Source organism: Centruroides vittatus, unplaced genomic scaffold (genome assembly GCF_030686945.1).
Source record: "Centruroides vittatus isolate TY-2023 unplaced genomic scaffold, ASM3068694v2 contig_958, whole genome shotgun sequence".
NCBI classification, from domain to species: Eukaryota; Metazoa; Arthropoda; class Arachnida; order Scorpiones; family Buthidae; genus Centruroides; species Centruroides vittatus.
In genome coordinates, this window is record NW_027122637.1 from 402,389 (window position 1) to 690,746 (window position 288,358).

At 32.0% G+C, this 288,358-nt stretch overlaps 13 protein-coding genes and 1 long non-coding RNA gene across 18 annotated transcripts in view; 9 read left to right on the forward strand and 5 right to left on the reverse strand.

Moving 5' to 3' along the window:
• Positions 1–36,384: 36,384 nt before the first annotated feature.
• Positions 36,385–88,403, forward strand: LOC136985292 (ATP-dependent DNA helicase Q1-like). 2 transcript variants are annotated; one of them, XM_067282539.1, is made up of 11 exons: positions 36,385–36,502; positions 38,604–38,774; positions 50,181–50,360; positions 58,768–59,073; positions 65,028–65,194; positions 67,687–67,768; positions 73,339–73,605; positions 79,860–79,998; positions 83,225–83,319; positions 86,506–86,772; positions 88,221–88,403. In XM_067282539.1, the coding sequence occupies exons 1-11, from the start codon at positions 36,493–36,495 to the stop codon at positions 88,376–88,378; spliced, it is 1,842 nt and encodes a 613-aa protein (XP_067138640.1). In that variant the 5' UTR covers positions 36,385–36,492; the 3' UTR covers positions 88,379–88,403. The 2 variants fall into 2 exon arrangements, with proteins under 2 accessions (XP_067138640.1, XP_067138641.1); XM_067282540.1 differs by lacking the exon at positions 58,768–59,073.
• A 5,509-nt stretch (positions 88,404–93,912) lies between these two features.
• Positions 93,913–124,031, reverse strand: LOC136985299 (probable glutamate receptor). Its single transcript, XM_067282549.1, has 10 exons — positions 124,007–124,031; positions 103,624–103,765; positions 103,486–103,529; positions 98,629–98,729; positions 97,895–97,985; positions 97,639–97,791; positions 95,481–95,625; positions 94,728–94,957; positions 94,425–94,666; positions 93,913–94,353 (listed from the first exon to the last, which is right to left on the reverse strand). Exons 2-10 carry the CDS (start codon positions 103,715–103,717, stop codon positions 94,134–94,136), a joined length of 1,320 nt encoding a protein of 439 aa, XP_067138650.1. The 5' UTR covers positions 103,718–103,765; positions 124,007–124,031; the 3' UTR covers positions 93,913–94,133.
• Positions 105,885–107,282, forward strand: LOC136985289 (uncharacterized). Its single transcript, XM_067282535.1, has 2 exons — positions 105,885–106,003; positions 106,251–107,282. The coding sequence occupies exons 1-2, from the start codon at positions 105,949–105,951 to the stop codon at positions 106,913–106,915; spliced, it is 720 nt and encodes a 239-aa protein (XP_067138636.1). The 5' UTR covers positions 105,885–105,948; the 3' UTR covers positions 106,916–107,282.
• On the forward strand, positions 113,989–115,755 carry LOC136985286 (importin subunit alpha-3-like). Its single transcript, XM_067282531.1, has one exon. It carries the CDS (start codon positions 114,254–114,256, stop codon positions 115,595–115,597), a length of 1,344 nt encoding a protein of 447 aa, XP_067138632.1. The 5' UTR covers positions 113,989–114,253; the 3' UTR covers positions 115,598–115,755.
• A 4,134-nt stretch (positions 124,032–128,165) lies between the features above and the next one.
• On the forward strand, positions 128,166–142,527 carry LOC136985303 (uncharacterized). The gene is made up of 6 exons (XM_067282553.1): positions 128,166–128,438; positions 128,936–129,130; positions 129,208–129,291; positions 129,386–129,433; positions 129,576–129,659; positions 142,326–142,527. The coding sequence occupies exons 1-6, from the start codon at positions 128,391–128,393 to the stop codon at positions 142,368–142,370; spliced, it is 504 nt and encodes a 167-aa protein (XP_067138654.1). The 5' UTR covers positions 128,166–128,390; the 3' UTR covers positions 142,371–142,527.
• A 645-nt stretch (positions 142,528–143,172) lies between these two features.
• LOC136985287 (uncharacterized) lies at positions 143,173–179,259 on the forward strand. The gene is made up of 14 exons (XM_067282533.1): positions 143,173–143,589; positions 155,928–156,119; positions 156,202–156,297; positions 157,193–157,231; positions 159,961–159,990; positions 173,189–173,224; positions 175,393–175,422; positions 178,491–178,532; positions 178,621–178,662; positions 178,741–178,785; positions 178,849–178,887; positions 178,973–179,005; positions 179,077–179,109; positions 179,206–179,259. Exons 1-14 carry the CDS (start codon positions 143,347–143,349, stop codon positions 179,257–179,259), a joined length of 954 nt encoding a protein of 317 aa, XP_067138634.1. The 5' UTR covers positions 143,173–143,346.
• LOC136985334 (nucleolin-like) lies at positions 145,607–146,580 on the reverse strand. Its single transcript, XM_067282594.1, has one exon. The coding sequence runs from the start codon at positions 146,543–146,545 to the stop codon at positions 145,625–145,627; it is 921 nt and encodes a 306-aa protein (XP_067138695.1). The 5' UTR covers positions 146,546–146,580; the 3' UTR covers positions 145,607–145,624.
• Positions 179,260–179,332: 73 nt separating the features above from the next.
• Positions 179,333–183,324, forward strand: LOC136985296 (uncharacterized). The gene is made up of 3 exons (XR_010882321.1): positions 179,333–179,371; positions 182,588–182,668; positions 182,813–183,324. It is a non-coding gene; the product is annotated as an uncharacterized lncRNA (long non-coding RNA).
• A 12,271-nt stretch (positions 183,325–195,595) lies between these two features.
• LOC136985284 (uncharacterized) lies at positions 195,596–197,096 on the reverse strand. Its single transcript, XM_067282529.1, has 4 exons — positions 196,902–197,096; positions 196,628–196,732; positions 196,235–196,567; positions 195,596–196,093 (listed from the first exon to the last, which is right to left on the reverse strand). The coding sequence occupies exons 1-4, from the start codon at positions 196,960–196,962 to the stop codon at positions 195,669–195,671; spliced, it is 924 nt and encodes a 307-aa protein (XP_067138630.1). The 5' UTR covers positions 196,963–197,096; the 3' UTR covers positions 195,596–195,668.
• Positions 197,097–200,396: 3,300 nt separating this feature from the next.
• Positions 200,397–232,447, forward strand: LOC136985302 (uncharacterized). Of its 2 annotated transcripts, none has more exons than XM_067282551.1 (6): positions 200,397–200,642; positions 224,121–224,312; positions 228,088–228,189; positions 228,255–228,323; positions 230,327–230,419; positions 230,501–232,447. In XM_067282551.1, exons 1-6 carry the CDS (start codon positions 200,604–200,606, stop codon positions 230,579–230,581), a joined length of 576 nt encoding a protein of 191 aa, XP_067138652.1. In that variant the 5' UTR covers positions 200,397–200,603; the 3' UTR covers positions 230,582–232,447. The 2 variants fall into 2 exon arrangements, with proteins under 2 accessions (XP_067138652.1, XP_067138653.1); XM_067282552.1 differs by having other exon boundaries at positions 228,088–228,186.
• Positions 232,448–238,494: 6,047 nt separating this feature from the next.
• LOC136985298 (putative phospholipase B-like 2) lies at positions 238,495–254,932 on the reverse strand. The gene is made up of 11 exons (XM_067282548.1): positions 254,736–254,932; positions 253,478–253,721; positions 250,060–250,154; positions 244,530–244,744; positions 244,370–244,464; positions 244,143–244,303; positions 243,983–244,075; positions 240,838–240,909; positions 240,622–240,774; positions 240,380–240,539; positions 238,495–238,756 (listed from the first exon to the last, which is right to left on the reverse strand). The coding sequence occupies exons 1-11, from the start codon at positions 254,903–254,905 to the stop codon at positions 238,583–238,585; spliced, it is 1,632 nt and encodes a 543-aa protein (XP_067138649.1). The 5' UTR covers positions 254,906–254,932; the 3' UTR covers positions 238,495–238,582.
• Positions 254,933–263,412: 8,480 nt separating this feature from the next.
• Positions 263,413–266,932, forward strand: LOC136985305 (uncharacterized). The gene is made up of 5 exons (XM_067282556.1): positions 263,413–263,516; positions 265,842–266,024; positions 266,161–266,250; positions 266,526–266,597; positions 266,676–266,932. Exons 1-5 carry the CDS (start codon positions 263,472–263,474, stop codon positions 266,712–266,714), a joined length of 429 nt encoding a protein of 142 aa, XP_067138657.1. The 5' UTR covers positions 263,413–263,471; the 3' UTR covers positions 266,715–266,932.
• Positions 266,933–273,091: 6,159 nt separating this feature from the next.
• Positions 273,092–280,688, reverse strand: LOC136985295 (uncharacterized). 3 transcript variants are annotated; one of them, XM_067282544.1, is made up of 7 exons: positions 280,590–280,657; positions 277,605–277,823; positions 275,881–275,958; positions 275,316–275,408; positions 275,162–275,239; positions 274,434–274,544; positions 273,092–273,283 (listed from the first exon to the last, which is right to left on the reverse strand). In XM_067282544.1, the coding sequence occupies exons 1-7, from the start codon at positions 280,644–280,646 to the stop codon at positions 273,206–273,208; spliced, it is 714 nt and encodes a 237-aa protein (XP_067138645.1). In that variant the 5' UTR covers positions 280,647–280,657; the 3' UTR covers positions 273,092–273,205. The 3 variants fall into 3 exon arrangements, with proteins under 3 accessions (XP_067138645.1, XP_067138647.1, XP_067138646.1); XM_067282546.1 differs by lacking the exon at positions 277,605–277,823 and having other exon boundaries at positions 280,590–280,688; XM_067282545.1 differs by lacking the exon at positions 275,881–275,958.
• Positions 280,689–286,610: 5,922 nt separating this feature from the next.
• The window catches only part of LOC136985307 (zinc finger BED domain-containing protein 5-like), a 1,773-nt gene continuing 25 nt past the window's right edge, over positions 286,611–288,358 (forward strand). The window contains exon 1 of the mRNA XM_067282558.1: positions 286,611–288,358. This exon is cut by the window's right edge and continues 25 nt beyond it. Coding sequence (XP_067138659.1) covers positions 286,611–288,358 — 1,748 coding nt within the window.

Consider the following 288,358-nt stretch of genomic DNA (forward strand, 5'->3'; position numbering starts at 1 on the left):
CGATACGTAGATTAAAAAAAAAACAAATATAAATTCTACGGAATTAATCGACAGAGATAAGAGTCAAGTAGAATTTAAAACAGGACATAAATCAAAACGTTGGAAAGAAATAAGTTAATTAACATTAAATAAGTTATTTACTACAGAATTTTGCAAGTAATAGCGAGAGAAATAAATGCCAATTTAAAATAAACATTTTATTAATTAGAAATAATGTATCAAATGCCGAGTTTTCTGAAAATATGCCAATTCTAATTCTAGTAAATATTAATCTTAGTCTAGAGTACATAAAGTATTCTTAAATCTTAAATAATCTGTTTTTGTAAAGATTTAGATTTTAAAAAATATATAGTAATTCTTGTCAATAAAAAATATAACGCAAATTATCCCGATCCTTATTTATATTACGTCTAATTTAAAAGGAAACTAGAAAAATATAAATTAACTAAACAATTTAGTAGAGATTTTTAGTAAGACTTAAAAACAAAATAAGATATTTATAAAAATTATAATTATATATTTATATACAATATTAAACAGACACTTTTTCCTAATAATAATAATAGAGAAACCTAAATACCGTATACTAAATTTATTTTATTTAAAAAGAAAAAAAAAACATATTTTATGTGATTAACGAGTAATATGGGTAATTTAAAAATATAACGTAATTGAAATAAATGAATATGTTGATTTATTTGAAAGTGTCTGAATAATAAACTTTCATCTTTTTCAAATAATGACTTCTGATTAAATTTATAATATAGATTGTATGAAATTATTGTTTTTTAGGTCCATATTACTACAAAATAGGCACAAACATATTACTTTTTATAACTCGAAAACATGCACGTATGCATTTTAAATTATTACATAGTGTTTTTTACATTTTCAGTATTCATTTTTCAAATTTAGTTAATCCTTTTTTTTAAATAAATAACAAACATCGTGTTATTGAGGAATTCACCGACGATTTTCTATAATTTATTTTTTTTTCGTTCATTTCCAGCTATTTTTGCAGTTTTTGATGAATTATTCATTTATTTCTTTATATCTTAAATTTGTTTTTTAAGGAGATTCAACAACCGAATGAAGATCGATCAAAATTGACAATCTAACTGATAAACTGGTCATTCAAATTCAATAATATTATTAAAATTCATTAAAAATTTAAAAATTAATTAACATTTTAAATATTTTATTGTGGTTAAGTTAGGTATTTCTTGCCGACGAACATGAAATTATTAAGCAAAGATATCGTAAGAGTAGCCTTCATTTACGAAAGATTAATAATTCACAATTGAAAAGTAAAATAAATAATTCTAAAAATATTTTAATTAAACTAAATCCAATGAAAAATGATAAATTTATCGAACTGTTTTTACTTTTCATTTTTAATATTTATTATACGAACTTTTTAAACCTTAATATATTTCTTTTCTTCGTTCATTGTATTGAATTGATTTTGTTTTTCAAATTTTTAAGCGCATTTTCTGATTGTAAACGATAAACGATGTGTGGAATTTTGTTTACGTCTGCTATTTTCTCTCATAATGGAAGTCACGTTAATTGACTTAAACCCGAAATTGTTGGATGAATTTTAATCGAAATTTTAATTATGACGGAATGCTTTATTTTTTTATGAATGTTTATTCCTTTAAGACGATTTAAAATTTATTTTTTAAAACTATAATATAATTTTAAAGCGTGTTTAAAATTATATTTTATAGCCCAAACACGGTACATTGTTTCTTACGCCATTGATACTAAGCAGTCTGCTTTTTTTCAAAATTTCACTTTAATTTGAATATTTTATTTATTTTATCCTATAACTTTTACAAATTTCGTCTAAGAAAAATGAGAATAAATTATCTTGGAAAGAAATATTAGAATTAAACAGCAAAATATATAGAGTAATCCAAAATCCGGTTAACTGTACATTGTTTTGTGTTTTAAAAATCATATAGAGTTATCGGTTAATTTGTTAAAGCGTTGTAACTTGTGTACTGAGCACAAAAATCTCGTTTAAAACAACTTTACAAATAATTCAGGAATTTAGTTTTTAGGCCTACTGTAGTTTGGACCATCCTGTAGGTTTTTTTCCAATTTTAAAAATCTTTCGAAGAAACTTTTTCCATTTTTCGCAGTAGTTTTTAGCAAACTATATGCAGTTATTTTAATAAATTTACATTTGTTTTAATTTTATAATTCATTTATTTACAATATACGATAACATGTAACTTATGTATACAATATATGCAACATACAACAATATACAACAACATGTATTACATTTATTAGGCATATACTAAAATAAAAGTAAATTGAAATTACATGTAAGAATATTTTCTAATTTTTTAAAATAAAAGAAAATTTTCAAAAAATGTTTTTAAATTTCTGTAACTTTAATTTGAAGTTTTTTCCCCCATGTCATAATTATGACGAAAGCAAAAGAAAATTTCGAACTGATTACACGTAGTCCCTATTCTACATATCATTAAGAATCTTTAAACACGATATTACATCAAAATAAAAGGTTACGAAAAGCCAGAATTAATTTTGCGCGAATGAAACTTTTTATATTTAAGTAATTATATAGCGTATTAACGAGTGTTGACTTTATTAAAGAAAACAACGATAAATGTAAAATATTCTTTGAAAATATAAACAGAATAATTTTAATACATTAAAAAAAAAAAAAAAATTAAAAAATGCTTTTATTGGTGATGTTTCTCGAGATTAGGGGGATGGTGAGGTTACCTCATTCTCACTATATATATGTCATTAAAGCGCATTTATATACACACGCATCATGATTAAATTGTAAATTTAGTTATGTTTTATGGTTTCAGAGAATGTTTGTGGTGGGATCCTTTAAAACACCATTAAAATGCAATGTCGTCAAAGTTTCAGCCTTCTATTTCGATTAGAAATGAATGAAATTTGGGTTGCAAGATTAAATGAAAGCGTTTAAAAATAGAATTTAATTTTTCATATTATTAAAATTTATTGTTTCGAGAATTTAAGTTTTCTTAAAATAATAATTTCTTATTATTTTCACTTAGTATAAAAATGAAATTAATTCTAACTGTTTACTGAGGAAAACTATTTTTCATGAACTAACCTATTTAACTGTTTTAGAATTCTAGGATAAGTATTCTATATTTTCAAATTTGATACGAAAAATTTATTTAATATGTTTAACATTAATTAAAATATAAATTAAACTCATTGTAGAAAATCTATTTCATAAAATTTAAATTGAATAACTTAATTTATTAATATGGCATAATATAATTATAGCATTATTATACCTTAAATTTAGCTAATGAACGGTAAAAAAAAGGACCTCATGGGTTATGGCCCTCGGTGAAATTGGCTGAGATTTTAATATGTTATAGTTCTTGACTAACTTATGAAAATTCTGAACGGACACGAAGTTTTTGCTAGAACCGTTTAAAGGAGAAAATTTTTTAATAAGAGGTGTAAGTTATATATACACGTCCTATTAAAACGTGGATCAGAATAAAAGTTATTTACATTCTACGGCCGTTTCAATTTCATAAAAATTAAGCCACCTCTTGCCTTCTGCTCGGGAAGAAGTCAACTTTAAAATTTCAAATAGAATCTGTATTTTTTCCCCTCTATTTTTGGGTTCTCTGTTACGAAAAACAATAAAGTTTTAAATATAACACTTTTTCAAAAATATTCATTTTAAAAGTTGTGAGCATTCGTTGTATTTTAAACAAGTATTTTTTCAGCTGTACAGAAAATAGATTATATTGTAAATAATAGAACATTTCAGCAATTAATTTTGTCATTTGATTTTTATTTATTTCAAATTATTTAAACAATCAAATATAGGAATGATATCATTTAATAAATTGTCTTTTTAATTAAAAAATATTTTTTGGTTAATGTTACCTTAGGTAGCCAAGATGGCAGCTCGTCTCTAATTCCAGCAAGGAAACAGTGGGACGCACGTTCTAACCTAACCTAACCTATTCTAATAAACTACCATAATTATTAGCAGCCAAATTATTAGAATAGGTTAGGTTAGGTTAGAACGTGCGTCCCACTGTTTCCTTGCTGGAATTAGAGACGAGCCGCCATCTTGGCTACCTAAGGTAACATTAACCTATTTTTTACTATATCCTTTAATCATTACTAATTTCTTAGATACAGATGAAGATTTGAAGTAACAAAACAAATGCTCCTTCTTTAAAGATGATTACATCGAAAACTTTGTATTCAATCAAAAAAATTCTAAATGAAAATTATTTAAGTTTTTATCTCGATTACATAATTGATTAAGTAATTATCTAAATATCGATCGTTAAAGCATTTAAATTTCATAGTTAGCTACAATAAATCTATTCTATAAATATAAGATACTCAGCTTAAAATCATCACAACACTTTATTGCGTCAGGTAAAAAAATACAAATAAAAACAAGAACGGCTGCAACGAGTATCGATGAATTGTCATGAAATTTTTGAATAAGTGAAGAATAAGAATGATCGTGAAGCGAGAGAAGTTTGGCCGAAGCGAGCGGGGTGGGAGAGACGGTTCACCTCCCGTTGGCAAAGGGAGCGAGCGAATCGAAAAGGAGTTGGGCCGAGGGTAGTTGGCCCCTCTTGAGGAGTTGAATCGTCACAACATTTTTGTTATGAATAGTTTATATCGAGTACAAGTAGACCAAGCTCGTGGGGCGAGCGAGCGAGCGAAGCGAACCACGGAATTGGAACATTTTTCTGCGAGACATTCAAAAAATCACGATGTTCGACGGATTCGAAAAATCAATTGTCTTTTTACTTTCCAGGCTCTGTTATACATAACAGACGGAAAGTATGGCGATCGGTCAAAATAAATGATCCTTCCCGAATATTTTTACATTTTTGAACTCAGGGAATCGAAACACCGAGAAATGCAAAAAATTTCGGGGTTTTTATGTATGTATGGATGTGTGTTGTGTATATGTGGGGGGGAGAGCACGATTTTGTTTACCCTTTCTGAAGCTTAACTCCTGTGTTTTTTGTCGAAAATTTATGAAATTTTACAGGGAGGTTTATTTATTAGGGGAATTGATGATATTAAGTTTTGATGGTTAAAGGTCGACGGGGTGGAGAGATAAAGGGGGTCGTGTGTCATATCTTCAGTAGAGTCGGACTTAGTGACGATTTTACTCGTTATTAGCGTTTACAATTTTTTAAAATATTTTTTATAAAGCCCATCCCTACCCTGAAAATTAAGCTTTTTGTCATCTTATAATAATTAAAAATAAAAACTTAAAATATTTTTAATTACCAAAATTTTAAGTGTTACCGGGAAAGTTAAGAAACTTGTTGCTGATATTTTGGAATCCGAAGATTGTTCTTTGTTCGATTTTGATGGAAAAAATCTGAAAGGAAAGCTTCTTTTAAGTGCTTTGAATAAAAAACTCTTATTTGAGTGTGGAGGAGCATTTCAAAACGGATCCAAACTTAGCTTACATTATGGAATTTTTACTTGAAATTGTACGACTATTTTCATCAATATAAATGTACAGACAGACGAAGGTGGAGGCCACAATGTGTTAAAATTTTTATGTATAGTCTGTACTGAGAAGTGGGAGAAGTCCCTCTAGTTAGATGATTTAAAAAAACATTTCTTTAACTGTTATTTTTTAAAAATACAATTAAAACTTTTGAAATTAACATTTAAAAATATATTTTGAATAAAATTTTATTGTTTTTTAATGAAGAATCTAAAAATAGGAAAAAAAACAAATAGAAGGATCATTCTTAAAATTCTAAAACTGCTTCTGTCCGCCGATAAGATGTTCGGGAGGTGGCTAATTTTTATGAAATTAAAACAGCGTCTAGAAAATAAATAACTTGTATTCTGATCAAGTTTTAATTGAACGCATATTTTACGAGATATTCGTTAGGGATGTTATAAATGAACCTCCCTGTTAAACACATTAAGTAATTGAATTTAATGTGTTTAAAGTTTTACGTAGAAGGAACTATTAGACCAAATTTAACCAAATTTGCTAAATACATACTGTCCCAAACCATGGGATTTCGATTTCAAAAATAGTAAGTTTAATTCCAAAATTCTCTGATAGGAAAAATTTGGCACTACTGTCACCGCAATTTGTATATTACATAAGTTTTCAAAGAAATTCAGACAACACGTAGAAGTCAAGACAAAGTGCTATGATTTTATTGCAATTTATAAGTTGTAAATGTGATTTGTAACACTCCATTTCTTACGATGCCACATAAGGTAATTTTACACACATAAAATTGTACACATCGCAGTGTTAAAGTAACCAAAAAATCAAAGTAATGATTCCACTGTACGTGCCCTCCAAAGCATGCATTCGATGAACAAGTACTGTACCTGACGGGGGAACGTTGCGGATTTGGGTGTTGTTGTCTGACATGTAAGACGGCAAAGTTAGAAACATCGGAATACTCTTTGGTATTGGTATTTGGTATCAGAATACTATTTAGTTATGGAAATACTCTTTCCATAACCAAAAATCACAAGAGGTCAAGTCGTGGTGTCCAGGCTGTTGGAAATGATGGGCATATCACTCATTCCTGAAGTGCCGACGCAGTAATCTTTGCATATTGACGCCAATATAAGGGATGTTTCGTCTTGTATAAAAATTGCGATACACATACAATTTCGTTGCCGAAGTGGAGGGATGACAGTTTGAAGCGTGTCTCCATGCCATAGAACACGGACAGAACACGTCATTGGCCCAGATGTAGTGTTTTCTTCAAAAAGAAATATGGTCCAATGACGAAGAATGATGTGAACCTGCTCCACATTGATTTCTGGTCGATGCAAACAATTTGCTGATAAACGTGAGAGTTTTCTCCACGGCAGTCGTGAGTATTCACCACTCACCATTCATGTAAAAATAGATTTCGTCAGACAATTTTGTGAAAGTAGAGCTTGTCAGGGTCACGAATCGTCGTCCGAGTTACACGAATGACACGACAAGTAATTTCCGCCGAGCATAATCATCAGGAAACAATTCGTGGCTACGAGATATCCCCAAGAGTAAAACTGCAACATTCGACTCAAAATTTTCCTCACTGTAAAGGTAGGCACGTCCGATTATCGAGATATCAGCTGCCTCGAGAATTTTCCATTTGTTGCTCTACTAAAGTAGTTGCAAATACCTCCGTTTTCTCTACTTCCATCAGTTTACGATTCCTTCCCTGTTTCGCATTCAAAGCTCCCGTTTTCTCGAGCTTGGTAATGGTCAGAGGACATTTTCGTGAGGATTTTAACGTCGGAATTCTTCGAGCGCATCCCTAACAAGACTACTTCCTTGATAAAAAGTTTAACGAGTAATGCGCAATCGGGAAGTGTTAGCCTACAAGCATCGTCGCTAATCCATATCGAACAGGCGTTTATAAACCCTAAAGTTGTTTCACAAGTTAAGAAATAGGCAAATTGCAACGAAATTAGTACCAAATTCCTCTATTGGAAAATTTTTGGGACTAAACGTTTGATTGGCCAAGTAGAAATCCCATGGTCGAGAAAGTACGAGCACCGAATTGGTCACATTTGATGCAATAGTTCTTTCTACACAGAGCTGCAAATACATCCTATTTAATTATAATTACCTTGTATATATATATAGGCTATGTTTCATTTTTGACTCTCACTGTGGGTAGTCTTTTCTCTAAGAAGGTATTTTTCCATAATCACTGCAAGTTCGGCCAGGCCCACAATAAGGGAGTCGCTCGTCCGCATTCGATCCCCAGAGCGATGGACCGATCTCGGCCATCACTTTTTATCATTAAAAAAAAATTGCTTTCAAATTTAGCAAACACTCCCTACATTTTGCATACATAATATAATATAACATAATATATAAATATATAATAACTAAAAGCTTTTTAAAGTTTAACATTTTATATTTGACGACGTTTCCTAATATCTGAAATATTAAAATCATATTATTTACATCTTTCGACAGTCTAAACAATTCTGTTTTAAAAGAACCTTTAGACCTGGTATAAATTACTTTTAAAAGGTTAAATTCATATAAAATTAAATTTATAAAACAACGGATGATTTCTAAAGATAAAATTCGATTTTACGATTATTGTCAGATTCCCAGAGAACAAATTTATTAAAAACATATTCTTTAACTAACGTCATTTTAAAGTATAATTTTTTGAGGTATTTATAAAATCTATAAATATATCTAATCACTTATTTTTCACACGATAAAAACAAACTTAAATAGAACGTAACATAACTTAAAATTGTTTTCGGTCCTACCGTTCACTTCTCGATTGCCTTATAATTGAATTGGACCTATGCTGTAACACTATAATTAGGAAAGACTACTTGAAACTAAAGCTTACTCTTAATCCAAAGTAAATGGACGATTTTCATTTTTTAATATAAATCTAGGGTCCAAGCCGGGCGATTGAGGCTGCCATTTCGAGAGATTCGGGTTCCACACCGAAGGCTAACAGATTTTCGCGGGTGTATCGACACGGATATATCGGATTCCGTATCTCGCCACCTGTTTAGCCGAACCTACGACGAGTTTGGAGAAGGCTCTCTCCACGCCACGGCGAAAACAGCCTCATGTATCGGGAGGAAAAAATAACTTAGTTAAAAAATCTACGAGTGAACGAAATTGAATTATTTGTTTTTCTATTATATATATTAATTAAGACTTAAATACGCGTATTAAAAAATAATAAATACGTAAGAAAAATATTTACAAATGCTTTTCATTAAACAAATAGAGATAAAATAAAATAATTCTTTAAAAATCTCTGTTGAAGACAAATATAAAAATGCAACTGTATAAAAAAAAAGACATTCATTCTTTCTAGAACTTACTAATCGATAATCTAAATTCTATTCTTCCATTATTTAAAATCAATATTTACAGCGAACATTTTTCAAAAGTGTTTTTAATTATTTAAAAAGAAATATAAACAAACGTAATACAATTTTTATGATGTTTTCCGAATAAATAAATTTGATAAGAAAAAGATTTTTCGACCTTGTTTCTCGGACCGTTATAAATTATTTCGACTACTCTAACGTAAATACGACTATTGTCCTGGTATTTATTAAAACTTATAAATCATTTAATGTTCTTTTTCTGTAAAATCAAGCGTATAAAAAAAGAGTTACATTAAATATTTATAGAAACTTGAAAAACGAATGTTTACTTTTGCATTAGAACATGCGTATTCGACTTAGAATCGTTCGAGTACAACATTCTATCGAAATTTTTTGTACAGCACACGTTATTCACATCGACTATTAATGATAGAAATAATATTTAGTCAATTTTCATACGGAGAAACGTTCTCTCTGGTTAAAAATTATATTTAGATTCTCATACGATTGACAATCATTTTGCTTTTAAACGAGTAATGCGTTAACAACGATAATTTTTTTTTCTTTTTATAAGTAAACGTTTATTTAACGGATGCTAAAATATACTTAATAGCTACAAATTAAATTTTAAACGTTGTTAAATACATTTATGTTAATTCTTTTATTCATTTTTTATTAAATCTTTCCGTCGTTACGAGTGCCTTTTTATCTCTAGGGATTGCAATACCGGTAATCGAGTAATGCATCGGTAAATATATACCGGTGAATTCGGCAAAAAAAATAGGTAGACACGTAATAAGTTATTGAAGCCAAATATTTATCTGTATACGCTCTCACGCATACTTTTATATTTTAAAGACAAGGCGTCAAACCTTTTTATTTACATCGTAAAAGTAGTTTACGTCATTTATTTTACATTGTTATTTTACAGTTATTTACAAGTTTTAAATTATCGTATTACCACACCGTGCAGGACAGTTTGGAAATTTGTTTTTTTAACCCCTAAGGCTTAGAGAGCAATAGCGACTTTTGTTGGTAAAATGGAATACATATTTTAATTCGAATGCTAAAAAGTTATGGCAGTTATGGCAACGAAACGTTTGCTTTTTAAAATGGGAAAAAGGGAATTTAATTGATCGTGGAGCATTAAAGATTGTTTAATTGCCGACTCACCGACGAATCGGGACCATAATTATTGCGCTAATCTTGGCATTTGGAATCAAAATTTAAAAATTACCAGCAGCGTTTTAAAAATTTACCGTTTTAACGGTAATAAAAAACGTTGGAAAATTTGCATCCCTAGTTCTGTCGAGCTTGAGAAAGAGACATGACAGTGAATATCCGGATTTGAACTCTGGGATTGGCAGTTCCAGCCTCGATGTTAATTAATTCTAAAGAAAATCATTGTTATAATATTATTCGGATTAAAAATTGTTTGTTAGTTTTGAAAATCCAAATTTACAGTTTTTGATTCTAATAATTCATTATTCGAGTTACACTAGTCGAAGATGATCGAATAAACTTCGACAGTAGGAAATAATATCAAATTAAATCTTTAAAAGCCCAAATATTTTTACATCCGCATAAAGGATTCACTGTAAACAATTTTGGGCTCTTCGAAGGTTGATCTCGTTCCGAAATCGAAATTAAATTTTTCATTTATTTTTTCATAAACCGAACATAAATAAGTTTTTAATTTATTTATTTTCAGTTTAATTTTAATTAAATTTTAATTAAACTTCAGCTTAATTTTAACTAAATTTATTTTTTGTTTAATTTTAATTAAACTGAAAATAAATTTCAGTTTAGATATTTGGAATCCGCAATAAATTAATTCGATAGTTAGATAGGCTGATACGTGCATATTTTATACTAAAAATCAATAAATATTTTTATGCAATTTCGTGGTATAAATTACAGTAGCATCGGCATAAAAAAATCAAATAGTAAAGAAAGAAAAACAAAAAGTTTTTAAATCGTGACTTAAAACGGTATTGAGAAGTTAAGTCAAATCTAATAAATATTAAATTATTTTTAAATATTTTAGAATATTATATTTTTACATAAAATTCTTTAATTCGAAACAAATTGTTGTATTGTGTAATATAATGACTATCCAATAGATCAATTTATATTGTATATACTATATAGGACTATTTCAAACTACATTAATAAATTATATTAATACAATCAACGTTTTACAATCTAGCTTACTAATTTTATAACATAACTTTATGTGAGAATAGCCCTGAATAATTTTCATGTATTTCGGACTTCATTCTGTTATTGTTTAAAATTTTAAGATTATGATGATAAACTATTCATCGGATCATTGGTTGCATTCTCACTGCCGAAGTTAAGCTTCATCGAATGTTTGCTATGAATTTCATATAATTGACCCGTAACAATTATATGAATCAGTTTTTTTCTTTTGTTTGCAATAGAAGTAAATCGATAGATTATTATTGATTTTCACACGATGCTTTTAAGAAAAAAAGAAAAAAGAAAAAAAACACACAAAAACTAATCCCCAAACAATTTCCTTCGAACCAACCGTGCCCTAGCATAACACTAGGACATAATTTGACTGTAAATGTGGATTCAGTACGGCCTATTTTATTGTAAATATGAACATTAATGTGACACGAGCGATCGTATCAATACTAAATTTTACAGCCTGAAATGAAATTTTTAAAAATAATTTTACATGCTGAAAAAGGCAGGCGTGTGGTACATCAAATCGGTAATTATCAATATAAACATGATATGGTTTATATTAAATTCTTTCATGTCTCAATATGGATTGTATCTGTTTTCGTTACAGCTAAATAATTATGAGGATCTTTATGAATTTGTATATGAAATCCTGTTTCATCATTTCCACCCATATTACCTTGAATCTACTCCGTCTAAGGACTAAGGTTTCCACCTTTTCTTATGTATCGATCCTTTTTAAAAAAAAATTTTTCATCGACTCCCTTAAATGATCGTAAAATGAACAGACCCTTAAATTATATATAATTATATATTATAACACGTTCCAAATACAAAAAAAAAAATTATTAACAATGATAGTGAAAATATTTTAGAGAATTTTTAAATGATTGTATTTACTAAATAATTAAACAATATGAAAATTTTATGTGTGTATGTACTGTATAACATGTATGTAATTTGCTCATCGACCCTATTGGGAAACACTGATCTAGGCGCTCCTTCCTTTATACAGTAGATCGTTATTTAGATGTCTTTGGACGTGCTCAAATCACTCCAGTCCATTTTTTTTTGTTTTTTGCAATATCTTTGCCAATTTTAATCGTCGCATGTTGTTCTTCATGCCCAAATTCGTTATTCGATCTCGTCTACGTTAATACTTACATTTCGTATCTCGTTTTCTTGTTGTCCATTGTTTCTTTCTATTGATATATATCATCAGGCTACTCGGATGACAATTTATTACGAGTTAGTACTTTTCCTCGAGTCTCAATGGTACGTATCGTTTCGCATTTATATGATTGATTTCATATTTACGAATAATTCAACTCCATATAACTGAATGCATTAATACACTTTAGTGTTAATATATTCAGTTATAGAATTATAGAACACTCTTATACAATATACTGCTGATTAATACTTCTATATTTTACGATAAATTTTAAGTAAATAAATGAGCGAGTAAGTTAGAGAGTGTTAAATAATTTAAACCTATGATTAATTTTAGACACAGAATTGTTAATATATATCACGTTAATGCAATCTGTCTAAAATTAATCATAGGTTTAAATGTATGCTGAGCAGCATTCGTGCGTTTTTTTTAAACCGAATACACGGGTATTAGCTATAGGCCTATATATATAGCTTATACCGAGTATTCGGTAAAGAGAAAAAAAATGCGCCATTGGAGCGCCTGTCGAAACACGAATGCTGTTCAGCATACTAAGAAATACAGGAATACAGGTAGGGGGGTTTGTCATTTTTTCGACATTATGTGGAAAAGTTTTAACTGTTGAGCATTCGTTTCTTAGGAAACTTTTTTCTATTAGGAATTGTTTTTCTTGTCGACAATGTATGTTGCGCTAGCCGTGTAACATACATCACAGACATTTTTACAAAAAATTTTAATACAGTAATTACATTTTATTTTATGCTGTTTTATTTGAATAAAGGAAAATTCACGTAGACCTAAAATGTAAGAACAGCAACCAATCTACCAAAAAAAGAAAGAAAATAGTGGTTGAACAACAATTTCCATGTTTTAAATCGAAAAACATGTCATTCATTCAAAACTACTTCGCTGAAGTGCGGTAGCTCCTCTCCAATTACTGTTAATAGTGAGGTTGAGGGCCGAAGTTTTAAACGCGAAAACGTTTAAAACTTCGGCGGACGTTTATCGCCGCTTTCCTGTAAGCCTAGAAGTTTAACAATAGCGTTTGGAAAGTCAGTGGAACCATGTTCGACATTCCAAACGCCATTGTCAAACTTCTAGGTTCACAGGAAAGCGGCGCTGAACGTCCGACGTACACGTTTTCGCGTTTAAAACTTCGGTCTCAACCTCGCTAATGTAATTTGATTTTGTAGCACAGATTATGCAAATTTCGTTACACGTACTGTACTGTACTTCCCGTCTGTGATAGCTTTGCAGATTTTTTAGTTGCAAAATGCTTTAGAAAATTACCGATTGAATGCTCTTATTAATTATAAATAACTACTCACTAGTACATTGCAAGCGACCGTAGTTAGTTAATTATGCAAATAATTTATTCTGAAGCGGTAATATTGTTATTCTAGACAGGTATTTATAATCAGTCTAGCAGAGTACAGTCAGTGTGTAACGAAATAAGATTTACGAAGGCAGAGAGATGCAGAATAGTAAAGCTCTACCTTCAGGGACGCCCCATCGATGCAGTCCCCAAAACAACTGTTCGGTCCCCAAAGAACGGCAGAAAAATTTCTCTACACTCGTTGGCTTGGATGATGTACCGAGATCTGGGAGGCCCAGGACTTGTACGACGAATGACATAGTCGCATTCATAGCAAATCCGACTAATTCCATTGGCAGTGTGGCTCCGGAAGCAAGAATTCGGTCAACCTCTGTAGCCTACGTACGATTCTCATGAAGTTCTCTTATAAAAACAAGTACCAATGTCATCAGAGCTTCTTCCTCGAGACGCGAGGATCAACTTTGTATAAGTTTTCATCGATCTCGGCAATACCGACCCTACAATTCCCAGTCGAATCTACTTCACGGATGAAGCATCGTATCCCGCGGTACTGGGCTCAGGAGAATTTGCATCACTTACGATAAAAGTACAATCAACGTATCCAGTATTAACGTTTGAGCTAGATTATTTGACCTACGAGTACTTGGGCTGTTTCTTATTGACTGTACTCTAAATTCCAAAACACACTCAGAGCTTTTAGTAGAACGTTGGACCACCGCTCGAAAATCAAGATCTTGACAATGCCATTTTCTACCAACACAATAGACCATCTGTCCTTTGGGATATTCCAGTTAAAGAATGGTTGGATGACATATTTTGACAAGATTGGTCGAAAAGGTGCATATCTATGGCCTCCCCGCGCTCCCGATTTGCTGTCATTTTATTTCTTTTATTCATAAAAGAGCATTTTCCGGACAGCAGTCGCAATGTCGCAGAATTACGATGGATAATTGATGCTTCCGCACAAATGGCAGCAGAGCATTTTATGAGGGTTGAGAAAGAATTTATAGCTCGCCTCGCATACTGTCAGAAGGTGCAGGGTGCCCATTTCGAACATTTATTGAAATAAAATGTCCTTGTAATTACTTCATTTTCATTGAATTTTATAAGAACGTTCCTTCCTCCCTTCATTTCAATAAAGTAGCATGAAATAAGTGTAATTATTTAAATTTTTCGTAAGCCCATGTTTTTTCACGCTAGCTCAATATATTTTAGGGACATCTGCCATATTTTCGACAAGAGAATTTATTTATAATAATAATAATAATAATAAAAGATTCCCAATGCATTAATGTGCAACAGTCAAAGCTTTTCCATATAATATCGAAAAATGATAGAAAAACCCATGTATTTCGTAATATGCTGTACGGCATTCTTACTTCATCAGGTGCAGTTTATTTTGTTTTGTTTTTATCGTACACCCGGTGTAGCCTATATAATTAAACTGTTAAATCATTTAAATCTCTCTATCCAGATATTCAAATGATTCGCTGAAGTAGAGAGAGAATATTTCTAAACACGTCGATTAAGTATATAAGTCCATAATTTGTTGGTATAGACCTTTCTAATACAACATTTTAAAACAAGCGTTCTTTCCGAGGAGAAGGAAGTTCACAGTTTAGTTTAAAATCACTAAACATAGTTACTACATCAGTCAAAATATCTGTAGGACGGAATTTAAAATATTATTTTCGATTTTATCCAGTGCAGAAGTCCTTTTGCTTCGTAAGCGATCCAAAACAATTTCAACTCCTCAAAAGAAGTAGGATCATCTAATATTAAACTATGTATGATTATCAGTACATACACAATACTTAATTAAAGTCCAAAAACAAATGCTCTTTCAGAATAGAACCAGAAATCACCAGACTTTCTTGACTCCCAATAAATGCAAGTTGACCGGAACCAAAATAGTCTTTTTTGTTTACAAAGAGATTTAAAGCTTTTCTTTGATTTAGAATAATTAGTAAACGATATTTTAGTTATAGTTTCTCTAAAGGACCTCTGCACAGCTAGTAAAAATTTTTTTATCTCAATTAACTGCAGTCAAGCCGTGGTTTTCAAATATCTTTAAAAAGTTATACTTAACTAACATGCCACAACGAGTCCGATCTTAACAACGCAGATATTAAAACCGAATTAAAAGATAATCTAAGGAAAAGTTTCTTGTCATTTCGTCATAAGTGGAGCTAACAACCTTCTAGCTTTAAATGTTTCCAATTGATTCTACGAGTCTTAGCAGATAATTTTTGTTTTGTTTTTAAAAAATAAACCTTAAATCGAAAAGTTATAGAAATCCGAAGACGACCAGAAACGAATTTACACAAAACCTTAGATCACGAAGTTTGTGTTTGATACAATTAAATCGAGAAACCCGCGAAGGACAGATACAAAATCAACTGGAAAATCGGTTATAAAACTACCGTTAAGAATAAATAAACCAGAAGATTTTATCGGATTTAAATGCACTTTTTTCTGTTGTCGAGAAATAAATCATTAGAAGATCGGCAATTAAAGAATTTCGCGTTAGAACTCGCACATAACGAATAACGATTCTAGTATTAGCGTCTCCTAATATTAAAAAATCGTCATCATTCACCTAATCACAAGTATTGTGTGTCTTTCGAGATTTACTAACAAGCTATCGTAATTAGGAACAGATAAGTAAGAATTGGGGATTGCATTACCGGTAATCAGTTAATAATGTGTTGGTAAATTTATCGGAAATTTGATACTTTTTACCAGTAAAATTCGGTAAAAATAGATAGAGACGTAATAAGTTTTTGAAGTCAAATATTCATTTTTGTATGCACGCAGGCTGTATTTATATGTTTATATATTAAAGACGCAAAAGAGTCAAATGTTTTTATTTGAATCGTAAAAGTCCTTATGCAAATTGCTGGCCAATCGAATTCTGCCGATAATTCTTCTAACTTCGATAAATCTTTATCAAAATGCTTCTCGAGAAAAGTAACAATAAAGTCGAAACGGTTAATAATGGGAAGACTCGTTATATAAAACATTATTTCGTCGCATAAAGTCAACGATACCAAAGATTGCCAGCATCGCCTCCCCTCGATATTTTGTTAAAATTATTAAAAGATTTGAGTGGCAAATTTTCAGATAAACTACTATTTTATATTGTCTTAAATTTTCTAGACTATCAAAATCTTGGAGTATAATATTACAGTAAATTGTATTCGTTTTGATAGTATAAAACTAATATAGTACTGCATCTCAATGCGTAACATACATAGCCTATAATATTAGTAAGCTTACACTATTAAGATATCAGAAAATGCTGTTTTGAGATAATTGCTTTCGTAGTTTTTGTGGAAACTTCAATCTTTCATTCGAGTTATCCATTGATTTTTATTATTTTTATTTTTTTGTAGTTAGGACACCTTCTACTTGAAGGCGTTCTAGTGGGCTAGTTTTTGTTTTAATCTTTCAGGTTAGTAAGTAATTTTTTAATTTTAGTTAAGCTACTAAAGTAGACAAATTTGAATAAGTTTTGATGATTTTGTGGTGGAATAATAAGACGACATAGACTGCATTTTACTGCAAATGATCAGGAGACTCGTGGTGCGCGTAACAAAATCGACCTTACGTCACTAATGTCCTCAATAAATCGAAACTGAAAAGAATTCATTCATTGTTTTTTATTCTTTTCAGTTTCGATTTATTGACAAATTTTTAACAAATTATAACCTTCAAATAATTTATTTTTAATTAATTAAGTAGAAGTAAAAACGAATTACCTAAATATCGATTCAATATTTCTGAATATTGAAGGAAGAATTTTAATTAAAAATAAATTTCAAAAGCTCTCAGACAAGATTGCTTCAAATGCAATTAAACTAAATTTAATTATATTTCGTATTAATTTTAATTGTTAAATTTATGGAATAAATACGCAATACAAATAAAAATTCAAAATTGTTTTCATTAAGAAATTTACTTTTGAAAAACAACTTTTATTTACATAAATTATTTTTAAACTAGTTTAATCACGACAGACAAAAACTCTTTTATTCAGAAAACTAAATAAATAAAAATCCTTTCTTAAGCTACACGTACTTTTTCTTTTTTATCAAACACCCGGACGACAAATTGATAAAGTTTCGTGCTTACAATTTAAGATAAACAAAAAGATTTTATGCAATTCACTACAAATAAATACGTTGCCAATGTTTATAAAGCAAAATCTAATTCGAAGTAGGAACATTTATAACAATAAATATTTCGTTTTGACCTTTTCTTTTTTCAATTTCGAAATTTCTAACAGTTCTTATCTAATTTATTAGAGGATTTATAATGAAATTTAATTTACAAGAATATTTTAAAATTAATTATTATATTTAATAAACAAATAGCACCTAATGAACAAACTTCAGTATATAAACTGTGTATTCATTCGAGATTTTGTATAGTTTGGTGGAAACTTAAACATAATTTTTTAATTAATGTGTTAAATTTCGGATCAAAATTACATTATCCTATCTTCAATTAAAAACACAATCATGCGCAAAAAATATTGATTAGATTTAAATGAAAAGAATGGCCGACGAATATTTCAGTTGCATAGAAATAACATCAATCCTAGCATAGTCTAAATTATGCTAGTAATGTATACATGTAACATGCACAGTATATAAAACAATCTGCCGTGTTTAGATTATATAAACGCATATAATGATCTATAAGATCATTATATGCGAAAACTTATATACGTATAAAGTAATTGTAAATCTTTTGTCGAATTTTCTCGATGAAGTGAAAGCCTATATATTTATTTCATTCCCGCATTTTGAATCTAAAAAGAATTATCGACGATTAAAAAATATATGGAAAAAATTACAAATTGAGAAGTTACCTCGAATAAGTCGGTATATTCAATATATTAATATTTAATGACGAATATTTTCAAGTATTTATTGTCAGAAAGAGAAAACTTCTTTGGAATACAGATAGCCTATTCGACTAAAACCATTTCATAAACGATAAACACCTTAACGTGGCCGATTTATCGAATATCTCCCGACAAACGGACCACACGATAAATTATTAAAATCGTCCTCTATACAAATCGTTGGTTCAACAATCGAAAATGTTGCGTGAACGGAACGACGTCACGCCAAACAACGTGATGCGAGTTATATCTGTTGCGTGGACAACCGTTTTGTACTTTCATATTGACGTGACTGACTTCCCTAAGGCCAAAAAGGATTTAATTAAACATTAACCATATTGTACAAAATATAACGCGAAATATTATTTTCATTAAATATTAAAATATGTGAGAAAAGTCAATTTAAGAAAACTGTTTAGGTATAACAAAAAATAGTCATAATTTATATATATTATATACCTTCCTACGTGTTATAAACAGTTTTTTAACAGGTTAACCCGATTTCACGAAGTTGGACGAAACCAAATAATTTAGAATGTGAATTATACAATCATGAATCATTTTCTACCGGACAGAAATAATAATTTATAAAGTAAAATGCGCATCGATACAAGCTGTTTTCTTAGCAATTATTTTCGTGCTAAATCTTCATTTTTCTACAGACATCGTAACAATAAATACATCTACATATTTAAATTTTTCATGGAAATGAATATACGACGACAAGCTTATAAAGTAGCATATATAATTACGATATCAAACAAAAATATCCAATGTTATTACAAAATTTAAAGACTAAGAAGAGTATTGCAAATTATACGGAGACTAAATTTTAAACCGAACGGTTTAAAACTTAATCGGTTAGCATTTTTCTGTTGAATAATAAAATGGAATCTATAAAAGAAGAAAACGAAGCTCGTTATTCTATTCGTTACGTGGGAAAGAATTACTACGAATAAGGAAAAGACTAAAGAGATTTGCAGAGATCGTCGCACGTTCAATAGGGAGAGAGATCGAATTACAGCACGTTATATAAGTAAAATCATTACTAAAAGAAAAAAAAGGTTTAGGTTTGGTTATACGGTAATAAGACATTTGGGCGATCTGCCGAGGGTGATACCTCCCGGGAGGACTTTCTATGGAAAACTGGCCCCTATTTAGGTGTTAATAACGTGAAAAAAACCCGGAAAACTTCATATTACAAGCTCGTTGGCGAGGCGCAAACCCACGACCAGTGCTCGGTTGTTTTATCTAGTTGGCCATTGGTTGGTCTTTTTTTTAACAATTTTTATATATAAATATAAAAAAACACGGATTTTATTGAATCTTTAAATATTTATTATACGTTATAGACTAAATTACTTTTTACTCTGTACTAAACACGGTCGGCCTTAAATTTAATGGACTTTCGGTAATAACGAATGCCCCTGCCCCAATTAACCCCGATAAATCCAGGGACTACCGCAAAGACTATTTATTTATTCATTTATAGATTAATTTCGTGAGAGAAAAAATTTACTTTCTTCTATTATTAATTACAGTTAACAACATTAAAATACATAATATTCGATGAAGTTCAAACAAATAATCTTAATCGCTTTTAAAATTGTTAATTATTTTCGACAATAAAGTGTTATTTATTAGGCCTAACTGATAAAACGTATTTAAACTTGAAGTCGATCATTTTAAATTATAATAAAACTTCAAGAACATGAAAAAACAAACATATATATATTAGACGGCTCAATGGCCGAAGACGGTATGGGTGTCGGTTAGCGCTTGGGATCGAAAAATCCCAGAAATTTTTCGAGAAGGTGGTCCATTCCCTATACGTCGGGCCTCACACTCCGGTCGACCCCTTGCGAACTTGGCCGTACTCGCAACGGATAAAGGCCCTCTTAGTGCCTACGGGGAAGGAAAAAAGACATACACAGTTTTCAAATTTAAAACGAGTATTTCTAGTAAATCTAGCGCCATCTATTGCCATTTTCATCAACCAAATTTTCTTTTGACACATGCCATATTCATTCATTGATATTTTAAAGACCTCGTTTAGCTAAAAAGTTTTCTTAGAAATATTTTTTATTATTTGAATTCATATAATATTTTTAAATACTATCTACTCTATTTATATAATATTTAGCTTAAAAACGTCACGAAATTTTTGTTACAAATAGTCTTTATTGGAAACAAGTGGGCGAAGCTCGTGAGATCGCTTACGGCGACCAGGACATCTCCAGTTTATTTATAATAGATTATTACGGGTTTTTATTAAATCATCGATATTCTATAAGTTTACATAAAGTTTTTCCAAGCCCGTCGTATATTCGGCAGGGCCCACGAAGGGATGGCCAGTGGTGAGAGCGGGGACTCGACGTATCCGGGACGGACCTAACTACCGAGAATATCCCGCCGGCCCATCTCGAAGTCAGGAAGAAATTTTTGGCCCGAAGTATCTGTTTTGAATTTCGACATAATTCGAACATCAAACGGATATTATACAAATAAAAATATACATTATCAGTAAACAACATACCAATCGCTTGTTTGAAGATACGATCACGATCAGCTCTGCACGTAACTCGTACGTCTATCGACAGATACCTTTAGTTATCACATGAACATCGGTGTAACGGGGTCGTTTAAGCGAATATGTGTAAATAACTTTACTTTTAATTAAAATACGTACGTTATTTTAGTTAGCGGAGTGGCTCGTTCAGGTAAACGTACTACAGGTATCCTTCGTATAACACGGTAGTTACGTTCCGAAAAAGTGCCGTGTTATGTGAATTCGTGCTACACGAAACAAAGGATTAGTGCAAAATATAGAGTTACGTTCCAGAAATTAGCAAAAGTATACTATTCTTTTTCGTTACTAAGAGAAATATGTTTATTAAAGCAATCGATAATTTATTTCTAATCAATAACAAGCAATTATTTATTGCAACATCGTCACAATGCCGGGCTGCAATTTTTAATCATATTTTTAATTTATTTAATTTAAAATATATTCTCTCCACCTTAAATTAGTAATGTAGTGTCTTGCCCCTGTAAACCATACTTTTCCCTTAACAATAGAGTCGTGCCTGTCTATTAATAACTTTTAGGAGAAAAGTTTTAAATTGAAATAACATGACTTCTGGTTTGCATCAAAAGTTCATATATAGTTAATCGGGGCCTCCTGCCTCTAAAATTTCTATAGCTAGTCTTACATTTTATCTATCTAACTCGGTTCTCTAGATTAACAAAGGAAGGACGGACGGACGGACGGACGGACGACAGTGGGAATTTATGAGTCTACGAATTTTTTCAAATTGCAGCCAAATTAATTAAAAATCACAGTTAAAACTACTATATTACGCGTTAATATTAATTTCAGTTAAACGAGGGCGTTTTCTTTTAATGTTGCTGATACTTCCATCATGATCAACAAAAAGCTCAGAAGATGACAATACTGTACTTTGTTATAAAAAAAAAGAAAAAAAAGCGAGAGGTTGGTGTATCAGCAACATTTTCATATTTTTTATTTTTATCATAAAAATACGTTATTAATCAAGCGAGTTTTTTCTAGAATTTGTGTTCGAATAGCGAATTGTTCGAGTACTGAGATACTGCCGTACAGTATTTCGTTCGTCATTTTACGAATGATTGTTTACCTACGGTTAAAAAAGTTTAATTAATAGCACTTATCTAAAAATGTTTAAATAAACTTTACTACATACGAAGATTAATCTGTAAAAACAAAAAACAGTCGGTCTTAAAGGCTAAAATCTAAAAGCAAGGACAAGGACACTCGGTTGATAAGAAAGCTAAGACAAGGAAGAAAAAATTGTACTACCAGTTTTCATTAAAGTAAACCTGACGGAAAGCACAAAACAAATTCAAAATTTCAATATTCTAAAATCCGTGGGAAAATTTAAGAAAACACGTGTGATTGCTTGAATTTAAAAAATCGAATAATAGAGTTTGCACTTAAAAATTGTCAGATTTTGTGAGATTGAGGATTTCTCAAACCATGTTAGAGCGAAACCGGAAGTCGCGTGATACGGGGATATCACCAATTTTCAAACCATGCTGTAGACGCACCGTGTTGTACAGTACGTGGGATACCTGTATTTCGATTCATACTATAGCCAATTGCAGTATAAGCAAAAGTATCAACAAAAATTTCTGGTCAGTTGAAAACAAGAAAAAGTTAACCATAATCGACGAAATATTTTATTTAATTAAGACAAAATAACTTGTCCGTTGTCGGAAAGTACAGTTTTCTTTTTGACAGTTGCGAAATATCTGCTAACAGAATCGCTGCCAGATGTTGAGAACGCGAACAGAATAATATGCGCAATACAAGCGCTAGGAAAACGATAATACACCTGTGAAGCTTCGGAAGTGGGCCTACTATTTGTGCAAATAAGAAAATTTTTTTTTGTAATTTTTGTATAGAAGCAAATAATAATAATTGTTGTTATTATAAATTAACGTTGTAAAAAGAAACCGTCAGACAAGAAAAAAAATAGTTAAACGAAAAGTGAATATTACATGTCCATAAAAGGACATGTCTGTAGAAATTTCTGAGAAAGTTATTCTTCTCAGGTTGAAACAATAGATGAATTTGAGTACTTAGATCGAACATCTTCGGTAGGAATCGAATTGTCAGTCGATGTTGACTCATCCGACGACCGGGGTTCCGATCTCGTTACAATGCGTAACGAGGGGGGGACCAATTAGAGAGCGGAGGCAAATCGACATCGACCTATCGGAATGTTCGATCTGGGACTCAAAAGAAAGTTATAAAAACCCTGAGAAAAAGGGATGTGACGTTCTCTCGGTTATTAGTTCTCTCGGTTCTTGGCTCTTAGAGCTTTGTCTCGCGATTTTACGACGGGGTTTTTTTCCCGTGATCTTCGGCAGTTGGATTACATCTCTTTTGGAAGGTCACCCACTCCCTTGGATTTGTCACCTGTAATCGGAATCGTCCCTACGTCCGGAACTTTCCCTCGAGAAGCTGAACAGTGCGCCCCGGGGCCATCATACTCCTGCGAAACATCGGAGGACTTTTCTTGTGGACTTTCGATTCCGAGAGAAGGCCCAGAAGACTCGAACGCCGCCGCTGATAAAAGTATATTGTAGTTGTAAGCACCTTTTGTTATATAAACGGGTTACGAATGAAAACCTGTCTCTTGAGAGTTTCTTTCACTCCCACACGTGGATCGTGACCGCGCGACATTCTGACTAACGCAGTCGTTCGGCAAACCTCACACTGGTGTCAGAAAGCGGGATCTTTCTGATTGTTTTTGCAACAATTGCAAACAATTTCAGTCCCACAATAATTGTTGAGGCAGCCGAGAGAAAAGTGGGAAAGAACCATGGAAACAGAGACAGGTTTTCCAGCGCCGACTCGCGACCTAGGAGGCGGCTCAATTAGCGCCCTTTCAGCCTTTAGTGGGATGATACCTACCTACTCGGGAGACGCGGGGCGCGTAACAGATTTTTTCGATACGTTAGGGGAAGTCGCAGGATTAGCAGGTTGGACCCCTAGACAATGTTTAAGCATTGCTAAGTGTAAACTGACAGGGATAGCGAGAGATTTTGCGTGGCGCGACCTCCAAATGAAGGAAGTAACGGAGTACGCAAGCTTTAAACGCTTAATGATAAGTAGATTTGACCGAGAACCATATTCTATTAGGGTACAGAAATTCCACGCGTGTACGCAACGCAAAGATGAAAGAGTTCAAGAATTCGCCGTTAGGTTACAAACGTTAGTTAGCGCGATAATTGTAGATCGAACCGGGTCAAACGAGCAAGAAAATGCCATTATCAAGCGGTGTCAGCAACAGGAATTGGACGAGAAGCTCCGCATTCAATTCTTGCACGGCTTAAATGAAAAAATGAAACGTAACGTAATGACCCATGACCCAGCTACATTTTCGGAAGCGTTAAAAATAGCGATAAGAGAGGAAACAATAGAGCAATTGACTAACAAACAGCGGAATTATATAGGAAACGTAGAGGAGTCTGCAGAGAATTCCCCACCGAAAGCCGACGAGACAAAACCCCATAAGGAAGATGCATTAGAAACGAAAATAAGTCAAATCGCTAAACAGATAGAAACGTTAGGGAAGAGATTAGACAATCGGTCCTCGATAGCGCAAACAACTAGCGCGCGAGGAGGAGAATCCAATCAAAATAGACGAATGCCTTCACCCGCGTTACGAGGGAGACAGGAAGTAGGTAATCCCAATACCTATTCGAGCTCTCAACGCCGATTCGCGCAGCCGCAGCGCTTACAACAACCGCGTTTTCCTACAAATAACCGATCGTCATTAAATTATTCTGCCCAGATTCCTTCTAGACGATACTCCGGATATAATTCATTTCCTTTTAGGCCGAATTTCGAATGGAGACCAACAAATTATCGGCGATCCACTCCAAATTGGTTAGATAGTCGAATTTATGCGTCGCCCCCACCACCCGATTGGTATGGAGGAAGATACCTTCCCTCCGCCCAATCGAGGGGAGTGGAGAGGAAACCCTAACACTCCAGAATGGCAGGTTCCTGTTATAAATAATCCGTTTTCGCCGCGATATCGGGAACAAATGCCAGTCTATCGAGAACAGTATAGACAGATAGGACCTAGGAATGATCAGAACTCTGAATATTTGCCTTTTAACCCGACGCGTTACGCGCAAGGCTGGTTCGTAAACGACCCTAATGCCGAGCGGGCCTTAGATAACGCGACCTTTCCTAAATACTTAGCGTTGCCCAGTCCGGAGGAAAGCCTTCGGCAAACAAATAATGTATCACAGGAGTTAAATAAAGATAGTGTAAGGTTTAATCGAGACGGAAGTAGAATAACTTCGGTGAAAGCAAAAGAACAGCGTCGAGATTTAGAGCAAATAGTAGATTATCCGCGCGAAGCTACTTGTTTATCGGGTGTCGGAGAATCTAAATTTATAAATGAAGATTTACCCCCTTGCACTTTAGTTTGTGAAATCGAAAATAAAAGAGCGAAATTAACAATAGACACAGGCGCGGCAGTTTCTTTGATATCAAAAGATTTCTTTTCGAACTTACGCGAGTTAAAGAAAGCTGAAACCAGAGAGGTAGAGTTACTTAGTGTCACAGGACACACAATAGAGACGCTCGGAAAATTCGATTTAGCATTTAGAATCGGGCAATTGAATTTTAGACACGATTGTTATGTAGTGGACCCCAAAATAACAGAACCTAATGACGGGATCCTAGGTAGAGACGTGATTGAGAAATACGACCTTACGATTTCGATAAAAAACGCGAAGCTTATTTTCCCTAGCGGTAACGAAGTTACATTCTGGGGATTAGCGAACCTTCATAATAATGTTAATAACCCACGTAACATGAGTAAGAATGACAGCGAGTTTGCAATGGTAGAAAGACAAAAGAACGGGAAGGATAGTCTATGTCAAGGAGATTTGAGGGATTTAACCCGAACAAACGATTTTAGAGAGGGTAGCAAAGTGAGTAAAAGAAAAAAACGAAAAGAAAACAAAAAAAATTTAGAGCGAAGAGTTGTAGAAAAGAGCAGTCAAAAGGAAAATGACCAGAGAGTGGTGGTAGCAAAGAACGACTCCACCATTCCCCCTCGGTCAGAAGTCGTTATAGAAGGGAGAGTATGTGGCAAGCACGTTAATAGCCAGATAGGTGTAGTTGAGCCATGTCCACTTGAAAGGGAGGATCTGATAGTCGCTAACGTGTTAGTGAAGGTCCCCAAAAACGGAACTGTTCCCATAAGGATAATGAATGTAAGCACGCAGCCCCTAAAGCTAAAACGAGGAAGTAAAGTAGGCGCATACTTTCAAGCGGAAGAAGAATCAAAGGAGGAGGCGAAACAAGATAGGATATCTCGGGTGGAAGAAAATCCCATGACCAGAGCTCAATTTGCTAGTTTATTTGATTTGAAGGAAGTAGGTAAGGACAAATTAACCCCTTTAATTGATTTATTATACAAATATCAGCAAGTATTTGCAAAGCACGACTTTGACTTAGGGTATTGCGATTTAATTCAACATACAATAGAAACAGGAAACAGTGCACCAATATATCGTGCTCCTTATCGCATTCCGTATGCTCAGCGGGAATTAATGGATAATCTAGTAAGCGAAATGGTGAACAGCGGGGTAGTCGAACCGTCCAGCTCCCCGTGGTCGGCACCAGCTCTTTTGGTAAAGAAACGTGATGGAAATTGGAGATTTGTGGTGGACTTTAGGCAATTAAATAAAGTAACAAAAATAGATCCTTACCCTTTGCCCCTCATCCAGGAGTCATTAAGCTTACTTGGGAAGGCAAAGTATTTTTCCACAATGGACACTTTAAGTGGGGTATTTTTTTTTGATGCTAACTCTTTCCGCCCGTGAGGCACTAAGACGGGCCTCATTAGTAGCCCATTATCGGTTCGGCTCAGGCCCACAATGGGGCGACCGGGTGGTGAGGGACGGGGCCCGACATATCCGAACGGACCACCCCCGGAAAAAATTCCTGGGATTTGTGGTGGACTTTAGGCAATTAAATAAAGTAACAAAAATAGATCCTTACCCTTTGCCCCTCATCCAGGAGTCATTAAGCTTACTTGGGAAGGCAAAGTATTTTTCCACAATGGACACTTTAAGTGGGTATTGGCAGCTACCCCTGAATCCCGACACGAAGGAAAAGACCGGATTCAGTACCACATCAGGACATTACCAATTTAACCGGATGGCTATGGGACTTTGTAATGCAGCTGCAACCTTTCAACGGCTTGCAGATCTGATATTAACGGGTCTAAAACACAAAATTTGCTTAGTCTATATGGACGATATCATGGTGTTTAGTTCTGACGTTGACTCGCATCTAGAACGCTTAGAACTCGTCTTTCAACGCCTAGCAAGTGCTGGAATAAAACTAAAGCCAAAAAAGTGCAGTTTTATGAAGCGACAGATAAAATTTTTAGGGCACGAAATCTCGGAAGAAGGGATTCGACCCGACCCCTCGAAGATCGAATGCGTGAAAAACTTCCCTCGACCAAGCAATGAGCGTGAGGTGAGGGCCTTTTTAGGATTAACGGGATACTATAGGAGGCACATTTTTCAGTATGCAAGAATATCTAAGCCTTTGTCAGACCTGCTAAAGGCAGATAACAAATTTCACTGGACCAAAGAACACGAAGAGGTGTTTGAAAGGCTTAAGGAAATTTTGGTGTCTGCTCCCCTTTTGCGATCACCAGATTTTGGTAGTCCTTTTATTTTGGCAACCGACGCATCGAACACTGCAATTGGAGCCGTATTATCGCAGGAAGACGAGCGGGGTGAACTCCCTGTAGCCTATGCTAGTCGGTTACTCAAGGAAGCCGAAAGAAACTATAGTACAACAGAAAAAGAGTGTCTAGCAGTTATATGGGCAATAAAATATTTTAGACCTTATCTCTATGGTAGAAAATTTAAAATCATAACTGACCACAGACCGCTTAGATGGCTAATCAACGTCAAAGACGAAAGTTCAAGGCTGAGTCGTTGGAATTTAGCATTACAAGAGTACCAGTTTGAGATCATACACCGTCCAGGAAAAGCACACGCTAATGCGGACGCATTAAGTCGAGTACCTATAGCTCCAATAATTGAGATGCACCCAATATATAGTAAGGCTCAGATTCGGGAACAACAATCGGAGGACCCTTTTTGTAAGGAAATCAGACGACGCCTAACAGAAAACCTATCCCCGTCGGAACAGGGTCTGAACACAGATGGTAACGAGTTTTATTTAGACGCAGATCAAACCTTATATCATAGAAAGACAAACCCGGAAAGAAACGAAACTTGGGACAGATTAGTCATCCCTAAAACTTTGGTCGAATACGTTTTGAAGTTGTTCCACGATATTCCAAGTTCGGGACACTTAGGCGCGAAGAAGCTGAGAAAAAAATTACAGACGCAGTTTTATTGGCCCGAAATGAACAAAGACATCATACATTATTGCCAGACGTGTCAGGAATGTAGTTTGCGACGACGTCCTCTACACGGACATCAAGCTCCCTTACAAACATTCCCTAAAATCACAAAGGTATTTGAGAGAACAGCTTTAGACATACAAGGTCCTTTTCCTACCTCTAATAATGGCAACAAGTATCTCTTAGTTTTTGTAGATCACTTTTCTAGATGGGCAGAAGCAGTGCCATTACCAGACGTTACTGCTAAAACCGTCGCCAAAGCGTTCGTTACACAAGTGATCTTACGACATTCAGTCCCCAAACAATTATTGACTGATAGAGGTGCAAATTTTACTTCGAAAATGATGCGAGAAGTTTGTGATCTCTTGCACATAGAAAGACTTCTCACCACTGCATACCACCCACAATGCAACGGCATGGTGGAACGCTTAAACAAAACCTTAATAGATATACTAACGCATTATGTAGATAAAGACCAGCGCAATTGGGATGAAATGGTTCCTTACGCCCTATTCGCGTACAACACCACCGTTCATTCCAGTACCAACGAGACGCCATATTATTTAGTGTACGGAAGAGACCCAATTTATCCATTTGATGTCGTAACTGAACCCAACCGACCGAGTTACGATATTAGCGAAAATTATGCAAGCGAACTGAGGGCGAGACTAGCGATAGCACACAAGCTGGCCCAAGAACATGCAGAAAAAGCCGCACTGGATAGAAATGCGTATCAACAGCGAAGGAATAAGCCCTACAAATTTTCTATAGGCGACAGAGTTTTCGTAACGGAAGTAACGGTTCCATCGGGATTAAAGCGAAAACTAGCTCCAAGATGGCAAGGACCCTATAGGATAGTAGCGGAGACAAGTCCGGTCGACTTTATCGTCCAGCATGTGCATAACGGGAAAAGGATGCACACTCACGCTAACCGGATGAAGCCCGCTTTGGCGCGTATGGAATTCGGATCTTTTGCGACGGACGAAACTAAGTCCGAAGCAAAGGCTACCGAGTCATCCGCCTCAGAACATCAGTTGCCTATATCTAGAGACCCTTGGGATGAATTTATTTTAGAATCAATTCAGCCGGACCAACTAGACACAACAGAAACGCTAGTACGCAACCAACAGACATCCACTGCACAACCTTCACATAATTATGCCCTTAGAAGTCGGGGATCTGTGCAAGAATATCCATGGGTTCTTCCGACCTCGTCAAAAATCACACTACCGATTGACGCGATGGGAACAGACGCGGAAAAAAGTAGGACTTTACCACAAAGCCAGGGTCATGAGCGCTTGCCGCCACCTACACCTATCGGACTCTTCAAAGATTGTAAATGGTAGTCTCTATCACCCAGCAAAAGAGACTATCATAAGAAAAAGAGGAGGAGTCATTGACGATTAAAATATAAATGAAAGTTTTGATTAGAGGCAAAAAAACGGGATTTTTATTTTTATGTCGCGAACCCAGAACTATTAGTTATGTCAACTTTGTAAACCTTGAACGTGAAATTTTCTGTGTACACCAGCGTTTTACGAGTTTAAAATTGTCGCGAGAGAAACACGAGCGCAAATATCTGTCATAGATTGAGTAATTTATATAATCGGAATATGAGGAAAATTTTTCCCTCCCATTTTTAAACGCGTGCAAAACAACTGTCTGTCACAACCAAAGCAACCGTCAAAAGAACCGATTCGGAAGAAAATGACGATATTCGAAAAGAGAAAGTTGAAATCATCATCAGAAAAGGTCCAAGAAACGTCGAACTTTCAACAGAATGAGTCAAAATTGAAGAAATTGTCATCTTCGAACTACATGACCTCGATTAGTGGTAATCTGCATCAACTCCGATGACAGATAACTGTCTCTTGTTCAGAAGACTGACATCTAGAAAACTGGTATGTCTGAGGAGAAAATGGGGAACACACAAACTTTCACTGTCTGTGCAGACACCCCATCATACTCATACGATTCAGAACGGAAATGGAGTAGTCCACTCCAAATGTCCAAAAAAGGAAGAAAAACCTTTTTGTTGGAAAACTTCGAGAGAAAGGAAGAAAAGCACACCTACAGATGACACGTGATCTTCGGACTCTACATGTCCACGTGCGTCGGAAGTAGCTTCTACATTTTGCATGTGACAGACCGATTGAACTAAATATCGAATCCCTGTTTGTGTTCCCAAGAACCTGAAAAGAAACGTGGACATATTCAATTTTAAAACCCCTTTTTCGGCTTTTTCAGAAATGGAAATGGAATATGGTGATTGTTATGAATTGCTCAGTCTACAAACATAAAATGTTTGCGTACCGACAAATGTAATTTAAATGTTCAAATCGAATTAAATACAACACCAAATGTTCGTAAACGTTGCACAAAAAAAAGGAAAGAAATGTAGCATAGAACTTAAATGTAAAAGTTAAAATTGTCGGAAAAATTTATAATTTGTTAAAAATTTGTTATTCGATGTAACCGTGATTGTTATTTGATCATTTGTAGAAACCTTCGGATATAGTCATGTGATGTCACGCGAAACCAAACGGGCGCGAGAAAAGCAAGCGGAGAATGAACTGACAGCGTACAACGCTCTCAGGTAAAATGTCGCTACTCCACAGCAACATTTTAAAAATGGCGGAGAGCCCTGTGAAGCTTCGGAAGTGGGCCTACTATTTGTGCAAATAAGAAAATTTTTTTTTGTAATTTTTGTATAGAAGCAAATAATAATAATTGTTGTTATTATAAATTAACGTTGTAAAAAGAAACCGTCAGACAAGAAAAAAAATAGTTAAACGAAAAGTGAATATTACATGTCCATAAAAGGACATGTCTGTAGAAATTTCTGAGAAAGTTATTCTTCTCAGGTTGAAACAATAGATGAATTTGAGTACTTAGATCGAACATCTTCGGTAGGAATCGAATTGTCAGTCGATGTTGACTCATCCGACGACCGGGGTTCCGATCTCGTTACAATGCGTAACGAGGGGGGGGACCAATTAGAGAGCGGAGGCAAATCGACATCGACCTATCGGAATGTTCGATCTGGGACTCAAAAGAAAGTTATAAAAACCCTGAGAAAAAGGGATGTGACGTTCTCTCGGTCATTAGTTCTCTCGGTTCTTGGCTCTTAGAGCTTTGTCTCGCGATTTTACGACGGGGTTTTTTTCCCGTGATCTTCGGCAGTTGGATTACATCTCTTTTGGAAGGTCACCCACTCCCTTGGATTTGTCACCTGTAATCGGAATCGTCCCTACGTCCGGAACTTTCCCTCGAGAAGCTGAACAGTGCGCCCCGGGGCCATCATACTCCTGCGAAACATCGGAGGACTTTTCTTGTGGACTTTCGATTCCGAGAGAAGGCCCAGAAGACTCGAACGCCGCCGCTGATAAAAGTATATTGTAGTTGTAAGCACCTTTTGTTATATAAACGGGTTACGAATGAAAACCTGTCTCTTGAGAGTTTCTTTCACTCCCACACGTGGATCGTGACCGCGCGACATTCTGACTAACGCAGTCGTTCGGCAAACCTCACACACCGCACATACTGACAAAATTACACGAGTTTGAGAAAGAGATAAGAAACAATATTAATTCCCGAATAACACAGATAGAAATAGACTACCCTACAGTCGAGGCGATTAAGATGTCGGCTTACCGTTCTGGGAGACTCGGATCGAATCAGGGAGAGCGACTCTGGAAATTATTTAAGTGTCTCGGATATGTCGGACCTCGTCCCTTACCACCCGGCCGAATTCTCCATGAGTCTGGAAGAAAGGCCCTTTTTAGAGGGGGGAAGTCAAAAATGAAAACAAGTAGTGTAGAAATATAAAAGTTATGAAATAGGTTTGATCCTATTTAATTTATAAAAGATTAACAACGACGAATCCACTATTAACTTTAGAGACAAATTTCAAGAAAGCTTTTCGAATAAAGACTAGGCCTACATTTGAATACTATTACTTTCTGAAAAGGTCATAGACAAAATAATTCTCGCAAAACTTCATACACCTTCTTTAGGTTTATCTGATTGGACTATATCTACTTTCTACGGTGTCGGGCAAAATATTGTTGAGCCTTTGTATAGAAAATCGTGTAATTTGAATCATGTTTTGCTTTTATTACTTTGTTAATACAAAGTGAAAAAAACATCGAAATGTATTTAATAAAAAACAATAGAAAACTTATATTTAATAAAAACACAGAAGTGCATGATCAAACCGTTAACAAAGGCTGACAGTTTACAAATGATGTCTTGAAAATTATTCAACAAACTGCTCTTTCGGTATTCGTACTAGGAGCATCATTGTCGATTGCTGTTTTTACTTTTCCGGCTGTTACATATAACAACGGAAAGTATGGCAATTAGTCAAAAATGACACCCAAGATTTTTACATTTTTGGACTAGGGCATCTTGAAACCTCGAGAAATGCAAAAATATTTGAATTTTTTTTCTATATGTATAGATGTTAGTGTGTGGGAGGGGCACAATTTTGTTCACCCTGTTTGAAGTTTAATAACTCCTGTGCTTTTTGTCGTTGAAATAAATTAATCAACATGGCAAAATACGCAACCTTTTTCTTTACCAGTCTAAATGTTATATTTCTCATTCTTGACTTAGTTGAATGTATCTGTATAGTTATATATTACCCAATATACTCGTATATCATGTACAACATTTTTATTAAACTAATTTGTTTGTGTAGGAATGTACTTACTATTTTTTTTCATACGTGCTTACCAAATACCATTGCCATCATCAAACAAGTCAATAAATGTGAATTTATATTATATATTCAGTAGATCCGTCAAATTTTAATGTTTAATTAATTTTTAAAATCGTTTCATTTTGTATTTTTAAAAACTAATCAGAATCGTCGTCATTATTACTTTCCTGGCTGTTATACAGTACAGTAGACACCCCTATAACACGGTAGATACGTTTTGTGTTATATGAATCCGTGTTGTACGAGTCACTTAAATACATGAGCCAATCACAGCCCGGCACGTGTGCAGTTTAGGGCTACGGCTATTTGAAAAGTTTTCTTCCATAAAATTAACCGATTCTAGACTAATTTGACTCAACATTTCCAAAACATGTATAATTTTTTGGGAATAATCCATTTAACTATGCTATAAACAAAAAATTGTAGGATTACTTACCGAGTATGCACCGTTCGACGACGCCATTGCTTAAGTTTGTTTTTATAGCGGAGCGGCTCATCGAACGGCGGGCGCGTGTTTCCTGATCAGCGAATTTTTCGCAGAAAAATAACTTAACTTTGGAGACATCATTAATAGTTGAATAATAAATCTTTTTTAGTAGGTCCAGTGCTGGTTTAAACTCAATGGTTTGTACAATATCTGCTATTGGTCCAGATTCGACCAATCCTGTCGCGACACGAGTCGGCGATGACGTTTCACCGTGTTATACGAGTCTCTTTTAGCGTGTTATACGAATACAATCGCAATTTTTTCGCCGTGTTATACGAATCCGTGTTATATAAACCCGTGTCATGGGGTCTACTGTATAGGCCTATAACAAAGGAAAAGAATGACGATCAGTCAAAAAATGATTTCCCAAGATTTTTATTCTTTTGGACTCGGGAAGCCTTAAAACAGAGAAGTGCAAAAGCATTCGGGGGTTTTTCTGTACGCACGGATGTTAGAATGTGTATCAATCAATTTAGTTCAACCATTTTAAAGTTTAATAACTCCTGTGTTAACCATCCGACTCCAATTCAAGATCGTCCTCCCATATAGTCTAACATTCGTACATACAGAAAAAAAACCCACAAGTTGTGCATATCTCGACATTTCGAAGTGTTCCGAGTCCAAAAATGCAAAAATTTGGAGTGAGATCATTTTTGACCGATCACTACACTTTTCCTCTCTTATATATAACAGATGGAAAAGTAAAAATTATCGAATACATATATATATATTTACTATGTCATTACTTGGAAGAGTATTTTAGCTTTGGAATAAAAAAATTTCTACGTTTTATCTTTATCAGAACTATATTTATTGAAGATTATATTCTGAAGTCACGTGATGACGTCAGAATTTTCGGGCCTACTTTGTTAACAAGTCCCCCCTGGTTTGAGTCGGAGTCGTGTAAAAATCTACCGATTCCACAGCCCTAATAAAATCTAAAATATAGCTAAATTCGAGATAACACAATCTAGATTTATTAATATACCACTTATCTAATCGACTAAATCTCAAATCTAGATTCAGATGAGAAAAATAGATTCTAAAGCGACAATCCTGCCCAACACGTGCTATAGACTTAGATGTTTTGACTTAAAATGGTGATCGATAGTACCAGTCGTTGCCATCAAGAGCATTGTATCTAAAGTCACAGCCACTCTATGTAGTATATTCTGGCTCGTTGACTTGGCTACATATAGTACAATATTTCATAGTTTGTTTCGGCCTAATAAACGCCATTAGAAATGAATAGATTCAGAGCTGTTTTGGTCCAAAATTCAAAGTAGTTTACTCGGTAAAGGACGGACAGAATTTAGTTTATTTTCGAAAATGTCAAATTAGATATACACACGGAAGAGGTACAAATTTAGAAACGTATAATTCAAAACTAATTTAAACTAGGAGATCTTCGCCACCCCCATTGAAGCGAAGCGATGGCTCGAGAACTCGTGTTAAATCAATGGAGGCCGTGAGTTAAAGCGACTATTCACTCTTCATAAGCAGTCAATTCTTATCTTTGTTCTAAAACTTCCTTACCTTACATAATAAAGGTCGACGCGGTAGGGTTATTTACAAGTGCCACTTTTAATATAGTTTAAAATAAACCTACATTTAACAAAACAAAAACCCACCAAAATAATTAATAGAACTCAATCGGAATTTTTCCCATAGACTTACAATGGGGATCCGAAATATACTATCGTTATTAATTGTTTTTTGAAAAGAATTTTTGTATAAGGTATAATACGTTAAGATATGTAGGGTCAATTTTTCCAGAAAAATAGGGAAAAAATTGGCATAAAAAAATTTGGCGAAAGCTTGGTCATATTTCGAATGTCGGGTAGCACGCGCTCGTTTGTTTACGTTTTTACAATGAAAAATTTTCTCATTGATTTGACATGAGATGACCTTTCCCCCCGAAATCTCCCATTTTAGGTCGAACTTTAACATTCGACCTCCGTCACGACCTATAATAATCAAACTGTCTGCAAGAATAACGATGATACAATTAAATGTTTTTGCAGTGTCCTAACAGAAAACTGGAAAAAATAATTTTTCTCGGCTTTCTACTCGCCTCGTATCCTTAATTTCCGAACATGCCTGGTATATAAATAAATACAGTAGAGCATCGTTTATCCGAAAACCGGTTAACCGAAAGATTTCCAGTCGGACTGTGTCGTGCTGAGTCGAACGTTTTTGACACTAGATTAACTTCTAAAGTATAATTTTTTTGTTTTTATATTTTTCAATATATTTATTTTGTTTGTACAAAATAAAGAAATAATTTTTAACGATACAATAGCCTCGATTATTATTATAAAAATTTTTGTTAGGCTTAAAATCGACGAAAATTCTACACGAAGAGACACGCAACGGAGAAAAATTTCATCATCGGATAGGTTAATATATTTTTTCGTACATAATCGGTTATCCGAACAATTCCAGTCCACCCAATTGATTCGGATAAACGACGCTCTACTGTATATACCGTATTTTAGAGACTATAAGACGCACCTTAATTTTTAAGCAGTTTTTAAAAAAATACCTATAAGATGCTACGGACTATAAGACGCACCTGAATTTTGGAGGCAATTTTTCGAAGAAAAAAGTGCGTCTTATAGTCCGTAAAATACGGTAAATAAAAACATGTTTTTATATTTACTCACTAGAGGGCATTTTTCAGAAAACCATGCTTTAGTATGGAGTCATATACGAACGAGAGCGCGAAACTATGGCATTAAATTCTGAAAGTAATTGTGATCGTTTCTGATTTTCTACAGAATATATTTGTTTATTACACGTCGGAAATGTCTTCGGGTAAGAAAAAGTATCGTTTATTTATTTTCCTTTTCGCCGATGATGATTTGACAATTTATAAATTTTGACAAAACGAAAACATAATGATTATCTTTGGTTTCTAAATAAACACTTATTATCCTCTGTCCGTACACGTGTTTTACCGAAGATAACGACAAATGCAATAAATATGTATATATAATATAATAATAATAATAATAAACATTAATAACGATGTTTTTATTTCTATATTAGTGGAATTATAAATTTATAATTTGAAGAGGATGTGTATGTAATAGGTAAAGTGATCAACTTTTCTATATTTAAAATCAGACATGTTTTTATTTCTCGACCGTGAAAATAAAGGCTCGATTCAAGCTCCAAATGAGATGGTTGGGATTTTAACAGAGCTGTAGTCCATATCTGTAGCAGCAAAAAAGTCAAAGGAACCATATTTCTCCTGCAACCCTTTGCAAGATACAACCTTCCAAAATCGGCCTACTTTCTGGGCAGGGACACAATTGGAAGTCGTGCTGTGCACTCTGCTAAGACTTGCATTTAACTGTTTAGCCCATCTGATTATGCCAGCTTTGAATAGTTCACTTGACTGTTCGTGAAGTATTTGATGTTATATAGTTTTACAGGTGAGATACTAGCGATAGCAAGCACCTCAGAGCATGGAGAATAGGCAGCAATACTGTTTCTAGGTAAAAACTGTTTTTGGTCAGTAGAAGTTAATGCATTTCTTCTTTATGTTATAGGCACTGGTTAGTGTTATGGTTCCCAGTGCCACATACAAACATGATGTCTGCAACCAAGATGGTGACTGGAACTGTTGCATTGGGTTTAGTATTTAGAGGCTAATATCTTGCAAAGGATCGCACGTAGGGGTATCTTTGACTTTTTTGCTCCTAAGATTATGGTCTACAGCTCTGTAAGGTCCCAGCAGGGTCATTCAGATCTGCAATTTTACCATTTTAGTAAATGAACATTTCTATATGTATACAGAAGTATATACTATAACATTATTGTTTGCATTAATTAATATTAAATATTGCATTAGGGGCATGGCATTCTCATTTGAAAATCCCAATAATGCTAAAATAAATGCATAAAATAATGCTAAAGATCAATATATAATTAAAACTTTCATGATGTTTTGCAGAATTCATTCAATTATTAATATAAATGTAAGCATATTTAAATATTAATTAATTTAGTCTAAAATTTCTAATGTATTTTAGACACCACTAAATAGATATTTCATTGTATTAAAATATAATAGATTATCTGTTCAGAGGTTGTACTGGTATTCTGAATAAGTATCTTGCAGTTAATGATACTTTATTAAAGGCATTAAAATTTCCTACTCTTATGATATATACAACCACAACTAATATTGTCTGTATGATGATATGTTGGATTGGAGACTTATAATGTAATCGTAGAGAAAAGGCAGGGTTTGAGAGAAAGATTGAAAAACTCCTCTTGCTTGTAGCCATTTTAGGTGGAAGAGACATAATGTTTGCTGGGGAACTGCTTGGCATTTTTTCCTTCTAAATCTTTGCAACTTTAAAATCAGTACAAAATTTGGTATGTATTTGAAATTGGAACACAAGCTCAAAAATTGGTACTATACTGATTAAGTCAGCAGGCTATATCTGGTTGCTTTTTCCATTTCTTCTTTATGTTATGAAATTTTATGTATGCAATATCATTCTTATTCCACTTAATTCACAAATAATTAAAAATAATGAGTTGTAATTAAATATACATATTTTTTTATTCATATAAACATTAGGTTGTGTGTGTGTGTTGTAAACCTGTATTAATATAATATAAATATAGTATTTGCAGATTGCTAATTATATATAAGAAAAATAATGGATTATCATCATATCAGAATAGATAGAAAGATGATCTTATAAGCCTAAGATAATGAATCTAATTTTTACTTATTCGTTAATTTTATTACTTTATTTGGATCTAATTTATTTTTATTACATAATATTTGATTACTTTATAGTTTTGAATTTTATTTATTTATGATATAAATCTTAAAAATATGTAATTATTTTAAACAGAATTTATCATAATTTGAAATTTGTTTTTAAATTTACAGATATTGAAGATGAGTTAAATGATGTTGAAGAACAACTTCAACAATTGGAACAGGAAATTCATATTTTGTTGAACAAACAACAAGAATTGCAACAAAAACGAGAAAAGTTAAAGCAGAAGTTACAGTTAAAAGCTTCAGAAGAATTATCAAAAGTTGATTGGGAACATAATGGTAGCTTCATGCACTATAGTTTTTTTATATGTTACTGATAATCTTTATAATATAAATCCTAATCCCTATTTTAAAATTTATTTATAATTACATTTTGTATTTATATGAATCAGCAGTGCCCATAGATTATAAAATATGGGAGGCACAAGCTATAAAAAATGGCATCGTATGTACCATTGTATAAAATATACAGTATATATATATATACTGTATATTATATAAAATATTAACACATTTAACACAGTTAATTAGTTACTATATGTTACTGCATATATCAAAATTATGTTAATCAAATACAATGGTATCTTGGTACTTGACTGAACAATCACAAGCCACTAGAACAAAATTTTTACTATAATTTTGTCATCAGTAAAAGAGTCTTTTGTGATAAAAATGAGTAAAGGTTTAATTTTATTTTTAAATTAGTAACTAATTTAAAAATAAAATGAAACCTTAGAACTCCCTTGGAGATTAAGAAAAGGGCAACCTGACAACAAAGAAGGGCACATGCCCGAAGTGCCCCTGATGTGAATGTTTCGATAGTTAACAGTTAATATGAAATAGCCCAAAGTGATATTTTTAATCAAAAGTACTGTACATTAATTACATTATTTACATAAGGACATTTATTTCAATCAGAACCATAAATTAAGATTTATCACTTCAGAAGAAAAGAAACTATTGATGTTAGATTCGAGTCAACTATAAAACAATATAGAAAAAAAAGTCTAGAAAAATTAAAAAATAAAACTGTATACAAATATGTTTATAGCAGGGGTGAGCAACCTTTTTAATCAACGGGCCAATTTAAATTCTAAAATTTTTTGGCGGGCCGCACATAAAGTAATACTTATTAATAATTTACAAAACTTTATTTATAATAAACATTAGAATAAAAAAATATAAAATTTAAAAAAAGTAAAGATTTCATATACAAATTTTAATGCAAAATAAAAATGAACAAGAAAAGAACAGAAAAACGAATTTACTTGAAATTTTTAATGAGAAATTTGGCACTGTTTTTTTGATACAAGCTGATCAATATCAGCCGGAATTGATGACGTAGCTACACGTACGCAGCTTTCTAATCGTGCATCACTCAGTCTTGATCGGTGGTCATTTTTGATTAATTTCATGGTTGAAAATAATTGTTCGCAAACATACGTACTTCCGAACAGAGACATCATTTGCTTTGCATTTTTCTTCAAAAGCGGAAATTTCTCAGGGCTCACATAAGATTTATAAAAATTTTTGATGTTTACTGAGAAAAATACATTTTTTAAATCGGTATTATTCTGTATGTCAATCACTTCCATTTGAAAGTCTTCGGGAACTGTATCCACATCGATATTAAATGGCGAGGAAAACATTTTCATGGAAACCGCTGTCTTCTCAGCTTTGAACATTTGGAATCGTAATTGAAATTCGTTGATTAAAATGTCTATATATTGTGCGTATTTTTGAGAAGTAGTAACGTTTTTCTAAATGTGGAAAGTGAGACACATTATTCTGCAAAAGATGCTGTTTCCACAATTTTAATTTGCGCTCAAAGCCCTGAATTTTATCATACAAATTGTGAATAAACTGTCCTTTGCCTTGAAGTTCCACATTAAGATCATTGAGATGCTGAGTCATGTCGATAAGAAACCCAAAATCGCACTTCCATTCTTTATTACCAAAATGAGGAAAGGCATATCCCTTCATATCCAAGAACAATTGTATTTCGCTTTTTAAGTTGTATACTCTTTTTAGCATTGCACTTCTACTAAGCCAACGTACCTCGGTATTAAAAACCACATTGCCATATTCAGTTTCTAAATCTATCAGGAATTCTTTAAATTCACAGTGATTGAACGCGTGCGACTGTATAAAATTGATTAGTTTAATTATTGGTACTGTGACATTTGGCAAACTCAATCTTTTCGCACACAAATTTTCCTGGTGAATTATGCAGTGGTTAACGAATATTTCCCTTCCTGCGACCTTCTTAATGTCTTGAAATAGCCTTCCCGATACTCCTACCTCCATGCTTGACATTGCTCTCGTGCTCCATCTGTCGATATACCAATAATCTTTTCTAATGAAATTGAAAAATTTTCCAACACAGACATAGTTCATCATACAGGTTTTTGCCGGTTGTGGTCCCTTGCATTGGAATTAGTGAACACAATTCTTCGGTAATATTAAATTTGGTGTCAATACCACGTAAAAATATAGCCAGTTGTGCTGTATCGCTAATATCGCAACTCTCATCAAGTGCCAAAGAACAGTATTCGAATTTTGCAATGCGTTCACGAAGCGTTGTTGCTATGTTCTCGGACAAGTCTTCAATTCTCCTTGCAATGGTGAATCTTGATAAACTAATGTTTGAAATAATATTTATTTTATCAGGAAATGCTATTTCTGCAACAGCAGTCAGACATTCTTTTATCATCTCTCCATCCACAAAGGGTTTCATTTTTTTTGCCAATATTTGACTGACAACAAAACTAGCCTTTACTGCCGTATTTGGTAAAATAGCTTGATTTTTATAAATAGCCTGTTGGTTTCCCAAGTTTTTCTCCATTTGATTAAACTTATCTATCTGGAGTTGTCCTGTTAAGTTTTTATATTGTTGTTCATGTTTTGTATCGTAATGCCTTTTTATGTTATATTCTTTTAATGTCGACACAGTCTCTGAGCATATTAAGCATGTAACTCACCGTTTTCGGAAACAACAATAGGTTACATAATAATGAGGCAAGTACCAGACCAGGACTTTATTTAAAACTAATAATTTCCACAAACCACAGACAATATCAAAATCTTGTACAGCTTTCTCATAATAAAGAAAACGTTTTATCTCCTCCTCAAGCTATAAATAATGTACAGCCAAACACAATTTCCTCGAACTTATCACTGACGTTTACCACCTTGGTCACCTGAAGCTCTCTCTCCTTTTGGTCCTGGCTGTTCCGCTTTTAATTGTTCATCCAGTGTAGCTCCGCACTGTCTAATTTACATAGGATGATGTTCCAGGATCGGGCAACGATGCAAACTAAGTTAAAAATTTTCGTTTTTTTTTGTTCTTTTGGTCATTGGTGCTTGGGAGTTTGTCCGTAACAACAAAAAAAAAGGAACCAAGAAAAAGAAAAGAACAAAATAAAAATAACGCCCCAAAACAAGAATTAATGATCGGACATTGACTCCTTTACACCCCTCCCCTCTTAAAAAAAAAAGAAATACTGGATATTTCTTTTATAGGGTTTGAAAAATATTATATACCAGTAAGGGTGCCCGTCCTGGTGCCGTAATATTGGTAATAAAGCTGTTGTTGTAGATATTTGTCGATGAGGAGGAGATTTACAGTTTCCTAACATCGATGATTGACAATAAATTGTAACCATTATCGGTGCTATTGTTTTCTTTATTCATTTCTTAGACCTCCGTTTGGCAGTCTGTCGGTAGTCTATTTTCTTTCGGGGCCGGAGTCGTCGGGGTGCTGGTGACGTCTGATCAAGAGGAACTGGTGATACGGTTGGAAATAAGTTGTATTTCTTAAGGTTTGATATATGATGTCGTCCATGTTTGGCTCCTGTAGCGGGGTCCTGTAGTTCGTAGACTAATGGCGATATCACCTTGGAAATTTCATAAGGTCCAGACCATTTCGGGGCAAATTTTGCACTAAAACGTTTGGGAGAACAAGAAATTGGATGAGTTTTTAATAATACAGGTGTACCCACCTTATATGAGAGTGGCTGCCGTCTTAGATTATACGTTCTTTCTTGTTGGCGTTGAGCCTTTCTTATGTTTCTCTGTGCTTGTTCTAGAATCTTTTGAAGTTCGTCATATTTTTCTTCTACACTTTGAGGTTGGTTAGGCAGATTTATGAGACGATCCCAAGGAAGTGTTATGTCTCTGCCGAGGTGTAATTTCGAGGGTGTAAATTTCGTAGAATCTTGTACACTGGTACGTACAGCAAGAGCTAACTTCTGGAGGTGTAGATCCCAATCCCTATGGTTTTTCTTTACGTATGCTGCGATCATTCTGCCTAAGGTTCTATTCACTCGCTCCGTGAAGTTCGACTGTGGGTGATAAGGAGTAGTTAATATGTGGTTTATAGCTAGTTTCTCACATACCTCACTCATAAGTCTTGAGATGAATTGGGGTCCGTTGTCGGATACTAGATTTTTCGGCATGCCGTATCGGCAACAAAATTCATTAACAAAACAATTTACAACAGTAGGTGCTGTAATGTCTTTTAGTGGGAATAATTCCACCCATTTGCTAAAGTAATCAACTATTACGAGCATATAGGCATTACCTCTTTTAGATCTAGGATACGGTCCTACTATGTCAATACCTACTTTCTCCCCTGGTTCTGACGTTTTCGTACTTTGCAGGAACCCTGCAGGTTTTTGTTGTATCCATTTAGTAGTTTGGCAGGTGTGGCAGCTGGATACATATCGTTTAATCTCCTTATTCATACCGGGCCAATAACATCTTTGCCCGATTTTTTTGACCGTTTTTCTCGATCCGAGGTGCCCTGCCGTCGGATGATCGTGTAATTCATTTAATACTGCTGGCCTGAGTGCCTTTGGAATTACGGGTCGCGGGCATCCTCTGTCGTTTTTCCTACGATGGTAATGTAATAAATCATCAATAATTTCATAGTGTCGTGACTTACCAATTAATTCGGATGCCATTTTTGGATCTGAGGGTAAATCCCCCTCCTGTAAGTATTTATACAACTCCTTCCATTCGGCGTCGTTTCGCTGTGCCTGGATTATTTCCTCTCTATTAGTGATACTTACGATGGTTAGTAACTTCGTAGAAAGATCCGTTTCCTTTACGTTGTCCACTTCGAGTGGTAAGCGAGATAAAGCATCCGGAAGCTGGTTATCTTTGCCACCCCTGTGTCTAATAGAAAAGTTAAATTCTTGTAGGCGTAATGCCCACCTCATTAGCCTACCTGAAAGGTTTTTCGAACTCTGTAGCCATCGCAGAGCTGCGTGATCGGTAACTACTGTGAAGTCCGTCCCATCAAGGTATTCGCGGAACTTTTCCACAGCCCACACGATGGCGAGGCATTCCAATTCAGTCGTTGTATAATTTCTCTCAGCTTTTTGAAGGGTTCGGCTTGCATAGGCTATGGGGCGGTCTTGACAGAGGACAGCTCCAAGTCCTACGGTGCTGGCATCGGTGTAGAGTACAAATGGGACGTTGGGTTCAGGTAGCTGTAAAACAGGAGCAGTTATAAGGTGCTCTTTTAATAATTGGAAGGATTTCTCACAGTCGGGACTCCAATTCCATTTGATACGTTTTCGTCGCAGACAGTACAGTGGTTCGGCTATAGTTGCATAATGTGGAATAAAGCGGCTGTACCAACTACACATACCTAAAAACGTGCTTAGCTGCTTCGTGTTGTTAGGTTGTGGAAATTGTCTGACTGCTTCCACCTTACCTTGGTCTGTGGACAACCCTTTTTCAGTTACATGGAACCCTAAGTAATGTACATCGGGTCGACAAAAATGACTTTTGGTTAGTTTGATTGTCAGGCCTGCCTCCGACAGTCGCCGCAGAACGTTCTCAAGGTGTTGAAGGTGGTCTGAAAAGGTAGACGAGTAGATAATTATGTCATCTAAATATACCTCGCAATAGCGGGACCTCATTCCATTCAGGATTTTATTCATCAGGCGTTGAAAAGTTGCCGGTGCGTTTTTTAATCCGAATGGCATTACTAAAAACTCGTAGAGTCCTTCGCTAGTAATGAAGCTTGTCTTGGCCCTATCGCCCTCTTTTACCGGTACTTGCCAGTACCCTGACGACAAATCCAGTGTAGTAATGAATTTGGCCTTTTTTAGCGACTTCAACAAATCTGAAATGATAGGTAAAGGAAATCTATCTGTTACTGTTATACTATTTAACTTACGATAATCTACACACAGTCTCCAGTCTCCCGTCTTCTTCTTCACCATCACTACAGGCGACGCCCATGGCGAATTGGAAGGTCTGATTATCCCTTCTTTTAGCATTTCTGCTATTTGCCTTTGCATTTCTTTTTGCTTTACAGGCGAATACCTATACGGTCTGCTCGAAACTGGAGGGGCATCCCCCGTCTCGATGGCATGTTCTACGTAGTTGGTGAGTCCAGGGTGGTCACTAAAAATATGTGAGAATTTATTCAAAACAGTTTTTAGTTTTGTTAACTCTTCTCCTTTCAATGGCGTCTGCAATTCCTTTAAGTTGTATTTAATCCCTACCCCTGTCTCGGGGATAGTAATTTCCATTTCTGAGTTACTAAAATCCAACACTGCCTTATATTTCTGTAGGAAGTCTCTTCCGAGCAGGCATGGAAGTAAAAGTCCGTCAATCACAACGAGTTCATGGGACAATAAGGTGCCATTTAATCGAAGGTTGGCCACAAATCTGCCCTTTGTTTTATAATACCTGCCCTTTATGGCTAATTTAATATCAGGGCCTGGGCGAAGAATTATCCCCGGAGATTTTCGAATAATTTGGCGCCATATGTCCGCACTTATTAACGAATGGTCCGCACCAGTGTCAATTCTAGCACTAGTCATTATATCGTTAATAATCAATGTTAGTCCTGGTAAGTTTGTTTTAGTTTTTAGTATTAGCCCCAGTTGAGAGGATTTTTCATACCTCGAGGACCAAGCCCCCCTTCTTGGCCTCGGTATTAGTTTAACTTCCGGGTTCCCCTCTTACCTTGGTCCTGTATAGGGTCAGACGTTTTCGGAACTGTTTGGTATCCGGCTCGCTTATTTTGGGGGCAGTTCCTTGAATAATGCCCAGTAATTCCACAAGTATAACATCGTACCGGAACTCTATGGGTCGTCTGAGGCTTTCTTTCCGCACTAAGGGGTTGAGTTAGTGCGCGTTCAGGTAAACTTTCTCTCGAATTATCGGTTCGTTCCGCAGATCGGTGACTGGTCGGCTTTCTCCGAAATTCGTACTCCTTGGCAGTTCGCACTAAGTCATTAATAGAATAACAATGTCTAATTTCTAGATACTCACGTAAATTTAAAGGCATTTGAGTCGTTATACATTGGACGATTTCTTCGTCCCTGGAGTAGGGTTTCCACGCACGGTACAGCTGAACAGTGTCCCAAATGTACTGTTCGACACCAGACATACCATCATACGATTGGCTGAATAATTTCTTTGCTAGAGCGACTTCGTCTGTAAGAGGAGAATACAATTCTTTAAGTAAATGGGAAAAGAGAGGCCAGCTATTACCTACTCTTTTCCGTCCATCGTTTCTCCACCATTTAGCTGGAGAACCCTCTAATAAGAAGGCGGCTGTATCAACCCAACGATTAGCTGAGACCTGATTAACGAAAAAATATTGTTCCATATCTTGGATAAAGTCGGCCGCCGGGTATTCAGATGTCCCGTTAAATGTTTTAGATGGCGTAGGTTGAGCATTGACAATCACCACCGAGGTATTTGGTGTCACTGGTGGGAGGGGAGTAGATGTACCTGTTGGCGGCCTATTGGGAATGCTTCCCCCCGGACTGGTTTGGCTCACTTCCCTGGGATCGGGTCGGTTCTCGGCTGGCGGCTCCGCCTGCTTAAAAGATAAGGCAGAAGCGATACTTGCCATACTTTGCGTCAGTGCAGCGACTTGCTGCGATAACGTTGTCAGCTGGTTTTGTAAAGTCCTGAACTCTTCACGAGTAATGGAATCTTCCTCAGACATTATTTTCTCGTCCATACAAAACAAATACACTAACGGTTCGATCTGAAATAAACTCAAAAAAAAAACTTGCTTATGACCCATAAGGTCCCTGTTCGGGCGCCAGTTATGTAACTCACCGTTTTCGGAAACAACAATAGGTTACATAATAATGAGGCAAGTACCAGACCAGGACTTTATTTAAAACTAATAATTTCCACAAACCACAGACAATATCAAAATCTTGTACAGCTTTCTCATAATAAAGAAAACGTTTTATCTCCTCCTCAAGCTATAAATAGTGTACAGCCAAACACAATTTCCTCGAACTTATCACTGACGTTTACCACCTTGGTCACCTGAAGCTCTCTCTCCTTTTGGTCCTGGCTGTTCCGCTTTTAATTGTTCATCCAGTGTAGCTCCGCACTGTCTAATTTACATAGGATGATGTTCCAGGATCGGGCAACGATGCAAACTAAGTTAAAAATTTTCGTTTTTTTTGTTCTTTTGGTCATTGGTGCTTGGGAGTTTGTCCGTAACAACAAAAAAAAGGAACCAAGAAAAAGAAAAGAACAAAATAAAAATAACGCCCCAAAACAAGAATTAATGATCGGACATTGACTCCTTTACAAGCATACAGCTTTATCTTTGACGAAAGTGAAAAAATAATCAAATTTCCACTTTTCTTGGAAATGCCTGTGCTCATCCGCAACCTTCCGTTTTTTTGTTTGCTTTTCTGACATGCTATTATGGATTAAAAATTTGAAAGTTAAAAAAATTTGTAGGAAAACTTAATTTTGAATAAAAAAACTCTAATATTACCTTTTTGACAATAATATTGAACTCACGCCTTTCAAGAAACACAAGAATTGCTAAAATTGCTAGTTAACAGCTTACCAGTCTGACTGATTGTGTGACAGAAGCAAACACAAACAAGCACAGACGCGGCGCGTTCGTATTGCATGTTTGAACAAGTCGCCGACAAGTGAGTAACTCGTCACAAAAAATTGTTTCAGTTTAGTATGTACTACCATTTTATTATAATTAATTTTATAACAATATATTGATGGGAGAAAGTCGATAAAATAAATTCAATTATAGAAATGCTTGGCGGGCCGCATGAACATGTTTAACGGGCCGCAAGCGGCCCGTGGGCCGCGTGTTGCTCATCCCTGGTTTATAGCTTGATTATTTATTCAAAATAATTCTTTTATAAAAAAAATTAAGATAAGAAAAATATTGAATGAAGCATAAAAATTAAACATAATACAATAATCTTTTGTTTTCTGAATATATAGCATTTTCAGTTCTAGAATGATGCATATTGTTACAATATTCTGCATATCTATTTCTTCATTTAAAATTTATTCATAAAATTTAAAATCAAGCAAAGTGACATTAAATTATTTAATTTAATGACATCTACATGTCAATGTGGATAAGGGGTGCTGAAATTCTATTTTTCTTTTCTCTGTAAACCTTTTAAGTAAGTTTGAGAACGTTAATACTTTTAACATTCAAAGGTTTTCAATGATAATGACTTTTATTTATTTAATTTATTGTTACAAATGCATTTTATATATTTTTGTTTCCTCTTTAGTGCTAATTAAACAATCAATTTAATATATTTACTATTTCATAGTATTAAAATCATAATGATGCATCTAGTTATTTTTAAAAATAACAAGTAAAGATGCATCATTGTGTAATAAGATAGTAAAAGGTTATTTTAATTGTGTAAAATATCTGTATAACATTTTAATAAGAAAAAACAAGGAAAAAATATATTGAGTATCCTGTACCTTTTAATTTTTCTGCATTTGATACATCACCAGTTCACATTTCTGTATGGTAATTATTCAAACATATTTTTGTTTGAAAATGAATTTGGAAGCTTATAAATTCAGTTTCTAATTTATGACTTAAAAATATAGTTCTAAAGTTATATAATTCTAGTAAAGTATAAAATATCACTTAGCATTATAGTGCACAAATTTTTCTTAGTCTTGTATTACAGATCTTGCAACTAATAGTAACATTTATATATATATATATATATATATATATATGTTACAGTCAAAACCTGTTTTTAGTTAGAATGCGTTTTAACTAATTGAAACTAGTTTATACTGGATGTCTTTGTTAAAACCAGTTTTGTCTAGTTAAAACTAGTTTTAACTCAAATTTATTTCTGACTAGCAGTAAATTCTAGTTTTAACTAGACGAAATGGGCTTTAACAAAGACATCCAGTATAAACTAGTTAAAATGCATCCTAACTAAAAACTGGTTTTGACTGCAACATATAGAGTGATTCTGGGTAAGATGGTAAGCGGGGGAAGATGCCTACTTTTTGATATTTTCAAACGGTGACATCAGATATTGTCATGTTTGTATGATGAATCGTTGGGCCAATATTAAGTGCGGAAAGCTGTAGTTGGCTACTGTTACCTCGTTTTCTACATCTGAGAAAAATAAAAGCAAGATAAGAATGAAGTTTTTGTTGTGAAATGTTTCTAGAATCATTTTAAAACTAAAAATTAAAATAGAATTTATTAAAAATTGTGGAATTAATGTGTGATGTAGTTAAGGTTCTAAAGTTTCCATTGTGAGCTACCGCCGATCCTGATCAGACATGCTAGAACACGTACAACGTAGGCATCTTACCCTGACAAATGGAAAAGATGCCACATTTTTCATGGGGTAACATGCTTATTTTTTGTTAATTGAATTCCAATATGCCTATTTTTAATAAATTTTTGTTCTTGTTTTATTGCAGGATATGCATAGAAATTATATAAGGACTTCTCAAAAATGTTTTTGGACTGAAAAAAGCTTTCAGCTAGCTATAGAGCACGTTAGAACGGGCAGAAACTTAACAATACTTATACTGTGCTGTTATACTTACTATGAAGTACTTTGTACTACATATGCAATAAATTAAATTTGGTTAAGATATTCGAAAATTAATTTTATGCAATTATATTTGTTATCTTACCCTAATGGCATTTGGCATCTCACCCGCATACTTGGGGTGAGATGCCTAAAATACTAGACAGTAAAAAAGTCATCATTGCAAACATAATATACAATTATTTTTCATATACTCCAAAGTTTTATTTGAAAAACATGCTCAAAAATATGATATTTTTGTTAGAGGCCTCCAAAACCCAAATTATTGCTATAATTTCCTTAATAAGCAAAATGTTAGGCATCTTCCCCGAATCACTATCCATAACTTTATTTCTTCCAAACATATTTATGTAGCTAAAATTAGTTTTTACTAATGTTAAAAGTTAAAACTAGTTTTATCTAAAATCAAAACATGTACAGCAGTAAATTATCTAGACAAAATCCATTTTGTCTAGTTAAAACTAGAATTTACTGCTAGTCAAAAATGAATTTGAGTTAAAACTAGTTTTAACTAGACAAAACTGGGTTTTAACAAAGACATCCAGTATAAACTAGTTTTAACTAGTTAAAACGCGTTTTAACTGTAACATATATATTATTATTTTACATTAATAAACCATATACCGTATTTTACAGACTATAAGACGCATTTTTTTCTTCGAAAAATTGCCTCCAAAATTAAGGTGTCTCTTATAGTCCGTAGCATCTTATAGTCCGTAGCGTCTTATAGTCCGTAAAATACGGTATCTAACTGAATCATCAAAAGATTCTGTTAGATATAAAGCCTTGAAATCATTGTTTGTTTTTCTTTTAATAGATTTTCCATGGTCTACAAAGTTGTTAGAATTGTTAAAATCTGTTTTCAAAATAAATTCACTTCGACCATATCAGTTATCCACAATGAATGCAACACTTTCTGGACAAGACTGCATCTTAATAATGCCAACTGGTGGAGGGAAGAGTTTATGTTATCAATTAACAGCACTTGTTTCTTCAGGTTAGTAAATTTTGACTATCTCTTTCCAATCTTAGGTATGTGTTTAGTCGTAGAACTGAGGAATGTACAATACCTTACAACATTTCACAGACCACAGTAAACAATTTTTTATTCTCTACATTGGAATATCCTTACGACAAATTAATCTAAATGTTCAACAGCTTAGTTTTTATTCATTTAGCAGCCCATTGTTCATTACACTTTTTTACATTAGGTCTATTTAAAATGTTGTAACTAGGAATAAATCATTGGGGCTGGGCTAGATTGTTAAATGATGGGCAAGCTAAAATGTATAGGTTCATAAATAGGTCTAATATTAGAAGGACTGATACATGAACTGCTTCAACTTTTATCATTTTAGTTTTTCTGCTTTCTTAAAGTGGAGAATTGAAATGAATGATTTTTGACAGATTATTATTAATTTAATCTGTTAAAAATAGGTTTATATTATCTGATAATGCAAGGGATGAGAAATTAGATACACAAAAAAAATGAATACTGAAACACAACACACAGAGAGCAGGTTGTAATGAAGGAATAGTATATGTGGTAAAGTCAAAAAGAAACTGGACTGTTTTTCTTCTGAGTGATAGTGTAAACTACAGTTTTTTTGTTACCAAGAACATGTCTTAAATATTTGAGTCTGCCAAGTAGGGGTTGAGTTTTCACATCAATAAGTTTGCTACATGCAGTTTGGTAACATTGTCTTAGTGTTGTGTTGTGATTCAAGAATGAACTTGAAAGTTGAACAAACATTAAATTTTGCATTAAACTTTAAAAGTTTGCTATGAAGATCCTTGAAATGCTTTGGGATGTCTATAGCAAGTAAGTCATGGGCAAGACTATATCTTTGACCCAAGAAGGCAAGACAAGTCAGGATTGTGACAAAATGCATGTTGATAATTTATTTTTTTCAAAAGGGAATGGTGTCCTGGAAATTTGTTTCTCCTAGTCAGACAGTGAATTCAGATTCTTACTGCAACATTTTGAGTTGATTCTGGAAGTTGTTTGTTACAAAAGACCAGAACTGTAGCATAGCCGACTCCTTCATGATGAAAGCTTTCACATGCAGCCTTCAAAGTACAAGCAAGTGTTTTTTGCAAAAAACAGACAGTTTTCTTCCTCTCTTTCTACTCACTGGATTTAGTCTTTTATGACTTCTTTTTGTTCTCAAATAAAATTGAAAGTCAAGAGGCAGCATTTCAATATGATCAAGAAAAACCAGCCTGAATCACAACAGGTGCTTTGGAATTTTTCAAACAGTGACTTTCAAGGAGTATTTCAGGCTTGGCAGAAGATAGAATTGCTTTATAAATGTAGGGAAGGACTACTTTGGGGGAGATGGCAGATATATTTATATTACTTGAGTATTGAAACTTTTATAGATCAAATCTGGTTTCTTTTTGATCACATTTCATATTTTTCTATTCCAGTCAGCACTATTAACTACAGTTCATGTGTTAAAAAAATAACAGTAACTAAGTTTACGTGATGAAACCAAAAGCATGTATATAAAGCATGAGGGATTACACAAAGACTCCAATTCACAGGGACTATAGGAGCTTAAGTCTTCCTCATTGACACAAAAAGCATTAAAATTTGTTCATTTGTTGTGAAACCATGTTGTACTAGATTTTCTTTAGAAGTGTTGAACACAAGATCGTGTTATTAACCAATCACATGGCTTATTTTCCACCTTTATTTAGTAGATCAACCAAATAAAGGTGGAAAAGAAGCCATGTGATTGGTTAATAACACGATTTCATGTTCAACACTTCTAAAGCATTAAAATTTATTTGTTTAAACTTCAAAATGATATTTTTAAAACATTTATGGTAGCAAATATGGTTTATTGGACCATTCATAATACAGTTGTCTTATAATTATTCAATATTTTTAATTTTTGAGTTAGTCCCCTTTGGATTCTTCTGGATCTGCTAATGCATAGCTTAGTCAGTAGTTCACATGGGCACTGCTGACTAAGCTGGGGCTATAATATTTTTAGAGGATTTAGCCACCTCTTAGCTTCCTGTAGCTATGGCACTGGCAAAACAAAGCCAGTATAGAGTGTTTTATATGCTTTTCCGTTGAAGTAATATTTGCTATTCCTTTGTTATTCCTCCTCTTTGAATCAACAACCATGTTTTTAAGAAAATCTGACACACTGGTACCAAATCAGGCTTAGACAGATGCACTGTGTTTTATATCTCCTCTGGTCAGAATCCATATTACCATCAAAAGGTGCCAAGGAATATGATACCTTTTGATGGTAATATGTTTCTCTTAGAGAAAATATAGTTGCTCAGATGAAGACAAAAAATTATTTATGATTGTTAGACTTAAGCTGTGTGTGCAACCTTGAAACATTTCTGTTCTACCTTCACAAGGTACTGTACAGTACAATTAATAAAGTCTAGCTTTTTTATATACTATTAATATATATAATGTAAGCGATACTATATTTATGTAGACTTTTTGCAACATAAGATATTTTTTATAGCTTTTTTAGAGGGTAAGTCCAAAATTTTGGATGTTTGTTGTGGAGAAATAAAGTTTTTTTGTGTGACAATTGTTTAATTTGGCTTCATTTAATTCAAAACAAATAAGCTGGAATTTAATTTATTACAAAGAAATTATTTAAAACAGTTTTTAATAAGAAAGTTTAATAATACATACCCTTTGAAAAGTTTTTATTACCTAGAAGATAGAATTCAATTTAAGACAGAAGATATAAACATAGAAAAGGATATACCAATTTATTTAGAGACAAAACAGATTAAACAAGAATGGAAGAAACTGAAGAATAATAGAGCAAGTGGTTCTGGAAAATAAAAAATGGAACAGAAAAATTATTTAGAATGACAACAAAATTATTTGAAAGGTGTCTTAATGGAGAAGACATTCCAAAAGAATGAAAAATTGGCTTTTTGACATCTATCTATAAAAAAGGAGACAGACAAAAATGTGAGAACTAAAACTTCCAGTCAAAACCTAATAACCAGTGCAAACCAATTGTATTTGCATGGCAAACGTTTTTGGACACTCCACTGTGACCTTCCTCAAGCCTTCATGTCTTCTTAAACGATTTTCGAATAATCAAACTCTTATTTCTGCTACGCACGTGCCAACCGAACAAATCGAAAAATTGAAAAAGTCAGATTCAAATCGTTCAAATATCTTCCGTAGAACTTCCAAATCAATAAAGCTTTAATCAAATAACTAATCTTATGCTAATAACCACTTCTCCACAATTCCTCCAAAAAAATGATCCTGCCATCATTTCTACATCGCTTCCCTATATTTCCAAATTTACCAATTTCATAAAACTGCTCTTCCATTTCTTTGTTAAAAACAGGTTTTGACTATTTGTAATCCGGTGTTTTTGGAGGAGTTATTAATGTGAGAACTATTGAGGAATTACAGTAACAGAACATTTAGTAGATTATATGGATGAATAATAAGAGATCTAATCGAAGAAGAATATCATACAAAAGAAAAAGAAGAGCAGAATGGATTCAGAACAGGATCATGTATGGACAATATTTTATGTATAAAACAGATGATGAAAAAAGATTAGCAACAGGACGGGAAACTCATTTGTTGTTAACGGAGGCATATGATAATGTCCCAACATCAAAACTGTGGGAGACATTAAAAGAGATAAATATTAATAACACACTTCTTAAAGCAGTTAAAGAATTATATAGAGAATCCATAATGAAAATAAAAATTGGAAAAAAATATCAGAAGGATTTATGGTATCAAAAGGACTAAGACAGAGATGTTGTATCTCACCAACTTTATTTAAAATCTACATAGAAGGAGTATTGAAAATATGGAAAAAGAAATGTAATATGGGAATAAATATTAATGGTAACCTGATGTTTACATTGCAATTCGTGGATGATCAGGTGGTAACGGCAGAAGATAAGGATGATCTGGAATAAAGGACAAGAAAAATAAAAGAAGAATATTTTAAAGGAGGTTTATATATGAACATGAGTAAAACAAAATATTTATGCACAGGAGAGGCTAAAACAGACATGAAACTGGAAGAAGGGGAAAAGATTGAGGGATGTGAGCATTACAATTATCTCGGAATACAAATTCATCAAGATGGAAGAGATGCATTAGAAATTAATACAAGATTAGCACGGTAAGGTTATACAAGATTAGCAAGGTAAGAGAGCAGTTGAAAGATTAAATGGAATATGGTGGAGTGAAGAAATAACTAGATGAAGAAGAAAAAGTATATAATTGAATTTTCTAATGACAGCTGTATAATTTGATGAACTAGTATAAGTCTCTTTAATCTGAAATAATCTTTAACAGTAGACTATCCCACAGCCTTTACAGGTTATGAACTCCTTTATTGTTTTTCTACAAATACATTTCGGGCCAGTGTTTTCTTCCTGGTCCCTCTTCAGTGCCTAAGTTCTCATTATATTTCTTCACACTTTTACGGTACTTCTGTGTTCCATTTATATTATCCTCCAAAAAACTGCCGTTGTTTCTTTTTTATGTCAGCGTATTACATTAATGACCTTTCCCTGCCGGCTTTGCCACGCCCCCTTATTTTGTAAAACGGCCAAGGTCAAAATAGGTAAATCAGGCAATATTATTTTAAAAATTCACCAAAAATTAAATTATTATTTGATTCATATGAAATAAATCACATATATTTATCAATATAGTTAGTTTTAAATACGACATTTTTCAATAAAGTTTGTTTGAAAAATTTATGAGAAAAAAAAAATAATATATGATAATTGACATTCAAACTTGAAAATTTGTTACTTTTTGTCAAAATTAACATTGTCTGGTTTCTTTATTCTTATTGTCACTGAGCCAGAATGACGTAGAATATTGTTCTGTACAATTTGATATTACATTTATGCACGTACGTTTATTCGTTGTGAAATTATCGCACATTATATCAAACATTTGTTTGAAATCTGAACTTTATTCTGCTTTCATCTAATATAATTAACTAATATACTTTATTCATTTCATATCAAACAAGACTATATATTTTTGTAATAAACATATGATTACCAATAGCAATAGATGTAACATTTGCTAATATTTTAGATTTAAAAAAAAATTAAAAATTAAAAATTAAAAAAAATATATAAAATATCAGAACTGAAGGTCATAACTTAAATATTTACGATATATTAACATATTATAGCTGAATAAACTTATTATAGCATAAATCAACTTATTATAGTAATATTATTGCATGAATATGCTAAAAATAAAATAAAAAATTATCAGAATATGAAAAATTAAGAAAAAATAACCGATAATTAAAATTTTTTAAGTCGACAAAACACCACCTGGACAAAAATATGTAGAATGAACGATAAACAAGACGATGCCGTCAAGTGCTGACATCTGTTGTCGATAAATTTTATAAAAATCGATTGTTAACAGGGTAACGATCAATCGGTACCCTGGCCGTTTTGCTAAACGAATAGGGTAACGATAGATCGGTACCCTGGCCGGGAAAGGGTTAATGACGGAGTAACCTGTAAAGGCTGTGGGATAGTCTACCGTTAAAGATTATTTCGGATTAAAGAGACTTATACTAGTTCATCAGAATATATAATGCTATTGAAAATTAATTTGAAGACACAAATTTGAAGTCTGTCCAAAATTGGGAACCACCATTTATTCACTTCATGTTTCAGAATACAAACATTTGACGACCTGACCTTTTTAGGCTGTTTGGCTGTCAAGTTTAAAAACATCCTTTTAAAATAACACATCCCCGAGTAATAAGGATGGAAAGAAAAAATGAAGATGTCTGTAAGATCCTCCAGTTCCAATTTTAACTTTGTAATTTTAATTGGATATTTTTCTGTGTTTTTTAAAGGGATGTTTTTAAACTTGACAGCCAAGCAGCCTAAAAAGAAAGGTCAGATCATCAAATGTTTGTATTCTGGAACACAAGAAGTGAATAAATAGTGGTTCTCAATTTTGGACAGACTGTGTCTTCAAATTAATTTTCATAAAATTGCCATCCCCACGAAGTTCTACAATGGGTACGTTCGTTAAGTCGAACGAGTTAAACGCGTTAGTAACGAATTGTTCGAAAAGTAGTAGTCTCGCTCAGTGCGCATGCTCTGCGGTGATGACGTATCGAATGAAACTCTAACGAAGCTTACGAAGGAAAGAGTTAGTTTACTTCGTTAAGAAAATGGCGCCCGACATATCGATGTTTCTAGATGTACTCGAGTGTTTAAATTGTGAATTAAAAGGTGAAATGATTGAAAGAACTGTCCGTCCGAAGCAACCTAAGAAAAATATTTTGGATAAGGCTGCACTAGCAACATTCATATCTTCGATTTTAGAAACAGCCATTTAATTATAACAAATCGTTCGAAAAGTCACGAAACAAGAATAATGATGACGTCATTCTTGTTTAACTCGTTTGACTTAACGAACGCACCCAATATAACGCTATTGTTAAAAGCATTCTATTATATGGAGTGAAGGCATGGAGAATGACTGGGGAAGAGAAAAGTAACAACAGTTGGAAGAAATATGGAGGAAACAACTTATTTGGTTTGGACATGTGAAAAGAATGAGTGATGAGAGACTCCCGAAAATATCAATGGAATACATTCCACAAAAAAAAAAAAAGAGAGGAAGACCCAGGAAAACTTGGTATGACAGAGTAAAGTTAGCACGTAGTGAAAACGGGATCAAACAGAAATGGTGTATGGATAGAGAGAGATAGAGAGGGTTCCTGGAAGTTGGAAGGTGACGTCAGATGCCATAAACCGAATATAGATAGATAATAATACATACTAGAAAAATTTATAAATAATGAAATGAAAACCAAAATCACTTTACAAAAACCTTAAAAATCACAAATGTAAGATTTGAAGTCACAATTTGAAATTATCTCAAACACAAATTAAATGGCTTGGAACCTAATGTGGGACCAACAAAATAAAGGGATTCTCCAATAAGTTTTTTTTTATAATGGCTAGTTGGGATTTACAAAAAGGAATATAAATACTAAAATGCATTACACCCAACATAATAGCAGGGATTTTGCACACAAAAGCTCAAGATTATCATGCTATACAAGGTTTGTTACAAGTCTCTAACTGTATTAGATGATATCATATGGTAGAAGGTATTGAATAGTTAATTATTCATTTTCTTTATTTTGTGTGCTATAATAATAATGTAAAATGGTTTTATGATTTTGAGTGACAACAGGAGATTGCTCTTGTGTATGATGTAAAGATAAAAAATTCTGCTGTGTGTTATTGTGCTGGAAAATAAACAAGTAATAAGTAAAACTCTTGCCATATTTCTTTATCTTAAATCAATAGAAGTAATGTGTTATATAGTGGTTGTCTGTAAATGAATGAATGTAAACTTTTAATAAATATTTTTATATTATTGTATATTTTATATTGATATATAGTTAAATGAAAGTAAAATATTTTATTATTGCATTGAGTAATAATAGATTTAAAATTGCAATATTATTGTATATTTTCTTAAATTTAATATTTCATTGCTTTTAGCTATTAACTATTTTTATTTATGCTCACTATTAACTGTTTTTATTGATGTATTGAGATAAGTATTTTCTAAAATATGTATGTATATCTCAATATGTAACATGGTTCAAACACGATTATTTTCTAGGAATTATCACATGCACAGACTGATTACTAGCCAATCAACAATATTTTATCCAGATGCATTTTGGAAATTACAATATTTTCTTCCTCAGTGGGCTTTCTGCTAAAGAAGTTAAACAAGGCACAAATGTTTTTTTGATACACTAGTAAATATACAATAACTACATTAAATTTCCAATCATATATCTACTAAAATTATAAAATATTTACCTCCTCAATTTTTCAATATTCCAAGCATTTTGACTACTTTCATATTATCATTTAAATCATTTATCATTAAAATATTTTATATTTAATATTTATATATTAAATATTATCATTAAAATCATCTTTTTTCCTATTTAAATAGAAAAAAAAAGATTTTAGTATGAAAGTAGTTAAAATGGTTGGAATATTGAAAAATCAGGTTTGACTGTATTTTATAATTTTAGTAGATATATAATTGTAAATTGTAAATTAAATGTAATTATTGTATATTTACTAGTGAATTAAAAAAAGTGTTTCTCTTGTTCTGCTTGTATGGAAGAAAACCCATTGAGGAAGGAAATATCGTAATTTCTGCAAAGTTGTTGATTGGCTAGTAATTATAGAGTCTGTGGATGTGATAATTTCTAGAAAATAACAGTGTTTGAACCATGTTACATATGGAGATTATAGAAGCAAAGGATAAATAATATATAAAGTTTTATAGTTTTTGTTTTGATTATTTATTTAAGAATATTTTTTATGTTTTGAAGGAATAACTTTAGTTATCTCTCCATTGGTATCATTAATGGAAGATCAGTTGATGGCACTTAAAAATCTTCAAGTAGATGCAGCACTTTTAAATTCTTCGTGTTCAAAAGAGGAAGTTAATTCTGTTCATAAGGCTATGACCGATAAATCTTCTACATTAAAATTGTTATATGTAACACCAGAAAAACTTGCTAAAAGCAAAAGATTTATGTCAAAGTTAGAAAAAATGTATGAATCAAATAGACTTTCTCGAATTGCTATTGATGAAGTTCATTGTTGTTCTCAATGGGGCAATGATTTTCGTCCAGGTATGTTATTGTTGAATTATTTTAATAATGAATACAGTGGTACTTTGTACTTTGAATGCTTCAAAGTTTGAACTGTACATACAGTAAAAAAGTGCACTCAAAGTGTAAATGCAATCTGTCTCTCACTATCACTCTTGTGTTATGCTCTTATGTTTTCAGTGCTTTTTTTTTTTTTTGCTTAATTTTTGGTGTGTTTGGTTTTATATATATATTGTGTGTTGTTTGTCAGTTTTTAACAATTCTTTCCTGCAATTTTTCTTTATTGATAGCTTTTGGACACCTTGTATATTTTGTATCCTTTAGTTCAAAATTTCCTGAACAAAACTTTTTAAACCATATTTAGCATGTTTGAAGTTTAGGAGCATCTTTCCCATATACATTATGAATTTGTTTTACTGTTTGTGTTTGTATGGAATTATATCCTTTCCAAAACTCAAAGCATAATATGTCTGATGTGCTTTTTATCTGAAGACATTTCAACTAGATTTTATTCAAATAAAATGTGAAATACAGTATAAAATTTAAAATAAGCTTCTAAACAAAGAATTCAACCTCATGTTAGTAATAATTTATGTTTCACAAATGTTATAATTAAGTAAATCATCAAACACCTGTTGCCAAGAAAATTTATTGTTTATTGTTTATTTTCCTTTATTGATTAAGGAGCTGAGTGGGATATTTAGTTATAATTAAATCACACATTAAGTAATGACAGCTGTTAAAAATAAGTGAAAACTTTCTGTTCAATCTGATATAACATTTATTAACCGTGGCGTATGGAAGCAATAAAGTCTAAGGAATGATTGAGGTGAAAAAAAGGAATTTATTGAGAAGAATAAAAGTGTTACGTGTGTGGCGGATCTGGCAGACATGTTTAAGATGCCAAAGTTGATGGTGTATGACCAGTAAATGCAATTTTCATTTTATTATACAGTATTTATGTATTTTATTTATTGTTTTCATGTTTTAATTTATTATTAGAGCATTTAACTGTTATTTTTACCTTAAATTATGTATATTTGCTGTTTTAAGTTTATTGAAATGAGTATTGTTTAGGGTCTGGGAATGGATTAATTTACTTTTCATTACTTCTAATGGGAAAAATTGATTCAGATTTTTAATCATTCACAGTTCAAATGGCTTCTTGGAATGAATTAAATTTGAAGTACAAGGCACCACTTTATATTGTTAATTTATTTATATGATTAGTTTTTAAAATAGCTAATAAGTAACCAAGTTAAGTAAATAATAAAATTTAAAACAAGTCAAATGAAAAATAATGTTTATGCAAATAACATTCATTAAAATATTTGTTTTTTGTTTCATTATATCTGTGGAGTTATTATGAGTTAGAATTAGAACAGATCTTATTTTTTTTTATTCTTTAGAAAATTTAATATATTTATTTTTCTGAATAAGATCTCCTCTATTTGCAAAACTGAAACAACACCAGTATAAGTCCTATTAATATGCTAAGTCCAACGTAGACAATGATATAATAAAAATTTATTATGTTCTGTTTATACTTTTGAATTGGAACACTTTCACATTCAAATTATTTTGCTAAATAGTCCACCCTGAGTTTTCAACCTTTCTCATGTATTGACCCTTTTTAAGAAAAATTTTATCCATCAACCTCCTTCAATATTATACTATATATACTGTATTATATTATATATAAATATATATGCCATAGCCTTTTACATAATTTTTAAAAACACCTTCCTATACTTATTTCAGAGCAAAAACTGTTAAAAATATTTTAAATATTTTTAAATAAATTTTTTATTTTTACAAAATTGTATCAATCCTTAAGGGATCAATACTGTTGGGAAATCCTGGTCTACCTGAAGCAGGTCTTTCGAGAGGGTTGAAAACATTTGTAGATTTAAGTAAACAGTTTAATAAAACCTGTTGAAATTGGAATTATTGATATTTTCCCAGTTTTAAGCTTTATTTTATCATATCATTGTTAGACAATTATAGTTCATGTATCTTAACAACAACTTTTAATATTCAGCAATAAATTAACAAAACATATTTTCAATTATTTTGAGTAGTTATTTTCAGATTTAAACCATATTCTGAAGCAATTATATTCCATATTTATATAGCAAGATATATTCTAGAACAGTGGTATTCAATCAGTGGTTGCAACCCCAAATGGGGTCGTGAAAAATTACCTTGGGGTTGCAAGGTGGATAGAAAAATTGTAAATAAATTTAATTGAATTCAAATACATCATTGACAAACTTTTTCAAGAAAAATCTTAGTTTCTAAAATGTGAAATTTTATTAAATTCTAGACAGATTACTATATTTTTAGAACAGAAACTTCAAAGAGATAGAGATTCGGATATGTCTCGGATGACATCGTGTAATGTCACTGTTTGCCAAATCACATGACTTGGCAAACAAGTGATGACAATACATATTCCATTTACACCATCAGCATGGCCCATTTGTGAGTTTAATTATTATTTTGGTGTAAAATATCGTATTTAACTTAGTATTTGTGACAAATGGACTGCTTTTAAAGTTACAAATTTTATGTCCCTCATGGATAAGTGGCTAAAAACTGGTAGCATAATTTAAAAAACAGACAGTAAAGGGACAAATGATGAGAAAAGCGCTTTGATTTTGGCTGCTTTAACTTCTGACACAGACCAAATACGTTTGGAAGCTTCTGCCTCTACAGATTTGAGACATAAAGCAGTAAAAGCAAATAAACGAGTTCGTAAGTTTGACAATGAGTTTATAAAATATGGTTTTGTATGTATTGAAGATGATGAACATAAGTACTGTCAAACGAGTCACTGAAACCAAACAAACTGAAGGTGCACCTATACACCAAACACCTGGAATCCAAAGATAAAACCATTGAATTTTTTCAGAAAAAAATAGGGCATTTGACATGTAGGCAAAATTTTATGTCTACTTTTACCAATATTAACAAAAAAGCATTGGAGGCTTCTTACCAAGTGAGCTATCTTATAGCTAAATATGGCAAACCGTACACAATTGCTGAAGAGTTAATTGTTCCAGCAACTCAGGATATAGTAGGTATTATGTTTGGCAAAAAGGAAAAGCAACAGATATATCAAATACCACTCTTTGATACAACAATTTGGAATCGGCAGAAAATGTGGAAGGCAAACTTATAAGTAGAATTCAAAAAGTAAGTTTTTCAGTCTTCAGTTGGATGAATCCACTGATTGCCAAAATGCTGCACAACTAATTTGTTTTGCAAAATATGAATACAAAAATGAAGTCGTTGAAAACTTTCTTTTTTGCAAGGAACCAAAAAGGTCTACAGGAGAAGAAATCTTTAAATTAGTAAATTCTTACATCACAGGAAACAATATTTCTTGGGAAAATTATGTGGAGGTGTGTAGTGATGGAGCTCGTGCTATGCTTGGAAAAAACAGCGGACTTCTATCTCAAATCAAAGAAGTCTCACCCAATCTAACATGGGTTCACTGTATGATTCATAGAGAAGCGATTGTATCGAAAAACATGCCACTGAACTTAAAGTCTGTCTTAGATACTGGAGTTAAAATAATAAATTTTATAAAGGTGCATTTTCTGAATTCAAGGATTTTTTCACATATATGCAGGGAAATGGGCAGTGAACATCAGCAGTTGCTTTTACATACAGAGGTGCATTGGTTTTCAAGTGGTAGGGTCCTAAGACCTAGAGACTATTTGAACTTAAAGATGAGGTGTTTGTGTTTTTAAATGACAATGATAAAGATAAAAAATTTATACACTTTTTAACTGATGAAGAATGGCTATGTAGGTTAGCTTACTTGAGTGATATTTTTCTCAAATTGAACGAGTTGAATTTAAGTCTTCAAGGTGAACAATTAAATATATTTATGGCCAATGATAAAATCAAAGTCCTTACAAAGAAAATAGACGTGTGGTGCTCATACTGCAAGAAGATTAATTTTGCAGCATTTCCTACTTTAGAAAGTTTTGTTATAGAAAACAAAGTAAAAGTTAATCAATTGGTTATTAAAGATATAACAACTCACTTGACAGATCTTAAATATCAATTTAATACTTATTTTCCGGAAGATTTTTCTGACTCTGAATGGATCCGGAATCCCTTTCAGTGTGTATTATTCAAAAATTTATCATTAAATTTAAGTGAAAAACTGAGTTATCATCTGATGGAGAATTAAAATTTGCTTTCAAAGAGCTTGAATTGAGTAATTTTTGGCTTAAAGTTCAAAATGAATATCCAGAACTGTCTGATGCAGCTCTAAAGGTATTATTACCATTTGCCACATCTTACATGTGTGAGATGGGATTTTCCCAATTTTTCTACTTAAAATCTAAATATCGAAACAATTTAGCAATAGAGCCACCTTTAAGACTCAAATTGAGCAAAATAGAGCCAGAAATATCACTACTTGTAAACAAGAAACAGGCTTATAGATCTCATTAAATATTTTCTTTTGTATTTTTTTAAACTGAATTTGTTTTAAGTTCCTATGTGTTATATGCCATATTTTAATTTTAGAAGTTATAAATGAATAATGCTGATCAATTTTTCAATCTAATATTTGGTAACTACAGAGTTGTTTTCAGTTTATTGTAATTGTTTTGACACTAATATTTGTTTTGTATGAAATAAAAAATAGAAATTAACATCTTCCTGATTTTTAATATTACCTAGTCCTAGTTTTTGAGCAATTAGAAGTAGATTATTGATTATTTTAATTTTAGGTCAGCATGTTACTTCAATGACCCGTGTGGGGTTGCACTGTTAAAATGTTTAAATACCATTGTTCTAGAACATCTCTTGCCTAGAAGCAACAACACAGCTGAATTTTATATTAGGCCTGTTACAAAGAGTTATCTAAGTCATCTAAGTCTGAAATTTAAAAATATTCATAAAACAATAGTTATGGCTACAATTCAAAATTAATTGTGTTTAAAGAAATATAAATTATAAATAACATAAGCAAAAATTAATAAAATGAGCAATTATTTAGTGTGACATTGTCACAATGCTGGGCTACAATTTTTAATCATATTTTTAATTTGTTTAAATTAAAATTATATGCTCTCCATTTCAAATTAGTAGTGTCTTGCCCCTGTACATCATACTTTTCTGTTAGCAATTGAGTCGTGCTGGTCATCTAGCTAACTCCTTTTAGGGGAAAATTTTTGAATTGAAATAATGTGACTTCTGGTTTGCATTGGAAGTTCCTATATAGTTAATTGGGGCCTCCTGCCCTTAAGGTTTCTATATCTGGTCTCAGATTTCATCTATCTAACTCCATTCTCGAGATTAAGGAAAAACGAACAGATGGACTGATGGACAGTGGGAATTTATAGGTCTACAATTTTTTCAAATTGCAGCACAATAAAGGACATTAATTTATTACACCCGATGTAATAAGGAGCAAAAGCTAAAAGCAAACTAAGTTATTTATTTACATCATAATTTCTACAAAAATTAAATTATATATAATTGATTAATGAGTTAATTCTTGTTCATTAATCAGTTACAGTTATTAAATATTTTCTTATGGAGGAATAACATTAAACAAAAATAACAGAAACATCACATTATTCAGGGATTTACTATATTCAATACCTTTTTTTCACTCTTATTGATCAATCTGTGGAAAACACTGATAACTGTTATGACAATTAATAATATTTTTAAAAGATATTAATAGATTATTGCAATTCTCAGGGAATATTTTCAAGACAATTTTATAATTGTTATTTATTTCTGTAGTTCAGTTCTGAAAAACTTTTGTTGTATTTTGTAATACTAAGAAAATATAATTGAGAAAATTATGAATCATAGTTAACTTTATTTTCATCTATTTAATATAAGATATTACTATTAATAATTCTGTGCTCAAATACTATAGAATGTAAAATTAATTATTGTTCAGTACACATTAATATGGAGTATTTTTATTTTTACAGATTATAAATTTCTTGGAATCTTGAAACGACAATTTCCAAATGTTCCAATTTTGGGATTGACAGCAACAGCAACTTCTAGAGTAATAGTAGATGTACAAAAAATATTGAATGTGGAAGGCTGTCTTGTTCTTAAGGCATCTTTCAATAGACCAAATCTAATTTATGAGGTATTATAATTTTAAAGAAATTGAAAGATAGTTATTTTCTAATGCTTTTTAGAATTATATCAAATGAAAATGAAACTTTAATTAATTTATACAAGAGTAATTAAAGTAAGATATCTGTGATGTCAAAACTCAAATGATTAAGGGAATGATAAAGGGAAAGAAAAAAGGGGGAAAAAGAAAAAATGCAACTAAACATTATATGCAATAGTTGTCTAATGTATTAATAATTTCTTTGTTCTTGTTCTTTTTTCATTTTTTGTTCAGTTTGTTGAAAAGATATTTGTAAAAGGCCAATAGTCATAATGTCTCAATAAATACTAGTAGTAATAATAAAAGCATAAAAAGCTTAACCAACAAATAAAAAATCTTTTCTTCTTTTCCAGCAGGAGTGTAGGGTACTGACAAATTTTTTTGGCCTAATTCATAAGCCAACATCAGGTCTATATCTGACATTGTTCTCTTAATTAGGTCAAAAATGTTTGTCAGTACCTTAAATGCTTACTGGAAAAGAAAAACGTTTTTATTTATTTGTTTGTTAATAAATACAAGGCTAGAAACATTACCATGTTATTTTAATTAATCAATATAATAATAATTTTATGGTAGTACTACCATAAAATATATAGACAGACTATTTTACAATTTTAGAAAATGAATTCAGAAAAACAGAATAATATAATTATTAACTTGAATTAAGTGAATTATAAATTAAACTAGCAGATAGGCCCGGCGTTGCTCAGGCAAAAGTAACGATAGCGAAGATTAAGATTATTATGTTATAGTCACAGAAGAAAAAGAGTAATTTCATCAATAAACTAAATATTTCTAAAGAAAGGTCGAATTTGAAAATCGAATATTCTAATATTGTTCGATTTTCACAACGTGTTCTGATTATATCCTTCGATTTTCATCGAATGTTCTAAAGAAGAAAAATCGAGTAAAACCGAACTAATCTGTTTAAATATGAAAATCAAATATGTTCTAACGTATTACTCTTTTTCTTTTCCTCCAGCACCCGTAAATCTTGCACGTCACTTTTTCTTGTTCTCCATTGTTACTTAACACTTCCATTGGTACTTAACACTTCCATTGTTGATGGAAGTGTTAATCCTTAATCCTGTCCCTCTCCCCGTGGGGAGGAATTTCGAAAAATCCCTTCTTAGTGTACGTTTTCGTGATGTACCGTAACTATGTACCAAATTTCAACTTTCAACTCCTAACCGTTTGGGCTCTGCACTGATTATTATTATTATTATCATCATCAACTCGTCTCGATTATATATATAGATTATATATATATCAACAAGGCTTAAATTTTTAAATTGAACAGCTGTTTAAGACAAATTTACAAATAGTAAAAGTAAAAATGAACAAAAGCTTAAAATTAATAGAAGAAATGCAAATGATACCTAACATGATACTAAATTATTGTGTTGATTTGATTAATTTGGTTGATACATTATTACTTATTGACAAATTGCCCATTGATATGATCAATGGGCAATTTGTATCAATATACGATCATAACTTAACATTTTTTTTAATGATGAGAATTTAGTTATTTTATCTGTTTCTGGATCTTTTAGTGTCTGTTTTGTGATATTAATAAATTAAAGATTTCAACTATAAATACTAATTATTCTTGAAATTTTACAAGATTTGATTGAACAGGCAAATTATCAGAAAATAAAAAAATTAATAAAATATTATTAAAATTCTTTTATATTTTCAAAATTAGAGAGATTATAGAATTGCTAGAAAAACATTAAGTAAATAAATAGTTTTTTTAGTAATTTTAAATATTTATAAAGTACATTATTTGAAACAATTACTATACAACAATTTTTTTCATGTTTTAATGCATTATCTTTAATATTTATGTAATAAAAGTAGCATTTTATAATTTAAGGGATTATGTGAAAATAAATAGTATTTTAAGTTTTTGTCTTATTTGAAATAAATATAAAAGGTTTTATTGATCCATTTTTAACAGTATTCATATTTGTTTACTGAAGATACATTCTATATGAATTAAATTAAAGCATATCCTTTTTAGGAAGAGCATCTAAAAATAACTTTGCAAACTTTGAAAAATAGAAAGTTTTTAGTTATTGTTGAAATTTCAAAATTAGTTTTTTCTATACATTTTTATTATGTCAAATAACAATAAGCTGAGATTGTTGTAGATCAGGACAAAAACATTTTTTATTACTTAATTAAAGATTTGGCTTCCTGAAGTAAGTATTTCGGTATTGGTTAAAAATACCATTTTTTATGTTCTGTACAATATCAGTTAGATGTATTATGTTCTATATCGTATGAATAGTATAGTATGAATAGTATGAATATCTATTCATTTATTGATGTAACATCAATAAATGAATAGATTTTAGTGATAATTGATATAAGATTAATGAAATACTTTTTATATATTATAAATTTACATAATATCTGCTGAATTGGTAAAAATATATATTCTTATAATTTTTTAGATTAAATACAAATCTTCTGCTAGTAAAGATGTAGTGGATGATATGGAAGTGTTAATTAAAAAGCAATTTTTTAAATCATCAGGTAATTAAATACTTTATTATTATTGTAACAATTTAAAATATAATTTGACATTATAATATCTTGTTTCAGTATATTATACTAGCTCTATGTTAACCACATTCTATTGGTAGAACATGTGTTTATATGGTAATTGTGTTTGAATCCCAATTTTTTAGAACAATTCATTAAAATTAAATAATTCAGTGATTAACTATTAAAATTATAATAATTTCTTCAATTCACTTATATTCAAGAAAATAAATTATTTCTGATGGTATGGCCTAGCTTAAAATTGACAGATTTTCTTTTTCCCATCTCATTGTTCAATATGTAGAGGTATTAAAAATTTTTGTCTTATGCAAATTAGATTACTTCATGAGATGCCTTAAGAAAACATAACACTAGAATTGATTAAGGAGTCCAGATTTTATTTAGATTTAAAGAAAGAAACGTAAGTGATAAATAGGCCTGTAATCCCTGCAGATCAGAAAACTAATTATCCAGTGGTCATAAAACTAAGTAACACTCAGTTTTAGCTATTCCAAGAATTCAGTATTGCATTTCTTAGTTCTTGAACAATTAAGAATGTTTGTGTGTTTGCATAGCTACTGAAAATTTGCTTGGTATATCTATGAAGTATTCTTGTTATAACCATGAGAAAATGTATGGAAATGTGTGTAAATTAAAATTGTTATGATGTTTTGCTTGTTACAGCTGTGTAACAAGCAAAACATCATAACAATTATATCTGTGCATTATATCTGTGTTCGTTATAACAGAGTTCAACTGTATATAAAACAAGAACCAGTTGGAGAAATCTCTTGTAAACAAAATTAATTAGAAGTAAGTTAGCTGAAAAATTCCTAAAGATGATTGAACAATACAAATTTTTCAAAGCAGAAGAATGCATTGACAGTGAAAGGCTGGACAAAATAAATGGAGAAGAAACATAAGATGTCAGAACAAATGACGAGTGCAATGATTATAGTCTACCAAAAATACTACCAAAAGCCAATACAAATATGTTCTCCTAGATATGAAAATCAAAATTTGAAACACTGCCAAAGAACACCCAATGTTGTCCTTTAAAACTCTTCAATCACAGTTTAAGAAGCACATGAAATATAGATTGGATTTAACTAGGTGGAGACTGTCAATTATACAGAGAGGATTTACATTCAATAATTTAAATTATATGCTCTCCACCTCAAATTAGTAGTGGCTTGCCCCTGTACATCATACTTTTCATTTAACAATAGAGTTGTGCCAGTCATCTAGCTAACTCCTATTAGGGAAAAATTTTTTAAATTGAAATAACATGACTTCCAGTTTGCATTGGAATATCTTATATAGTTAATCAGGATCTCATGCTCCTAAGGTTTTCATGTCCGGTCTTGTCTTTCACGTATCTCTGTTCTCATGTATCTCATGTAACTCTGTTCTCGAGATTAAGGAAAGACAGACAGACAGTGACAGTGGGAATTTCTAGGTCTACAATTTTTTCAAATTGCATCCTAACAAATGGAATGCGATTCACCATTACATATTTGACAGATTTTGCAAAGCATGCAAACAAAATGAACAGGTGTTGAAACAGTGTTTTGAAATTTCTCTTTAAAATGCTACAAAATCACATAATCTTGAACAACTTTTCAGACATTTAGAATTGCAGATTCGCATGGTCACCAAGTCCTGACCTTTAAATTTTTGTGATTTTTTACTTTGGAGACATCTAAAAGAACTGGTCTTCAAAACAGCCCCACATATCCTAGAGGAATTTGGGTAATCCATCACTCATACTAAGTCAATTAAGAAATTCTCAATTGTATATTTTGACAGCATATGCATTCAAATACACTGTCTAAAGTAAGCATGGCAGTCATGTTGTATATATAGCAAAGTAAACTTTTGAAGTTTTTGTATTTATATTATGTAGTTGTTTATAATAAAAAGAATATGTAGTTTAAATTATTAAGAATGAAAATTATGGAATTTCAAAGTAAACACCTTGTACTTACAAAAGGAAATTTTTTGAAATCAACATATAATTTTATCACTTGATTCTTAATTAATTAAGATAAAAAGTATTTACCGTATTTACTCACGTATAAGACAATCTCACATAATGGACAAGGTGTGACTCTAAAGATCAAAATAAAGAAAATTAGATTTATTAATACAATTCTAATTTTATTTCATTTAATCACAAATAAAATATTATCAAATGTACTGTACATATTAAGGCAAACAACCATGTTTTCTTGACGCTATCACCTTTTGTCTAGTCTGACTCACTCTCCGAAGCTTTGTTACAACTCTCCTCTTTTTCGCTCTCACTGCACAAAGCATCGTCCTCTGATCTGTTGAGTGAATTTGAAATGCAATATTTCTTGAATGACTGCTATCCAGTGGCGTGCCGTCATTGGAAGCGATGGAAGCGCCGATTCCACCTTCCAATGACCTTCCCTTGTATTTTCTAAAATATAAATTTTCATATTTTAACGTACTTTGAATTACTTAAAATTAATATTTTATTATAACTGCATTATGTATCTTATTAATAAATTCTATACTATATGTGAAAAAAACGATAACATTGTTATTGTATATTCGAATGTCAGTGGCAGAATGGAAGCGCTTCGGAGACAGCTTTCACGGCGAGAATAACTGAATGGTGTAAAGCAGCCAGAGGGCATTGGCGCATGCGCTTTACAGAGCACCAACCTCAGCCGGTTTAGCTGGTGGAAGCTACACACGTGTAACGCTTCCAGCGATTCTATCCCTTAGCCATTGGGTAGGGAGCTATCTGACTAAGTGAATTGTTTAAGATTTAAAAAGTAAAGAGTATTCAATGTTATTTTTATGTACGTTTCTTTGCAAAATTATATTTAATTACAGTATAATTAAAAGAAAATTATAATTATATTGACAGATTTTCAGACATAAAATCTTTAGAATTTTTATCATTTTTAAATGTTTTTCATAATATTAAAATTATTAACAATTTTTCCAAGCGTGTTTTAATTCTTTAAAGTAAGTAAATTTTATGGGAAATTTTTTGATTTATCTAAATTACGTAGTGAATCGCAATATTTATATTCGTGTCCGGACTACATTGACAAGTAACTCTTAGACATAAAACATATTATAATTAATGTCGATCCGAACAAAGACGTACTAAAAGAATTATATGATTTAATATCATTAATTTTTACGGTACCATCTACCAGTGGGTCTGTTGAGTGCAGTTTTTCGACCACGGAGCGAATTCATACATTGGCCAGAAACACTCGGTCGGAGGAAAAATTGTCGTCGCTAGCATTGCTTTCGATAGAAAAAGTGCTTTTAAATACGTTGATGGAGTTGACCACCAGTGACTTTTATGATAAAGTAATTAACGACTTTGCAGAAAAAATCGCCAAATAGAGTTAGTTTATAAAAAATTAAAAACAAAACAAGTTTTTCTATTATTGTTTGCATCATATCAATTTGTATTATGTATGTATTATTTGTATTTTAGAACTAAAATACATAAATTGTTTATTTTTGCCATTTCCAGCATTTATTTAAAACATTTATGGAAATGTCATGTACCAGACAGGTCTGACCCGTCACGAAAGACACGAAAAAACGGTTAATTTAGAGAAAAATGTATTAGTTTAAAAAAAAACATAGGTAAAAGTCGTTTGTAGTCGGACACCCATTGTTTATATCAAACTGCAGAAACCATAAATCGCGGAAGAAAGTCGTCCTATGATCGGTGGAAGATCGAATTCGTCTTCGATTTTGACTTTTTTCGCGCTCCAGGTAAGAGTCTCGTTACGTTTAGTAACGAGGGACCAACCACTCGGGAAGCATGATTGAGGGAGAACGACCAATCAAAATGGATGAAAGAAAGAACGGAGATTGATATAATCTCCGACAATCGAGGACACCCCCTGGCACTCGATTAACGTTCCGAATAACCAAAACGCCGTGTGTCAACGTGCAAAAGAAAAAAAAAAAAAAAAAAAAAACAATTTCTCGTCTATTGTGCCAACTTGTAACCCGTGCCACTTCGGAGTTAGACCGTGTCCCCGACTCCAACGAACGAAGTCTCGCCGTGCCTTACAGACTTGTCAACGCCACTGTCCCGGGGCCACCTTCGATCGACCATCGAAGAAGACATCGACGCTCAGGATGTCCGAACGGCTGATTGTCCTAAAGCAAACTATTTTGTACATAGTGTATGTTTATTTTATGTTAAAATAAACGGTTTTTGTCAGATACTTGTCGTCTTTGTCTCTACAGCCACCACCCATGTACGAATGGACCCTAGACCATTACTGACACGCAAGTAACTGATTGCCCCTGAAAGTCGGCTTCTTACAGAAACACAGCTTCCCTATCATCAAATGTCACGGCACGCCTGCTGCTATCAGCTCTTAAGGACTGCTTTTCCACACAACTGATACCCATGTAGCAAAACCAAAACAATATAATTCGCATGATCAGAAAAAGTTTATTTGTAATGATTCAAAATGTATAAATATTCGTTAAAAATACCAATTTAACAAATATGAAATAACTACATGTATAATCATTGTTAAGTGACCAGTATTTCATTAATGATTTTATAAATAATGAAGAATTATTATCAGCAGACAAATGAAATGCAACACTGTTTCTAATTGATGGATGTATGTTTAAACCAATAAACAAATGGGGATGTGTCTTAGTTTGTTTACAGTAGGTGCCAACTTACCATAAATAGACTGTAGATTGGTATTTAACAAGTCAGAAATAGCAACTGGTCATTCCTTTCCTCAAAGCTGTTTTCAGACAATCTCTTTGAAAGTGACATTTACTTTGACATTGATAGCACCCTGCTATAATGGCAGCATGAACTATACTTGGTTCACAAAAATTTTTGCAAAAATGCAAAGAATCTTTTGCTTGCACTTATAGGATGATCTAGGTTTTTGAAGCAGTGAAAAATGAATAAAACCTTGTCTTATATGTGAGTAAATACAGTATGTAAATGTTTTGCCTACTTCACAAATTTTCAGATTTAGGAGAAAATAAGAATAATTAAAACAACTTTTCAAGCACATCTTTTTCATAAAAATAATTTTAAGAGAAAGGAAGTACTGTGAAAACAAAATAAAAACAATTACAAAAGAATAGTTTTATAGCTGTTTCTTAATATCTAAGGAAACTGCAAACAATTTGTATGAAGTATTCAAAAAGCATGTGTGTAAAAAATCATTTTATTAAATTAAATAAAATGTCAAAAAATAATTGTTTCTCAATTTATAGTTTTGGTTATTTGCTTATATATATACACATATGTAAAAGCAAAAATATTGTAAAAGACTAAAATACAGATAAATTTCCAGAAAAACAGAGTTTTATTACACTATAGTTTTCAATAAGCAGTGTAATAAAACCCTGTTTTGTTTGCGATGTATTTTAAAATTTAAATTGAAGTTAAAGTTAAATTTTCAAAGTTTTTACAAAAATTGTTTTGGTTGAGACAGAGACAATCATACAAATATTATTACAGTTGATGTTTGAAATAAATACTAATAATATTATTGTGATCTCAACAGGTATTATATACTGTTTTTCTGTCAAAGATTGTGAAGAAATTGCATCTCATCTTACTAAAAGAGGTATTAAAGCTCAGCCTTATCATGCTCAGTTAGATGCCAAAACTAGAAGTAAAGTTCATCATAAATGGGTCTCAAATGAAATTCAAGTTGTTGTAGCTACTGTTGCTTTTGGTATGGGAATAGATAAACCAGATGTCCGTTTTGTTATACATCATTCAATTCCAAAATCAATGGAAAATTATTATCAAGAAAGTGGAAGAGCAGGTATTCATTTTAATATTGATATGAAACTAATTATAAAATGCTTTAACGGAGTAAATATTTTATAAGTAGTTTTTGAATTGTGCGGAGTTTTTATGGTTATTTTTAATATATTTTAATTATTTTTCTTTATTCTACATAATTTTTTTAAACATAAATTATCATCAAAAATTGAAATTATAAATTAATTTATTTTAAAGCTTTAATTATAATTAAACACAAAAGAATTTTATCCTGAATATTATTTATATATCAGCACTACACATGAAACCAATATCCACAAGAAACTGCAAAATACTACGTAAAAGCAAATGCTTTCATCCATGATGAATGGATGGCTAAAAGGCCTTTGCTGTTTGAATGCAAATGTTCTGCATTCAAACTGCGAAGGTCTTTTAGTTAGACAGTTCAAACAAGAATTACTCAGGATAGGTGATTGCCATCCATGTGGTAAAAGAAGGATGATATGAGGGAAGAGGGTTGTAAGATTAAACCTTGGAGAATGACTTCCATGCTGGGGGAAGGAGTCTATTTCTGTAATGCTTATAGCTGCATTTTTTCTTGTGGCTTTGTAAATTTCTAACTGTTCTAAATGTCTAAGCCATTCTTTATGGGAGGTGCTATGTAGGAGAGGCATGCTCGGTCAAAAGGTACTTTGGTGTTGGGGTCAGTGGCAAAGGTTGCTAATGCTGTGTTGGCAAGCCCTTTAATGATGGAGATCTGATATTCTTTGAGGTGAATGTTTAAAGGTCACTCTGTAGAACTCGTGTTCTAAGTTGCAGTTGGCTTTGTGATTTGCAACGAGGATAGTATATACAGGGTGGAGGTGCATACCTGCATGGTCTTTAGCATTGCAGAGGAAAGTGAAAACTGAAGGACTTCTGAAAGCTAAACAGAAGTTATTATTTTTTGGTTGAAAACTTTTATATCCCAGTACGAATAGCTTTAGATATTCGTACTGGGATATAAAAACGTTTTTAGTGTGTTGAGTTATTATTTCTGGCAATCTTGTACAGGGCAGCCAGTCTTTTGTCTTATGTAACAGCTTTATATGATTGTTGGCTGTGATGGCGATGAATTAGACCTTTGGTGGTTGTAAAGGTCCGCTTTTAGCAGAGCAGGTCTAAAAGCAACACGACCTTGGTAATTGGTCCCACCTGGCGTTGTGTCTATAAACGGTCGGGAAGACAAAGGGTGTAGTGTCTCCGTTTATGGGATTCATCTGTACGCGTCAATGTGTTTGCCACATGTTTGTCGGCTAGAAAAATGTAAACAAGGAATGGACGTGATGGTAAGCTGTTTCATCGGGAGGAGAGCGGACGTTTTTGAAAGCTTCCGGGGAAAGGAAGGACCCTGATTGGTCGTAAGTTGTCGTCGAGGAAATCTTTAAATAGTAAGAGTGGCGAGAGGAACGGGAAGAAGAGCGAGAGATGGATAGTACTGTAGTCTTAGACACTTGGACAGCCCGCTGAGCGCAGAGAGAGTATTCTCCTCAGGCATTGAACTCAGGGACGGGTGAGTGCTGAGACGGGATGGATGGTACTTGTTGAGCCATCTCCACCAACCGACCAAAGTTCCCCAGACTCTGATTGTCCCAATAGGACCAGCTGTTACGTGAGACACTATACCTTGTTGTATCATGTGTGTAATATTGTTAAACTTGTATATTCTGAATTGTTTTATTTGTAAATAAACTGTAAATATTTGCTGGATTGAGTGTGGAGGTGTACTTTTCTATGAACCAACGTAAGGACATTCTCAAGTCGTAAGAACCAACCCGAGATGGATTATCGTAAAGATCTTAGCGGATTATAGTAAAGATCTTCACTGTGGTGTTTGGAGAGTAGCCCAGTCTAGCATACTGAGTGATAGTTTGGAGTTTCTTATTCCTGACTTGACGAATTAGGGCATTGAAGCCAACTGTCACTAATGCTCTGGAGTTAATTGAATGCCTCAGAATCCAAGGCCCTGTATACTTTATGGTATGTGACTTCCAGTCTCTCTAGCCTTCCATCCACATTGAATCCGTCTTTTGTTCTCTATGTAACTTCTTAGTAATGTTCAGGACTCTGATAAGCACACCCTAAACATCCTAGAGCTCACTAATCTCTTATGTCACACTTTTTTTTGCTTTCAAAGGCATGACTTTACTACCTTTCAGAAAAGTCATGCTCTCAAAAGCAAAAAAGGTGCCTGAGAGGGGTATGCCTATGGGTAGCCCTCTCTCAGGCACCCTTTGTGAATTGCTCATTTGACAACTTGAGGCTTCCATTCTTCCCACCTTTGATCATCATATTCTCCTTTATGCACATTACATTGATGACATTCTTATCTTGTGGCAGCAAAACACTCGTATTCAAGATTTCATGCATAAAATCAACATCAAACCCTTTGGCCTCTACCTCCACTCGGAACAGGACAGTGAACAAGAAGTTTGCTTACTTTATCCAATGGACGAACATCAGGCTTCCCGTTAACTCCTGTTAACTTCCTGCTTCGTGTGCAGGCTTCCTGTTAACTGAAGTTTACAGGAAGCCTGCACACCATCTGAATTTTCATCCCTGTCCTTCCTCATAATCCTTTTTTTTTTTTTTTTCAAGATGGCTGGCTTCTGTTTGAACTTTGTTTTTACATCTGCATTCAAACCATGATGGTCTTTTAGTCTGACAATGACTGTTGAAAACATTCAATTTTATGTAATGTTTTGTAGTTTCTTTCTGAATATCGGTTTTGTGTGTATTGCTTATTAAAATAAAATACTTTCTTACTGAAACCAAAATGGATAAAATAAAAACTAAAACCTTTAAACTTTCCAGCAAATCGTTTTTAATATTATAAAAACGATTTGCTGGAAAGTTTAAAGGTTTTAGTTTTTATTGTATTGCTTATTTATGCATACTCAGTTTGAATAGTTGAATTTGTTTATGCAGTCACTTCAAAAAGTTTAGAATAATTTAACTCCGTCACAATTTGCACACATTTTACATATTTATTGTCATTCCCTTGAATGACAATAAATACATAAAATTAAAAAATTGTGGAAAAAACTATTGAAGGGAATATTTAGTCTTGTGTTTTAGCTATATTTTCATCTAAAAATATTAATTTCTAAATAAAATGTTAATGAGTCAGGTTTTTACTTAAATGAATAGATGATAAAAAATTTAGAATATTTGAAATTGTGTTCAAAAAGTGTTCTGGTAGAATAATGTGACAATGCACAAAGTGGTGCCCCCTATGCTTTCACACCATGGGACCAAAGGGTCAACATTGCGTCAGTGAAGACAGCAATGACTAATTCGTCAGGACTGACACCACTGTGTCTTCTAGGTAAACACAGAAACCTAAGTGGTTGCTTAATTCGTATTTTCTCCGCATGAGCGGTTGCGTTGTAGGCTACCAGATTCGGAATGGAGGCGGAAGTAGAGAACTCAGAAAGGAGTACACTCCACTATTTATTGCAAAATAAAATATCTGTTTATTATATATCAACAATTTACAGGTGGTACTGTACAACATAGGGACTTAACTAAGGGAAATTGGACATGTTGGACATAGGATAGAATACACTGTTATGCGGCTCTAAACCATGAGAGAGAGTTTACATTAACTTCATGCGAGGATAAGTACCTTTCTGACGTAGAAGTTCGGGCAACGTTAAGTTCTTTATAGTTCGTTTGTTCAGCGTTCCACACCGTTCCCTTAGGCTTTTGGTAGGATAGTTCAGTAGAATAGTTTGGTAGGTAGGTTGATTCAGCGATCGGTGGCGGGGACAAGTGGTGACACACACACAGCAACCAAGGATAGCTGGAAGTCCTCTCTTGACTCATCAACTCCTCCTTTTTATTAGGGGGTTTCTCCTGGGTTTTTTCCATAACCTTTTTTGGATGTTTTACAATAATTATCCAATAGATGAATTTCTGCCATGGGTTCCAGGTAACACACGCGAGGAAGCTGTGTCATCTCCGAAAGGAAGTGAATCTGCCAAAAAATAGGTTCCTCTCTTCTTGGTGTCTGTTTTCACACGATTTTGTAAAATTATTACATTTACAAAATTAATACATTTTTTAGAATTATACAATTAGTTTGCTTTATTTATTAATTATATAAAGTATAAAATCAGGACCATCACAATAATATAAGATAATTGAATAAATATTGTCCGATTATAAGTAATACTGCTTGTAATTTACTGCAATTATGTAAATTGTATCACATCACAAGTAGTGTTGTATAAATTACAATCTAGCATTTGTCACAAAAGCAGGGTAAACACCATGCGCAATAAACTACAATTAAGCCTGAATCAGAGAGACAAAATTATTGATTTTCGTGAAGAAAATATTAAGCAACAAGAAATAGTGAGGAAAGTAAAGTGCAAAAAAATAATTCAAACATTTAATTAAACTGGAAGTTCAAATGTTGATAAACACTCTGGGCATCCAAAATTTACTTCAGAGACAAGAGAAGTCAGCACTTAGAAAAATTGCAAAACAAAACAGACATGCAAGCTTGCATGTCTGTTTTGTTTTACAGATGTCACAAGAATTGAAATCTGTGATGGGAAAACCAATTTCAAGAACAATGGTTTACAATTATTTGAAGATGGTTTATAAAGCAGCCAAACCAGAACAGAAACTCATCTGAGAAAAACCGATTAACCTGCATCAAAAAATATGAGTTTTACACCCAACCAATGGCAGTCATTTTTAGTGGTAAAAGTATATTTTGCATTTTTTTTTTAAATTATGGAGGAAGTTCGACTCTTGAAATGTGAAACCAACAATCCACATAGTTTACAATAAGTCATTAAATTTTCCACTAAAGTTATGGTGTGGGATTCATTTGACTATAATGGACTTGCAAAATTGTGATTTCTTAATGAGACCGTAAATGGTGATTTTTAGAATATTTCTTCATCCTAATATTGGAAGATTATTTTCAAGTTAATGTAATTTTTCAACATGATGGAGTTAAAGGTCAAACATACAAAAAAACCAAATAATGGTTTACATCTAAAAAATAAAGCTCTTGGATTGGCTTGGAAACTCACTAGACTGTCCTCAGTTTAAAATATTTGGTTCATTTGTAAAAACTGACTGCAAGGATCTAACCTAACCAATAAACAACATTTAAAAGAAAAACTTATAAAAATTTAGTCTGAAATTAGTCTTGAACAATGTCAAACACTTATTGGTAGTATGCTAAAAAGAATAAAATATTTTATACTTTTTGTATGTAATTTCAAGTATTCTAGATTTTTTGAACATCATTTTCTTAAGTAAAAAATTATAATTCTTTAACAGTTTATTTAGAAATTCATATTTTTAGATTAAAATATAGCTAAAAGATGTGGTTAAATATCCCCTTATTTAGTTTTTTATGACTTTTTATTTCACCTAGTTATTGTCATTTTTTAGGGTTGGCACATTATGATAGTTCCAAAAGTTTAGAATAATTTAACTCTGACTCTATATCTATATTTATTTGTATAATTGGGAAAATTATATTTATAATATAAAGAAATATAATATCCTTATTATTGCATTTTTATTGATATTTTATTACATTTATTGTCTCTATTTATTCTATAAAAATCAAAATTAAGCTAGCAACACATTGGAAGGTGTTTGTACAGTTAACCCCCATTAATAAAGTCAAAGGAACTTAAAATATTGGTACTTTGTATTATCCTCTTTTGTCTATACAAATCTACTTTTCCATTAATGTAGACTTTGCATAAACTAATAATGTAATAATGGTTTTTGATTGTATATAGAATTTTTTGTATGTAGAAAAATGTCAACACAGATTTCACAAAGATATAAGTATCAATTTGTTTGTGTTATCTTGAAACATCAACAAATCTTACCTTCAAAATTAATTTTAAGTATAATTAATCTTGGATAAGTATAATTTTCCTGTATAATTATCTTTACATTGATATTAAATTAATTATTCTGTCATTACAATTATTGCATATTTCTAGCTGACAGTTGTTATCATCTGGTTTAATCAATAGTTAATAGATATCAGTTACATTCTCTATGCTGTAAAAAATGAATGGCACTTCACAAGTTACAAAATATTGGTATTTGAAATAATTTGTAGCAACTTCTCTGCACAATCTTTTAGGAAAATTGCTACATTTTATATATGATTATATATTAATTAATTATTGAATAATAATTTATTAAATATAGTGGTAAATTATAACAGATAATTTTATTAAGTTTGTATAATATTATATTCATTAGGAAGAGATGATTCATCAGCAAGTTGTATCTTATTTTATGGGTTCTCTGATATTTTTCGACAAAGTACAATGGTTTTTACAGAGCAGACTGGATTAGAAAATCTTTATGCAATGGTTGCTTATTGTTTAGATCTAAAAAGGTATGAATATTTAAAATATAAAAAAATAATAAATAATATGAGTTTATAATACATAAAAAAAATCTATTAACAATAATTTATTCATGTATGAAAGTGTTTTCTGTTTAATATACACCCACAACTGCCGCAAATGATCAGGCTTAATTTGGATATAATGATTATAAATTAGAAATGAATTTGGCACTAGAATGTGGCATTAGGCGACATCTCGTATTAGAATTAATAATTATAATATTTAATTAATTTATTTAGATTAAACTGGAAGAAAAGAATCGGCCCAAAGCAGGACTTGAACCTGCAACTCCTGCTTACCATGTAGATGTATTGCCAGTTATGCTACCCGGACCTTCGGTCCAATCTCCTCTTCCAGTACATTTTGACACTTTTCTCCGTTTGGACTTTGGGCATCAGTGTCGAGTTTTTGCTTATGCTGACGATGTTTTTCTCATTTTTCCGGCCAGATCCAGGCGCATGATTGAGACTATCGCCAATGACATTCTTATAAAAGTAAATGAGTGGGGAGTTAACAACAAACTAATCTTTAACACTGCCAAAACGAAGGGTATTGTTTTTTCAGCCCTTAGATCAACGAGTTTATACCGGCGGGTTCCCTGTGTTCGCTTTGGAAACACCTCGATTAAGATAGTGGATCATCTTGCTTTTCTTGGAGTGGTCTTCGATAACAAGCTCACATGGAAACAGCACATTGCGTATATTACTAAGCGGACAAATCTTATCTTCAACAATCTTCTTCGTGTCGCCAGAAACAGTTGGGGACTGGGATACGAGGCTGTCAATGCAATTTATGACTGTGTTTTCGTTCCTATTATCTGCTATGCTTCGGCTGTCTGGGGCGAGGCGGCCTTTCATTCACACAACCACCGCCGACTCAGATCAGCTCAGCGCCTTGCGCTCTTGCGCTTGACACGGTGTTACTGTACAGTCTTCAATGTCGCCTTACCTATTCTTGCCGGAAAGCCACCTATCCTTCAACAAATCCAATACTGCACGGGAAGGTTTCTTCTCTCCCGTGGTAAGTGCATCAACATTTCAGATACCACATTTGATGCGTCCTGCTATGAGACAAACAGTTCTTTTGCGGACTTGCCCCATCCTGCTCTCAGAAGAGGCCTTGGATCCCGGGACTGTTCGACTACAATTGAAGTCTATACTGACGGGTCTAAGACCAATCAGGGTACCGCTTGTGCATTTGTGGTTTATGTATGTAACAATGAAATTCACCATGACATCTTCCTCTTACACCCAGAGTGCTCAGTGTTCCAAGCTGAAGTGTTTGCTGTTTACAAAGCCATCGAATTCTGTAACACAAAGTTTAATAATTGTAATATCTCTATTTTTTCGGATAGCAAGGCTACTGTCCAAGTTCTAACCAATAAGGATACCACTCATCCCATTGCAAGAGAGACTTTGTCTTCTGCCAACCAGTCTAGTAACAAATTTTACATCAAATGGATTAAAGGGCACTGTGGCACTCTGGGCAACGAACGTGCAGACATGCTTGCTCGTACAACAACCATGCTCACGGACATTATTCCGGCATACAATCAACTCCCGGTTTCAAGACTAAAAGAACTCCTGTGGCATCAGACTGTTGCCAGATGGCAAGAAGAATGGGAGCGAACTCTGGAATCGCATATCACTCGACAATTCTTCCCAGACGTCGAAAGACGGCTCAAGTGGAAGTGGCTTCACCCTGAACACCGCAGTTCTCAACTGCTTACAGAGCACGGAAAATTTAACGTCTACCTGTATAGGTTTCGGCATAGTGACACTGACTGTTGCCCTATCTGTGGGGTGCGTGACGGGGTTAAACATTATCTGTTATCGTGCCCGATATTGGAAGATATAAGACGCGAACTCAAGATCTACATAGAAGAAGACAACCTGAGTTGGCCATGTAAGCCAGAACACCTTGTGTCAAGCAAAAAGTACTATTTTCTTTTTCAAAGAATGGTTAAACTTTACTTCATCAGAACATTAATACACTAATTGTTGTTTTACTGTTTTAGCTTTATTGTATCGCCAAAGACCTTTCATGATCTTCTACTAGCCTACTATGTTCTTTTGTGTTGGTTGCTGCACAAATCTGCGCTGTGCCCTCATTCTGGCCTACGTTTTACGGGACATTTCATCTGTTTTATCTGAGCTCAGGAGCTCCTATATACTTACTGTGAGTAAGTTGCTGCATAAGATCTGTTCAGTGTTTGTCACCTGGTCCTCTGTTTATACGCGGATTCTGTTTAGGCTGTTTTACGGTCATTATAATTGTCAAAAACATTGACTCATTTACTGACATGTTTTTTTTAGTTGATGTATATTTTCGCATTTTTGTTTTTTATTTCATTATCATTCACATTGTCGCTTCTTTTGCTCAAAATGTAACACTAATGTATTCCATGTATTTCTACCCCGACTGTGCCTAGCGGTGTCGGGAGAAATAAAGTTTATTTTGTCTGTCTGTCTGTCTGTCTTCCAGTACATATAAATTTAAGATATAACCATCGACAGTTATTATGGTGCTAACTGGGGATGCAATCACACCCTTGGCCAGAAACCTCCACTCAAGGCACTCAGTCGGCCATCACAACCCTGGCAAGGTATAGATATACAAATATACGCACCAATCAAAACCCGATATTAAGATGTGGTATATTATATTGGTGTGTATATTGGTATATGTACCTTGCTTAGGTTGCGATGGCTGACTGAGTGCGTTGAGTGGAGGTTTCTGGCCAAGGCACGATTGCGTCCCCAGTCGGCACCGTAATAACTGTCGATGGTTATATCTTAAACTTATATGTATACTGGAAGAGGAGATTGGACCGAAGTCCGGGTACCGTAACTGGCAACACATCTGCACAGTAAGCAGGAGTTGCGGATTCGAGTCCTGCTCCGGGCCAATTCTTTTCTTCCAGTTAATTCTAAATTATTTAAAATTATAATTATTAAATTTAGCAAGAGATGGCACCTAATGCCTAACTCCAGTACCAAATTATTTTATAAATTATTATTATTATTATTATTATTATTATTATTATTATTATAGCTGTTTCTAGCCTGATAATTCAGCTTTGGTTGGTATATTGCTTTAATAATATAATAGCTTTAATATATAGTATTTCAGAAAATTTTATCATTAGCCTATAGTTAGATCAAACCTCGATTTTTCTTTAGTTAATTAAATTTGTTACTTATTTTATTAAAGGTGTAGAAGAGCAATTATTGCAGAGCATTTTGGAGAGAGATGGAATAATTTAGATTGTAATAAAATGTGTGATCATTGCAGATCAACAAATACAGGTATTTTTAAATGATTCTAAAAGAAGTAGAATTTAAAATTTTATTAGTTTTGCATATTTGGCAAAATCTGAATTTTAAATTTTTATACAGGGTGAGTCAAGGCCTATGTGACAAACTCTGTGGCACAATAGGTCTCGCAGAGACAATCATTTCGTGCACTTTGAAGCATAGTTTTGGAGCTACACAACCACTTTCAAAAGCATATGGTGCATGGTGAATGAGATGCCATAAATTTGTAACAAGTCTTGATTTCATTCTTTGGAGACATGTGAGTAATGTCATATATGCCACTCTGGTTGACACCATGGAGAAATTGATTGTGTGAATAAGGTGCATCCCAAAAATATAAAGGCACTAATAAATTTCTGTATGAATCCATTCATACTGAAAACTTTGCAAAAATAATTTATTTTTGGCTTGGTTGAACTTTCACAAATGCACATTTAAAAAACAATAATTATTTATTGAGATAGAAAAGAATAACCAATAATTTTAATCAGTTTGACTGTCCAAAAAATATATAGGCATATAGCAAAATTAACTGAAATAATTATAGGTGTATCCCTTGTACAACACAACATTTTTCAACATGACTCTAACATGGTTCAAGAATTTGGGAAATTCTCTCTATAAAATTTCACAATTTTTAAGCACAAATTCCATTATTTGATATTTTTTTATTCAAGTGTATGTTGTGTCAAATTTGCCCTTGGATTTTAGAATATTCAAATTTTCAATTTATTTTATGCCTTTCTTCAGGTTTACTTTAATAAAACTGACAGTACAGTTTTCTTCTTGTCTTAACTTTCCTATCAACCATGTATCAATGTTGTTGCTTTCAGATTTTAGACTTTAAGACCCACTGTGTTTTGTTTTTATAGATTAATCTTTGTATTTAGTAAAGTTTATTTAAACATTTTTTGGTAAGTGTTGTTAAACTTTTTTAACCATAAGTAAATAATCATTCATAAAAATGACAAACAAAATACAGTGGTATCTTGGTACTTGAACTGCTCCCAACTCAAGCAATTCGGTATTCAAACACAAATTTTGGAAAAAAATAAATCACTTGCTATTTAACTGAACAAATCCAACTTGCTTGAACAAATTTTTGATTAATAAAATGTTTTTATTTTTATTTTATCATCCATAAAAAACTTTTTATGATAAAAGGTTTAAAAAATTAAAAAGTTGCAGATATTTCTGATTAAGATCAACAAAACAGCTGAGATGATGATAATATTTTGTAAAAGGAAAATGCCCCTCATTTAACTAAAATTAATATTAATGCATAATACAGTATTTTTAATTGTGATTGTTAGTTAATTATTGATTGGAAATAAATTATTGAATGCTTTAATAAACATATTTTTCTTTGTAATAAAAAAGAATAATATACTTTTGTTAACTTTTGGAACCTAACTCTATGTTTTGCACTAATTCTTTGTTTCTTATAGCATGGATTTGCATAATATGGCACTTTTTCGGAACATAACTACCATGTTATATGAGGGATACCTGTGATGACATGCTAATAAATTATAATTAACAATAACATAATAACCAATGAAGCTGCTTTTGATTAAAATAACTTTGTAAATGTGGTCTGGCATTAGTTGTATGAGTTTTTGGAGGACAAATGTGCTTATTGATTGGAAATAAATTATTGAATGCTTTAATAAACATTCTTCCCAGTGAGGATTTATGACTTGTTTTAGTTACTCCACACTATTATATTGCTGCTCATTTGCATATACAGCTCTAGCCAAAATTCCCCAAAGATTGGATTAAGATCAGGAGATACAGCTGGCCAATCAATAATACACATTCCATTAGCTAAAAACCAGTCATATGTCCTGTTGAAAGAACCATCAATTTCAACAATAGGGTCTGCAAAAGGCAAGAGATTGCTTGCCAACATGTTTTGATAATCATTTGCTTCTGTATGCCCTTGTAAAAAAAAGCAAGTGGAGTCTTTCCTTGCCAACTAAAAACACACCATAATTCCTCCCTTCTCAAATCATGCCATTAATGGTTCCAATAATATTTTTTCTTGTCACTCCAGATGATTTGCTTCTACATGTCCATCCAGCTCATTTTTTCCCTTGGCTCAGAGTAAACATTTCTCCTTGTCAGTGTGTTTTAGTGATGGGGAAGTTTTCTTGACTTATATATAAGTTGCCAACAAAACATTTGGCTGTTGCTGTTACTTCCGAATTGATGTTTTGTTGCTGGAAATCTGGTAAACAATGGCTTGTTTTACTTTATTTATAAGCTTTGAAAGGTTTCCTGTTGATTTCTTTTGACCATATTGATCTCCAAGTTTAATAAAGTTGTCGAATACAATGGATGACTGATTTAATTTTTTAGCAATTGCTCTTTCAGAGTAATTTTCATCTCTAAGAGCAAGAATTTCATCATTCACTAAGTCCTTTAAGAGTTTGCCTTGGCCCATTGCTAAATTAGTGATTGTAACCAAATAGACATTTCTGGTAGTTTCTGCAGGATTATTTTTGACTACTTCTATCTTAATATCTATCTGCCTTTATATTTTTGGGACAGTGAACTTTAAGCTATTTGTTTAAAATTGTTTTTTGTTTTAATTAATAAATTATTATTATTTTTTAAATATATATTTTTAAGGTTTAAATAAACTAAAAATAAATAGGATATGGAAAATTTTTCTGTATGAATGATTGACTTTATATGGAAATCTATTAGTGCTTTTATATTTATGGGACACATCTTATATGCTGCTTTTGTCCTAACTTGATAAACACCTTTTATGTTTGATTATGTCTGACAGTAACTGTTATAATGGTGTCGTAAAATGTACCAAGGATCAAGATGGGCACTTCAAATACCTTCTGTAGACTGTGTGCAAGTGCACTTGCAACAATAAGTGTATATTTCATGTTGTTATTTTTCTTTCATTATTGTATTATCTTGTAGCTTTTTATATGACATGTCAGGGAACATGAGTTGCCACTCACAAAATGTTTTTCTCTGTGATCTGTCATGCCACAGAGTTTATATATGTTTTTAGAATTTAACAAACATCAATATCAATAGAAATTGATATTAATGTTTTATTATAAAAATAGTTAATATTTATATTTCATTTCTTACTTTCATTTTATAGGCTTATATAGGAATAAATGTTTTATTAAAATTTTGTAATTTTAGGTCAGGAAAAAGATATCACAAAATATTGTTTCTCGTTATATAAAATTATTGATCATGCTAAAGCTCAAGATGAGAAATTGACAGCTTTAAAACTAATAGATGCATGGTGTGGAAAAGGCCCTTCTAAACTACGACCTTCAAATGTACAGTCGGTTACACTGTCTCGTGACATCTGCGAACGGGTTGTAATATATTTACTTTTAGAAGGTTATTTGAAGGAAGACTTTCATTTCACACCGTATTCTACAATAAGTTATATTAATAAAGGTATATAAATTTATATACAAACTCTAAATATAATATATATAATAGTTTAATTTTCACATAATGAATTATTAAACTAAATTTTTGTTTTTAATATTCAAAACAACACAGTCATAATGATTGAAATGAAATAATTTTAAGTTTTTTCTTTCCTGGCTGTTATGTGTACATAACAGCCAGGAAAGTATTGAAATTGTGAAAAATTTGACTCTTTCAGGCCACAACCTCGCTATTAGCTTTGTAAAAGTTACTTTTTACTATGCAAAACAGTTAAAATGTGATATTAAAATAATTAAAACTTAAAAAAAATAAAATTTTATATTGAAAACCTAACTTTATGATTGAAATGTCAGTTGACATTATCATGCTACCTGCACAATTGCAGTAATGATTGTCAAACATGTTTTGACAATCATTACTGAAGGTTCTTAAATCTGTTATAAAAAAGTCTTGGAAATGTAAACATTTAGTGTCAAAGGAAAAATTGATGTAATGAAGTTAAACAGAAAAGAAAAGAAAAGAATTAAATGTAGATGATTTCTTGGTAAAATAAACATTTGAAGAACTGGAGTGAGTGAAATCTTGGACAAAGAATAGAAATTGAGACATTAAAAGAGTGTCCCTTAAAATTGAGGAATTAGTTATAGATGCCATCGCATAATGCGAGCGATAAAAATAGATGACAATTTTGGATTTTTTTTACATCTTAAGTTTTACATAGTCTATAAAAGTTACTATTTTATTGCAAGAATAAAATGTTGAAAATTTTCTTGTTTTCTTCCCAATGACAGATGCCAAATGCTTATAAATGCTTATAAATTCCAAATGCTTATAAATGGGACATTTAAAAATTTTTCACAGTTGTCTTTTGTTGAGAAATCTCGTACACTACTATTTGCTTTCCTTCATGGCATAAACTTGGTATACCATGAAGGAAAGTAAGTAGCAGAATCATATTTATTATACACATACAGTATATTAGGAGGAAGACATGATTAAATTGACAGGTAATCTTGAGGTATACAGCACCCAGCATGTTTTACCTTTCATGCAGATTTCGAGTTTGTCGCGTGCTGCTTTCATGATGTACCAATTTTAATAGCCAGCAATGTATTTGAGTATTTTTCCACTGCTATATTCCTAGGTACTTTGCAAATTTCATAATTTTGTGCTAACTTTTTACAAAAGAGGTATTAGTATTAATTTATTAAAGGTTGAATTTCCAATTCTGTTTTTATTATTTTATCTAATTATTTATAATTTACCTCTCTAATTTGGTTTAATCGAATTTATGTCCATTTTGGGAATAATTTAGTTTAAATTTTACGAAAATTATACTAATGCAATTAAAATTAGTTATGTAATTCGGTAAAAATTTAACGAATAATTTATTAAAAATAGTACAGTTTATAGCTATTAAAAGTTATTTAATTTTCTTTTTCTCTATCTAGGTGTGAAAGCAAATTTACTAAAGGATGATAAATTTAAAATTACACTGGACTTTCCATCATTCAAACGAAACGCATCAACATTATCGAACGAAGCCGAAGTTTCCGGTGGTAAAAAACCTAAACCGGAAATAATTGATTTGGAAAAACTACCATTTTAAAAAAAATAAAGTAAATTATAGAATAGTTTTATTATTAAAAATTGTTATTTATTTATTAATTATCGAATTCAAATGGTAATATGACTTATAATTCGTAATCGTCATTACTCTTTCAAGTTTTATTTTATACCGAGTCGAGTACGAAAAATGTGTCTAGTGTCTCTCGGCATTTCCGACCCGTCGCCCTAGCTTCTTTGGAGGAGAAAGGCTCGAGGATAAATTTGGCAGCAAATGAAAAAATAATAATTACGGTTACAAATATTCATTATAAAAAACAAGAAAATTATTTATCAAGTTAAAAAATTTACTCTCGTTTACTGTTCTTTTGAGGGCGCTATGGATAAATTAAGATAAAAATTAATACTATTGAATTTATTATTATTGTGTGTTAAAACAAAAGAAATTCGTTTGTTGGAAACCGAAATTTTTTAGTTTTGTATTTTATAACCGCACCAAACAATATTCAACTTTTATACAGAATTATTTCACCGTTTTAGATCGATAACATGAAAATGTTTATTTCGATTATTAAACTAAATTATTTTGTATTTTTACAATGTATAACAATGTTAGAAGAATAGATATTCGACGTACGACATTGTTGGACTGCCATTTTAAAAAATTGCAGTCCAACAATGTACGGAATTAAATAGATGAATGACGAGACCAGATATGGGAAGCTTAGGGACACGAGGCCCCGATTAACTATAAACGAACTTCCGATGAAACTGGAAGTTATGTCAATTCAAAAATTTTCCCCTGAAAGAAGTTAGATGACCGGCTGCTAACAGGAAAAGTATGATGTACGGGAGCTTGTTAACAAGGAGAAGTAAAATGTACTGTACAGTACAGATTACTGATTTGACATGGAGAGAGTATATTTTAAATTAAATAATTATATATTTGAAAATTACATGGATCTAAGCGGACACCCCATATAAGAAAATTTTTTCTTTTCGTATATGGGGTGCCCGATTAAACTTCCGTCCGGGGGCAAAAGAGATCTTTCTGACGTGATATCAGAGTACGCCGGTTCCGGCGCTAAAATAACCGAAAGGAACAGATTTAAGACGATTTAACGTAATGTATAAATGATCTCTGACCGTAAAGTATAGGGACAAGATTGCTGAAATCGATACAAAAAACCTGCTTTATTGCGTTAAGGCCGATTCTTATTTTGTCAGAATAGAAAAGAGAACACATTCCTTTTTTTCTATTATTCTCTTTTCGTAAGCGTTCGTACTTCGAAAAAACAAGCGAATCGGGCTTGCGCTTTTGGTACTTGCAGTTTAAAATAAAATTTTAAAAGCGTAACTAACTGAAATTTGCAAATTTTTTTAAAAATTAGAGTATAAGTGGTTAATTAATTGGAGAAGAGTAAACGGAAATTATTCTAACGTGATAAAATAAATTAAGAAAGACGATCTGGAATTTTCCATATTTAAGATAGTTTTAAATATATCGATCTTTCTAAAGGTAATATCTGTTCGGATTAGTTTAATTTAAGATATATAAATGGTAAAGGGGAGCTGTTTGACTTCCTTCAATGCTGGTGGAATTGTACCAGTACCTGGGATTTTTCTGATTGATTTTCTTTTTTTCTTTTGATTATTTGATTTGATTATATATTACTTCCTGGTATACTTCGGAATATAATGACGACTAGAAAGAACATCTCCATCAATGAATTTCTGTTCAACTCTGGATAGTGCGGTAACTTTGAGACGTCGCTTCGTCGATCTCCCATTGAGCTAATTCCTAAAATTCAGAGATTGAAATCGTTTTTTATACCTCTCGACAAAGGAGATAGGATTATTGACTGCGAGGAATAATTTAAAATTAAAAATTCTTACAATTACTAACAAAGTGAGTGTTATGAACGAATTTTTATTAGTAATTTCAAAATCAATTATATTCTCAATTGTATAGTTTTCGGTTCTTGCAGTTTCGTAATGGCGGCGCGAGGGGTGGAACTACAGTGCGGCAAAATACATGAACTTTCTCTGCAAACTTGTGAATAGATTATTTCAGTGCCGAAACTGGTGTGCACTCCTGCCGTACCGGAAAGATCTCTCTTTCTCCCCGGACTGATATTTAAGTTGACACTCCTTACGTGACTCTTACGCCAGAAATAATGAAAGTCTTACTACGAGATATTTATCGAAATGAATGATATAAAATCTTACTAATCAAATGAAAAAACCTTCCGCTGTTTGATTAACATATTTTATTCGTCGAATAGATGTAAGAGTACTACATTGATTAGATGCTATGTCGGAATTTCTCTAACTTTCGTCGATCCGAGGAAGTTAAAGAACTTTTCTAACGATTTGGATCTTGACAAAATTAAAGTGAAAAATTTAATAAAGTTTAGTATTTTAAAATTGCCAAAAGTATAAGTATTAGCCGAATTTTAATCAATAGTTTATTATCTTAATTGTTTTTTAAAGTTTACGATTGCTAATACTTTGATCGATGACTCGTGACCTTAAAATTAATCATAAATTGTGCCACAATCTGTCTTACAGAAGAACTTGAAATTACGATATATCTAAATAGCTTTATATAATTTTTCTTATACGTATTTTATAATATATCGGGGATGTAGAATATTTCCGGGACCCAAATTTTCCGAAAAATTATAGCGTGCGAAATAAAATAATTTATGATCGAATTAATAATTATTACTGCGAAAATTTGACACTTTCAAGGTCCCTCCTACTCTCGAGGTGACAGATTTGAGTTGCTTCATACAGCAGAGAAGCAACCCGAAGAACTTTAAAATGATATTTTGTCCACAATAACTGAAGCTGCCCAGAAGCACGTCAAACTGGAAATCACAGAAAAACGTCATAATTGGTTGTCTGAGCAAACCATTGAAATCACAGACCACAAGCAAGAAGGCTGCAAAAGCAGTTGATAACAGACAAGAAGTAAAGCGACTGAATGCAGTTTCAACGAGCAGAAGGATAGACAAAGGAGCATACTGGAATGAGCAATGCAAACGATGTGAAGTAGAATTTAGTAAAGGCCACACAAGGAGCCTCTTCACAGATCAGGAAGTCTAAAACGCCGTTCATGCCATGAAAGCAACATAAAAGATAAGTATGGGAAGAAGCTGATTGACCAACAGTCATCAGAAACAAGTGGAAAATATATACAAAAGAACTATATACGTTGCAGTCATGGGCCTGAACCACTGCAAGAGACAGCAATCCAGATTTAGAGCTACCCAAACTGGAGTCAGAAGAGATCAAAGCAATGAAACTACTAGCCAAAAACAAAACATCTGGCATAGACAACATTCCAGTAGAGCTACTACAACCAATATCTGTTAAACACACAATGGCTCTTGTCAGGCAATATGGAAATCTGCACAAGGGCCACAGGACTGGAAAGAAAATCAATGTTTGTCTCTATTCTAAAGAAAGATGACTTTCGTGACTGCGCAAATAATCGCATAATAGCCCTTATCCCACATGCAAGCAAGATACATCTCAAGATCATACAAGAAAGGTTGACCAATTATGGAAACGGCAGTTCCAGACGTTCAAGCAGGCTTCCGACGTGGATGAGATACGCGTGATCAAATCGCAAATTTGACGTGGATCGTGTAGAAAGCGATGAATTCCAGAACATCCACATATACTTCATTGACTACAGTTGGGCATTTGATTATACGGATCACGATAAACTATGGAAAGCTTTACAGGGTGTGGTGTCTCAGCACATTATTAGTTCATAAAGTCTTTGTACACCAATTAAGAAACCACAGTGAAGGCAGCACATGGTTATACAGACTGGCCAAAATCTGTAAGGATGTCCGACAAGAATGTATTCTGTCACTGTCTTTTCAACATCTACATAAAATGATCATGCGAAAATCCGCTTTAGAAGACCTGAATGTAGGGGTAAAGATAGGTAGCAGAAACATCAACAGTCTTCGTTATGCTGATGACACAACCTTGTTCGCAGAGTCAGAGGATGACCTGAGATTCCTCATAGCGAAGGTCAAAGTTGAAAGTGAAAAAAATGGGCCTCCACCTCAATGTTAAAAAAGACCAAAGTGATGACAACAGGTACAATAAGTCACTCAAACAAAAATAGATATGGAAACTGCAAGGGATCACCATGGATTTTTCGAGTGGCCAGTCACTCGAAAAATCCACTCTTACCCTTATCAGTGGTAAGAGAAGGCCTGGTCGCCAGAGAATTCACTGGCTTGATACCATCAAAACGAACACCAGAATGACTCAGCCAGTTGAGGATAGCAGGATAAGAAACTGTGAACGGAGTTTGCCAAAAGGGTCGCTAAGGGCCGTGAGCGACTGAATGGATAACAACTACGTATTTTGAAAAATTAAAATTTAATCACATAAATAATTAAATGGACCTACCATATAATTTTCTGCGCTAAACTAAACAGATAAATTAACATTAAACATTTTTTAATTAAAAGAACTCATTAATTTACATACGTATCACCGTCATGGGCAAGCATCTACAACTATAAATTTAGAATATATTGCTTAATGGAAATAAAATCTAGTCTATGATTTTATTTCCATTGGCACCCCCAATTGTGTTTTTCAAAGTAATTTATGCCGTTCGTTTGCCAAACAAAAAGTTCCATTTGCCCATCATTCGAACAAAAGTCAAGGCCCATCAAAATTTCGGACAGTTTTACATAACATCACGCATTGTTTTGCTTTGTACTCAGTTTGATACAATAATTTTAGTTATGCAAATCAAGCATTTTTAAATTACTTACTTTTAGTTTTACATTTTTTTATTATTTTTTTGAGTTATTCGGGAAGATTTTGCTGCTGTTCTTACTACAATTTCTCTTCTAATGGAATTTGTTTTATTTGTTTAAAATACATTGTGATATGTACTGTACATATCAACAATATTGACGAAAACTAGCAACTAAATCAACTCACAAAACCGTCAGTTATTTTAGATTATAAACTCTATACAACGTAGAATGTTGTCTTTAAGTTTATTAGATGCAAAAATTTGTTTATATTATTTTGATCGCTCAGGATTTATATGATTTATGTAATTACATTTTATGTAAACATTATATTAATATATTAAATAAAAATTTAAAAAATCACTGTGTTATTTAAAGCAGGTAATAGATGATCACATTTTGAATGTGCACGTTTGTCATTTAAAGTTTTTCAAGTTTATGAAAATAAACTTTACTGTCATTTTATATAATTTACATCATTTGTTGTTGCATTGCTATTGTTCGTTTAGAGTCTATATATAACCTATAGAGTATAGAAAATGAATTATTTTACTTTATGATGTGTGAATGAAAACAGTAATCAGTAACGACAGCATTTTTCATTTCCAAATTTCAAATTATTCATATTTTATAAAAATATAAATAATTTGAAATAGATGGTTTGAAATAATAACGAATTTTCTTTTTCGGTTTCGATTTTGAAACGGTTTATAAGTGAGACAGAATCTTCCATCCAAATGTGTAGATAGGCGGAGACCTGACAAGTGACCAAAACGACGTTCCAATTTCTCTTAAAACACGCAGTTTTCCCATATTTTGGCCAATTTTCTCATTTAATGTCTATACTTAATCTAGTCGCTACATTATTTTATTGTAACATTTATACGGCTTATTGCCGTAAATTTTTTGGGACCGCTTTAATTTCTTCCCAGCCTCGTTCGCGTCCCCGATCGGACATATTCTGCATCCCCGATACACCGTATGTAAAGAACATTATGACTAAAAAAATGTAAATTTTCGATAGCGAATGCAGTTTTCTAAACTAAGACATAAAATGCCAGCTAAGTATCCTAAGAGCAGAATATAAAAGGCATCTTGGACATCGTACACGTTGAGAGATCTAACAGATTCTTCACTAGTTACTGTGAAGTGTGACCAAGTTTCGGCTAATTTTTTTTCCCATTGATGTAATATTCCGGATTCGAACAACTTTTGATTACTGAAAAATTAAGGAAAAAAAAATTATTGATTTTAAATTATAAGTTTAAATTAAATATAATGTATACTTACATCTTTTCCATAGCTTCCTTATAAGGAAGATGTTTAGAGACGACAAATGTTTGATATACTGTATATAATTCGTCTTTAGAGATTAAATAAGAAGGACCGAAAGTCGAAAGATACAAATCGTGTGAAAAAAATGCGAATGCTTTTTTGTCTTTAGGAAACACGTTTCCTCTAATTGGGCGTAAATTTTCGGGATACTTTCTCAAGTGATCCCTAAGAGTCTTCATAAATCCACTTTCGGCATTCTGAAGTAAAGTAAAATTTATTTATTGCGGAACAATTAATTTTCTTTAAAATTTGACTTACCATAATGTTATTGACAGTTGCCGTATTCTTGTAAGTACCGGCGAAATATTTTTCGGACCGCATCCCGTCTTCTAATTCTTGAAGCGTTCTCGGTACGGTTTCGAAACCGGGATTGTTCATGAAAGACGTTAGCATACCGCCGTAACTAGCGATGAGAACAAAGACTGACAACCACCATCCGGAAATAAAGCATCTGGTAATAAAACCCGCACCGTCCACCAGATCGTTTCCTACAAAAAGCCGCAATTGAAACCGTGTACAGTCAAACCTGTTTTTATGCGGTGGATAGGGACCGCATAAAAAAATCGCACGAAACTTCACGAGTGGCTATAAAAAATAGTTTTCGCAACACAATTAAAAAAATATTTTTTTATGCGGTCAATAGGGACCGCATAAAAAAAGTCTCACATAGAAAATAATTCAAAACCGTACGAAATAGAATTTATTGACAACAGATGTCAGCACTTGACTGCATCGTCTCGTCTATCGTCTGTTTTACATATTTTTGTCCAGGTGGTGTTTTGTTGACTTAAAAAATAAATTATTTCATTTTTCGCATATTCATGCAATAATATTACTATAATAAGTTCATTTATGCTATAATAAGTTTATTTAGCTATAATAAGTCAACGTGAGACATGACAAATCGCACGAGACTAGTCGCCAACTATATCGCACAAAAAAAATCGCACAAAAAAGACCGCATAAAACAGGTTTGACTGTATATCTAAATATTTATTTGTAGAAACTTACCTTGTCCGGTAAAACTAGTTATTACGAACCAAGCAATTCTGTTAACGTCGGGGTAAATTGTTTTGTTCCATTTCCACTCGTATTTCATAATTAAGTATAGAACGATAATGGCAATCGGTATAATTAAAAATACGAAACACCATATCTGAAAAATAATAATTAATTAAAAAACATTGGATTATCTTAAAAGTATTATTTTATTTGTAAGTAGTTTCTTAGAATTTAAATTTAAAAATCTATAATACGGTATACAAAATACAGCGAGTCCTCGCTTAATCTCTGCAATCGGTGAAGGGTGGCGATCGTAATATTGGTATATGTGAGGCTAAATCTTCGTCACCGGAAACGGATAAATACCAATAATAAAGAATAAATACTTGCAAATACATAGTAAAGAACCTCCTATCACTATGCGGTTCAAAAACAAATAATTGGCGATTCGGAACAGAGGGGTCAAAGTAAATGCGGCAAGTTTATTTACGATTTACGCAGACATTAAGAAGCTTTAGCGAAGACCTGGTCGATTTCAACAACATTGGCTTAGCAGGTTCTCCGTCCAGTGGAAGCCTTAGAACATTTAGTACGTATCGGGAAAGCGCATCGGTTGTTTCTTTCAGTAAAAACACACAAAGTTTTCTCCAATTCTATATCTAATATTCTGGATTACAAATTAATATATAGGAAGGATGTAATTCTTCGTTATTCTCATCCGGGATAGATTTTTTCATATCTCAAAAAGTGCTTTGACGACTTACCTTATTCAAAGGGATTCCTGACTACAGGAACATACTTGCCAGATCTGTATAAATTTGGCTTCGGGCACTCTTTCATTTTTTCATTGAACAAATTAATTAAGAAAGACTGCCGAAACGTTAAGGGTTGATGAAGTTGCTTGTTTGTCACGTTTCGAGTTGTTAATTTGCACCTCTGTTCCGGACTTTTGATGGTTTTTGTCCACTTTAATTGCTGTGTCAGTAAAATCACAACGTACGACGTATTCATAATTTACTATGTCTTATTTTTTGTATTCTTTCACCAACAAACTCAGTTTCTCTGCAGAAATTATGCTCGTTGTCACTGTTCATTTACCATGTCAACCACGTGATAAATGACAGAGTAAAACGAAAACCATGGCCGACAGTATTGCCAGATTCAAATCTTATTCGTTTAAAACAACGTTTTTTAAACCACCGTGCCTTGTGACAAAAATACACTGCAAACACGAAAAAATTAGTTATGGTAGTAGATTGGTGGAAATGGTGAATTTGAGTAGAGGAAGATGAAATCAGTGCAAAAGTGGTGGAACTGTTCACTATATACTACTTTGTAATACAATGATTTTCATACGAAAATGACTTTTTCCTTATGAACTTCAATTTTATTGAATTGGTGGAGCAATCTTTTTATAAGAAAGAGATTTATGCAAGTGGAAAATATTCATCAGCGAAACGTTTTACGAGATAGAATAAGACTCGCTTACCCAGAACTTCCAATCGATAGATCACAGCGATCTTATTCCACAATGAAAAGGAAACATTTTTGCATTTATCCGTAGATGAAAATGACAGGTGTTTCGTGTGCCGTATGACAGGTGGCACCATCCTGCTGGAACAACATGTCACTCAAATCCGTGCTGTCCAAATGAGGCCATAAAAACTCCAATCTCATCTCGCGATAACGCACACCATTCGCAAAAAATATGGCTGGAAATTTTTCCAATCACTCCACCGGTTCAAAATCCACACCAAACTGTCACTCATCAGTTGTACTTTGCAAAGTCACTTCATTTGGCATATTTCTCCAACCGAAGATGCCATGTATTTTGCGCACAGTCGCAGCAAAACTTTCCCTGTACTTGTAATAAGTTTTGATAATCATTTCGTATGTATCGTATCGTTCCATATTAACTAACTGCAGTGTATTTACTACACGGTGTCACTTTATATGGCGCTGCCAATCGGAGAAAAATGGCACGATATTTAAATCCTTCGTTAAATATGGGACATTCTTTATATATTTCTCGAGTCAGCGACAATCCCCAGCTTTCGATTTTGTTGCCGTTTCAATGCCGTTGGGATTTCGAACCGAAGATCTCTATCCTGGAATGGCTTTTGAGCCAAAAATGCTGCCGTCGTAATTATAAAATATTGAAACTTACCTCTTTTTCGAATGGTCGAACTATAATAAATATTTTTGACAATTGTTCCGGTTTTTTCACTATAAATTTGACTTCTCCGAATATAAACGGCATCAAATAATTTACGACTTCCGTTTCTAAATATCCCATTTGTCCCGGAAACAAGTCGGCTTCCTGCCAATATGTTTTTTAAAAATTATTTTTCCGTAGAAAATCTAGAACAGAACTATAAATTATTATTATTAATTGTAATTTAAGTCGAGTTTAAAAAATGTACATTTTTTTGTATTGCTCCAACAAATCCGGTCCACGATCCGTTTTCTAATTTATTTCCGGCTACCATTTTGTCCGATTTAATACAAAGGAAACTGAAAAATACACAATATAATTTAATTATAATTATATACATAATTAATAATAATACATTATAATTAGATATAAAAATAACAAATTAAAATACTATTCAGATTAGAGTGATAACTTTTTGTAATACTCCCCGCGCTTGGGGACTTGTGCCTAATTTAATTTAATTTTAGAAAATTTAACGAAAAAATAATATCGGTAGCTACTTATTATAGATTTGTGGTACTTATCGGACGAATAACACAAACGAAAATTACAAAAGGATTTTCTTTTATTTGATTACGGCAACGCGACACATGGGCGATCTGCCGAGGGGGAAATGCCTCCCGGTAGATCTTTCTTGATAAACTGGCCCCAATTTAGGTGTTACTAACGTAAACTCGGGAAACTTCACGTGGTAAAACCACCTTTACACCGCGCGTTCTGAAGCAGCATCGAATCCAAAAACTTTACATAAATTATTAGCCGCAACACTCGCATCGTTAGAGTTTTGAAATTTAAAGTAAGAAATAAAAAAATAACCAATAATTTCCAACTAAAAAATCCGATGTTATTTTCTGATCGCCTTTTGTAGTTTTTGTAACGACGATTGTCGTTGCAAGAAATTATTAGTTAAAAGTAATTGTTTAAAACGAAAGAAATAATTACCTCAAATTAAGCTTGTTTCCAATGACATTAAGGACGTTTCCAAAAAGTCCATGAAACTTGACACCCTTTTCTGTTTCCGTTGCCACCAGATATCCGGGACTCTGGAGAACGTTAAAGGAACGATTAATTTAAGCATGTTCTACGTCTAAGACATATCAAATAGTTGAGAGTAATGAAATTTAAAAAAATGATATATATTCGTTTGTACCCGAAATTATTTTTTAAATATTTAAAATAAGTCTTTTTGGTTAAAGAAAGAAACAATTTATTAATTTCGAACTTTATTTGCATAAAGCGCGCTTTATCCGAATAACGGGCGGATAAAACCGACATTATCCAAAAACGTAGGGGAAGGTCCTCTAGTACCGGATGGCGGCTAGTATCGGACAAGTGTTGTTTCTAACATTTGCTGCAAGTGGCAGAACCTGTGAAGACACCAGCATGTTAGATAAATAAAGAAAGTTCAGATTCTGCCATATTTAGTTAATCAGCAGTGTTTTGCACGTGGCAGAAAATTTGTTTTTTTTTTTTTAAATAGTGTTTTGAGTAAACAAAGATAACTGCTGGATGTCATAGCTTGTCTGAAAATGAAAATAAGTTGTTTTTTTTTGTTTATTGTTGAAAACAACATTTATTGTTCATTAACTTGTAGGCGGGAAATCTCCTTAAGCTTACTAATACGTATGTGGTAATCGATGTTCTGTTCTATGATGTTTCGGGTTCTATCGGACAGATACGTTGCGGGTTGTATCGGACAAAAATGTTGCGGTTTGTATGGGACAGAGGTGTTACGGGTTGTATCGGAAACAGTTCAAGGTTGATAAAAATTATATTCTCACGAAATGTTTTGTTTTACGGGACAATATAGGCAAACTACAGCAGAAGAAAGGAAAGAAAGAAGAAAAGGAAAGAATCTGTGCAGGTAAGAGAAAACTACCGGGGGGGGGGAAATTGTCAAAGTAAAGAAAGACAAAGAAAGAAAACAGTAAATAGGCCTAAATCAGTTCAAGAAAAGAGAGAAGACCAACTGCATCATCTGTTGTGAAACCTTTGAAGACAGGATTCAGTGTAGGATTTGTGAAGGTTAGGCTCACGAAAATTGCGCCGATCTTGAAGGAAACAATATGTTTTATGAATATGATGTTTGTATTACCAAAAAAAGTAAACACAAAATGCATTTGACATTAAAACGAATTGTTAAATTTTCAGACTGATATTTTTAAAATGTTTCTCATTTATACCACTTTCTTATCATGTATTAACTTAGTTTTAGGATCTGTAATTTGTACTTTTATAAATTTCTCAAAAATAACTGTGCTTAATAATAAAAAGTTGTTTGTGAAACCAAAGGTAATTCTCTTCTTGCAGATTTTTCTCGTGTCCGATACAACCCTCCACAACTGAACTTGGTAAAAATATAATGACTGTAAAAAGTGTAAAAAATGATTAATATTTTTATCTTAGAAAAATGAGTTTTAACATGTTTTTATAAGACAATGAAGTTTTGTATGGAATGTAATCTGGACCAATTGAGCTGTAAAACTTTTTTATAATATAGGAAAAGCTTAGGTATCCGGTACTAGACGACTTTCCCCTATAGACGAAGCGAGAACGAAACTTAAAATCGGGTCTTATTCGCCCCTTTTTAAAATTTAATCGGTGTAACATACTGAAAAACGTAATTCGAATCATGCGAGAAGATGTAAACGCAAGTTTAAAAATTCGAAAAGAATTCTCGAGAGTTTGAATAGTTAGAATTTGAAACACAATTGGAAGAAGAGTTCGAGAAGCAATTGGGAAACAGTTGAAAAGCGAAGATGATTTAACTCGGAGATAGAAGATAGAACTTTAAAAAGGAAGAGAAGAAGAATAAATTAAACAAGATAAGAAATTCCACAAAATACTGTACTTAGGAACCAGGTGGGACACAGACGTCGGTCGTTATGGCAATCACTGTAAAATGACTTAAAAATATTCGCAACGATCGGATAATCCACAATGTTTCGAACGGGCATTGAATGGACAAAGAAGGAATTTCAAGATTTAGAGAAAGAAATATTGTATTTATCGTAGTAATCTGTATTCACGTTAGTTAAATTACTGTGAAAAAAATGGAAGAAAACCAGGCTAGATAACAGACAAAATCGGTTTTTCCTGCGTATTACAAAAATTTGGCGACATTGCGATCGGAGCGCTACTAGCGGCAAAAAGTGGTATCTTACCGAATTTTGTTGAACGAACAAAAGGAAGGGCGTGACCGTACGGTTATCTATAGATCATGATGGATACCATAAGCAGAAACGAAACATACAAGAAATTTTGAAATAAATATAACTATAAAATTTAATGAAATAAACGGACTCCACTGAAGCTTAACCGCTCCTTTCCTCTAATCCGATTTTCTTCGACTTGTCGTATAACACCCTCCCAACCCTTCCAGTGTGGACGTCATTTATGGACAGCCCCTACAGCCCCTTAGGGATGAAAGGCCCGATTAACTATAGAGAGGTTTCAAGGTCGCATGTCACGTGATAAAACACACGCTTGCTCCGCCCATTCGCCATTTTTGTGGTAGTTTTCGCTCGCTTAGCTTGCACGTGGTCTGTTATTTGACGTCTTTTTTTAGTTTAAACGTACAAAAATAATCCATGATAATAGAACTGCAGTAAGTTAAAAAAGATTCTTTTCTTGTGGGCTATTCTAGCGGTCTAACAGGACGAGATGCAACTCTGTACGAAGAGAAAATTTCGTTATTTCAAGGCGATCCATACGAAGCCAGTTTATCAGACTTCGTCGTAGATCAAGAGTTGTGGCCGAAAGTAGAATTTTGTGACATTATAAACTATTTGGTTTTGACAACAAATTTCTACACCCTGTCACAAATGAAAGCTTATAAATCTTTAGAGGCCCATAACTATTTAACAAGTGGCTGGGTTTCTCCTGATATAAAAGTAAAAGTAATGAATAACAGCGAAGAAATATTACTTGGAAAGATATGTTTTCTTTTGTTTGTTTAAACTCGTGTTTTTACGTATTTCTTAAGTAAGAATTTTTGTCTGAAAGTAAAAGTCTAATTAAAAACAGCTGTGGAAATTTTTTAATTCAAATTGTTCAGTACCTTTATTTTCTAGTTGAAACTAGCATATAATAAGCCTACTTGCTTTTAGTTTTAACGTGTAATGTTTATAAGTTTGCACTAGCTAAATCCTGAAATTACATTAGTTATTCGTTTATAAATGCACTATACCTAACTAAATTAATATAAGCAAATCAGTAAACTCTTTTAGGTTTTAAAATATAACTTAGTGTTTATTAACGTAAATATTGAAATGAAATGTTTCTGACAAACTCTTGTATTGATATTCACTTTATTCGTAACGAAATTTTTCCGGTTAATTCTCGAGAGCCATGCAGTTTGCCTTCGTCGTGAAAGCTCCTCAGTTTGGGATCCTTGATGACAAATAATGCCGGGAATTTTAAAAAATGATGTTCCTTTGTTCTTGAGTGAACTAGCATTACACCCAATTACACAACAAATCACCATAGTTATATTCGCGACGAAAAAAAAAAAAAACACAAGAACTCCAGTTAAAGCGCACGCGAACACACACAAAACGTAAACAAGTCACAAACAGTCACAAAGATGGCGCTGGACAATTGCGCATGCTCATGACGTCACTCGTGATGTCGACATGAAACCTCTCTATATACGAACTTCCGATCTGAAACCGGAAGTTACAGAAAGTCTCTATATGTTGAAGAGGTGGAGGTGCTCACCAGTGGCCAAATGGATGAAACCACTGAACACTAGTAGTTGGTCGTAGGTTCGCGCCTCGCCAACGGGCTGGCTACGTGACGTTTTCCGTGTTTTCTTCATGTCATTAACACCTAAATAAGAACCAGAGAAAAGACATCTGCGGGAGGCATTCGCCTCGACATATCGCGTTGCCATAAGCCGATTTCACACTATGACCGACTGGACCGACTCCAAGTCGTGCTGCTATGACAACAGTCGGTCCGCCGACTGGTAACACCAACCAGACAGATTTAAAAAGTTAAATTTGCAGTCGGGTCGAAACAGTCGATAAGCTACAGCCAATGAGAGCTTCGAAGCTACAATCAATCAGACTTTGGGTATATGAAAACTGTCGAATTAATGAAATATAGCTTTACATTATATATAACTTATTTGCAATTCGGTTTTTATTTTCCCTTGTACCCTGTTTCTTCCAGAACTGCTTAAATTTTATATGGGAACACATATGACTTCAATATAAAAAAACATTGTGGATGTAAATGCGAAACGATGGCAAAATTTAGACTTTTCAGAAAAATTTATAAACGAACTTCATATCCGCAAATTTTAATCCGACTGATTACAAACATACTTTTAAAATTTAGAAAAACTTAAAACGATTGACCGGTGTTTCGATTCCTAACAGTCATTCTGATTGGTTATAAAGCCAAATAAAACTAAATCAAGAGTTGGGAATAATATTTTAAAAATATTAATAGTTAAATGTCTCCCATTCTACGAGTAATCGTTCGTATTATTAATTTTATGTAAATGTGAAAACTTAAAGGTAATGTTAGCAATTATTAGGGGTGGAAACAAATAAATAATGCCGAGAAAACCTAGAAACAACGTTGTCAACTTTTTTGTTTATCGTAAAGGAAAAATGTTACGTTAAGTATTTTTTGATATATATTAAGTACATTTTTTAATTACGAAATACGAATATAATTTATCAAAAAGTTTATTACGGAAATTATTTAAAATTATTATTTTCATATATTAAAGTAATACAATAACTGTAAGTTTCAAATATGAATGTGTAATACAATTTATTAATTTACCTGAATGGAAAGAATGCGAACGGTCCTCTCTTTCTTCATTTTCTCTAGAAGTTATGAAAAACTCGTAATCGTTTTACAAAGTTTAAAATATTTTGACATTTAAAAAAATTTTAAATACAGTATAAAACGTATACTAACCGTGTAATTGGCTTTGTAACCGATTACTCGAAAAGCAATCCAACCATTGGTTAGCGATTAAAGCAATTACAACCAATTTATTGTATCGAAACATCTTATTTGTAGATATAGAAAATACGTTTGGATATATTCTTCAAATGAGCTGTAAAATGTAATTGTTATTTGATTAAAATATAATTTGATAATATTAAAAGTCGTCTTTATAGTTAGCTTATTATTCGTGGAAATAAATAATACCAATTGTTTTTCTTTCATGTCAATTTGGTTTTTTATTACTATTTGCCAGTTATTAAGCACTTTTGATCATTTAAGGCTATCGTTATAGTTATAACGTATTCAATAGCATTAATGCTATTTTGATTCGTTGTAGTTTCTTCGCTGTTTTTGTAGATGGAAAGAAATTTTTATTTTCTGGACTTGTTTTCTGGATTTCATAATTTGAATATACTACAGAGTATCGATACTGAGAAACCAGGACAGACCAAAATACTTAAGGTTTTAAAGATTGTAAAATAGTAAAGGACACTTAAACGGTTCAAAACGAACAAGTTAATTTCTTAACTACTTGACATTTCTTTCAAAACTATCAAAAATTACACATTACTTGTAATTTATGAAATAAAACAACGTGCGCTTGGATTCGTATTGCTCTGGTTTTTCCTTATACGCTACATAACTATATAAGTTAAACATTTAACTTTCCCATTAATTCAAGTTTTATTCATTTGAAATATAAAAGAATACGAAAAGAAACTACGCTTACATATTTTGCATAAAACAAACGAATAAAAGAGGTTTTTATGTTCACTTTTATTTAAAGAACACTTCAGTAAATTAACGATCATTAAGCCTACATAACCGAATGTCGCTTTTCTTGTTAATGTTAAAGAATCCGAAAGACAAATTAGAAAGAACTTGGGTTGCAATCTGAAAAACTTGTAGACCTATAAATTTCCACTGTCTTCCGTCTGTCTGTCTTTCCTTAATCTCGAGAAAACAACTAGATAAATGTAATATGAAACCAGATATGGAAACTTTAGGGCAGTATGCCCCAATTAATTGTATAAAATCTTCTAACGCGACCCGGAAGTCACGTTATTTCAATTCAAAAAATTTTCCGTGAAAGACGTTAGATAGGTGACCGGCACGACTCTGTTGTTAAAGGAAAAGTATGATGTGCAGGAGCAAGCCACTACTAATTTGGGGTGGAGAGCATAAATTAAATAAATTAAAATTATGATTAAAAATTGCAGCGTGTCATTGTGACGATGTCACAATAAATAATTGCTTATATTTAAACTTGCGATAAATTTAAGAAGTTTAACTTAATAAATGAACTTTAAAGGATTAGAATTTTGTATAAGAAACTTTTTAAACGTATTGCTAAAGGAAAACATTAACACGTTACGATAATCGCGGCGAATATTTCCCTTTATATGCGGAGAGCTGTCATGTTCGATCTAACTTTATCATCGATCGTTTCATAGACGATCAAATATAATCAATTAATTTTTTTGAATTAATAAATAAGTTATTTATTCTTTTTATTAAGAATCATAATTTTTTAAAACAGAATTAAATATAAGATAGACTTTTAGGCGGTAATTGACAAGACTATGTAAAAGAATTGAAAAGCTATTAAAATTTAACGAATTTTGGAACACACTATAATTCATCATTTTTAAACTTTATAATAGACATAATTTTATAATTGCAGCAGATGTACATTATTCAGTTTATAAAATTTGAAAACTTTTATATTACATAAATTGTTTAATTTCACTCGAATTATTGTCTATTTTTATTAAAAAAGCAATTTAAATTGAATTATTTAAACTGGTAGAGACATAAATAAGCTATTAAAATTTAACGAATTTTGTATTTTAAAGGAAAGGTTTTAATTTATCAACAATATAATTATTATAATTAAACATAATTGTATTTTTTCTCTAATAATGTTTTAAACTACTCAATTTTATAATACAGTACAATAAATAATATTGGAATAGTTGACAGATAGATTTCATTGGATAACTGAAAATCTAATGAAATAGAATTTTCTATAATAAGTTTATTTATTGCATTATGCAGGCCTTAATACAAGTTAATTATGTACATAAATATAATTTCTATTATTATATATATATATATAAAAGTAAATATTTTTGCCTTAAAACAGATAAAAATTGAGGTAAGACAAAAAATATTTAATTATAATATTTCGCTAATTTATCTATTTCTCTCTTATATTTTATGAAATAAAATATAACAAATTGTATATTTTGATCCTCTTACAGTATAAATCATTTTTAAGGAAAATTAAAAATGAAAACCACCTTCTTTAGTTTTCTGTTTGTGATAATTCTCTTAATAAATCCAAGTAAGTACCCCACTTTTTATCATTGCTTGTTAATAATGTTGAACTATTGTTTACTACGTACAAATCTAAAGGCGTACACAGTATCTAAATAATAAATCAAAGGCATACAGGGGAAAACCTAGTTACGTTTTATATACAGTATATATATATATACTTCATATATTAGATTCACTGAATGATTAGTTTCATTAGAAATTACGATATTAGTATTTTAATAAGTGACTCTTATCATATATAAATTCTATAGGTTTGGGGGATGAAGAAGATTCAAGAACGGTATACCGCGGAGGAAGTTATCGTTTAAGAGGACGGGAAGACGACGAAGATTCAAGAACGGTATACCGCGGAGGAAGTTATCGTTTAAAAGGACGGGAAGACGATGAAGATTCAAGAACGGTATACCGCGGAGGAAGTTATCGTTTAAAAGGACGGGAAGACGATGAAGATTCAAGAACGGTATACCGCGGAGGAAGTTATCGTTTAAAAGGACGGGAAGACGATGAAGATTCAAGAACGGTATACCGCGGAGGAAGTTATCGTTTAAAAGGACGGGAAGACGATGAAGATTCAAGAACGGTATACCGCGGAGGAAGTTATCGTTTAAGAGGACGGGAAGACGACGAAGATTCAAGAACGGTATACCGTGGAGGAAGTTATCGTTTAAAAGGACGGGAAGACGATGAAGATTCAAGAACGGTATACCGCGGAGGAAGTTATCGTTTAAGAGGACGGGAAGACGATGAAGATTCAAGAACGGTATACCGCGGAGGAAGTTATCGTTTAAGAGGACGAGATGTTGAAGAACCTTTGGTAATATCTAAAAACGCTTATGTTACAGGAGGAGGAAGGGAGGGAGAGCGTTCCGACAAAATTTCAAAACGAACTTCACCTAATTTTATCCGTTTTGGATAATCAAAATGTTAAAATGTAATATTTGAAAATGTCTACATATACACGGAAAAATTAATTTTAAAAATAATTTTTAAATAGTAAATAAAATTATTTTAAGTTAACGCAAAATAAATTGAATGAAAGAAAAATTATTCAATTTTTTACATAAAAATCAGTTTAGCTTTAATTACAAATAACGAATCACACTAAACTAAATATTTATAAGTTTAATTTAACATGTTTCGTATAATTTATCTGTTATCTCATTACACTTTGGAAACATTACGAGTAAGAACGGCTCTACTGAAGACAAATGAAAGCATCGAACGATAATAATAGTCTCTTTTTGGGGCACTTTGAGTTTAGTTTTTTATTTAGAAAATATAAATATAGCTGTAGAAATGAGTGATAAAACATATTTAACGCATTATTTAATTAATTTAAACTTAATTAGCTTTTAGACCATAGAGTCGGTTCCCAAATTAATAGGGTCACTTGCAAAACTTTCTTATCTTTGTACTTCAGGTATGTTAAAAATAGACAAAATAATTGTAATTTTTCTAAAAGCTATTTTATGTATTAATGTACTGCACGTAAGTTTAGCAATTAACATTAGCAAAACCACGAGAAAAATATATTTAATAAGTACAGTCACTTTAACATGGCGGTTACATGGATGTACGCGAGAAATGACAGCGTTATTGTACCGTACGTTTTCTGCGAGACAACTCATATTGAAGAAACTGTGGCAGTCCGTTCATTGAAAACGCACTGGTCTACTGAGTGCAGATGATTCCGTTTGATGAGAATGCGCCCTCACATGGCCAGACCAACTCAGGAACTGTTAAAAACCTTCGGTTGGGAAATCTTGAAACATTCGCTCTATAGCCCAGACTTTAGCCCCCAATGATTTCCACTGGTTTTCATCCCTAAAAAGTCACCTGGGTGATTACTGCATTGACGATGATTATGTCATTTTTAATGAGTGGTTTCGTTGAATGCGGGAGCAACCAAAAATCCTTTTTGCTAGTCGCTTCAAGGATTTGCGAAACGATGTGATAATTGTCTGGGTATACTGTACAGGGAACTTATGTCAAAAAGTAAAAAAATTCCGTCTTTTATTTCACTCAATTTCTTAAGAGATAAGAGTCAGTCTCTTTCCCAATTCAAGAATGAAAATAAATTAAAATTAAATTAATGTTAGAACTACAAAAAATGACTACAACAAGTCTTAAATAAAGTCAATTTTTTGTTACTATGAAAAAACATTTAAAAATAGCTCAATTTTGGCACCAACTTGTACCTGTAGAGTAACCAAGTGACAATGACACAATAACAATTGTTTATATACAACAATTTAGAAACTAAATCAGTATGATGGTCTTTGTAACATAAACACAGGACTGTTACTCCAATACACAATACTGTTGTTTCAATTTAGTCTTTCAAACGGTAAACCCAGGTTTGTCTTAAAACGAAGTCTGTTTCAATCAAGAGACAAAGTTCAGTTGGCAAAAGAAATTTTATTCGCTATGCATTTCGGGATTAAAATGTCTCCTCTTCGTCGAGAACACACTACTTTTAACAAATACACTTTTCATTAAAATCAGAATACCGTCCTCAAACTAATTTTGGAAACGCAGAGAAAAATCCTGTTTCCACATATACATCTTTTGTTAATACACTCCTCAAACCGTTTTTTATGAAAAATTTTTACGATTTTCACTACTCAAATCTTATCTTCCTTGTAAACTCTAAATGCGTTCACCACTTCTTATGAGTACAAATGATACAAAATTTCTTACGAGTACAAATCTGTATTCATAAGAAATGGTTAACACATTTAGAGTTTACAAGGAAGAAAAGGTTTGAGTAGTGAAAAGTAATCCTAATAATTTGGCTACCGATTGCAATTGTACAAAACAAAAATTTTCTTAATGTAGGTCCCAAAAATGGGTTGACATTAAACATTTATATTAGAAAAGTGTTAAAACGAAACTAGAAAAAACGCCTCCATTGTTAAAAACCGATCAAAGATCGGATTAGTTGTGCTAGTCATATGAAACCGCGACGAGAAAAATGCTATTGATATAAAGCAGAACGCAATAATTGTAAATGATTAACAATTGTAAACGAGCGTCCTCCAGTAGAGATAAGGCTTTGACAAGGCGCTCGTATACAAATAATTAGAACATAGAAATTTTGAAAAGGGGAAAGGTTAATGACAAAAAGGAACATCGCGTCGGATCGTTAAAATTATAAAATGTCACAGACTAGACAACAATGGGAGAAAAATATAAGCGCAAGTTCCAAAGTTCCATCAACACTTTTCACCCAGAGTTAACGGATGGTGTCAAGTATATTCTTCGAAGCGGATCTTTCTCGTAACCCGAACAGGTGTCGTCTCTCGCTTAGGAACAGAGGTGGGACCAATCGGAAATCGGGAAAGAGGGACGTAGAACCAATCAGGTAGATAAAAAGGGAGAAAACGGAGATTGATAAGGCTGATTTTGAAGGACACGACAGAGGACTCTCCGAGAAGTTTCGGAAGCCAGAAGACGTGTGCGCCAACGCACGGAGGTTCCCGTACTTGTGTCCATCGAGAGTGCCGCCGACACCAACCGACGAATCTCCTCACCTGCCGCTGCCCCGGGACCTACCTTCGAGCGACGTTAGAAAACACCCTCGACACTTAGAGCTTTCGAACATTCAATTGTTTAAGAAACTTTGTGCATAGTGTAAGTTATTTCATGTTTAAATAAACGGGCTTTTGTGAGATACTTGTCATCTGTGACTCCTCCATCACACCCACACGCGAACGACCCTAGATTATCCTGTCACGGGATTAACGATTCCCCTAGAAGTCAGCGAACATACACTGGTGTCCGAGAAGTGGGATTTTAAGTCCCCAATCTCCATCAGGTCAGCGAACTTACATTAAGAAATTGGATCAGAAATTTTTAAATTCGTTCACTTCGTCTATAGTTGACTATTTACGATCAGCAATGGAACGACGTGTGCAGCCCTGACAAGAGGGGAAAACCTATTTCTGTAGCAAGAGGCCCTGGACCCTTAAAAGAGGTTAGAGCCTATCTTTTGAAGTAAACGTCTTTATTTCTTTTTAAGTTCATATCACTGTAATATGGGAAGGAGGAAATGTGGAAAAAATTTCAATTTAAAAGATTGGCGTTCGGATCTAGTTAAGTCTTTAGAACGAGACAAGTGGAGAAATGTGATTAGAGGAGTAGCCGAGAGACCAGAAGGTTTTATAGCGGTCTGTGCTGTCTCTACATGAGGCTGGATGGTGTGGATAGAATTGTCATTCTACTTTAAGTGTGATACAAAAAATATAGTTCGTTGCATGGGCGTCCGCATAAAATTTTTCATGGGAGGGCAAAGCTTCAAGACAAATAATTACATCAATAAATTTTTATTTCGTTTTTCATTCGTTTTTTACTGGTATATTATGGAATACAATATTGCATCGAAGCGTCCCATGGCCAAAGGTATAAGGTTACAAATATCTACCACTTTTACGATTATAATCTGTGGAATTTTTCAATCGATTCCAGGGAAGGGCAAGTATCCCGTTTGGTCTCCTCTGCTGATAACCATGGTTCGTTGATTTTTGTTTAGTATTCCGAAAAGTCAGAGACCATCTTTATTGTAGGAGATCGCTGACATTTAAGAGCACCTTTCTGGAAAGAAAGTACTGATCCAAGAAAACACAATCATTTATGTTTTTGAAGAATGTGATGAAAAACTATATATAATAAGTTTTAATTTTTTCAATCTTTTTTATTTCTTTTTTCCTGGCTTTCCTCAAATCGAATGGCAGCAAAGCCAAGAGTCATTTTAACCATTTTTATTCCTTCGATATTCCGAGAAATGAGATAATTTTCATTGTGACAACTAACTTAGAACCATACGAAATGCGATCTATACATATAAATCAGACTATACAAGTAAATACGGCATATATTATATAATTATATCTATAGTAGGAATGTAAAATATAAATTTTTATATATATTCTTGCCATTAATATGTTAGGAAACAGACTTTTATAAATTTAAATAAATAAAAGTGTATTTCCTTAATGATTATTTTTAAGAGTTACTCTTAAAAATAATCATTACACTTTCATAAATATGATTATTAAAAGAAATTTGAGAGATAACTCAAAATCAATTTTACTCATATTTTATAGTAAAAAGAAATACAAACAAAATATTCCTATTGACTCATTTTAATTACTCAATATAAACATTTTTCTTAATTTAAACATTTCCCAATATTTTATTCATGCAATTTTCTTTAATTAATATTAATAGATCTTAAAATTTTAAAAAAATTTATCCGATCGTTAAAATTTTTAACTGAATAATTCTGCAAGATATAATTATAAAAATTATCATTTCAAATTTAAATTTTGCTAGAAGAATTAGACGTAATTCATCTATTAAAATAAATTACAGAATTTATGACTATCATTTATAATCACATAGTCCATCATTTTTAAACTAGACATAGTTTCATAATTGCGGCAGATGTATATCATACAGTTTATTTTATAATCTTTTAAAATTTGAAAACATTTTTATATTACATAAATTGTTTAATTTTACTCGAATTATTGTCTATTTTTATTAAAAAGGCAATTTAAATTGAATTATTTAAAATGGTAGAGACATAAATAAGCTATTAAAATTTAATGAATTTTGTATTTTAAAGAAAAAGTTTTAATTTATCAACAATTTTATTCTAATAATGGAAAATACTATCCAATTTTATAACATAACGGATAATATTGGATTAATTGTCAGATGTTCATTGGATAACTAAAAATAAAATAAAATAAACTTTTTCAAATAAGTTTTGTTTATTGAATTATGTAGGTTCTAATATACGTAAATATAATTTACTATAATATAAATATAAAATATAATATACCATTTCTAATATATATATAAATATTTATTTGTTTTAAAACAGATAAAGGATTGAGGTTAAACAAAATATATTTAATTATCTGTAATTATTCTTTCTTATATTTTATTATTTTAAAACTTTTTTACTGATAAATTGTATATTTTTATTCCTCTTACAGTATAAATCATTTTTAAGGAAAATTAAGAATGAAAACAATCTTAATATCAAAAATGTCAGTGGAAATGAGCAGGCTGGAGAACAAACTCCTGATAAGGACACCTATCAAAATTTTTTATAGTCATGATTCTAATTATATTAACTTTCAAAAATTACAAATGAAAAGAAATTGCTTATGTTAATGAAATATTAATTATCTCGAAGCTTCAAAATTTTACCATAGTTATGTGAAACGAAAGTTACTTTATCTCAAACATGAAAAACCATCATATATACAGGGTTTCGGCAGGTCGCTTATGTGTCGCACGGCAATGCGAAACACGAGCGACCTGCCGAAGCAGAATGCCTCCCGGGAGGTCTTTTATGAGAAACTTGTCTCTATTTTGGTGTTACTAACATGAAAAATCCCGGAAAATTTCATGTAGTAGCCCATTAGCGAGGACCCACAACTAACTACCAGTGTTCAGTGGTTTTGGCCGAATGGATAACATTCGGCCATTGGTTGACTCATTTATACAGGGTAATTTCAAAATATGGTGATAAACTTCGGGTGGTGATTCCTGCCTAGAAAAAAAAAATGCTTTTATAAACATACGTTCGGAAATGCGTAGTTAACACACTAAAAGATTTATTTTGTATCATAAAATTATAGATGAATATGGCACATCTATCTGTCCAGTCTTTGCAGATTGGTCTTTAATAAAATATAACGATAAGTCATGGAATGGCAAGATACGAACGATATCATTGCTACATTATAATTGTCAGTAGTCTGCAAGTAGAACGTTCAGAACATGCTGTAAAAACATACATTTATTCATTAACTTTATTCTTTTATGTCTTTATAATCAAATTATTATTATAATTTTATTTTATTTTCTTACGTTTTACAAGTGAAGTAAGATAAAACTGCTTCCGTAAGTGTGAAAATTAGTGTTAACCAAGGAACCAAGGCCCGAATCTGCACATAAGCTGAACAAGCTGGAGGTTAGAGCTCTCGTTATGAGTCTATAGCTTATAAGGCAGTGGCGTAGCGTAGTGGGGGCGGCAGGGGCGGCCCGCCCCGGGCGGCACTTATAGGGGGCGGCAAAATTTCACAATAAATAATAATATCTTGTAAAAATACCTAAATAAGGGGGCGGCGAAATTTTCTTCCGCCCCGGGCGGCTGACACCCACGCTACGCCACTGTTATAAGGTCTCATATTTTAACATGTTTATCGTTATTTGGTGAATGGAAAGTGCTTGTTAGATGTTAGTTTAGGGCCACAACAAGTTTAAGTTCAAGACTTCTTATCGTATTTATCAGGTAGAGTACAATGTAAAGTTATAATAATATATCCAAACAATAATTTAGTAGCATAATTGTTATATTGTTTAAGTATTAAACAATAATATTAATAAGACTACATTTTTACAAATTGATATTAAATTGAGGATGAGCTGTGGGAACGCCGAGAGGTAGGACGGAGTCGTACCTCCTTTTTGTCGGCGAACAGGTCGGCAAGACCCACCCCACTGTCAAGGATGGCTGATTTTGTACGATATCCCGACTTGTCGGGATCGGGTAATTAATTGTCCGGTCGAGTGGAGGAAGTGTGTGGGTTCGACGATAAGGTTAAGGCGATATTCGAATAAACGGACCCAGGATGGAAACACATGACGATTTATTTAGACGGACAAACAAAATACAAAAATCTACCGCGTCCTGTCCCTAATCGCGGGAGAGAGAGAGTTCACAATTGTTGGGGGATTCATACCTCTCGGATATCGACAACAATCGCAGAATGGTCTTCGGCTCGGGCGGCGGCTCTGGCGGTGGGCGGCAGGATCGGGCTCGTAGATGGAGGCTCCGGCGTCTTCGAATAGGCCTTCGTATGGGACTCGTATGGGACTCGGTTTCGCCGGGACGTTCGTCTTCTTCGGACGTCAGCCACCCCGTTCTTAGATATCTCCCCCCTATTTATACTCCCGATCGCGTCCGCTAAGATCACCAATCGCGACGGAGGGCGATGATTCGGGCTCCGTGACGCAGAAGGCGAATCCGGAGAGGAGGGAAGCGAGTTTGACGGCGGAAGACTGTACATCCTTTGACTTGTGATTGTTATCTCTGATTTTGATTGTTATCTCCCGAGGGGATTTGAAACAAAGAAATTTTAAAATCGGACCGGCTGGTTTAACCCGGTCGTTACAGAGCGATCAGAAAGGAAATAGATGGAAATCCCTCAGGAGTAAGACGCGAGATTCTCGTATGAAAAGACGAGAAGCAATAATATATTATCGAAAAGAAAAACAAGCAATTTTGCTTATGGAGAGACGAGGCATTACTACTGATTATGATCCTTCTAAAATTATCAAGAGATTAGAAACGATAAAAGAAGACATCGCACTTAACCTAAGCACTGTCCCCGATGAGTGCTGTCTGAAGATATTCCGAGAAATTCAAAAAGGCCTTGAGATAAATCAAGAGTTAACTCTTGATTGCGTAATCAATTCTGGAATCGTACCTATATGTGTACAATATCTGAATCATACAGATAAACCCGACTTAACTCTCATACCAGCTGAGATTTTAGTTCATTTATCTTCGTGTGAACTTCATCATACTAAAATGGTTGTTGAATCGGGTGCTCTGCCTGTTTTTATACGATGTTTATCGTCTATTTCGGATAATATACGTGAATTATCTCTTATGGCATTAGGAAACATTGTCTTAACATCATCTGATTTTGCAAACTTTGTAATTCAGAACGGAATTTTTCAACCACTTTTCGAATTAATTTCATTCAAATGTCCAACGCAAATACCAGTTTTGAAGCGTGCTCTATGGGTCCTTTCTTGTATCGTACGCAAAAGTAAAGCCACTCTTGTTTCAGAAAATAAACAACTCTTTTTTCCAGTTCTTTGTCAATATCTGTTTTATGATGAACCAATCATCGTAAGTCAATCTGCTTGGGCACTATCTTACTTGATAAAATCGGAACCTGAACTTATACAGAAAATAGCTAATTCCAGTATCATGTTGCGCCTCAAACAACTTCTGAATCACCAGAGAGATGATATAATAATGCCAAGTTTACGAGTGATTGGTAATGTGGCTGCGAGTGACGATATTGCAACAGAGTCCATCCTCAACAATGATATTCTCCTTTGCTTCCATCATCTTCTAGAGCATAGAAACTTTAAAATTCAGACAGAAGTGGCTTGGGTCCTGTCAAATATTACAGCAGGGACTACCGAACAGATCCAATACGTTCTGAATATTGGATTAATGGCACCCGTCAGACAGATCTTAACCGTCGGAAATTACAAAGCTAGAGTGGAAGCTATGTGGATCGTGGCTAACATAGTTTATAATAAATACGAGACACAAATCAAGTTTCTGATTGAAATGGGTGTTATACTCCCTTTATGTCATATGCTGTATGCATCCGATCCAGAAATTATCTCCAATATTCTGAACATTCTGAAAATTGTAGTGAAGGTTGCAGATGCGACTGAAATGGAAGAAAAAATTCACACGATGATAGAAGAATCTAGCGGCTTCGAAATTATAGAAAAACTGCAATATCACGAAAATCTCACGATTTCTTAACATTCTGTCGAATTAAGTGACATGCTACACTCAAAAAATCTTAATTATACTTTAAAGAGCGAAGTCTACTATTAATTCATTTTTCTCAAATGAAAATGAACCGATTTTCAATTAAATGAAATTTAAAAATTTTGAGAGTTGGCCTGTTATATTAAATTCTACGTAAAAAAAAATAATAACAATTCAATTATTATGCCTTTGTGTCCTTAATTATAGCTTAAATTTATCTTTGTATACTAAGTACATTTATTAATTAACAGGACTTATTATACTGGAAATTATTAATGCAGATATTTAGTCTTACTGATCAGAAATAATATATATATATATTTTTTTTTGGTGAAATAAATAAAAAATAAATAAGGTGAAATAAATAAAAAATATTATTTCTGATCAGTAAGACTAAATATCTGCATTAATAATTTCCAGTATAATAAGTCCTGTTAATTAATAAATGTACTTAGTATACAAAGATAAATTTAAGCAATAATAATAATTATGACTTGTTTATTTTCTCAGTTGTGTATATTGTATAACTTATTTATCCATCGCCCCTACATTTATCTAATTTCAACTTCAATCCTTTTAAAATTATGAGATTCTTTCGAATAGATATTCTTTTTGCTTGAAAAAACTAATAATATTTTAATTCTAATAATAGCCTATCTTTTAAGAGGAATAACTATTAGACTTATTTAAATTTTACTGGGTCGAGGCTCTGTTTTCCATGCCTCAGGTTGACCCCATTGCGAGTCAGACCCGTCATTAATGGTTGTAACTGTGCTTATACGTAGACTGTTTTTTTTTTCAACCTCTGATGGTCCATAAAACAAAGACAAGTGTAAATAACAAGATGAATTTATTACCAAAAGTTAGGTACAAACATGGTTACTTTTCGACATAATCACCGTGAAGATCGAGGCATTTCTCATATCTGTGGACGAGCTTTCACATTAACAATTTGATAAAATGGATGAAATAATTGAATATAATCGTGATATAATATCAAAAATAGGAAGACGAGACAACATTTGGTACATCAATGAACATTCTATATGGTCGGTAAGAAATGTTTATGTATGAAATCTTTTCGTTATTTTCTTATTAAATATAAAATAATATTAATCTTAATTTTTATTTATATAAAATTACAGAATGACATGCCGATAGATTTTGAAGCATTTCAACTTATTGACTGTTGGCCATAAAAACATTAAACAGTGATATACGAGTTATCCTTGACTTCGAAGCTTTCACGATTCGAGACGAAAATCTTCCATTCAACACCTCATGTAGACAAATTGGGTTTGTAGCAAGACATACAAACAATTTTCGGAAGATAGATTTTTGTAATAAATTCATTACATTTCTTTATCAAATTAAATTGGAAAAAATAATGCTTATTATATATATACCGTTGTATTACTATTATTTTAATATAAAAAGTGAATTGTAATTTAAATTATTGTTAAATACATCAAAGTAAAACTAAAATGTAATTGATTATAAAACAACCATTACAACCATTGTTCTGTTAAATTTTTTAATAATTTGTATTCTACTAATGTATAAATGTACTTCCCCTCGCCATCAGGAAATTTTACTACTGTTAATCAATTCATTACTTTTGATAATTTATCACCACGAGATAAAAAATCTGTTAAATTTGGAAATTTCTTACAAGAGATGTATTTATCATATAAAAATCATAATTTTGGAAGTTGGGAATGTCATAGTAAGGTATATGAACTTTTATTTAACTTATATAAAAAGTACAATATAATTTATTACAAGGAGGAAATATTGAATTTAATTTTTTAAACTTAACGGAAGCAATAATGTTCATAAAAATTCTATCATTTGACATTGAAAAGTTGGGGGTACGTAAAAATTGACAAAAAATGGACAGATAGAAATTTTTATTTTTTAATGGAACTACAATTATTTAGACATCGAACTTCTTGAGTGTCTAAGATTGAATAATATTTAAAAAATTATTATTACCACAAATATTTTTAAAAGAAATGTTTTTGTGATATTCTATTTTACGAACAATTCTTAATTAAACAAAAACAGATATTTTCAAAATGAATACATTGTATAGGTATTTAATAAATAAGTAAGAAATATAATTTAAATAAATTATTATATTGAACTATTTCTGTATTTTACTTTGTCTTATTGTTAAAATGTTATTTAAAGTTGTCGTGTTTTAATTTACTCTTTATATTAGAACAAATTGTAAAAATTATTAATGAAAATTAATTTTATAATAATAAATTTAATAATTAGAAAGAATATATTAATTAAACTTTGCTTTACTGTTACAAGATGTTTTATAAAAACTAAAGAAATGAACTGAAAAGTTTTCTAAATATGAAAACTGAATTGAATTAAACAGTTTTCTAAAAATGTTAAAATAAAATTAATTTAATTCAAATTTGTAATTAGAAAATTAATTTTGTGATCAGTATGGCCCAAACCACTACTACTGTTATAATTTTATATTAAAACTAACTTCCGAAATATAATTATTTTTTCTTTTTAAATTTATTAATATATATATTTCGTTTGTGCAAAATATTAAAAAAAATAATTGAGAACGATACAATAGCCATCATAATTTTTTTCAAAAACGGGAAATTTTCGCATTGACAAAAATTCAGCCTGGGGCGTCATGCAACGGAGAGAATTTTCAACATTGGATGGGTTAATTTCGATGAAAATGCATCGTGAAAGACCTCGTGGTCGTGGCTGTGGCCGCCGAAGTTTGAATAATCGCGCTTAAAACCAGCGATACCAAAGATGATTGGAAAATGAGAACGAGACCCGCCGTGAGCGTCGAAGTGATCCCGCTTAGTAGTGAGTCTCCGAGACATAGTCTTGTCCCAAATACGGTCTTGCCGTTTTACTTGTTTTAATCTGTTTTCTATTTCAAAACGTTTCTATTGTAGCCTATTTGCGACTGCGTGCGCAGATACAATCGTATAAAACTGTTTTTTTTTCGATATAGAATAAGTAAAAATTCTATTTGTATTAAAATACATTCGTATAAAAGTTCAAATATATTTTTTAAATGTAAAAACTATTTTGTAAAAATATATGGTTATAACTGTTATTCGTAAGAAAACATCTGCTTAAAACATCGATTGTTTGCAAAAAACAATTAACGTTTAAGATGGAGAAATTCGGTAAATGTATAGTAACTCGGAAAAGATGGTCATACATTTATTTGCTTATGATTACCTCTTTCAAATTTATAGTTTACAAATCATGACCAGGCATATAAGATACCATGGACCTTTGATGCGTTGAAGGTATATATTTCTCATCTATTATATTAATCTATTGGAGAAAACTTATCCAAATACATTTACCCGAATTACCATCTTCCTCCATTTGTTGGGGAAGATGTACCAAAGAAACACTCAATGAAAAATGATTATACAGAGCTTTTTAATGTAAGTTAACTTATCAAAAGTAAAACTACATTAGGTAACAAATATGTACTTTATTTGTATCAAAAACATAAACAAGTGAATTAACTCATTATTATACAACTCCGAAGACTCATCTGGATCACCGCGATCTGTTATGCTGTCATCACCAGGTTCAATCTCGTCGCACTTGGGGCAGAACAGTGTATCTTCACTACTCGAACTCCCTTTGAGGGGCTCGTTTCTTTGTTCTCTTTCGAGAAGATTTATTCGGCTGGCTTTTCCTGTTTTCTTATTTCGATTTTCTTTTAGTGTTCATTTTCTGCTTCTAAACTACTGCGAAGCTAGCTCTACTGACAGTGAGTGTTGTTTTCTTGGATGCTGTTTGTTTCTAGAGCTTATGCGAGGTATTGGGCGCAATTCTTCGAAACTTGCCGAAGTTGAGGCTCCTGATGAATTTGCTGATAATCCTAGTGTAGTGGCAGAGGGAAAATGGGGTTCAGGTTGTAATGGTCCAGGTTGTAATGGTCCAGGTGACTGGTCGGTGGAAGAAGACAAACGATATTCTGAAGGTCCTGGTTTATCCATGGATGACAAAGACGAGATATTAGAACCGGAAGTTCCCGGGGCCTGTACGCAGTCGTCTTGAATGCACAAGTACGCGTTTCTCGAACTATTTACAGTATTGCCTACTTTTTAACAGACTATCCAGGTTTTTTTCTCGCAGTTCTCCGTATCAAGCCATAGTGGAATTATTATTTTTACATCAGAAAGATGATTAGTTATGCAGTTTATAGTTATATAGATGCACAATTTTTTACAACATCAAATTTATTTCACAACAAAACCAGACTTTAATTGGATGACACGGACACGATGGGGGAGATGGGATTAACCATCTTCTCCCAACCTATAGGATAAAATGGTTTTCCATGTCATTCATAACTGAGCATGGCTACCTTGTTTTTTCACAAAGAGATACACTTAACAATTGTTCTATTTTCATTATTTCAAAAAAATAATAATAAAAAAATACCGATTGTTTTAAGTTTTCGCCGCTAAATATTGATAGCATTCTAAAACAAGCATGCAATAATCTCAGAAGCTAATTTCCTGCCTACAAATTTTTAAATCGTTATAAATTAGAAAATACTTACAGAAAAAATACTTTATATATAAAATATTAAACTTAAAATCGTCGCGAAACTTTTTTTCGTCACGAAAAGGCAAAATAGAAACGGCTGCATCGGGAATCGATCGGGAAGGTTTTGTTATAAATAGTTGAGCGGAGCTCTGCATAAGTCAGTGTTTTGTTTGTGATCGAAGTTTAAAGCTGGATTCACTCTATCAGACAAAGAAAACGGCACGACATTGATTGGCAAAGGCACGAAAAATTATGGAATGTTCACATTATCAGACGCGTAACGATCCAACGTAACAAAAACAATTTGTCAGTTGTTTTAGAGTGATTTCGGGAAAAAAGTGAACTGAATCCCGGGATAGAATTAATTATTTTTATGATATTCAAAATATCTTGAAATCAAATGATATAATTATTTTTCTTTTTTTAAAGTAATTCAATACGTTCTGCAACCTCCAAAATCATATTAATAATGCTGTGTAAGATATATATTAAAAATTACCTTTGAATTACGTAGAATTTTTCACAAATAGAAAAAAATTTATTAAAGTTTGCTGGAAACTGCATACAACAACAAAAAATGACTTTGAACTGAGTTGAAAATTTAAAGAAAAATGAACTTAGATCAAACTTCTAACTTAGAAGGTAATTTTTGATTTTTTAAATAAAATATAATACAAAATATTGTAAATTTTTATAAGATTTTAAAAAGCAAAGATGGTCAATACTCCGATCACTCAATCTAATTCTTATTTTAGTAAAGAAAAAGTCTTGCTACCGAGAATGCCTTTTCCGATTCAATTGATGTGATTGGAATCGTGTTTAATGCATTTAAGATAAGACAAATATTGTGTTTTTCACCTGTATCCTGAAAGATTTCTAGTTCGTTTTTGAGGTTGTAGTACTTCTTTTGTCCCCTAATAATCTTGATTTGTCTACCTCGACTACTTTAATAGAAACATCATAGCCCAATAATTCGGCAGTGCGTTTGTCTTTAATAATCAGATTATGAAGAAAAACTTCATACTTGCTGACTTCGTACTCGTTTGTATCCTTGCCCAATTTGCACAACTTGGCGTTACGCAGTCATTGAAGCTACTGGGCATGGTTAAAAATTAAGACAGCATAAGCACAATTATTCCAGATATTACTGGTAAAGAATTTTGAGAGTCCTGCCACAAATAAGCTTCGTATTGATTATTGACCATTTGTGACGTGCCATAACGAGCAAAAATTAAAAAAAAAACTAATAAGTAGGTTTAAAATTAATAAATACAAATGTATTCTGACAGTTTATGAGTTAATTATACCTTCTATTTGCAAAATTTCCTGAACTTTAACACAAAATAAGAAAAAAGTGAATTTTTAAGAAATTTGCGGGATTTCCCGGGATAAGAAAAATTTCCCGGGTTAAAAAAACAACCGGGATTCCGGGATCCCGTTTGAGAAACCCTAGTTTTACCGTTTGTTACTTCGTTTTCTTTTTCTAAATATTTGTATGTGTACTTGGTATATCGAATAGAAACACTAAGTTCATTATATAAAATTTATCGTTTATATCTAGCAAATGATTAAAATGTCGATTATTTATGGGAGTATTTATAAAAACTACGGTTATTATGTATTATTATATAGTAGATTTAAACGAGATTAATAACATTTATAATTTTCGTTATTTGTTTGAAGAAAAAAATTGATAAATTATTATTTTTTATTGAAAATCGTTTTTTTCTTTCATTATAATGATATGTAATTATAATTGTCAAAATACGCATTTGTATAAATAAATATATTAATATCATTATAATTACTATTTGCATTTTTCTTTGTGATTTACAAAATTTATCGACATCAAATTATATCAATTAAGTAAAATAACATTCGACATTTAAATTTGTTTTTGAAGCATAGACTACAATTATTATTATTAAGATATAAAAAGAGGATAAAAATCGACTGAAATGTCATTACGTCTATTTATTATAAACCGATTTCAGTAACGATAAGAATAAATAAATAAATCAAAATGGGAAGATATTAGTTTTGTATACGTAAGAAAGTAGAACAAGTCATTATTATTTTAGTGATAATTAATTATAGTGTACGCTTTTTAATTAATTAATTAATTCCCACTGTGTCTATCTGCCCTTCCTTAATCTCGAGAATAGAGTTAAATAGATGAAAACCGAGACCAGATATGAAAAACTATATACGAACTTCCGGTCTGAACTAGAAGTCACCACGTTATTTCAATTCAAAACTTCCCCCTAATGGAGTTAGGTTGATACTGGCACCACTGCATTGTTGAAGGAAAAGTATGATGTACAGGAGCAAGACACCACAGTACTAATTTGAGATGGAGAGCATGTATTTTACATTAAATAAATTAAAAATATCATTAAAATTGCAGCTCGGAATTGTGATTTACTTCGTTTTTGTTTGCCTAGATGTAATCTTGTAACTAATTTTCACACAGTCCAATTCCCGATCTAGTAGTTGAAACTTTGCAAACATATGTATTCCCGATGATAATACATGTTTTTTTCTTTTTACAGTTTGAAAACAATTTTAACAAAACATCACCAACACCTATAATAATATAGACTATGTTAAACTAAATGCTAAACCAAGAAAAATTTCGATAATTCAATGTTACGTGTAGGCTAAAAAACTAAAAGGTAGAAAAAGCATTTCAGAAATTTAGAAAAACGCTTTTTATTTAGCCTTTACGGTATTCTTGGTATTATGCGACCGAAAATAAAAATGTGGGAGCTCAAGAGAAGCCCATAAAAATTGATAGAAAGTGTAACTAAGTATATTTGTAAACATGAGCGCCCACGCTTTTATTTATGGTTGCATAATAACAAGAATATTATGAAAGCTGAAAAAAATATTCTCTACTTTTTAGTGCATTTATGTGAATAAAAATCGTTGTTTAAAATGTAAATACTTTTTTATTTTCAAAAATTTTATTGGAAAAAAGGCAAAAAATTATATAAAATTTTTGAAATTATTCGTCCCGTTTTACCTAAAATTTTCGAATATTTTATCGAAAGATAACGATAAACTGTTATATTTTAAATACGAAATATTTCTAAATATTCCGGTAGAAAAAGGCAATGAACGATTAGAGAATTAATTGATAAATAAGGTTTATATTTTAACGAAATTATTAATAGTTTGGGACAAGATGGAATAATTTCATCCAAGTACTAAATGCCATTTTAATGTCAATCATTTTTCAATGTAATCGTAAATTTATTTAAATAGACGTTTTGGAACAGAAACGGCCCGCTATCCCGTAATGCAGTCCGGTATATTTATTAACTTCTATCTTCGGCTAAGAGCGCTTTTAAATATAAAATTATAATCTCTTTAAAATGTATGCCGTAAGTTGGTAAAATAAAGTGTAATAATAATAATAATAATAATAATATGCCAATTTTAGTTGTCCGTAGAAATGTTATTCCGACAAATTAATTAATATCCTTCTTGATGTTATTCGATTCATATATTGCGGTTAATTAATTTAAGAAGTTAATGAAATAGTTACTTTGAGATACATTTATTTTCGCAATAATTAGCCTATATCTTACCGTACAGTACATTAAATTAAGAAATAAATTCTATCACTATTTACTTTCTAACGTATTTTACTTCTAAAATAACCTGTTGTATAATTTTAATTCGGACGAAAGAATTTACGAAAATAAATAATTCCTCGTCTGTAATCGACAAATAAATAAATATTTGATTCCTTAAAATTATGCTTATTTTAAGCGGAAGATTTAAAATTGTTTTTGGAAACGACCAAATTAAACGTAAACTTACCAGCACTCGACGAAGCGCAATCCTACGTTTACGAAGGTCGCAGATTTTCAAAGGTTGCTATCGATTTTTCGGTACCCATTGATTGCTTACAATGTAAAGATAAACATTATGAATACGATTATGACATGGACTATGTACGGAATCGCGTCGAAACATCTAATTATATTTTGATTTAATTCTTTGAAAGACGACGTTCGTAATTTCTCCATTAATTTAATCGGTTAAATATTTTTTAAGAACTTACGTGACTAAATTTACGGATCTATCTTAGTACTTTGTTTCAAAGTTTTTATTATTTAAAGTTAGTATTTAATTTCGAAAAATCGTTCTGAAAGAGAATATTAATTCGGTGAAAAGATAACGTAACTCAGTCGTTGGATGTCGAATTTTCCGAAGCAAATCGAAATAATTTTGGTACCTCACCGGCCAAAGGGCTTACGTCGCAAAAATTAGGAATAAAAGTGAGTGAGACGCCTATAGTTTTCATCAAGGCATATAAGTAGTTTAACTGTGTGTCCCATAAGAAATAAATAGAAAACGTATATACAACCAAATGTTATTGCGTTATAAACTTTTTGTTTACAATCTAGTAAGATTACTAAGTAGGCCTAACTATACTGCATAACTATACAAACGTATTTGCATTGTTGTTACAATTTTTAAACAAATCCTTCCAAATCTTTCCGTTTTTTAATTAACACTAGTGCTCCAGAATGCATTTCGGCGATATTTTCATCCTCTTCAGCCTGATTGCGTATTTCATTTTAAACTTTACAATATCAATTTATCAATTTCACAATGTAAAATATTGATTTGTAAAATTTTAAAATATAAATAGATCGCAACTTCCATAAAAACTGATATTTATCTTACAATAATAATAAAATTATTCTAAAATCTATTAAATACAGTAAAATACAAAGTTAAATAAAAACGCAACATAATGGTAGCGACAAAATGATAGGCCTACTTGTACAATACAGTATGTTTTTTAGGCATTTAGCCTGTAGCTTTGAGAGCGTTGCCTAATGCTTTAAGGTAAGATGCCTATTTTATTTAACATTAATTTAATCAACATTCTGGGCTGTTTGTATTTTCTACACTTATTATACTCTGTAATGTACTGTAAATGTATCATGCATCCATTTTTTGCACATCGCACATCGAATCCAATCGACTTTACTTGTCTTAAAATAATTTTCGCCTCATTCTACACAATCGTTTTCGTCGTCTACATCTAACAAGTAAGTCACCCGAGGAACAATCTAGAACTGAATAGCTATCACTATCTGAGGAATCAGAAGAAATTATGGGTGTACTATAGATTACTCCCTATGGAATTTCAGAACTTTGATTATATATTGAAACTCAGGGGACCGAGAGGCGTTCAACGGTACCCTATTTTTGGACCGGAGACAAAAAATAAAAAAGTTATCATACTTTTTCACTTACCATACTTTTTTTAATGCACTCATGAAGACGGCACCATAGTTGCTAGTACTGCCATCTTGCGGTAAAGTCTGCAAACCATGACGTCGGACTACGGTCATCTCCCGGAGGGTTAAACACGCGATACGAGAGCGGAGAGAGCGACGCGACTTCCGATCATCGCGCGATCGCCATTTCGGTTATGGCAGCGAACATGGCGGCCCGACTGACCTCTCGTATGGGCGCCACCACACGCCGCCATGTGCTAAACTAGTGATCGATTCACGGTAGTTCTTGAACGAAGTAAAAAAAGGGAGGGAAACGTCTACTAAAGGCAATTTTAACGGCAAGCGACGGGACTCCCGATCGCGATAGCGAGGCCGACTTAGCGGAGAGCGACGCGACTCCCTATCATCGCGCGATCGCCGAAAAAAGTATGATAACTTTTTTATTTTTCGTCTCCGGTCCGAAAGTAGGGTATCGTTGAACTCGTCTCGGTCCCCTGAGTTCAAATATATAATCAAAGTCCTGAAATTCCATAGGGAGTAATCTATAGTACACCCGAAATTATATATATTTAAAGAAATACGTTTAATGTTTAAATGGCTTAACTGACTCCTTTCCTGATAATTTCTTCCCTTCCTGTTTATCTTTGCCAATGTTTTCAGATGAAGTGAGGAGTTTAGCTTTCTGCTTCCGTGTGCTCTTGGCTTTTTTTAGTTTTTGGTACGGTGGCAATTTCATGGAGATATTTGAGGGTGATAGTTTTATAAGATTTCTATTAGTAACACTAAGCCAAATAGTTTGGTGACAGTTGGGAGAATAGTAAGATGTTGCTATGATTAGAAAGCAATTTTACAGTATTAATACCGCAAGAGTGAACATGGCTTAAATGACTATTATCTACTTGCTCTGAATTTGCTTCTTAAATGCCAGGCACATTAAAACGTCTGTTCTACTCGTTGTAAGTACATACTCAGGAACTGCGCTAGGATCAAAAGGCGTGATTTCTATCACTATGAAGACTGTGACAGAATTAGTAGCAGTAGCACTTTCACCCCAAGCTCTCCCAAGCAAATGCGCAAATTGAGTTTTCTTGAGGGAGATTTCGGATCTAAGAATTATATTCGTTGTAAAAATGACATTTTAATGGTTTAAAAAAATGTGTCAAGGTGTTGTAGGTACTGAATCAAAATTATATCGTTTTCTTCGCAGTACTCTAACATTTTGTATGAATTACTATTACATACCATACAAAATTATACCATACAAAATTAATATGACCATATAAAAAGGCTTCCTTGGGGAAAATGTGTTTTAATTCATTTAAAAACAGATCGGAATTTATGTAAAAAATTTTTTCACATTTAAATATCTGATCCATGGGGCATACCATCGCAAAATACAACCTTTTATTTTTATCGTTAATAAAATACACTCACGGGTGGCAAAAAACCCCTCTGCTTTACAACATCCTACAATTGTAACTGTTTCCCTTTTTCAGTAAAAGTTAATTGAGGGACTGGTTTTGAACATTTTAAAGCAAGTACATGCGATGCTTTATTTTTGAGCTGCAGTCCATATTCATCCACGTTGAAGATTTGACCTGACTTAACTCTGAAGTTATGTTCTTATTTTGGTAACCATTAAAAAGGGGTTTGTAAACGAATAAACAAATACATAAATTTGTTATGTCCTTTTTAATTCACAGATCTTTTTCTTATATTCATTTCGGATTATGTACTGTACCGATCTCGCCTCAGTGTAACTTACAGATAATAAAAAAACTGTTTTTTAATTTACTGTTATTAAAAACATGTAAATAAAAAACAAATAAAACTTACATAAGTATACTCTGCGACAGTGTTGATTTTTCTTAATACTTTACATCAATCACTAACAATCATCTCGCATCGCGTAACACTAAACTTTTATTCCTGTGTATGACGTCATCTCATGTGTCATCTACCAACATTCCATTACTTAATTAATTACTTAATTTATCATTATTTTTGGTCGCGACATGTTCTTTAAATTATCATTATTAATTGTACGGATATATAGAAAACGGATATAAGATAAAATTTATGTTTCCTTTCCGTATATTAAAAAACTTCGATAATTATAAATTAAAAAGATTTTTAAAAATATTTTATAAAATTAGCAGCCAATTTAAAAATTATATATTTGTTAAACAGAAAAAAATGAAACAAACTAAACTGGAAAAATCCGGTGTCGCATTTAATATGATGAATATACTTTAGCTAATATTAATTAATATCGCATTAATTGCGAAGTATTGATGTAATAACAAATAATTATTTTTATAATACATTTAAATACGTATTTATTTACAAAAAAAAATTTATTTTTTCATATTTTAGCATCGTAACGAAAGCCGATATTTTTTTACGTTACGTCGATAATTAACAAAAAAATATTCGACGGAATATTTGAAACTTTTTTATTAAGTTCTCTTCGGGAATATCATTTAGTGTTTTCCAAGAAAGCAAAAACACAGACCCAATTTCTTTACAAAAGAGGCATTTATCCCTTATCGGTTGAATATATTTATATCCTCAATTAACCGGAAAGAGGTCACGGGATAACAAAAAATAATATATAGACGACGGAACTAAGAGTCATTTTTAAATCCTAAATGTTTACATTCAGTAAATTCCATCGAATCTAATTGGACTGTAAAATTTCGTGTAATTAACAAAACAACAAATCACCCGGAATAAATTTAATTGGTACAAAGTAAATGATTTTTCTTGATTATTTTCAATTTTACATTTTACGAAAAATTGTTCGATCGGAAGTGTTTTATGACCGTCCTCTGTCCTCCGTTACAGAAGTTGCTGCGGTTTGACCTCGAAGTTATGTTTTTATCCGGGAGTAGAAATTTGAGAACCTCCCGGATTATATATTCACTAACTCTTTAATAAACGATAACATGTCTACCGCGAAGAAAGCTCTCCAATGGTTCGTTCTTTTCGTTGGCGTAAGTATATTTATTATTAACAATTTCCGAGAATTTTATACATCTTATCCCTTTTTCATTGAGAATATTTAAAATTTTCAATTTAATTATATTTGATATAAATAATATTAACCGTTTTAATATTAATTGAAGCGTATATACAGCATAAAAACGACTCATAAAATGTCTTACGAATCGTTTTTTACTTTTAAATAAACTTGTTTAATTGTTTTTACGGTAAAACCTTAAACATAACTTATTTACTTAAAAAATATAAAAATAAAACGAGAGAAATTACGTTCATTTATGTAATATTTAAATTTATAAAAGTACATAAGTGGGTTTATTTGAAGTATTAAATTTATATTAAATGTTGGAATGCATTCGTCCTTGAAGCTGTTTGGTTTCACGTTTCTAAATTTATACAAACAACTGACATTCTTGTTAAATAAACGTAAATCGTAGATTATTTATTAATAAACACGCGGTGAAATTCATCGATAAGTGGTTTATGGTAGTTTCTAGGAATCGCCGCACTCGGAATTGGAATATGGAATTTGTCTTTTCCTCCGAGATTCAAGCATAATGAAGAGATTGTTGTGAAAGAATTGGGACTTTCTCCTAAATTAACCGTCGCCACCGGCATCTTAATGATGCTCTTATCTATTGGATTATGTTGCTACGATTTAGAAAAAAGAAAGTATCCGATTATAGTACGTTTTAACTTATATATTATATTTTAAAACACTTTTTTATTAAATATAAATAATTCGTTAAAATTCCTTTATAGATTGGATTATTGCTTCTTTTGATCATCGCTTCTTGTTTGTCTGCGATGTCGATAGCCATTAAGGATTATTTACACGAAAGAAAGGTTGGAAATTTATAATATTTGCAATATTATGGTAATTAAACAACGTTATAACAAACATTAATTTCGCTTTTTCTTTTATATTGAATAAATCTAGATATTTAATTACGATATCGACGATATGAACGAGTACGCCAAATACAAGGTGAAATATACGTTATTAAATATCGAAAAATGGTATTAATTAATGAGTATAATGTGTTTGGAATAGTTTGTAATTTTAGTTTCCGGAAAGTATAATGATTATTTCGATCGGAAATTTTGAAAATACATTATTTAATTTTCAGTATCTTCACATATGGCCTCAAAGAGACGTCCAATTGAGATTCAAGGTCATCGCCATAACAAATGGATTTTCGCTTTTAGTCTTGGTATTATTGTTATTTATTTATTTTTCTCATAATAATTAAATTCTTAATAGTTAGGGATTTATTCTATAAATTATTTTAATAGTTTAAATTTAAAGTAAAATCATTTTAATTTTAGTACAAGATTAAACACGGTTATTCTCCATACTTCAGTATTAATGTATTTTTAGTATTATATTTAAATACTAAAAACGAAACCTTACAAAGAATAATTTACGTTAAGTGCGGCAAATTGTCGACGAAAATCTCCAAGGATCCGACTCCTCGGAACCACTACAGTCTCGGCCCTGTGAGGCTGCGTGCAGTTTAATAACGATAGTATTAAATATATATCACATACAAATTTCAACTTTTAATATTCTTGTCATAAACTTTCAGAAAAGCTTTTGAAAAAATAGCGCCGGAAATATGTTATTTAAAATCGAAATATTACGTATATTATTAATATAGAGTTAAACGAAATTTGATTAGCCCAGTATTTAGTGAGGGTTTAATATATCATAAATAAATTTTATAAAAATATTACGCTAGAAAATATAAATTTGAAATAATTTCTTAATGTTATGCGAAGTTTAAAACAAGAAAATGCGATTTTAACAGCGTAAATGTATTAGTTTTTTTTTTTTTTTTTTTTGCTTCTTATTTTGTATAAAAATTGGACAATTTTAATGATATATCATTTTTAAGTAAAATAAAAATAATATAAAAGTTACGCACCCGAATACAACCGTCCGATTACCGTAGAACTCGCATAAGTCAATGTCTCGGACGGTACGTAAACGATTGTGGGCCAAGTAATACCATCTTGAGAACTTGACGAACACGAAATGGAAAAATAACAGATTCTAAAGGCGCTACCGAAACGCCTGTAATAAACAAACCCAGAGGTGCTGCGACAAGAATATCTGCAACGTAAATTGATTTATAAGCGAAAAATAAAACAATACAAACTGGTCTCGTGGAGGGAATATTGTACTAAAAACTCGAGTAAATCCTGGGACTTTGACTACAAATACTGTGCGGGAAATTTGAAAAATAAATGTGGCCTAGTGAGTGTTTCGAATGAAAATGGGTAGAACAAATTCTCTCTCGGGCATTGAATGGATAACTTCTCAGAGACGACCCCAAATCAGACAGCGAAGAACATAAAACCATTAGAGAAGAATGTAAGCAACCATATAATGTACTGTATATGACGGTATTTTATTAACGTTTCATGATGTACAGAACAGTATTAAGCTCTCGAAGACTGGCAAGGCACCGGGTAACGATAATATATTGTAGCGTAGATCGTCTATAAACTGTGGGAGTACACCCGGTCTCCCTATGGACGTTTACAACACCTGCTTGAAATGTAGCATCTTCCCGGAGAAATGGAAGTTTGCCGCCAAATTGGTTATTATCAAGAAAAACGAGAAAAGAACCAAACAGAGGTCACAAGCTATCGGCCATTTAGCCTCTTGCCTGTCTTTGTAATTTATATCGATGTAAGTCTTAATAATACTGTACCTCTTTTGGATGACTTTATTACCCTGAGCGAATTAAGAAGTTGTAATCAGAAAACTAAGATCATCTAAGGCCCAGGTCTTGATAATATAAGGAATGAAATGATAAAATGCCTTTCTACAGAAATACTATTGGATATATTGGATATGTTTAATTCCTTTTGGTCTAGGCGCTCCTTTCCACTATCTTGGAAACAAATTGCTTTGAGAATGATATATAAGAAGGTATGTAGGCAGACGCCAACTAATTATAGACCAATCGCTTTAATTAATGTATTTAGAAAGGTCTTTTCAACTATTGTTGCAAATCGACTCCGGATTTGGATGAACGAATTTAATATTGTTACACCTGTTCAAGGAGCATTTGTTAAAAATAGAGGTGTTGAATATAATTTGTTTATTTTGACTGGTCTTATTCAAATATCACTATTGAGGAAACGAGGGAAATTATATACTGCATTTATTGACCTCATGAAAGCTTTCGACACAGTTGATCATGATTTGTTATGGTATAAGCTTAGAAGCATTGGTCTTTCTTCGTTTTTTGTCAACTTACTTAAGAGTCTCTTCTCCAATACTAGATATTTTATAGAAACTTTTTCATTAAGCACTGATTATGTTGAGTCCAATAGAGGGCTACCTCAAGGAGAACCACTGAGTCCTATCCTTTTTGTTTTGTTTTTGAACGATCTCCCTGGACTTCTGAGAGGTAAAAGTTCTATGATACCTTTATCTTCTCATGTTGAAATTAACTGTCTTCTTTATGCTGATATCCTTCTCTTGGCTAATTCGGCTTCTTCGCTTAGAGAAAGACTTAATCTTACTTGGAAATACTGTGAAGATAATCGATTGGCAATTAATTTGGAAAAGACAAAGCTTATGATCTTTCGTAGAGGTAGAAAACTTAAAAAAACAGATAGTTTTAGTTTAGAAAACCATAGATTTGAAATTGCGTCTAACTTTAAATATCTGGGTATTTATTTCTCTTCACATGATACATTCTCCTATCATTTAAACAAGATGTTACCTGCTGCAAGATCTAGGATCTCCAATCTCGTCACGTTACTTATTAAAATCAAAGCGTCTTCATTAAATAACTACTTTAAACTATTTGATTGTTTGATTGAACCAAGTATGTTTTATGCTTTCCCGGTTTGGGGCGGTCTTTTAGTGGACAAGTTTGAACGGATACAGTTATTCTACTTTAAGCGGGTGTTCCATATTAACAGATCTGTCTCGGAGTCTGCATTGAGAATGGAATTGGGAAGACCTCCCCTCGCAATTAGATTGGTGATAAAATTGTTTAGAATTTGGAGGAAACTAGTTGACCTCCCGGAAGACGATTATCGAAAATTGACATATACAAGACTTTCAAAGATGGATGGTAATTCTTTTTTGAAGCCATGGCTTGCTATCGCTAAAGGATTATTAAATAATATAGGATTGTCATATAGTTATATGTGTTTAAGTGAGAGTCTGTTCTTTCTGGACTGTGATCGACGATTGAGAGACCTGTATTGGTTTAGGGATGTTCAATATTTGACTGAAAGAGGTTGGAAAGATTCCTCTTTCAGTCAAATACACATAAGGCAATCAGACATATAAATAAGGCATTGGAGCTCCACATTCCATTGGAAGATTTCACTGACTTAACATCGATATAAATTACTGTATCTGGTCCAGCGAAATACTCTTGTAAATAGTTTAACCAATCCGAGGGAGATATAGCATTTTCACACGGTTTCTTAATTCGAAACTTTATTGACTAGTGACCAAAAATCTCTTGTATTTTTTGTCTTCAATAATAATGAATTTATTTTAGCCAAAAAGATCTTTTTCTTCGCCTTACATAGCGACTTGTAGCTTTTATTTAATTTACAATATTCGTCCAAGAGGTTTCTACTTTTGTTTCTTCGAAATATTCGTAGTATTCGGTTCTTAGATTTCTTTAAATATAGTCACTGTGGATCAAACCATTGCTTCTCAAATGATAATAAGGAAATGTTCTTCTTGACCATCCCACATAGTAAAGCCGAAGTCAACAAAATGTTTATTAGTTCATCATAGTAACTCTACGCATCCAGCAAAAAAGTTGTTTTAATCGAGGTATACAGCGAGCTAACCAAAGATAAATAGTCATCCGATCTATATTGTTTCCATACGTAACGAATTTTTGGGAGTTTCAGAGTCCGTACGCTATCCGTCGTAAATTCAAATGAAATTGAGATTGGAAAGTGATCAGAATTGAAAATATCAAGAACTCTAAAATCCAATAATCTATCTAGTAAATAAACATTTACTGTTATTAGATCTATAACAGATAGAACCAACTGTTGAAAGAAAAGTGAATTTAGCCGGATTGTCTGAGGCACATCGACCATTTAAAATATATAATCCGTGCGACTTAATCAGTTGTAAAAAGCTTTTTCCTCTTTGGTTCAATGTTAAGTCATTAGATCTTCGGGAATTTAGGACATTAATATCAGATGGCCGTGCCGTCATTGGAAGCGATGGAAGCTGCGATTCCCCTTCCAATGACCTTCCCTTGTATTTTATAAAAATATAAATTTTCATATTTTACCGTACTTTGAATTAATTAAAATGAATAATTTTATTATACTGCATTATGTATCTTTACAAATTTCTATACTAACATGTGAAAAAAAAACGATAAGATTGCTATTGTATATTCGAATAATTCGGTGGCGGAAAGAAATGTCAAAACTGGGTCAGTTTCCAATCAGCCAGATTATATAGGCATTAGCACATGCGCGTTTACAGAGCACCAACCTCACCCGGTTTAGCTGGTAGAAGCGACACACGCGTACGGGAGTCCAGCTTTATAACCCGGACCGGTTCTGAGCTGTTAGCCGCCTGCCTGTCATTTCCAAGCAGCCAGATTATAGGTCATTGGCGCATGCGCTTTACAGAGCACCAACGTCACGGTTTAGCCTGGTAGAAGCGACACACGGCGTAAAGAGTACCGACTTTATACCCGGAGCGGTTGTGGGCTGTTAGCCGCCTGCTAGATATTCGGCCAACCTTCGCCTGATTATGTGAATCATGAGCAGACTAGATCAACGGCGGGCAACCCGCGGGCCAGCTACGGCTGGCGAAAAGTTTCTTATCTCGGCCGCGAGATCTTTAATAGATTATTAAATTGGAAAATAACTATTAATTAGTTATTTTTTCCAATTCTTTGTAATTTTCGAAAACGGATAAAAGAAATAAAGTAGTAATTAACTTTTTTATTTATTTATTTCAATATTTGCAGACTAAAAAAATTACAGTCACAAAGAAGGCGTCATTAAACTACTACGGCAGGTGCGCGGAAAAAAACGTAAAATTTATTCTGGCCCATGTTATGGAAAAAGGCGTGTGCCTCACACCCTAGACTAGATTTATAACAACCCACCAAGGTAGGAGTTTTCCTGTGTCACTACCAAGGCGGCATCCGTTGGGTAAAGTGGCATATGGGGAATAAAACCTTTACATTCTGTGTTAATTTATGGATGAGTTTGAGTTTCTGTATAGTTTGACAGGAGTTTATAAAACTCTCCACGTATGCAAAATATTTGATATATTTATTCTGCGTTTATTCCTTGCGTCTCTGAACCATCTTATACGTTACTTACGAATTTCGATGGTTGAAACCGGTGATTCGATTACGTATTTAAGTCATGTCGCCATCTGTAAAGCGGGATGGCAAGAAAAACGGTGTAACAGACTCTAGTAACTAGTGATCATGAAGATGTTAAAAATTAACTGGTTACTCACGTTCTGGCAGCATGCATTTACACCTAGCAGACAAATTTAATGACACATCGAGACGTATCATGGTAAGCATAGCAAATGGTATCAGCTAAAAAAAGGCATGCTTACTGAATTTATTTTCCTTAAATTTAGCGATTTACTATATCCGTTGTCATAAAAATTGTGTCTATTTCCGACTGGTTTTCTCAATACACCCAACGACTATCCACATGATTCAGTGTACAAAGTAACTGGTTTCGACTTATTTCTACTTAAGAAGTGACTATAATAATTTAAGAGATTAGAGATATGGGGACAGAAAGGAAATCCCTGTGTGTAATTTAGAGAGCCAGAATTTTACTTCAAACAAAAGCTTAACCAGGAACCAATCACCTCGCTCAGTACAGTGGGAAACGTGACTGCTCGCGTTACACTCTGGTCAGTTAAAAGATCCAGAATTAGTCGTAGCAAATCGAATGACTATTAAGTTTAACATAGTTAGATTTTTACAGCTACGGTGAGAAACGTTTAAAATTTACAACAGCCCTGTGGCGTCCTTTGAGATATACTAGTGATGCGACAAAAAGAGGCATTTGACATTGACCTGTATCGGCACCCTCGGGATTTGGCACGCACACACTCACTACACACACTACACTGGACTGTCACTAGTTCTCATCCATTAAGCTACTCGTATCAAGATATTTGACTAAGTGGATTGTTTTAAGATTTAAAAAGTAAAGAATATTTTATGTTATTTTTATGTACGTTTCTTTACAAAGCTATATTTTAATTATAATTTTCTTTAAAAGTATATTAATACAATCGAACAATACATTGTACCAGGTATGTATATCCATCGCACATTTTATTTCACCGAGTAAGTTTTATATAATTTATTTTTAATTTTAGCCCTTATATCGTGGCTAGCGATTCAGAATGTAATTGTGATATTAAAAATACATTTAGAGAAGTCTACAGTTTTTACTGGCTTATCGATACAAATGATTACGAAATGGACCCTAGACCAGTGATTCTTAACCTTTTTATACTCGCGGCCCACCAAATATTTCATAATTTTTTGTGACCCCCATTTTTTAATAATAATTTATATTTGATAATTTTGATAATTTATCTATAATAAATTGATTTTTTAATTATTGCTTTATTTTTTATATAATAAAATGTAAATCATAACTTTATTATTTTCATTATCTATTTAAATAACATTCAAACTTCACAATTAAACATGAAAACTCATTAATTTTTTAACAGAAAATAAAATAAGAAACATGTCGATAAATCGATCCAATGTCGATGCTAAAACTAAACTAAAACTAAAACGCCCACTTGTCGTAAGGATTTTGCATAACTTTTGCAAAAATATTTAAATTTTCAAAGCCTACTATTTTTCCTAATTATTTTTAAAATTCCAAGCATTAATAGTTTCTTAAAATTGCTTTGGAATAAAAGAAGTAAATACTGCGGTGTAAGTAGCATATTTACATTTATTTCTTCTGTACCTAACAAAGTTGTATGTAGGAAGAAATACAAAATAAATAAATAAAAACTAAATAGGAAAACTTTATCTTTCTTATTTCACTTTTCAATACGATATTCGGATTATACATCAATTTTCTTTTTATTATATTATCTGAAGGAAATTTTGCATAATTTGAGCGGCCCCGGCAAACTTCTTATGGATTCCCCAGGGGCCGCGGAGCCCCCCTATAAAAAGTTAACGAACGCACTGCCCTAGACAATGCACTGAACGCGCAATTAACTGATTGCCCCTGGAAGTCGGCTTCTTACAGAAACACAGCTTCCCTGTCATCAAATGTCACGGCACGCCACTGTTAATATTACTCCCAGCATAAAAATTATCTAGTTCCTCGCCTATTTTGGCATTCATGTCACCTAAAATAACTATATCGTCGTCAGGGAAATTCATCAACAAGTCTTCCATTTTTTTTAACAGAAAATCATAAAGATCTATTCTCATATAAACAAGAACAATAATCAAGCTTTGACTAAGTAAACAAAAAAATTTTCCATAATTTAACTTAATCACCATAAGATTATCAGAGTTAAATAACATTTCCGAGGAGCCCAATTTCTGGGAAACTGCAAGAATAAGACCGCCGTAAGGACGTCCGGGACCAATTGGTTTTTTAGCAATTTGTTCATATAGAAACAAATCTGGGTTCAACATAGAGAGAACCGGTTTGAAATACTTAGTTAACCATGTCTCAGTTAAAGCAACTAAATCATAATTTTGCAATAAATAAATGAACTCTTGGTCATTCACTGATAAGTCCAGCGTTCCTTGGCAATTCCAAGACAATATCCTCATTTCCAAAGTTTTGTTTGTCTCGTTAGCAGTTGTTCCACTTAACCTTTTTGACTGGGTTTGTCTAAAAAAGTATCGATCTTCTGTAGTTCATTCGTATCCAAATTAAAAGTAAATCTGTCACAATCGACAGTCAGGCAGTCAGCTTTCAGAAATACTTTTTTTTTTCAAAGATTTTGCTTCTGCAAAAAAAGGCAACAGTTTTCTACGTCTTAATCTTGATCTGTATGACAAATCGTCAAAGACTCTAATGCGCGAGAATGACGGCGACGCGTGAATTTTCTTTAAATTTTTAAAGATAACTCTTTCGTCATCTTGACTACAAAGTTTAAACAAAAAAAGTCGAGTTCCCAATATTCGATAACTATTAACTAAAGGAATAGACTCCCCGCTCTGTCTTTTAAATAATTCAATAAAGCGATTAGCATTATTAACTATTTCCTCGTCATCGCCACTCAAACCAGAAACAATGATATTATCCTTCTTCGAATCGTTATGAACCGAGTCTATATAATAATTTTGAAGAGAAAGTTTATCCATACATACAGTTTTGAAGGACGAAAGTTCGGCAATTTCTCCTTCCAGGCGAGACAGACGTTCGTCGTATACCTTATGTAAATTAGACAGCCAGTCAAATTTCGATGACAATTCCTCCAGTTTCGATAGAATAGTATCAAAACGTTCCTCGAGGAGACAGAATCTTCTGAGATAGTTGAGAAGGAATATCCTGCGATGCAAAATAGTCCTCCAATCGAGATGATTTCAACGTTGGTTCGCTTGGAGATCGACGGCGTTTACCGGCGGAAGTCGAAGCTTTATTGCGAGGTGAAGAAGGTGGTGTACGAGACATTGGGCCTGGGTTGAGTTCGACTCCTCCAATAACAAGCAAAAAGAACAAAATTAAAAAAGAAAGTATCACAGTGGAAAAAGACATCTTCTATAAAGTCAATTAATGGCAGACAATAAATTATAGTTCGAAACAGTAACTCGCAGAAAAAACACGCCAGCGTCTATTTTAGACTCTACATATCCAGATGAGTAACCAGTATATCAGTAAATCAGGAATACCCTCTTGCATACATAGTGACAAAGTGGCAAATTCGACATGGAAACTCCGCGCCATTGCACTCAAAACGTTATACAAAGGATTTTTTGTTTCCAGGATAACGTATGAAGCGGCTGTTTAATGGGCGACTGCTCAAAAATACATATTAAACGTAAATTGCTTACGGTCTAAAGCAGAGGTCCCCAACCTTTTTGTACCTAAGAGCACATTCTAGAATACCGGCCGGACGGCGGGCATCATTTATTTTTTCAAGGTGAATTTATATTTGGACGTAGTTAATAATACATACACATAATGTACAGAAAACATTTAATTCCAAAAATGTAATAAAACATACACAAGACTATTAACAATAATTTTTACAAAACAAGTAATTACTAAACAATGCATACAAAATCTACAAAGTATAAAAATTCTTTATAAAAAATATAAATCTGAAAGTAAATGTGATTTTTGGCATTGCATTTCATTGGCCATTGCTTCGTAATTAAGAGAGTATGATGATATTCCTGCTCGTAAGCAATCGTCAAAGTGTTCATCTGTAAGTCGTGATCTGTACTTTGATTTTATGATATTCAGAACGGACCGGTTTATTTCATTTCAGGTATGGGAAATTTGGTTGGTGAAAATTTGGCGCGAGGGGAAAAAGAGATACCGTATTTTATGGACTATAAGACGCTATGGACTATAAGACGCACCTAAATTTTGGAGGCAATTTTTCGAAGAAAAAAGTGCGTCTTATAGTCCGTAAAATACGGTAGGTCGCATTTCGCTTTGTGCTTTTATCTGTGTTGGACGCCATTTCTACTTTTGAGTGGTTAATCATTAATAACGAAAAAACTTTTACATAGCATTTTATTGAAAACTGAAATATTTTTATTTTTATCGTGGTCGCACAGCGGCGGGCACACGTAAAACGATCGGCGGGCGCTATGGTGCCCGCGGGCATAGGGTTGGGGACCCCTGGTCTAAAGAAATGCAGCGAATAACAATAGCTTCCATCATGATGGAGCAATGAGAATAACAATAGCTTTTATCATGGTGTCGACAGAGACCCTACTGGTCTTCCCTGGAGGCTGAGCTTTCCCAAATTAATCTGATCATAAAGGATGAAGCTAAGCATTTTTACCTCTAGTAGGAGTGGTATGGTCATTCTTCGAGATGAACCCATTACATGTATGAAATACGAGACAATGAACACATTTTCCCCTTTCCACATTCGGCACAAAGGTTATTATAGAAAAAACTGATAAAGAAACCGAAAGTTACATAGCCATTTACACGGATGAATCAAAATCAGAAGGCGTAAGAGTAACTTTTGCTATCTTCAGTAGCGGCGAAGAAAGTCATAATGAAAAATGCAGATTTAATAGAAATTGCAATACATTTTACGCCGAGCTCGTGAAATGTATTGGCCATTCTTAAATCAGTGCAATGGAATGTAACAAACCTCCAAAATCAAATTTACACTGATAGTAGAAGCGCATGGAACTACTAAGAGAATTCAAAGATTTGAACCCAATTACTTTTAATATCAAGAGACAAATCCAGAGATTCTCTAAAAGAGAATACTTCCGGAGTCGGTTAGGTCGGCAAAGAGAAGTACGCTGTAAGCATTCCTCGGCCGTATCCAATAGGAACGATTTTGGTATCAGCCGAAGTAGAAGATGAACGAAAATGGGTGGTCTGTCGAAAACGAAGCGGAACCTAAATGGCACATTAAGTCGAAACTCTGCCAATTTAATTCGGAGCACTTTCGAACTCCGAAGTCGACACTAGAAATTATAAAACACGCCGATTGTTGATCAAATTCCATATTTTAGAGACAGAAAAAACTAATTTTATTCATCCTTAACTGGTTTTGTGGGGGCCACGCGGCCCCCCCGCGTCATATTTTTACGATTTTCAAAAGATCTAAGCATCGTGCGCAGCCACCATTTTATGTAACCTCATTAAGTCGTAACTCGCGGCGGGTGCCGGACATTCGGCGCTGTAGCACTTACCAGGACAGAGGTACTGTACATACGTTCTGGGGGCCGATACCAGTTATGTTACTTTATTTTAAAACTGAAAAAACATAAAAACAGATACCCGCTTATGTGTTTTTATGTGTTTTTTTTTTTTCATTTTTACAGTTATTTTGCAAAGATGTCGCAACCTTTAAGTAGTGGAACAAATAATACAGTTATGGAAAGATTCAAACACTGAAAAAAAAGATGAAACTAAAGAAATACATGAAATCAATAGGGATGGCACTAATTGAAGAACACATTATAATCAGAAAAACTGTATATTCGAAGTACCCAAAAGAATTTCATGATAAAATTGATCGTTTCTTATTGTCAGCTTAAAACACGGAGGTGCCACTGCCCTCAACAGCTGAATTTGCTAGATCAATCCAAAATCTCCTGAAAAGAGAACATTGTCATTTATGTGATAAAAAAGATGGTAAATATGCTACTAAAGCCCTGGTCACACTATGCGATTTCCAGCCGCGCAGGCGACCGCAACTGCAACAAGCGCGAGTCGCGCACGTCTTCTCGTGGTCACACATTGTTCTTTGACGTTGCAACTCGGAAACACGTGATCCTATAATAAACCAATAAAATTACAGTAGCTTGTTTTTGACTACTTCCGTGAGTTTACCGAAATTTTAAGTTCTACTTCATAGTATTTACGGAATTTTAGCCACTTTTCTTATTAAAATGGTAAGCAGTTCCTTTTCTGGAATGAATAAAATAAAAAAAGGCAATTATTTTGATATAGCTGGCGAGAATACACAAAAAGATAAAATCTTCGATAAAACGAAGAATTAAAATCCCACAGGTATTCGTGAGCCCGAATAAGCTCGATCATTCTCGATTCTGTAAAAGTATAAATCCTCTAACTATCCGCCATGAGGACGAACTATTTTCAATGTTGTCACCGTATGACGTGGCACAAACGCGTTTGCTGATTGAATGCGCGTTTGCAATCGGAGCGAGTAGAACAAACTTTTTGTTTCTAGTTGCAGTTGCAGTCGCGCCGGTTTTCGAGGGGGGATTACTAGTTAACAGGAACACCCGCGAGGCTAGAAATCGCATAGTGTAACCAGGGCTTAAGTGCAACAGTTGTTTGAAATTTATTTGCAAAGTGCATAGTACCACAAAAATACTATGTAATAACTGTCAAGACTGAACTACGTAATTCGATAAAATGTTCCTGAGTCTTAAAAGTAGAAGTGATTATGATACCTGTGGTTTTTTTAATAAATGATATAGAGGCTATAAGAGTTACTTTTTTGTGAAATTAGTTTCTTAAGAATAAGAAATAGGGTAGATTGTTTCAATAGGTAGATTTTTTTCATATTTTTTTGTATTGTTAGGAAAAGCAAACATTAAAAGTTGTAACATTTTTGTAATCTCTTGTAATAATTAAGTAAGAAGAATTGTATGAATAAGAAAGAGTTGATTATACTAAACGAATGTTTTATTTAGCATTTATGCACATTTAAACTGTCACATTGTTGAAACTTGCTCTCTATAGACAAATTTTGCTTGGGGGCCGCGCAGTCCCCACAATACCAGTTACGTTTGTCAAATTTACGATACCAGCTAAGGGTTAATTTTGTATTGCATTGTAAAAATAAATACAGCAAGTTTTATTTTTATGCAGATTTTTTGTTTTCTTCACCATTATTCATTTTAAGAATAAAAATTTGAATATAAACTTGGAAAATAATAAGTCATTCGGTTGAATTTACAAATTTCGGAAATTCTAATTATACAATCCAATTAGGCATAAAGTAAAACATTTCTTTAATTAATTGTAGGCATATAGTCTTTTAAGTCTGTAGGCTAAATATATATGAAACAGATATCATGTATATCAAAAAGTAATTTGATGTAATATAATTGAATAATTGAAATGTAATTTGATATAATATAATGTACAGAAATATTTTATGAAATATATAAATTATTAAGGATATTAATTTTAATTATTATTTTTAACAGATATCAGCGACAATAACGTCTTTCGTACAGGCGGCTTCCTTGTAAAATAATGTAAAGACATGTTAAGTAGGCTTATTCTCTAAATAATTGTTTAACACTTGAAATGTCTGTTAAAAATTATAGATTTAATAAGAATAATAATTATAAACTATTTTCGATAGAATTTGTACATAAATAAAACATTTGAATTTTTTTGATTGAATTGTTATTTTCATAATTTAAATTTTGAATATTATTATTGCTATTGCTATTTTCTGGCACAAGAGTTATCCGGGGCAAACTGTGTCGTGAAAATTTAAAATATAAAATATAAAATAATTCGAATTTATATTTACGAATTATAAAATCCATTATTATAGTATTCTGAATATTATGATTAAATAATTTATCACAATTAATTAAACCTATTGTCGTCATTTACTTAAGGAATTTATAATTATTATTGATAATTACAAATATAGGCCTATACCCTAATGAATAATTTATATTATTTAGTTCTTTAATAGCAAAAAACAAGTAATATTAATGTACTGTACAGTATACTATTACCTGTTTTTTGGCTATTGGCTATTTGGTTCTACTGTACTGTACTGTACTGTACATATAAATGGACGGGTTCGTAGCAAATTCTTCCTTCTCAAAACCAACAATAATAATAAATAACAATAATAATTATTCAAACGCAACCCTTTATTGTAAAATATATTATATTATAACAAATTTTCATTTATTTTACTATTTGTCTATGTTTTGTATTTATTTATTCGATTCTGCTTTGTTTGACAATTGGAAAAAGCTGGCAATACTGTTTTTAATAAAATTTGATTTGACTTGATATAAACAAAGTAAATCAACGTTAGATTCATTTTCATATATTTTCTAAATTGAAGTTTTCGAAACGACGTCTACGTCATCCGTTGTCACCAGATTTCACGCTCTTTGCGTAACAACTTATATCATATAATCGATAAATCGGCATTAGTGGCGTAAACAACGGGAAACGTAGCGGATTCTAACAACGATGTCAATTAAAGGAGATAAAAGAATCGAAACGAGATTAAACATATCTCAGTTATCCGTATGCAAATTATTTTCGATGCAAATGAAAAGTGCTATTAAATCTACTAAGAGGCAGCCTTCTCCTCGTTTTAAAAGAATATCTCAAGGAGAAGAGTCATATTTGCCGTCCATAGAAGAAAAAGGGGCACATTTCACAAAAAGCAACGAAAGATACAGATTTGGCCTCATTCTCAAAATAATAGGGGTAAGTTTCACGGGCTTTTCTTCTTTATATTAAATATATTTTAATATAGAATATTAAACTCAACTTTAACAATTTTTCCGTCTTTAATTAAATTTTAAGAATATTTTAAACTAAATTAAAATGTTTACTCGTTACGAATATTTAATACTATGATTACAGTTAAACATACATCGTTGGTAACGGTTTCATACCGAGTAGATGGTCAGTTTTATAGAAATTAAACTGAAAAGTTTCACTTTGAATATTAAACAATAAGAAAGATTGGAATGCGTTGCGCAGATATTCTACGTCTATAAATATGACGATTTCTTTTGTTTTAAACTGACATAACACGATATTTTAGAAATTTTGAATTATTTTTTTCCTTCGTAATGTAAAGGAAATCGAAAAACAACTTGCAAATGGCATTTTTGGTTAACCAAAATCGACGAGAAAATAAAACTTGTGATATTTATAATAATTGCCTTTTTTCATTGCCGTTTTCTTTTCAGATTTATTGTTGTAACTTGTAAATTCATTGTTAATATATGTTTTCAAAATATAATCAATTTAACGGACTTTTGGCAATAGCGGACATCTCTTTCCTCCAATTATTCTGTTCAATCAAGGTCCTACTCTAATTAATTATTTTCACAACAATAAATTTATACTGCTAATAGGCTAATGTGTAAAGTTGCAAGACAGAGGATGACGACGTCTACCAATTTCGATATCGATTTATTGAATTTGAGCTTTTGCAATAATCGATCAATTGTTCAATTATTGATTTTAATGTTAAATAAAACACGAGATTAAATCCGTTGCTAAATTTTGAAAAATTTTCGCAATTAAACTTTCGATTTTAGAATTTCTTCTTTACTTCTCAACTTATTCTAAATAAGTAAAGATTACTCGTATTATGTTTAAGTGAATTGTTTATAGAATTTATATCAGTGGTTCATTATTATTAAATCTAACGGTTTTATTATTTTATGTAGCTTTTTCATAAATCTTATATATGTACACTTTTAGAAAATTATTTACATTTTTACAAAGAAAAGTCGATTTCGTATAAAATTTAACAAATCGACATTTTTCGGTCATTAATTAATTACAGTTAATTATTCAATTAATGTAAATTTACTAAAAGTGTAATAATAAAATAAATGATACAATATTAATTAACTGATATGTTACGGCTGAAGTCCGCGAATCGGATAAAGCTAGAATTTACTGGCTAAGGTAACTTTATTCGAGTCACGAACGGATAAAGCCGACATTATCCAAAAACGAATGGATCAAGCGAGAACAAAACTTAAAAATACTTCATCTGGTTAATAATATACTGTCGGCCTTTATTATTATTATTTATAAACAAAATAATAATGCTAGCTTAAATATAATACAATGGTATCTCGTACTTCAAACGTTCCAGAGTTTTCGAACGCTAATTCAGAGTTCGAACGGCCTTATTGAAACTAATTAAATTAGAAATACGAGACATTATATATAATACAATATCACGAAAAGAAAAAAAACCTGTAAATAATAATTATATTTTATATTATTTTCATAAATGATAATGTTTTAATTTTTTAAAATAAATCTCGAACAGAAAAATCATAACAAATTTCTTTTGATAATTGATTGGCATTCGTTACACCGCTTAATGTTTCTGCATACAATTTGCTTCCTACTTACTTTTTCTCAAAGAAAGATGCAGTTGAGACTTTTTTTTTGAAAAAACAGCATATGTCAAAACATATACTGTTAAGAAAATTGACTGCAATGGACATCTTTTGCTTGCATTTGCCAAAACAGTGAGCTATTCTGAAGATTTTGGTGTATTGCCATAATATTGCCTTTGACAGTACCCAAGAGAAATTAAATGTTTGATAACTGACATATGCTGTTCTTCCCATAAGCTTTTTTTTTTGCATGACGACGTTTGCATGTATCATATCGGAGTCCTCGCAGCCACTGTTGTTTTCTTCCTCTTCAATGTCCACATATTGTTATCACCAGATACACTTGGCTATTTTCTCACTCTTAAATTCTACAAAAGCATATCCTCCTTGCATACCAGGACGTTTTCTTTTTTTTTATTTGCTGGGAGACGTACAGAAATAATATGAGACGATAAAGCTTTTATCTCATCTTCGGTGGTATCATCTGGGAAACCTCGCATAAACAGAGAGCGAATATCTCGATCTTTTCTCCTCTGTTTTTCGGATGCTTTTAAATCAATTGAAGGTACATCATTTTTTGCCTTTTTTGCTGGTGGTTCTACAGCTTTTACAAGTTTTGGTGCTTCTTTTTCATCTTTATCATCATCTTCCTCCTCCTCTTCACCATCATCCTCCCCCTCCTCGTCGTCGTCGCCATCATCGTCGTCATCATCATCATCGTCCTCTTCCATTTCCATAGCTTTTCTCTTTGCTGAACCAGCAGCCTTTGATTGTTTCATTAAAGCAAGCGTTTTTAAATTATCATTACTTTTTTTAGGCGAGGGAGAAAATTCCAATTTAGATTGAAAAACATTTTGTTGTTTAGGTGTCTTGGATGTTTTATTTTCAATCTGCTTTTTCTGTGAATTCTGTTGAACAGTTAATTTGTTAAGAGTTTTAGCTGGAGTTTTGTTTGAAGGTTTAACTGGAGTTTTGCTATTCATGCTCTTATCTGCAAATGACTGTCCTAAATCTCTGCTTTTACTTGGCTTTTTTGTATCCTCCTCTTCATCTAAACTGTCGTCATCATCTTCATCACTTTCTTCTTCCTCTTCACTTTCATCCCTTTCGTCATTTCCTACTTCAATGCCACTCATATCATCATCGTCATCACTTTCCTTTTTACTCATATCTTCATCTTCATTTTCTTCTTCTTTCATCATTAGTTTCTTCTTCTCTGCCATTCTTTTGGCTTCCTCGATGTTCTTCTTTTTACTTATGTTTGGGCCACCGGCTTTACGTACAACCATTTTAGCTATTTTAAAACAAAAGAAGTAAAAATGTGGAATACCTCTTCTTCGTCTGTGGAAAAGCTGACAGCTTCAGGCAATCAAAAAGTTTTTTGTCCAGTATAGGTATTTCATCTTTATAGGCTTCTGGCAGACAAGTCATTGATCCGCCCCACCAGTGGGCGCGTGGTCTCCGTTGCCGCTCATAGTGGTGGTGACCGGACCCTAAACACTGGGAAGTTCGGTCGTGGGTTCGAGCCGCGACTCGGACAGGCTGGCTGCTAGGAGTTTTCCGGGTTTTCTCCTAGCCAATAACGACTGAATAGGAGACCAGTTCCCCATAAAAGTCCTCCCGGAAGGCACGGTTTCCCGCGCAATACGTTAAGGCCGTGAGATAAACGGCCGGCTCTTCGGTCGCATAGCGATCATCACGACACTCATCGGAGAAAAAAGCTATATATAGGGCTAGAATCTCCATATGAACCAACATCATACAAAGACAAAACTCATTGATCCATTTCCTAGTGCTTCTAATCTGAATATTTTTGTATAGATTTGATGACATTTTGTATAATCTGAAAATCTGGCATTTTCTCTGATGACATTTTGTAAAATCTGAAAATCTTTCATGTAGAATATCTCTGTTGGTATTTGCTGTTGTTGCATAATATTTCATGGACAAGTCACTTGCCATTACAGTTGCCAGATGCAATGAAAACGTGACCGGAGGGTCGGAGTCTCTTTGACCCCTTGTCAGGATGTGACACCACCGAGTCTTTCAGGATTCGTAAATCGTGGCGGAAAGTTACGTCACGCGAGCGGTCGCGGGTGAGCGATTACGTCCGTTGTGGAAGTGGAGGAAGAAGAAACGAGGAAGTAAGTCTCGGGATACTGGCTAAGTAACAAAAATAAATTTAATAAAAATAACAGAGATTTTAGCAGGACGCATAGTTAACAATAACGTATTCCTAGATATACGGAGAGAGAGAGTTTACAAACGACCCGCGAGTTGATGAATACCTTGGTTAAGGAGATGTTAGAGTTGGGCGTTAGAGTTCCTTGGGCAGCAGGGTATCCACGATCTTAGACGGTATATTCCTTAGAGGCACACAATTCACAGAATAAAACAGTCCACAGTATAAAACAATCCGTATGGTAATATTTCCCGGTCTTCTAGGTGGGGTAACGCCTGGGTGTAGGTCGAAAGGTTGCAGGAATTTTTTGTTTGGTTGGGTTCGTGGTGGGTGACCAGACGACGACTGCTTGGATTTTTCCTCGTTCTCTCGTATTATTTTTTCTCTTGGGATTTTTTCACGAGGACAGGATCTCGTTGTTAAGGGTCGGGTGTCCAATACGTGAATTACTTCTAAAAGTTCCGGGTGACACACGACTAACTAGATGGATCATCCTCAACGAGGAAACAAGTTCGTGGGAAATAATTTTTATGATATTCAACAGATCTTTTGATAAAATGGTGGAGGTGAAACAATCGAAAAATTTGATTGAACACCTTTGTTTATTCGTCCGTCACAAAAATCTCATCTTTGCATAATTTTGACATATGTTGATTTTCCAAAAAAGCCCCAATTTCAACTCTTTTCAATGTTGTATTTCTATAAAACAGTAGGGCAAACTAGTGTTAGATGGTGAATAAAAGTTCTGGAAGATGTGAGTGTGGAAACAAGTTTAAAAAAAAAAAAAAACTGACTGAACTGGCATTTTCTTATCAAACCAAACAAAACAATAGCGAACGATGTGAAAACATAAAATATAATTTTCTGTTAAATTATCATCACACGCTTAGAAGTGTGGATTAGTTGGCGAACAGTATTTAGGTGAGCCCTCTATCAGAGCCTACTCTGTTATTTTTGATCGATACAGGTTAGACTTATTATTCAAGCTTTTAAAGACACACAAAAATTTAGAAGACACTATTAGAAGACTCACAAAAATTTAATGTACTTTATTGGCCAAAAATGAATTTTAATAAAAATCGTCGAAAATTACATGAGAGACAGCCATTTTAAAATTTCCCTAAATATTTCAAAAGTTCGGAAAAACTTCCCTTTTTGCTTTCTCTAATTGAAATTTCTCGGATCTAGATATAAATTCCTCGAGCTGAGAACTTCGTTGGTAGAGTTGAATTCATTGGCACAGATATCAACTGACACTTACTATTAGTTTAATTAAATTGCAAAATTTTATTTAAATTTAAGATTACTTATACAGCTACTCTCGCGTCATTAAAGAACTTTCAGTACAATATAGGCGTAAGTAGTAACGCCGATTTTTTAAAAAATATAAACGTAATAGTTATTATGGTGATCCTCACATAAATAGTCCGTAGAGAAATGTTTGTTATCATATTCTAAGATATAGTCATTCACACGCATTTTACTAATCAATTCATGACGTTCTGTGTAATGGGAGTGTGACTGTCCTATTACACAGAATGTCACGAATTGATGACTAATCGCGACGACGTGCTTGGAGAATCACGGGTTACCAACCCCTAGTCCGGAGCGTCACTAAGGTCGGAGATCGCCCAGTCGGGACCCTCGAGAGCCGGTACAGCGTCAGGAGAAGAGTGGTCCGTTTTGGCCATTAATTTTATAGCGTTAGAAACCATTAGTTTCCGAGATTGGAGAAAAATTCCCAGCTCCCCTTTCGAAGGCTCATTTATCTAAATCTTTATTTTTTTTTATCAAATTGGCAATGTCTAAACGGCAATGGTTGCCACCCCCAAAAATATATATTGATTTTTCGGAAGGTGGCCACCGTCGATTTTTGTACGTAGTAACGTTACCAGCAAATCGTACTTCTCGTATAGTATCGAACACAATGACAATGGCATAAAGAACTAACAAAATTAAAATTACGTCTTCGAATTATAATATTGTACACTCGACCCCAGAGATATTTACATTTATTTATTTCTTTTTATTTTCGGGCTGCAATTTGAAAATGTTCTACACCTATAAATTCTCACTGTTATCTGTCTGTTCTTCATTAATCTATAAAAAGGTATTAGATAGACGAAAGTTAAGACCAGATATAGAACGCTGAGGGACAGGGAGCCCGATTAACTGAATATGAACTTCCGGTTTAGACCGGAAGTCACATGAATTCAATACAAATATCTTCTCCTGAATGGATTTACATAGATGACCGGCATGATTCTGTTGTTATCAGGAAAAGTGTGGTGTACAGAGGCAAGACACTACAAATTTAAGATGGAGAACGTATTTTAAATCGAATAAATTAAGAATATGATTAACATTTTCAGCCCGGCATTGTGACGATGTCACAATAAATAATTGCGCCAACTCTGATCAGAGCACATTAGAAGATTCAAAGAATAAATTAGTTTTAGTATCGTAGTTATTGTCAGAAGCGTCAGTTATTTTGTATGCAAATGACATCGCTATTACCCGTTCAGACAAAAAATATGAATGTTCTTGAGGTAAATGTAAATAACAGCCTTAATATTTTGGCAGCGTATTTAAAATGAAATAACTTATGGAAATTAATATAAATAAAACTAAGCACTTGTACAGTACTGTAATTATTGTTTTTAAATTGGAATAAACAATTTTCAAAGAAGAAGCTTTGTTTATATTTTAACAACACGTTACTGAAAAAAAAACAAGCTCCATTAAATATTTCGGTATACTTATTAAGAGGGGATTACCACATAACTTTGCAATTATTTAGATTCAATGGTTTAATAAGTAAAATAACAGGTTATACTAGTAGAAATGTTACAGTTACTAGAAATTTATATGTACTTTTTGTGGAATGCAAAATAAAATATTCTTAGTTTGGGGTTCTGGCCCGGTTTATATTATTCATAAAATACAACTATTTCTATATCACTTTGTTAAAATACTATTACATCCGAGAAGAGTAGATTCCGTTATTAATTATATATCCGAATGTCACGTTAATGTTGTTCGGTTATTACTTTAAAATACTCATTTCTCTTTTGTTTAAGTATTGTTTTTTGAGGAATAGTGATACATCATCCATTGAAACTACTTACGGTGGAATGTCATAGCTCTGAAATTAGAAATTTTAAAATTAAACGTTTTGTTTGACAATGCGACAAATTTCTTCGTATTATAATATTGTAAAACATCGGAACAAATTGCTTCGGGTATAAAAATATTGAACTAAAGCAAACTTGTTGCAAACTTTGCAAGAAATAGCTTACACTTTTCAAATTTTGAAAAACATTTCTTTAATTAAATATCACATAAACGAGTAATTATTTATTGTGACATCATCACAATGCCGGGCTGCAATTTTTAATTATAATTTTAATTTTGCTGATTGTTTTCTCGTTTTGGTTTGTCTGTAGGCACGAGAAAAAAGGCCTAATGGCCATACTATCTTTTCTTTATAAATAAAGAAATATATAAATAAAATTTATTTAATTTAAAATATATGCTTTCCACCTCAAACTAGTAGTGTCTTGTCCCTGTACATAATACTTTTCCTTTAACAATAGAGTCGTGCGGATCATCTATCTAACACCTTTCAGGGTAAATTTTGAACTGAAATAACATGACTTCCGGTTTGCATTGGAAGTTTGTATAAAGTTAATCGGGGTGTCCTGCCCCTACGGTTTTCATAACTGGTCTCTTCTTTCATCTAACTAACTCCATTCTCGAGAATAAGGAAGGGCACACAGGCAGAGAGAAGAGAGTGAGAATTTATGTCTACAATTTTCTTCGAATTACATCTCAACTATAAAATTATTCGACTGAGATCAAAGATTTTCTGAAGGATTACAAAAAGTAATTAATCGTTGCAAGAGTTATGAGAACTTTACTTAATTAGCAGAAACACTATAGCTAATACTCTATTCTACTCGTTGTGATTTAATAGAGCACGCTGGCAAATAAACGGACGACGATTGTGGACTTTAAATTGTTAAAATTTAAAATTTCAAATCTTTTCATTAACGTTTTTAAAAGTTTTGAAATTACATTTTTTAAATGTGTCACGTAAACTGGTTTCGATTTCTTTAACAACTCTCAAATCTTTATCTGAAAAACTGCTCAATTATCTTTTTCCAACTGTCTATCTTCGTGATACATCGTACAGAACACAGCACGAAATCTATTTGAATGTAAATAGAATATACAAATTTGTATGTAGGACAAACACATATCGGAGCACTGTAGTAAAATAAAAAGAGGAATAAATTAAAATACAGTAGCCCCTCTTTATAACGCGCACTTTTTTTTTCTCTTTTTTTTTGGTTCCCCGAATTTTAAAAATACTCGAGTCAATAAATTTTAAAATATTAACTATCATTGAATTTCTTTTGTAACGAAATACCAAATTTCATTCCTACCATCGTCCTTGAAACTACAACTGCAAGTAAAGCAATCAATTTGTCAAGATCTAAATAAGCAAAACAGATGGCTAATTATCATTTATGTTTGCTTTTGACATTAAAAGTTATTTATTTATTGGTTTTAAGTACCGTCTCCTCATTTACAAGTGTAAAATTTCGAATTCACAGAAATTCGATTATGTGAATTGACACAATACAGTCTATTCAGATAAAGGTGTGAACTTTCGAATTTACAGCATAATGTGTTAGGAAAAATTTCTTTATTTCTGAACGGAAAGTTCAACAAATTTTTATACAATAGTAACTTTATTTTGCTTTTTAGAGAATTTTTACTCTTTGTAATTTTATAAGTTTTGATGTTCTATTGTATGATCAATATTTATTTTTATAAATTTTCAATTACTGTAGTTATAATTTTTTAAAAAAATTTAAATTACATGAATTTTTAATAAGAATATTATTATGAAATATAGTACTGTATAATAAAAACGCAACGGATATTTTGTTTTTATATCGACATTGTTTGTCTTTAAATGTCATTGTTAAAGAAACAATAATGCTAAATGGGCATTCGTGGTATTGATGTTTACGTAAACGTCTATTAATACGACATAACCACGAATAAAATTCAGTATTGCAAAACTAAGCTTATGATATATTAGAAACACTTGCCGATGAAAGAATTAGAGGATAGAGATACCATAGCATGTATAATCTGTTTAGTAAAAGCCAGGAATTTTTAGTACTCGGTTATATCGCGGCGCCGGATATAACGCGCTTTTTCTTTGTCTCCCGACAAGCGCGTGATAATGAGGAGCTATTGTACAAATAAATTAAAATAAAAATACAAAAACATAACGTAAAATGAACACAGCGGTTATATAACAAAATATAAGTACGTTAAATCAATAAAAAGACAAAGTCGAGCTCTTTTTTATTGCACCAATATTTACGTTATGTATTTCCATTCCGACAATATTACTGGTACAATACCTTGCAGTTTTGTGGTCGTTCGGTGTGATTGTGTATGGTTAAGTTCTTTGTGAGTTATTCCTTTTGTTTTGACCCTAGCAGTTATAAGCATCATTGCGTTTTTTAAATGGGGGTGTTCTCTGGTAACGCCAATATGACGACTGTTGCGTAATTTGTTTTCTTTGCGCTGTTTTCGTGCTCCTTAAGTCGCGTAGCTAGTTTACAAGACGTGTAGGTATTGTATTGTCAATCCTATTCTCGTAGCCTAGTGTGGGGTATTTCGTAAATAACCGCGGTTGTTTACAAAAAGTACTTCTCACTGTAGGGGCTTTTTTTATCTATAGGACTAAGGATCCCTTAGAGTCTCATGTAAGGCTAAAGACAATCTACGAGGTCTTTAGCGTTACTTGATAGATCCTAATCCGTGGGGTTATGTCCATATGCTACTTCCCACACGTCGCATTACGTATCGCGAATAAGCTTGCTATTTATTACTATAGCTTGCAATTTTAATTGCAAGAATAACATTCTGTTCGTAACATTACTCTGAAGACATGCAATAACAGATTTTTGATGTTTTAATTAGACTCGTATGAATTTAGACCCGATTAAATTCATACGGGTCTAAGTTGGCCAAGTATACAATTTACGAGTTAACAAAATACATTTCAGGCAATACTCTATTGTAGTACGATAGGATGTTACAGGCTAAAGCAGTAGCGAAACTGGAACTGTAGGCGAAAAATTTTCTGGGCATCCTGATCTAGAAAGCTCCAAGAAAATAAAACGCAAAAATCCTCTTGTTTCTTGATTCATAAACCGGTTTTGGTGGAATTTTACTATTCCGAATTGCAATTTTCTGGAATCGTAGTGACTAAATTAACAACGCAAGTGTTTGTAACATTAATGAAAAGAAGTAAAATAATTACTTATACTCCAAAAGTAAAATAATTTTAAAAAGTAAAATAATTAAGTAAAATAATTTTAAAAAGTAAAAAATTTCAAGAGTTTCCAAAAGCCAACTTTTCGAATACTGATGGCTTTTGGCAGAGCTGGATTATATTGCTAAGCAACGTAAGCAAATGTTTAGGGCTCCAAATCAGAAGAGGCCAACAGAAATATTTTGCTGGACAAATTGTGAAGCGGCCTTTCGTTTAGGTCGACAAAGTTTAAAAAGGGGTAAAACTTGGAAATTTGGTGCCTCGGTTCGCCTCTATGCTTAGGGCATCAGATAGTCTTCAGCCAACTCTGCTTTTTGGGATCAGTTACTTATGAGATTTTTCTTTTACCAGGATATATACTGGTAGGCAAATGAATAAACAAATGAATAACTTACAGACTATAAAGACAGATAAACCCATAGATTAGACCAGTGGTTCCCAACCTTTTCTAGCATGCGGAACACTTTTGTGAGCAATTTTCTTTGGCGGAACACTTACTTAAGTTAATATAAAATATATAAGCTTGTCATCAGTTATTTTATTAGAATTGAGCAGTTATAATTCAAAATCTCTACTCATATTATTAACGCCAGTTCTAAGACAGGAAAAAATATACCTAAATAACTTTATGGAAAACTTGTGCCTGATGTTTTTTTATATATTTCATTCAGTTTTTATCATTGCCTTTATCTTATTCGAAACAGTAGTACACTCCATAAGTACGAGTCGTACATATATATTTAAGTTTATGAAAATTTTATGATTTTAATTTTTTGATATTCGGCGGCTCGAATACGATTGTACACTTTTCGATTTGAGACTAAATCTGCGGAACACTTGGGAGATGCTTACGGAACACCGGTTGGGAACCACTGGATTAGACATACAAAAAAAAATTATGGTAATAATATATCCTGATTTACTCAGTTTACAGATCTGAATTATTCAGTAATTTACAATAAATATGAATTCTCCTTATAATATAAATAGTACATTGTCTGACTTTAAACATACACTTCTATCTGAAACTTCATAAACAAACTTAGTTTGAATATATAATTGGAATATCAATTTGTTAAAAGAACCGATACCGACATATTGGTATCGGTTACATCTCTAGTTTACCTATTAATTGAAAAACAATTCATACAGACGCGACTTTTAGTTACAAAAACGATCGAGAATAATATAATGTAGGGCAAGTGAACCTTTTTGAGTCCGCGTGCCATATAGCAAACACACTTATCTTTAAAAATGTTTATGCGTGCCGAAGTTTTAGACTTCGATTAACGATACTAAAGAAAAGAAACGAATATGCTTTAATTAGAATAAATGTAAAGAAACTGGAAAAAGAATAATCAGGTAAACTGAAAGGATGATTGAGAAAAGAAAGGTATAAACCGAAATCGCATGTTACGTTACGAGCCAGATGATTTATTCCGACGTAACACTTTGGGGATGCGTGCCTTCGGTTCGCTACCCTTTATCTAGGACATCCTCTTCTAATAATATGCGGCTCGCTACCACAAATTCTTCGCGTACAGTACGTTAATGGTATCGAAAAATCGCCCCCGAATACTTCTGCTCTCAATTCCGTTTAATCCGTCATCGAAATGTAACCGATTGGGCGCGTACTGAATACGGTTTTTCTACTCCGTCGGTCCGAGTGTGGACTTAAGCCAGTTTCACGACCACCCTTTCCAACACGGAAAACAGGGATATGCGGGTTCGTATCTCAATGTCAAGTTTTATTTTTGACAGTAGTTTCGCAATCCTGTAAAATCTTGCGCAAATCGAAGCCATGCTCGAAGTCTATCTTATCTGCAAACATTCCGTCCAACCGGAGGACGGTAAATTGCAAAGCAATTTCGGTAACGGACTGCCGCCATTTTTTATATTAGAGATTTCACATTTTATTCGTGTTTCACATGAAAATATTCACGTCGTAACGATTCGGATTCTACTTGTAAAAATTATATTTTATTTCGAGGAGCGCACCGAATCTATATTCTTGTATTACAAACATTATTTTAAAGTAGATTAAATTAAATTAAAAAAAAATATAATCACTATTTACATTTATGAAACTTTGATTAAATTTTTGAAACAGATATTTATTCGATAGGTTTGGGGTGTTATTGTTCTTTGTATCACTACTTGGACCAAGGATACGTCTTCGGCCATAGAAGATTCTTCCACTATCGAAGCCGTGTACGGCGATTCACCTAAAGTATCCATATTAATTGGAATACTTCTTATGGTACTAGGAATTTTCTCGTTTTTCATCGATTTTGGAAATAGCGTCGATTATCGATTGGTAAGTAAAGCTTACATGTTTTAAAAATTAAGAAAAGAATATATTTAAATATATTTTCATCGCGTCTCTCTTTTATCATTAGATCGGAGGAGTTTTATTGACAACTCTAATCCTTTCGCTGGTGGCTCTCAGCTTGGCTTTAAGTGACGAAAATGATTTAACAAAAGCGCTCCAAGAAGTAAGCCTTAAACCTATTTATATACTTAATTTATATAAATGAAATTTAATACAAACAAAATATGCGTTCTTAATCTTCAGTTTCGGAGTTCCTAAACTAAAAAGCGGTACAATTCCGAGGCGACACGCCGTAAAAGGAAAATTTAAGTTCGAAAAGTATTATTTATTTGCGTGAATAAAATAGAAACTGTTGAACAATAAATTTATTTTTATATAAAAATATACAAAATTCGAATTAATAACTCTTTTTGTATATTTAATTAATATATATTTAATTATTAATAAATCGTACCTATTTGAGTAATTAATTTGAAAAGAATATTATTCTGTTGGCGTAGTAGAATTATACACTCTTCTGCTTCATTTAATGAAGACACTTCTCAAATAATATATGTGTCGAAAAGTATTGAAAAATCTTTTCATTATTATTACAAGATTGTACGAATCGACCCGCAGATTTTAAGAGTAAAAATGAGGATACGGTAACGATAAGCATTTGCGGAACGATGGAAACGACTTCGTAATATAATGAAGTGTTCTAAAAAACAAGCAACATTATGCAGAATAGAGACAATGGATTTAAAGAAAAGCGTCCCTGTGAATGTAAAACTAAATATCATCCAAAAATACTAAGTTTTACTTCATTTGTTTCCGATAACGTAAGAGGTTATAGAGAAAAATAATAATATTCGCTACAAATTATTTGTCTTGAGAAATTTGGATACAATATGAAACAATTAGAATAGTGAGCAATCTCTAATGGAACTAAAGAGTGAAATTTGCAATATTTGTCGAATATTTTTATTTAACTATAATTAAATTAACTTGTAATAATTAATATTAACATTTCAATATTGAAAATATTTACAATAATCATTTACGTTTCTTTTAAATAGGATATCTGGCATAAAAACAAAACTGGTTCGGATTTCGAGGTAATTTACTATTAAATAAATTAATATTTACTAATAACTAATTTAGTTCGTAACACGTAAATTATAGTATCTTACGTATTAATATATTTATGTAGTACTTAATACACGTATAAGATTATATATAATTTATATATAATTTCAATTGAACTATATTATTTGAGTAATGTTTTGTTTCTCAGAGATAATATTTTCGAGCGATTATCTTTTTATTTTTTACTCTTTCTGTTCCTTGCGCGCGAATAGTATTTCTTGCGGGCTCGACCCGACCGCGAAGGGACGAGGAACGGAGTCTTTCGGAGCGTGATGCCAACTCCCGAACCTCTTCGGACATTTGTCCTTTGGTCAAAAGTAATGAAAAGGGTTTTAATAAAATGCCGATAGAAGCCAACGCTTAACCGAACGTTTCGTACAAGGAAGTCTTAATAGGAGCTTAACAACCGTAAAATTATTAAAATATAAAAAGTTTAAAAGTACGCAAAATGCGCCACCCAAGTCGGTATAGCCTAGCTATTCGCGTTATTAGCTTCCGAAATTTTACGAAAACACAACGATTATATAACATATATTTCGGCTGTATCCATATTTTCGGCGTAATAGGTTTATAAAAACGTGGACGAAAGTCGAACGCCGGAAAGTCTTTTTATTTCTACGGAAATTGTAAGTCCATTTATAACACACGACTCTTAATTAACTTGTTATAAGGAAACTTAAAGGCTCTGTAGAAATCTTAATGTACTGAACCTTATCCGGTTCCCGGACGTTGGCGATCACTATGGAAAATGCTTCACGATCTTCTGCTAGCCTAAAGAGATCTTCAACTCTTTGTATACCAGTCCATTCGTTGATGTTCTTTAGCCATGACATCTGTCTTCTACCAGCGATTAACGATTACATGCGGGCCGTATCGCGGTGCGGTTTTTTGTGGATGGCTTGTTAGATATATTCAGTTTGTTTTCAAATGGTTATAAGTGAATATATTGTATGTTATTTTAATGAATTTTGTCTTGCTAGATACGCAAAATCTTACATTGTGCGCCGGCGCCAGTTTCGGTTTGGGGTATAGGTCTGCCCGGCAAGTCGCGCTTGGCTTCCGCAATGGAACGTTATTCCGCATAGAACGAGTCGTTATACCGAAGAGAAAGCTCTTCGGTACGGCGGGAATAATCGTAAATACCAATGGAAATAGAGATAAGTTTGCGTAAAACGAAACGTCGCATCTTCGATTAGCCTAGTTTCTAGTGGATGTACGGTAGTAGCTACTGTTCGTAAGAAATATTATATAAGATTTTCTGATTAAATGTCGGAGAAAACTCCAAGAAATTGTTATTCGAATCGGCAAGCGATTTAACGCTAGATTATAAATAACACAGTGCACTGCGTTATTTATATCGGTCTGTAAACTAGGTTTTGTTTAATGTCTGGAAACCAATTATTTTAATAATAGTAAGTACATTGTTAGTTTCCCTCCCTTTTGGTTTTTAATATACTTAACAATATTTATTATTAATAGTGAAACCGTCTAACAGAATTTGGAAAATGTAGGAGAAAATAAGACATTTACTGGTCCCAAATAATATGATATATCACATTGTCATTGTATTAAAATTTTATGCTCGATAGTTTTAGTTCTGTAGTATATGGGTTACATTAAAAATTGTAAATACAGTGCACTGTATACACTAGATATCCCTTTGTATTGGCTAACTATTAGTGTTATAATTATTATGTTGGTGCAATGTGTTTGTAAGCTGATGAGGAGTCCTTGTACCCGAAATGCATCCTTATCTAAATTTGAATGTGATTATTAAAGACTAACTTTTTTTGTATAAGATCTGGTCTTTCTTTCTGTCGGCCTTGGTGTGATAAGCCCTCCAAATTGTTAAATCCTATTTATTTAGGTTATTTAACTTTATCTAAACTAGGTTTTGTTACAATATTTTAGATATTTATTATTTACTGTCACGTGTCTACTCTTTAAATCGGCTGATGGGAAGTTTGTGACTTTTATTAATATGGGAAATGCATTCTCATATTAATAAAAGTTATATTTGAATAATTGAGTGTGGTTCCATGTCTTCGTTGCAAATTTTCGAGAACTCGATTTTCGGAAACTCACTCGATTCTTGAAAATTCTTGATTTTTAAAAGTATTCGATTTTGCGTCCTTATGGTCGAATTCAACAAAGACTAATATTAACAAAGGTTTTGTGTTTTATATTCTCTCGTCACTCGACATTCGTTTATCAGACAAGATTCGAAACGGTTTTCGAAATACAGTTTGTCACACTCTGTGGTGACACTTATATCTGGAGACGATTTTACTTCTTTGTCTAATACTGAAATCTTAATTTTCCCCTTTTCCTGGTTATATTTATCGTACACAAAAACCTTTTCTGTTTCTGCGATGACAGGATAGTAAGATTTACCATATAAAATCATTCTGTTTCAAAGAATTTTTCCATGTAGACAAGTTTCCGTTTTATTGATGTTCCGTCTTAGACAGGTTTTACCGTATTTTGTTTTTAATATGGTTATTAGTAATTATTATTTTAATAGATGGATTGCATATCGCAAAATAATTTATTACTACAAATCAGAAACAAGTAAACCTATGTATATAATTCCACTTATTTAAAAACGAGTTAGAAAGATACAGTATATTGAAAATATTCATTCAAAATAATTTTTATTTTTCGATACGATATTTATTCATTTATTTATTTTAAATAGGAAGTCGACTGTCCAAATATAACTGCAGACGTAAGTATTACATCACATTTATTATTTTACGTTTTATTTTGTAAAGTTTTCCGGGTTTGAATTACTAAAATATTTAGAATAAAAATATCGTTTGACTTTTGTTTTCAATTGACAGAAATAATATTTTAGAAACTTTTAAAATAAAAATATTTAACATGTTTTATATAAAAATTTATAAATTTATAGAAACAATAATTCGTATTTTAAATCAAATAGAGTAGCCTAAATGCAATTATAAAATTTATTATCGTGAATACCGAAAACAACCTGCTAATTACTAGTTACTTTTTCTTCATAGATTCTTATGCAAATTATCGTTGATATACTTTATTGTTTTCGTTAATAAATTGAAAATTGTATACATTAAATATATTTTTAAAGTACTTTTCTAAAGCATTAAACATTAGTATTTTTATGTAATAAAAATCATAATATATATTCCAAAAAAACATAGACTTTATTTAAAATTTCAATAAATAATCAAATGAAATTGATCAAATAAGTAATTATTTCGTGTGAAATGATAAAAAGTGTTAAGTACAATCTTACAGCAAATTTTACATTATCTAAAAATTTCATTAAGTATTTAGAAAAAATGTCGACGTAATAATGCTCTTTCTTCTTTTCCTTTAAAGGCTATGACACATCAATTGTGTTTGCAAAGTATGCTTCTAATACGCTTGGTGTTTAGGATTATAATGTCGTAATAACCTAATTTGACTTAATATTTGAAAGTATATACTGTATTGTAATAGGTAAAAACGGATTAATCATCATCCCATAAAAAAATTTTAAAAACTGAAAATATTAGGCTTATAATTATTTGTTCCCAGGGGACAACTAAAAATCTATATACCAGTGCTAAGTTCAGTAGATTAAAAAAAACTCGAATATGTTTCGGCGTGGCACTGATGGAAAAGAAAGATGTCTGCGTTGTTAGCACCTCCAAATTTTAAAAATGTTTGTTTTAAATTGGATATTTTTTCATTGCTTTTAAAGGGAACTTTTAAAGTTTTGGCGACGAAATAGTCTACAAAGAAAGGTCAATCTTCAAAGTCTGTATTCCAAAACAACGAAAGTGAATAAATGGTGACATTTTTGACATACGGTCTTCAATTTTAACTTCAATAATTTTTATTTTCGTCAACAGATGACGACATGTCAATAAATACCAACCGTTCATACCTATTTAATAAATTCAGCAACGAATTGCGTAACTTTCTTGACAAAACATTTTAAAATTCTATGTGCGCCATCTGTTATGATATTCTATTTTAAAAAGACTTGCTATATTCCTAATTATTAATGGTAAAAAAGCATAATTGTGAGGGTAAAGAAATAAAAAAATCTGTAAATGCTAATAACGAGTAAAATCTCCATTAAGTCAGACCCTACTGAGATATGACACATGATCCACTATATATTTCTATTATCCCTTGACCTTCAACTACCAAAATTTAATAGCATCAATTCCCTTTTCGACAATAGAAATAGGAGTTATTAAGCTTCGAAGTGGGTGGACAAAGTCGTGTCCCTATACACAAATACAAACACACACATAAACATCCATATATACAAAAAAAAACCCAACTTTTTTGCATTTCTGGACGTTTCAAAAGGACCATTTTTGGACTCTGGACCATATATATATATATATATACTGTCAAATGTTAGGTTATGTCTACTATGTTAGCGTAATATAATTACTTACCTAATACTTTGTTTATAAATTTGGTAAGATTTACGAAGTAAAAATAGTTATTTTCTATACATTCAATTTTTTATATATAACATACATCGAGTAACTAAATGCTAGAGTTTAAAAATAAGGATTATATTACAATTGAATATGTATATATTTTAGAAATGGCTACAAAAAGTTCTACACGACAAAGTATATTTTTAACATACGAAATTATTAGCAAACTTATAATAATATAAAAGACTATAGATGACAATTAATCCACCAAACCGTAATGACCGAACGAAATTCCATCGTCTAATTAATGTATATATATATATATATATATATATTTTTTTTTTGTCGTAAAACGGAGAAACTGATACAGTATTTCATTTTTGACAATCGTTTCTACTAGGTGACTGCGGCTCTATAAGTTATTTCAGTTCTCTAGTGACATAATCTCCCCATCTGTCTTCCGTGATAGAACGGAAGAGAGATGGGGATTCATATGTAGGTGTGACAGACACCGATACAGACTCGACGGTTACAAAAAAATTCGTCCCGATTTATTTACACTAAAGAGGTTCACAGAAAAATAGTATCCTGGTGTTCTCTGCAGGCGATGAGAAAGTCCGTTGAGTCTTCTGTTTTATTCGTTAGAAGAAAGTCCTGAAAGAAGAGGATCTGTCTAAGAGAGAAGGATCCTCTGTTGTTCGACATTGAGAAGTTGATGTCAATCCGGGGAGAGAGAGAGAGTCGAGGGTGAAGTTGAAGACACAACCAAGAAAGGTCCAGCACTTAGAGAAATCGAAGATAGAAGCTCTCCTGTCTTAGAAGTTCAAGGTTTTTATTATTTTCTGTCTCCCATTCCGATTGGTCACTTTTCTTGGTTCTCGCTTTCTAAGTGGTCAGTCACTCTTTACTAAATGTAACGAGATCTCAACTTAGATCATGGAATGAGTCAAAATCCACATTTAATTCGATTCCAATCGGAGATAGTTAATCTTAGGACATTGTCACTTACATTGTCTATATTTCCTTTGTCATGTTTCTGAGGAAAGTTGCTTGTCATTATTATTATTTTTTCTTTTATGGAAAAATGTATTAAATTTTAAAGAATTTAGCGGGTTCCAGAACATTTCCGGAGCCTCACAATTACATCATAATATATTTCGTACACTTTCAGTTTACTGGCTCTAAAACGACAAATTCCATATAAATCCAACCGTCTAAAACAGGTTTTAAGTTTTTAAGGCAATAACAGTACAAATTATTACAGTCAATAAAAATAATGTAACTTGGGTTTTGGTTGATCATAGGATATAATTATTTATTATTGGCAATGCAGTAGTACTTGGATCAAGAGAAATATCATCCTATCGACGAATTAATGTCCATGGGCATTAATTCGTCGATAGGATGAACGTGTTAATGTCCATAAACAGTCGTAATTCGATCCGCTTGTGACATAGTCCATTGGTAAACCTTATATCGTAATTATGTATTGCTGTCTTACAAAAATTTTGAAATGAATTGGCTAGCGGTAGAACGTCGCAAAATCTCATACAACTGAGATTATCGTGAGAAATTTTACATTTAAACCAATTTCAAACTATAAAACCGATAGGTTGACAAAAAGCTACCGAAAGTGCACGAATTTATTCGTTATTTTTTTCAATGAAAAGTTATAAGCATTTTAGCTCTTTTTGTAAGTTTGGACAGCAAAATATTAAGCTTTTTTATTACCTATTGACAATGTACTGATGTAATAAGTATTATTGAAAGTCTTCGAAGTGTATAGAGTATTTTTTTCTGATGTGTATAATTTATTCCCATTGCTATATTCGTAGATAATTTTATTCTATTTTATTCTATTCTATATTATCTCATTCTAAGATGTTTCTGTTTTATTCAATATATTATAGTTTATATAGTTTATTAGTTTATTGCTTCATTGTTTCTTGAGAATAGTAAGCATGGAATTGTTTATGAATTTTTGAATATATTGATGCTAGTACTTCGTGTAATAAAAAGTATATGAATGGTGTTCCGCGGCCTCAGAAAGGTTGAGAACCACTGCTCTCGAACGATGAAAATTATGTTACGAAGAAACTCACGCTGGCGAGATGCCTACCAAATAGTGGAGGAACGAGCAGAAACACCAGGAAAGAATGATAAGATCATCTCAGAAAGACACAACACGCACACAGCTTTAATGCAGGATTCCGGCCTACCTGCAGAGGTTTGGCAAATCAGCAACGGACATCTGTACCATCTGTAATTGCCGTGATGGGGTTCAGCACTTCATATACATGTGTCCAATGACCAAGGATACTAGGCATGAGCTTGCCCTTACTCTTGGCCAAAGGGGTATTACTTGGCCATGTGATCTTCATGTCTTTCTTAAGGATAGTGACACCCACAAAGCGTTCAAAAACTTGATTCATAAGTATCACATGCGCTCAGTCATTCATTAAGATGGTCATACGTCTGTCATCGGGCACTATCTTCTGCCCATTATCGTACATATCGTTACTCGTTCTGCTGCATCATATATCTGTGTAAATATTATTTTTTTCCCCTCTTCACCACGGTTTAAGTCGTATCATTGTTTTTTAAACTTTACTGTACTGTACATGTTGTTATTCTACTCCCAAGCTAATTATCATATCGGTTGGTTTGTATCTGTCCTTTCATCATCAGTTCATATCATTTTCTCTATTGTCATACTATTTGTACATTATTTCTCTGTAATTATGTATATATTTACCTGTTCGTTGATGTATCTCTGTAATTAACCCAGTTATTCTCTGTCGGTATCTGGAATAAATAAAGATAAAGATAAAGCTTTAATACAAGAGACTAAGTTTAGTTTATATTACTGAGACTTAAATACCTACAGGACTAAAATACCAGTTGATCCCTCCATGTGAAGACCCTCTAGAATTATTGAGAGGACGAACCCTGTCAATTTTAAAGTGGAGCGTATGAAAAAGTGCGATTACGTGTACACGCCAATAGGTTAAAACCCGCTGTTCTAGCAACAGTGAGCTTTAACCGAACGAAAACAAACCAGACTGGGACAAACTCCTGCCAAAACGGTGCATTACCGTGGGGACAATTGTCTGTAGATCTTAATCCATGAAACCAATTCATTTTTGATTCCATATGATACCTATCTCTAATGAACTGGCAAAGTGAGAGAAAAAAAAGTGACGACGAAACGAGGAGAAAGATAAACAATCCCAACATTTATTGTGTTATCTCTCACCAACAGAGACCCGTCTGCCCATCCGTACCCAGCCCGGAATACATGTGAAATCTTGCCCACAGGCTCCTTATAGAGTAAACAGAGAAGAATTCCTCCGAGCTACTTTGTTGCAATTCTTTCATGCGTCTCCAACTGATTTTAAATTGTAGAAAATTAGTAAAATTAATTAGAATGACACTACATCAGTGGCCAATGTTGCCTTTTCATATCCTATTCTCTCATTTAACTAATCGATTTGTCGAATGATTGTTGGACCCCAAATGGGATGTTCAAAATTTCCATTAATAAATCCAGATAGTTCAACTCTGTCTGAAATACTCCTGTTTCCAGAATCTCGACAATTAGAGAGTGTCGAGATTCCCGACACTTTATCATAACCTCCGTTAAGGAAATCTTAAACGAAACAAAATTAACGGTGTTACGTCAAGACTTCTCCAATGCCACAAGAGTTCTCTGCAGACGCCAAATTAAACCAAGCCGAATGCTTTTACGAATATTCAATAATAACTACAAAACGCAAAACAAACCTCATCGAAAACTCGGTACCGGCGCGCGCGATTCAAAGAACAAGTTTGGAAATCTTTACGACTTTAATCCCCGTATTCATAATCAACATAGAGTCTATCCTTCGTAAGTCACGAATCTAAGATCCTACGTTGCCGTACACGTTTACCCAAAAAGACCGAAACTCTAGCTGAAGACGGGTGCAAACCACTCGGGAACTAAGCACTTCGGATGGAGAATTCACTGTTCTGCAGACGCACTTCCAACTTCCCCTCTGAGAAATTTTAAATATTCAGATCGCATCTATTAATTGAAATGTATCTCTATTAATCTTACATATACAGTATATATTATATTATCTACTTTGTACTATCTTAATACTTTATATACTTAATAATATATTAATCTTTTATATCGTTTAATAAGCATCATGTTCAGATATTGTTATTTGCTCAACCAAAACAATATATTTACACTTTACCAACCTTTAACATGCAGTATTATCTATGTTATTAAAATAATCTAACGTTAGATTACTTCAATAAAATAGACTGAATGTTCAAGGTTGGTAAAGTGTAGTTATTTTTGTAAGTGCAGTTCGAGAAGAGTGTATAATGGCAACGCCGGCCAAAAATTATCGAAAATTGGTTATAAAGATTTGTAAGAACGAAGCCAAATTGAACTTCTTAACGAAATGCAAAAATCACAACTTAGTCCCTATGTCAATATGGAGAATACGCTTGCCATATGGATGCGCTTCACTTCTCCCAAGATTAAGATTATTATGCTTAAGAAAGTCTATTCGTGCTACACGGCATAGAAAATATTATTTGCTGAAAAAAACTGGTAGAATTAGAAAACGAACTGTATGAAATAGATCCAAATTTACTAGGAGACGTTAATAGCAGAGTGGTAAATTTATCGAATCAAGTGACAGAAAGGATGCATAAAAACTATAAGAAGAAAATGATGTGGATAAGAACGCAGCAACAGAGCAGCATTAGACCACAGGCCACCCCTTAATAATATGCTGGGATAACATTACACAACCACCGTGCATCAATGAGGCCTGCAAATTCGGCCCAAAATACGTTCCACAGTCTAAACTCACCTATGAAAAGATCATCCTTGATGTAGAACAAGCAATAGAAGGGCTAAGTGAGCTTAAGAAAGAGACATTCAGATGAAAAACAGCATTCAAAATAAAGAACGAATACGCAAGAGCAACTCGCAGCCCAATATTGAAAAACATAAGAGAAAGCAGAAAATGAATGAATGAAAATGATATAGTGCTTACTTGTCGGCTCTTGTAACAAGAGCCGACAAGTCGAAGAACATGGTATTAATGAAAATAGCTAAGCCCTAGCAAAAGAGAACTCGGAATGAAGAAGATAGTGGTTCCCTCCCCATCAGTTCCAAGACTATTTGAGCTTGCCAAGACACATAAACCGGAAAGAAGAATAAGGCCAGTAGTTGACAAATGCTGCTCACCTACGATAATTCTAGAACGGACACTCAAAGGTTTCATTAACGCGCACATGCCTCCATACGAATACAGCATAAAACAGCCGCTAGAATTGCTCCAGAAAATTAAAAATTTGAAATTAAAAGAAAAAAGTTATATAACAGTACTATGTTTAAAGGCTTTATACCTCTCAATTAAACTTGAGCCATGTTTTTGCCATCTAAGAGACTTCTTATTGAACAAAATCGGAAATATGACAAAGATAAGAAAGCAGATACTGGAACTGGCACATCTGCTTACATATTCGCCAGTCTTCAATTTAACGATATAACATACAGGAGTGGCAATGGGATGTCTCGTATCCGGGGCACTAAGTGAGATGGTACTAAGGACATTAGAGAATTTCATCTTAAAGAAATACGAAGTGCATATGCTATTACATGCACGATACGTCGACGACGTCTTGATCATATGGAAAGAAAAACCAGACAAACAACAATTTCTCAGAAACGTCAACGATAAGAAGTGTGGCCTAGAACTCGAGCTAGAACAACAGAACGATCAAAAGATACACTTCCTACATATATCAGTAGAAGTAGAAAAAGGAGAGAAATCAATACTAAAGTTTACAGAAAGCTTACTTATCCGTTGTTAATAGCATGGACCTCCCACGACCCAGCAAGTTATAAACTGGCAGCTTTCAGAAGGCACTTATAAAAAGTGCGTACACACATTGCAGCAAAGTGCAGGACAGACGTAAAGAATTAGAACACAACAAAGAGGCATGGCATGTCGGAGTCAATCAGAATAAAATAAAAGCCTTAATCAATAAAACAAGAAAAGACGATAATGAAGGTAATGAAAGAGGAAGAGTAGAAGAATACACAGTAATGGAATACATGGCACCCTTAACCAACATTTACAAAGAAACAGAAGCAGCTACAAACAAAAAGATAGTCTTTAAAAGAAATCCAGCTGTATACTAGATGCTACGTACGGACAAGGAACCTATAGACCAGAGCCTTATTCCTGGAATTTACAGAATACCCCTACAAGACGAGAGGCGGCTAAAAGAACTGTACAAAATTGGAGCTACAAGCAGGTCATTAAAAGAAAGAATAAAAGAGCACGAAAGGAACGTACAGAAAGAGCAACCAGTCACCGCTTTAGAGACATATGTTATAGCAGACCCAACAGAGGTTTCAGCGAAATGGGAAAGAGAGAAAATAATACATAAGGTTCAGGACAGGAAACATATTAAATATGCAGAATCTTGGCATACTCACAAGTGCAGTCTAGCAGGACAGGCTATAAACTTCAGAGAATCATAAAGTCTCCTCAGCATGGAGAGCGGGTGCATTATAAATATATCAGCAAAAGAAAAAAGCACGGACAGATAAAAGGTAGGCATTAGTCGGTGCCCGTTTTATCATCACTTGTTTATTTATCTATTTCTTTATTATTATTAATTTTTATTTTTACTTGTATTTTTATGTGTATAGCTAGTGTATGCGTATATTTGTACGTTATCAGCCTGTAGATTTAATTTATCTATTTTCGGACTTCCGCAATAGGCTTTGAGAAAACTTTTAAAGTTAAAAACGTTCTATAATCGGTTTCGTTCGTCATAAATCGAAAAATTGTTCGATCCTGATGAAGGTCAATTAATTTGACCGAAAACGTTAGATTACTTTAATAAAATAGACTGCACGTTGAAGGTTGGTAAAGTGCAGTTCGAGAAGAGACAATGTATCTACTATACGCGTCCGGATCGCAGAGAAATTCCGGAAAACCACGAGACGCGCGACCGGTATCAAATATCGTCGCGAACGCAAATAAATAGACAGAGAATGTTGTAAAAAATAAACACTATAACGGAAATACTCGCCAAACTAAAACTGATATCAAATAACCTCATAAATCCAAAAAGGAGAGAGACAAAAAAAATTTTTGTTAATTACTTCCAAAATTTTTTTGAAAACGTGTGAGGTCTCAATTTTTTATTGTATCATCAGATAATTACAATCCTGCCGAGAAATAGATGTCCTCACGGTTCGAATAAACATGGAGGCCTTCCCGAGGAAGTTAAATCGTTAATTGACTATCCCACTGTAACTCTAGCTCGCCGCGTGGTGTGGCAATTGCGTTTTAAAAAGTAGCGCATGTGTAGCACGTGTGCACGGTCTTTCCCGAGATTGTCAACAAAGTCTTTTTCTTAACTTTCTTAATTGGTTATTATCGAGCGAGTCATGTTTGTTCGGAGTCCACTCGTTAAATCCTTCACTCGCGATAGAGTATACATACTCGTATAAGGAATAGTTGCACTTTACGATAATAGCGAGGTTGAGGCCGAAGTTTTAAACGCGAAAGCGCGTACGTCGGACGTTCGGCGCCGCTTTCCTGTAAGCCTAGAAGTTTGACAATGGTGTTTGGAAAGCAGTTGCGTAGCGTGGGTGTCAGCCACCCGGGGCGGAGGAAAATTTCTTCGCCCCCTTATTTAGGTATCTCAATTTAAAAGACTAAAATATACAGTAATTCTAAGAAGCTTTTCGGCAAGAACATTCATCATTATTGTGTATTGTACAGGTTACAAATAAAAAAGTCATGTATATATGTTTTACAATATAATAATCACATTTATTATAAAAATTTTTACACGTATGCCCCTTATCCGTACTGTAATCTAATTTGCAGGTGTTATTAGGCTATACAATATTGAACACTATTTTTTATATGATAGAAGTCATTCTCGCTAAATATTAGTCATAAACAATCCAAGCACAAAATAAAATACATGAATCCCTACAAGTCAGTACAAACGGTGTTGCCAGTCGCTACAATGAGCAAGATGTCATTATTATACATTTATTTAAAGAAAGGGAATTCTCCAGTTTCGTCACAGAATACGTAATTAAAAATTCCGTGCTCATTTCAATCGGTCCGAATCGTAGGTGCGACAAAAATATGAAATGAAATGGTTCAAATTTTTACAAGATATTATTATTATTTATTGTGAAATTTTGCCGCCCCCTAAAAGTGCCGCCCGGGGCGGGCCGCCCCTGCCGCCCCCACTACGCTACGCCACTGTTGGAAAGTCAGTGGAATCATGCTCCACATTCCCAACGCCATTGTCAAACTTCTAGGCTTACAGGAAAGCGGCGCCGAACGTCCGACGTACACGTTTTCGCGTTTAAAACTTCGGCCTCAACCTAATGTGTTTTTTTGTCAGTTTAAGCAATTATAAGTGGTTAAATCATCAATGGTTGACATTTATATTTTATTTTAGAATGAACACTTAACTATTTAAAGTGAAGTTGTTTAATTAAAGTGTTGTTTGATGAAATTCCTATTAACTAAATTAATTTAACAGGAAAAAAATGCATTTCAACATAGGCTATTTGTGGCATTTTATTAAAAAATGCTTGATGAAACATTCTTGTGCAAACTAATAATTTAAGGAAAAACAAGTCGAGATAATTATAAAAACTAATTAATTAACATAATTAGCCATAATTTTATTTACTGTACTTTACACAATATGATGATGAAAATTAATAGTTCTCAATGGAGATTTTACTAATTTCGTAACTAAGTTGAAAACAAAATTTATTTCCCTATACAAACTTAATGCCTACAAAAAGAAAGTTGGTACTGTTATTTTCAGAGAAACGTTGGAATTAAATGTTCACTTGGCTTGCTTTCAAGTAATTTTTTAATTAATTTAAATACATAATATATTTATTTAAATAAACTATTAGTTTTTTAAACAGTCTGAAAAATACTACATACAAAAAAAATATTTTGAATTAAATAATTTTGTTTATAAACATTAATTTCGATAACTATTACTATACAAAAATATAAAACACTAAATTAAGGAATAAAACAAAAACATAAAATAGCTTTTATACGTTTTTGATTTTTCCTTATTTTAATGTTTTCTATTTTTAATAGTGTATTGATCCATGTATAGATGTATGTCCTTTGTTAAATTAACACAATATTATTGTAGTTTAGTATAATTCTTCTTATTATTTTTTATATATTTGTGCACTTTATTTTATTATCTTTTTTACAACTTGTATTTTAAAATGACGTATTCTGTATGTTTTTAATGTGTTGTTATAATGTTGATTCAGAAGAGATATTCATCACCAATGGCATTAACTTCATAACTTCATATTAATTAATTAACTAATTAGCTATTTTGTGTTTTAATGTAATAAATTCTATTTTGAAAAATTTACATCATTTGATTTTTCTAATTTATCCATATTATATAACAGTATCTAAAAATTAAGACAATATTAATTGATTAAACACAGTAGGCTATTTTGAAAGAAAAATAAGTTATGGTTAAGGAATAAACATTGAACTCGATTTATGGTCTTAATTTTAGTAATTTTCATTTGGGAATGAATGTTTTTGATTCTGTATTTCATTATTATCATATGATAATGATAAAATCTTCCTGTCTTCTCAAAACGGCATAATTGTTTTACCTTAATAAACTGTCTACTGGATTATATAAGATTTTGATCTGATTTGTCAGTTATAATTACATTTTTTTTTTTTTAACTCTTTCCGCCCTGTGGGCACTAAGAGGGCCTCTTTTAGTAGGCCCATTATGGGTTCGGCCAGGCCCACAATGGGGCGACCGGGTGGTGAGGGACGGGGCCCGACATATCCGAACGGACCACCCCCCGAAAAATTCCTGGGGATTATTCGACCCGTTCGGATTCGATCCCGGGTCCCCCAGAGCGGTAGGCTGCCACCTTTACCGCTCGGCCATCCGGCCGTCAAAGTTATAATTACATTAGACGATATTCAATCGTAATCTCTGATGATATTTAAATCATAATTTTGCAAAAATACTAGTCTAAAAAGCCAGTCTTTTCCAACTCATTTTGACTAGTGGTATTCAACCAGTTAACACGTTTGTACCAATAAAAATTATACTGTAAAATATTAAAGTTGTGATTAGTTATGGTATATTACGATATCGTGTTAGTGTGACGCCTCGTGGAGGCCATCATACTGAATTATGACCTCGTAGCCGTCTTGGGTCCCGATTGGTCGAAAGTGAGCATGTAATATAATTTCAAATCGATCGATGGGAAGACGCCATTCGGGTCGTGTGGTACGTTTCGATCAATCGGGTGCAGTGCCGTCCCGAGGCAAGTTTTAGGATGGAGCGAGATCCTATTATGGCGCCCCTCTTGGTTGCCCCTAATTTATACCAGTGATGCACGCAAGCAAGTAACTTGGAAGATCTCAACATCTTAATTATTTGTCTAATTTGTCGATTGTAAACAGCCGTACTCGTTGGCACTGCACTCCTCACAGTACCTATAGGAACAGTTAATATACAATGAAAAAAAAATGTAGAATTAAGGTACAGTACCTTAATCCTACATGTTTTTTTTTTCATTGTATATGAACTGTTCCTATAGGAAAAATGTAGAATTAAGGTACATTTCTTTATCACAAATATTACTTTTATAATGAGATCACTCATTGGTATTATTTTACTAACTAGTAGAAGAAAATTCAGTCAACATTCATTGATAAGATCAATAAGCATAATCAATTTTGGTACTTGTACTTATTTATTATGTTCACTAATTAATGTAACGATATTTATAAAATTATTAACTATTTAGGCTACATGCTCCTAATTATAACAATAATAATAAATTACCTGGAAAACAAATTTGAATTAAATCGCTGCTTAAGCACTTTTGCATTTGCAAATTTTTTAATGATCTCCTCATACAATAATGTCTGAGCTATATCATTTTCAATGGACAGCAAGGCTAGGTCAGAAAGCTTGTCTTCTGCAAGAGTCGACCTAAGGTACGTTTTAATTAGCTAAAGCTTGATAAAACTCCGTTCACCTGTGGTGATAACTGATGCGGGGATGGAACCCCGCCCACACACTTGACCCGCGCGCGTCTCAACTTGTGACACGCGCGGGTCGGGTTGAGACTCTCAACAGATAAGGCCATTCACATACTGGCAACAGGCTCGCAATCAAAATATCGAAAAGTGAAAAAAATATTTTTTTCTTTAATTTTCTTTACCACTATGGCGCCCCCTAGGACAGCGCCTGGAGCGGTTGCTCCGTTCGCCCTATGGTAGGGCCGGCTCTGATCGGGTGCAAGTGTCATGAGACGGCATTTCCCACTACTGATAATGCGATTTTTCTGCGAAATGATAAATTTAAATTGAGGTACATTTTATTTATTTTATTTTTATTTTTTTGTAATTTCAGGACACGGAATATTCCAAAGAAATTTTGGCTGTTTATGTAAGTAATCACATTCGATCATAATTATGTAATAAAAGAAAAATTTTCTTAATCTACGTTCTAATATTATGTGTAAAAAGATAATTTTATGTTGCTTCTTCACTGTTGCAGGAGATCTTCCACCTTCTGTCTCCGAAACATATTTATCCGGCCCACTTTTACCGATACGTTTTATCATCAACGTTTGAATTGAACTAATTCAAACTTTAATTAATAACTAGTTATTTATTAATTAATAATTAGTTAATTAACTAATTTAAAGCTATTTAAACTTCTACAAATCTCCGCCAGAAGAAAATTTTAAAGGTTTAAGAAGTTTTCATGAGGGATATTTTGTATTTTTTGTCTAGGTACAGTACAGTACTTATGAGAAAAAATCCTTTCGAAAATGAAGTATAATAGAAACCACCCATACGCGGTTTCGGGTTTACATCATTGGCAATCCGAAAAAAAAGAAAAATACGTAAAATAAAAATTTTTAACTGCGCGCCATTTTTTAGGATGCATCAAGTCTCGCAGAATCTCGCTCAGACACACTCATTCTTGCTCTGGGAAAGCGTTACTACGATTCACTCTTTTGATTTTCACTAAACTCTTGGATCCACCTCGATTTTTTCCTCGAAATTTCCTCAATTGGGAATAATTTAACTGTTGTGGAGGGAGTGTGGATATTGAGGAATTGGCAGATATTTGCAGATATGTTATGAAATAAATTGAAAACTCTGAAATTTTTAAAGATTTTATTACAAATATACTATATGGGTATATTAATCTTTCAAGTGGTTTTTTTTTAAACTCTTTCCGACCTGTGGGCACTAAGAGGGCCTCTTTTAGTAGGCCCATTATGGGTTCGGCCAGGCCCACAATGGGGCGACCGGGTGGTGAGGGACGGGGCCCGACATATCCGAACGGACCACCCCGAAAAATTCCTGGGGATTTTTCGACCCGTTCGGATTCGATCCCGGGTCCCCCAGAGCGGTAGGCTGCCACCTTGATCGCTCGGCCATCCGGCCTCTTTCAAGTGGTTATTATGGAGAAGGTCTACTGGCGGCCGTGTTATCCGGAGTTCTCTCTTGTAACGTGTCCTGTCCGCGTGTTATCAATAATCCTTCTTTGCCTCATTTATGCGAATTACTTTGCAAACTGAGTGAGAGAAAGAGTATTAAAATTTTTTAATGTTATTTTCGTGATTTACGTTATCGTGTCATTTATTGTTAGTAGACTGTTTGTTTACCCCATATAAAAATATATAAAAATGTGTCATACTTATATTAGGAAACTTAATAATTAATGCCGTTCGCTATTTTACGAAAATTTCCGCTTACGCGAGGAACCTTAGAATGTATTGAGAGGACCCCAACTGTATATAAAACCAAACTATCGTCCGACTAATATCTACAGGAGGTTTCAATATCGTGTTGCCATAAAATTTATCCCCAATTTTGATGACGTTCTTTCAAAAACGCGAATTTTTCATTGATTTATGTCCATTGTTATTCAGTAATAATACTATCTTAATCTTCAACTATCTTTTGTACTTGATCTTCGGACTTGTCTTTTACAGCTCGCAAAATCCTCAGAAAAAGGTTGAAGACATCTGTAATAGTGAAATTTATTACAGTCAAACCTGGTTTTATGCGGTCTTTTTTTGTGCGATTTTTTATTTGTGCGATTTTTTATGCGATTTTTTTTTGTGCGGTATAGTTAGCGACTAGTCTCGTGCGATTTGTCATGTCTCACGTTGACTTATTATAGCTAAATAAACTTATTATAGCATAAATGAACTTATTATAGTAATATTATTGCATGAATATACGAAAAATGAAACTAATTTATTTTTTAAGTCAACAAAACACCACCTGGATAAAAATATGTAAAACAGACGATAGACGAGACGATGCAGTCAAGTGCTGACATCTGTTGTCAATAAATTCTATTTCGTACGGTTTTGAGTTATTTTCTGTGTGAGACTTTTTTATGCGGTCCCTATTCACCGCATTAAAAAAATATTTTTTTAATTGTGTTGCGAAAACTATTTTTTATAGCCACTCGTGAAGTTTCGTGCGATTTTTTTATGCGTATTTTTATGCGGTCCCTATCCACCGCATAAAAACAGGTTTGACTGTACTTGATTTAATTATAACTCTTCTATTCAAATTTATTTACAGGAAGAACTGGGATGTGGAAATTCCACTGAAGTGAGTTATAAATTGCATTTTCCATTATTTAAATGACATTATTTAATTAATTACATACGGTATATGAGGGAAATTGTCTTACGATTTGTAAAATTACATGATTAAAATTTAATATTTATAATATAGGCCTATTATCTATTAAATAATCAAATTATTGCTAAATTTTTGAGTTAAATGCAGTTATATTAAAATATTAAATTATAAATTCAACAATTTATAATTTAATGTCTAAAATTTATAAATTATTATTCAAATAATCAAATTATTTGAATAATATTTAACAAGTCGCTAATTTTTAAAATTAGCGACTTGTTAAAGTTAACAGATAGAAAATTATACGGCTTTTAACGTAGAATATACAGCGTTTCTAATTTTTCTCTAGTAATTGGCTATCGAAAATATTCATAAATTTTATTTACAATACAATACACAAAAGTTCTTCAATGTAATATTTAATAAAATATTGATATAATATGATGTGTGTTGCCTTTCATACGATGCTCATTACATTGTATTATCGGTAGGCTATAAAAAGAGTAATTTTCATCATTTAAAAATAACTCTGTATAGATTCATAAAATGAAGATTTAAAATAAAAGCAAATGATTACAAAATAATATATAAACAGTGACGATAAAAACAGTAACTGAGAATAGGAAATTAATACGAAATTTTTAGAGGAAAAAAGAACGAAACAGAATTTTTCGTATGGTCAGAGAAGAAAGCCTACTCAAATACTCTTTAAGGAATGGGGTGATCGTCAGAAGAAAGAGAGGAAGGAAAAGAATTAAGGTGATAGATGACCTAAACGAAAGAATGAGCTACAAGGACCTAAAATCGACAGCAGATAGGGAAGTATGGAGGATAAGATGGTGTTCTAAGAACCTGCTCGCAACGACAGAACACCGAACAAGAACGATCTAACAGTCAAAATAAATATGATAAAACAGCTGTAACTATAGTAAAATATCAAATCTGTTGTCAAAACTAATAGCAAAAAGTTTCTTTTATTTTAGCCATTCTTAAAACAATTATAAAATATATCTCAATTTTTTGGGCCCACCCTGTATATGTAATATACGTAAAAATCTAGATTAGAAACTAAACCTGATAAAATTAGTGCCTAGAATCTCAAATATCTGAAAATATATATGTAACACTCAATTAATACAAAAACTCTTTGAAGTTGATTACAAAGTTTTACTCGTAAGTAACGGCAGAGCACCGAAGATGAAAGGCGATAATATTTATAATTAAACGTGTTACTCTCATAAGATGCATACGTAATACAGGATGATCGTAATTAGAAGTGTTGAACTATTCGGAAAACAACATTTGTTATACCCGTATATACTGTTTCGATTTCTGTAAATTTTACTTTAAAATTAAGCCGCTCCGGGAAAATTTGGAGCTGTTGTTCTCTTAATGTGCGTGTTACGAACGTGAATTTCAATTTAAAAGGAGTCACGAAACGTTCTTCGCAATTCTTCGGTAGGTAAACAGTCACAGTGCTCACTTTGTCCGATCCTGCGTTTTTTTTATCAACAAAATAGCGACACAACAAAAGCAGCAAGTAATGTCTGCGCTTAAAAGGTTTACTAAGAGGTCTTTCGGGAATTGCGTTTTGAGAAGACTGGAACTTTCGCTGTGAAACCGGGACGAGGTCGCAAATCGATTGCACGTCTGAAAACAAAAGACGTTACTACTGCAGTAGCGAAGAACGGAATGGAAAATTCACATGGCAGCAGTAGTGCAATATCACGCAATTAGACACGTCTTACGCGACAGTGGGGAAATTTTTGAGAAAAATCTTGCATTTTTATCATACAAGATTAGTAGACCTCATAGTCAAGAATTGGTTTCTGGTGATAATGATAAACCGAAAACATTTTCCACGACATTCGTAGTTCAAATGATCACATGATCTTGGCGAATTTTATGGATCGACGAGCTCATTTGTGTACAGATGCGAACACTTACAACTTTTGTAGTTGGTTTGAGGAAAATTTACATCAAATTCTATTGCATTCAATAAAAATAACATGTTTGTGATTTCACAGCATCCTTTATTATTACGGTATTTCTGTTACTTATATATACCTCTTAAGAAGAAATCTCTGTATAACCAGTCAAAATACCTTAATTTTTTAGGTATTTCCACATCCTAGAAAATTAAGGTAATTTGACCGGTTATATTGTGATTAAAGAAACAGAATAGAATCATAGTATAGATTACTGATCATGAAAAAGAAAAAACTTTCCATCTGGGTCAGAGATACAGAGATGCTCCAAAAGTTTCATTTTGGCACTGCCACAGAGAAGTTGTCCATATGCCACAATGTTTACGCAAGACGGTGCATTCCCATGTATTGACTTAAATGTGCAAGCCTTACACCAACATTTTTCGCACCAGAGAATGATCAGACGATCATTTCCAACGTCACGGATCGCTAGCCCCCCGTGACTTTTGGCTATAGGACTACTTAAAGAGGCTCGTTTATTAAGGAAATATTGCAAACCTAGCCGTTTTAAAAGACAATTGCACGGGGTCAGTTGCATTCCGCGTGTTGTACATTGAATGCAGCTTTTAGAGCATGGAGGTAGACTTTGATGTAATCAATTTCACATTTCACATCTGTAATTGAAACAAAATTATTGTACTTTGTTTCTTAATTCCCGAAATTCGTCAGAAAACATAAGATGCTCATAGATGCACACTAAGAGGACAACAGTACCAAATTTTTCCCTAGATGAATTTTGAAATAAAATTTGTTTGCAGGAACCGAATACTTAACTCGGTAGGTATACCAAGTTTGGGTAGGTTTGTTCAACATTAATAGTTTGTTTCTACAGAGAACACCAGACCTACTCCTTAATTACAATCACCATATACTTGGATAAGTGTATTCAGTCATAAATACAAAAAATTGATATACTAATCGATATAAGATACTTAGAAACAAAAATCTATTGACGTAAATTTGAAAATCTCATTTGTTTTAAAATAAGTATTTTATAATAATAAAACGTTTTCTGCAATGGATTATATATACTGATATATTTTACAGATACCAGCTATTGACAACGATAATGCCGTGGCAATGGAAAAAGTAACACAAATATTTATATTAATTTTTTTTAAAGCGTATTATTTTTTATATTTAAAAAATATAACTTAATGTTTATATTTTTTCGTAGAGAAATAAGTCTACTTTAAACGATTTATTGAAAAAAATGCAAGTATGTACAGTACTGTACTTTTTTCTTTTTTTACATCTTTATTACTATAAGCCTTAAATATTTTAATGTCTATTTTAGACAAGAGTAAAGAGAAAGGCTTCTAAACCCCGTACATTTTCTGGTGTAAGTATAAATAGCTTTTTGAATTCATAAAATAAATAAATCTCAATAAACTTTTTATTCTAGATAAGATCATCGTCGTTTTTTAGACCTTCGTATCGAAAAGTGGGTTAAATTTTGAAGTTTTTATATTTAAAATACTTTATAAAATAGTAATTCTGTACTTAACTCAGTTATTTTTTGTATTTAGTATCAGCTTAATTCGGGCAACAAATATTCGAGGGTAAGGAAAAACTGTTTTTTATGTAAATTCGATTAATCAAATATAATAATATATATTTTTTTCGTCTTAAGTTCGGAGATTCTAAAGGTCATATGTATGCTTACGTAAGTATTCTAAAAGCAAGAAAAATTATTTAGAATGTTCTTGAAGAATTATTATTGCGCTATTTTAAATAAAAATAATTTATTTTACTTTTTCAGAAATATAACGGTCGGTATTATTACAGAAATGGAGCTCAAGGAAGTGTTGGTTGAAAAAAATTTATTTTTAAATATGACATAAATACGAATTTTTAAAATATTTTACTTTTATGTTGACAGATAATATTTTTCAACAAGAATACTTAAAGCAGGCTCCTATCGATACGTAAGTTGAATTGCATTTTATTTTCCCGGCTGTTATGTACACATAACAAAAGAAAATATTGAAATCGTGTCAAATTTGATCTTCCGAATTTTTTACAAATTTCCATATTTTGAGAATCCTGAACCCAAAAAGTCAAAAAAGAAAAAAATTGTGTGGAATGTGTGTGTTGTCTTCTATTTCGTTTAACATCAATGATTAAAAAACAAAATATGGTATGGTAACTTGCATATAGGGTAGACTGGTGCTATTAAATTATGGTAGTTAAAGATCAAGGGGTTAAGGGTTAATAAACACTTTTTTTTTATATTAGTAAAATAATTATAATGCATTTTAATTTAAAAATTTGGTGCATATTATTATTATTTGTAACGCAGACTAACATACTAGATTTTATAATACAGAAAGGTGTAATTTCGGAAAAACAGACTCAAAATAACATTAAATCAAAATATATGTATATAGGTTGCCAATTTTAATCAATTCACTGAAATTACTCGAAAAATATGCATTACACGAAAAAATTCATTAAATCAGAAATGTTGCAGTTCAAGAGGGCCACAAGATTGAGACTATAGGTTTCCTCATAGACTACAAGGTACTACAATCGGTTTGCTTTCTTTCTTTTCTTTTTTGTATACAGCAACGTGATAATGGGCGATCTGCCGAGGGGAATGTCTTCCGGAAATACTTTCTATGGGAAACTGGTTCCTAACACGAAGAAAACCACTACAATCGGTGAAAACGGGGTCAGTTTCACTTTTTTAAAATTGTTGCCATATTTCTTTTTGGATCATTCTGCATTAAAAAGAAACTTTTATCTAAAACATTTGTTTGAAAGATGCACCAAATAAAAAACGTTTAAAGTTTTACGCGGCTTTCACATGGTATACAAATGAATCTTGGGATATCTGTGAAGTTCACTGAAGAAAGGAGAAAAAATTATCTTAGGATCATTAGGAACTATTATTATTTGATGGGATGAAAATCAACGTCTTTCCTTTATCCCAAGCTAGATGCTTTTAACATGCTTGTGCACTAGTTTTTTTTTTTTTTTTAATCAGTTTATTATTTGAAGAAAACGAATGAATTCACTAAATAATATTTTCTTAATGAATGTTAGCATTTTTATTTTTTTTTCATTAAATTACACTGATATCCGTAGAATTAACGGGTGTACCGTGTGGCGGCCACGTAAAACTTTAAATGCTCATAACTTTGGAGCATCTTTCGAAAAAATCGTTTAGATAAAAGTCTGTTTTTGATATACGTTGGGAGTCCGATATTAAAGGTACAGGTCAAAATTATACTGACATTTATAATTAAAGAAAATATTTAATTCATTCCACAAAAACTACGTACTTTTCTTTATTTCTCGACATAATCGCAGTAAACGTTGAGACGTTTATCCCAGCGCGACACTAGTTTGAACATCCTTTCACGATACTGTTGCTTGTCAAGTTACTTGAAGTAGTCCAGAACGGTGTTTTCCAATTCCTCCTGTCCCGCAAAGCGTTTCCCCGCCAAAAATTTCTTTAAAAGATCGGATAAATGAAAATCCGAGGGGGCTAAATCTGGACTATACTCCACACGTCAAATCAAACCAAACTATGGTTAGCACAGCGGAATTGAGAGATCTTGCAATATCGTCCGTATAGTCCAAATTTAGCCCTCCGTCGGATTTTCATTTATCCGAACCGTTACAGAAATTTTTGGCGGGGAAACGCTTTGCGGGTCAGGAGGAATTGGAAAACATCGTTCTGGACTACTTCAAGCAACTTGACAAGCATCAGTATCGTGAAAGGATGTTCAAATTACTGTCGCGCTGGGATAAATGTTTCAACGTTTACGGCGATTATGTCGAGAAATAAACAAAAGTATGCAGTTTTTGTGGAATAAATTATATATTTTCTTTAATTATAAACGTCAGTATAATTTTGACCTGTACCTTTAATATCAGACTCCCCTCGTAGAACCATAATATCCAATAAAAAACCGTGGATTCCCATTTAAGAAAATGAAACACCCTGTTTTTTATCGACTGTAGTACCATCTGTGAGGAAACCGATAGCTCCATCTTAGGGCCCTCTTGATTGAACTCAATATTTTTTGCTCAATGATTTTTTTCCGTAGGATGCATACTTTTCGGGTTATTTCAGTGAAATGATTAAAATGGACAACCCTATATATTTACATTATATTAATAAGTTATTTTACACTCTGTTGCAGCATTTAGCGAAAAGATTTCACATAAGAAAATGTGCACTTCAAAACAGATATCTTTGCAATTATTCTCATAAAGATTTCAGGATTGGTGATTAAAAGTTCACAAATTAACAAACGTCATGCAATAACATAAGAAAAGTTTATGCGATTTATTCAAAACTGTTCACGAAGCACGCAATATTAAACAGAATGGATTTTTCACCCGTAACCTCGAAGATATCTAGTTCCTTTACGAGATGCTTTGCAATACTTCTTTTGAATGTCCAGTGTTTCTTGATTTTTCTGTTTTGGCTACTTTAATAACGGCATCAAGCTCTTCAACTAGTCATCAAAGATGAGTTGGGGACGGCAATGAGTTAATTATACTTTCTATGAGCAAAATTTCCTCGTCTTAACACAAAACAAAGAAAAACTAAACTATAACGAATTTGCGAGATTTCCCGGAATAAAAATTTCTCAGAAAATTTATATGGTTAAAAACACCTCGGGGATCCGAGGGTTCTTCTGTTGGATAAAGGGTTTCTCAGCTATTAAGATTTTTCTACTGGGATCTCGAGATTCCAGTATCCTTAATATCTGAGATGTCACAGGAAGTGAAACAATCGAACTTAAATCAGAAGTAATATTATTGAAACCGCGATAATAGTTTATCTTAGATTTATTGAAAATTTTTCTTTAAATCTTTCTAGATAGTACCGTTTGTTTCGTGAAAAGTTTTGACTAAATCGCGAAAACTTTTATTTTGTTATTGTACGACGTTGGCAAATTCATGAACTTTTAATTGTCAACCGTAAAATCTATGTCGATGCGTGAAATCTTTGTGAGAATAATTGCATTCATCTTAGTTTAGAAATGCATATTTTCTTTCGTGAAATCTTTTCGCTAAATGCTGCAACGGAGCGTAAATCGAAATAAAACTTTAAAAAATGTTAATTGAATTTTTACGTGGGAGTTATTTATCTAAATAACTAACATTCTTTTATGTTGAAACAGCTAACGAGAGACTCAGCAGAAACTTTAAAATCTAAATTGAAGATAATTGCTTTTATCTGTGCAATTGCAATTATACTCGAGGTAACGCTAATAAATTAATTTCATTTAAAATAATTTATAAATTTAAATCTTAACTGTTATTAAAATTTATTAATTCTTATTAAAACTTACACAAAAGTCTTGTTTTTATTATATAAAAATAATATATTTCATTTTTTTTAATAGAGTGCCGGACTGGTTTCTTACTTTCAAAGTGATTATATCAAACTTAATCGAGTGGAAATACTGTAATTAATTTCGTTTGCAGAAATTGTTACTTATTATTATTTTTTTAAAATTATATATATATATATTAATTGTCTAATTTTCTTTTATTTGATCAAAATTATAAAAAATAATTAATTTATTATAATTCTGAATGTAAACCTCTCGAATCTACGTAATTAGCACCTTTTAAATATCAAGATAGAATGTTGAAATTTTCCAGACATATCAAAGTCAGATGACAATGCATTTTATTATTGTCATAGGGGTGGCTCCATGTCCACCATCCTCCCCACTCTGAAACCTGATAAAAATAATCAATTGTAAAATTCTATCACGGTGTGTGTATGTATATATATATATATATATGAATGCACTGTAGTGATGTATATTGGAGGGTGGCTCTACTCCCGCCATCTTGAAAAACATGACCAATAAAGGCATATTTTAAAACTTTTTAAAATACAATAAAATTATTCTTTTTATTATCTAAAATAAAACTCGTTCTTTTATATTTAATATCAGAGAATTTCCGTAGCGTGAAAATTGTTTCGAGATTTAATTTTTGTAACATTTGAATTTAAAAGAATGTATTTTTTAACGTTTAATTTTAGAATTGGTAGGACAAATGTTTTTAACTTATTAAAATATAAGAATTACGATGTCTTCTTCTTCTTAAATAATCTTTATTTCTTTCCCGACACCGCGAGGCACAGTCGGGTAAAGTACAGAATGGCTTTTTGGATTATAAATGGCAAGATTCCGAATTTAAATAGAAACAGCCATGTATAATGCCACATTCTCGTGGCAAACAAACGACTTACAGAACCTGGGTCATGAACCATGTTAAGTCATGACCCAACAGGTACAGCAAATTACGATGTCTTATAGAAATACTGTAAAATTCCGTAATCCGGCATCGTCGGGACCGACGTGGTGCCGGTTTATCAAATATGCTGCCTTATCGGACGGCAGAAATTTTTCCGGATTTTTCGATCCCCTGGATATAATTCCTGATATCTTTGCGTGTAAAACTGTACAAATTCACCAGTGCATAAGAAACTGTACAAATTCGCATGTTGTGTTAATACATAAGAACGGGCGTCCGAAGGACAAACCAAAGTCGTACAAACCGATGAGCCATTGCCTATCCTGGGGAAAGTATTAGACAAAATCTTGTCAGACCGAGTCTATTACCATCTAAAGCAGCGAGGACTACTACACCCACAACAATATGGGTATCGCCCAAACACGACGTTCTGAAGAGCAGTACACCAGGTGGTGAGACGGGTTCATCAGAACCACCAGCAGGAAACGTCTCTCATCTCGATGGAAGTTGTAGAGGCTTTCGACAACGTCAGGTGGTCATCCCTTGTGGGTGAGTTGCAGAGAGCAGAACTGCCCTCCACCTTCTTTTCGCTTGTCAGGAGTTTCCTGAGCAACCGCGAAGTGAAGAGGGGTTGTCCCCAAGGGTCATGCATAGGACCCTTCCTTTCGAACGTCTTTGCCGACACAGCATTGAGACTCGTCATACCAGATGATGTCCAGATGATGTCCAACTGCATGCTTACGCAGATGACCTATTATTAGTAGTTGCAGGCAAAAACAGAGGCGACATGGAGAGTCGAGGCAACGAAGCCATAGAACGGCTTGTTCGCTGGGGAAAATCACACAAGCTGTCCTTCAACTTCGAAAAATCGGAGGCCCTGGAGTTTTGGCACGTCAGCCAATTTACTGGTTTCAGGATAAGCCCCACTGAAGGGTAAACGAAATAAAGTACCTTGGTGTTACCATAGATCAGACTCTAAGTTGGACACCTTACTTGAGGAACGTTTGCGACAGAACTATCCAGACAAGGCAGAACTACGGCATTCGCGGTGAAAGAATTCGTACCATTTACAAGATGGGTCTGGAGTACATGATCTGCTATGCCTGAAGCGTACTCTGTCAACGTCAAGCAAAGTAGAACATTGTTTACGATCCAGAGGCCTGCAGCCCTGCGGGTTACTCGTGCATCTAGAACTGTGTCCATTGACGCAGCACTGGTCCTGGCTGGTTTACTGCCATTACCGTTGGTAGTGAGCCAACAGTGGAAGGCATCGAGGCAAAACACTGTACGCAGATGTACCCAATTGTTAAGCTGTCGTATCAGTCATACATTTTTAGCATCCACTCAACCAAAGGGTTAAACTCGACTGGGATGTTGGTGAACTGACATATAACAGTGTTGAGATCTACACCAATGGCTCTAAAGACGGTAGTCAAGTAAGCGCCGCATACTGTGTATACCTTGACAGGGGCGTTAGTGTACAGTTTGTCAGTCAGACTGAACAAGGAAGCGTCCGTGTTCCAGGCAAAACTGGTGGCCCTCTCGGGGTGTCCCGGTGGATCCAAGACCATCAGGGTCCGAGCCAGTCACGGTTTACTTTAATATCCAGTCGTCGCTTCAAGCTTTAAGCGACGGATACCATCGAGGACGATTGACACTGGAGATTAGAGGTAGGGTACTGAGGGCGAGGCACTTACGACAAGTTGACCTGAAATGGGTTCGAGGCCACATCGGGATCCCAAGCAACGAACGTGCCGATCAACTGGCCAAGGAGGCGGCTAGGGGTCCATTTTTAACGGAGACGGTAGAACCACCTGTTAGTTACATAAAACGTATCCTACTGGAAAGATCAATGGCATACTGGCAAGAGCGCTGGAACCTAAGTACAGTAGGTAGGTCGACCTACGCCTTCGTGCTTAAAGTTGGCCTAACTCCGAAAAGTTGTAATTCATTTCTCATAGGACACAGGCCGTTTCTCCATTTCAAGCCAAAATTTGGACAAGGAGATGATCGTTGCACTTGTGGAGATGCGTCACACTATGTACTTGAGTGAACCCCTACGGAAGACTTCCGGGGAGGGCTGACCATATAAATTGGTTACAGTTCCACAGCCAAGTACTTCGAACGCTAGCAGCGAGTAAAAGAAATCTAGAGAGTCTAAATGAATTGATGGAGACAGTATTGGGTCTATTTGACCTCTAGTCCAGTGCCTGCACTGGGCAGGGCCTCCTATTTTGGGAAGGGGACCCCGCTGACCGTAAATACAGGAACTACACTCTCAGAAGGTAGAGTATTCTAAGTGCACACAAAACTGTATGAAAAGTGAGTGGGTTGGACTCGAAAGCGAGGACGGCAAGGAAGGCTTACTTCATCTGGGAGTTTGATAGTCAGAGATACAGCACTCTTCGATCTGACTATGTTCAGGCCTCCCAATAAACACTGGGTTGCATGCCAATGATTAAAATACAGTCTCTGGAATCTCTGTAGTGCCATTTGGCGGAGTAGGGACTATCTACTAGAACTGTTAATATGAGGACTACTACCTGAAATATTCCTGGGGATTTTTCGGATTCCCAGATCAGTAGGATGACATCTTGACCGCTCGGCCATCCGGCCGTCTGTTATATACATAATATAAAATGAGACATAACGTCTCGATATGGTATGAAAAGCTGTCCAAAAGAAACGATACTGGAGGTTTAGTTTTCTTTAAATTTAACTGGAATTTTATTTCTTTAGACTTTGCAACATGGAGGATTAATCCATTATTAAGAATAAATTACAGTTTGATTGACTGGCGTTGTCAGGACTCACAGCAGTGACTCCCTGCCAAGTAAAAAAGTCACTGACTGACGATATATACAGAAATCAAAGTTTTCGATTTTCAAGGGTCGATTTCTCTGCCTCCAAACACCTGAAGTAATTCCGAATATCTCGGTCGAAATAAAATTGTTTTCTAAGGCAGTGGTTCTTAACCTTTTTATACTCACGGCCCATCAAATATTTTATAATTTTTTGTGACCCCCATTTTTTAAATAATAATTTATATTTGTTAAATTATCTATAATAAATTGATTTTTTTATTATTGCTTTATTTTTTATATAATAAATGTAAATCATAACTTTATTATTTCATTATCTATTTAAATAACATTCAAACTTCACAATTAAGCACGAAAACTCATTAATTTTTAACAAAAAATAAAATAAGAAACATGTCGATAAATCGATCCGAAGTCTATGTTAAAACTAAACTAAAACTAAACTTGTCGTAAAGATTTTGCATATCTTTTGCAAAAATATTAAATTTTCAAAGCCTACTACTAAGCCTACTATTTCTTCTAATTATTTTTAAAATTCCAAGCATTAATAGTTTCTCAGAATTACTTTGAAATAAAAGAAGTAAATACTGCGGTATAGCATATTTGCATTTATTTCTTCTGTACTAACAAAGTTGCATATAGAAAGAAATAAGGAATAAACCAAAAAAAAAAAAAAACTAAATAGAAAAACTTTATCTTTCTTATTTCACTTTTCAATACGATATTCGGTTATACATCAATTTTCTTTTTATTATATTATGAAGGAAATTTTGCATAATTTGGCGGCCCCCCGGCAAACTTCTTACGGACCCCCAGGGGGCCGCGACCCCCTGTTAAGAATCACTATTCTAAGGTACTGTGCAAAATTTCAAGATTTTCTGTAATGCGGTTGCCGAAATGCAAAAATTGCCAAAAAAGCTGTATTTTCTTCTTCCTCTTCTCCTTTTCTTTCGTCTGGCACCGCAGACGCTCGTAGAGATAAAACTACTGGGTCTAGAAAGCTCAAATTTTAAACTTAAGCCTTTCTCGTTATCAGTGAAGTGCTCGCGAAACGTCCGGATTGATAGGTCAAAGTTCGCGGGGTTTCCCATAGAGCCAATTCAGTTTTATGGCTTAATTTTATGCTTATAAAGATCAAGTTGTATGGAAACAAATTAATTTTATTCAAAATGTTACTCAGAATTACAAAAGCTCAACTTTATGAGAATTAAAACTTTTTATAACGATTTTTCTAAACGGCGTATCGAAAGCGTCGGTCGGCGGCGCGTTAACCGATCTTCTGTCTTAATGTAATATTACAGTTATTAAATTATTAAACAAAAACAATTCATATCCAAACAAAAACATTTGAGGTGTAAAAAAATTACGCCAAGTAAAACTTATTGATAATTTAGACGACGGTCAAAATTTTTCTTAGGAGTTTTCCTTTGGTAAAGATAAGCTTGGTGCTTGGAAGCAAAACCCACAATACTTTTACCTGTATTTACCTTACATTTCTCCTTTAAGCGCCAAGCTTAACTTCAAAACTCCTAAGAAAAATTTTGACCGTCGTCTAAATTATCAATAAGTTTTACTTGGCGTAATTTTTTTACATCTCAAATGTTTTTCTTTGTTTGGATATAAACTACAGAGATTATCCGAAATTGACTGCTTTTCTTGGAGATGCATTCGTCTCCCATTTTGCGTTCTTTCTCTCTTGTTATGTTCGTTCTTTAATCTCTTTTATTCAGTTCTCCACTCTCCAATAAACAACACGTAAAATAAATTACAGTTTATTTGAGGCGACATTTTTACTATCCCGTCGGCACGCGCCTAGTGCCGATTAGGCACTAATCGATTTTTAATTAGTTAGTGTAAAAATTCCAATTCTTTGAAAAATCTGAAAAAATTACTACCTGACAAATTTTTCTTTAATTTTATAATGCGCTATTCAGTATTTGGTTAAATACTTTCATTATTTTTATTTAATAATTGGTGTGAAATCGGCACTACTTCGGATATCAATTTTCAAATTTACCGCCAATTGCTGTTAATAGTAGTGGTTTGTACCGCTTTGATCACAAAATTAATTTTCCGAGTAAATCATTATTTAATAAACTATGATTACAAATAATTTTTGTGGAATGGAATTATTTTCAGATTATAAATAAGTTTGATGAAATAATATTAAGTTGCAGTGAGAGTAATTTGTCGAATTTTATTATCAATACTGAGATTATTTTCTTCAATGATATTTGTTGAGTAAATTAAATTACTATTTAATAAATTATTTATGATTACAAATAAACTGGAATTATTTCAGATAACTTTTAAAATAAAAATTCGTCGTTTTTCTAATCACAAATTTGTAAATAAGAAGTTTTATTATTAATTTTCTCAGAGTGAGCGGTAATTTGAAATTATATAACACTGAAATTATTTTCAAAAGGTTTTTATTGATAAATTAAGATTACAAATATAATTGGTGCGATAGAATAGTCCCGAAATTTTCGTTATCTTTAAATGATATTTTAATTAATGCTGGAGTAATTGATTGTAACTTCCACGGAAATATCGGAGTATTGATGTATAATTTCGAACGAGAGAAGTTTACTATTAGAGCTGGAACAGCTACTGCTCAAATAATTTTTGAAAAACAAAATATGCATCCAACTCTTATAGAAACAACTTCATTAGACTTCACTGACAGAGATTTTTTCGAAAACTTTTTGAAGAATGTACCGAAACTGTGTCCATTTAATATATGTACTCAATTTTAAATTTTTATTCAATTCGAATAAACAATATTTCCTAATATAAAAGAATTGTTTGTTTCTTTATAGACAATACTCACTTTTCGATGGGAAAACTTTCTTGCTATTAAAAGAACGTACTGTTCGTCATTTTAAAAATTATGTTAACTGGGATATCATCAGTCACCAAAGCGATTTATCTCACATATTCATTTCGGAATTTGCAGATAAATTAAATTAGGAATACATATGGAAAAATTACATATTATCTTATTCATTAATTATACAACATATTAATTACGTAAAATGGGATTTAATATGCCAATATCGGGAAATTACAACGAAATTAAACAACAGAACACTTGCTGAGCTTACTGCAATTTAATATTCAAACGCTTTCTGCCATGACAGCAGTTAAGAGTGACAAAAGATTATATTAGGATCACTAGAAGAAACTTGGCAATACGTATAAGAGAGCACAAGTACGACGTTAATAGAGGACACAAAAACACCATTTTGGAAGTCATGGCACAAATGAAAGGAGCGAATGTAAAATGGGATGAAGCGAGAATAGTTAAGACAGTCAATTCTCCGACGGATGCGTTAGGTATGGAGAAAATGGAGATATATAAGAGTAAAGTGAACAATAATTGCTTAAATTCAAAAGACGCCAATGCTCTTCCAACGGCCTGAAAATACGTAATAGAAAAAGAAATGGAGTTAAAAACCCCTAAAAGGATATGGCAGTTATGCTTTAACTAGTTTATTGTATTTTCGATATAGTATTTTATTTTTACATTTGTTTGGTTATATAATGTATTAGTAATTTGTTGTTTATTTAATATTTAACCGTTTAATGTAATAATTTGTAAAAATTTTCGAAAACGTTAAATTTCACGAGTATTCGAAAGCTTTGTGTTCGGTTGTGAAACTATAATTTCCTGAGGATGGCCTATAAAAATAGGCTGAAAGCGTTTGAATATTAAATTGCAGTAAGCCTAAGCTCAGCAAGTGTTCTCTTGTTTAATTTAGTTGTAATTTTCCGATATTGGCATATTAAATCTCATTTTACGTAATTAATATGTTGTATAATTAATGAATAAGATAATATGTAATTTTTCCATATGTATTCCCAATTTAATTTATCTGCAAATTCCAAAATGAATGTGTGAGATAAATCGCTTTGGTGACTGATGATATCCCAGTTAACATAATTTTTAAAATGACGAACAGTACGTTCTTTTAATAGCAAGAAAGTTTTCCCATCGAAAAGTGAGTATTGTCTATAAAGAAACAAACAATTCTTTTATATTAGGAAATATTGTTTATTAGAATTGAATAAAAATTTAAAATTGAGTACATATATTAAATGGACACAGTTTCGGTACATTCTTCAAAAAGTTTTCGAAAAAATCTCTGTCAGTGAAGTCTAATGAAGTTGTTTCTATAAGAGTTGGATGCATATTTTGTTTTTCAAAAATTATTTGAGCAGTAGCTGTTCCAGCTCTAATAGTAAACTTTTCTCGTTCGAAATTATACATCAATACTCCGATATTTCCGTGGAAGTTACAATCAATTACTCCAGCATTAATTAAAATATCATTTAAAGATAACGAAAATTTCGGGACTATTCTATCGCACCAATTATATTTGTAATCTTAATTTATCAATAAAAACCTTTTGAAAATAATTTCAGTGTTATATAATTTCAAATTACCGCTCACTCTGAGAAAATTAATAATAAAACTTCTTATTTACAAATTTGTGATTAGAAAAACGACGAATTTTTATTTTAAAAGTTATCTGAAATAATTCCAGTTTATTTGTAATCATAAATAATTTATTAAATAGTAATTTAATTTACTCAACAAATGTCATTGAAGAAAATAATTTCAGTATTGATAATAAAACTCGACAAATTACTCTCACTGCAACTTAATATTATTTCATCAAACTTATTTATAATCTGAAAATAATTCCATTCCACAAAAATTATTTGTAATCATAGTTTATTAAATAATAATTTACTCGAAAAATTAATTTTGTGCTTCGCTTATAATCGGTTTATTTTAAAGCGAATAAGTTCTAAAAAAACTCAAATTTGACCCGGAAATAATTTAACTTTTGTCTATTAGTATTTTTTAAAATTATTTTATAAAGTTTTATGACACCATGCTCTATATAATTTTTGTATTTTTTTTAAATTTTTATGAATATAAAAAAGCGAGCGACTGTAATACATAAATTAATGAATTTTCGTTTATTAACTGCATCTAGGCGAGTATGTCCAACAGATCCAACAGATACATGGCGGGGTTTTTTTTTATTGAATTTCTGAAAAATAAAACAGTTGAAGTGCGGGCTTTTTAGTATTTCTCAACTGATATATTCTGAAGCGATACCCACAGTAGTTTTCAAGTTTATGACCTTTTTATCCATAGAAATTTTACGAAAACCAATACCTTTTCACTACCTGCAGTAAATTCTCTCACAGTGTGAGAGCGCTGTACTCTCGCGATTATTACGTGCAACAATTGCGATTTAATAAAATAATTTATTATTTTAACCTTTACCTTTACCACAATGCTATACATTATAAATTTTTTCTTTTGTTTTCAATGACAGGACCAATCCCAATACATTTCAAATAAGTCATTGTATCTTTTTTCGATAACGCGATTTTCTCCCTTCGGTGTTATTGCCCTGCTGTCTCGCGATATGAAATAAGAAATCTAATACTTTCATTGTTGCAACAATTAAAATTTATGTTAATAATGTAGCAATATCATTTAGTAATTGTGAACAAACATTTATTTGGTAATTTTATAAATATTTTTTAAATTATTAAATATAAAATTATAGAATTCATTACCGGCAATACTAGTTGTCAAATCTGAAACAAAACATTCTCTTGAGGGCAAGAAAGCAATTTGTTAGTTATTCAACCCATTATTGACAGAGAAGGGTGTTTTTGAAAACCAACTACAGTAATAAAAAATTAGCAGTGTGTTTATTGTACAGTACTTCCCAGCGGGGAACCGGCAGAGTCTATTACTTTCGTGGGAGAAAATGAACAAAGTTTTATCCGAATTTGAAAAATAATACGATCCTGTGAAATTTAACAAATCTGATGTCAATATGATAAAGTTGAAATTATTTATAGTGAGTTGATATTTGATAAGTTTAGTTTTTTTGCATTTACAGATCAAATTACAGGAAATATAAATAAAAATCTCTATTTTTTAAACCCACAAGTATTTTATACTTTTAGATAGTAAAAAAAACGTAGAAATCGAAAACATAATCGTAGTCAAGTGTATATATCAGTAAAAATATAAAAATTGCATTAAAATAACACACTTTGATGAACGTCTCAAATGAAAAAGTTACTGAAACGAATATCGTCGCCATGTTAATTAACGCGCCACAGTAATTAATCGATTCTGAGCGCGTCGCGTTGCATCAAATTAAATAATTTATAAAAATTAAAATGATAAACATATATATGAAATAATTGACTATGACTATATCTGCTCGCAATAATATTGTAAAACACACTGCACTTATAGTTTAGCATTTCCGATAATATTTAATTAATTTTTGAATTTTATTATAAAAATCTAAGAAAAACATATAAATGCGTAAAACTTAATTTAAAAATATTTGCGACTTCAGATAATACAAAGATATAAGAATCCATCAAAAAATTAGTTAGTAATAATTAAAATGGAGAAAAAAAATTTTCAAGCTAACGAAATTTCTGTCGTAAAAAGTAAGGTATGTGATCACGTGACGCCCGTCTCCCACCTTGTGTAATCAAAGCGGCCGAGGTTGAAATAAGAGCTTAAACTCCAGTAGAAGTAAAAACAGACATCGGCGCGTGTCTAGGACAATAAACTTGACCGGGAAAGAAGACGAAGCATGACACCTTGTAATTTACGGTAAATACCTTTTAATATTAAAAAATTAAAATCTTCAATAAATTATAATCAAATTAAGATTTTTTGACTGAATTCGACTAGAAACGTATTGAGAAACTGAATTAAAGTAAAAATACTGGTTTTTTGACGCTAAATTTTTAAATAATTTTTTAAATTGGTGCCTGATTGACAGTGGGTGTGCAATTTCTATTTGACTGAGCACGCGCGTGACGACAGGCTTTACAAAGCTTCTTTCGAATCACGAGTGAAATTTCAAAACATCTATATAGACTATACACAATGTAACTAAATGTTGTCTCCCGATTCCAAAAAGTGTTATTTCAGAATGTCCTGAACACAGGACGGTGATATATGCACAGATATGGCGGCAAACTCTGAAATTTTCTCACATATCCTATAAATGCTCGATATGAGCACAAGCTTCTAGTTCCTCATATACCAGTACAATACAAGTACTTGTGTTTTCTGTTTATAATTATAAGTTATAAATACTTTGTTCGAAATTATTAGTTAAAAGTGAAATAGGTATAGAATAATAAAACAAATATACAATAAGGATTTAATGTCTTGTAACTCGTTTAGAAAATAATAAACATATAGAAATTGCATATACTCCATATCACAAATCGTATTGTTTAAACTTTATCTATGACTAACTTATATTTTAAACCATACTCACTACATTCCATATTATTTAACGTATAACGAGTTCAACTACATTGACAGTGCGATAAACAAATCATAAACGTGTTATTTTACTCTTTGGATCAGGCTGACGTTGCGTATGAAGAAAAATCATTTATTTAATCAATCATCTTCTAAAAAATTTAACTTGTTTTCATTTTTAACTAATGCAAATTACGAATGCTTTATTCGTAATTTGTAACTATGACCAGAAAATACCACAAATCGAGTCCTGCTATTGGCGCTGTTTGCCGTAGCGGCATAATTTAGAACTAATGCTCACTCAGGGGCTAGATGAGCTTCTCTCGTTACTCTGTAAACATTAACTCGGTAGTCTACTTTATCGGCGCAGTGTACGCCTATCAATTGCTCTAATGGCGGCCTGATGCGGTCCCATAGATCTGCCAGATTTGTCGGAAGTGGGTGGCACAAACACAGAATCCTTCACATGCCCCACAGGTAGAAGTCGCATAGCGTTAAGTCGGGAGATCGTGGAGGCTATGACAATTGCCGTTCTTCGAACGACGAATCCATCTGTTTGGTAATAGCTTGTTAAGAAATTTCCAGATGTCTCAACGGAAGTAAACCGCCGCCATGCCTCATGATTGAATTGAAACTTTTAGAGATGCTTATCTTATATGATCCCATGTCATTGTTGCATCTATCGTGGTTTGACTACAAATATTTCTAATCTGGGCATTTATTTAGACCTTATATACAGCCTATACACGCATCTGGTGTGTAATAATTGAAAAATATACCCGATTGGTCAATTGAAAAAGTAAAATAGTGCAGATTTGAGGATTATAAATCTGTTTCTGTATTTGTTCTTCTTTGATATATTTAGTATTGAAAATAACATTAAATCCTTTCAAATCTTTCAAAAATGGTATCATCCTGGACCAATCGCATGATGCGGTTGAATTTTCACTCGATAAGACCTTGTTTTAGTTTTCTGGTACGGAGGTAGAAATAAATAATTGTGAAATAATAATCTGATAGATAATAAAATGAAAGTTTTAACAGAAACAGATTTATAATCCTCAAATCTGCACTATTTTACTTTTCCAATCGACCAATCGGGTATATTTTTTAATTTTTTTTTTTCACTAAATGAGTATAATAATAATATATATTTATTTCCAAGGGAAATTCCCCTCCAAACTCAAATGGTCAGGTGGTAACGGTTCATTCCGACGGCTGGGACTTCTTACCTCCGGTACGGAAGTCCATCGTAATCGTATCCCCCGTGGTTTGTAGTAATTGGGAGAGGATTCGGTAGATCATAGGGTCAATATCTGATATATTTCATTCTTTGACATACGTCACATTCATTGAACTTACTTATAGATGCTGCATTTTATATCTGACTTATATGAGAAAATAACTTATATGCCATTTTCTCATATTTTATCACATAAGTTTTATTTGCTTTGCGATTTAATATGTTTGAAAATGAAAGTAAAACCGTAAGTTATCATTAAATAACAAAATATTATCTGTTGCAAAAGAAAACAGCAACTAATTCAAAGTTCGTGCTTTAATCTTGCAAAATACCTTCCCAAGCGCAAGCTTATCAATGATCTTTACGATAACTATCAGGAAGAATGCGATGTGTTTTAATATACTTATAAACACACTAAAAATAAAAAATTTTTAGTTAAATAACAAGTAAAAATTATACTCTTTCCATTTCCGACTTCGAGGATTCTATGAGCCAAAACAAGACAAACAAATAGCAAGGAACAACAATTATTTTATTAATTTATCCATATGCATTTCGCCATCTAGGCCTCATCAGTGGATACATCAGGATGTTATTCGTTGATTACGTTTTATACCCAACAGCCGTTCCCAGCATGCATCAACAATCAATCCAGCATTCAAATTAAGTAAATTTACATGTTCGGCGATACAGAAATGTTCTACAATTTTTCTTTCTAAGTTATTTTCTATTCTATACAAAATTTTAGTATTTTTTATATTTATATTACAATTAAATTTTTGGCAATGTAAAAACCATGCTGATTCCGTTCTTCTCAGTCTAATGGCTGCCTCATGTTCCCTTACTCTCAACTCCAATCTTCTTCCGGTTTCTCCAATGTAATAGTTTGGATTTCTACATGTACATGACATCCTATATACGACACCGGCGATTTTAAATTGGTCTCTGGGCGAATTTTCACTGTTCATTATACTAATGATGTTAGACATCTTATTCTTTTGACTCGCAACTATGCATACAGAGAATTTTTTAAAAATTGGTTTATATTTTTCAAAAACTTTAGCAACATAAGGAACCTTTACATAAGAAATATCTTCTATGCTATTTTTAACATTAAATCTACGTTTTAAATATAAATTGTACCACTTACAGAGGATATGTTTCGGATAATCATTTAACTGAAATTTTTTAAACAATTGTTTTACTTCGATGTCTATGTTTTCTTGCTGAGTTGTTCGATTTAGTATCTTTCTCAATTCCATAATAAAGACATTCTTTTTATTTTCTAAAGGACAGTAAGATTTAAAGTTAATGGTTTTACCATTATTACATAGTTTTTCATACTTACTAAATGATACACTTGTTTCTTCTCTTTTTATAGTGACATCTAAAAAATTCATTTTATTTTGTTGTTCATCTTCACTTGTAAACTTTAAATTTTTATGTAATCCATTTGCATATTCTTCAATGTGTTTGGATGAAACTGTTTGAGAATCATAAACTATTATTATATCATCTACATATCTTGCATAATATTTAATACCTGTTAGACTTGAAATTCTTTCATCTATTTTATTCATATAGTTATCAGCCAATTTTGGTCCTATAACCGATCCCATGGCAATGCCTTTTTTCTGCCTATAATATTCTGTAGAAATTTTAAAGTAATTATTATTGAATACAAATTTAACAAGTTCTATTATATATTCAGGGACGTTATATGTTTTAAGACTTTCTATTATCATTTCTAAAGTGATAGATGGGTACATAGACTTTATATCCAAACTCATAATACGGAAAGATTTTTTTATAGTTACCTTTTAGCAATCCGTTAATTAGTTCTTCTGTATTTTGAATACTATAGGTTGATTTCTCCATATTCTGAAAGAAGTTTTTCAAAAAACATTCCAAGTTATACAAAACAGTTCTTCTAAAATCTACAAGGGGTCTGCAAGCATTACCAGGCTTATGTGTTTTGATTCTTACATTTAACTTAGGCTCTCTTACATTATTAAAGTCCAGAATATTTTTGACTTGATTGGCTGGAACGCCAATCAAGTCAATAAATAATTTGAAGTTGAAGCTATTTTTAACATTAAAACGTAGATTTAATGTTAAAAATAGCATAGAAGATATTTCTTATGTAAAGGTTCCTTATGTTGCTAAAGTTTTTGAAAAATATAAACCAATTTTTAAAAAATTCTCTGTATGCATAGTTGCGAGTCAAAAGAATAAGATGTCTAACATCATTAGTATAATGAACAGTGAAAATTCGCCCAGAGACCAATTTAAAATCGCCGGTGTCGTATATAGGATGTCATGTACATGTAGAAATCCAAACTATTACATTGGAGAAACCGGAAGAAGATTGGAGTTGAGAGTAAGGGAACATGAGGCAGCCATTAGACTGAGAAGAACGGAATCAGCATGGTTTTTACATTGCCAAAAATTTAATTGTAATATAAATATAAAAAATACTAAAATTTTGTATAGAATAGAAAATAACTTAGAAAGAAAAATTGTAGAACATTTCTGTATCGCCGAACATGTAAATTTACTTAATTTGAATGCTGGATTGATTGTTGATGCATGCTGGGAACGGCTGTTGGGTATAAAACGTAATCAACGAATAACATCCTGATGTATCCACTGATGAGGCCTAGATGGCGAAATGCATATGGATAAATTAATAAAATAATTGTTGTTCCTTGCTATTTGTTTGTCTTGTTTTGGCTCATAGAATCCTCGAAGTCGGAAATGGAAAGAGTATAATTTTTACTTGTTATTTAACTAAAAATTTTTTATTTTTAGTGTGTTAATATTACCACCGATCCCATTGGTTTTAATAATTGATTTTATACTTATAAAATTGTTACGCAAATTTTTTATTTTGCACTAAGCACATAAATTAGTGAAACATTGCTTAATTGGAAGAAAAGCTGAATCTTACAGATTATAACATTATAATCATTACCTTTAATCCGCTTTTCTTTTCATCGTAGGTTATTCTAAATGTATTTTCCGAGCAATAATTAGGCCAGAAAACATCTGGATAAATTATCTTACCACACTCTTTACGTACACAAATTTAATAGGTTTCCATATTTCAAATGGCACATATCATAACCTTATACTGTATAGTTTATGTTTAGTCTAGAATATGAGGAAAGAGTATGAGTATTAATTCAATTTATGTTCGACGACATTAAATTTCAGAATAATCGAAAGCAATTCCTTATAGAATTGGAAGCACTTTGATTGGGATTTGCAATTTCTTCCGTGTATTCTTTCACAAAAAAAAATTAAAATTGACTTTAAAATATTGAATTACCTATAGATTTACAGAATATCTTAATTGTTACAGAAATGTAAGCAGACGTAAATATTTACTGCACCTTGTAATTGAACCTAATTTTATTTTAATTTTTATTTACATCCGGTTTACGAGGTTAAGGTCTACGTGTTGAAATACGATGGACATAAACATATTGCCATAAATTTAATTACGTAATAGAGGAAATTTAGCATTTTATATATTTGTTAATTAATCTAAAATAAACTAAATAAACTAAAATAAAATAAAATAAACTAAATAAACAAAAATAATCTAAAATAAAATAATTAATCTAAAATAAATTAAGCTACGATCGATACAATACAATAGATTTAATTAATTGACAAAGGCAGATGTTTTCATTCATGTGCTTGAAAAATATGTTCTTAAAATAAAATTTTTCCGAAGGTCATTACACATTATGTATGGGAAGTAGAAAATGGCGGCTAATGCTACCAAGACAAGCTTGATTTGATTCATTTTGTCTTATTCGATCGTTTATAAAGGATTATCTTTGTAAAAAGATAATTATTCATATCGGTTTGCAGCTATAGGAAGCATAAAATCTTTACAAATGTTATTTTTTTGGTTTGCACGATTAGAAAAAAAAATTGTTCGCTTTCTTTGTTCGAGAGTTGGGAATTTCTTTTTTAAATTTAACCTTGACTCTACCGCTACCTCTGTGCCACCAACCCGTTGCAACGACAACGGAAACTAACATATTCCGCGTTAAGTGTTTCTATATCTTTTATTAATAGCATAAACAGCTTCTTTATACACTACGCTTATATTTATTTCGACAAAAATTGAAACATTGTATATAAGAAAATTAAAACATTCTTATAAAACAAAAATGAATAAAATTTCTACAAAAAATAATACTATTTAAGCTAATTTTTTTATCAATTTTTAAGCTATACAAGTTTTAAAATCTACGATATATTAAAAAGTAAAGTAGTTAAGTTATTTCGTAATAATTTCACAATATTTAAATCGAATTCAACTTATCAAATGTCAGAACGTTGCTCGTATGTTAACACTGTATTTTTATTAAATGCCGATAAGAATTAACGCTTAAAAAATATTTAAAATCGAAAATAAGAAATTTAATTTAAATACATCAATAAATAATAATAGAACATGTGTAGTTTTAGTTTGGTAAAAGTAAAACTAAAACTAAAACTTTGTTATAGTAAAAGATTTAAGTTAAATAATAAACTTTTATGTTATATAACGTTAAAAAGGCTTGCTTAGCTTATTGGTTTGTATGGAAATTCTCATTTAATTAAACTAATTCTTAAATCGTCAAAAAATTAAAACCATTCATTTAAATTTCTAAGTTGTAATAATTTTTTTAGACGATATTTTTGGATGTATTTTCGAGGAAGGGAGATAAACAGCGTTTACCTATTTTTTACAGTGGGCACGATCTGTTGCGTGTCCTTGACATCCCTTTCGCGTTGATTCAAAAGCAAATTAAATCATGCCGTAAAATGCAGGGTGATAATTCTAGATTTTATATAATTAAATGATTATTCTTTAACTATTTTTTCTATGTTTTAAATGAATTACAACTTTTTATCGCATCTAACAAATTTAACTTTACTAAAAATATTAATTAATATAGTTGAAAGTTAAGCCAGAAATTCCGGTTTAATGAATACAACGGATTCTTTATAAATCTCTTAAAAAATCTGACATGTACTGCACATATTTTTAAAAATCACAAATGATATTAGCAATTTCAATACTGTTGTTTATCGAAAAGAATTTAAATTAATTATTGAAAAATTACGTGTTAATTAATTACACAAGTAAAATAAACAAAATCATTCTTCGCTTCCTCAAAAATTACAATAAGTCGTTGGTTTTTAATAGAACACGTCGTAAGGCGACATCTTAATCTAATAATAACCGTAAATGCATTTCCAAAAAATATGTTTACAAAACGTTTTTCGACCAATAAGCGCTCTGTGCAATGATGTCATAACAGCATCGGAAAGAGGATTGATGCCACTCCTTCACAAAGTGTAGTGGATGCTAATGTGTTGACTTATTAGTAGAAGCGCTCGATAATTCTTTAATTCTGTACTTAAGCATTAATTTGCCAATTAAAAGTATTTTTAAAATATAAAAGAAAAAGTTTCTGTTTTAACAGGAAAATTAAGAATTTGAACAGAAAAAAATGACGTCGGCTCTAAAAGCTGTTTGCTTCGTTGTAGCGGTAAGAGTTAATTATATAGTTTATTTTTGTTATATAAATTACTATAGTGAATTTTTTCCTCTTCTTAATAAATCGTAATTTATTTGTGTTTCTCCTGGTAATATTAATTTAAAAATTTCTCAACAGTATTTACTCTTTTATTTACATATTTTATATTTATTTTAAAATATATTTTTACTTTCTAATGTCACCGATTTTATTCAGAACATTTCATATATTTATCAATATATTCTGTTACGTAAACAGATAAGTTTTTAGCTTTTCCTATCATGTGTCGCATCATTTTTAAGCTTCGCAAAAAGATGTATACTCGTTTAGATTAATGTTACCTTAGATAGCCAAAATGGCGGCTCATCTCTAATTCCAGCAAGGAAACAGTGGGACGCACGTTCTAACCTAACCTATTCTAATAGTTTGGTTGCTAATAATTATGGTAATTTATTAGACTAGGTTAGGTTAGGTTAGACCGTGCGTCCCACTGTTTTCTTGCTGGAATTAGAGATGAGCCGCCATCTTGGCTACCTAAGGTAACATTAACCCTACTACTGGATGCTAAAAATACGATATATAATTATATGAGGCAATATTTGACTTTTTAACGGAATGTTTTACTGATGGTCTAGTATCTTTCTGGACTGTATATTAAGCAGTGTAGTTTTAATTTGGTAAAACTAAAACTGAAACTAAAACTAAAACTTGGTTATAGTCACCCAAAATGTAGTTTTAAAGGCTACTATTTATTATTTTACAATATTAAATTATTAAAAATTGAAGCGTAATAAACGCGTATGTTAGATAAAATTAAATGACAATTAATAGTTAGATTTTTCAATAATTTAATTATTTCTTATACGGATTTGACCTCTTTCTGTTTCTATAAAAAGAAATACTCTGGCTCTTCTAAGAAGTTTTCTAAGATTTCAAGCGAAATAACATAAAAAGTGTGAAAACTAATTAGAAGTTTTAAATTATTTTTTTTAATTCTATAAATTTTTTTAATTGAAAAGATAAAAATTATCAATTTCCGTTAGCTTCTATTAAATAATTATGTCAACAGTCAGTAGAGATATTAAATTATCTCTGAGCATTTTTTATCTTTCGGAAGTCGATTTCGTTAATGTTTGCAATTCTTTCGTATGAAAACCGGTTTTATTGTCTCAAAAAGTCGCAATTCATTTTTTTTCAGTTCTGGTAGGAATTTTCTTTCTGTTGAGAAATTTAATATTGACAATAAATATTATGTATTTTATTAATAAATACTTTTAATCTTGATATTTGTTAAAAATTCGATTACAAAAATCCAGCAACGCGTTGCTTAACTTTCTAGGTAACATTTAGGGTGCCATCTGTTATATTTTATTATTAAAAACTTTTTATATTTTTAACTGTCATAACATGGCAAAAAGCTTAATTTTAAGGGTAAGGATGGGTTTATAAAAAAATTATAAATGCTAATAACGAGCAAAGTCGCTATACACGACCCCTTTATCTCCTCACCCCTCGACCTTTAACCATCAAAATTTAAATTAATACCACCAATCGTCCTAATAAATAACCCTCCTTCAAAATTTCATAAATTTTTGATAAAAATCGCAGGAGTAATTAAGCTTCAAAGAGAGTAAACAAAATCGTGTCCCACACACGCACACTAACATTCATACATACAGAAATTATCTCCGAATTTTTTTGCATTTCTCGACGTTTCAAGGTCCCCTGATTCAAAAAATGTAAAAAATCTTGATCATTTTTTGATCGATCGCCATACTTTCCCTCTCGGTTGTTATATATAACAGCTGAGAAAGTAATAACCCATAATCTGTATACATTTTTAATATTTTCCTAATTATTTTCGTGTTTACACAAGTAATTGTTTGAGATGAACGTGATTCCTTGTCCGACCGATGATATATCCGGCATATCCGATTCCGTTGTAGTGCGGTTCTATTTTACTTTTTAAAATTTATTTTCCTGATTTTTTTAAAGTAATTGTTTAATTAACATTTTTATATTCTACAATTTTTTTTTACTAAACATCAGTCTCTCGCATAGCCAATCAACGCAATTAATTTTAATTTATTCTTTCTTTTATAAACATATATTACGTAACGCAGATTATGTGGATGGGTATGCAAATAATTATTACGATGCGTTGCAAGGAGATGGGTGTTTACCAAAATGTTATGTAATGCTAGGATCTCAACCCGGGAATCGGAACAACTCATTTTTATTTATAAAAAGTTGTATAAGTCCTTCTGTTTATGCCACTGCTTTGTACATAATAAAACAATGTAATATCTCCGTGCTGATATTATTCTTAATAAAGTTAAGGGATCAATCTACGATATACGTTATGTAACTTTGGGAGTGGATATCCCAAAGCTATCCTTGTCATTCTTAAAGATCCTTATTATTATTTAACTGCTAGGAAACCAATTAAAACTTAAAAGCAATTTAATACAAACTATATCACGTATATAATAGCGGCGTGATTACTCCGCCTCCGACTAGTGATAATATCAATTAGTTAGTATACTGGGAACGGTGGCATTTACAATGGCGAATGATCAAAATTTCGAGACAAGAAAATTGTCCGTTACGAAGGATTCCAGAAATCCTTCGTAAATCATCTGAAGTTTTACTCAGTATCGAGCAATTCATTGCCTCTTCAATAACCTAATGAATATGTTATAGAGATCCTCTTTGTCCCTTCAATACAAAAATATTAATCCCGATTATGAATATAGCAATTTCGTTTGAATATAAATTTATCAAATTTTGAAATTTATTGAAAATACTGTATCCCCTCGTTATATCGCTGATTCGAATATATCGCGCTTTTTTTGGTCCTCCAAATTTTTAATGCAATGGAGTCAATAAATTTTAAATTATCAATTGCCGTTGATTTTTTTTTTGCAACGAAATACGGTATTTTATTCCTACTATTGTCCTTGAAACTACAACTGCAGGTGAAACGATAAATTGGTCAAGATAAGCAGAACAGGTGGACACATTGGTTACGTACGTTTTTTTTTCACATTAAAAGTTGTTTATTTGTTGGTTTTAAGTACCGTCTCCTCATTTACAAGTTTCTGTAAATTCGAAATTTCACACCTTTATACGAATTGAGAGGAATTTAATGGAAAACTAGCTCCTATTTAAGAGTAACACGTGAAGAAACTCCGGAAAATTCCACATACAGCCCGTTGGTTGGGTGTGAACCCGCGACAACAGTACTACAATGTTCAGCAGGTTTTTCTAATCTTAATTCAATGCGCCCGCAATACCTTCAATTCACATAAAGTATGAAATTTCGGATTTACTGCGTAATGTGCAAGGAAAAGATTTCTTTATTTCATAACGGAAATTTCTAAAATTTTTATACAATAGTAACTTTTATTTTGCTTTTTAGAGAATTTTTACTTTGTAATTTTATAAGTTTTGATGTTCTATTGTATAATCAATATTCATTTTTTAAATTTTCAATTACTGTATTTATAATTTTTATTAAAAAATATAAATTACACGAATTTTTAATAAGAGATTTATTATGAAATATAGTACTGTATAATAAAGTTGCAACTGATATTTTGTTTTTATGTCGACATTATTTGTCTTTAAATGTCATTGTTAAAGAAACAATAATGCTAAATGGGCGTTCGTGGTATTGATGTTTACGTAAACGTCAATTAATACGATATCACCACGAATAAAATTCAGTATTGCAAAACTAAGCTTATGTTATATCAGAAACACTTGCTGATGAAAGAATAGAAGATAGAGATTCCATAGCAAGTATAATATGTTTAATAAAAGCCCAGAATTTTTAGTAGTCGATTATATCGCCCTTTTGCGCGCTTGTCTCTCAACAAGCGCGATATGACGAGGCGGCTAGTGTATTTTATAAAATGCCAGCGGACTATAAATTATCTAAATATCCATCGTTTTATTTACTTTTTGACTAATGTTTGGAAATATGATAAAATTAGTGTAGAAAAAAGAAAGTTTTAGAGCATGCGTACTGTACATACATATTTTTATGCTTGGCAGCAAGAAATAGAGGAAGGTAATAATTATTTCTTAATGTTAATTTATTGTTTAAAGTTGTTAAATAGTGGTAAATAGCCTAGCATTTATGCAAAGAATACAGTAATACCCGGATTTTCGTTGACTTCGGTTATCGTCGGTTTCGGTTTTCGTCGGCATGCTCACGTGACCTCTTGCTATTTTTGCCAAAACATAGGGCAACTTACGCGTTTTCCTGCTCAGTGTGGCGTTGTTTCTCGTTGTGTGAGCATTACCCCGCACGTTTAGACAAGCAATTCCATTGCTTTCCTTTCCTTTTAGCTCCATCATGGGACCAAAGAAAGTTTTCAGAGCCAGCAGCCCTTCGAATGCCATGTTAAATGCTATGTTAAATGTTCATTTATTCTTTACATTAGTTTTTTATTTTCATTTTATATTAATAGATTATATATTTTTTAGTATTAAATACAATATAAACAACATCGCTAAACCCGATATATTATAAGACATCAACCAAAACACCAACCTAGACACCAACCAAATGCCGAAACTCTATCGTGCTAGTTTCGAAACTAGCCCGATAGAGTTTCGGCATTTGGTTGGTGTCTAGTCTTAAATACAATATTTATTCTGTATAAAATATAATTTTGGTATGTATTTTGGAGTGTCTAGAACGAATTAATTGGATTTACATTGGTTTATGTAAAAATTATTGCTTCGGTTTTCGTCGGTTTCGGATTTCGCCGATTGTTTTCGGACGGATTATCGACGAAAACGGACGTATCACTGTATTTAATTTCTGAATAATTTGAAAAATAAGATGAGGAAACAAATTTATTATTTTAAATAGGTATATACTGTAAGATATATAAATTAGGTGAATATAAAAGCTTAAAGGAGCAATTATTTATGACATCGTCATAATGTCGGGCCGCAACTTTAAAATTTTTTAATTGATTTAATTTAAAATATGTGCTCTTCACCCGAAATTAGTAGTGTCTTGCCCCTGTACATCATACTTTTCCTGTTAGCAATAGAGTCATGGCGGTCATCTATTAACTCCTTTGAGGGGAAGTTGTGAATTGAAATAACATGACTTCCGGTTTGCATCGGAAGTTCGTATATTCAAAAGTTAACTCTTCTACACCTAAGGTATGCCAAGATGCTAGCTAATTCATGCTATACCTCACCCTTGCGAATGATTAGTAAAGTAGTCTAACACTAAGGGGAGTGCCTTCTGGGTTGGTCAGACTGTACGGCGACACAATTCGTTACCGTCGTGGTTGGCAATACCGCTATACGTCACATTACTGTAACTAGAAAAATTAACTTTGAGGACGTTTCTAAACTCCACGGTGTGAGCAACACTTCGGGGAGCAATGAGCAAAACAAAGATGTCATTTCGGAGAGAAAAGAAACGACGTATTGTGACGTGTTTGGATGCTGCTGAATAATGGTAGATGCGTGTGTGTTTATTCGTTATGCGAATTGTTTTTGTTTACAAATCATTTAATTATAAAAAATATGTTTTACATCAAGTATGGAAGAAGATATGTTAATTCTAGAAGTAATAGAATAGGCAAGAAACAAAGGCACAAAGTGTTTTAAGATAGAAGGATTTGTGAAAAAAGTTATACCACGCTATACTGACGTTTCTTTTAAAGGCTACTTTAGACTAAACCGGTGTACAGTTGAAACAAGTACTGTTTCAACTGAAGCAAGTTACATTAAGAACTGCGATCTCTTCCTTCACACTTAAAGCGAATTTAAGATGTTCATATAAAGAACTTCTGTCTTTTTTATGGTGGCTGCCATCTTGATTTTAAATTTTCTTCCGGTAGTCACCAGATTGTAATGGCTGTAAGAACTGTTGGAGATTGATGAAGCTAAAAGGTTCAACGGTCACTTGACTTACGCAATTCCTGTTGTTAACAGAGAGGATTAGAAACGTTTCGTCGCAAACCGTGACGACGCCGTAGAGTTTAGTAATCTCCCCTTTCTCTTATAGTAGGCGCTTCGTACGCTGATAACGCCGAACGATTCGTTAAAACAACTGACACGAACTTCACAAACTTTGAAACCGGAAGTTAATAGATTATCGATTACGAATCTGTAATATTACGAAATAGTTCTTATTTTTAATTGCTTTAATAACTGAAATAACGAAACAACTGAATTGTGAAGTGTTCGTAACTTTAAAATCTAAAAGAAATCTATTCCAATGAAATATAAGCAAATAAGTTATTCTTAAATTTATAAATTTTTAGGTGTGTTCAATTATGTGAGACGATTATATCCGGTAGCTTTAATTTTCGTTCTACCGACTCTAACCGATGTCGAAAAACCAGCGTCGATTCTTATTTTGAGTCACCCTATCTCAGTAAAGTGTGTTTAGAACAAGACATTATTTGTTTTAAACAAAGTCAAACAAGATAAAACACAGTGACAAAACTGAAAGAAAATTTCCTTTTTCCATTTGATGATGTGACCGTTGATTTTTTGTAAACTTTGCTTAATATGAGCCTCATTAATAGAAGTGCTGATTTTTAAGTTCCTTCAACTTTATTAAAAGGTTTGACTATTTAGTTGATCGTCATTCGATCACTACTTTGCTTTGTTATTATCTGATTTGTAAAAAGCTTTTTACTTTATCACTTGATTAGTATTGTATTACATTTTTATTAATTAATAACAACATTTATTGCTTTATTAAAGAGCTTTTGACCAGTAATGTTTTTGTGCAGCGTTACTCGTGTTTACTGAATACAATATATTGTTATAATAGAGATAATTTTTTCTTTGTTTAAATAAAACTAAACGAATTCGGAGAACGAAAAACATTCTCCTGCAGACCCAATAAATAGAATATTTACAATTCAGCCATCTTTGCTCCGAAAATAAACGTGGAGAAAGAAATTTTTTCTTAAAAATATTACAACAGAAAATAATTTTAAAGTATTAATATTTTTAACTAGACAAAATTCAATTTATTAAAATAAAATTCAACCTGTTTACGTATCATATGTACATATCAAACAGTAACAAAAATATTTAAACAACTGTATACAATTCGTGCTTATTGTGAATATGGACTAGTATCGATATGTTCGCCTTTGTTATTTGCAGTGATGACATCTGTGACGGGATATTAGTATAATAGTCTATTTATAATAAAAATATTACAGAAAATAACATAGATTATAATTTAACATCGAATCCTCTTTGTATCGTGACAGATTATGAATCAGCTGCGATGAATGTATAAGTAATTCTTTTACGAACACAACTTCCAAAATGTTTTTTTTTCGACGCATTTAGATTCATACAATGAGCTGGTTCGCAGCAAAGACATGCAGAAAATGCCTATATTTATTGTTCTTTAAACAACTATCTGCTTCGTCGTTTCTGCCTGTACAACTGTAATTATTTCCAAGAAGTATTGTAATAATAACACATAAGGTTAGCAGTTAATTATTGGAGGATCTCTTTCAGGAATTTATAAATTCATTAAAAAAGTTACAAAATGAACAAGTAGACGACGAAATAAATATTTGACGATATAACTCAGGCAGGAATAGACAGAGACAATCATGAATTTAGAAATATTCCATTTTTAAACGTTGCGTCGGACCTTATACTTCGATTTCATAATTTAAATATTTAATGTATATTGGTATTGGTCATTTATATTGGAAAATATAGAATACCATTAATTAATGATATTCTATGTTTTCTGCAGATTCCCAGAAAACAAGTATGAAAAATTTGGTGCGTGTCGGACAAAGGATTTCCGACTAAGCAATTCCGACGTAACATAACTGTTTCGAAGAAACGTCTAGTTTCGCGCTCGGATCAGTTCCAACAGTTCCAGTTCCAGCAGCGGAACTGAATTTTTCATCTTTACAATGAACTGCCCCATTCTGGATAATGTATGAAAAGAAGCTTCGTTTACATGAATCTGACAGTTCGAGTTATTAGCCTGGATCGCGTTTTAGGAGATATTTAATATTTTCCTTGGTTTTAGAGGAATTATATAAAGAATAAATTACTTAATTCAATTAATAGCTTGCAAATCATAAAATTTATAATAAAAATGTTTGACATTTAATATTGTAATCGAATTTGTGTTATTAGCAGGAAAATAAAATAATTGTTTTTAAATGATAAACAACAGACTGTAAAAAGTATTTTAATTAATCCATAAATTTTAGTTATGATCGTCAGCAGGGTAACTATAAAATATTAGCATATTGAGGGAGGAAGAGCTTACAGATAGGACTAAATGTAGACTTCGCCAGGTAGAATTGTTGTTCCTGTAATATGAAGAAAATGGACGAATTTTAAAGATTTTGTGTATTTATGCTAATTTTAATTGCTAAACTGTAACATTTTAAAATATTTTTTGGCAGTTGTTGACAAATTGTGGGCCAGGAAACCGTTTTCAGGAGGTGCGAAGAAGAGTTTTCATTGTGTTCGTGACCTCAATGTAGTCGTTACATCATCAAACTTCCATTTCTTAAACATTTAAAAAAATTATTATCATTGTTTTATTCGTAATAGAAAATATAATTTCGTGCTATCGAAAAAGCCAAAAAAAAATCTTAATTTTATTCAAATGAAATACAAGAGAAGATTACAAAATGCTTTTACGAAAAGTGTGGGGAGCTAAAGAATTTTTATAGAAAAGAGGTTGTCTCTTTAAAAAGTTTGAGAAATTTTACGACTATTTATATTATTAATTAATCTTTATATAAATGTTTCTGTTTGAAGCAATGTGATAAATTGATAAAAAAGATAAATTGCCTGTCGAGAATAAATTTAAATGACAAATTTGTTATTGGTATTCTGTGTTTAGCGATTGTTCTTGTTATCGCAAGCTTTCATTCTAAGCAACAATACTTTTTGGGCTGCAATTTGAAAAAATTGTAAACCTATAAATTCCCACTGTCAGCTGTCTGCCTGTATATCTTTCCTTAAACTCTAGAACGTAATTAAATACCGTATATCTCGGCGGATAAGACGATAGTTGAACCATAAATCAAAATGGCCCCGAAAATCCGGGGTCGTCTTATACGACAGATACAAAAAAAAAAATTAGATTGAAATTTATATAAATTAAAACCATTATAAAAAGACAGACAAACCGTAATTATTTACTAGAAAAGAGTAGGGTATGTGCACAAAATAGAATAGCCCATAGGATGTTTTTGTAAATAGTCAAGGTCATTACCCGAATGCCCGAATTAGTGCGAATGTTTGCAAAAATCGCCAGATGCAAGAAAATAAAATTTGTTCATTCGAAAATTACAAATAGGACATAATTCCATATACACTATACAGTATTATTATTCAGATAATGATTGCTGATCTAAACTAGATTTATAGGCCATTGATAGTTTGGGGATCGTCTTATAGGACAGATATATATGCTAAAACTATAAAACTTCGACGAAAATTTATACATAGTCTTATCTGAAGGTCGTCTTATCCGCCGAGATATACGGTAAATAAATGTGGAGACAAGATATGGAAAGCGTGGGATAAGGACGCTCCTATTAACTATATAAGCACTTCCGATACAAACCAGAAGTTATGTTATTTCAATTCAAAAATCCCCCCCAAAAAGAGTTAGAAGGATGACCGGCATGACTTTATTGCTAACAGGAAAACTATGATGTACAGGGGCAAGCCAATACTAATTTGAGGTGGAGAGTATATATTTTAAATTAAATAAATTAAAGATATGATTAAAAATTGCAGCTCGGCATTGTGACGATGTCACAATAAATAATTGCTCGTTGTATTTGAATTATGATTTTAACAAAAAGTGACTATACCAAATTAATTAAAAGAAAATATTTTTAAATTACATTTAAATTCATGTTTAATTGTTTTTAGTTTCCTCTAATCTATGGGGTGAAAATTAACTATAAAAAAATATGTCACAATACTAAATACATTAATATTAATCTTTGCATACTGTTCTATACAAAATAAATCCTAAATTTTCAAATCACATTTGATCTATTATCCAGAAAATTAATTCTTGCAAAATATATTTTGAACTATTTGACGTAGCCGTCGTCAAATGCTGTTGATGCTCTAAACCATTTAATAATAATGTTCTATAGAATTATATAACAGTATAGTTATTAAAGTTATGCTTTTTAAATTAAAACTTTGCCATCCACAAAGCCAACATTTCTCTAGTAATGTGCAATTTTAAATATTTTTTATTTAATGTAAAAAAGTCTTAATTTTCAGTTGTGCAAGCAGTCTTTCCAGATTTAAAGATATCATTCAGTAAATACGGCCGTATTTCCCAACATCTGTCTTCTCTCATACATTCATAAAACTTTACGCCATAATTGCTATCATTTTGAATACAATTATCAATATAAATTCCTAACATCTGCGGCAATATACCTTTTAAGTAATTAAAATCATTTATATCTCCTCTATATAAGTAAATTCTGCATAATTTCAGATTTTCATTACTTGATAATACCAGTTACTATTAATGTCTGAAGTTCCTAACTAGCTACAGTTTCACCAAAGAATTTTTATCTGTTTCCATTATCTTCAACCAATATATTAAAACTGTTTTTATAATATAATAATTTCAGTTTAAACGAACAAACTCACATTCTTATTATCGAATCCAGGAATTTTTCTTTCTAAGTGCATCAATTGTCTTATATATGACAACTGTATACCTTCTACCCATTCATCCATATATCCTTATACAACCGATGCATACAAAACAATTGGTCTCATCAACTTATCACAAAGTCGAAAATGAACGTTTAAATTAATCAACTTCAATTTTCATCTCATTATAAGTTAACTTTTGTTTTTTTTTTTTTTTTTTGTTTTTGTTTTTGCTATTCTCCTGATGTTTACTGGAAATTCTTATAGGAGATATCTTCACACCAACATAAATGAATTCTTGAACTATTTGAATTAGTCATTATCAAAATATAATTTATTCTTCTGCGCCAGTTTTCGTACCTTTCTAAAAATTAGATCTTTTGTTTTTTGTACGTTTATATTTAACTTCATTTAGTTTTCGTTGAATCCTATACACATACTATCTACTAAGACTCTACGTCATTTACATAACATAAAAAGTGCAAATCGGCCTCTTCATTTACTCGAATTGACGCATTACAAAAACTACATAAAGATCTCTTTCATATCAGCTAAAATATTAAGTTCAATCTTATTTATAACTTATTAAGTTTTAATAAAGCCAAAAGATAATCCTACTCTCCAGATTGTTTGAAAGAGTACCATATGATCAACAGAATCATATACATTGTTTAAATTCACAAAAGCTACATATATTTTCCTTTTAGATAAAATTATATTAAGGGTATAAGGATAAATAAATAATCCACTATATTACTTTTTCCTAACAGCAAACATCGTTAACTTTTCTTTCCACCATAAAGACAGACGATTCGCTATAATATTAGAAAAAGTTTTCTTATCATTGAAAATAATGGAATCACTTTATAATTCTCTGTTATCCTTCAATCTTTTTTTATGAATCAATACTACATACGCTTGTAAGAAATTTTCCAAATATCATTTAACCCTTTTAAAACATTGTTTAAAAACTTTAACCCCTCCAGCAGATTTTTTATTATTTTTCCTAAAATATGTTCAGGACCAGAAGCTTTACCTTTTTTATTTTCCTTATAACTAACTTATATTCATCATTAGTAATTTCTGTCTCCATTAGAACATCTATTGGATTCAAATTCATATCCATAACTCAGATGAAAATCTGTTCTTATAAACTGTTCAATCTTTTGAATTTTAACAGCATGTTCATTTTTGTTTATTCTAAATCTCTTCGAATATTTCTAAAAATAATCTGAATCTTTCATCCTTTGAGTTTTCATTAAACAATTTAAACTATGTTTTATTTTTATCTTACAAAAACTTTTGAATGACCCACTTAAAAATCTGTTTATATTTTCTGAACTATATACATTATTTTTTTTTTTTAAGATTCTATAAGCTGTATTACTTTCTTACTAATTTTATAGGTTTATCGAACCATCTTTCCTTTTTATCACACCTACTTCTCCAACCTATTTTCTGAGGATTGAACATTCCTAATTTTTGAAGAGTCTTTATGATAGTTACGATGACCTTATAAACATATTAATCTAGCTCTTCTGTAACATAAAGTCGAGAACCATCACTGATTGATCATTTGCATACTTTTAATGTACTTAAGTTATATTGTATTGAAATTTTTTATTATAATTATAAATATATTCTGTTTATAACGAAAAAAAAATTTTATATGTAAAGCGAATGAAGTTTTAGCGAGGTTGAGGCTGAAGTTTTAAACGCGAAAACGTGTACGTCGGACGTTCAGCGCCGCTTTCCTGTAAGCCTAGAAGTTTAACAATGGCGTTTGGAATGTCGAGCACGATTCCACTGACTTTCCAAACGCCATTGTCAAACTTCTAGGCGCTGAAAACTTCGGCCTCAACTTCGCTTTTATCTCTCTAAATTAAGAACTGATAGATGATACTGTACGAAACTATTTTCTGCTTCTTGTTATAATTTTAATTTAATTGTAAACATCAAAAACTATATGAAATTTTGTTAATTTAATATTATTTATAAAGTTTACTCTATTAACACTATCTCTTAAAAACTAAATTTACTTTTTAAATAATAATGTTAGTATCTGATGAAATTAAAATAAAATAGTTTAATCAAATGTAATATTTAATTTCTGGCAAATATATTAAAAATATATTTAAATTGTGTTGTATAATCTATAAAAATTTTACTTTATATTTTTACATTTTCTGTAAAATTTATAGAACGTTGAAACGAAATTTAGCTTGGAAACTTACTGTAGCTACGTCAAAAACAAAGTTCGTCAAAAAAAAAAAAAAGTTTGGAAATATCCCAAAAATCCTGTAAACATTTGCACGATATTATTTACAATAATTTAACCTCACCTCCTAATTTCTATTTCTGAAGCTAGAATGAAGTTTGCTATGAAGAAAAATACGGTATTCACCTTTACTATATTAAATTATTTCCGATCGAATAAAGAATGTAAAGTATTTCTGAAAGTAATTAAAGCTGTTTTAAAAGTCATTATTTAAAATTCATCAAAGGTTAAATTAGTCTCAAATTGGTTTCACACTAATTTTGCGGTTTAAAATTAAACGTTTAATTACATACTTCAAAAACCTGTTTACTCATGTCTTGTTTTATTCATTTACATATAATCAAAAATAATTTTATTATTTTAATTAATTTTATATTGTTCAGCAAAATTAGATATTGCCAGATAACAAAAGTATAGTGCAGCCAACTCGTTTCCTATTCGTTAATTAAACTGATACTCCAACGAGTAAACTTATTTAACATATTAGTACTGTACATTAATTAAGAAAAAATTAACTGAATAAAATATATAATAGCCTACTTTCAGCGTTAAATTAGTTTTATAAATAATATCGATCACTAAAGAATAAATCATTGAAATGGAAAAATTTAATGTGGAAATTTATAAATTTGTATAAAACAGTTGATTTTTTAAAACGTGTATGGAATTAAGCTATTTTAATTATTATTATTTTTCCTTTCTATTAATTCTATTTAATCCATAGAATTTTTAATTTTAGAATGTTATTTCAATTTATTTTTAGATATATTAATTAGTTAAAGAAATTAGAGAAATTAGTTAGTATTCAATATATAAAACACGTAATAAACTGACTCTTGATAAGTGAATTTTAATATTTTCGTGGACTTGCTAAAGAGAGAGCGAGAGGAAGAGATGCTAATGAATTGTATGGCTGCATAAAGAAAAACACGAAAAATTTAAATCATTGTTCTTTGCTTCGAGTTATTCGATACAGATAATTGTAAATATGTTAGAGATTAATTTGAAACAAATATCTGTTTGACAATTGGAAGCTTATAACATTCTAAAATAGTCTATAAGAGATCACACAGTAAGAGAATTATATTTAGGTTTATAAGGGAATTGTGTATAATCGAATTTATCTTATTTTAAAACAGCGTACTGTACATGCAGTATGAAAAACGTAGCATTGTGTATGCTTATTCGAATTATCATGTTCGAGTTATAGAAAGTGTATAAGGTCGATAATGAATACATTCATAGTTTACTTTAAATATCAGCTTCTCTCCATTTGCATATTCTATTTGTACAAGATTTTAACTCGAGAATAATTGCGATACAGAGTATACTTTTAAGAATGCATTCCGACTATTTTACTAAACAGTTACTGTATTAGCTTTTTACTATTACTTGATTTTCATTTAAACACCCGACTCCGACTCTTGTTAAAAACATCGACATTAGTTATTGAATTCATTTAACATGTAAGTATTGTTTAGTGTTTATTGTATGGCATCGCTCAACCATTTTCATAACGAAACTAATAATAACTTAATAAAAATTCCTAATTACTCAAAAAGAAATTAAGACGTAAAACTAAGATCATTCTTAATTGAAGACGAATGATGTCATCGAGCTCAGAATTAACAACCGAGTCATTATGTATTTATAACTAAAATGACATTGACAGAATACTCGGAAAATATATTAGGCTGTATTTGTTCTAATACACTAAATTATCCTGCAAAAGTAGTTCACTTATCTTTAAAGCGAATATCCAGTAATTACTTCATTGTTTAATTCATCAATCATGTAATTCCACATTCTTCAAGTCTGAGAATACTCAGTTTAATATAGTAAAGTTTTTGTAATTTATTTATATCAATATAATAGAATTCATAGTTTTCTGCAAACCCGTACTATAGTAGAATATTTTATTAAAATAAATGGTCGTTCTGAAGTAGCACGTTTTATGACAAGGCAAAAGTTTTGTGAAACCGAACGAATTATTATTTTATGCATTTTGTGATTAGTATAATGGCTACTTTAAACTGTTTTTCGTTTCTGTCATGTTAAATACGCCAGCTAATTGCTAAACGAATGAAAAATATAATTTATTAATTGACAGTATAATCTTTCTCAGAAAGAAAAATTTGTTTTGCTTTTAATTATGTCTACTTTACAATTTATATGATAAGAATTTTATTTTAAAACATCAGTAATAAGAAAAAATATTTTATGTAAATTATTGTTATATTTGCTATAATAAAAATATCTTTAAAAGCGATAATGGCTTCTCGTACTAAATCATGAAAAAAACGCAAACATTTCGCTGATTGATCCCTTTATGTAGAGGGTATTTCCGACTGCATTGCTTTCCGAGCATTTAAAGATATCCAGGATGTCTCATCGATGAAATGATCATGACAGTTATGAAACTGTAGGTCTAATAAGATAGTAATTTCAGTCAGGTTTAAATAATAAAATATAGCTACGATTTGCAGAACTACCCCGGCTGTTTCGAGATTTTATGTAAAAAATAACTTTTATATTATTAACCATAATAAATAAATTGTATACGGTGTCAGGTGCGGATCTACATAGGGACTAATAGGGCTTAAGCCCTGGGTCCCCGAGTGTCAAGGGCCCACAAAAATTGAATTATTTTAATAAATTTTTAATATTCTATTACTTCTGTTTTTTTATATAAGATAAAGTTTGTCATTTAACATCATTTCATAAATAAATATATTTTAACTCTGATTTTGATGTTATTAAAAATGAATTTTAAACCCCAATTTAAAGATTCTTAATTTAACAAAAAATGGGGTCCCATTAGACTTCAATAAATCCTAGGCTCCGAAAAACCTTGTTATGAGATTTTGTTATAAAAACTTATATATTTTTAATTAGTATAAAACGGCAAAAGACTTAATTTTGAAGGTAGAGATAAGTTTTATATAAAAAACAGAAAGGAAAGGAAAAAAAACTAAATGCTAACAGCAAGTAAAATCTTCATTAAGTCCGATCCCACGCCAGTTATGACACGTGACTATCCTCTATCTCTCCATCCCCTCGGCCTTTAACAAATCAAAATTCAATAGCATCAATGCCCCTTAAACACAAGTTACCATGCCAAATTCCGTTTCTTAATCTTCACCCCATCCTGAGATATTAAACAAAATAGACTCCAACACATACACACGGAATTTTTTGCCTTTTTTGACATTTTTAGGTTCAGAGAGTCACAAAACGTGGAAATTTGCAAAAAACTCGGAGGGTGAAATTTGACACGATTCGAAACTTTTCCTTGTTATGTATAGGCCTATGTTACAGTAAAAACCCGTTTTTAGTGAAAACGCGTTTTAACTAGTTGAAACTAGTTTTTACTGGATGTCATTGTTATAACCCGTTTTGTCCAGTTAAAACTAGAATTTACTGTTGTACATGTTTTGATTTTAGATAAAACTGAAATCAAACATTAACTTTTTAACTTTTAACATTAATTAAAACTAATTTTAGTTACATAAATATGTTTGGGGGAAATAAATAAAGTGATGATTGGGATTAAAACTTTTGTATTATTTAATACGATATTTATTGAAAATATTGGTCACACATCTGTGTTATTAACATTAATTAACCCTTTGTCCCTGAAGGCACCGATCGATCGGTACCCTGGCTTTTTAAGCAAAACTTCGAGGGTACCGATTCATCGTTACTTTGGTAAATATCGATTTTTGTAAAATTTATTAACAACAGATATAATCTCGTTTGATATGAAGTGAATAAAGTATAATAATTCATTATATTAGTTGATAGCAGTATAAAATTTTGATTTCAAACAAATGTTTGATATAATGTGCGATAATTTCACAACGAATAAACATACATGCATAAGTGTTATATCGAATTGTACAAAACAATATTCTACGTCTTTCTGGCTCAGTGCCAGCAAACAACTATGTAACTAGACAATGTTAATTTTCACAAAATGTTACAAATTATCAAGTTTATGTGTCAGTTCTGATATATATTATTTTTTTCTTATAAATTTTTCTAATAAAATGCATTGAAAAATATCGTATTTAAAACTAAAGATATTAATAAATGTAAATGATTTTTTTCATCTAGATATAATGATAATTTGATTTTTGGTGAACTTTTAAAATAATATCGCTTGGCTTGACTGACCTATACTGCCTTAGGAGGGATCGCAAAATAAACGTAAACAAGATGTCGGGGGAAAATGGTTAAAGCGATACGAAATCATACACTTTAGGAACGTGTTAGCTGAATGACCTTGATCGAAACAGTTTTTACTAAGCCATTTTGTTAAAACCCGTTTTGTCTAGTTAAAACTAGTTTTAACTCAAATTCATTTTTGACTAGCAGTAAATTCTAGTTTTAACAATGACATCCAATAAAAACTAGTTTCAACTAATTAAAACGCGTTTTCACTAAAAACGGGTTTTTACTGTAACATATACATAACAGCCGGGGAAAAAAATGGGACGAGGATCTCATTTCTTAGCTTTAAGTTGTAATAATTGAGAAATGAAAAATAAACATAACGAAATTATATATACATATATAATATGTAGTCTGTTGTATGCATTATGTATTTTTATAATTTATATCTTAATTGTTTTATGTCAGTGATTGTTTCATACTATTTCACGTTAACACCAAAAGATCCCACAAACTAGCACTTTCGTATTATTAATAGTTAATAATAGTAATATTAAATTCTTTAAGATTTAATCCTCCTTTAAAAGAAAGTGTTAAATGTTTTTATTCCGGTATTCTTCTAGTTATTTCTTCCGTAAACGTGGAAATTTTCTAATTTCAATTAGAATCTCCAATGACATCATTTTTTGTATACGTGGCCACTGGGCATACCCGAACACGGCGACGAATTGGAAAAATATTCGACGACAAAATCTTTTACATCGTAGCGAACGTAGCGTACTGTACGTAGATGCGCGTGGCTAGTGACATTATCGATAAAAATAGCTATTTTTCATATGCATATGTGTTCGTACGTTTTCAAAGATAACGTAGTAATAACGTTATTGTATGCAAATAAGTTGTCATATTTTGTTGTTTTTTAACCTTATCGTCGCTAAATGTTCTTTAATTGGCCGGATGGCCGAGCGGTCAAGGTGGCAGCCTACCGCTCTGGGGGACCTGGGATCGAATCCGAACGGCTCGAATAAACCCCAGGAATTTTTCGGGGAGTGGTCCGTTCGGATATGTCGGGCCCCGTCCCTCACCACCCGGTCGCCCCATTGTGGGCCTGGCCGAACCCATAATGGGCCTTCTAAAAAGGCCCTCTTAGTGCCCACAAGGTGGAAAGAGTTAAAAAGAAAATGTTCTTTAATTCTACATTGTAATGCTCTATCAGTTTATACAGTATAACTATCAATTTTATTATCAATTCAAATTTACATATTACATTAGCCTATCTATAAGTTTAAATATTCCTATTTTAATTACACTATTTTTTTTATTAAATTATTTAATTTAAATTTTATTACTGAAACTAATAATGTTTTATAACCTCCAGTTATGTTTTGATGAAAGTTTTTTAATATATGAATATGTTATCTACTTATTATTATTAATATAATTCTTAGTTTCTACATTAATTGATACATTAAACATTTTTTCATACCATTTCGTGAATAATTTATATGAATGTTTATACAATTTTACCTCTAGTAATATATAAAATGATAATTATTATCGTTTTATATATTACTAGAGATGTTTCGACCCCTGACTGTCCAAACCCCCTGCTTGCTGGCATTTCTTATAAATAATAATTTTAATTAAATTAATGAAATATTTTATAAAACTGTTTCCCAACAACATTTAAAAATTTCGCTGTTATCTTGAATTCCGATACTATCCTTTGATCAATATGTTGATAGAGCTACGTTTAACTGTTCACCACTAAGCAATGGCCTGTTATATTTCAAACAATTGCAACTTTGATAAATCCTGATATCCACATTCACTGTTCTTCTTCTCATAATATTTTTGTTTTCTTTTGATGTATTATTTCCAATATTTCTATGGATGTTTTCGCTCGGGGTTTACATCTCGACGGACTTTTGTCGTCGGCCGAACCACAATTTCGTTCTTCTTTGTTTTTTTTTTCTTTTCTTCTTTTATTCTTATGCGAAGGCATTTGTAAAAGAATCAGGATTTCTTAATGTAAACTAAAAGAAAGTTCAAATCCATTTCAAAATGCACTTACATATTTAAATTAATTGGAACAATACAGATTTTATTCAAATCGCATTAAAATTTTTTCATATTTTCTCCATCAAAATTCTTAAACAACCTTCGGATTCCAAACCACACACACACACAAAAACCAATTGTTTTTTCAAACCCGTTGAACGTCAAGATATTTTTGAATGTCCCGTTGCAATTCCGTTATTTGGTAAGTAATTCGCTTCGCTCGATGGGTCCATAGACTCCGCTCGTTTGTTTAAAAACTTCAGGACGATTTATCGATTCCCAGTGCCGCCATTTTTAGTTTGTTTTCGTGAAGGAAAAACTTGTTTTAACGATTTTAAGCTAAATATTTCATATATAGAATAGATTTAAAATTATATTCAGATATTTAAAATCGCTTAATGAATAAATATAAACAAAGCCAAATAAAATAGTACGCATATTTATTATATATAATTATTTTGTAATACAGTAGAACCTCGATTATCCGGATTTTTGATTATCCGGATTGTACAAAATAAACAAAAATTGTACGAATTTGCTGATTTGAACTTGGAGAATTGCGACACTGTTTATGTTTATGGAAGGCATGGAACAAAATTTTGAAAAGACCATTAGTAAATTCCAGTAACACAGTAGAAAGTGGTTAGGAGACTATTGCGGAAGCAATAGCACAAATTTCAATGATGTGACGAAGATTATGTAAGCGAGTGGTTAAATTGCGATGCGAACGATCCTGGATTCCAAATTTTGAATGATGAGGAAATAATTAAAGATGTATCTGCCTCAGACGAACAAGATCGAGAAGACGAAGAAAAGATTTGCGAAGGCAAGAGATAATGGTCCTAAACATTCTGAAGCTTTTCAGTGCTTAGATGTCGCCATGAAGTGGTTTGAGAGCTAAGAAGAGTGTAACTCAGGACAACTTATATGTCTTAAAAATATTCGCGATTTAGCAGCTTCAAAAAGAACAGTTAGCTTTACACAAAAATCGTTAATTAAATTTCTTAATAAAAAATAATTTAATATTGAAGCTATATGTAAGTCTAGACAAATAAAAATTATTCATACTGTATGTACGTCTTTCACTGTCAATTATTATTTTTTCGATTATCCGGATTTTTCCTTATCCGGACTACCTTCATCCCCAATTAGTCCGGATAATAGAGGATACATTATAATAAAATAAGCTAAAAATTAATAGCAGTAAGACGAAATTTCTTTGTTTTGCTAATAGAGATAAAACTGTTAATTCAGATTATTTGCAAATTCAAGTAAATGAGGATAAAATCAGCAAAGTAAGTGAGATAAAGTACGTGGGAATAGTTGTGGCTGATAATCTCCGATGGAAAAGGCAGATTGATAATATTGCTATTTCTCTTGCCAAATTTACTAGAATAACAAGAAAAATTCAGATTAATTATTTGAAGACAAAGTCCTTCCCAAAATAAGGAACCACCATTTATTGTGTTCTGGACATTACATTTTTGGCGACTGACCTTTCCTTTGAGGCTACTGGCCGCCAAACATTCCTTTAAAAAACACAAATATAAAGTAATTAATTCAAATAATTAATCTGAATTTTTCTTGTTATTCTAGTAAATTTGGCAAGAGAAATAGCAATATTATCAATCTGCCTTTTCCATCGGAGATTATCAGCCACAACTATTCCCACGTACTTTATCTCACTTACTTTGCTGATTTTATCCTCATTTACTTGAATTTGCAAATAATCTGAATTAACAGTTTTATCTCTATTAGCAAAACAAAGAAATTTCGTCTTACTGCTATTAATTTTTAGCTTATTTTATTATAATGTATCTACAGTAGAACCTCTATTATCCGGACTAATTGGGGATGAAGGTAGTCCGGATAAGGAAAAATCCGGATAATCGAAAAAATAATAATTGACAGTGAAAGACGTACATACAGTATGAATAATTTTTATTTGTCTAGACTTACATATAGCTTCAATATTAAATTATTTTTTATTAAGAAATTTAATTAACGATTTTTGTTTAAAGCTACATTTTACCAGCGCCTATTTCATCGTAGATAAAAGCCGAAACGACCCCAAGAAGGTATGATGGAAGAATAGAAGACGTCCGTATATCACCAGTAACTGCTTTTTAAAAATGTTTATATTTTTAATTACTTTATATTTGTGTTTTTTAAAGGAATGTTTGGCGGCCAGTAGCCTCAAAGGAAAGGTCAGTCGCCAAAAATGTAATGTCCAGAACACAATAAATGGTGGTTCCTTATTTTGGGAAGGACTTTGTCTTCAAATAATTAATCATAATTATCGCCATCGGACGAAGATTTACAAAAATTCAGGATTTTTTAAGTATCTCTCACTTGAAGAAATTATATCATACGTGTGTGGAAGCTGGAAAAAGACGTAGAATAACTGTTTGGGTATTCCTTCTAATTACGCGATTAACAAACAATTTACATTGAACAAATTGAATTACAGTTTAATTCCGTATTCGTTGCATATTGCATATCTATTATGATAAGTGTGATTAATATTTAAATTATTATTCTATATCACGTGGGATACTCTGAATTGACCAGACGGAAAATTTCAGCATCGTAATGGTACATTACACTAAATAAAAATAACTAATTGCTTCAAGTTTAATGTAAATTTTAAAAAATTGTTATATTTTATTTACATATATATAAGCAGAAAAGTACCGAAGGACAATTGATATCTGCTCCCAAATAACAATTATACAACAAATATAAATATAACAAGTAAAAGAGAAGAAAACAATAATTAAATAAAATTAAAAAGTGTATAATGCGTTTTTACATTTTAATTTAAAAAGTAGAAAAATTAAGATATAAAAAATAAGATTTAAAAAAGGACCTTTGAGAAATACACTCAAACAAAAAAAAAAAAAAATGAAATAAACTGGCAAGATGAAGGTCGTAGGTTTTTCGAAGGAACATGTAAAAGTAGCCGATCATAATAAATGAAACCATTAAAAAATTTAAAATAAAGCAAGCTATCGAAATATTTAATACGTTCAAAAAACAAAGCAAAACCTAATCTAATCCTTGCAATATTAGGATTCTGAGTATATAGTAAATTGCATAATTTATTACCTGTAAAAGATAAGTAAATTTTTCCAAGAGCTTTAGCAACTTTATCCGAAAGGGAAGATTAGATCAAATGGGTATTACACAATCAATGCAAGACTGAAAATTAGTGAAAAAATCGCTTTTAATGAACTTTTAGAGGAGATAAGTTTACAAAACCGCCATAATATTTCACATCTAATAGACAGAGATTTAACTATTTTATCAATATGATTTTTAACAGGAAGTTTAGTATCAAAGATTATTCCCAGATCATTGAATGGCGTAACATTATTAATAGGAGTAGAGTCAATAAGAGTAAGTAAAGGCGGATTGCGAATTAAGGAAAAACACATAACCAGTTTTTTTGTGTACTAATCCTGAGATTAGCAAAATCAAATAGACTTTTCAGCGAGCAAATATCAGACCGCAGGATCTTCGGAACGAAACCTATCAATTTAATATCGTCGGCATAAGCTACAACGTATTCCAACAAAACTTGGAAGATACGATTTTCTCTACTGTAATAGAGACAGACGGTTGGGTTTAATGAAGTAAAAAATAAGAGTAATTAATCGTAAAGCAACTTGCACAATCCAAATTGCTGATTTGTAACTTTTTAATTTATGAAGTTTTTCAAAACGCTTTGTTAACTACTTTAAAAATTTCCTCGAATTATAATTTTTATTCAATTGATTTAAATTTAATAAACAGCATTCTTTTTGATTTTATGAAAGGGCGTTTATAATAGCGAAAAAGATAATGTGAATAATAGACCCGGAAATTCCACGTGATTACTTTTAAAATAATGTTTAACTAAAGAAAAATTATCTAAAAAATAAGGCGATATGTAGTTAACCTTGAAGGAGGAAACAAAGAAAGTTACTTCTTGCATTTCTGGATCGACTCCAATTCTTCCTTTTGATACGAGATTTTTCGGAAATCGTTTACGTTCCAAGAATTAACTATTGGTTACACCTTACGTCGTTATCGTATTTAATATATCAATCAAAATAATTCTCTTCGAAATTGTTGTTTCAAGGTGCTTAGTAAAATTATCTGAAAACAGGGACAAGCCAGCTTTTTTCTATTTTCAAATGAAATTAAAATTAAACTTATCAACCTAAGGATAATAAATTATAAATCTTTTAGTTATATAAATTATTCAGAAAATAACTTTTTTAAAATTATTATTCACTTTATTTTTATAGTTTTTAGGTATTGCTTCGGCAGGAGTATGCGTTTGGGTGTTAGCTACTCCAGAAAAATTAGTTGTTGAAGGTCTCATAGCATTCCAATGGGATGGTGGCGATTCTCCTAAAGTAGGAATCGCTACGGCCGTTTTAATGCTGTTTATTGGCATTGCAGCATGTATTGCGAACATGGAAAAACGATTTATTCTCGTAAGTATTATCTTAGTAAATTAGTAAAATAATTTCTATTTTATCCGAATTACAGTTTTTTATTATTGATATCTTTAAATTTATCAACCCAGAAACAATTGCAATGTAAACGATGACGACGAGGAAACAAAATTTATTTTTATTAAATAACTGATATATTTAAGATCAAACAAAAATAATAATTGTAACTATTTGTCTTTAAATGTTAGTTGATGAAAATAATATATATCATTTTTGTAGATATAGGGTAACTGTACCATTAATCGCCTCATTGATAGTATACCCCTCGCCTGTGTAGCTGCCATGGGGTGATATTCTTTACTAAATAAACAGATGTCTGTTGCATATGTTTGTTTATTCTTTAAATCATTTGCATATCTCTGTCACTTCTACCGAATATGTAATGTGCTACACGCATTCAGTCGTAGTGTTGCGATTTCACTTTTGAGTAGTGTATACTACTGTCGAAATATCAATATTGATGCATAAAATACAAGTAATTTTTATAATTTTAAATATACAATCTGTACAATATTTTCGATATTGGTAATAAAGAAAAAAATAGTACAATATTAGTTATTATTTTACATTATTAACATTTCTATATTCTAAATAGAGTATGTTGTAAATGTTAAAATATATTAACATTTTTACCATTCAAAATAACAAACTTGATATTACAGTAGAGCATCGATTATCCGACTTAAATGGGGACTGGGGTTGGTCGGATAACCGAAAAGTATGAAAAAATACATTATTAGTATAGTGTATTAGGCCTGGTTTAAATACTAGCCTCCCTTTCATGGTCGAGCCAGTGCTACCAGCTAAAACATGCAAAAATTTAACAAAAATAATATTAAAGTAGCCAAGACATAACCAAATATTGTAGCGCCACATCACTAGCAGACATTTGAATTTGCCGACTAGAACGCGGTCGGTTAATCGGGGGTCGGATAATCGATGCTATACTGTATCTATAAAACTTTATAATGACTTCTTGATTAATTAGAAAACATTCTAAAGTAAATATTTCTCCATTAACGTAATTTATGAAAAATAACTAAGTTTACTGGCTTAACCTAGATATTTATATCTTAATACATTTATTTTTATTGGCTGTCGTTGTAATGGCAGTTTCATCTTTTATTACGTTTTGTTTGGATATAAAAAAATAAATTTAATAATAAACTTCAAACGTTACACATAAAACTACATTTTCTTTGTATAAATTAAGAAAGTGTAACGTTTCGTAGGAAGTGACAGATATTAACATCTTGACACAATCGCTCTTAATAAAACTTCATATAATTATTTTTTTATTTTATTTTATTTTTTCTCCCGTTCTTCAATTTTGAAGTTTAGACTATTTACGAAAAAATATAATATTTTTTGAGTCTTCTTTAATCCTTTTCACACTACCATAGAAGTAACAGTTACAATGGTGTTATTAGAAGAATAAAAATTTCTTTCACAAAAAGGTAAAAAATAGGTAAAAAATTCACAAAGTTAAAAAAGTTCATATAATTATTTTAAGTAACTGTAATACTGTATTTATATTCCGTTTATTTATACAGGTACAGTACAGTTCAAAAAGTTTATAATAATTTAACTCGATCAAAAAACGCATACTCTTGAATGACAATAACTAGGTGAAATTTAAAAAAAAATTATAAAAAACTAAATAAAGGGATATTCAGGTTCGACTTTTAGCTATGTTTTCATCTAAAATATTAATTTTTAAATAAACAGTTAAAGAGCCATTATTTTTTTACCTAAGTGAATGATGTTCAAAAAGTTCAAAATATTATGAAATTAATAAACATTGTTTAGTTATAAGTAACAGTGCTTGCAATTTACTGCAGTTTTGTAAATTGTATCACAAGTAGTGCTGTATAAATCTTGCATTTGTCACAAAAGCAAGGTTAACACCATAGGCAAGAAACGACAATTTTGCCTGGATTAAAGAGCCAAAATTATTGATTTACACGAAGAAAATATTAAGCAAGAAGAAATAGCGAAGAAAGCGAATTGTTCGCAGTCTAAAGTGCAAAAAATAATTCAAAATTTAATGAAACTGGAAGTTTAAATGATGAAAAACGCTCTGGTCGTCCAAAATTTACTTCAGAGACGAGAGAAATCAGCACTTAAAAAAATTGTAAAACAAAATAGACACGCAAGCTTGCATGTCTGTTTTGTTTTACAGATGTCACAAGAATTGAAATCTGTGATGGAAAAACCAATTTCAAAAACAACGGTTTACAATTATTCGAATTTACAACGAATCATTAAATTTCCCAGTAAAGTTATGGTGTGGGGTTCACTTGACTATAATAGACTCCACTATATCCAAACTATTCTATACATTTTGATCACGATTTCAAATAAATGTTTTGAACATCATTCACTTAAATAAAAAATTATGACTAATATTTTATTTAGAAATTAACATTTTTATTTGGAATTAAACACAAAATTGCTACGGAGAACTTATTATACAGGAACACTTTTTTCGAGAAAAAAAATAGATTTTTATTTTCTATTTTTTATAAAAGGAAATGCATTTCGTGCCGTATGCCCTTCTCCAGTCTTTGTTATGTTTAATATGATAAAATTATATAAAAACACATTTAATAGTTATTTATATTTTATATACGCATACAACTCATAAAAAATACAAAACATTACTTATTCCAGTAGTTACCATTAGTTATAACTATAAAAAACGTTGAGCAGTGATTCTCGATCTTTTTTGCATCACTGTACACTTTTAATAATTTAAAAATTTGGCGGCACACACGGTTACTTCGGTAAGTACCGCAGGACAACCGGTGATGTCATAACAGTGATTTTTAAACGCAGTTGGTTATTTAGGTCACGTTTTCTAAACGCCTTGGTAACTACTGGCAGTTACCAGTAACACCGGTTACAATTTCCAAACGCTCCCTAGGAAGTTAGAGCTGATTGAACTACTTGTCTGACGTCGCTTATGTATGGGTATTCGCAGTGGCGGCACACTTCAAAAATCTCGCGGCACACTAAAGTGCCGTGGCACAGTGGTTGAGAACCACTGACGTAGGGTAAAACCAGTAAAACTAAAACAAAAAATAAATATAGTAAAATGATAAAAAGTGATAAAAGTACTAATAAATTTCATTTTATAGGTATATTCTTTTATTACTTTTTATTAGTATTTAGTCATTTTACTATATTTATTTATTTTAGTTTTACTTTGTGATGGAGTTAAATTATTCTGAACTTTTTGAACTGATTGTAATTAAGTACAGTAGAGACTCGTAAATCGGCACCCCGGTAATTGGAATCGCCGGTAATCGGCACGATTTTCAGTCGACTGTGTCGTGCTGAATCGAACGTTTTTGATACTAAATTTACTTTTAAAGTATAATTTTCATGTTTTTATATTCTTCAATATATTTATTTTGTTTGTACAAAATGCAAAAAATAATTTTTAAACGATACGATAGCCTCGATTATTATTATAAAAATTTTCGTTAGGCTTAAAATCGACGAAAATTCAACACGAAGCGACCACGCAACGGAGAGAAAAATTTGAACATCGGACAGGTTAATATATTTATTCGTACATAATGGGTAATCGGAAACAAATCCCTTATCTGAACAACCCCAGTCCCCAATTGATTCCGATTTTCGGTTCACTACTGTATTTTTAAATTTTCATAGATGTATATAATAAATTTTTAAAAAACTTTCGCAGATTGACCTTTTTTTAAATAATTTTTTTTCTTTTTTTTATTAGTTTATAGCAGGTTTAATTGTAGCTTTGGTTCTAGCGATTACATTCATGTCTCTTGCCATCAAAAATCATCAGGATTTGAAAAAACTAAAAGACATTCAGGTTGTATTCTGGAAAGTTTTTTTTATTTATAATCAAAATTGTTTTTATAATTTATTTTATTTTTATAGATGGTACTAGGTTCAGTTAACACCAAATCCAATAGATATGGCAATACCGGATATAATGAAGGATTTAAAGTTAGTTCATATATATTTTTGTTATTAAAAATTATTATTTTACAATGCAATGAACATAATTATTTATTATAATAATATATTTTGGTTAATTAGTAATACAGTAATAGTTGAACCTCGCTTAATAACCCGTTGAGACTCAGGATTAATTAAATACTGTTTAATTTTAACGTAATTAAACATAAAAAAACGAAAAAACGAAAGAAATGTGTTAATTTTGAAGAAAAAGCTTGAAGTAAATTTCCTTTGTCTCGCCTTTCCGCGAAATCTGACACCTATGAGTCATTGTGTTTACAGCTGGATGACCTTGAGAACAGCTGGTGTCCTCTTTCGCGGGACATTCTCATAAACGTCTCAGGAGGAGAAGGATAAAAAGTAGGGTGAATACTAGGTGGCGGTATATTTCTAAATATTTTTTTTTAAAATTACGATTTTAATTGAAATTTCTGACCCTCCCGATTTAATTATACGTATATATAATAAAATATATTAATTAAAAAAATTAAAAAACTATTGGATGTTGTTTTTGACATCTGAAAATAGCTTTAAATAACTTTACCAAAGTAAAATCGGTGCACTAGAACCTTAGAAGGATGAATGAAGTTCCATAAAAAAAAATCCCATAAAAACAATTAAGCGCTAATCGCGCGTCATTAAAGGTTAATTAAAATCGCAATAAAATTTTTTCGCGCGGGTAAAAATTTTTAAAAAAATTTAGAAACAGAAAACATCCGAAAAATCAAAAAAAAATTTAGGGGCCCAAAGTACGGATTGTTTGTAACGCTATGTAACTTGCCCGAGATAACTCGGGTTAAGATCTTAAGGGTAATTCGTTCCAGAATCTTACTCGTAATGCGAAACATTCGTTAAACAATTTTTTCCATATAAACTAATGTAAAATACGATAATGCGTTCCATGCCGAAAAAAATACTCAAATATTTTATGTATAACGTTTATTCAAAGAAAATTCAAAAAAAGATAGTAACTGTTGGCCAAAAACCATTTTGACCAACAGTTACTATCTATGATTGGTCGAGAGAGTGTTTATGATAATAAGCCGCCAATTTCTGGTCAAAGGATAGATAAAGGTTATTGTTGTTTATGTGTAGGTCAACGTTATTTTGTGCATTATTTAAGTATGCTGTCTTGTTGTTTGCGTGTAAATGTTCTTATCGTACATCAGCTACGTTAAAATTATTTTCAATTCGCTAATAACGTACAGAATATTTTCGTAAATGTCCATACTGTATACAATTACTAGGTATATTTACCTCGAAACACTACAATATTTCAACATTATAATTTTTATAAGAGTGGTCTATCGGTGCTATTTGCTATAAAATTCAATTTTGGAATTTCATTTTCTGTAATAATATAATTAAAAATGATAGTTACAAGTATTTTTATGTAATTATTCTGTTTGCCGCAATGTACTGTGTTTCCGCAATCAGTAGTTGAGGACAGTTCGAACATTTCAAGTGTAAATCTGTAATATTGTCATCCGCTTAATGGGCAATATTAACACATTTATATAAATTTAAGTTAAATTTATCATTAACTTGAACTTTTACTTTTTATGTAAATTATGTTTATTATTTATAAAATAGAAGAAACTATAAACATCTTCATTACGTCCTTTCACACATCTCAGAAACAAAATTTTCTTTTTCCGCTGAAGTCGACCTTTTATTAGAAGTTACTCATCCACCGTAAAGCAATTAAACAAAAACATTCCAGGATGATGGCACAGTAAATTAATAAAATTATATTAATTAACACAGTGACATATTAATATCGTCTTGGTCAATGTGTTAATTAACATGTTATGTTTATTCGTGTTTACGTTTATTATAAGAATCTGTAAAGCAACAGTAAAGAAAAATTTAAATATTAAAATGTGATAGATTTCATACAAAATTAATTAGATAATTTTATTCTATTTCATTAATTTTTAATTTTCAGCAAAGGAAGAATATTGTTAAAAATTTAATTATATTTTATTTAGAATAACTTCATGATGGGTCAAGATTTTATAGACAAAATGTTGACTAAATTAAAAATTCTTGCAGCCGTTGGTGCTATCGATGCAGTTGTTTTGGTATATTGTTTTCTATTTAATTATTTATTACTGGTATTTATTAAATTAAAGAAGTTCTTTAATTAAATTCTTCTATTCCAGTTAATAGGCGTCATTATATTCTACATGAAACGACCAAAAACTACTTCCAGAAATGCCATGCAGATGGAAAGAACTTTGTAATTTTAGTTTGTAGTTTCTGTGTAAAATATTTCAAAACATTATATTTGTTGTTTAATAATAACTGTTGCTTAAAATTTAGCCATTTCGTACTGAATGTAGTTACATTTTTGAAACATTATATTTTATTAGATTTATTGTTAATTATTATACGATATACATATATAAATACATCTACACATGATCTACATTTGTATGTAATATATATATAAGGTTTTTCAGAACGATTGTTGGGATTACAACTATTGCTAATCAGCTGAGTTGTCGTTTCTGATCGCATGTATTTAAAAACTGCGATCAGAAACAACAACTTAGTTAGTAAGAGTAAACTACACATTGTAATGCATCACCCAATAATTGAGTGATTAAGGTAGAACTGTTCTCAACTAAATGACGACAGTGCATCATGCAGTCGGACAGGGTCTTGCCGCATTTTTATATGGATCGTTCTTAAAGAAGGATAATCTTATGCAGTGGTGAATCGAACGTAGAAATGATGCTGACCAAAATCATCAAAATTGCCGTTTTCGTGATTTTATATCGTCCGATTTTACATTGTACTACCCCAAACCATTGACGAACTGAAGATATGCATTATTGATGTCATCGAAATCAACACCAGTGACACGCTACAGCATGTGTGGCAGGGATCGGACTACCGGATTGATATCTGCAGAGTGACAAGAAGAGATCGTAAATAACACATATAACACAATGGAAAAAAAAAAATTCGGCAAGCGTAGTTGCAAATCAATATAAAAATTATTAAATGTTAGTGACAATGACATTTACTACCCAACAATCATTTTCAAAAGCCCTGTATATGTATATAATGTTTAGAACTAATTAAATGTGAGAGTAAATTCAAACTTATAAAAACTTGAAGATATCTTGCTACTGCCACAATTTATATTTTATATTTAATATATATAAATTTTAATATTGATACCGTATTTTACGGACTATAAGACGCACTTTTTTCTTCGAAAAATTGCCTCCAAAATTCAGGTGCGTCTTATAGTCCGTAGCGTCTTATAGGTATTTTTTAAAAATTGCTTAAAAATTAAGGTGCGTCTTATAGTCCGTAGCGTCTCATATAGGTATTTTTTTAAAAATTGCTTAAAAATTAAGGTGCGTCTTATAGTCCGTAAAATACGGTATATGCATCTCAAAATGTACAGTACCTTAATATTTGAAACAGTATTTTTATTATTATATTTACAATACAAGTCTTTCTATTTTGAAATTTTATATTTTATTAAATGTTAGTAATTTTAATTTCCAAATATATTTTTATTACTTAGAAGTTATTCAAACTGCCAACTAGTTACTTTTTTAGATTACAAATATTTTTGTCAATTGAAATTATATGTATATGAAATTGTTTAAAGAATTTATTTGATGAGAAAGTTTAATTGAAATTATTTTTGATTTTATATTATTCATAGTAGATATAGATATTTTTTATAAATCAAATATGTTTTGTTTGAAACATTATTTTTCAAAATTTTCAATTCACAAGGAAGAATATATTGTGAATTAATGTGAATTTCATACGCATTTTATAGATTTATAGAGTTCTTTATAATCTGATATACACGTGGCTTTGCAATGTTATGTGATTATATATATATTTATAAGAAAATTATTTTTGGTCGACGTGGTATAAATTATCTGCATACAAAACAGAAATAACTTCACTTGTGTTATCTAATTCCATACTAAAGTTTGAAGTATTGTTTACTTGAGAAATGTTCAAATACAATTTAAAATCAATGGATAAAATGATAAACAAATAACTCTTGTGACTCGTGTTTTCCATAAATGTATATGTCCTGTTAATTAAAATAAAATATATAGTTTTGATAATTGAGTAATCATTGACTAATTAAAATGTATCATAATATTCAGTTCTTACTTTCCGGCTGTTATGCTTATAAGATAATCGTGTCAAACTGGACTCTCCGCAAATTTGGACGTATCGATACCGCCTGAATCCAAAAGATTCAAACAAAAAAAAAAACTTTCAGTGTGTGAGTGTTTGCGTGTTCGCGTCTATTTCGTTTAATATCTCAGAATGGGGGTAATGATTAAGAAACGGAATTTGGCACTGCAGCTATGTATAAGGGGCATTGATGCTATTAAATTTTGGTGATTAAAGGCCGAAGGAGTAGGGAGTTAGAAGGATATCATGTGGTGATTTCTTATAACCGTGAACGAATCAAAAAAAGGGCGAGACGAAAGTAACAAGAACATTTATTAACTCACATCCAACTTGGATCTTACACAAAAAGGACGCCTCCTATCGTAAACAATTGACAAAACGAAAGTGTACATTTATCAGACAATAGACAAAGACTTAGCTTGTAAATAATTTACCTTTTGTATATATATAACTGACAAGGTCAAGTTTCAAATTATGAAGCTCGATCCCGAGCGGTCCCTTGACGGTCGGACACACAAATGAACGGATAGCGCCTAACTAAAGCGCGGTTTACAATGATGAATATGATTAACCTTAACATATCATGTGTCGTATCTCGGGTGGGGTCGGACTTAATGAAGATTTTACACGTTATTACCGTGATAGGTGACCCATCTCTATCTTCTCATCCCCTCGACCTTTAACCACCAATATTTATTAATATCAATGACCCTTATATACAAGTTATCGTGCCAAATTTCGTAACTTAATCTTCACTTTATCCTGAGAAATTGAACGAAATACAAATTACGTTAGAACAGCCATATATGTTCAAATACTTTAATATCGCGCCGGCTCCAAAAAAGACGAGCGCCATGGTGTGGAGACTTGCAAAACAAAAAAGAACGATTTAAAAAAAAAGAACGTTTTTGGAATGAAAGAGAAGAACGATTCGGGGGAAAAAAAAGAACGGTGGAAAATTTTGTTTTTGTTTCATTTAACGAGATATTTAAAGTTTAATTTGTTGTTGTGTACCTAAAAAGTGTAAGTTTCAGTAAACTGTGCTGTCGATTTATATCCCGAGCCCCACAGCTCGTAACAATATTCTTTTTCTCTGTTCAAAATAAAGTATGTGGATATATAAGAAAAGTTATTTTTTTAACTAAAAGTTTTAGATAATATTAATTGTATTAACTATATGGTGTGAGAGACAGGCACCACTATAAGATACGTTAATAATTTTCGCGTCACCAGTGAAAAATTAATAGCGAGGTTGAGGCCGAAGTTTAAAACTCCGGCCTCAACCTCGCTAATGTATAATCGTAGATTAAAATCCTGAAAAATGTAGAAAGAATAAACTAGAGTTTATATAGAGAATTTAGAGAATATTTACTATATGCAAATACTGCGTTTTGTAAAATATAGACATTTACTACTCAAAGTATAATAACGTTATGAAATATCATATAAATAAAGATAATACCTTTATTGATTGTCTATCGTTTACAATGAGATGCCGACATGCCAGATAATATCGATTATTTTTTTTCTTTCACGATAATTTTTGATATAACAACAGTTCGAATAGAAAATAAATTTTTACCTTCAATATTGTTTTTAAGAACAATGCTGATCAGCTTTACTGTTACTGAATCTGAGTTGTATGTTTAATAGAAAAAATAGTTCCAAAAAATTACGCTCGGTCTTAGTGATCCGGTCAATGGTCTAAAATTAGTCAGATAAGTTTCTTCACTTTCATTTTCGAAGTATCAACATTAGAGTTTCAAAATAATGCATTTAACCCTAAATCCATTCATTGATATTAAATGTGATTCCTTCCAAAATACAGTATTAGAAGCAATTCCATTGAAATTGAGGGAAAATATGCTCGCCTTTATTGCTAATTGCTGGAATGAGAATACATTTTCAAAAATTGTCTATAAGCAAAACCTCATCAATGCTTAATTATTTTCATACCTGATTATTATTCTGACTTATTTAACACCGACTTTTTTTTATTAATTTAAAATAATAGTCTACGAACTATTTCGCATTGAAATATATAGGCCTACTAGCTGACCCGGCCACGCGTTGTTGTGGCTCAAAATGTATCTATTATAAATGTATAACACTTCCCCCGTGGGGGGAATTTCAAAAAATCCCTTCTTAGTGTACATTCTCTTGACGTACCCTATTAAAACGCCAATTAAAAACGCATCTAAAATAGTATAATAGAAGCCGAGTTCTTCACGGTAAGCCTTAATCCCGTCCATCTCCCCCCACTGGGGGAATTTCGACATGTATATTATATAAAAACACGTGCGTATTCGAATGCAACGTTGTGTCAAAATTTCAAAGGAATCAGTAGGAACAAACGAACGTTATATTTTATTTATATAGATAGATAGAAAATGATCTGCTTCAGTCCATTCTCACAGAAAAGCATAATGCCTGACAGAAAAGCAAACTTAGGTCGTCGGAAGGTAGCGCCATCTGTTGGACATAAAAGCCTTAATCCATATATAAATATATTTTTGAAAGGGGGAAATGGTGTAGGGGTATGAAAAATAGATAGTAGCCGATTCTCAGACCTACTGAATATGCATATGAAATTTTGTAGAAATCGGTAAAGCCGTTTCGGAGGAGTACGGTAACAAAAATTGTGACACGACAATTTTATATATAAGATTACTATTTTTTTTAATCTAATGATTGCTTAGTTATGAAACGAAACAGTACCTTTTCATATAGTTATGAAATGAAACAGTATTTTTCCATATATTTGTATTTTCAGTTATTTGAGTTAAATGACCCTAACTATCGTTTCTAAAAGTTTTTTCTGTAGAAAGCGATTTTACGTGATTTTACTACAAGTTTGTCTTTTTTGTGGTCAGAAAAATTGAATTTTTTTAAATCCATGAATTCTGTTGGAGTTTTTATAATTTCGAGCTGTGTAATTGAGAAGGCAACGAAGAAGAAACGTCTGAACTTAGTAAAAATCACTTTTTTATGATTTCACATAACTCCAGGTAAAAAAAAACTTTTATAAATACAAGTATACAAGTTATACATATAAAATATGACTTGTGGCGTTAGGGCTATATATTACAAAAGCTTACGTAAAATGCAAAATGAGTGAAAGTTAGATACTGAAAATTGCTCAAAACATGGGAATATTTCATGGTTTATTAGACAAATTAGGACACTGAGGCTCGGTGGTTTCGCCTTATCAATAATGACTAAAATGATATATTTCAGAAAATAAAAAACTGACAGTACCTTTCCATATATTTGTATATATAATAAATGTTTGGTTTGTTAAAAAAAACAAAGTATTTTTTCATAATGCGGACCTCAGAGGGTAAAGACATTAACTGCTGTCCATAACTAGCAGAGAGCAACTTGATTACAACTCCAGTAAATCACACACCCGTCTCTGTCTTTATTGTTAAATATTAGTGAAAATATGTTGCTTTGAAAAAAATTATTAAAACTTTGAATGTAATAACTATCCAATAGATATCTGAGAGTATTTATATCTGAAGATACTGTGTTTAGTTTATACAAGCCTATATAGGCTTATCTATAGAACAAATAAAATAATCAGCAAGATTACAAAACATTTCAAAATCCAAACCAATAATTTTCGGTATTTTCTTACATGAAACTATTAATATTGAACTGAAATACTTATGCGTAAAGCTAGCTATAAAAATAAATGATAATAACTACATCAAAATAAATAGAACTACTAATATTTTATTATAGTTTGTTGAATGTTTCCAACTTATTAAATTTTTATTTATATAATAATTATATTCCCTATCCATATTTTAATATAAAAGTACGGTTCTTGAAACCGTTTGAATAAATAAAGTCTAATGCCTGCTCTCTCTAATAAGACGCTGTTGACTGCGGTATAATTTATTTATTTTTACGGTTTCGAAGTTTCGCAAATGCTCTGTGTGCAAACTGTCAGGTTATTAAAGATCCGTCAAGAAATAAAAAATAATTAGTCTGAAATTCTTAGAATTTCTAAGAAAAATTTATTAATAAACGAGCAAGTATTTATTGTGACATCGTCACAATACCGAGCTGTAATTTTTATCATATTTTTAATTAATTTAATTTAAAATATGTGCTCTCCAATTCAAATTAGTAGCGGCTTGCCAACTATATCATTTAGATCATTATTATCCTATTCGCATTTATTTTCATGTTCTATTAGAACGTTTATTTCTTATCGGCCTATATTTATTAACGTTATTTATATTTTTACAGATGCCTTTTGTCAAAAAAATATAAAATACTAAATTACTTAACTCAAATTATACTGATATAAAATTAAACTGTAGGACTACTTAAATTTCTTTTAAAAAAATAATTAATTTAATTTTTCATTTCTATTCGCTTTTAATTAAATTTTGTAAATATAACTTTTATTTAATAAACGTAACAATTATTATTTATGTAACATAAATATAAAGGTTTATTTGCACAGAATTGTTATAAATAACATTGTTTATGTAACAATAATTTGTCTTGTGGCATCAATTTGTCAAGGAGATAAGGCAATGGGAGACAGTTCAAAATACGATTCTCGGTTTTCTAGCAGTCTCTCATTCTCTAATGTAGACTCCAGTCCAAGATTAAAAAGAAACGAGAAATACACCGTAAGTATTCAAATTAATAACATTAAATTATTATTTATTTTAATTTAAATTTAAAATGTTATATTTTAGATCAGATGATGTATTTTTGATAGTGGTCCGGCAGAAGTTAAGTTGTCATATGTATGCCGTATGTTATCGACAATGATTCCAACTGAAGATCATTATAGATTTTTGCACATGGGATCAGACTCCTCACGTATCACAGATATTACAGATATTATCCAGATCAATACGAGAGAATAATCTTGGATTTTAATGCCAGAAATATGGAATGATATTCAATTTATCATCAGATATAAATTAATGCTTTATAATCACGATAAACGATGGAAAGCAAAATTATAGTTGAACTTCAAATCTTATTATTACTTACTAGAGACGAAGATTATATAAAATTTTATTTGAACTCTCTTATATTTCTATATTTTCATATTAATATGAAACACAATTATATTTTTTATCATTATTTCATCTTATGAATATATTGTTAATGTATATGAGAAAAGTATAAAGTTACTCTTAAACAAAATATTTAATAAACAATAATAAACGAAATATATACTGTGTTTACTAAGTCATTATTTCTGTTATTTGCGTATTAATTATACATCAATGTTTTAATAAATTAAAATACACATAACATTATTTGTTCAGGTATCAGAGCATTAATATTCGTATAACCATAAATTTATTTTAGTGTAACACATAAAAAGTTCTACTAGTCTACAGAATACGGTTTGAGTTTTCTAATTCCTATACAATTCTCCAGATAAAACTGCATAATGTTTTCCAAAAATGTTACTAAAACTTAGTAAAACGTTTACTACATATAAGAAGAAGTTATGTAATAAATATGAATAATATGTTTAAGTAATTTTAAAACGTAAAATATTTAAGGTATCAATTTCTAATTATCAAATAATTAATATGGTTGTTAACAAAAAGATGTATTGTATGCAGTAACGTGTATGGTTTGCGTGCAGTACCATAATATTTCTTTTATGGTAAACATAACAAATTGCAATAAAGAATTTATTTAGAAAAATAACAGACAAAAACATACAATAAACAAGAAGACAATTTCTTTTAATGAGCTATTACTATGTGAGGTGGAGACTTGAAACATAAAGGTAATTAACGAAGAGTGTTTTTCAAAACGTCTATACATGATTATGACCTGATAATTGTATTTGGAATGTAACTAAAGATTTTCATGGTACATCGATTGGCTAAAATGTATTGAGTTTAAGACGTAAATATAAATTTTTACTACTGTATATAAACATCGGTCGAAAAATATGTTATATTGTAATTCAAATATCCTAGTATATGGTACTGTAAATTATTTAATAATGTTTAATTATTATCTGTATATTTAATAATATGAATTTGTACATAAATTTTACATTAGACATTTAACCAGTGATGAAGAACAGGATCAAATTTCCATTCATCGGGATGACCAGCGTGAGGGACGTTTGAATATATACTGGTGCTCCACTTGAAAACCGGTTGTTGATCGTACGTTGGCCCAGAATAGGCGATAAATTGATAATTCTTTTGCATCGAATAGTTCGTCAACTGAAAATAATTAAATATAGTATTTAATTAACGATATTTATAATATAAAAAAAGACAAATATATATATATATATATATATGTTACCGGCAAAACCCGATTTTACGCCAAACCAGTTTAGAATTATTATTATTCAAGTATATTAATGGTGGATTTTTTCTCGCATTTTTTTCAAAAAATTTAAGTTCTCCAATTTCTTTGAGCTTTGAAAAATGCAATAAATAACGTTTTTATTGCGCGCCGAGTTTACTCGGAAAAAAAAGTCAAAAAGTGCCGGCATCTCACAGAATCCAACGCGACCTTTCGAGTAGGAAAAATTCGGTTAATAATTTGGTTGGTAATAATTATGGTAATTTATTAGAGTAGGTTAAGTTAGGTTAGAACGCGCGTCCTCACTGTTCCCTGTCTTCTGATTGCTGGAATCGGAGACGAGCCGCCACCTTCGATATCTAGGGTAACATTAACCCCGTTTTTTTATAATTAAGTAGACTATGTTTGAATAAATATTGTTAATCTAATTGATTGACTTTTAATTTTATTTTAACCATTAATATACTTGAATAATAATTCTAAACTAGTTTGGCCTGACACGCTTACGCCAAACTAGGTTGGCCTAGGCAAAACTAGTCTGGCGTAAAATCGGGTTTTGCCGGTAACATATACATTAAACAACGTGTTAATTTATGGATAACAAATGGCTAACAATTTTATCCGGTTACTTATTTTGAGTATTTGTACTTGATTCGAAATACTGAAATCACGACAGTCTGGATTGCAGTGGCATAACTAGAAATTTTAGTCTCTTAAGCAAAATATGGTAAAGGATCCTCCGTGGTACAGGAATTTAAATTAAATTTTTAAACTGCAAATTTTAAAATTTCAAATTGTAGGAAATATTAAAGATACGTATTGTACGTTCAAAATTTATTTTATTGTATGCAAATTTAACATCGGAAAAAAGGAAAAAAATGTCAAAAAGTAATCTAGAAAACGATTTCTAAACAAAATAAAAGTATTCTAGAAAAATATTTTTTGTTAAAGTGTAAGCAGAGTATAAAGTATATTTGTACAAGAGTAAGCAAAAGTTTATTATTAAAAATTTTTCATATTTATACTGTTTCGTAGAAACAGTGCCCAAGACATGGTCTGAGCTCCCTTATATCATGGGCCTTAAGCGTCGCTTAACTGCACTTAATAGTATTTAAGCCACTGCTAAATCGAATCTTAACACGAATTTTTCATGGCGGCAGGAAAACACTATCTAGTTTATTGCGTTTACTGGAAATTTTAGTAAATTATATCATATTATTGTTATGATATGAGGCAGTTGGTTTATCGTTAAAAACACACACCTACACACTTACATACACGAACACATACAAAATAAAATGTTATAAATATCTATCTGGAGGAATTTTGTTAATCAGAAATAAAGTTATTTCAAATTATATAAATTAAAATTTGTTTCATTGATTGTAATAATTTTTAAAATCATTATGTTTACATATCTTTATTAAGTAATATAAATTATTTTATTATAGAAAAATAAACGAATTATATAAAATATATATTCTTAAAGTTTAAACCACTTTCAGCTATTACACGTTTATTTACGTAAGCCTTACCTTCATATCAATTGCTCCGTAAGCTGCATTGCCTAAAGAAGAGAAAGGATATGAGCCATTTATGGGGTTCAAATCTTTACGTGAAGCAATCGCATTGTTTGCACTGTATGGAGGGGTGCAATTACAACGAGAAAGCGGGTCATTTTTGAAATCATTATATCTAAAATAAAATTCATATAAAATTGTTTTATTTAAAACTTAACTAATTTAATATTTTTTAATTTCTTACTACTACAACTGACCTCATCATCTTCATCATACTATTTAAATCAGTAACTTTTCCTTGATCTCTTTTGAAAATTAATGCCCGCGGAGCTTTGTCATATGTGAAATAATCACCATAAACTTTTACTTTTTCTGGGAGCCCGCTCATATTGAAAATATTTGAATAATAGCTGCAAGAAATAAACAATTTAACGTAATGATTAAACAATTTTTATAGATAAAAGATCACTCACGGAATATTATAAGAAGGCCAAAATCCTTGACGAATTAGAGTATTTGTTTGGTCTTTGCTCTCAATATAATTTCTGTAATGGTAAAACAAATAGTTAAAACGTAAAAAAAATAATATTTTAAAATAGATCAATTAAATGAGTTTATCATATAATTTTATTGACGGTATAACGATTTGTAACATTCATTCTCCCTTGACGGTGTATACATATCAATATAAACATCGACAAGGACGGGTATGTTATATACTGTACATAGGTAAGAAAATAATTATTATTGCCTTATTGTCCTTATTTCAATTCTTAATATATTTGTCAACATGGACATTAATTATTAACAGGACTGTTAAACTGGTGTTTAAATGTTTACGCAAAATTCAGCAAAAGTTCTTAAAGAAAACAGACTTTATTGATCCTCCTACAGGAGGCTCAATAATTATCAGTCCTGTTAATAATTAATGTCCAAGTTGATAAATATATTAAGGATAGGTAAGAAAACTTTATTCTTTCTGGATATACTCTACATCGTGAATTCCGCTGCTCTCTGGACTGAGTACAATAGTTCCAGATAATGCTCCAAAAATTTCATAAAAGATAGTTCTATTGCAATGAACCCAATCATTAGTGGTGATGAAAAGTGGATGTATTGTTTTGATACATCAAAACAATACATTAACACAAGCTTGGTTCTTCGATTTACAGCCGCAAGTGTAAAACTATCAATAATACGATTAATAAGAACAAACAAATGATTCGGTTACTATTCGGTATTCGGCCGAATACCGAATACCTAAAAACAGGAGTAAGAAATAACAAAAACGCAGTAAATTAATCATTTTGGTATTTACATTTAATGTTATCGGGTTAGTGTTGTTTGTTTATATTTATTTGTAACTTATAACCTGCACAAAATAAAAAACAAAATAATATTAGTCACATGTATTCACAATTTATAATTACAAAGATCAGCACATGTACACACCTATTCGTTCGAGAATCGTTTTACATCTGAGGGTCTGACCCTGCCTATACTTCTTTTTAAGCGCTCGTCTTTGCTCTTCCCTTCCTCTTTCCTCTATCGCTCTAGTCCACGTATGCCTATGCATACATCATAATGTGCGCGAACAATACTTTCAATTCGACACTTTTCCGTCGTATATTTCCCATTTTACAATTACGTGACTCATAGCCTGGTGATAACGGAGAAAAGAGACAAATAGGACGTCGGTATAAGTCACAGTTATAATTTCACAGATTCGAGACAGCTTGGTAGCCCGAACGGCCTCAGGTTTTCGCCCATGCACTTTCATTACAAGCAATTAGCATTTCGAAGTCTATGAGAACAATTATTTGGCATTGACGGTATTGAATTTCGCGCCAATAACCTGCCTCGACTTGTTCGATTATGTTATCAACTCAATTTCATATTTATTTTCACATTTTCACTTCGTGGTCCTTCTCTGTTCTTTTTCCGTTATTTACACCTGTAGGACATTTCATTGTTATCCACATTTGATATCATCATTTATCACATACTGCCATGACGCTCTTGTCTGTCCGTCACAACTCTCAAGAATTAACGCGATTGGCGAAGCGTAGTGACAGCGGGCCAATAGAGTCAGGGTCCTTGCCATAATTCGGTTTGCGCGCCAATTTTCGTACGTGCGTTAATCAAGCCGAATAGTTTGGCCGAATATTCGGTATTCAGCCTGAGGCCAAATATACTATTCGTTGCAACACTAATTACAACAATTTTATAAATGAGGACTAAAAAAGATTGAATTACAACAGATTACAGAAGATTGAAGAGCAACAGCTTGTTGTTGCCATGTGGTACACTGAACACTGAATTATCCATGTGGTAAAGAAGCTGAAAGAGCTAAGACTCAATTCTTGCATGGTGGCTTCACCAGGATTAAGCTTAAGCTCATTGAATCGTACTCACCTATGAATACACGTGATATTGGTCTAAAGTTTCTTAAACAACCTCGCTAAGTTACAAATATGCATCCTGCGAGTTTCCTTTCTGTTTTCACATAAAGAAGAAACTCAAGAAGTACAGGATTTCCAACAATGGGGAATTTATTGTTGCTTGAGAAGTGCACGAATTGAACTAGAGAAGTGAAGGAAATGTTTGATCAATGATTCCGTAAGATAAAAATCACTATTGAAAGAGTGCATATTTTGAAAAAAAATTTAGATAAGTAAAACATTAATAATTTTCAAAAATTTTATAATTTTTATCAGAGCCGTAACTAGGGTATGGCCAACGTGGCTCCCGCCATAGGCGTCGATTTAATAAAGGCGCCAACGAGAAGGTTTTGGAATAATATGTATTCGAAATTAATAACGCAAAAAAGCTTCTATAATTATATTTATATAGTATTTATTATCTGTAATTTCTACGAACATATATTTCACAAATAAACCACCATTTTTATTTTTATTTAATAACAAAAATTAAAAAGGCGCGCCATTTTTTTTTGGTCATAGGCATCCAAAATCCTAGTTACGGCACTGATTTTTATTAATAAATGATATAAGGGTAAGATTTTTTAAAATTCATATATATTTAATTGTGTTAATTGTGTTCTATATTCTCAAATTGCTTCTTCTCTTTATCTACTTGATTTTAGGAATAAGAAATTATTTGCAAAAAATAAACTAGAAGAAAAATGAGATTGTTTAGTTTTGCAATCGGTGTTCATTTAAAAATAATTTCTAATCATCACCATAAAATGAGGCCATGTATTGTCCTATACATCCGGTGTCCTTCTTTTACGTGAAACTGGAAACTTATTTTTTGAATTATTTTAACCAAATTATCTAAAATTTAAACTTATTTTATCAATTTATAGGCGTTGATACATTTTTATTCAATCTGCATAAAATTAATAATTTTTAAAAATTTTGTCAGTGTACAATACAAAAATATCTATGCAACTAAGCCAACACAAATGATAGGTGAATGAATTTGCATAATGAATATCTGAATTACTGGATTATTGTACATATAAATTTCATATCTGGTTACTGGAAGTAACCAAGAGTGGAACTAAATTATCGAATATTATATATGTCATATTATAATTTTATAATATTATTCATAAAATGTCATAGTCTAAATTTTATAGATTTTTGTACTTACGGCATTTGTTCCAAAATCCATAACAGTTCTTTTTGTGGTTTAGCATTCGGAACAAATTTTTTATAATCCACAATCATCCATTGATTATTATATCTAAATAATTAGATAATATTAGAATTTATATTCCAAAAATAAATAAATAAATAAAATCTATTCTTACGTTCCACTGTTAAATAAACTGAAAATGGCAGCCCAGTTTTTTCCTCCGGTAGCCAGTCTGTTAGCTACAAGGTTACGAATCCATTCCAACACCACGTGATCTGGTTTTATATATTGAAATGAACTGGTGTTTGTATTTGTGATTGACGTTTCCAATGCTACCTAAAATATGAAAAATACGGGTTACTATGCAAACTATAATTTTAAAAATTATATTAGAAAACGTACCAATCCAGAGGATATAATGTAAAAGTCATCTCCAGAAAATATACATCCTGGATACGAAGAGAAAGTCGTCGTGTGCCCAGGTATTATTTTATTACCTGTAAATTATTTTACTTTGAATAAATGAACGCAATAAGTTTTTTTTTTCCGTAAAGTAACAAACCTTTGGTCAAGTAATGTCCGAGAGGCATCACATATTTTTTAAGAATACGCAACATTGATGAATAATTATCCCAGGTATCTTGAGCAACATACAGATCTTTATATCCAGACATGAATTTAATTAAAGCGGAACAATGGCTATTTTCAAAAATATCCCGTGTAGTTCTATTAAATACAACTTCCAAATCTAGTAGATCGCCAAAAAGATTAAAGAACCTAAAAAAGTAATTTATCTTTAAATCATGAAATTTGAAAAATGATAATAGATTACAACATTACAACATTTTTATTTCATTATAACATTGCAACATCTATTATATTGTAATAGATGTTGATGTAAGAATACAGAAGAGAGTCGTTTATGCGAATCAATTGGAGACTGGGGTTGTTCGGATAACTGATTTTTCGAATAACAGATTATGTACGAAAAAATATACCGTATTAGCCCGAATATAACGCGATATTTTTCGACCATTTATTTTCCGTTAAAAAATCGACTCGCGCTAAATTCGGGGTTTAAGTAATGGAATGTAATATAAACAAGGGCATTTTCCTACAGAGATTGAAACGCTACTGAACGTCAGACCTAGCTCGACCGACCACTTCAAAACAACCATGTGATCTAGTTAGTAGGCCTGCGCTTTTGTTTGCATAGCGCTACTATAGTAAGGCTATGTCTCCGCTTGTTCGAAGTTCATTAGTCACGTGATTTTTCGACCGCCTTTTAGTCACGTGGGCTCTCACAGACTCCATTCTTTATCTTAAAATTGTGAAATTTTTGGCTTCGCTCGAAAAATTATTATTACATCTTTCTTTTCTTTATTTTCTCTACTTTTAAACAATGTGAAATATTTCTATATTGACGAAAATGCTTTATTTGTGTCGAATTTAATGTAATTTAATACGTAAAACGCAAAAATAAACATATCAAATTTCAACTTGCTGTAATTTATCTCATGTTTCACCGATTGCCATCAAGTTTGTTTGTAAATGAGGAAGAAATATGACTCATTCAAGTTAAGTCAGTAGAAATTTCGTACTACTGCGAGAAAATTTGTCAATAGACCCGCTTTACTTCCTAACGCGAAAGTCAATAAACGCTAATTGTTTTATAACGCTATTTTCAAATGCTTTTTTCTGAGTTGTAAATCAACAAATTGACTAAGTTTTTATTTTGTTTTACTCAGAAAAATGTTGTGTTTAAGATTAAACAGATATTTTCTTTACATTTTTACACATGAATTTTATTTTTAATTTTTTATGTGATATAGTCGTGTGTTAGGCTTAACTCGATCATTGACATGAATGTAACCTGTGTTATTAGCTATAAATACCTAAATAAATGCTTATCTAATTGAATTTTACTTTCTTTGAATTCTTTTATGAGTATTATTTTTTTTAAAAATATCTTTATGAAAATTTTGGAGTCGCGTTGAATTCGGGGTCGCGTTATATTCGGGCTAATACGGTATTAACCTGTCCGATGTTCAAATTTTTCTCCGTTGCGTGTCGCTTCGTGTTGAATTTTCGTCGATTTTAAGCCTAACGAAAATTTTTATAATAATAATCGAGGCTATTGTATCGTTAAAAATTATTTCTTTATTTTGTACAAACAAAATAAATATATTGAAAAATATAAAAACATAAAAATTATACATTAGAAGTAAATCTAGTATCAAAAAAGTTCGATTCAGCACGACACAGTCCGACTGGAAAGTGTTCGGATAGCCGACGTTTCGGATAACTGGTGTTCGGATAAACGACTCTCTACTGTACTGTACATACATGAGAATATAAGAGTCCTTTCTAAAAAAATAGTTGTTTAAGAACATTGAATACACAATAAGACGATGACGTATCCTAGAAACGGCTATAATATTAATAATAATTTGGTACTAGAGTTTGGCGTTAGGCGCCATCTCATGTTCAAGTTAATAATTATAATTTTTGTCCGAACGAAGTGATTGTCGGAACGAAGTGACGACTAATACTTGACTTCATGCATTTCTTGTCAACATTATAACTCTAGAATGAGTTGTCCGATCTTGATGACATTTTCTAGAACGACTCATCATCACTCAATGATGAACTGATTAAAATTTCAACTCTCAAAAATGATTCATTTTTGTAGAACTAGAGATAGGGGTCAAAACGAAGATCGCGTTTTTCTTCAGTATGGATCATTTTTGAGAGTTGAAATTTTAATCAGTTCATTCTTGAGTGATGATGAGTCGTGCTAGAAAATTTCATCAAGATCGGACAACTCATTCTAGAGTTATAATGTTGACAAGGAATGCATGAAGTCAAGTGTTAGTCGCTTCCTGCACGAACGTATAGAAGTGTTATCTAGTGGTCGGAAAATATGACAAGCATTAAAACGGTAATTTTGAAAGGTACAGTAGAGCATCGCCTATCCGACTCAATTGGGAACTGGGGTTGGTCGGATTACTGAAAAAAACGGATAACCGAAAAGTATGAAAAAATACATTATTAGTATAGTATATTAGTATATCGCTATTAAACTACTTCGCGTTGAATTTTCATCGATGTTAAGCCTAACAATTTAAAAAAAAATAATAATCGTCGCTATTGTATCCTTAAAAATTATTTGTTTATTTTGCACAAAATAAATACAGTACTGTACTGTATGTTGAAAAATATATTCGGGTTACATATTTAACAAATTAGGCCTATACATTAGAAAAAGAAATCCAAAATTTTTTTTTGCTTCACAGCTGACACTCGTTTTTTGCCGCTAAATCTCGCACACATTTTAAAAACAGCAATTGGATAGCGTCGTTAAATAAAATTAAGCCTCGTTTAAATACTGGCCTCCCTTTCATGGTCGTGCCAGTGTTGCCAGCTAAAACACGCAAAAGTTTAACAAAAATGATATTAAAGTAGCCAATACATAGCCAAATATTGTAGCGCCACATCACTAGCGGGTCGGATAATCGATGCTCTACTGTAAATATTATCGCTAACTAGATACACAACAAATATAAAGAATCTTTATAGAATAATAAGTTTAAAAAAGTTTCCTTTTTAAAACATGGAGCAGCAGCGATCAATATTGATGGCTTTACGATCCATTCTCTCCTTCGATTTCCTATCGTCAGTACGAAATTTCGATCTCTAAATGGAGAAGCTTCACAGAGATTCCAGATTGAGACTAAGTCGCTCAAATTCATCATCATCGATGAAATGTCACTGATTGGTGCAAGAATGCTTTACATGATCGAGAGAAGATTGAATGAGATAAACCCCGAGAAAGATGAGCCGTTTGGTTGGGACATTACATTACATTCCCATTTGATTCTTTTCTTAAGAGAACTTAGTAATTCTCATAGAGAAAATAGCGCAGATAGTTCCTTCACAGTTGTCTTACATCTAGCTTCGGGTGATTTCTCTGATACAGATCTGAACATTCTTACGACAAGAAATCGAGCCTATTTATCCAGGGATGAACTTGATCTGGAATTCGATAGCTATCAGGGAACCTTTCATCTATGGTAATCTGTTTCCAATAATCCCCATAACACGCTCTTCGAACGATGGCAGTATATTGAGATCTCGTAGACAGTTTCTCCTTACCTTAGCATACTCGATGACTATACATAAATCACAGGGATTAACTCTTCCAAAAAATCGATGTAAGGAAAAAAGAGACAGCTATCGGTCTTAACTATGTTACATTGAGTCGAGTGAAAGAAATAACTGACTCAGTATTTTTAAAGAGTTGCAATAAAGATCGCTACGAGTCAATCTGTAAGTCCAAGGCCCGTAGTGAAAGCCAGAATTTCGTGAGACGTTGGCATAGCAATTAATTAATGGCTTATTCTGACCTTATATTTGTACCTTTAAATGATCAAATATATTGTTGAGAACGAATGATTCTTTGTTCCCTCATAATCTAGAAAATAAAGGTGCGAGCAGCTTCGTTCCGACTACACGCTGATACAGCGTTACTTAACTAGTACTTAAATAATTTAGAACGAACTAGAAGAAAACAATCGACCCGGAGCGCGACTCGAACCCGCAACTCCTGCTTATGTGCAGATAAATGTTAATGACTTCTTATGCGGAATCGAGTATTGTTATGTAAAAATGAATACTAAATGTTACTTTACTGGTGTGTAATTATTATTAATTGTGATGACATGTAAATGACATTAGTTGTTATATGCCATAACTGTATAGATTATACTTGTGTTCTTTACTGTTATGTCGGGAATCAATGTTAAAATCCAATATTTCAATTGTACTGTACATATACTCATTCTGTAATTCTAATTATAAACTTTGAGAGACTTATCCCTGGTAATGCTATAAAGCGGGGCCAGGGTATGTGCTTTTGCACCTTAAAATAAATAATTGAATTGAATTGAATTACTGTGCAGATGCGTTGCCAATTACGCTACACGGACCTCCGGTCCGATCTCCTCTTTCAGTATATATAAGCTTACGTTACGACCATCAACGGCCATCAAGTGCCTTGGGAGATGTTTACAGGACGTGGGTGCTTGAAGTGTTTCCAGCAGGCATTGTAATGGCCGTTGATGGTCGTAACGTAAGCTTATATATACTGGGAGAGGAGATCGAACCGGAGGACCAGGTAGCGTAATTGGCAACATATCTGCACGGTAAGCAGGAGTTACGGGTTCGAGTCCCGCTCCGAAGTCGATTATTTTCTTCCAGTTCATTCTAAATTATTTAAGTAAAATTATAATTATTAACTTTAGCATGAGATGGCGCCTAACGCCAAACTCTAGTACCAAATAATTATTATAGCCGTTTCTAGCCCGATAATTCGGCTTTGGTCGGTGTATTGCTTTAATGTATATCGGGTTGGCTGTTGATGTTTGTTTATAGTAATATAATCCAGAAATTCTTAAAAGAATTAAATAAATGCGTGGTTCTTAATTGCTGATTTGTAGAAAACAATAGAAGATTGAATAATATAATATGATACATTTAAAGCATTCCAAAAACTCAGCTAATGATTTTGATATATACAGCTTTTACAGTTCCTCACTAAGAATTCCGCAAATAATTCAGACAGAATTTACTTATAAAATTCTATATATATATATATAACTTATATATTTCTTTTATGACAATTACATTATAAAATCTTTCGTAAAAAGCGAACAAATTGATGGTATACAGTAATATTGAACGCTGCAATATGTCAATTTTCTTAATATATTTTATTTGCATACAGACATGTACTATATCAAACAACAAAGAATGTTATTTTCTGTTTTCTTCAAAAATCAATACAATATTCTTAAATGCAAACATAAAGTTAAAATAATAAAGATCAAAACATTCATAATTTTCTTCTGTAAATTATCTCTCATAAATATACAGTATTTTGAATATGTGCTAAAAATAAAACTTAAATTCATACTTAATTAAAAACTTAAAATTTAGAAATTAAACAAGAAAACAGAAAACATTAAATTCATTAAATTATTATTACCACGTATTTCAATTGACAAGAATTTTTTAATTGCTGAAAAACTTACATAATTCCCATAACATCAGGTCTTGTATCAGGCAAAGATGGAGTTCGTTTATATCCGTCCTGCAAACCTTTCACTTGCTCCAGTATTAATGCAACCTGAAATAAAAACTTTTGATGCTATTACATGGAATATTTTGTAAGATTAAACATAGTAATTCATCCGCTTAGATATAAAATATTTTCCGGAGACTACGCATAAAAGCTCAGACACAAGACAAGTAAAATTAAAACAACAATGAGAGAAAACGATTGCTCAAATCTTTGGTGACGTAGATAACTAATAAAGGTAACTGGTTCGGACCATCTTTAATTCCGATTATTGTCTTAATTTTTTCTAATGTGCATCGGCGTAAGGTGAAGGTTGCGTAGAAACTATAAAAATCCACATTTTGATTACGCTGACAGTTTGTGTTAATACGTGTTATGACGTGTCATCATGTTACATCAAGACACAGAAGATTTAAAAAACATTGCTCACATTGCTGTGTTGCATCAGTATAGTCGTCGTAAAACTCCAAATGCCGGTGTCACTCTTGAGTGTATGGTTAAATGTATTTATATTTCTGTGAAAAACTGTTTGTTTGAGAAAATGGATATTATTCAACTGTTGAATGTACTTGAAGAACATTTTGGTCCCGACGTTTGTAAAATTATAAAAGATGAAATTAGTTGTATCCAATAAATGCTGATGGATCAGTATTTGATGAATTTCATTATCTAATTCCTCAACTTCTGGCCTATAAAGAGCAAGAGTGATGCTTAATTAGAGAGGTTGCGGCCGAAGTTCAAACGTTAAATTTGTACAGCAAACAGAAGTACACGTTTGACGTTTGAATTCTAAGTAAAACACGTTGCTCCACACGTTCACGTCGCGCACTGACTCATGGGATATTGTTGAAAAATGGCGGAACATGTTTAACAACGACGAATGTTACTAGCGAAGATAAATAAACAAATTAAACTATTTTAAAGTATTTATAGGATGTTTAATAACACTAAATAATTCTTTTTAATTAACGTCGTGTCTCCTACCGTACGATAGGACTACCTCATACTTTTGTTGAGGGAAGTAGTGGATTATGTAAATCCAAAAGCAGCTCGGGAAATTATTTTTAGAAAATTTACAAACGTATTACGCTGTTGATGGTAGAAGATGCTGTGAAAGAACAAACCTACTCCTACAGAATTATGATAAGCTATTGTGAGACCGCGGATTTTAGCGGGAAAATCTGTGTAAATGAAAGAAAACTTTCATTTTTTTCTCACAAATTAGTGTAAACAATCCCCGAGAGAAACAATTCCTCGCGGAGAAACGGAGCAGAGGTCTCCAGCAACTATCAACAGTCAGGTGGGAAAGTTGACACTTGGCTGTCAAGAATTCGCAAGTCATCGTCAACAACCGACAGCTTCCCACACTAACTCTATAAAAGCTCGCGCAACCGGAATTTTGCGCGCCCGCATAGGAAGTTATTATTGTACTTGTGTCCGTCTCCATGCCCAGGAACGAAGTCCCGTCGGAGAGGACCTACGAGAAACTCTTCCACATCGTCAGCGACCGCGATACATCGAATTATATCGTCCAATCTCACACCCAGAGGTATTTTGTTAGGACCTATGTAAACTCTCTCTCTCCGCAACGGCAATAGGCTTAACGCATAGCCGTCTTAGTTAGAATCTGTACTCTGCATATACAGTAGAGACTCGTAAATCGGAACCCCGGTAATCGGAATCGCCGGTAATCGGCACGATTTTCAGTCGGACTGTGTCGTGCTGAATCGAACGTTTTTGATACTAAATTTACTTCTAAAGTATAATTTTCATGTTTTTATATTCTTCAATATATTTATTTTGTTTGTACAAAATGCAGAAATAATTTTTAACGATACGATAGCCTCGATTATTATTATAAAAATTTTTGTTAGGCTTAAAATCGACGAAAATTCAATACGAAACGACACGCAACGGAGAAAAATTTGAAAATCGGACAGGTTAATATATTTATTCGTACATAATGGGTAATCGGAACAAATCTCTAATCTGAACAACCCCAGTCCCCAATTGATTCCGATTTTCGGTTCACTACTGTAGTTGCATTCAGGCGTATGTTAACCGCATTTACTCTCATAGTATATAGTAGAATAGCCTTGTAACCAATTTTGTAGTAATCTAGTTAATCAATAAATGTTTTATTTGTTACCCTGTCTCCTGTCAATCCAAGACGCCTGTCGACTTACCGACGCACCTCCCCACTTTTTTTTTCTTGCCCTCCTAGCCATCCGAAACGACAACGAGATCGGGTTTTGCCAACCCGCGCAGTGTAAGTGGTCAGCGAGGATAAACCCCTGACCCTCTGTTTATCTCGCACTATTATGAACAGAAATATATGTGAATTCTATAGGCACTTCACATCACTTGCAAAAAATTTGAATAATTAAATAATTTCTGGATTAAAATCGTCTGTTTCTTTACATTATTATTCATAAATGCTTAAATAAATCATTATTTTAACCCAAAACACAAAAAATGAAGAAGTTTAGGCCGAACTTTTACTCGCCATGCTAGACGTAGCGAACGCCATTATCAACCTTCTAGAATTGCCAGATGGAGGCGCTCGACGTCCGACGTTCACGTTTTGGGCTGAAAATGACGACCACAACTTTTTCTATTAAATGCTTCCGACAACTGACAGAAGACGGCCGGATGGCCGAGCGGTCAAGGTGGCAGCCACCGCTCTGGGGGACCCGGGATCGAATCCGACGGTTGTCAACGGGTCGAATAATCCCCAGGAATTTTTCGGGGGGTGGTCCGTTCGGATATGTCGGGCCCCGTCCCTCACCTCCCGGTCGCCCCATTGTGGGCCTGGCCGAACCCATAATGGGCTTTCTGAAAGAGGCCCTCTTAGTGCCCACAGTGCGAAAAGAGTTAAAAAAAAAAAAAAGACAACTGACAGAAGCATTTAATAGAGAAGGCTGCTTCTAAACGGTTTGACCTCCATGATAAATGTGTGTTACATGTTAAAACATGTAACACGTGGCAGCACGCTGAAGTATATCCACGTATCAGCATACATCAGTAGATACATTAGATTTACATAAATGTTGTGATAAAAATGTAAGAATCGGTTTTTTCTTTAACATGTCATAAAACGTAATAATGCGAGTTAACACAAATGTTAGTGTAATAGAATGTGGCGTAATAAAACATTACGACTACGGTCAAAGAATTTAAAAGCAAAAAAACTAAATTGTCATTTTGCTTTCTAAATTCTCACATTTAATCAAATATTTTCCTCGGTGTTCAATTTCAAAATTATTTTACAATTATTTACATTAAATACATTTTGATATATGAACAAGTAGGAAGAACCATGAACGTAAATATAATTAATGTATAGTATTTTAATATTGAAATTTACTCACATGATTCCAATAGAAATCTGTTCTGTTTCTTTGAATATTTTTATTCATGAAATCCATGTTTATTTGTAAGAAAGTCTTAAGCTTATCGCAGTATTCTTTTTCGTTTTTGCAATAGTTTAAATACAAATTGTTCCAGTGTTTAGAAATGAGATCAGTTGTTAAATATCCTTCGACCAAACCTGCGGCATAAGCTTGGAAAGAATCCGAATACGATGGATTGGTGTGAACTTCCAAATACGACCATCTGCAAAAGTTATAAACGTTATTGTTTATTCCGTGAACTCTAATCTAATAATTAATTAAAAATTTAATTTTATAGACAAATTACTTATAATTTTCACTGTATTGTATACAAACATGTTGGATAGCTTTTATGTAAATATTCGATTTGAATCTGTAATGAAAATCTATACTAATATATTGAATTTTAATATAATTATAATTTTCGATAAACCATTACCAAAACTGAAAATACTAAAATATAGTATATAAAAATATTAATTATAAAATTTAAGACCTAGGCCTATTTTTTCAATAAATAATTTAAAAATAACAATTCATTTAAATCTTTATATTGAAGCTATCTGCAACAACAGTCCGCAGGAACAACCAACTACAGAAAATATTTTTATTTACGACTAGTCAAAATTTATTGAATGAATTGTAGAAGTTAGACATTAAAAAATTAAAGAATTAAAACCATGTCATCATTTTATTTAATTATATTCATTAATTAGATAAAAATTATTAAGTCATAAACTAGAAACTATATAAGGCAATCAATTTCCTGACTGTGCGCATATAGAAAGAAAAAATTTACTTAAATAATGAAACAAGGCTATAATAATTGTAGTATGCATACGAGAGAAAAAGTAAGAATTTAATAATTATTGATAATGTAAATACAGGTTTCTATATTGAAATTTAAAAGCATTATTTTTGTTACTTTTATCATATTTTACGGCCACGTCTTTCAGTAATAATTTGGCTTTGCTTTGAAATATACATTCTCATAGAACCGACTATCGGTTCTATGAGAATGTATGTTATATCCAATTACCATCGACTACATCTTCTTCAACAAACGCCTGTACTTGCGAAATTCAATTGTAATCTTTCCCAGAAGGAAGTACTATGCATTTTACTCGACAGTTGAATATCGAGAATCAATTTACCAAATTATTATAATTGAATGCACGCGCCTACTATAGTGTTTATGTGAGTCATCTATAATGAAATGTGTTGAAATTTCACTTACCCTGTTGTAAATATTCCATTCTTAAAATTTGCCCAAGCTACTGAATTATTGGTGATAAAATCTTTAATAAAAAATTTTCTTGCTCCTTCATCCCAAATAACTGATGCGTTTTTCTCATGTAAGCATGATACATATACACGTAGAAACACAGCGAATATTATTACTTTCATCTTATCCTTTAAAAATGTTTCCAAGCTCAGTATAATTATGTTATTTCAAAAATAATTATTAGGTCTATCAGAAATTATCGAAGTAATCTGCGATCTATTTAGATAATTTTTGATAATTGAGACATAGTTCAGACATACATTTGATGGAATGGACTATGAATTCAAATTATCAATTTTCTTCACGTGACATGATACTTTCAAAATTAAACTTTATAATTTACTATGTTAGAAATGATTTTAAATCCTAATTGAGAGTTTATCAATGCTTTGTAATTCGTATATTAAAGAAGAATGATCTTATTTTGAATAAATTTTGAAAAGTTTGTAAATAGTCAAGTACTGTGTTTAATTAAAACAATAGTTATTGCAATTGTTAACAGACTTTTGGGTCTTTGCTGTATAGTTTCAGAATATACTTGATATTCAAGCAAACCAAATTCATTGAGTTTTTAAATAGTTATAAAGTTAATATAAAATGAAGAAATAAGTTTTTCTGGAAATAAATTACTCTGATTAGAGAATGTGCATCTTGTCATTTTATGCTAATGAGTTCATTATTACGTTATTTAAGGCAGCGGTTCCCAACCTTTTTTGACCAGGGACCACTTTGATTTCATTGTTGCTAACAGGGACCACAAGGTTTAAGAAAAATAAACTGTGTCAATCTAAAAATAAAATTTAATCAAAACTTTTAACATAAGTAATCGTTAAACTCAAAGTAACATGCTTTAACAGTACTATTATAATAGAAAACATAACATTTTTAGTAAAAATTAAATTCACTTTGTATCAATGTGGGAATAATTTAAAATGAATAAAAGTTTTTTAAATCTTTCGCAGACCATATTTTAGCCATGCGGGCTGACCACGAGGAGTTTTCCGGATTTTCTCCACGTCTGTAACGCCTGAATAGGGGCCAGTTTCCCCTTAAGGACCTCCCGGAAGGCATTCTTTCCCCGCGTACGTAACCATTCCATCTATAAGGCCGGCTCTTCGGATGCCTAGCGTTCATAATCTCGCTCTCTCGGAGTATAGAGGCTATATATGCTGAACACTCCATATCAACCAATCAACGAATGAAAGAAGAAACTTATAATAGCTCGACTTAAATCTTCAATGGGCTTTGTTGTTTATAGCTGCTCAGAGATTAGTGGTCTGTTGACGTTTAATAGCTTTTATTTATTTAAAAAAGTAGTAAAGTAATAGGTATACTATAGATTACCACCTATGGAATTTTAGGATTTTGATTATATATTTGAACTCAGGGGACCGAAACGAGTTCAACGGTACCCTATTTCTTGGACCGGAGACGAAAAATAAAAAAGTTATCATACTTTTTTAATGCTCTCATGAAGACGGCACCGTAATTGCTAGTACTGCCATCTTGCGGTAAAGTCTGCAAACCATGTCGTCGGACTACGGTCATCTCCAGTAGAGTTAAACACGCGATACGAGAGCGGAGAGAGCGACGCGACTTTCGATCATCGCGCGATCGCCATTTCGGTTAATGTTACTTATGGCAGCAAACATGGCTGCCGTTCCCACTGTTCGTGGTCCCGACTCACCTCCCGGAGGGGAGCCGCCGGCAGGCCGCCATGTGCTAAACGTCACTAGTTATTGATTCACGGTAGTTCTTGAACAAAGTAAAAAAAAGGGGGAAACGTCTACTAAAGGCAATTTTAACGGCAAGCGACGCGACTCCCGATCGCGATAGCGAGGCCGACTTAGAGGAGAGAGCGATGCGACTCCCTGTCATCGCGCGATCGCTGGAAAAACGTATGATAATTTTATTATTTTTCGTCTCCGGTCCAAAAGTAGGGTATCGTTGAACTCGTCTCGGTCTCCTGAGTTCAGTTATATACTCAAAGACCTGAAATTCCATAGGTTGTGATCTATAGTATCCCCAAAGTAATTAAACAATTTTTAAAATAAATATTTTAAAGAACAATAAAAACGTTCATAAATAATGAAAAAATTCTACAAATGACAGAGCACACCTCACAACAGACCTTTTCTTGTAAGCTTGTTGGAGTCTGCGTTTTATCCTCCCTGCTGTCGACTTCCGTCGGAACTGACCGCAATTTACATAATAGTAAATTTACATAACGCCCATAGGGGCAGTTTCCCTTAAAAGATCACTCGTAAGGCACATTTCCTCGATTGGCATATTGCCATCGTGTTACATGTCGGTATCTAAAACCAATCAATCAATACAATGACACATTGAAAAAATCGTTTGCTTTTTAGTGGCTGATACGCTACTTAGTTGATCAGATGTCCCTGATTTCCGGGGACTGTCTCGGGTTTTATCTGTGTTTAATATTTGATTGTAGAATCAATCTTTGAATAGAGCGATTTTATTAAACGTCAATGTAATATCACCAAGTTATAGATTAATAAATAAATAAATTTTAAGTAACCAAAGTTCAATCAGTTTTAGATTTCACCAGGCTCACCTTCACTGATTCTGAAATGTGTTCCGGTTGGATTTTAAATGTTATGGTCAGGCTAACTTAGTTTCAATTTTTCTTCGCGTAGCATATGAGCTACTTAAAAAAGGAATAATAATCTATATATATAATCGAGACGAGTTTGATAATAATAATAATAATAATAATAATAATAACTCTCCCGTGGTCACCACCTGGTCGTGGTGGGAGAGCCCAGTAATTTTACTGATCCATAGGGCAATGCAGGCTGGAGCATAAGCTCCTGGTAGGGACACCCATGCCAGTAAGGTCTATGGGGAGAAATGAAGCTAAGAGTGACCACGCCCACATTCTGTGGAGATATTCATCATGGTAATAACTAGATCAAAGTGTGATACCGGCTCGGACGTCGCCCGGGTTAACAAGGTCCGCGTTCGTGGGTTAGGCAGAGGCTCACGTTCGAAAAATAGGTCACAGTCTCCCTTGGTTACCGGTGGCGAAAGCAGCACCGGCCCAAGCATGGCTACTGCAATGCCCTCAACAGATGTGAGGAACCAACCCAGCCTTGGTGTTTCTGTGGCAATGCATCCACAGACCACAAAGGCTGGAAAACCACGCCAACGGATGAAATGGAGAGTAGAAATGAACGAGTTTATCATCCGTACTTATTACACCATCACAAAACTCGAAACAAACATGACAGCATACAGACAACAACTACACCATAGATTCACACAACAGTATCCTCATCTCACTGTCACCGAACAAAGGGTTGTTGATCAAAAAAGAACAATTATACACAACAACCTTATTCCACAAACAACACTTGAACTTATCAAACAACAGGTTGCTGATCAAATACATCAACAGACAGAAACATCTAACATTAATGAAGATCATGTAACCTGTCAGGATAATCCAGCAACAAGCATTGATAATAACACACATACAACAATTACCACTAATGATACTACAGACACTTCCTCATCCATCACTGATAACATAGACTTGGATTTAGTTAATACGCTCTCACTTATATTTCAGGAAACACTCACTAAATATACAGGTACAGATCCCACACAACGACCACGAATACCAAAAATCAACACGTCAAAGGAAGTAGGAAAAACACTAAATTATGTAAACACTCACTTACTACCACACTACATTCATTCAATTTCTACACTCGCAGACATTCATACATTAGTTTATGCTGGGGCAGTCACAGTAGTGACACACCATGGACTGAAAGTACAATCACAGACAAATACACAGAAAACACAATTCTATCACAAGCCTGCCTGGCAGGGAAGAATAGAAACACAAATAAATGACATTAGACAGCAATTAGGCAGGCTAACACAATACACTAAAAACAACATAACACCCAAATTAAGGAAACAGCTCAAAAACATTTTCAAGAAAATAAAAACACACACAAAACATGAACATCACAACACACGCATTACAGAATACATTGATACACTAAAACAAAAACTTGCTGCCAAAGCACGTAGACTCAAACGATACAAAACATGTACACTACGAAAACAACAAAATAAATTATTTACAAACAATGAAAAACTCTTTTACAGACAAATTAATAACAAAGCAAACACTGATACACAGCACAGTGGCACACCAACAGAAGAAGAACTCACAACATATTGGTCTTCTCTTTGGTCCAGTGCTGTCACGCACAATGCTGATGCAGGCTGGATCGAGGAGGAAAACAGAAACTTGCACAACATACCAACTATGCCCTGTGTTGAAATAAACATACATGATTTCCAATACACTGTTAACAGAACACACAACTGGAAGACACCTGGTGTAGACAACATTCACAATTTCTGGTACAAAAAGTTTACATCACTGCACCAGGAACTAGCTAAACATCTAACACACATCATCATCAATCCACAAGACATGCCAAATTTTCTTACTCAGGGCATCACCTACATGAAACCTAAAAACAACAATACCACAGACCCCACACAATTCAGACCAATTACATGTCTTCCAACACTCTACAAATTATTGACATCCTGTATTGCAAACAAAATATACAAACATGTTGAAGAACACGACATTCTAACAGAACAACAAAAAGGTTGTCGTAGAAACCACAGGGGATGCAAAGAACAGTTACTCATAGATTCAGTCATTCTACGGCAAGCACACAGACAACACAGAAACATACACATGGCATATATAGACTACAGAAAAGCATTCGACAGTGTTCCACACAGTTGGCTGCTACATATCCTACACATGTACAAAATACATCCATCACTCATTGCATTCTTTCAAAACACTATGCAGCACTGGAGAACAACACTACATCTCAGGGTTAGTAACACTTCCATACAAACAAACCAAATTTTTATTAGGCGAGGAATTTTTCAAGGAGATTCCTTGAGTCCTCTCTGGTTCTGCTTAGCCCTGAACCCATTATCCAACATGTTAAACAACACGCAATATGGTTACAATATCAGACACAAAAAAACAACACAGTTTACACTGTCACATCTCATGTACATGGATGACATAAAACTTTATGCATCCACACAAAAACAACTTCATCAACTCCTACAAATCACACATTCATACACCAAGGACATACAAATGGAATTTGGCCTAGATAAATGCAAAACAGTTCACATAGAAAAAGGAATCCTGAAGAAAGAAGATTTTGCACTTGGAAATGGAGACATTATTGAATCCATGGAAGAAGGCGAGTTCTACAAGTATTTAGGATTCCAACAGGCCAAACTAACAGAACATACACAAATAAAGCAAAGATTAATTAAAGAATACCAAAGTAGGTTAAATGCTATTCTCAGAACACAATTAAATGCAAAACACACAGTGAAAGCAATAAACACATATGTCATCCCAGTACTCACATATTCTTTTGGAGTTATACATTGGACTCACACTGATCTTGAGCAACTCCAAAGGAAAACAAGAACAACACTTACTAAGCATAAACAACATCATCCTAAATCCGCCACAGAAAGATTAACCCTTCCACGTAAAGATGGCGGACGTGGCCTGATTGACATAGTTAACCTTCACTACAAACAAATACAGTCACTGCGAGAGTTTTTCTACAAAAAACAAGAAACATCACAATTACATAAAGCAGTAACTCTAGCAGACTCGAATAACACACCATTAAACTTACACTCACATCATATGGACACAACGCAACATATAAAAAGCATAGACACCATTAAGCAATCGTGGGCTCGAAAGGCACTCCATGGCAGGCATCCTTACGATCTGGCCCAGGATTTTGTTGACAAAACTGCATCAAACAGCTGGTTAGCTCGGGGATACCTCTTTGGGGAGACAGAAGGATTCATGATTGCCATACAGGATCAGGTCATAAATACTAAAAACTACAGAAAACACATACTCAAAGATGCAACACTCACAAATGACACATGCAGAAAATGTCACATCATGCCAGAAACTATACAACACATCACCTCTGGTTGCAAGCTCTTGGCACAGACAGATTATTTACACAGACATAACCAAGTAGCAAATATAATACACCAAGAGCTTGCAAAGAAACACAAATTAGCAGACATCCACGAACCATACTACAAATACATTCCACAGACAGTATTGGAAAACAACACGCACAAAATGTACTACGACAGAGCCATAATCACAGATAAAACAATTTACCACAACAGACCAGACATCACACTCATTGACAAACACAATAAAATTACATACATTATAGACATATCCATTCCAAACACTCACAATATACAAAACGCATGCACTGAAAAAATTAGCAAGTACACAGAACTCGCCCAGGAAATAAGGCATCTGTGGAGGATGGATGGGGTGCTTATTGTACCTGTAGTTCTCTCCTCTACAGGTGTCATACCACACACACTACACAAAAGCCTGGGCACATTAGAATTGAATAGAAACACATACATCACTCTACAGAAGGCCACTATATTGAATACATGTCATATTGTGAGAAAATTCCTGAATACAGACACACACACTGATACACTTCTTTAATTTCTGTTTTGGTTACTATGCCTTGACTTTGGTCCGGCATAGTACTTAGCCACCGGTGTTAACCGAGTATATCTAACTTAACCCAACATAATAATAATCAGCGCTGAGCCCAAACGGTTAGGAGTTGAAAGTTGAAATTTGGTACACAGTTAGGGTATGTCACGAGAATGCACGCTAAGAAGGGATTTTTCGAAATTCCTCCCCACGGGGGAGAGGGACAGGATTAAATCTTAACACTTCCATCAACGTTGGAAGTGTTACGAAACAATGGAAGTGTTAAGAGAAAGCGAAGTGCAAGACGCAGATGGAGTTTTTTCGAAATCGAACATATTTTTAGACCTATCTAAAAATTCTGTAATTAGTCTGGAAACAGGGAGGACCCAATTCTTGCATTCTGTGAAAACGGGTAAGGTTGACTATAGCGTAATAATCTTAATATTCGCTAAAACGGTTAGGAGCTGAAAGTTGAAATTTGGTGCACAGTTAGGGTACCAGATATAAGTTCCAAAGTGTTAAGTAACAATGGAGAACAAGAGAAAGCGACGTGCAAGATTTACGGGCGCTGGAAAAAAAAGAAAAAAGAAAAAGAGTAATATGTTGGAACATATTCGATTTTCAAATTTAAACAAATTAGTTCGGTTTTTCTCGACCTTTCTTCTTTAGAACATTCGATGAAAATCGAAGGATATAATTAGAACACGTCGTGAAAATCGAACAATATTAGAACATTCGATTTTCAAATTCGACCTTTCTTTAGAAAAACTTAGTTTGTTGATGAAATTACTCTTTTTCTTTTGTGACTATAATGTAATAATCTTAATCTTTGCTATCGTTACTTTTGCCCGAGCAACGCCGGGCCTACTTGCTAGTAAAATATAAAGGATAAGATATCTTTTTACAAATGCAAAGTCAGTCAAGTATTCATCTATAAAGGCGAATGGCCTTTATAGATGAATAATCTTTTCGATATCTAAATTTATCGAAGTGTCTATTTTCTTTAGATACTAATTAAAAGTATTTTTCGCACTTCACATTTTGCCAATAATGAAATTTAAGGTCGGTGTTGAAAGTTTTGTTAAGTTGGAGTCGGTACGACTCGGGTGATTCCAACTTAATAAAACTGATTATACTACTGTTGACTATAATTGCCAACGAAGATTACTCCGACGAAAATTATATCATTGATAGTTTCTATCAATGATATAATCTTCGTTGGAGTAACAGATTCGAATTCGAATATGTTTTTGACCCTTAGGATATTTTATTGGAACAGGTTCTACCTGTTACAAATACTTCATCTCTGTTGATCGACCCCATTGCAAGTCGAATATCTCTGCAATTGAGACTGACAAACGCAGTCTACACCATGCTACGTGCCTAACGTTAACCAATGATATAATTTGCAAATTCGTGCTGTTCATAAAATCGTACTTTCCAACTGAGCATCATCTAATCACGTAATCTACGCTTTGATACAAGTTACGACAGTAAATGAGTCTTATCTATAATTAATAATCTTTTATGGCTATATCGATATATTTACTTTATAATCAATAATTATCCTTATAATTTGTAATAAACAGTGTATATATATATATATAGGCCTATACTGTTAGATGCATTGTAGCACACAATAAAAGAAAATAAAGATTAAATTCTAAAGTTGTAGACTGTTAATTCATCGAAAAAGCCATTAAACTCCTGTATCTACAGTATCTACATGTAACTGAAACAAAATTAAATCGAATTACTAGAAAAAATTCTAAAACAGAAATTTAGAGTTTTCTTATTTTACATTAATTTACAATTTACATTTACACGCTTATAAATTACGGCAAAAAATATTCTTAAGTTGTTTTGTAAAAAATATACTTGGCGTGTAATTTGAAATGATAATGTTATATTTAAAATATAAATTTTTTTGATAACTTGATAATTTGAGAAATGACGTAAATTCTTATCTGATAGATAAGTGAATCGTACTTTTTATTGACTGTATTGCTTGTTCATTATTTCTATTACCAAAGGTGAACCGTTTTAAATATATTAAGAATATCGTTCGTAAACAGGTTATAAAAGAAAATATGGATCAAGCTAAAATTTTAAAGATAATTGCTGCTATTTTAGCGGTAAGTTTTAAATTTTTAGTTATATGTAAATTGCATTTGGCAAAATTATTATACTTATAACATTTTACAATAAACAATAACTTTTATAATAATAACAACTTCGCGAAGTTTGCTATTACAAGTACTAATTAAATAATTAAACATTTGAAACAAAGGAGAGTGCAAAGGAGCTAAGTATTTAATCGAAATAGCCCACTAGTGGCAGAGTGGATAAAACCATTGAACACTGTTCGTGTGTTTGCGCCTCGCCAACAGGCTGGCCACATAGAGTTTTTGAGTTTTCTTCACGTTTGTAACATTTAAAGAAAAGCCAATTTCCCATAAAAGTGCTCCCGGGAAGCAACCTCTCTCGGCAGATCGCCCAACTCTCGCGTTACCGTAACCAAATCAATCATGTAAACCATTTAATCGAAATAATTGCTTTAAAGAATTACAAAATAATAATAATAAATCTGGCGAATAAAAAACACACAAATAACAAAATAATAAAAGTGATTTAAAATAGTTTAACATGCAAATAAATGTATAAAGGAAAATCATTCCTAGTTTTTAATTGGTAATAGGTTAATGCTTAATTGTGTATCCTTGATATAGGCTAAAGAAAATACAGAAATAATCATTTTTTACTTGTCTTCTTATTATGCATAACAATAATTTATATATATATATATATATATATATATATGTGTGTGTGTGTATATATATATAGGTATGATTGTATGTTTATTTGATAGAATAATCAGTTATTTCATTTAATTTTTTTGACATTTTCGAGAATATTTACATCTAGGCTATTTGTTGTATGTATCATATATGAAATATATTTTGCAAATTTTTGCTAATATAAAGTATTGTGATTTATCAATTCAACAGTTTCAATTAGATTAAATTTCTTTCTTCTTCTTTTAAAATAATTATTGAAACAAAATGTTTTAAAAGAATTTAGTTTATAAATCGAATAATTACAAAGCTGTTTGTTTTGTCCATTTTAATTAAAGAAACATTAAATTTAACTGTAAAGGGTTATCTTATCCATAAGAGCTATGGCTGTTATATTACAATGTATAAGTATTCTCTGATTTATATTTAATATCAATGAATAATTGTAAACCTGCATATTCTGGTGGTTGTTTTCTACTCGGTTGAAATCGATGTATTATATCTGAGGCAAGACTGACTTTAATTTATTAAGAAAAAAAATCAAATTTGGAACATTTTAAAAAATTATTTTCATAAAAATTAAGAAACTAAAATTTAAAGAATTTCAATTTTTAAATAATTTAAAATTGAAACTTTAATTAAAAAATGAAATTATAAAAAAATTATAAAAAAGCAAAACACGGAGGCATTTTTCAACCATTATAGTGTTTTGTATTTTTCAAGTTTGTTTAAATAAGATGTCTTTAACATAGACTTTAACATTTAACATAATCATAATTTTATGTAAGTAATGCGTTTTCTACATCTAAATCCTTTTCATTTTGTATAATATATAATATATATATATATATATATTATATATTAACGATATGTATTATATATACAATATATATATATATATATATATATACTGTATATATGATACATATCGTTAGTGTTACTTTAATAGAGCGCGTGTCAAAAAGTAAGTTTCCAGGAGAGCTAAAATCTTTTAAATTTATTTATATACTACGTATGTGTTACTGTGAAGGAGGGAATTTTTCATTTCTATTGGTTCCTTGCTCACTTATTGCAGGACACGAAAGCTTGGTATTTTAATTACAACAATACAATAATATCATTATCGAATTTTTTTCAGATAAGACCTTTTGCAGTATCACCAACGATATTATGAAGTTTAAACGATAAAATGAGCTATCTACAGATCTAATGACTTCTAAAAAAACTATTTAGGCCTAAAACTATTCTAAAAACTTGAATTAAGTACTACTTTAAATTATTTAAAGATTTAAATAATTTTGATATTTAAATAAGATGTCTTTAACATAGAATTTAACATTTAACATCGAATCTTCGCTATTGAAGATTCTATCAAAAATAAATTGAAGATTGTATCAAAAGTAAATAAAATATGCACAATATACGAGTATTTGTTAGTTGAATGAAGTTGATAAACTCGGTAGAAATCATGTAATTTCTTTCCATTAGACATTTTTGTATAATGGAGAACCATAAATGCAAATAATACTGTAACTAAATCTATATCAGACTTGCTTACATAGGCTAGTCTCTGTCTATTCACACTAGTATTGGTTATAATGTTTTCACATATGAATAAAAAACAATACCTAATATTGCTCAACTTTTTTTATTTTGCCATTTCAGATATTAGGTTTGACTACAGCCGGATTATGCATCTGGATTCTTGCAGATTCGTTAAAATTTGGACTCATGACACTGAATCCTGGATATTCTCCTAAAATTGCAATCGCTGCAGCAATATTGATGAGTCTAGTAGGAATTGCAACAGTTATCATGCCCATGAATACACGCGAACGCATTTTCTTTGTGAGTAGAATAATTTTTAAAGTATCGATTTGTTTATTACTATTAGTATTACACTTAGCTTAAAATGGGCATAAATTTGTCCGCAAAATCTTTTAAAATAATCAATAATTTGCTTAAGTTCTGTTTTATATTTCAGAGTTCGGGTTTAACATTTATGGCATTGGCGTTATCTCTCACGTCGTTATCTATAGCAATCAATGAAGTTTCGAACAATTACACACCGAGTGTAAGAGTTGCTTATAACATTAAATTTTTAATTTTTATAATGTAGAAATACTGATTTTCGTTTAGTAAGTAAGACGATTTAGAAGTTATATTCTTTGTTATTATATAAGATTACAAGTTTACAAGAATTGAAAAAAAATGAAATCAACAGTTTATCAGATAAAATCAATGATTTCACGTTAATACATATTCTATTTACTTTCGCTATTATAAATTTTAATGTATTTTATTCATAATAAATTTTAATAATAAAAATGTTTTAAATTATTATTCAAGGATATTCTAAAATCATATTATAGAAGATTGAAGATAGTGGCTGGCTTTTCTGGATGCGATGCAGCAATTACAGTTAATAACTTTTAATATTTTTTGTTTTTATATTATCTTGTGTAAAATAAAATTTTCATCACTTAAATATATTTCCAGATTTTGGCACTTTACAGTTTCTTTTCGAATCGTGCATGATGATAATTCCATTGCTGTGGTTAGTGATTTCTTGATGTCAAGGAAACAATGACCTTTGGGATTTCATTGAATATCTAAAATAATTCATTGAAATAAAATTACTGTATTTTTAAGTAATTATAGTCACTTCTAATTTAACAAATTATTTACATTTATGTACTGTAATAATTCCAGACTTGGTGTATCGTAATTGTATGACGCATTTATTTTGTTAAAATTTTTTAATATGAAGATGAAAAATAACTTTGTAAATAAACAAAGTTTAAAAAGTATAAACTGTTGATTATAATCAATATCTTATTTGATTAATTATCAAGTGTAATTATTAAACTTAAAAATAAATTTTTTAGGTTCAATTTTCAAATTGCATTATATTGATGAGATTTTTACAGTATGGAAACGTTATGATGCGCCTCGCTCGGACCTCGGCCTCGCTGGCCACGTGGAGTTTTCCGGGTTTTTTCCACGTCTGTAACGCCTAAATAGGAGCCAGTTTGCCTTAAAAGACCTCCCGGAAGGCATCCCCCTAGGCAGATCGCCCATGTGTTGCGTTGCCATAACTTAACAAAACAAAGAAACAAAAATTAAGTTATGATGCTTGGTAGGTTTGCAAAGTACATAAACATGTCTAATTCCGCTTAATTAGAAGTACTGTATGGAAAAATTATTCCAAATTCTTATATGAAGAGTTGCCTCTAGAGTTTTGTGGGGGCCCGGGGAAAAAGTCAGTATTATTGAAAACAGATACTCTTACTTCTCTACTTCAGGCGCAACTTATGATTGGCGGAAATTCATTCTAATAAAATTATAAAGTAACTTAAGGTATTAACGGCATTAAAAAAATAATTATTTTATAAAATTTACTTCTCTTGCTTTTCGTTCTTCAAAACTCTTAACTGTAATTTAAAGTTTTACATACTTTACTCTCAATAGACAGCAATGCCAAATTAGACATCCTTCTGCATCATTGAAGTTCTTATGTTAGGTAATTTTTTTAGACAATATAAACTAGTAAAACTGCAGAAGCAGTAGCAATTGGAAGAGTTAGAGAAGACTGGGAAAATGCCGAATATTGAGATAATGCCTAACGGAGAGCGTTTTGAATTAATCGCGTGGTCGAATCTAGAGTAATAAAATGATATCGTCTAGTGCTAGGTTATAGTAAAATGTGCGATGTGTTTTGGCGCCATTCGGAATTAAACTGTGGTGGTAAGTCTACATTTTGTTTTTTTCCCCCTTCTTTTTTAATACTTTCGTCCGTTTTGTCGAGGTAAGTAACGTATTTTCATATATATATATATATATATATATATATATATATATATATATATATATATTAGATGATACGTAAATTAAATGATAATGTTTTTCGATAACGTTTTATTGACATGACATTTTGATATTGTTTTGTAATTATTGAAGGTCAATAAGTTAGTATGGAATTTACTAAATTACAGTATAGTATTTACATAATTTCAAATTAATAAACTTTCAACTTGAACATTTCAAATCTTTTAATGCTGCTAATTGTTCAGATTCTTGCTTTTGGTTGAATACGTTAAAGTTTTTTTAGTTATCGTGATATTGTTCTGTTGTTTTTCACTTTTCCTTTATACTGAATTTCTATCCAATCTGAACAAATGTTATCGATCCTGTCGGTGTTCAGACTGTAGGTGTTTAATTTCAATTAATATAGGAAAAGGTGGTATTATGGAACCCCATTTACATTATAGTGAATTGTAAACAAGATAGCATAACTACGCCCAAATTTTTTGTGCGAAAAGTACTGGTAACTATTAAACTATATGTTACTAATTGGATTTTTCGCTAGCATAACTGTAAGTATGGTTTTTGAAGGCTTCTGTAAAAAAGTCAAAAAGTAGCTTTTAGGAAGCCGGGTGGTAATATGGAACCCCATTGTATGTTTTCAAAAAATGCTTTAATTTATTTAAAAACAAATAGAAAAGTACAAAAATGTTAATTAATTACAAAATCATTTACTCCAAGTTATTTTATAGAAAAAATGCTTTACAGAAATAGAAAAATATGACATATTTTTCTATTCCATCAACAATATATATTTCACCAGCTCTTTTTCGATATTCTCAGGAAGAATTGGCTTTCTAACTAGTGTCTTTTTCACAAATTGCTCGGACGAATGTCTGCTTGCAAAAAGAGAGTTCGCAAAGTAGTTTTTGGCACCTCATAAAATTTTGCAGCTGTCAAGCTCCATTTTTTTTGTCCCTTACCATACTCACAGCCTCAGCCATTTTCTCCTGGCTCCATGTTTGTCTCCTCGGGTTTTTCTGTGGTTTGTTCAGATAGACTATGCAACTGAAAATTTTAAAAAAAAATTAATTCGAAAAAATCAGTTTAAAAAAAACTTATCTATCCAGAACAGTTTTTTTAACCAAAATAACTTCAGAATTTAACTAGATCTACTTATTTATAGTTTTAGGTATCTATTTCTAATTTTTTCATTCATTCATCACATACTTTTACAAAAATTATTCCACGGTTTGAATTTGTGGATAATACGAAACCCCAGAGGAGTCGGTTTCATATTAAAAGCACCAATAGGGTCTGTATTTCACGCATCGCCATCTTGGGCTAACTTAATATCTGTCGACACCAACTTTAAAAGCGAGAACATTAGACAGACTAACATGTACTCCTAAGTCTCTAGAACGGGACACATGCACCAATGAACCTAAAACTACATGATTTACAGCTTGGAAATAATTAAATTCACTTACCATTTAAAAGTTTGGAATTGTGAAAAACACAAACGTCCTGTTGCATTGAGCGCAACCGCATAACTGAAGTTGGAGGCGTCTTCCTCTTGCTATGGATGTGCAGTTCAGCCACAATTTGCTAGAGTTCGCATCTATTATCAGTCTGAAATGAAGGTGTTCCATAATACCACCTTCTCCTCAATTAAAATTAGAAAATTAACAGATTTACAATAACATTTTATTTGGGATTGATTGAAAATCAAATGTAATAAATAATTTTTATAACTATCAGAACTTAATTTTATAATTTCTTTTTCTATAGAATAGAGATGTTTAATTAATGTATTAATCAAAATTGCTTTCCAAAAATAACCGTAACGAACTCAGAATAAAAATAAATTAGTTTAAATATTCGAATATTAAATTGTGATTACAGTATACTCCAGATTATCCGGGTCAATCACCAGTAATGGAGGCAAGGATCATGAAGAAACACGGATAATCCGCAAGTCTGTTTTAATGAAAGCTAATCGATGTTTCTTCTATTTAGTTTTTGATTTCATATTAAATTCATCATAACAGTTTATATATATATATGGATAAAATATACTTTGAGAGCATTAATTCATTCATTCATTCGTAACCTTTAGATATGGTCAGAGTTGAACAAATCTTTCGATGTAAACAGAAAATTCAGAAAAATTTATTGAACGTTCACAGCAGTTCACTACCAATTTCTTGTCTTATTCATCGAGAATGACAGATTGCCAGCTAGATATTGTCGTAAAACGTCATTAAGTTAACGATATTAATGATTTATTGATAAGGAAATGATTCAAAATATTTTTTCAAACAATTTTACAACTTATTTAATTAAAAAAAAAAAACATACGCTAGACCTATACACAAAAGTAAAGCATTATTGTTCAAGAATCAACTACACTTACTGCACTTGTTAGGCTATTTAATTTATGCCTTGACGAATTGAAAGTAGTTCTGATGGTCAACATACCATTTTAAAACAGCAAAAGTTAACAACGAAGATATTTTTAATTTGATGCTAATATTTGTATTCCTGACGTAAATTTTTACTAATGGCTAATGATTTAATAGTAATAATATCTATATTATTACATTAAATCATTAGCCAAATAAAATAAACCAAAACATAATTTTCTTGATAGATTTTTCTTTATGTATTTGATAATTATTCATTTGTTTCAGGGCTGGCACAAGAATATCTGATGCCTTTAGGCAAAAGATAATTTAGACGCCCCATACATTGTCTATATAACTTATATATGTATATTATCATACTCATACAAGTACGCTACATACATGTGGATATTTATAAAAATAATGTTATGAAAAATTAAAATTTTATTAACACTAATACATTTGTATACATATATGATTATTTGTAATAATTTTCCTCCTACACAGAAAGTAGATCTTAAATTAATTAAAAAACAAAAAATAATAAAAAATTAACTATTTGGTTTTTTGCTACCGCGATGTTTTGAAGTAATTCATCTATATCGATTGTACTCGTATATGCAATTCCATGCTTTATAGATATTATTGCTAGGCCAGTGAGTCATTTCTGAGCTATCGTAGAGCGAGACGACGTTTTTATGTTTTAATTTTGAAAAATTCCTTTCTGAACTTGCTACTGGCAATGTCGAAAAAATACTGCTAAATAAACGTATTTGGAACACTATTTTCTAAATTATTTTGCATATAAATGACAGGATATCTAATGAAGAGGAATTTATAATTTACTAGATAAATCTTTTCTATCAATATCTCAAGAATGATCATGTTTTAAGTAATTTTCCAATGTCAAGCATTTTTAAACAGTTTTGTTAAAGTAGTGTTTTGCAATTAATACATATTTAAAAGAAAATCAAACTTTTCATTAATTGTAGACATGTGCTTAAATTTTTCATCTACACATGCAATTTCAGTATCAATAATTTAAAACTAAAAAGTCTACCTTAAATTTCAATCTTTTTGTTTTTAGTTTAATTTTTAAGAATGCGTAAATTAAATCAAAATACTAAATAGGAGATACTATAGATTACTATCTATGGAATTTCGGGACTTTGAGTATATATCTGAACTGAGGGGACCGAGACGAGTTCAACAATAACCTACTTTTGGACCAGAGACGAAAAATAAGAAAGTTATCATACTTTTTTAATGCTTTCATTCAGACGGCACCGTAGTTGCTAGTGCTGTCATCTCGCGGTAAAGTCTGCAAACAAATTTAAAAAAAAAGCACTGAAAGGCAAGAAATTGCACGAACAGTCGAACGCCACTTCCTTTTTTTTCTTTTGTTCAAGAACTACTGTGAATCTATAACTAGTGACGTTAAACAATCGGCGGCCTTACTAGTTTTTTACATTTTTGCTTGTTATGTCATGTCAAAGATTGTCAATAATCAATATGTAGCTTATTTGTGGCAGGACTGAAAAGTAAAGATTTTCAGAACCTGTAATATGTTAGGAAAAAGTTGTTGCTACTTGTATATCTAGGGCTTTAATATCGAAGACACCAAAGCGCCCTCCGTTTTGGAAAATTATCATTGAAGTACACACAACATGCAACGACAAACGTCGCAAAACCTATTAATTTGCATATTTACACGAGAAACAGTCATCTACGACGTAATATTTATTAATTTGCATATTTACGCACGACTACATTTCACAGCGCTTTCAACTAATTTGCATATTTTGTCACACGTGTTATTAGAGAGCTCCCTCTGTCGACGTTTTCACCGAATGCCCTGAATCGAGATTACCGGAAGCGCCACCATCTTGGAACCTAAGGTAACATTAACCGAAATTTCTTTAGATAGTAATTGATTAAAAAGTATTTGGTACAATTCTAGGTCCGAATGAGGAGGTTGGGACTTTAACAGAGCTGTAGAGCATACTGATAGGAACAAAAAAAGTCTAATAAACCATGGGTGTACGGGCGACCCTTCGCGAGATATAGGCCCCCCAAAATGACCATCGACGTCGGAACTGACGCCGCTTTCTCCGCTAAGCCTATCGCGCGTTTAACAGGCAGCAAGCCCTATTGGGTATACTATAGATTACTCCTTATAGAATTTCAGGACTTTGATTATATATTTGAACTCAGGGGACCGAGACGAGTTCAACGGTACCCTATTTTTGGACCGGAGACGAAAAATCAATGTTACTTTATGGCAGCGAACATGGCGGCCCGACTGACCTCTCGTACGGGCGCCACCACACGCCGCCATGTGCTAAACTAGTGATCGATTCACGGTAGTTCTTGAACGAAGTAAAAAAGGGGGGAAACGTCTTCTAAAGGCAATTTTAACGGCAAGCGACGCGACTCCCGATTGCGAAAGCGAGGCCGGAACTGACGTAGGCGCATCTTTCGAGGACTATATCTCGCGAAGGGTCGCCCGTACACCCATAGTTTATTAGACTTTTTTTGTTCCTATTAATATGCTCTAACGCCCTGTCAAGGTCCCAACCTCCTCATTCGGACCTAGAATCTTGCCCTGAGACAAGTTAGTATGAATAAGCAAAACTCTAAGGGTTTATACGTTAATTTATTGTTTAAATTAAAAAAGATTTAAAAATTAATCTGAAATTATAAATAAGTACAGTATGCTGATTAATTTAACAGAATTAGTCTTAATGAATATATAAATAATGTGGAAATTTGTTTTATTAATGAAGTAATTCATATGATTTGCTTCAATTGTTTTTGCTTTTATCCATTATTCACACTAGAATGTTGTGTCTTGAACTGCCATTTAATTTTTATTAATACTGACATCAGTGTTGTTATCTAGGAAAAATAAAAATCTGTGTAAATAAAATATAATTATAGTAATTAATTAAGAATTTTGCAGGATGCTATATGAACAACGGGTGTACTATAGATTACTCCCTATGGAATTTCAGGACTTTGATTATATATTTGAACTCAGGGGACCAAGACGAGTTCAACGGTAGCCTATTTTTGGACTGGAGACGAAAAATAAAAAAGTTATCACACTTTTTAAGTTACCATACTTTTTTAATGCTCTCATGCAGACGGCACCGTAGTTGCTAGTATTGCCATCTTGCGGTAAAGTCTGCAAACCGTGACGTCGGACTACGGTCATCTCCCGGAGCGGTTAAACACGCGATACGAGAGCGGAGAGAGCGACGCGACTTCCGATCATCGCGCGATCGCCATTTCGGTTAATGTTACTTATGGCAGCAAGGCGTCGTCAGCCAATGGGCCAGGGGGGGCAAGATGATATAAATTGATAGAGGATATGAATTGTATGTAGGTAAAATAAAAACGATTCATAAATTTTAAGAAACTTAAAAAGATTATTTTAATTAAAACATAATCTTCTTGGGTTTTCGCGCGGGAATTATAAATCGGGCAATAAATGACTTAGCATTTAAATAATTTGTTTCGCATGTCTAGGAAGGGGCAAATGCCCCTCTGCCCCCCTCTGGCGACGCCCTTGTATGGCAGCGAACATGGCGACCCGACTGACCTCTCGTACGGGCGCTACCACACGCCGCCATGTGCTAAACTAGTGATCGATTCACGGTAGTTCTTGAACAAAGTAAAAAAAGGGGAAACGTCTACTAAAGGCAATTTTAACGGCAAGCGACGGGACTCCCGATCGCGATAGCGAGGCCGACTTAGAGGAGAGCGACGCGACTTCCTATCATCGCGCGATCGCCGGAAAAAAGTATGATAACTTTTTTATTTTTCGTCTCCGGTCCAAAAGTAGAGTATCGTTGAACTCGTCTCAGTCCCCTCAGTTCAGATATATACTCGAAGTCGCGAAATTCCATAGGGGGTAATCTATAGTATACCCTAAACAACTTCATGTAAATAAAAAGATGTAGACTTAATTACATTTGATATTAAAATTATATATTACGATTAATGTTTAGTTAATATTAAATATAATAAATAGTACATATTTTACCTGGGATATTATAAATATGACATAAAATACGATTAAAGTAATCCATTTTGTGTTTATATAGGGAATCAATTTACTAGTACATCCAACGTTTAACTGATTCTCTATCAGAAGCTGATAAAAAAAAAACAAACAAAATAATTAGCTGCTAGTATAGGGAATATTATTGTAAGACTCTAAACATTATTAGAAACTAACAAAAATTAAAAAGATACAAAAAATTCATAACAACTAATATATATCATTTAATAATAAACTTCAAATATTTCATATTATATCCAATTGATTCAATGAAAAATCAACGTTTATTTATGAGATCAAGTTTTATAAATTCGAAAATCTGAAATTCAAAAATATTTATTTTTGTTTAAATTGCCAAGGGAAAAAAATTTATTTTTACCAGACATTGCTTGAAAATTCAAGTTTGGCAAATAACTTCAGTAAAAAAGTAAACTTAGATTATGAATTTATTTTGTAAAATGCAGCTATATTTTCTTTATCCTTAAACGGTGTATTGATTTAATCATAGACTATCGTATTTTTATTGTAGACAAATACGAAAACATTATTTATATATCCAATTTTTTTCGATCGACACACATTCAATTGTAAATTACTCCTGAAAAACTTGGATAATTCACAATTAAATTTGGCAGTATTTTTAATTTCTTCAAACAAATTTTAGAAATAATTTTAATATAGTATTTATAAATACAACAATAATAACTTACACATGATCTTGGTGTTCGATTAGCTCTATCCATTTGTCTTACAAAGTCATTCCATCCTCTTATTCCACAACATTCTAACTATAAATTAAAGAACACTGAAATAACTATAGTCTAAATAAATTTTAATAAATTTACATTCAGATATTTTAATTACTTGAGTGTGCATCGTATCCAAAAAACTTGATTCGTGCAGATAAAAATAATTACGAATTTCTTCGTATATTACTTCGTTCAATTTTGTTTCGGACTACAGAAATTCGAAATTTAATTCGTAAGTATTTTAGTATAAAAATTTCATTGTCGATAGCAAAATTGAAAGTTTTTAAAAGTTGATTTTACAAATAACATTACACATGTATAATTTAATTTACTTTATTGTATTAAAAACAATGAATAATAATTTTCTGCAACTTAACTTAATAATATGTTTAATCTGTGTTCTACAATATTTTTTTATTTAAGCAATATGCTTTTCAAAAATTTTTCGAAAATTTCTTTTATAGTTTTCTATAATTATATAGATATATACTTTATAAGAGGAATATGATCTTTAAAGATATTAATTTTTGATTAAGAGAAATATAATCACTATTTAATCAATTTGTTGGAAGTGAGATAGAATTTTATTATTTCAGTTGATTATCTATAATGAATACATATCGGACTTAATATTTAATGAATTTTATAGAATATATTAAATTAATTTTCAATCAACTTACCAGTAATTGATTTTCGATAGAAATGGCAAGAATTTCAATTAAATTGAAAATTATTGAAATCACGAGACCAGCAACAATCTAAAGTATTTCAATTATAAATTCAAAATTAATTAATGAATTTTTAAAATAGTTGATTTTCATTTCCTTTGATAAAAAGTAGCCCAATAAAGATATATAACATAGAAATAGACTAATTTAATTAAATATTTATAAATGGGTTCTAAAGGTTAACCGCAATGAGAAGCTTTTTTGATTGTTTTTCAATCTGTCCTTTCATTTTCAGTCGTACGTCAACAGTTCTGCAACGGCAGCCTATTTAGCAGGGGGCCGGATGGCCGAGCGGTCAAAGTTAGCAGCCTGCCGCCCTGGGGGCCCGGGATCGAATCCGGACGGGTCGAAAAATTCCTGGGAATTTTTCGGGGGGTGGTGCATCCGGATATGTCGGTCCCCGTCCCTCACCACCCGGCCGCCCCATTGCGGGCCTGGCCGAACCCATAATGGGCTTGCTATAAGAGGCCCTCTTAGTGCCCACAGGGCGGAAAGAGTTACAAAAAAAAAAAAAAAAAAAAAGCCTATTTAGCATCGTTTGGCAAAACTTTAACCTCGAATATTTCTGTAACTATGTCAATTTGCAAATGTTACTCTACATTTTTTGCTTCTCTCGACGAGTTCTATCATCCATTTCCAGGAAGAACACTTTTTTCACATCTTGTATAATTGAATACGAGTCCTCATATAGTGAAGTATCGATATTTAAAGACATATATAAATTAGTACTTTTTTTTCTGTAACTCTTTCCGCCCTGTAGACACTACTAAGAGGGCCTCTTATAGCAAGCCCATTATTGGTTCGGCCAGGCCCGCAATAGGGCGGCCGGGTGGTGAGGGACGGGGACCGACATATCCGAACGGACTATCCCCCGAAAAATTCCTGGAGATTTTTCGACCCGTCCGGATTAGATCCCGGGTCCCCCAGGGCGGCCGGCTGTTAACCTTGACCGCTCGGTCATCCGGCCGCTTATAAATTAGTACTGTAGTTAGTGTTGCTTTTCTCTTCCATTATAAAATATTGATTTATTTTATAATGAAAATATTTGAATATCTTTATAAAGCAGAAGTTCGTTAATCTGGCACCCTAAGTGCCAGATTAACGAAGAATAGTGCCGGATTATCTAAAATGTCGGATTACCAAATATGTTTGTATTTTCTTGAATTTCGATAATTTACTAGCAAGCTGTTACATTCTTATGCATTTTTGGTTTAACTCGTGCTGTTGTATACTTCTGATTTTCTTACGCACAATCTTTAATCATTCTGAAGATGACACAGTGCATTATACTGTGTAAAAACTGCATGAAAAATACCTGCATAAACGTTAATGACCATGTGTCTAATCAAATTCCGATTTGAGTAAAGTAGCATGCCGAATTGTTATCCGACAATTCCGGATTAACGAAATTCTACTATACCGTATATCTAAATTCTTCCGTTATATAAATGAATGACATGATATGAAACAAATTATTTTAATACTTAAAATAAACAGTTTATTTTAAACAGATTTAAAGTAAAAATAAGATAATTATCAAAACGATTGTTGTAAATTAATATAATATACTGATGAAATTTTTATTACACTATCTATTCTGATGATTTATTCATGTACTAATATGTTCAGGTTGTATGTAAAAAAATACTTTATATATTACATTCACGTTAACTTACCATTATTTTAATAGTGCGATGTTTAATGTTAGTAATTAGTCCAAAAATTGTAACGAAGAGTGAAAAACAAAACAAAAATAATGATATGTATAAACTTGCAAGAAATGCTTTACAATCAAAGTTTTCTTTGCCATAGACTCCATTTGAAGCATAGAAATATTCCAGAATTGGGTCTTTCAATATCCAAATAGTTAATGCGAGTACGATGACATTTAAACACTGTGGAGAAAAATAATTCGTATTTTATAAGAAATTTACTTTTATTTCGTTTCTCTGAAAAATAAGGTAATGAGATGTATTAGTGACAGTGTTTGCGTGATAGATGAAAGGGACATTGTGAGATATTTGTGAGAACCCTTAGAGTTGGCGCTTATGGCGATATTAATCACAAATTCCTCGTTACATGTTACCATATATCTGTTTGGAAATAAAACTCCCTTTCCACGAATGACGCAATTTTATTCGCAACTTTATATTTTCAAACAAACCAGATAACTTATAACGCAATTATAAGTTAAACTTTACTAACAATATAACGTTACGAATCAATTTTTAATTTTGCATTAATGATACAAAAATATAATTGGAATATTTCATTTCATAAATAAGAAAACGTAATTTATTTTAAAATACTTATTTTATTTTCCCGGCTGTCATATATATTATCAATAACAGAGGGAAAGTACTGTATAACGTTATATATAGCCGAAGGAAATCTATGGGGGGGGAGTCAAAATGATTTTTACATTTTTGGACTCGGGACATTGAAACGTTAAGAAATGTAAAAAAATTTTGGTATTTTTCCATACGTGTGGATGTTAGTGTGTGTGAAGTGAATACGATTTTGTTAACCCTCTTTGAAGCTTAATAACTCCTGTGTTTTTTGTCGAAAATTTCTGAAAGTTTTCAGGGAGGTTTGTTTATTGGGGATTGATGCTATTAAATTTTAGTGATTAAAGAGGGGGTGAAGGAGATAGACGGGGTCATGTGTCGTATCTCCAGTACGGGCGGACTTAATGGCGATTTTACTTGTTATTAGCATTTACAATTTTTTTTATAAAACTCGTCCCTACTCTGAAAATTAAGCTTTTTGTCATTTTATAATAGTTAAAAATATAAAAAGTTGTTTTAATAAAATATGATAACAGATGACCCATCAAAATTTTAAATGTTGCTGGGAAAGTTAAGCAATTCTTTGCTGGAATTTTTCAAGTAGCTATTTTTACGTACAGTAAGACCCCGCTTAACGCGGGAGATGCGTTCCTAGACGACAAAGGCGTTAAACGAAGTCATGTCATTTTAACATAGAGTAAATAGGGATAGGGGAACACGCGACTAAAAATAAACAAATTTTACTTTAATTTTAAGTTATTTTTATATCAATTTGTATAATAATATATGTTAAATAACACAGAAATATGCAGACAGAAATGTAAAGTCCATTTTTTGTGATGAAGGTCCTGACTTTTCTGAAATTCTTGTTTTTTGCAATAAAGTCGTGAAGTTTCATTTGTCGCTTTTTTTTTCTTTTTCTTAAGCAAATGCCAGTAGCAGAAGATCGCATCCAAAACGCCTCGTTTTGCTTTTGCACTCTCTTTTAAAATCTGGATCATTCGCTGCAATTTGATCAACGATTTCGGTTATCGTTACCAAACTTTTACTAAGAAAATATGGAGAGAAATTTTTTAGGTTCTTCGTTTTCAGAATCACTATTTTCCAGTGGTACATGAATTCCTTGTTCTGCCAGTTCTTGAAAGTTGTCGTTGGTAAGGCTGTCACCAGAAACCTGCAGTAACTCCTCAATATCCTGCTCGTCTACATCTCCTAATCTTGCTGTATCGATTAGGTTGAGTTTGGTCAACCTAACGATACAGCGATAGGCTCTTCTCGTTGAGAATTCTTGGATGCCTTCAGCCATAACTTCTTTCAAACTTCGTTCGTGCGTTTATCAGTTAATTCTTGCCAAGCGAAGCCGATATTGCTTATGACATTCATGATGTTATATTTTTTCCAAAATTGCACCAAACAAACAGATTTAAAGAAAGTACACCATTTTGCCACCTTTTGCCGATTGGTTCGTGTTAGTAAATAATCGTATTATATACGAATCAATGAAATGCCGCGATAATTTAAATCAGCGTTAAGCGGGGTCTTACTGTACTCTTATCTCACCTTCAACAGACTAAAAAATTGAAATGTTTTCATTCTCACCTACTACAGATTTTTATTTAAGAAACAAGAATATTCGAAAAACGTTCCGGATCTAGTCTGTTTCTTTTCTTATTTGCAAATTAAACCAGAAGTGTCGAAGAAAAATTAAAATTCATTTGTTCAAACTTCAAAACGTTCTTTTTAAAAAGAAAAGATTTATGACAGCACTTACTATTTATCAGACTATCCGCAATACAATCGTCTTCCACGTTTTAATAAAAGACCCTTATTAATTATTCAAATATTTTTAATTTTTCAGTCATCCCCTCTTTGAGTACGTATGGCACGATTTCGGAGGTATTTGTAGTATTCGAATTTATTTCGTATCAACGCAATATTCGACTTCTCGAATCTTGAATACTTTCTAGTATTTGAGTATTCATGGATAATATTTGTCCTTTATTAAATATCTTTTAACTGTTTATAAGTTAACAAAGGTTAAAGTGTCTATAATTAAAATGCACCTGTGTCTAAAATATATGAAAATTGAAAAAAAAAACAAAATTTATAAAATAAATTTATTTATTTTTTACAATATACTTTTATTATTAACATCTTAATATAACTAAGCTTTATTTATGAATAGAAAGTTTATAAATAAATTATTCATTTTTTTAATTATTAACATTTACATTGGAAACAGATTTATAGACTGTAATTTTAATATAGGCCTATAATTAATATACTAAAATTCTAATCTATAAATTTGTTTTCAATACAAATTTTAATCATTTTAAAAGAATAAATACTTGCAAAACTTTTTAAATAACTTACTGTCATTAGAATAAAACATAATTTGTAAAGTTGGGATTTTTCAAGAATAGTCTTCATCTTTACAGCTGCTTTCGTCAAATATTTTGTAATAAATACAAACAAAACTGATATGTCATTGAATACGTCATTTGTATGTGTACATACTGAATAACAATGTAGCCTCGTTTTTATATAAAACTTCCAATTTAAATTTTAAATTGCAACATATTAGTAAATCGGTTATATTGATAGTGCTGTATAAAAATAAATAAAATATATTTTATATCTAATACAGCACTATCAATAGATTATTTTAATAAACTTTTATAAATATTAAAATTTTTGATACCTTTCGATGAATGTTGGAATAATTTAAATTTATAATTAATTAGTTAATAAATCGTAGACAAAATAATATCTAATAAAATATTATTTGTTAATTTATTATTATTATAAAGGTTATTTTCAAGTAATAGAATAATTAGTATTATAAATTTAGTAAATTTTAAATATAATATATCAATTTTTAATGTTTAGAAATTTAAATTAAAAATATATTTTTTGTTCCTTTTTAAATTGCTGTCTGTAATGTTTTAAGAAAAATAAGTAGCTCTAATGATATCGTATTTAAACGTTAATATTAAAATTATGTAGATAAAAACTAGTTATTTTGATCAGAACAATAAAATAAATTGTAAATAGTTATTTTCGAGTAAGAAGTACTGGTAGTGTACAATAAAACATCTGTAAAACCTATTCTAGACGTCGACCGGGTGTGATAGAATTGCGTCATATCAATACAGAATGACATAAATTTCATTTTGCGAATCATAAAGGCCTGTGTTATCAGAATGATGTCGATTTGTGTTTTAAAAATTATTTAAATTTAATATAAATTTTATTAATTTTTAAATTCTGTGACACAAATATTAAGGAGAGTATCATTAAGAGGATTAAATTCTTTTCTCGTTTAGCGCAATTTATAATTTAAAACATCATTTCGAAAGTAGCACAAAATTTGTGAAATAACAAACAATTTTTTATTTCATAAACAAATATTTTTGATAAATTATTTACATAAACGTAGTATATAAAATGTTTGTAAAATTGTAGTACGTATATACTAAAATTTTATAAAAACATTTAAAAAACGGTATTTTTAAATTGAAAATATTTGATTCGTACTAATGAAAAAATAACAATATTTCCAAATGTTTGATCATTTGGATTATCACATTTGCCAAGATTCAAGTTTAAAAATTATTATATATTTGAATTAGACTTCAAATTTGTAAAATTTTGGATTATTAAACAGTCGCGTAACAATTACAGTGGAACCTCGATATACGACCTTAATCAGTTCCTGATGTTTAGACTTATACCGAATAGGACGTATACCAAACCAACCTTTCCCATAAGAAGTAATGTAAAAATGATTAATCCGTTCTCTTGTGAAAAAAAACTCCTCTTGATATGGTATATTAATGGGGTTGTAAAATAATTGAAACACTGTTTGAGCACATTAATAAAATAATAAATTTTATTATAGATTTTTAAAGTTATTACAGTAATAAATTCAAATAATTACTTCTGATACGCTGTCGCCAGCACATTGTTTTTCAGTTATCGAAAGCAAAAGCAATTTCCCAACATGATCTAATTTCTCCGATCTCTGTTTAGAAATTGATTTAACCCCTTTCGCAACGTTAGCAGATTTAATAATGTCTTTATTTTTCACGATTGTCCATATCGTCGTTCTCGGAATACGGTATGCAACAGCTAAATCTCGAACACGCATGCCACCTTCATATTTCTCAACAATCTTTTTTTCAGTTCCATTGTGATTCTAGTCATTTTTTTAGTTTTCTGTTGCTTTTCATTTGCCTTTTTGCAATTCATAATTAATAAAAAGTTTTACTTAGAAATTAAAATCAGAAGAAATTTAGCAAAGTTATAGACCGTGGCACCGCGAACGTCTAGTCTGGTCTAGTACACCGATAATGCTACTTGTTCATATATGGCGCGTATAATTGGATTAAGTCGTCTACCGAGCGAAATTTGTTTCGTCCAAACAGGACATATTCCGAATTGGACGTATTCTAAAGCAGACGTATACCGAGGTACCACTGTATTAGAAATTTTGTTTCATCAATATAAAGAATCTGCATACGAATATATTAAGATACGTACGAATTTTGACTAATCCTAATTATGTAATTAAATATTAAAAGCAGTGTTACGAATATGGGTTAACACGACAATCACTGCAAAAAATTTAATTGTATTGCGTTTCAAACCATTCATCTAAATCTCATGTTTTATTGAGATATATTTTAGATTTTCAGAAAGTAATGTAAAATGAAGTTAAAAACAATTTAATTATTTGGATCTGTATTACTTTTATAGCGCATACATTTTGTTTTTATAAAAATATTTTCGCTATTACATGATAATTCGCAAATGAATTATTTCAACTTCAAAGATCCGATAGGAGGCGAAACTCGAGTACATTCGGTTTCGTTTTGTCACGTCACTGAAATAATTTCTAATGTTTTATAAAGAATACAGTAGATTCGAAAATTTGTAACTTGAGGACAATAATAATAATAATAAAATCCTGCAAGAAATATTGCATTCTTCAAACCAATGCAGATTTAGTGTTATTCGCAAATTTTGAAAGCTGTATTGAAACTAGAAAACTAATAATACTAGAAATACTAGAAATATATATACTAGGATTTTATATCACTATTTTAATTGTGTAGATTAAATATTATTCAGAACAGAAGATGAAAAGTTTTTCATTTTCTAAACTTTCGAATTCCTTTCATTTTTAAACATTCGTCAAATTTACTGCAGGAAAGTAAACTTAATAATGAAATTTATTTACTGAATTTAAAAATAGATTTTTTTTCTTTTTCTTGCATAAAATGTACTAATTACGGTTTATATTACCTCAACTTATAAGACGTCGTGCCATCTCTATTTTATTTATACAGTAAAATCCAAATAAAACTGAAACACGTGTAAACGAAACATCTTTTTCGAAACAGAGCGATTTTCTGTGTTAAATTCTGCTATAAGCCGGAAATCCTCCCAACACGGAAACTGAAGAGTTTTTGGGTATGAAGAACGTAACTTAATTTATTGTTCTTCGTATTCAACATAGTTCTTCTTCGTACTTCAACATTGTTTAATCTATCGTTCTTCTTACCACTACGACCACAGATCTTAAACGATATTGACGGCGTGTCTTTCGTCGTGTATGCTCCCTGCCTATAGGTTTTAGTAGAGTACACTAGATATCTACCTTGTACCTAGATTGTACCTAGATATCAGAATAGCGACATACGAGTCATCGCCGCCATGTGCTGTCGACAGAACATGGCGGCGATGACTCGTATGTCGCTACTCTGATATCTAGGTACTCTAGGTTTTAGAGTTGTTGGTGATCTCTTGCGGTAAAACAGTGAACTTTGTTATTACAATAACAGAGTTACAACTTAACTAACATGGCAAATTCGATGAATTTTTCTTCTGGAATAAAGAAGCGAAGCAGCGTGGTAGGATGTAATAGTTAAGCTTAGTTCACACTGAGCGCGATTCGCTGGCAAAAGCGAAAAACAGAGCGAATAACACGTCAGACATAACGTCGTTTCTGGCGAATTTTATCATTTTGCAAATCGCTTTGAAGTTCGGAACAGTCCAGCTTTTTCGCTAGCGAAAAAATTTCGCCACTAATCGTATTCCCGTTAGTTGTCACGTGGTTCTTGTTGTTTTCAAAATGGCTATAGACACTTTCTCACGCAATATAGTAAATGCTGTAATTACGGACTTTTAATAATTCACGCACCCACCATCGTTTTCTTTTTGACGTATCTTTCTTTCTGAATAAATAAACAAACGTAGTTAACGACGGAAGATCGAAAACGGCCATTTTGTTTTTCGAGATGTTTTCTCTTGCTTGAAAATGATTGGCTCCTTAAAATTTGCAATCGCTTTTCGCTTTTGGTTGTATAGGTCAATTTCGCTAAGCGAATAAAAATCACTTTTCGCTTTCGCTATTCGCTCAATGTGAACTAAGCTTTAGTGTTAAAACAATCATTCCTGTTCTGGAGTGCAAACTGAATGTTCAACTGATAATGCACTTTTCATGGAGCAGATATCTGAAAATTTTCCAATCAGTATATTTAGATCAGCTAGGAATATATGTTGGTTTGTTTTTCCATATCTTGTTCTTATTCCAAAAATGTGGCTCAGCCTTGTTGCTTGTTTGTATTCCTTTAACGGCATTAATCATTTTCAATTGGTTATTAAACTAAAAGAATAATATACAGTAGATCGTCGATAAGTGGAACCAATTGGGGACTGGGGTCCTTCCAGTTAATGATTTGTTCCAGTTTCCGACTTTGTACGAAAAAATACATTAACCTGTCCGATGTTCAAATTTTTCTCCGTTGCGTATCGCTTCCTGTTGAATTTTTCTCCGTTGCGTGTCGCTTCGTGTTGAATTTTCGTCGATTTTAAGCCTAACGAAAATTTTTATAATAATCATCGAGGCTATCGTACGTGGTACGTGGTAAATGTGTTTCGTGGTAAAATTTTTAACGATACGTTAAAAATTATTTCTGCATTTTGTACAAACAAAATAAATATATTAAAGAATATAAAAAACATGAAAATTATACTTTAGAAGTAAATTTAGTATCAAAAACATTCGATTCAGCACGACACAGTCCGACTGAAAATCGTTCCACTTTCCGGCCATTTCACTTACCGACGTTCCACTTACCGACGCTCTACTGTACTGCCATTAAATTAACATGTTTTTGTTGATTCCTTTATGAGTTTTTCCTGTCTTATGTTGATGACAACAAATCTCGCATGTATTTTTTTCTTTTGCAATGAACATTAAAGAGATTTTTAAATTTTTGATTTAAAATTTTTATTTTTAAAATAAAACACACATTTTTATAAAAATATATCGGTATAAATATATTTTTATAAAATAAAATTTTAATGACATTTTAAAAATTGTTAAGGGAGATTTGCAGTACTGTACATATAAATGTTTAACCTTGAGAAATTTATTTGTGTGAGATCCAACTTTACATTAAAAATAGTAGCGATTCGAAATTCATTTGTTTTACTGCTTTTTTTTACATCTAAATATGCCAACTGCACACAAGTCACGAAATATTGTATTAGAATATATTAATAATAAAACTATACACGAGTAATATAGGTAATAATACAAAAGGTCTAATACAGTGTTTCCCAAAGTGGGGCGTACGCCCCACAGGGGGGCAATTTGCTGGTTGGAGGGGGGCAATTTGAGAATTGACATGACATAATTTACCCCCTTCACTATGAGCTTTTTTAACGCAACGCTTTAGGTGACAAATAATATGAAAAGCAATTTTTTAAATAGAGGACTTTAATTATTTATAATAATTTTTAAGATGGTATCAAAACTTAAACTATGTTATTAGAGTCCACAAGTACTGTAACTTTTCAGCTTTTCCCTTTGCTGTATCTCTTGTCGCAGAAATCTTGTATCTCTTAAAGTCGCTAAGTAACAACGTTTTTGCAAAATTTTTCTAAGAATTTAACTCTTATATTTTTAACACCTATATGTCGTAATATTTTTAATTGTCTGTCATTTATATGATTAAATGAATTTATTGATACATGTTGTATAAATATAATTTTTATGTATTGAATAATTTTTGTTTATTTTTTAAACATTTAACTTTTTATATAAGTTTTTAAAGTTTAAAACTATTGATAATATTTATAAACTAATAAACTGTGCTATTTTTGTTAGTTTGAATATCTCTAATAGGAGTGTCTTTGATAAAGGAGTCCATAAGAATTTAATTCCCGCAATCTAATCTTCTGTAATCTTCAGGGCTTGCGTTTATCCCTAGTATTACTTGCGGCAAAATGTATATCTACACAAAAACAATTTTTTCTTAATTTACGTTTACTCTGTCACATTGAATTATTTTTACAAAATTTTATTTTTTTAGCCCATAAAAAATGAGTGGAACAACAAAAAAGAAAGTTCGTCAATATTCAGAGGAATATCTGAAATATGGATTCATACCAGCAGTTAATGATGAGAGGATGCCGTTTTGCTTAATATGCCAGCAATGTTTGACAAACGAATCTATGAAATTGGGTCGGCTTGAAGCACATTTGAAGGCCAAACACAAGGACTATATTAATTCAGATTTAAGTTTCTTCAAAACATTGAAGGAAAAGTTCGAGAAAAGGACGACAATTACTTCAATATTCACGTCTAGAAATGTAACAAATAGTCGTATCCAAGAGGCTAGTTACCAAATCTCTTTGTTAATTGCTAAATCAGGGAAGAGCCACACAATAGGGGAGAATCTAATAAAGCCCTCTATTTCTGCTTTTATGAAAACCATTTTAGAAAAAGATGACGAGGATGTAGTAGCAATGCCTCTTAGTAACAATACTGTCAGCCGAAGGATCGACGAGATGGGCGATGAGATTGAAAAACAACTTGTTTTGAAACTAAAAACCAGAAATTTTTCTGTGCAGATGGACGAGTCAACTCTAAGAGACAGTGAGGCCGTTCTTATCACTTATGTTAGATATATTGAACGTGGACAGTTTGCAGAAGAAATGCTATTTTGTAAACAATTAGAAAGCACTACCAAATCGAGAGACATTTACAACATATTCAAATGCTACTTGGATGACAATGAGATTCCCATGAAGAATGTTATTTCGTGTGCTGCAGATGGTGCCCCCAATATGATGGGCAAGAAAAATGGTTGTTTACAATTGATGAAAGCTGATAATCCAGAAATGACCCTTATTCACTGCGTTATTCATAAAGAAAACTTGGTGGCTAAAAACATGTCTCCTATCCTCCATGAAACACTAAATGCAGTTATCAAATGCATTAACTCGATAAAAGCCAGCGCTAAAACCGAGCGCTTATTTAAGCTATTTTGTGAGGAGCAAAATGAAGACCATGTACGATTGTTACTACACACTGAAGTAAGGTGGCTATCAAAAGGGAATTGTTTAAAACGATTTAATGAGTTGTTTGATTCGCTTAAAAAGTTTTTAATTGATAAGCCTGAAATGAAGTTCTTATTGACAACAAATGGCAAAGCATATGTAAGTTACTTAGCCGATATTTTTGAGAAGCTAAATATATTGAACAAGCAACTACAAGGACCAAGCAAAACACTGGTCGATGCCAAAGCAAAAATATTTGGTTTTGTTAAGAATCTAGAATTAAGTCAGAAACACTTAAGTAACAGAAATTTTGAACAGTTTCATTGGCTCAACAAGTGTAATGTTTCTGACTCTGCAATACTTGAAATTGTTAATCATTTAAAAATTTTAATTACGGATTTTAAAGAGAGATTTGCTGATTTAAAAGAAATGAATTTTCCGACATGGATGGTGCAACCAGGTTTGGTGGATTTAGCTGATATATCCAATCTGCAATATCAAGAAGAACTCGCGGAGTTGCAAAGTGACGAATCTGTAATAACTCTATTTAATATTAAAGGTGCGATGGCATGGCTTTGCGATGAAACAGAAGAAAAATACCCCAATACCACAAAATGTGCAAGAAAACTCTTATTACCGTTTCCATCTTCATATCTAGCTGAATGTGGCTTTAGAGCTGTGAGTGATTTGTTGACTAAAAAAAGAAATCGTCTGGATATAACACAACGTGGAGATTTGAGACTTACGCTAACTAAGCTTGAGCCAGGTATAAAATCGCTGTGTAAAAA

Bases quoted from the DNA above. Each gene is read 5' to 3' on its own strand.
- LOC136985292 (XM_067282539.1), top strand. The intron at 38,775-50,180 runs GTAGCTTCATGC...TTCTTTTAATAG, and splicing joins AGTTGATTGGGAACATAATG to ATTTTCCATGGTCTACAAAG. The intron at 83,320-86,505 runs GTATTTTTAAAT...TTGTAATTTTAG, and splicing joins TTGCAGATCAACAAATACAG to GTCAGGAAAAAGATATCACA.
- LOC136985299 (XM_067282549.1), bottom strand. From the start codon at position 103,717: ATGTTTCGATACAATAAATTGGTTGTAATTGCTTTAATCGCTAACCAA. The intron at 97,986-98,628 runs GTAATTATTTCT...TGTATTTTTCAG, and splicing joins GGAAACAAGCTTAATTTGAG to TTTCCTTTGTATTAAATCGG. The intron at 94,958-95,480 runs GTAAGTTTCTAC...GGCTTTTTGTAG, and splicing joins AACTAGTTTTACCGGACAAG to GAAACGATCTGGTGGACGGT.
- LOC136985289 (XM_067282535.1), top strand. From the start codon at position 105,949: ATGAAAACCACCTTCTTTAGTTTTCTGTTTGTGATAATTCTCTTAATA. The intron at 106,004-106,250 runs GTAAGTACCCCA...TAAATTCTATAG, and splicing joins AATTCTCTTAATAAATCCAA to GTTTGGGGGATGAAGAAGAT.
- LOC136985286 (XM_067282531.1), top strand. From the start codon at position 114,254: ATGAAAAGACGAGAAGCAATAATATATTATCGAAAAGAAAAACAAGCA.
- LOC136985303 (XM_067282553.1), top strand. From the start codon at position 128,391: ATGTCTACCGCGAAGAAAGCTCTCCAATGGTTCGTTCTTTTCGTTGGC. The intron at 129,434-129,575 runs GTGAAATATACG...TTTAATTTTCAG, and splicing joins ACGAGTACGCCAAATACAAG to TATCTTCACATATGGCCTCA. The intron at 129,660-142,325 runs GTATTATTGTTA...TATTTTTAACAG, and splicing joins GATTTTCGCTTTTAGTCTTG to ATATCAGCGACAATAACGTC.
- LOC136985287 (XM_067282533.1), top strand. From the start codon at position 143,347: ATGTCAATTAAAGGAGATAAAAGAATCGAAACGAGATTAAACATATCT. The intron at 156,298-157,192 runs GTAAGCCTTAAA...TCTTTTAAATAG, and splicing joins TAACAAAAGCGCTCCAAGAA to GATATCTGGCATAAAAACAA. The intron at 159,991-173,188 runs GTAAGTATTACA...TTGTAATTTCAG, and splicing joins GTCCAAATATAACTGCAGAC to GACACGGAATATTCCAAAGA.
- LOC136985334 (XM_067282594.1), bottom strand. From the start codon at position 146,545: ATGGTTGTACGTAAAGCCGGTGGCCCAAACATAAGTAAAAAGAAGAAC.
- LOC136985284 (XM_067282529.1), bottom strand. From the start codon at position 196,962: ATGGAGAAATCAACCTATAGTATTCAAAATACAGAAGAACTAATTAAC. The intron at 196,568-196,627 runs GTATTAAATATT...ATTCTCAAACAG, and splicing joins AAGAATTTCAAGTCTAACAG to TTTCATCCAAACACATTGAA. The intron at 196,094-196,234 runs GTAAGTGGTACA...CTGTATGCATAG, and splicing joins TTATCCGAAACATATCCTCT to TTGCGAGTCAAAAGAATAAG.
- LOC136985302 (XM_067282551.1), top strand. From the start codon at position 200,604: ATGACGTCGGCTCTAAAAGCTGTTTGCTTCGTTGTAGCG. The intron at 224,313-228,087 runs GTAAGTATTATC...TTTTTTTATTAG, and splicing joins TGGAAAAACGATTTATTCTC to TTTATAGCAGGTTTAATTGT. The intron at 230,420-230,500 runs GTATATTGTTTT...CTTCTATTCCAG, and splicing joins CTATCGATGCAGTTGTTTTG to TTAATAGGCGTCATTATATT.
- LOC136985298 (XM_067282548.1), bottom strand. From the start codon at position 254,905: ATGAAAGTAATAATATTCGCTGTGTTTCTACGTGTATATGTATCATGC. The intron at 253,722-254,735 runs GTAAGTGAAATT...TAACTTTTGCAG, and splicing joins AATGGAATATTTACAACAGG to ATGGTCGTATTTGGAAGTTC. The intron at 238,757-240,379 runs GTAAGGCTTACG...AATTATTTTCAG, and splicing joins ACGGAGCAATTGATATGAAG to TTGACGAACTATTCGATGCA.
- LOC136985305 (XM_067282556.1), top strand. From the start codon at position 263,472: ATGGATCAAGCTAAAATTTTAAAGATAATTGCTGCTATTTTAGCG. The intron at 263,517-265,841 runs GTAAGTTTTAAA...TTGCCATTTCAG, and splicing joins TAATTGCTGCTATTTTAGCG to ATATTAGGTTTGACTACAGC. The intron at 266,251-266,525 runs GTAAGAGTTGCT...TTATTATTCAAG, and splicing joins CGAACAATTACACACCGAGT to GATATTCTAAAATCATATTA.
- LOC136985295 (XM_067282544.1), bottom strand. From the start codon at position 280,646: ATGAAGACTATTCTTGAAAAATCCCAACTTTACAAATTATGTTTTATT. The intron at 274,545-275,161 runs GTAAGTTATTAT...TTTTTTTATCAG, and splicing joins ATCGAACACCAAGATCATGT to CTTCTGATAGAGAATCAGTT. The intron at 273,284-274,433 runs GTAAAATATGTA...TATTTTTCCTAG, and splicing joins TCATATTTATAATATCCCAG to ATAACAACACTGATGTCAGT.